Below are 215,036 nucleotides of genomic sequence, written 5' to 3'. Positions count from 1 at the left end.
AGATGTAGGCGCGATCTCATAAATATCGGTTTATCTCTATTCATGTTAAAATCGATGAATAATTATGCAAATAGATGTCATGTTTATTGTTTATTATTAACTGTCTATAATTATTAAATTACATCTAAATAGTTGTACATAACAAATATATGTAGGTATTAATTATGCATCTATTGTTAATGGCTTTCAATAAGACTTGGAACTGTTTGATTTATTTAATTATTATAAAATACTTACCACACCTTGTGTTCTAATATTTTGTATCAGATCTCGTCCTTGTAAATCGGATCAGATGCGTAGGTATAACACTTATGACAAATTTAACATCCAATAATATTTAAAAAAAAAAATTATGGATATAAAAATTGTCTTCTAGACAATCAGCCTAAATTAACAGTATAAATAGGTATTTTGTTTTAACTTAATCTAACTCATCTCATTATGGCTTATCATCATATTACACTGTGGTAGATATTATACGTATATTTTAAGACGGTAGTAATTTAATAATATTATATTTTGGCATCAATATCAATGATGCTTCAAATATGACATACCTATAATATGAGGAGGGTGTTTATTACATTAAGTGCCTCATCTGCTCCTTGTATTATGGATGGGTTATTTAAGATGTGCCTTGACGTTGAGAATTTTTATTTTCTACATACTCTTTGTATGTCCTATATAATACCAATTATTATATTCGTCCATTGAAGGGGAACATGTGAAGTATGTTACTATAAAAATAATAATAATTATTTTTACTTTGATATGTGCGGTTGTACAGCATTAACGAAGCTTGATAAACTTATTTGAAGAGGCTGAACGCTTGGTTCTATTTAATTTTAATTTTTATTATTACAAGCATAACATATACCTTAGACTAAAAAAATATATTTTATTTGGTTTGAATGTATTTTAAAATATATTAATTAACTTAAATGATAAGTGATTAGTATATCTAAGTTATACGAGCAATTATTATAAATAGATTCTATATCCTGACAACTGACTGGGCTTGTTTTATATTTCAGACGGATAAGCCCTCAGGCCTATTCCTTGTTAATAAGTATTAACTAATATTAATAATAATTTAGAGACAAACATGATATTATGTACCTATCATATTAGTTAGAGTGATAAATGTTTGATATTCATAATTTTCAGGCAAATAATATTAACTACAGACTACTGTCCAATCGTATAATTATTTTATTTTAGATTAAAATAATATAAAACAATAATAATAATAAAAAAATGATTCACAAAAAAATTGTATTTAATTATAACTATACTGGTGCAAACATTGTTGTTTTTTTGTTTTTATATATAAAACATGTATGTACTCATTAGTAGGTATACAAGTAAGATACAAAGATGACGAAACTCCTTCTAGTGTATAAATACAATAAATTGAATTCAATAATTATTGTATTTGATGATATTTAAAAATAAAATTGTGAATTGTTCCATTGAATATGTATTTTCCAGGTCTAGGTTAACTCATATCGTATTATTTATTGCATTGAATAAAATCTAAAATTAATGCGAAAAATACATTATAAATAGGCAGTCGTGTGTTATTTTAATTAAATTGAATATAATAGTTGCAATATAATATAGTTAATTAGGTCTTTTAATTAATATACAATTATATTTTGCAATAAAAAGTCTATCGTACTCTATATTATGAATAATGATCTCATAAGCCATCGAATCTCTTAAGCCATCATACAGATCTAAATTATTTAATTGTATTATTCCTTGATAAATAATAATTAACTTTGTGAATGAGATAACACAGGAATAGAATTATTAATATTATAGAGGAGTTTTTCACCTTTTACTCGTGACGTCAAAATATTGTTATACAGCAATTTACGAAAAGCGCATAATTGTTCCACCGTTTAACTTAGTATTCATCCCCATATGAGCATAACCGTGTGCAGAATTTCAAAGTGGAAAATGAGTAACTTAAACATTTTGACCTTTTCAGGTTTTTATTTACTCTTTTAACGAATGGACATTCTAGTTTAAAAAAAAAAAATTAAATTTTTTTACCGAAGAAAATGTTATCCGATTGGATAGTAAAATACTTATTAAAATGAAATTATCTTATTGGACAAAAAGGGGAAAATAAGATGTGCGTAGCTGTGAAATTACATTACGACAGTGTACATCTATAGAAACGAATGCTTTTACGATAACTTGCTTTTTGAAAGTATTTAGTCGGAAGTTCTATGTCACGCAGTTTTGATTATTAACGTAATTACTGTTGACACGCTACCGACGTCAATGAACGATTATACCAGTCTTCTCTGCAACTGAAAATACTGGTATATGGCAACATAAATTCACGTTCAATGTTTTTTGTTATTAAATTTCACTAAGAGTATATTATATACTTGAAGATTTTTTTTCCTTAATTCCTTTATCTTTCGTTACTTACCCATTATTAAGATATATTAAGCGTGGTGTTTATATTCGAAAAGATTTTATTTAAGCCAACGATTAAGGAATAATTAAATTGAATTATTTTCATTAATTGTAAATTAAAATTAAAATCCATAACACAATATTATTATTTGTCAATTATATATTTTTATTATTTATTTTGATTGTTATAAAACATTTATCATTTATGACCGAACAAAATACGTTGAAACTAAAATAACTTAATTGAAAAAAAAACTATTTAGTATTCTACAAAAATAAATTTAGTATAAGTATCTTCACAGTGTGGTTTTGGACTCGTATATTTTGTGTAAATCACTTAGTAGTTAGTATTATATCGAGAGAAGAGTGACAATTAAAAAATATATATATATCAAAGCGAGGTGAAATGTATTAAGATCAATGATTTCTATGCTTTATTACATATGTATTAATTTATTTGAAAATAATTGCGTTTTCGTAGGTATATAATAAGATGTTAAGATCTTATTTAAAATAGTATAATATGTAACTGAATTATAATTTGGAACTCAAACTTGTAATAATGAACTACTGAGTAAGGTTTTTTTTCACTTGTACTTACACAAGTACACGTAGGAAATGGAATATATTTCGATATATTTTTATCTAAAAATGTACTTAAGATAATGCGACTTTTAAAAACATTTTTTTTTTTTCAAACAATGTTTAAATTAATATAATATTTAAAAGTTTATGTTTGATAATACTAAAATACATCAGTGAGCGTTCAAACATTAAATATGGTTTGCAGAAAAATAATATTACTTTGTGATTTTTAATTCAACAATTTCTATTTTATCTATACTCTTATAATAATATTATAATGTCTATGTTTAAAAAAAAACATTTATATAACACAATAACCTGAACAAAAATAAACAAAATATTATTGTGTTATGGAATTATTTAATAGAACTACTGTGATATAGAAATGATCTGCAAAAAACCAATACAACTCGTGGAGCTAATTCAACTTGAAATCATAACCCAAGGTGTAATCGAATAGGTGCACGGGGAGAAGAGATGAAAATATGAACTTTCCAATCAATTTTTTGTATATATGGCGTTAATAATCGAACTTTGCTCACGTATTTCGATTTCGTCTTGTTACGTTTATTATTGAATCAACGCGCAACTATAGGGACAAAAGATTTGGAAGCTATATTACGGTAGAGTAAAGAAATGGGAGGTTGAAAAAATCCGTTATTTGGTTCGTTGTTTTCATTTCCTCTTTATTGGGTCGTAACACCCGATAGCTTTGGCGAAGAGAAAGTAAAACTGCCAAATTATTACGTTTCTATATTGTTCACACCGGGGGATTTTCAATCACAAAAACAACGCCACCTCTCTTCGTTATCCTCTTAAATGGGGTTCACTCCATACATATATATATATATATGTATGTGAGTATGTGTATGTGTGTATACAGCTGTATATAGATATGTCCCACCCTTAAACAATAAAATCGAGCGAGAGGTACATAACATTAATGATACCCATTACGCGGACAAAACAGTCAAAACACCAACAACTCACCGTTATACGCAGTATCTTGTTTATTGCAGTCCATCCAACGTTGACCTTTCAATTGGACACCATTACTAATGTATAGAAAACAAAACTGATAAATTACTACACGACATTTCAGTTAAACGAGACTGTAAGTGTACACATTATTATGATATGACTTACGAATAAATCGCTAACACGTCAGCTACTGGCTTATTGAAGGCAAAGCATCGAACGCTATTACAGTAGCAGCCGCCTTCTGCGTAAAGTTTTAAATTCAAATTTAACCTTAACATTTTTTCATGATATGTTTCGAAGCAGATGGTCTTAATGAAACTATCGTGCGGCGGTAGTTCGTGCAGACCTAACATTTTACTATTAAATTAATATTCGTAGAAATAATATGTTTAATAAGCAGTTTAAAAACAAATTAAAGAAGTAATGAAGGTAAATAGTTTAAATTATAATTATTTAAAATTATAAATAAAGTACACTGACAACTTTATGGTAGGCAGGAACTTGTATAGCTGTATATTACCACCCAATTATAAACTAACTAACTAATACATAAGGCGGCTAGGCGTACAAGGCAAAATACAACAGCATTTAAAACTTTGTTTTAAACTATTTTACATTCTCTGTGTATTACAAAGACTAAACAAAGGATCGCACGAACCCGATATTATTAAATATTGTTCATATATAGACATCATCATCAAATAAATATTTAGATGATTATTTTATAGATAATTTCACCGAACTTATATTCCTATTATTTAGGGATACAAAATATTTAACTTATTTTAAATCCATGATATAGAAAATTACATTGGTACGAAAAATAAACACATAATCAATATTTAGAGTATGATAAATTTACTTAAGTTATTCGGAATGGGTCTATTAAATTGACTTATTTGTGCTATATTATTTACAAAAAAGTTTTTGAAAATGATATTTTTCTATAATATGAAGGTCATATATTATTAATAATTAAATCGACAAAAGTTTTAACTATGTTAAATCCAAAAATACATTTGCAAAGTTATATTTTAAAAAGAAAACAGTTTTAAACATTGCCTGATAAACAACATTTAACCCATATTATTATATCTTGCAATGTAGAAAATACCGATAAAGTGTCAGTAAATATTATTGGCCTTCATAAATATATTCAAAAACTTATAAAAGCTTAGTTACCTAACAAAAGTATACAAAGTATTAGAACCGATGCTGGAGTTTTATAAGTGTCTGATTGCCGACACCATTTTAATAACAATTTAAACCTCCAACTCAGTTGAAAATTTCAAGTTGGTGAAAAGTTTTTCAATAAGACGTGTTTCTTATTCTTCGTATTTTCCATTATCCTCTTTCCAAAGACTAGTCAACATTGCCTCATGTGGTTTGTACGTATAATAAGTTAAAACAAAGCATTATTTTTATTAATTCATCTTCATTTTGTTTTTAAGCTTATTTTAAGCTGTAGTATAAAAATGTATATAAATCACATAATCTATATTATCAAGTATATGATTGCTAATAAGTCAAAAATATTTAAATTCATGAGAAAACTTTCAGTTCTTTATACAATATAAGAATATAAAATATTTATGGATTAAAATAATTGAAATATTTCTATGTTTACTCCGATGTTAGCGTATCTCTGAACTTTGAAATATAAGTACCTACTACTTGTTTTTAATGTTTGATCGAATACACACTTATTTTTCAATACTTTTTTTGTCTTAACAAGTCTTATTACAAAACAATATCAATAATTATGTATCATTGTAAAATTGACAGTTAAGTATGTTGTTATTAAATAATACTTAATGTCTAATTTTCTTTAAGTTACTTGATTTAGAAAAAAAAAACAACGAAATTGCTATTATAAAAATCAGTACCTATTCCAATTCGATACATATTTATTTAAACAGTTACAATATCTTAAAAATACTTGTCATAGTAATTTTTTTTTTAAATTTTTTATAATTTTTTATTCTGAACGAAGTGATAACTGTATTGATTTTACAATGATTTTCAATATTTTTTATTATTCGAAAAGTATCAGTCGTAGATACCAGCAAATTTCACCAGTTATTAAGTTTCACATTTTCTTTACATAATTTAACTGTCAAAATATTTCGCTTACTTTAAGGCTATTTATAGGCATTTAAAATATTCGTTTTTGTTTAGTTTTTTTTTTTATATAAATATCGATAAAATTTTTCGGCTAAGTTAAAATACATGAAAATGTAATACAAAGTTCTTCATAAGATAGTCTTATAGTGATTCAAAATTAGCACAATTATTAAAAATAATTTTTTATTAGAGTTTAAAGTTCGTCAACATCATGAATATTTGTAAATTATTTTTCTAGTTAAAATTTAAAAAAAATTGTATAAGTAGCTAAGAGTTGAAAATGTAATACAACATTTCCATAAGTTTGGCTTACAATAGTTATAAAAGAACTTGAACGTAAACCAATTAAAAAAATATTATCCTTAGTTTAAATTTTTCACGAAATGCAAAATTCACTCATAAAATAACGAATTTACTATCAAATAATTTTAGATTTTTGTTATAGTTAAAAATTACTAGTCGTAGAAACTTGAAACAGACACAAGTTGTTTAAATTGGAATTTTCAGAAAATGATTTAATTTTTGGGTAGGTATTCAGGTCTTTAAAATATAAACTACCTTATTCACTAGGTACCCAATTTAAAATATTTTTTATATATTTCATCTTAGGCTGACAAATCATCTTCGTTCAGGATCGTTTTTTTGTATACAATGATACATATCATTGGATTCAAATTTAACATTCCTATATAGTATAATATAATAGTGATCCACATGGAACCTAATATACAACAGAGCGGTCCCACTTGACCACGCTTTTTTTTTATTGCCAATTCTTCTTCATTCGTCCCTTTTAACTGCTGCTTCTCTTTATGGCATACTTGGTTACATATATTTTTTTATGTCGGTTTTAAAACGGTTTTCCCAGTGTAGTGTCTTCTTAGTTCTTACCAATAGTGTTCTACTGAAATCTACTCGTTAGTTCTAACTACTATAATTATTGAATTAACTTTTACCACCTATTACAAAAAATATTTAAAAAAAAAAATCTCTCCTGTAATATGCGATGTTTGAAAATATTTGAAAGATTTTATAAGTCGTTAATTTTGTAACAATAAAAATCAATCGTTCTATATTTGAAAATACAAATAAAACAACAATAATTATTAAAATATATAATTTTTAAGTTTGCTAGTTTTTGTACAAGAAACAAAATGAAAAAACTAGGTATGTATGAATAATAAAAAAAAACTACCTTTGGAAAAACCGTGTCTTAATGGCTCAAACATTATTATAATTTTGTATAGTTGAAGAACTCGAGGAAATGCTCAAAAAGCGAAAAATTTTGATCAGAGAAAAATGTATGGTTCCAGGCATCAAATAATATTTTTAAACTTTTAAATTTTTATTTTTATTTTTTAGTGTTAATGAAAAGAAAAGGAAAAATGTAAATAATTTGTGCGTACACATTTTGTTTTGATCAAAAAAAAAAAAAAAAAACAGTACAAATGAAAAAATGTATGTAAAGAACAAGAAAAATAGAAAAAATGAAAAAAAAAGGACATCGACAGGACAACATAATAAACTGGGTGAAGAAGGATACGAGATGGCGAATTTATGCAAAATAGCAGCGTGAAAGCTAGTCGTTATAGGTCACTGGTCATCTCTGCAACGTTCTCGCAGCCGGTTCCAAGGGCAGACTTTTGGTTCAGAGCGAAATTCGATGACCCCATAAGACGGTAGACGAGACTTGACAGCTTCTGCTGCCAGAGCGATGCGATTGACGGCGAACGGCACGGACTAAGAAAAAAAATATTATAAAAAAAATCAGGTTAAAGAATAAAGAATTAGACTACTATGCAATGTATTCACTGCAGTGTTCTAAACTTAAATGGTACAATTGGTACTTATACGATTACTTATTTCTTTTATACTTATATTTCCGTTATAAAGATTATTATAACGAAATATTATATTATGAACTTTATAGTATATATAATTAATAACATAATTGTTTTTTGTCTCTTTTGAAAGTAGACAGGGCTTAAACTTCTGCTCAACAAATGTCAGAAAATATATTTTAAAGTTAATTATATTAAAACAAGTGTATGCATACTGTTTTATTTTTACGCAAACTATAATAGCGTATGATATTCATCAAAATAAAATTAAAATGCATATTATACATTATACTTACTTACTATTGAAATTTTTCTTATCCGAGGTAAAAATTAAAAACTAATAATTGAATTCCACGAAACTAAACGATTGGATATATCTACTCCCAGAGTTTGATTGACGTCAAGGATATTAAAATATTTTCTTCCGATTTTTTTATCCATATTATTTATGTTCATTACTCTTACAGATGATTTGCAATTTTATTTATCCGTGTCTTTATTATAGGTGCCTCCTAAATTAATATCTGGTCATCTTTTTTAAAACTTTAAATTTAACAAATTATTTAAGCCTGGTTATATTATTATCAATAAATGAGCATAATAGTATTCTAGATTTGCTTTATTAATTATTATAAAGGTATTACATTAATTTTTAATAATATATAAGTTTTAAGACTTTAAGTTATAACGTGCTGGTAAACTATTAATTATTATAATATGCATTAGCTTTGGGATCCCTTATATATCTATAATATCTAACCTGTCTACTATTATACTGGTCTACAAAATTAAACTTTTTTTAATCATGAGGGTTAAATACACATTTTTCTAAACTAATTTGTAATTAAAACTTACAGAGTTTGCTCGTGTCTAAATGCCACAGCTGTAGCGCGATATGCACCGCGGTCTATTGCTGTTGCACTTCCACTTCCGGCGAGTTCCGGACCAAGGTTCTGGCGGTATCTACAGGTCTTTCGGCACTCGACTCAGAAGCTTTATTTGCAAAAGAAATCGGTTAGAAACGTATTAATCCAGCCCGCTGGGGTTCTCGCGCACCAGAGACTTAAAAGGGTACCCGTGGCTACTTCATCTTGGCCGTAGACTTCACTTCATCGTAATATTTTTTTAGTTCGGACGATCGGAAGCTATACAGGATGGAGAACAAACCAGCAAAAAAATAACAATAAAATAACCTAACCGTATAAAACCGCCGGAACCGAAAAAACGCATAGTGTGATCCGAGATAAGTCTAAAAATATTATCTAGACAATCGCATAGGCATTTATTGATGTTTTAATTTTGAAGTGAAATACAAGCATTTTAAAGTTTAAATATTATTCTTAAACTCATTTAAAAATTAAAATTCAATAAAAGCCTATGCGATGTTCTAGAGTCAGCGGTTCCCAACCTTTTCGAGCACCACCTACACAGTTTGAAATAGGCTATTTGGTTACATGTGGCTTTTTCTTGTGGACATGTGTATGAAGTTGACTTTAAAAAAACTAGTAGTTACTCAATAGAGAGAATAAACTTTGAAATCTGAGCTTACGAAGCAATTAGAGATATATTCCCAGATGCGAAATTGATGGGTTGCAGATTTCATTTAGAGTCTGTTGGCGTTAAGCATATAAAATATAATATTTTTTAAATAAATTATTTTTGAAATTTGACGATAATTTTGATACATAAAATCTGAATATAATAATTAATAAAAAATAATAAATAATTTATTTTAAATATAAGTTATTGAATTTAATTATAAAATTTAATATTTAAATTTTAGATACAATAAGAACAAGTACTAAGAATTGCTTATATGAACGAAAGTGACCAATAATTGATAACTTATTAAATAAACCATAGTATGCATAGGTGATGAATAATTTTAAAGTATTTATGATTTTTACGATTTTTTATCAATATTTGAACTTCAAACGCCAATAAAAAAAAATTACTAAAATCACTAACTCATGGTGAACTTTGTATTAAATTTTTCAGTATTTTGACTCAGCTAAAAAATTTTTATCGATATTTATAAAAAAAAAAAACAAAAACTCCTATAAATAGCCTTTAAATGAGCGAAACATTTTGAAAATCAAATCATGTTAAGAAAATGCCAATCTAAATAATTCGTGAAATTTTCAAGTATCTACGACTTATACTTTTTGAATAATAACAAATACTTAAAATCGTTTGAGAATAAATCGTTATCATTACGTAATTTCTTAGAAATTTAAAACTCAAACGTTCATAACATTTTCCCTATAATGACGATTCAAATTTAGATATTAATATAAAATATTTTATGAATTTTTAACTATAAAATTACTTGTAATTTATCGTGATTTTGACATATTTTATAAAAATTTGAAATTTAAACACTTATAAAAAAAAATTGTGACAAACGATTTTTGATTTTTTTTTTTTGTTTTAACCGCAATAATAACAACTTAAAATAAATCTTGTATTACATTTTCAAATTTTTTTAGTCATTCAATTTTGTACAGGAAATTTCAATTTAAACAATTGGTTTGATTCAAGTTTCTACGACTAGTAATTTTGAAATATAACAAAAATCTAAAATAATTGATAGCAAAAAGATATGTAAAATCACGTTAAATTTTGTAATTTAAAAATATATATGCATTTAAACTTCATATATAGAATAATAGAATTTAACAATATTTAGTCTAAAACTGTATTTAATTTTTTGTTTAAAAAATCAAGCCATTAAGTAGGATATTCTGTGGGTACTACCAATATTAAAAAAAATATGTAACTACACTATATACTACTATATAATTCAATTGCTTCAAAAAATATATAATTCTGATGACATTTGAGATTATGATCGGTTTACTTTATTATACTTTTCATAAAATTATTTCTTTTAAATTATTCATAAAAATATTAATAATACAATACTTTAAAGGGTCATAACACTGGAAAATTGCTTTACTCTCAACCCTCCAATCTTTTTGATTTTTTTTTTTTTTTAACGAATACGCTTATTTATGTATATTTATTTTGTATGGATTTTAAATGCTATAGTTAAACATATAAACATAAATAATATTCTTTAAATGTATTAATTAATTTACACTGTGTAAACCTACCCCTAATGTTGTTTCTAAGTATTATCGGTACTTATTATTAATAACCAAAACAACAAAAAACGATTTTTGTTTCAATATCATCGTCCATGAATTTTTAAATAAGAAAATAAAATTAGATTGTGTCATTGTAATTGTGCTACAAGTTAAGAGATGCAATATACAAAAATGTATTGTTGTTTAAGAGCTGTTGTAGGTCGCACGTCATCCAACAGCGTATATGCGCATTAAACAGATAATCGAATAAAACAGAAGAACGTTTTACGATAATACATTTTTATCGAGTACTTATAATGATGAGATTAAGCAATATATGTTGAGTAGGCAAATTGATATTAATATGCATTGATCAGCATAAAATGATAAAATGAAAGATGTATAATAATTAATTTGGGAAAAATAATAATAATAAACAGTTCATTTTTTAAAATCTACTTCCGCTTTGATAGTATAATAAGTTGTTAAAGAATAATTTTTACATAAATTTCTTTTCTTGTGTATTTTTTATATAATAATACTCATATATAAAGGTAGGTACTTAACTATTTATCTCTACTTATAAGTGTAATATTATACTACCAATAATAATAATAATATTAAAAAACTTAATTTTTCGCAGTCACTTTTTTGAACGCTTCGAAGAGGAAAAAGCTAACATAATATTATTATTTATAACTTTTTACAAGTATAAGCATGGAGTGTAATAAAAAAAAATATAAAATTACGAACCGAATTTAACATAATATCGTTTTTCTGTAATCCTGTAATGACAATGCTAAAACGGAGAGACATAAAGTGATCTGTGTCCTGTTAATTAAAGAAAACTTAAAAATTAACGTCGAGGACGTGTAAGACGGCAATATAAGAACAACCGCAAAGAGGTAAAATAAAAAAAAGTAGGTATTTATTAGGTAAAAATTAGTAGGATATTATATTATGTTATTTTTGTCTTTTGACCGTTGCTGCAATAATATAGAAAATGCTGCATAAGTATTAAGTGTATAATCAGGTAATATCGTTATAGAAAATAGAAATTACCTAAGTTTGAACAATGTTATTTCGTTCAACTTTGTTATTATTATTGTTATAAATTATAATTTTAACAAAACGGTTAATGTTTGGTACCTAAATTTGTTAAATTAAAATAATATTATATTACATTGTATTATATTGTGACATAAACATTGTGATGAAGAAATCACACGTTGGTAATATTTTTAAAATTAACTAAATGAATAGAACAATTATTTTATTTAATTTGTACTTCATAGTAATCGTTTAAATGCATTAATAATTACTTTCGGCTGTTGTTGTCCTATAATTTCTAATAGAATTCGAATCACCTGCCATACTGCCAATACGGCAGTATATTGCATTGTATTGATCCGTTTGTTTGTTTGTATTAATTTTTTTCAAAGAATTTTTTTTTATGATTTAACGGTAATAATTACGAATACCTATTTGAGAACTGCAGCTCTTTCATCTATGGTTTACAATAAATTGTGGGCTACCAATTGATTCAACATATTTATATTTTTCTCTTAACGTTGGGGTTTTTGTCCAAAGTAAAAATAAAGATAGTAATTTTAACGCAGAAACATTAATAATCGCAATGTTGTATTATTTAGAGTGGATGTGGCCATTTATCGTTTTTTTCATACAGTGACGAAGCTATTGTACCGACGTACAGAGCGCGATTTCTGACGATTTTCATCACGTTTTGATTTTTGAGTTGAAACGAACACAAACACACTGCGTGTTTGTTCTTTACACACACTATTGATCTGGAACGGGGCCACATTTTTTAGCAAAGTATAAAAATTCAAGGTGGTCAAAATAGCATAACTATATTTTATATTTTTCGTATCGTGTTCATTTACAATTTAAAATTATTATGGTTTGCGGATCGAGTGCAGTTGGGAGCTGACATCAATGAGACTTTGACGGATGGGAACTATATAGGGACATCTAAAGGTAAAGGTCAAGTGACTATATATTATTCAGTAATATGATACAGGTATGTTTTTTAAATGCCGAAAACATAATGTTATTATTGAGGTTGGGATTTCTATGTCTTAAAAAATTTTAAAAAAAAAATGCCCTTAAAAAAATGCAAAAAAGACTTAAACAATTCATAAAATGCACTTAAATTATATTTATTATAGCTGAAAAATTGGAAAAAAAAATTATTTTAATGTTATTGTTACTACATTATTTGTGTTCTGGATGTACTAATTGGTTACTAATTCAATAATACTTAGCGAGGTTTAGTTATATGATAAAATTATTATCGACGATAACTTGTCGTATTATATGATTTATTTATCGTACCGTCGATAGTTTGTCGAAAGTGTCTTGTTAATCATAACAATTTATTGAAATTTTTTTATGAATTGTGAAAAATGCTCTTCAGACTATGAAAATTTATTAAAATTGTCAAAAAATTCAAAAACAAAAAAAAAATTGCTTTAAAATAATCATTATCACTCAAAACACATTTTTTTCTTACGGGTCAACGTTTTAAATCACCAGAAAAAAGATGCCTTTGCATCAAAATCCTAACTCTAGTTATTATAATAATTTGAATCATTTTATATCACCCAAGTGGGGGCAAAAACCCCCTCTTTTGACGCGCTCCGTTATAATAATATCACTATAATTATTATTACAACTTTTATTTGAACGTTTTCTCGGTATATAAAAACAACGTATTGTTTACTTACACAACACGTGTATGTACTTTGGAGTTAGTTGGTAGCTTTAGCGATAAACCAAACCCTTTTGTTTTATATTCAAGATTTTTTTAATTATTTATTTTAATTGTTATTGCGTTAAGATAAGTAATAATATAATAATAATATATGGCTATCTGGCCATCTGAGCCATTGGCTTATAATTGTTCATTTATATAAAATGATACAATCATTAATACAATCATATTACAATATTAATTATCTATATAATAATTTCATTAATGAGTTTTAATATTCATTTGTCTGCCATCTCGTCTTGTTCTATAGTTCTATCCTGATCAGCGAAGAAGAACTCGGGTATATTGTTTTGATTTCTGACAGTAAGTGGGTTATTCACTGATTTAATCGTATAAACGGTTAATTATTTTATTGAAATTCTAATGGTGCACGTTGGGTTGTGTCTTTTTTTTAATACAGGGTAGCAGTGCACGTATCGGACATACTGAATTTCTAATTCTTAAGACCCCTTAGGTTGACATAATATTATAATTTATTAATAAAAACATTATTTATGAAATTTTCATAAATATAACACAAAATATGACTGTATATTTCAATATCACATTAAAATCAAATTAATATTATTAATTGCTATTTTTAAACATAAATGTATATGTTTATTTCAATACTAATATTGTTAATTCAACTCATTAGTAGTAAAAAATTAATAATCAAAAATGTGTTTAACAAGATATCATAAATATTATGAACGTTAAATTGTTGATGATATATTTTGTATTTGTTACAATATTTTAATTTGGATAAATCAATATTGAAAATACTTAGGTAATAATATAATATATTCGTTGTTTACCTAATATGCATTTGATTTAAGTCCTATTAGATGAAGTGGATTTATAGAATCTATGGATATGTGCAACATTTGAAGGATACGTTTGGGGAAGTGTTGTACTGGCTAATAACCTTAATTTATGATTCTTTGGGTGTTACAATATTTTTGTTGGTTACTTAATGGAACTCTTTGTTTCGAAAATATTATCGTTTTAAAATCTATGTCTATCAAATGAATGTTTACTGTTTCAATTGTTTATAAAATGTCCGATTCTCATATTGTGCATAATTTTATTTATCACTAGAAATAATATTAACTATTATAATTGAATAGTGCATGTTCATTTTACAACATTATTTAGAAATTGAGGTGGACAATCGCAATCATTATGATACTCCTCGTCGTCATCTATGTCTATAGAAGGAATATTCGTCCTTTCTTCTGGAATAGTTGTGAGTGTTGTGACTTCCGTAGGAGTCATCGACGTGGTTGTAGGCACGTTGTGATTGCTTGTTGTAACATTATCATCTAAGACGGAAGGAGTAGTCGTCCTTATCTTTTTGTCTGGAGTAGTTGTGAGTGTTGTGAGTATTGTGACTTCCGTAGGAGTCTTCGACGTGGTTGTAGGCACGTTGTGATTGCTTGTTGTAACATTATCATCTAAGACGGAAGGAGAAGTCGTCCTTATCTTTTTGTCTGGAGTATTTGTGAGTGTTGTGAGTATTGTGACTTCCGTAGGAATTATCGACGTGGTTGTAGGCACGTTGTGATTGCTTGTTGTAACATTATCATCTAAGACGGAAGGAGAAGTCGTCCTTATCTTTTTGTCTGGAGTATTTGTGAGTGTTGTGAGTATTGTGACTTCCGTAGGAATTATCGACGTGGTTGTAGGCACGTTGTGATTGCTTGTTGTAACATTATCATCTAAGACGGAAGGAGTAGTCGTCCTTATCTTTTTGTCTGGAGTAGTTGTGAGTGTTGTGACTTCCGTAGAATTATCGACGTGGTTGTAGGCACGTTGTGATTGCTTGTTGTAACATTATCATCTAAGACGGAAGGAGTAGTCGTCCTTATCTTTTTGTCTGGAGTAGTTGTGAGTGTTGTGAGTATTGTGACTTCCGTAGGAATTATCGACGTGGTTGTAGGCACGTTGTGATTGCTTGTTGTAACATTATCATCTAAGACGGAAGGAGAAGTCGTCCTTATCTTTTTGTCTGGAGTAGTTGTGAGTGTTGTGAGTATTGTGACTTCCGTAGGAATTATCGACGTGGTTGTAGGCACGTTGTGATTGCTTGTTGTAACATTATCATCTAAGACGGAAGGAGTAGTCGTCCTTATCTTTTTGTCTGGAGTAGTTGTGAGTGTTGTGAGTATTGTGACTTCCGTAGGAATTATCGACGTGGTTGTAGGCACGTTGTGATTGCTTGTTGTAACATTATCATCTAAGACGGAAGGAGTAGTCGTCCTTATCTTTTTGTCTGGAGTAGTTGTGAGTGTTGTGAGTATCGTGACTTCCGTAGGAGTCATCGACGTGGTTGTAGGCACGTTGTGATTGCTTGTTGTAACATTATCATCTAAGACGGAAGGAGAAGTCGTCCTTATCTTTTTGTCTGGAGTATTTGTGAGTGTTGTGAGTATTGTGACTTCCGTAGGAATTATCGACGTGGTTGTAGGCACGTTGTGATTGCTTGTTGTAACATTATCATCTAAGACGGAAGGAGTAGTCGTCCTTATCTTTGCGTCTGGAGTAGTTGTGAGTGTTGTGAGTATTGTGACTTCCGTAGGAGTCATCGACGTGGTTGTAGGCACGTTGTGATTGCTTGTTGTAACATTATCATCTAAGACGGAAGGAGTAGTCGTCCTTATCTTTTTGTCTGGAGTAGTTGTGAGTGTTGTGAGTATTGTGACTTCCGTAGGAATTATCGACGTGGTTGTAGGCACGTTGTGATTGCTTGTTGTAACATTATCATCTAAGACGGAAGGAGAAATCGTCCTTATCTTTTTGTCTGGAGTATTTGTGAGTGTTGTGAGTATTGTGACTTCCGTAGGAATTATCGACGTGGTTGTAGGCACGTTGTGATTGCTTGTTGTAACATTATCATCTAAGACGGAAGGAGTAGTCGTCCGTATCGTTGTGTCTAGAGTAGTTGTGAGTGTTGTGAGTATTGACACTTCCGTAGGTGTAATCGACGTGGTTGTTGGTTCATCGTTGCCATTTATAGTACTTCCATCAAGGTCTAATGATTTATCTTCAGGAATATAATCGTTTGTATTATAATCATCATTTTCGAAAGGTAGGATAACGAATCCAGAAATCAGCTCAATGACGGCCAATATAAATGTAAATAAAAGCACAACGTTCATTTCTATTAATGAAAATAATATATATAAATGAAAATATTTTTTTTTTGTTTCAAAAATATAAGAAAATGTGTAGGTATCAATAAATATTAATCTCTATTGTCGTTTGATAAACAATTAGGTACATAATTTTGTAAGTTCCACTTAATATATACGAAATATTGATAAGGTAATACAGAATCAATAAATAAAGTTAATTTACGTAAAAAAATCTTCAAATATGGATCGGCATTAAATATTTAAATGTATAAGGTCCGAATAAAATAAAATACTGATTATAGTTATTATCACGTATGATCCAAGCGATGATTAATATTTATTAACAATCATCACATTTTTTGTACTTACCTACTTTTAAATAAAATTTAAAAATGAAGGTACAATAGCAGTTTCTGTTAGCTTCTTCGGTTAGTTTACAGCCATAAAAAAAAAACTTTACTTTGACCCAGTATTTTTATGCACACTTCTTAAAAAACGTTTAATTTAATTTACCTTATAAAAAGAAAATATTATATTTTATGCAATTTTATACTACTAATTTAAGTTGCCTTAAAAATCAATAAGCCTATGAGTTATAACTAAAATTGTATAGGTTTTAGTTTGTATATTATAAACGTTATAGTGTACCATGAATGTTAAAGCTGTGATTAAACTGAAATAACTCGAAACCCATTTTGTATGTAGGTTTATATATTACAGGTAATACATTATGTCTACCATTAGATTTGTTTTTGTACGAGTAATTTCTTTAACATAATTTTTTATCGACCTTTAAATTTTGTTTCTATTTATTAAACACCAATAAACGTGATATACGATATTAATTATTATGTGTAACATAATCTTATTTTATTTTTACGTAAATACTATAGTATCTTAATAACACTATACTAGTTATAAATAACTTAAATAATGGTGGTTTCAATAAATCCTTGGAAATGCAAAGCTTTCCGATAAAACGTATCATGTACGTATCATGTATCATAATAATAAATTTTTATTAAAGCAATATAATGTTCGTGTATCGTATGCAAATATTTGAATTCACCTATTATTTTATCATCACAGTTAATAATTAATTATGTATTACAAAATGTACCATGTTTTGTAGACTATTATTATATAATATGTATACATTTGTAAGAGTTTAAAGTTAATCGTAAGGTACTATAGTACTATATATAGTTTAATTATGGCTTTGTTTAGACTTAAAATCTGTTTAGAACAATATATTAATCAGATGTCGAAAATAAACAAGGTTATTTTAAAATCTGGAGTTGAACTTAATACAGTCACCTTAATTTGAAATACACTATTATACTCACCTGGTATGATGGCAATTTGTAGTTTTTATAGATATAACACTTTCTAGATTCTCAAGTTCTGAACATAATAGGATAACACGATTATTGACATGAGTTTGAAAAAGTGTTGAGTTTTAAATGCAGCTATTTCCCGAATATCATGGAGCAGTTTCGTTAGTTTATGGTTTTCATATATAGAACTTCCAAAGAAGTATTCTTCATTTTATAATTCATTCTTCAAACAAAACAAGGATCTTTGGTAATGATAAGTAAGCCGGTTGATTAGTATTATTTTTGAAAGCTCAATGTGATCCTGTATGACAATAATATTATGAATTGTCTTTATCTAGCCTTTCTTCTTTAGTGATCTATCACTGATACCAAAGAATATGTAGTTTATTTCATTAATACATTTTCGAATCACTAAGAACAAATGAAAAAAAAGGTTTCCTCGAAAATATTTTGTTTAAATCAATTGTATTTATAAACTTATAAAGATAAACCTTTATATTTTCAATTCAATGAGTGACATTTCACTTACACAATAGTATTTAACATTTTTTATTTTTTATTTATTATTTTTATTTTTTTTTGTAATACACAAATAAATTATTTTTATTACAAGCATAAAAGTGTTTTATTAAATTATATTCTTCAATTATTGTAACGTGTAAATTAAGAAATACAACTTAGCACTTCGTATACAGTGGCAATAACAATAAAATACGTCTAGAGACATTCTATCATATTATATGAATAAGCAACAATACAGAATAACATTTATACAAACCTATTCGACGCCTAAATTTGCATCCCGTGGTAAAAATGTCTTCCTATATTGTAACTAAGGCTTTTATGGATATGTACTAAATAAAAATACAAAATATATAATTAAATAATATAAAATAGAATATATTATCCTAAATTAAATTGTCCTTCTAAATTTCTACCTAGAATTTTAGCGTCATTACTACAGATGGGTTAAAAAATCGTTTTATTTAATTCTTCTTTTAAAATAACCATCATATTTTTTAAAACGTTTGTCATGTTTTCGTCTGATAATTTAATATTAAGGCATATTGTGACATTAGTAAAAAACTTTTTTTATAAATTATAATTTGTTAATTTAAGTTTAATCTAATAATTATACCGTAGTGTTTATAATGAATATTCTTTGTCTATTTTATTAGAGAACTTAAATATTGGACTTTCAATGAAAAGCCTTCCTCCTATTAGTAGTTTTATCAACATGGCAACAATGATAATATTATAAGTATGATAGTCACGTCTTAAAATAAATTGTAAATTTTAATCGGACTGCAACTCGAATACAACCTAAAAACCCAGGCCGCCACTAGGATATGACGTAAAACAACTCAGACGCAATTCAGATTATTTTTTTTTCGTAGTTATGTTTAGAATGAAATAATTGAAATGTAACCGAAAACTAATATTCCTGATATTTTGAACGACATCTTTTTCTTACTCATAGATGCCGGACTGGATAAACAAATTTAGTAATAATTATAATTAACAATACACTCCACTATGTATTTTTCATAAAAATATGTTTAATTCAATAATTAATTAAAAAAATTTGTTTAGTAAAACAAATATATTGATTATTATTTTTGTTCATATTTAACCCAAATTAATACATTTTGTTTAAATAATGATACCACGAATTCACAAATTAATTTAAGTCTATGGTTTTCACTACAAAAAGTAATTTTAATACAAACCACAAGGTTGACAGATTCAATCCGTTTTTTCCTTGAAAAAGTCCAGCACGTGTACATTTTATGTATACGGCGAAAACATTCTGTCAGAAAACTATCTATCGTCTATCAATAAAGAAGACGCTAAAATCCATATATGTTGCAAACGTTTATAAAATTTAAAATATAGCAAATTTTGATTCACCGGAACAAATTTTGTGTTGTTAACTTGGTGAGTTGACCTATTTCCAAACTTAATAATGCAAGAACATTTATTAGGTGTGTTCGTTAGTGTAAAACGGTATTTTAATTTTCAAGTGATTTTCATATTTTAATATTCTACATACTCGTTCTCACAAATCAATAAATCATAAATTTGCTTAAAGATTTAAATATCGTAAAAATATTAACATAGTTACAAATACAAATAATGTCTTTAACTGTATGTTTGTTGATAATGTTTATATCTATTATGATATTAAACTAATAAATTATAATAGCAACAATATAATATTGGTTCTGATAATACGCAAATTATTTATTTTTGTATAACGGACAAAACACGTGCTGGTGTGGTGTCCTCTAAAGTTTTCTATTAATATTTATTCCTCGTATAATTTTACAAAATATCATGTATACGTTTTTTGTAAAGTTTATGGCTTCAGCTCTCGGTTGGTTTAATAATAATTGTTATACGATGGTATTTTAGAAACGTAAGTATTACTAATTTTATTATAAATAACGATTTTTTTCTTACATATTCATATTTTTATGTTTCCAATATCTTTTTTTCAATTGATCTCCGTTCAATTATCTAATAATTTTCAGAATTTTCGTATGATATTTTATGATTATACAAATCTAAAATGTATACTAAAATATTAGTACTCTATGTATCATTATTAATTACCATTCTCATTGATTAATGATTGTGATCCACCTCAAATAAGTAATTGCATGATAACTATGCGTTTCAAATGAAAAAAATATAAACACATACACTTTATGAATAAAAATATGATGTGACTTTCATTTTACTTATTCCAAAAATCCAAAATATCCAAAATTATACGTTCAAATTAATAAAACATCTTTCTTCTTAAACTAAATTAGTTGGGTAATACATAATATAATATAATGGTGTTTGTCACAATTATTTATTATTAATCTGTTATTATTATTTCTCTATTTAGTATTTCAATGTTTAATCATAATAATATTTAAATTATATAAATACGACATGAATAATATTGTTAAAACTAATTACTTATAGAAGTGATCGGAGAAGGATAAAATTGTAGAGGAAGACGAAGAATGGATTACATTCAATAATTAATTACCTAAGTACCAAGGATACTTATTCATAAGTATAAATGAAAAATAAAAAGCAGAATATTAGTGAAAAGTGGAGGATAGTTGGATAGTTGCAAACTAATCTATAAACTGATACTACAGAGAGAAAAAAATTTATGACACATTTATGCCTACATATTTTAATCCATCTGTAATCTATTCTTTCAATATTTGATTCCCTAGAAATACAGTTCTCTGAGTAGAATGCTGAATGTTACAAGTGCATACGTAAGAGAATATTTTATTCCATACACATATTAAACTAAGATTTTAACAACTTTTCCATAAAAAAAAAGGCATAAGGGCCTTGAATAATTATTGATGATAACATAATAAAATATAATTTCTATTTAGATGACCTACAACTAACAATATTCAATTAGGTTACCTACCTAGGTGATTTGGTATAATACCGACTAAGTGTATACCTGCCGAATGAAGTTCACTATTACCAAGGAGCAGAAAGAGTTGGTAATAATAATGAAACAAGAAGATACTACTTGCAGCCTCTATTATTTTTCATTAAATATGATAAACTTTATTACTTTTGATGCTAACAATATTTCAAAGTATTTTATACTACCAATTAAGTTTTTAAAAAGTTATTTTACAGTCGTATTTTAGCGTGTGTATACGCGTGTGAACGTTGGGTGCGTGTTCAAACATATTATAATATAATGTGTAGAATCTGGAAAGTTTGGTATATCGCTAAATTGCATTGCCTATATTTTTTATAGAAAAACAATGACTTGACAGTGTCTTAGTCGATTTGTTCAACTAGTTTCGTTTTAAATTCAGCAAAGTTATTATCAATTATGCTTGTAAAAATTATGTCCAAATTTATAGGGTAAATTGTTAACCGGATTTTCCACACTGTTTTGTAATATCTCATTAGTAATTTATTTTGCACATTATGCAGGATACTTCATTTACTTTAGAGTGGATTCGGAATCTAGTTATCTTTGCAAGAAGTGGGCTTATATAATCAAAAATTATGGCAGCCAGAGTCAAAAAGTATCTTAAGACAATAATCTTTACATATTTTACGCTTACAGAAGGAACGTAAATTGCCAAAGGTAATTAAAGAAAGAAAAAATAATAGCCTTTTTATTCAAAGATATAGTAAAATAGTAATAACTAATAAATAACATTTTAACTTCTTTAAAAACTATTAGAAAACACTATTAGACAAATAATATAAAAAATATTCATTGAAATAATTATAAGATAACTACTTACTTAAATCAATATAATCTTTTATTAAAAATAAATAAGAAGTTATTTAACAGATAGATTTGCTCGAATTAACATTATTTTGTACACCCACATACAAATCGAGTATGACGTTTATTTGAATGTTTTTTAGTGGTGCAAAAACTAAATGTACATACCTATCATATATTATAGGTTGTTTATGCCGTGGTATAGGTAGGTACGTATTTGGTCCATTACTGTAGTCATAAACCGATATTATATAATCCAGTTGATGGTGAAGACTTTATTAAACGTTTCATCAAGCACCTCTGTATACGTAATATATAAACATAATAGTATTATCCCAGTGTTATTAACGTTCTAATAATAATTTGTTTTGTTTGTTTTTTTATGAATATTTTTTTTTAATAAAAACCGTTTCAAAAATAGGTGTATATACATTATACATATTATATAGGTATGTGTATAAATTTAATAACGACCGTTATAGATGTAAAATAAACTGCAGATAGTCTTCTCACTAGACGATAAAAAAAAAATATATATATATTTACAACGCATACATATAATATTATATCGAGCGGGAGAGTGCTTTTATATTCCGGTAAAATAGCTTTTAAACGTGTTTTTTTACATACTCATGACATTATCGCACGCGGAAATCGCGTTACCCCGTCGCCTTTCTACACGCATATCCGTATATCTCTATAATAATAATAATAATACGCATTCGCGTCGACGGAATAAGAAAATTCCTCTTTCGCGAAGCGTCGCACTGTACGATGGCTTAGACGCGCTCTCGAAACCCGAAATGTTTAATAACAACCCATCCCCGGAGAACATTGACAGTCGCGGACGGCGACGTGGCGGAGGGGTTGAGTGTTTGCAGGTGTGTACACAGGAGTGGGCCGCGTTGACGTGGTGACAAAGACAACGTTTGTTGCTGTAACGCGCGCTAATAAGCTGCCTGGGAAATGTTCTCGTGTCGGTGTCTCGGATCGAGTGCATACATCTATATGCGGTGGCTGGTATCACCCGTGAGGGGGGTTTTAAAGGGAGGGGTGGGATTAAGGTCTGGCAGTAGAGAGCGGTCGAGGGAGTTGGGGGGGGGGGGGGGCGAAAGGATATAGGGGCGAGTGTAAAAAGTTTACTCGAAAATGAGTGAGTTTACAAGCGCACGAATACGGCGGCAATAACGGCAAGAACGACGAAGACGACGCGCGGGGACAAGCGTCGTCACCGGTGGGAGAGGTGCAGGAGCGAAGACCAGAGGACCTTAAACAAATCTCTGCGGCATCTTGGTTTACACTGTTTGCATTCCATTAACCTAAACACTGCGTTTTGTTTGTGTACACACGCGGCTAACCTACCGCCACCGCCACCGCCAATTGTGCACGTCGTGACACAGTCTCTTACGCTAGACTTACCTACCAGCCTACCTGAGTCAACATGTTTTAAAATATATACATAAAAAAAAAGAATGATTTTTTTTTTTTTTATTAGGAAGAAAACGATTTTTATTTATAACCCTTACACATCAGACATCATTCCGCACCGTTAATCTTGATTCATTTCTCAGGATATCTTAATTTAATGACGTCCTGAAAACTTCATTTTCAATTTGATGATAGTAGTATACTTTCTTTTAGACTTGAGAATTAAATTAGTTGTAAATGTTAAATGAAATAAAGTCACACAAAAAAATAAAAGTGAAATAAATTGCACGGATACGCGTGTAATTTTAAATTTGATTCTCTTTGATCATCTATTATACCTCCCTGCAGCACTAATAAAAAACCTTAGATCGAAATTCTGTATAATATTTTTTTGAAGATTAATGCTGACTAATTCAAAAATATCTTAATTTGATGATTTTGTTTCATTAAAATTAAACAAACAACGTAAACGGAGAAAAAACGAATCCGTACATGTGTAATAAGACAAAACCGTTTGAATTAATCGAATTATTGACAACGGAATGTAATGTAGAAAAATAGATTATGTTGTTATTAACGGGACCTCTATGGTCATTAAATAACTAAAATAACGCCTCATACATACACACATACACATTCATATATATTTAGTTTAAGTTCAGTTGTATATTATTATGTTGGACTTACTGGTGGTTATTAAAAATAACTGGTACTGCATTACTTCATACTTGCTTAATGAATGAATCTGTCCGAGTTCACGTTCGTTATTTTTTTAATTTGGTCGTTTATTTTAATTTTTATTGTATAAATTATCTTTAAAAAATATTTTTTCTATTTTTGTAATTATTAAATCTTACACCTATAATAATAACATATTACATATATAAAATTATATTATCTATCTGTACAAAAAACAATAAAATAACAAATTATAATAATATATATGACGCAAAACGTATATATATATATATATATATATATATATACATAAACAACTTTATTAATATAAATATATAAATATAAATATAGTAGACTGCTCACCAAGTGAGTTGCCTTACGACACAGTTTACTGTTCAATACAATTGTACATATCTTATATAGAATTTAAAATGTTTATAGTAGAATAAATATGACGATGATATTGAACCATAACAATTAACAATAACTAGATAGCTACTCGTAAATACAACCAGCGATATTAGTATAAATCTAAAACGGACACCAATTAAAATGTAAAAAAATATAATACCGCGTTCTATTATGACGTGGCGTTATAATAATAATAATTAAAGTAAATAATCTAATTGGAGCAAAAAGAACTATGGGATATATTATTGTTTGTGAAGTATCTCGACAAGAAAGGTTAGGAGTGGATTAATTAGTGTAGTAGGTTCTGAAAGGGATTGATTTAGATAAATGGAATTAATTAGTAATATAATTTAATGGTCATATAATATTATTGAAGTCGGCAACGGAGGCGTAAGAAGATTTAGCGAGTGAAAGAGTTATGAAAATATTACGTGTGTGTTTTGTTTTTAGATGTGTGATAGTTTAAATGATTAGTCATACTGAGATTGAGGAGAGATTATACATTAATGAACGTACCATATTATTGGAAATATAATCACTAGGGCAGTGAAGTTATTGTATTAAAAAACATAATAAATTGATTGCATTATTGCATTAAAATATATTGAAAATTGCAGTTATAATTTTTGAAAATTGCATTAAAAAAATCGCGTATAAAATTAAATTAAGAACAAATATACAGTATAATCATTAATCATTATTCATTATGTAGGTATTTAGTATTTAGGTATAATTTAATTAATAAAATAAAATATTACAATACATACAAAAATTAAGAACAAATATTGCTTACATTATTGCATTGCATGACAAAAGATTTTTTCACCGTTGTGCGAACGGTTTTACCCGAAAAACATACCTACACGTAAAAATTTAACGCGCTATAGGTACGTAATTATAAAAAAATGATGAAAAATAGTTAAAATTGCACTTAAAGAAAAATAATGGCCAAAATTGCATTTATTGAAATAAAAATGTTTTTTGTTTAAACTCATAGTTAACTGAAACATATTTTAAGCTCACTTAGCAATAAATATAATCATCTACAAAAAATATGCAAATGCAACAACTTCACTGCCCTAAATAATCACCGAAATACAGTTAGAGTGTAAAATCAAGAGTGTAATAATGAATGATTTCGCGGGAAAAAAGGCTGTACAAATACCTTAGTTTTAAAATATTATAACGCGTTTATAGGCGCTCAAACGTTAATTTTATTTCTACGCAATACCAAATGGTATAAATTATAAAAGCTTTTAATTTCTGTTTTTGTATTTATATTTTTAAAGGTATTTTTTTTTTTATTTAATATATATATATTATTAATAAATAACTTAAAGGCGTTTAAAAAAAAAAAAAATTAAGATTAAAAAACTTATTTTTTGTCTGCGGGAAAAAGCGCGGATTCGTTTCATCTGCTTCAGGGCTTCTAGATCCGAAATCGCCCTAGTGCACTTGCAACAGTTACCTACCACACGTACACGCGCATATTTTTATATTATCGTTATAATTTTTTTTTTTTTTATTTATTTATAAAACACGGACAATAAATAATACTAAAATAGTAGGTAGCAGGTACGTATGATATGCTTTTGAACGTTCCTCGGGGTAATTCAGTAGAAATGTTTGCGTGGTAGTTTCCGGCACGCGTGACACGATTTCCAAACTCGTATAATGTAATATTATGTATCCAACGACGACGAGCTCGCATCACACACGCGTCCGTGAAAGAACTGGCACGTTTGATGATGATGATGATAATAATAATAATAATAATAATACATCCCTTTGAAAATACGCCACAGCCATAATCGACCAGCACGCTATGACTTCGCGTCATGGTCCGCCGAGCGATGCGTTTATTATTAACGGATATAAGCGCGTCCGTGTTGGCGGGCGAAATTGTCGTGTGTCGAAAATGTTTAAATCGTCCTACGCAAAATTGAATAGTGCTAAAACAATACTCGGACAATATTAATATAATTTATCAGATTTTGGATCCGCGGCCACAGCTCGTTCATCCGGTCACGACTCACCACACAACCGCCACAGTGCGACAGTGATAATATTATGCCATCAGTATACGGCGACGGTGACCATACGGAAGATATTTTGCAAAAACGTAACAACGTCAATATCAGTTTTCGATTTGACCACCAACTGACTGATGAGCAAAATATTATAGCCAAAAGATTTAATCGCGAACGTAATCGTGATGGTCTAATAATAATCAGCTGTTTTAGAACGATATACTGCCATGATGCGATGGGTATACTCACGACCGTTTGTATTATAATATAATATTAAAATGTCGTCTCAGCGTTGTTTATTTATTATTATTATTATTATAATTATTAAGTATTCACACATGAGTAATAGCTTAAGTCATAAATTGTAACCTAACTGATAATTTATAAACATGTTTACAAATTATATTATTATGTATGCAAAAGAGCTTGCAAATATTATTATGCTAACTTATTTAGTAGGTCATATTTGAGTAGCTTATTAAAATAATGTTTTGTTAAATTATCCACTACTGACTTAAATAATAATATTGTTTAAAGTATCAATTATAACACTGATATTTAAATTATCCATAATATAAGACCTAGATATTAAGTATTACAATCATAAATTTATAACTGCATTATCTTGTTGAGAGGACGTTCTATCTCTGTCTTACTAACAAGTCATAATGACATAGCAGGTTTTACGATCAAAATAACAGAATAGGATAACATCAAAAAGGGAATTAAGTTAAAATAAGAAATGTAGTGTACCTATATAACAACATTTTAGACGTTATGAAGTTTTCTAATATTAATAATGTATGCTATCCGTCCCTTCCATGTAGAACAATTAGTAAGTGGCAAATTGTCAAAAATTGAGGTTATTCAATGTTCGGTATTGTTAAATAATTTTGTGTTTTTATTCTTAAACACGCCGTAACTTCACTAGAAATATCTTTAAAGTTAAAAATGAATCATAACATTTCGTATCGACCAAAATATCGTCAAATACTAAGGGAAAACACAGTATGTGCATGTGCGAGTAAAGTAGCATAATATAAAGAATAAAGCAGTATGTACAGTGAAAATACTGCTTATTTTAATTTTTAATAGTAAAATGATTTCTTACGCGTCATATATATAAAGTTTTGGTCAAAAACACGGATTGAAATTTATCAGATACCTTATTTGTATTAACTATAAACATATTATACGCTAATTATTCTACTAATATTTTGTACTACCATTAATAATTATGAATATTATATTATGTAACACTATTTATATTCAATCTAATATTATAATAAAAAATATCTTTATGGAGATACTGCATTTTTAATTTTGTAACGTTTTTTTTCATTTAATGCACACAATAATACTAGATAAAAAAAAAAAAAAAACAGTAACTCCTTAAAAATGAAAAAGTAAAACAAAAATAATGAACAAAATACAAAAAAAAACTTTCAACAAATTAAGGATGCCTATTACTAATAATAAATAAAATAAAAAGTGTGTAAAAATAATGATTTCACGGTGAAAAACAAAGAAATAGAAAAACTCATTTTCCCAACAATTCAATTACTGGCAGTACTGCTTGTTCCACTAAGAGAAAAGCATTGTATATTGTACGACGTGTACTATTTATTTAAATCGAGTCGGGTAAATAACTATTTACTATTAGGTACCTAATAATATATAATAATAATAATAATATGACTACAAACAATATTTTTGTTTAAAGTTAAATTTAATATCACACACCAATTAAACTTGAGTAATTTTTTTTTTTTAATTACTTTTAGATAATACGTCATATACAATTAAGATTTTATTCAATTGGTCACTTAATTAATGCACACCGTTGAGTTACAATTATACATTTTACTGAATTATTTAAACAAGAAATAATTATCGATCGATTTTTAATTTGTAATAACTCCACACGAAAAAATGTACACTGGTACGATAAATAATAATACAATTTTTCATTCATTTTTAATTAAAACCACTGTTAGAAAACGATTCTTACCTGTTGTATTACGTTTTTTATTTTTCGAATCGACTGGAAAAATACGAGAGTTATTAATAATTATTATTGCTATTTATGGTCTTTTAAATACAATTATGGTTACGATTTAAAAATCAACAAACAATTTCATGTGACAAACATTCATCTATTATCGAGTAAAAAAAGCTTTGCAATTCCTGCGAAACACATCGTAACATTGCAGTATTGCATGCGAGTGTGTCAATGTGTGTTGTGGCGCGTGAGTACGGTCATAATATTGCAATAAATTATTACCGTTGCATATTATAATATACGGTTTCAAATACGGCTTGTTGTTATTATTACGACGTAAATATAGTTTTCACGAGAAACGTGTTGCGTTTGATATCCCTACTAACAATGTTACGTGTGTATTACGCTCATACATTATTATTATTATTGTGCGAATATTAAAATATATAGTGTTAACACATCGAGTGTTTATTAGTCATTAATTTTATCGATCGCGGCCGTGATACATCCTTTGAAATTTTTACTCTTGTTTTGGTTCTTGAGTATTGTTGACTCAATTTACATTGAAAACTCGTATACTCCGTTTATAAGCTAATAAATAAATAGTATATATATATTTATTATAATATTATGTGATAGTTTAGTAGATAACTAATAATTATTAGATACATAATATACCTACCTATTATAAGTTTTATGCAAGCAACAACATTTTAACAGACGTACGTATATTTTGTCTAAAATTCCTTCAGGTATTCTTGGAGATACAATTCTTCCATCATTATAATATAATGGTAGTATGTAATTTTAGAACATTTCTTTAAAAATACATTTGTAAAATTCTTTAAAATATAAAACAATGTACATAACAATAATAATAATAAGTAATAGAAGATAATAGTATAATATAGAACAAAAACATAATGCAATTCGACAAATTTTGGTGACTTTATAAACAAACATCTCTCAGAGTTAGTTTGATAATTTCTTCTTATTTTTTTTTTTGTCACATATTGTTTTTACATAATATATTATTTACATTTTAATATAAAGCTTTTATAGTCATTTTTATACTACCTAAGTTAGGTTATACAACATTTATTTCGATTTAATTAAAAATTGTATACATCTTTGTTATCAGTTAACCTCAATTAATATTTTCTTTATTATAAAATAAAACTTAAACTAAAACCATTATTATATTATATGACATAACGGATTATTTACTACGACATTGCACTGGAATGGTAGAGGTAGGAAGAAAATCTGGAACAGTATTAAAAACCGTTTCTCTGACATTTCAAAAGGTTTACGAAACGTCTGTGAGGGTGGCGGGAAAAGCTTCTCTGAGAAGACAAATTTGATAAAGTATTATAAAATTATATTAAATAATACGAGAAGATTTCTGCTTATGTCATGTTTTGTACAACGTAAACGCTGTATTTTATATGCATCTCTTTTGTAAATAACACATACCTGGATCAGTAAAGTTTTTATATTTTTCCTGGACCACTTTTTTTTTTTTAATAAAATTTATAGCTTTTTTTATTTTCATCTTTTATGACTATTTGCACATGATAACAACTTAATGAAAAATAAAAGGTCTTTTATCCCATGTCAACATGATATCTCTACCATGTACCTACACGAAAAGTAAAAACTTAATCAATACTAGTTGAATTTCTTGCTTGACAAAACTCATACATTTATCAAATCTAAGTAAACACTGAGTCAAAATACAAAATATTATTTGTAGATATAAAATGTATGTCCGTGAAAAAAAGTTCTGTATATTGTAATACAATTTAATGGCATTGTTATAAAATATTGTTTATGAACATCAATACTACCGAAATAATAATTTTTGTGTAATGTTGAATATTTAATTCGTTTATTTTTTTAATAATCAAATACTAAATAGAGATAAAAAAATAAAATTGAAAACCATTATTATAAATATATATTAGGCTTACAATTGTAATTTACTAATACTGTTTCCAAGTAAAAAGCATTTTGCCCATGTTCACAGTTTGATAAAAAAATGAATTTAATTTTTACATAAAATAAATATCTAAGTAGATTTGAAAAATTCTTTACATTCAACGTATATAATTACGTAAGTTATAAAATATAGCTATATACTTTTATCTATAAATAAAAATCCAATCCAAACATGGTAAATAATAAATGTATTCCGTCATAATTCCGCTATTTTTACTATAAGAAGGTACAATATTTTCCTACAATTATTATCCATGACATGTCAATATTTTAAATAACCTCGTCATAAATGCACATACATACATTGATTTTTTTTTTAGAATTGTATTTGTAGTTTTTAATGTAATATTTTATTGATATCAAATTATTTGAGTTAAATGCGTCTAATATTAACACTAATGTATAAACCTACCTTACTTCTCAGTAGTTATTTTTAAATTCAATGATTTATTATTACATTTGAATTTCATATTACTAATAAGGCACAACATTGGTATTTTTTTTTTTTGAATAATCATTTATTACTACAGTGTACTTTCGATCATCCGTGGGTGGATTATACGATTTGCTGATTATCTGTAGTTTTTCGAGGAATCATCTATACATGTATAGACCACAGATTTCTATATTATAGAACTAGATAAAAAACTCCCGCTATCAGTTGAAGCTTGGTTTTGTGGTTGGTATTATATGGTATTTTTATGGTAAATATTAGAGCCTATTAGTTTTCTAGTAAATATTAGTTATGTTGTATTGTATTTTGTGATGTCTTAACCTGCTGTTTAAAAAAAAAAAATAGAAAATATTTTATATAAACCATTTTCCATTTATTACTATATTTTACCATTAAAAACTATGTTATTCCTAATGCATTTTGTATAGAAAATGTAATGTTTTGCCAACCACCAACATGGCGGAAACTGATACGCGAGCTTTACTGTTAATAATATAAATAATATACGAGTACCTTATCTAGTCAGTATAGATGTCTGTGGTATATACACATTATAAAATTTAAAATATTTTCGTACTATTGTATGAATGTTTAATAAAACATGCCCTAATTAAATTTTTAATAATACATATATGTAATTATAACATTTTCGTTTGAATTTTAATTTTGCGGATTATCCGCGGAATTCGTTTATCTGTGGATGCTAAATCCACCCTATTCCGCGGATAATCAAGAGTTCACTGTATTTATATTGTACGCTGTACAACCATACTAAAATAATAATCATGGAATATGGTATATATCTACCTCTTATTAGCAGAATTTGAGTTGAAGATAGAAAGTAATTATGGTAATTTATTTACATTTTACTAATATAATGTACATATAATATACAATTATAATAGCAAAAACAGAGAGGAAGATGAAAATAAAAGAACAGCATTATGCTTAAAAATGGTTATATAGATACAAATATTTAAGTATATACTTATATTATATTATATAAACTAAAAAAATTTTACAGATAACATTATAATGATTGACTTTTATATCTATTCATATTAATTTAGTATTAGTTGTTAATGTATTTATTTACATTTAAATTTAGATAACTGAATAATTTAGGTCCTAGATATTATATGATTTCTTGCTTATTAAATAGGTACATCGTCTATTGAAGTAATTTTTTTTAATATAAAGAAAATTGTAAATATATATATGTGTCTTTTATAGATCTAGTTTTATTTTTTATGTCAAGGCAGATTCATATATTTTGTTGAATATGAATATATTAAGTATATTAAACCCACATAGGTATTATCAATCATACTGATATATACTGTTAAAGGGCAATATATAATAATATACAATTATTTCTCAAACTATTTTTAAAAATGTTTTTATTCAAATAATATAATTTAAACGTAATTTACCTTAGTCACATTGCAATGTTTTATAGATGTATAATATTCCATCTCATATTATAGTCCAACATAAAACTCAGATATTTTATTAGAAAAAAAATATTTTTTTTATGTTGTATATTTTTTTAAGTATGAACTTTGAACCATTTTTTTTTACTTAATTACCTACTTTGTTTTATGATTAAAATTACTTATAGACTAAGACTTTTAATTGCATTCAACATAATCTCATTAATGATATATTCAATTAAATATCTGTTCCAAATATATTATACTTGTAGTTTAGTTTAATAGTTATTATTTTTATTTATTAAGAATTTTCTAGATTCTAATTGGTATGAATAATAATAATAATAACATCATTGGTTTAATGATGTTTTTTTCTATACATTTTTTTTTATGATTAAAGTTTAATCATTAAACGAATATTCAAAAGCTTAAAAAAACGTAAACAATTTTGGAAATTGAAATTTGAGTGGTAAATTATATTTTTTTAATTGTCTTAGTGATTTCTCTTGGTCGTATTTAAAAACCACTGTTATGTAAAAACTATTGATACATTTTGTAATAAAAATTTCTGTAAGAAGAATTTCAATTTTAATAGTCACTCTAAGATTTAAATTTTAAATTTATTGATTTATTGTTGTATTTAAATGTAATATCACAAACCTCCACAAGACGAATGAATGAAGATTTGTATCCAACATCCATTCCAGATTTTTAAATTAATATCTTACATTAAACATTCCAATAATAAATGTATACATTGTTGTTAAATGTTTTTATGTGATCTAATATTTTGAAACATTGATCAAAACTAAAAAAAAAAAAAATACAGAACTATACAGGTACATAAATCGTGTTATACGTATTATAATAATTAATATCTTCAGAACACTCAATTTCTTTTAAAGCCACCTCATAATTATAATTTAAAATATTCATTATATAGAATAATCATTTTTATTAATTGAAAATTGCAGCATTTAATGAACCTTATATTATTTAATTGTAATTAAATGCATAATAATACAATATACAAATTATTTACTGATCCATAAGCTTACAAGTACGTTTTAAGTTTATTAATATTATTCAATTATTCCATAGTAATTAATGATCTTTACAAAGTATAAAGTAAAAAAAAATAACTTAATATTTAAATATATTTATTTATTTAAAGGTAAATATATATTTATTATTTGTAATTTTGAATTAATTTGTTAAACACTTATTATTCTATATAGGCTTGGTTGTTTATTGAATTAAACATCATATTATTATCGTTTCACATTAAAGTACACTAAAGAAGTTCGTAATTAAAATAATGATACACTTAGGAAGAATTAAGAAACAATAATATTTACGCTTAAATTATTATTTTTTTATTTTGTTATATTATTATGTTTTATATTTAATAAATTTAATAATAATTATTATTTTATTGAAAAATTGATAATTTATTGTAATCAAAACATTAATTAAATTGTTATTATAATGTTATAATATTATTAAAAAAAATTTATAAATCAATGTCGACATTTCTAATGCTTATTTTTAATGAAAAAAAAAAACAAATTGCAAATTTTTTATTGTTCCAATTACGTAGATGAAAAAAGATACAGAACATAAAGTCATTCCGAACCGTTTGACACATCCATTTTGTTCCATTCACCTCATAGTAAATTTTCAGTGTTTATTATTATGTTAAATAGGTACCTACCTAATTTCTGCGATGTAGCGGCTAACGATAAATCATCGTAATTGATGAATGTTGTATCAGCCTTTGGGTTTTTATGTTAATACTACAAAATTAAACTTTCTGTAAAAATACAAATCAGAATAATATAAAAGTTATTTTAAAAATGCAATAAATTTTTTTTATATAAATGAAAATTGTGTTAACGAATCAAAAATAAATAAATAATAGATTGATATTTTAATTATCAATAATTATAAAAAGTTATAATCTGCGTATGTAATAAACAATAATATGGAATTCAATTGAATAATGTCACTCATATGTAATCTACTGCTTTTATTATATATATAGTTTGTTTTTATAAATATACGAGTATATAATAAAATGTGTATCCATTTTTTATTAACTCAAATATAACAAAAATATATATGAAAACCAATGTACTTGTAGGAATTACTCAATAGAACTCTAAAAATAAGTGAAGAAATTGTCTTTTATTTTATTAATAATATTCCCAGATAATACACTGCACACATAATTATTAATTGTGTTTACATAGATGTAATTAATACCCGTTAAATATAATATCATTTCAATATTTCCGATGAAGACATTTATCTTTACATGAAATTTAATGAATAGGATATGGTTTATTTTATATAATCAATAAATACGAAATTTCTAATTCACTTGTACCATTGTAATATTAATAACTAATAAGTGTATAATATATATACACTTTAATTATGCATAATAATAATATGCACTATGAGTAAAATAGTTTTTTTTAATAAAAAAAACTTAATTTTGCGAAAACATACATACACAGCTGACAATTCTGACAATCCCGCGGGTGTCCGCTATTCAGAGGTTTCATTGTATAATATAATTACACGTAACTATTAAAATAAAACGATAAATGAACATTACCCAATACTTTTAGCAATTGTATAAAATCGTAAATATTATTAAAACCATTCATGTTATAATCGTCAGTACAAAAATAAATACAAAGTAGACTTATATATTTATAAAGAATAATAGTATTATAAATATGTAAAGAAATGTACCTTTTGTCAATACAAAACACAGCATATATATTGTAAGCTTAGATGTTTGGCTGGTATTATTATTATTTATCACAGACAAAGGGTAAAATTTTTTTTCAGTGTAATTGAATTTCATCGTCTCACAACAAATAATAATATCGTTTGAAAAACTAAAAACCTATAATGTTCAAAGGCTCAAAGGAATCATCTACATACGTAATTTCAATAAAATATTATTGCAATTTAAATAAAATGTCTGTTATCATGGATATTATAACTGTTATGTATACAAAATAATTATAAACTATATTATTATTGATACTTTTAATTATTTGTTTGTTCATTAAAATTATTTTGTGACTTATAAATGATAATGAGAAAATAATTAGTTAACATATTTATTATTGTTTACTGTACACTTTATTAATTTTGACATCGCCTGTATTATTTATAACAATATATTAATGTTTAATTATTATATTATGTTATTTCATAATGATATAAATGAGTTATATTAAAACAACAAATGTTTTATGTTTTGGAAATATAAATTTTTTATTTTGCTATTTTATTAAAATATTTTGACAAATACTAGTGATGAGTTCGTAAATACTTGTTACAGACAACTCTTTTGTAAAAAAAAACAAGTAATAACATGATCTGAAACTCGAAGAAAATGTTCTTTTCTATAGATTATAAACGTGAATAAAAATACAATAAAGAGTAATAAAAACAAACGAATAATCAAAAAGTATGAACAATATGCGTGTACAGGCGTTCATTGAAATATGTATACGATGTCACGATGATGATGCAATATAAATTATGCTTGTTTGTTTAAAGAGTTTTTCTATTTTCGTGGGCGCATTATTTAAGTATACCTATCACCGATAACTCGAAAACAATATTAATAATACATTAATACATGAAATATTTTATCTGTGCATTAGTTAAGAGTTAGTGTGTGTGGTTGTAAATTCGGGTAATTCGCGAATATTTTAAGCTTTAATTATTTGGAAAAACATTTTTGCACGAGCACGCGCGTATGTTGTACAATCGCCGCGCGCCCTACGCGTACACGGCTGTATAGTTTCCGTCGTTAGCATTGCACGTATTACAGACAAATCAACTTGTTGAACCTCAGATTCGATTTCAAAAGGATCGAAATAACCTTCTCGTACAAATATTATAATATGTACATTATATACAAATATAATATAATATGAAATACAGGATATATATTATATTTTACTTTCATCCCTTAGATGTTTAATATCAGGATAAAAATAAAAACATAATATTCAATATCATAAAATGCATTATAGGTAGCCAACAGACATGCATGTTATTGTGTTTATGTAAGAATATTTTTTGTTTTGAATTAAATCAAAATGAAAAACAAGCGTTTTTCATAAATTAAAATCACTGTTATCTATTACCATTTGCCCCGTAATTTTATTGATAAGTGATAACATTTCGTGATTAAATATTTCCACCCAAAGTGGATTTATCCACAAATGTAAACGCTGCCCAGACAAAATAAATAGTGAAAAAAAACCACCACACATCCTGTCGGAATAAATATAGTAGGTAAGGGATTATTTTTTAATAAGGAAAAACCCGTTTCTCGTTAAATTCATGTTTTTGAAAACAAACAATTTTTTTGTTTCACAATTTTAAGTCATTACAGCACAATATCTTTGATAGAAAATAAATATTTTTTTTTTTAAGTTCTTTTTTATCATAGTATAGTTTTTGTTATTGTTTATTTTACTTTTTAAACTGATAAAATACATTTTTAATCTCATATTCTGTGTTCAGATGAGCGGAGGAGAAGTGCACCAACAATTTTCGGGGTATCATAAGCCTTACTCAGCTTCAATAATATTTAAATTCTTATAACTATAATATTGTTCAATATTAGATTTCTAAAGAAAGGCATATCAGAATTTTCATAAAAATAATATTTTATTCTGTTTTGGCTTATATGAAATAAAAGCCAATATCGTCATAAAAATATTAAATATAGGTACTCATAAAAACAATACGGATATTATTAGAATGTGTTTTTAGAAAGTTGTCCATTATGTTTATATGCATATCTATATAGCTATCTCCTTAAAAGTTAAAATCATATTATGGACATATGGTTATAACTCATAATATAATTATTATTCACGAGTTTATAAATTTGTTTTTTAGTTTACTTTAAACCAATTAAATGTTATGTGACACACAATTACACAATTTAACCTATAACTTATTAAAGAACACGTACTCTATAATATACCATTAGGTATTTTTATCGTGAATTAAATATTTTTCTACATTTAAAACGTCAAAATATAATATTACTTATTTTATATAGACGATTAGCTTATTTTTATCGACCGTTGCATAGATCCCGCTCTTTTGGCCATTTTTTCGCCTATCGGTTTCTCGTAGTCATTACAAAAATTCATGTTTTTCAATAATTTGTTCTGTGTGCGACTTTTAATTTTTCGTATTACCAGTCAAGTCCATCGATAACGATGAATCTAATATACGTCTTTACGAAATAACGCGAAAACATATATACCTAGGTATTTAGGTACGTCGAGGCATCTATATAAACGTCGCGGGTACCTACTACACGATAAACAATAATTCCCCTCGCGCGCATCGCGATTAATGATTATGTCATTCATTCTGTACAGCGTTTGCCCCCCAGATAAATGCGAGCGAAGAATATTATAATAATTTTTTTTTTTCGTTATAACTCGCGGTCTACACGAGAATAGTCAAAAAAAGCCGCATACACCCGCCCCTCGCTCGCACACTGCTCTCGGTCTTCCGCTATCAAAAAAAAAAAAAGCCCGAGCACGACGCCACTGATCTTCGTTGTACGTTGGCGACGTCGACGACGACCCGTCTTCGTTTTATACGCCGGCGGACTACGCGTGGCGGGGCGCGGTAGTGGCGACGGTGGTCGGGGTGGTGGTCGTGGCGGTGGCGTGACTGCGCACAGCATCGCCCGCCGCCGCCGGATAGTCGGACGACATGTGGCGAACGTTCGGCGAGTTGCGCGCAAAGGGACCTTTTTCTCCGGCGGCGGCGGCGGCGACCGTACCGTATCACTCGCGCGGCCCGCCGACGACGTCTCTCCAGTTGGTGCGTGTCGTCCGAACCGGCAAAATGGCCGGGCCACGTATTACGCGGTGCTTCGTTCTGTACTGTGTCGCGTTCGCCGTAGCCGCAACCGCGTCCCGCGCTGACGGCATCGTGTACGAGAAAATACCTCTCGGTGAGTAGCGACGGGCGAAAGCTCTCGGATTTGAAAAAAAAAAAACAATCCCTCCCCTCATTCCACAGCCGACCTCCCCCCCCCCGGAAAGGAGCATTTCCCCGCAAGTCTCCCCGTAATATATTAATTCGTTATCCGACCGCTGCTCTTATCACATAATATACCACTGTCGTGAATACTATATAGGTACCTGCAAACGTGTATTTTTATAAAAAAAAAAAAAATATATATATGATATGATATCAATGTACCTAACGATAGTGATTTGGTCGTCGATTTCGGTTGTCCGCGACCGCCACCGCCGACACTTTCATCATATTATTATTCACTGTTCGATATACGAAGACATCTCCTCGTCTACCTAATCTCTGGCAAACGCGTAATAATAATAATAATTATTATTATTAAGTAACGTATAGTAACGCATAATTGATCGAATCGGGTGCCGACAAAGTAGTATTATAGCATTATGATTTAAGCGCTCCTCGCTTAGGTATAAGTACATTTCGACTGATGCTATTTTGCTATGAGCTTTATACTACTGACATGTTATTTCTATAAAAAAATTAATATATAATTAACTTGTTAACTATATTTTTTTTTTTTAAATCAAATTGCCACTGTATTTTGATCAAAATTTTAACTAACGTTAGAATAGGTTATAGGTGCTTTAAAAGACTTCGCAATTTTAATAGTCAGAATTTTTTTTTTTGTGTATAATAATTATTCTTAACATTTTCATGACCCATATTATTTAATAAATTGTTTAAATAATTGCATAATTTAAAACATGATAATCAGCTACCAAAGGGTTCATTAAAAAAATTGATATAATAAATAATAACTTATTTGGGATCGGATTTCGTCTGTTTTCAGCATCCCTTATTGTTTTTTAATTTATATATGGGCATATTACTGCAGTGATTTAAACGTATACATGCATACAATACAATAAATTACCAGCCGTTAATTTACATAAAATAATAATTATAAAGCAATTGACCTCAATTCTATTTCATTAACTTTTGCATCCCTAATTGTTGTTTAAATTGGACACGAATAACAATGCAATTATGTGTAATAATGAATTAAAAGACAATAATTAAGCTCGATTAATTAGATTCATTTCAAACAAAAAAATATTAATCGAGCAGGAAAATAACATATTTTGTTTGTATTTAAAGTATGATTTATTTGATACTCTTCGTTATGTCCTCTTTATTTAATAGTTGGATATGAGAGTATTGGACATATTCCAGAATAAAAAATAGAATAATAATAAATAAATAAAATGAGTTTGTGTCCAGATATTAGCTACTGTATTGTACGAATTCAATATAGTTAAGTGTAAGTTATCATAATATTGACTATTGAATTAACAATTTTTTATACTTTTATTGATATTTATAATAATAATGATGATAATATATAGTATCCGTGAAATAATAAGTAAATACTAACTACATAATAGAACTGTTGTACTAATTGTTAGATAATATTTGAAATATCGATACTAAATATTTCATTTATGAAAACGTTAATTTGGAGTATATAATATACCTACATATTAAAATTTTATTTTTAAATTAGTGAAAAAAGTATTACAGGAATTATACATCTGTATTTATGAACAAAATTTAAAGAATAAATATTTTTTAAATTAATAATGTTATAATTTATTATAATTTAAATATTATATTTAATAATATTTGTTTTTTATTGTTTTTTCTTAAATACATTTAACTCATCTACTTATAAATAAACTTGTAGATTCTAACGTGGTAAAATTCTATTTCACGGGTATGTTTTCGATACAAATGTGTCAATAATAAAAGTCAAATGAAAAGAAAACAAGATAAACAAAAAAAAAAATAATAATAATAATAATTGTTATACTTTTGTAACTGACGACTCGTTGGAGAGATGAGTGGTTTAATATTGATAGTTGATTTTAGTACTATCGACAACGCAATAGTTTGATCTGTCAATATCATGGTATCATAACGTGGTGTAAATATAATAATCTCATAGTGTATTTAGTATTTATGTGATTATCAAAAAGTCAGAAACATAATGATTAACAATAGCTATTAATAAAATAAAACTATGATATAATTGAGATGTTTCTTTTATATTTTTGTCGAAATATTTTGCATTTATAATTAGAAAAAAATTTGTTTTGCAAATAAAATACAGGCATATAAAAAATATTAACTGGTTTTCAAAGTTTTAGGCGAAGATAATTATAATTTTCATAAAAGATAACACTAAGATATTGTATACGAATAAAAAACAATAATTATTTATGTATTTAATTTAGTTTATTATTGTATTACATTTATGTGCTATACATAATTACTAATATCAATGATACGCATACCCCACGGTACAGATTATAGTTGTGTAGGTAAGTAATAAAATCAAGATGGACTTCTAAATTCCCCTTGAATTAAATATTTCAATATAATTACTATATGTAGGTACGAAACTGTATTTAACTATTATAATTATACTGCATATATTGTACACTATGTGAGGGCTTCTCGCCCGAACCATCTAAATCTCTTCACTCAGTCACATAAGTTTACTATACACACTCTAAAATCTGAATATTATATATTCCGCGTTAACGATGTTAATACAATAACAATTTAACATCAAGTAATACCTATTACATCAGATTTAAATAACCAACTTTTTCACCTCCAACATTACTAACTATCTTCTATCCGTTCTAAAACGGAACAAAGTAATTAATTATTCATTGTAAGTCTATAAAACAATCTGGAATAATGTGTTGATTTTTTTACAGTTTAACATTTATTTAAATATTTCCAGATATAAGTGCATATTAGTTTTAAGTATTATAATATCATAAAGATTATTTATAAAAATTTAAAATCAACGATTAGACAAAAATAAGAAAATACATTTATTTAGTTTAAATAAATTAGAAAATATATAAATATTTTAAATAAATTATATTAGATGAAAATAAATTATTAAAATAATATATCCTAAATACGATAACGGAAAATCAAAAAAAAATTGTTTTAATTTGTATTTATTTTATTAAAACAATCTTATATTTTATGTTTATACTTAATTATCTGTTAAATCATAAGCGATTTTGTTATTTTTGAATGATTAGTTCCTTGTTAAAAATATAATATAAACCAATTACCATCATGTACCTACGGTATAATTTACTTACTTACTTAAACTTTAGTTACTATTGATTTCTTACTTTGTTGCATTAGATTATACTGTGCTTAAAAAAAAAAAATGAATAAAAAAAATGATGCCACCTGTAATATTATTATTATTATTTCTTATTTTTGTTAAACACAAATGAAACAAAGTTAAAGGAAATATTACTATTTTAATACTCTTTAAATTAATAATTATTCTACAAATCAACAAGACATTTTCTAAATATTTATTATTAAACTTAACCGCATAAAAACAAGTTTTAAATTTTATTTGATGATGTTAATTAAAATATAAATAGAGTGATAACATAATATTTCATACATTATTTCCCAAAAAACATTAAAATCAATTTGAAAAATATGTGCAACTTAACAAAAGTTAACTTTCAAGTAGTTGTATTCATATAGTACAATGGTCATTCACTACGATTTACTAGACTATAACTAATTTAATTAAATAATATAAGTGAAAATAATGCACACAATAATTATAGCCTTTCATTAAGGTGTGACCTCTTCTCAGTAAATCCTGATTAAGGTCCATGCATAATTGGGTTTTGTGAATCCTAACTTTCCCTATCCACGTGGTTATATTACATCTACATAATTTGAATTCAGATAAAGACTAACAGCTACACGTACTGGGTTATCCTCAGAGTTCTGTATTTCTTTTACAAACAATAGTTCGTATTTCGTATGCATGGAAAAAACATACGAAGACATTAATCGATCAATTAATCTCAATGTTTAGGTATTACAGTTAAAATATATAATACCATATTATATGTTTTACATTCAACTAAATAGTGTTGAATTTATTCGAATCAACCGTATTTAAAATTTAATCAAATAATGTTGTAAAAAAAATATACAATTTTCTATGTGTAAATAATGAATAGGTACATACAATACATCTTTAAGTAATATCACTGGTAATAAATACAATGCGTTTTTAATAATACTTTGATTGATTGATGAGTAAAGCCGAATATGTCAAAATCGAAATATGCACCTACAATAAAAATCAAACGAAATTCATACATAATTGCAGTAGCTATTGAAATATTGACTAGCGTTCATAATACTCTCTCGGCAAGGGCGTTTTAAATTCGGATTTATCATCAGTAAAACGAAACAAAAACGAAATGAGCCAGCTGCTCGTTATTAGGTGATTTATACTACAAGCAACGGATCGCTACATAAATTCACCAGTCAAGTAATAAAATCAAAAAAATGATACAGCCATTTTGTTACCTATCCCTAACACATTGGGTGTGCTACATTTTTATTGGTCGTCATTATGACACCCGGACACAAAAGCGAAAATAATTAATCCAGAACAGCCGTAGTTGACGATCGAATAAATTTCCCGTTACAAACGGTGCGCAGAGATAAAAAAACAATTGTTAACTCAATACTTTCCATATTTTTGATTGTTAAATTAACGTTTTATGTTGAATTTATGGTACAAAATATTTGAATGAGAAGTATTATTATTAAATTGAAGTACTCGAAATTCCAATTCGTGGAGTAACTACAATGACCAGCGACCACATTTTATGGATTATATGGAAATCATAATTGAATATATTCAATTTAAACTTACAGAATAAAGGTCATGTAAACATTTGATTGTAATAAGCTCTGCAAAAGTTACTCACGCATCCGCCTAAATTTGGCTAGAACCCAAATGGTTTTGTGAATATTTACAAACGAGCGTATCGTTGTTTACAACTGACAATTGCCATGTTCCAGGATTTGTATAATCGTGCATGCTGTCAATTTAACATGAAAATAAAAATGTGTTGTCCTGTGTGAATTATTTACTTACCTACATATTCTCTATTATTATTTTTTCTTTTAAATAAACAACATAACGTGCATAAGGTCTGTCCCAGCTTTTGTTACCGTTCTGCTGGTTGCCACTTTCAATATTGTTTTAATGATAATTTAGACACAAGAGCCGATCGGAATATTCCAAGTATCAACATGCATACCCAATGAAAACATAAATATTAATTATTATTAAATTACCTTGTTAATTAACATAACAAAAATAAATAAAAGCATCTCAACAGCTCATCTAAATACTAGTACCATATTAAATATGATCGGTTGAGAATCATAATAAAAAACGAAATTAATATCTAAAAAATAATAAATCACAAAAACAACGAGATCTACGATAAGAGGCTGTCAAAAATATCTTCTCAATACATTGTTATAAAAGCAACAATGGCCCAACTATTACATGTCATTAAATTCATCTATGGTCAACGGCTGAATAAATAAAAGTTATTTTAGGTAGCCAATGTTAATATCATTTGTAGTAGCATGGACATTTTAAATATAATATTTATTAATGTTTGTGATCTACGTCTGAAGTAACATACGAACGTTACTAATCATACTAACAATAATATTGTTGAATTGAACTCCTGATCAAACATAAAACTTATACAATTATTTCATGTTATTTCCATAATCGTATTTATTTTATAGTAAATACTTAATCGTACAAGTATAGTATATCGCAGATAACGTACAAAATAAAATGTTTACCGTTTTGGTAGGGTACATTTCAAAATAATTTACTAAATTTCACTTACTTCGGTCAGCAGTATAATACTGCACATCATATTTTATTATTTGACTCGTAAAACATAACGTTTAGAATTAAATTATCTTGATAAAATATTAGCACCAGTTAAACACGATTTTTCCGTAGACCTTATATAAATCTTAGTAAAAAAATTGTCAATGGATTTATCATGATACATTTTTAATTTATTTTAATTTAATGGTGCTAGTATAGACCACATGGTTAATATGAAGGCGAAAGCAAATTAAATGATACTTTAAGTCAATTCAAAATTAACAATATTTAAAGCTAGTTAATTATTTTGATTAATAACTATAGATTTATCAACAATTTTAAATTTAAATCTTTTAAACAAATTTTAATAAACTATAATACACAACTTCTAGATTTAACTATAACTCATCACCAGTTATCTTTTACATACTGTTTCTAAACTTCTATAATCATAATAACTAAACTTGTAGTCTGTATATAATATATATCATGCGTTAATTAACCACAGCGTTTTAATTTAAATCAACGAAATTGTAACAAGCTTAGCTTATAAACTGTTAAATATTTACCTAAATTATGTACACCTATACATATGTTGTATTATATTTCTATAAATAGCTTAGTGTTAATAATATCTTATCATAGTATTTAGTTTTATTGATATGGTTTTACATTTACCAATAGCATTGGTTGGTAAAAAAAAAAATAATTTAACATTTATACATTTTTATATAAGAGTAAAAATCCATCATCATATTTTCTTATGTCTATATAGATATAATTCAACTAAATAGTCAATTTCATAATCAACTACGCATAGTTGGTTGAATATAAAAATAAAATTCATTAATAATTCTTTAAGTACCTACCAAATATAAATATTTATTATTTTTTAAAACTAAAATTATAATTGATCTACAATGATTCAAGTGATTTAATTAGATATAATGTTATCGTGTTCTGTCTAATTTTATAATTGTAGTATAATTAAAATATCTCAAGGTGTCTAACTAAGACACGGAAAACGAAAACAACCCTTTGTCCAATATAAATTGTATAATGTATAATATGGTGTGGAGAAGAGAAAAAAAAGTATCCACCCTAATCCTATTTATCACATTGCGGTGGAGGCAGCAATCAGAAATGAGGGTTGAAAAAGCCGAAAGCGTACAAAAGCGCAGTAGGGGTTGACACAGCCCGGGCCGCGCGAAGAATAGCGTTATTTTCTCGTTATTTATCGCGTCAAACTCGACTTTTCCCAGCCCACCTCTCCTAACAGCCATCATCCTTTTCGTTCCCAAACTTCTATACACACAAGGGTCCTGTAGACTTCAAAACAGGATACCCTACATCGATTACGCCACAGACTCGAGCACTACATACACTCACACGCACACGTTTGTATACATATTTCACGGTCTTACTAACTGAAACCAACCACTTATAGTCCCCAAGCGACTGGTACAACGGACCTAAATATAACGTACTTTAGACTTTCATGTCATTCAGAAAAAAATTCCAAAGTATTTCTCCGGAGAATCACTACTTTTTATAATATTATTTGTATTCTCAATTAGATTGGAATTTCGTGGTTGAAATATGATGATCTCCCCTTTAAAAGTTCGTTTTAAGATATTATATAATGCATGATAGTGTTAAAAGGTATCTTAAATAAATATATATATATTATATATATAAAATACACACACCAAATATAATGTAATACCAAACTTAACCAAACAAGTTGTAAACTATTTTAGTTCAATTTTCAATGAACCTTGTCAGACATTATAAAAATTGCAGGAAATGGTATTTATACGATAAAAAGGCTTTTTCAATTAAATAATATGTAAAGTATATATTTAAATTAAAAAAAACACTACAAATAATAGGCTTATCTATCGTAATATACTAATGTACAATTTTAAAATGCATCAACACCATCAAAGACTTTTAATCACTTTATGTTAAAATAATTAATTTTGAAATTCAAAGAACCAGAGACGTCAAAAATAAATGTTTATGAATTAAACTGAAGTGGTTTTAATGAAAAAGTTTGCATTTTAAATGTTTATTTATGATTAAAGAATAAATAAAAAAAAAAACTGTTTAATATTATATGCACTTTTAAATTATCGGTTCAAAATTTTCAATCAAGTATAAATTGTGTTATTGATAATAATGAATGAAAACAAATAATTCTGAATGTTATTATAATTTAATAATTATAATAGCATGTACCGACAATTTTATAAATTTAATTTAATTTATGAGTCAATAACATTTTACTTTTTTCAGAATACATAACATAGAATTTCTACAATTATTTTTTTTTCAAATTTCGATTTCGATTTGGAGTTAGTGGTGTGTTTTAGTATTTTTTTTTTTTTTTTTTTTTTTTTTGACCAAAATAGACTATTAACATGATACTGAAGAACTTTGAATACATTTCTACTAAGCAACAAAAAATAATAATTGCAACATAAACTTAATTAAGAAATCAGCTAAAGTTCAAAAGATAGAAATTCACAAAAGAGAACGGTTTTTTTATTAAAAAAAAAAAAAATTTAATTTAAGCTAATTAGAAAGACTTTGGCTGGATTCATATTCTAGATATATATAATTTAATAATCTTCTGATTGTTTACTTAGTAGATGCGTATTATACAACATCAATATAAATGATATTGACTGAACCTAACATTCATGATATGAACATAATAATATCTAGGTATTCTAATATCTATTGAAAATACAAATTAATCAAGAATATAGCGTATACAAATTAAAACCTACAATATAAGATGCGATAGAAAATTATAAATATGCATGAGATGCATGTGTATAAAATTATAAATATTGACATATTACACGTATGGATTAAATTATAATGATTAAAATGTAGGTTATGTGTGATTGAATTATATTAACTGTCTAAGAAAACATTTGAATCATTGTTTGAAATAAAAATTATTTATCGTAAAAAAAACAATAAATACGAATAACGAATAAAAATATTTTATGTTATTTTATTGTATAAAGTACTAGTATGGTTATGATAAATAGAGGTGTATTACCACTATCGATTTATCAACAATTTTCATTTCGTATTACATACAAGCGAAATACTGGTCGTTGTAATTTGTTTGAAACAACGTTGATGTTTTTTTCAAACATTAATTTATTTATTTTTTTAACAACTATAAAGTTTTCTTTATATAATTTGTATTATTTATTTTTGTATTACTTAAAATCGTAATACGAATTCGTTAACTGTTATACTACTTTCAATGATTAAAATCAAATATACATTTGTCGTTATTTGTATTTGTTTTAAGCATTTCAAGTTCAAACTATCGTATTTATTTTTTTTTAATATTGTTATTTTTAAAACGTGTTTAATATATTATGTTCATTTGAGTATTAAAACTTGACGCTTTAATACAAATTAAATCGAATGTTTTTTATTTATATATTAAATATACACATTTCTCAAATATTTACTTTGATTAATACTAATGATCAATTAAACTCTCTTTTTTTTTTTAAAAAAAAAAAAAAACCTTTCTAATCTGATTTATTTAAATATAATAAACTATACTTAGAGATGTTCTTTAAACGCTATAATTTCTAAAACACGATAAATTGTGTATAGAGGACAGTAAATGAGTTTTAGACACCAAGCTAATTTATCGCCATTTCAAAATTAATTTTAATTATTCTAATCTTAAAACAAAATTAAAATAAACATTTATAATATTAATTTAAATTTAATTAAAATGTAATAAATTACAATAAGAAATATATATTTTTTTATTTTTATAGTAATTTTTAATGTAATTTATTATTTATCAGTGATAAACAGTAAATGTCAATATATTTTGATAATAATGATACATATTATTTTTATACTAAGTATTAGTAATAATATGTTGCAATGAATGTGTAATACCTATATGGTCTTAAAAATACCTACTAAATTTACGTATTTTCCTCCAAAAATCTACACTAAAATTTAAATTAACTAGAAATTGTTTGATCTTAACACTTAGCTGGGCACTTAAACTCGACAACTCTGGTTATTATTTGTTTTTAATTTTATAGCTACAGGTTGAGGATTACAAAAATGTTTTAAAAAAACAAACTCGTTAAATCCATAAAAATTATAATTATATAACAGAAAATTGACTCTTGAATAATGGTTTAAAAAGGGTTGTATCTTATTTTCTTTCAAAAAAACTAATGTATTTCTACGAATGTATAGTGTTACTATTATTAAATAATAATATTTTTAAAAACTGACAGGAAAATAATTAAATTGGTAAACACGCAAAATAAATGGCATGCAATAACATTGGTTAAAATAATTATACAACAGGTAGGTAGTACATGTTTAGGTGGCATCAAATTATTGTTTTAGAAAATTGAGAAGTAGGTATAAAAATAAATACTTACATTTTAAAATTATGCATAATATTAGTATCCCTATACGGCTATATTTTAATATTTCCAAATAATCATAGCATTTACAGACGTTAATGTAGTTAAGTATAAATTTTAAGAGAAGGAATTACGAAAATGAATACTATTAACTATAATATTGTCCTTGAACTTACATGCGGTTCCTAGAAATATAAACCTCAAGCACACTGAGTTCCATATGTGTTAGCTGTGTTTATAAAGATAATATTGTTATTTAGGACAAAAACTTCAAATGTTATAAGCATAACTATCATACCATCAAATAATTTTAGTACTAGCGTTTTTAGCAAGTTAATCTTTTATATAAATTAAAGCAACAAATATTAAGTGATAAAGGTGGTAAAAGTCATCTGAGAATATAGATAATTTAAAAAAATTAAATATATATATATTCAATACTTTACATATAATATGTACCTATCCGTATCAGGCAATAAATGTATCAAGCTGCTGTACTTAATACGCATGCGTGTTTAAATATCCAATTGTTTTGATAATTTATAATTATTTTTATTAAAGAAAACACATTAATTCATTGAATATCACTTTTTTTTCAATTAAATAGTATCTAACTATTCTGAAAAACTTATTAATTCCAGTGTATGAGACAGTTTTATGAGGATAAATTTACCATTATATATATATATATATTTACAAAATAACAGGGAAAAAAGAAAAACCATTATAGTGAAAATGTAAAACATCGCTTTATACAATCTAAATTCCAGGAAATTTTAAAGCAGTTAAATGAACCGAGAACATATCAACCTCTCCCATTATCCCTCTAAAAACAGGAAGTATATTTTTATCTGGCGTGAAATGTATGGATCTAAGGCCGGACGTATACAACTGTACACTAAAAGGATTAGTATGCACACATATAATATATATCAAGTAGTATAATAATTAACAAAGATGTCCGAGATTGAGTAATCACCTTCGATATTTTAACGTATTTAACACATTGTTATTCTTGTATGGTACCTAATGATCTATTTTGAATTATCATCTTACCTCTATAAACAAATGTGTTTTAACAGAAATTTTAATTTTCTATCGATCATCCGTATCCGTTTAGCAGTAATCAGAAATAATTTTGTATTATGTGACATTTATAATATTCCAGCTCAAATGATCAATTTGTAATATATTTATATTCACGTATATATTTGATACAATCAAAATTAGAATATATGAATTTTACGTTATGAGTATATAGAATTCCTCCACTTGTAACCAATGAAGTGTAACTAATATACGCCACCCACGGGTGTTTAATTATGTGAAAAATCATGTAATTTATTAATTTTAATCGCATGTTTTTTTAAGCTGGTGTACATCAAGGTTTATTATGTTATTTTATTATATTTCCATTGTATTTGAAGGTAACTACGCTATAAATTGTTAATTATATAGTTCAATCAGTAGGCTTTATTAAAATTATATCATCATTATTTATTTATTTTTTATTTAGCCATGAAATACTAGTTTAAATTAATTATATTATTTACATAATTTACAATTATATTAAATCAGTTAGTGGAAATAAGTTTAATTTTTACATTTGATATATAATATATACATTGAATATTTTAGTAATAATAAATAGTATATTGAATGTTTTTGTGTGGGTGGGTTTCTTATAAAGTTTCTAAAAGTTTGATGAAAATCTTATAAAAATTAAGAATTATTTTTTATATACATCGATGACACATTTTAAGAAAAAGTAATTAGAGTCAATTAGTTTGAAAATAAATGTGGTACGAATAAATCACAATATATTAAAATATTTGATAATTAAACTAAATACGTTTTAAATAGAGTATAACGTTTAAAATGCTGTTTAGGTGATGGAAATTAAATTATACATAACTATGAAAATTCTAAGAATACACGAATGTTTTTTAAAATGATGAAATCGATTGACATGCAAACACAATTATCTAAAGATTTTTCATTATACGTTTAGGTTTAAGTATGGGTTGTTTTTTTTTCTAATATTTGAACATCATACATAGAGTTAATTTAATAAAAAATGGTCAAGTAGATTATAACTCATGTTTTATATTCTTATAATACACAATATATACAATAAATGTATATTATACATATTTGAAAAAGGGTTATATACTTTTTTTCATATAGAAACTAACCCGTTTTTACAGTTTTAATGTAATAAAAATGAATCCAAGGTGAACGTGTTATGCTATTTTTAGAACAATATTTTGTGAAACGGTAAAACTAATTATTTCAACTTATAAATAAGAGGATGTGCAATAAATCGGTAATTTAAATATTGGGGATAATTTTATGGGTTTGCTTAGGTTTCGTCGCTACATACATTGATCATATAAATTTAGCTTGGGTCAATTGGTTGTAAACAATTTTACCTGTTTTGAGGAAAAGGTGTGATCAACTCATATATTATTATACAATTATACATTCTACGTTTAACAAAAAATGTTTAATTCAAGACCACTTGTGTCAATACGTATTAGGTACTAATTGTATTTACTTACATAAAAAAATAACATTATACGATAAGTTATATATGATAATATCAAGAATTTATTTTGATCAATAAATAAGTTAACTAAGTTAACTAAACTAAAACCTATTTGGATATTAAGTTTAAGTAAAGAAAATTATTGCACAACACTGAAATTACCGTTTATGTGCAGGTAAAAGCTATAATATTAAATAATTTACTTAAATAAGTGTGTTGTATTTTAAATAAAATTTAACTTGTTGAAAAGTAGAAACAATTGAAATTATAGTGTTTGTATGATAATTTAATTATATTTCCTAGTATGAATAATGAATAATATTTGTAAGTAGATACTTCATAGTTCACAGAATTTGCGGTACCTAAAACTACAGTTACCTTGTTTCGAAAATTAAAATACGTACAATTATTTGTAATAATATTAATATTTATGAAACAAAGTATACTTATTGTTTAATCATAATTTCGGTGAAATATTTACAAAATATCCATAACTTTTATTAAGAAATATTATACTATTATAGTAAATAATTTGCTAAAAATTAATAAAATTAAAATAAAAATAAAATAAAATTAATAACAATTAATATAATCTTATGAATTATACGAAAACGATAATAATTTCGTTCTAAATGTAATGATGAAATGAAAAAATTGTTATAACATTGTAAATGCTACAACTCGTGAATACAGATCTACAACTTTTATTTTATTTTGTTTAAGATATTTTGCATAAGCCAATTATTAAAGCTACAGGTTAACCACTATGTGTACTGTTTTTGGTACATAGAGTATATAGTTGATTTGTATTCGAGCTAACACAACAGAATAATTTTTCTCGCTACGAATCTATAACTTGATGAAATATAATAATATTTTTATTTTAATTTAATACTTATGTGGGTGTCAGTTAAAACGATATTATTGATTTCTAATCATGTACAATAAATAATATGGTACACGTAGCCCGTTCTGAATATCGGATTTAAGTATTAAACAATTATTATTCGATATTCTATCATTTATGTATAGCTATAATTGTATTTTTTATCACTCGTCGAGTGCGGCATCACTATTTCTATTAATCTATAATTATTTATTTATAAATTATGGCCGTGGGAAAAAAAATATTTTTAAACACGAAAACAATAAATTAATAGAAATTATGCAGAATATAAGTACATAACATAGGTATAACATATTAAATATTTAATAATTACAATTTAAGAAATAATATATAAATTATAAATTTAACTTAATTTTTAATTATTAGTGCATTACTAAAAAAAAACAATCTAAGGAAAATAATAATTACTCTTTGTAATACGAATCGAGTTTCAAAATATCAAATAGCTGATTGAAAATTTGTTTGAGATACGAAATATTTTCCTGTGTTTAAATCGTATTTAATGTATCCAATCGGAAACACGTGACACTTTTTGCCAAAGACTTCAACATATTAATTATGGTATGCGAAAGCTTATAGGCAAGACTGGAGTGTACCAAAAGTTGTACCCGTAGCTCCCCAGGTAACATATCGAAAAATAACATGACGGTTAACCTGTTAATACTATTACATTATTATGATTATTTATACAAATGTACAAATGTATTCTCATAAAAATTTAAACAAAAGATTGTTCCAAATTTAATTTTTAATAAGTAAAAATTATTGCTAACAAAATGAAAAACATTTTTATTTTGATCACGCTACTATTGGTCGTGTAGTTATTGTGCTGAATGATATTTATTACATAGTAGGTAGGTAAGAAAACAATATCCGATTTATTGTCTTGATACAATATAGATGATATTATAATACTATTGTGAGAATGTATTGAAGTGTATGCTGTTAGCGCCATCATTCGTTTTAAAATTATAATAAAAAAACATAGGAAATCAAAATTATTTTTTTTTATCCATTGCTACGAATATATTATGGTATCGAATAAAAGAATCAAGTATCACAGCATTGAATAGTTGTTGTGATATTGTTAAATGTGTCCATCTGTATAGCGTAATATAATATTATATTGTATAATGTTAACGAGGGGTACTCTATAGATGTGGTATACATAAGATGAAATTAATAATAATAAAAATTGCATAAATACTATTATTTAGATCTGCTTATACAGTAGTGCAGAACAAAAATATTTTTAAATAAATTCCATGACAAAATAAATCATCTTTTTTCATCACATTATTGAAATATTCACCTTGGTAATTTTAGTTTTATACAAAATGTAATTTTTAACATTTCATCTGTTAAGCGATTATTTCATAAAGTGAAACTGTTTATTAGTACTTATGGGTCACATATAAAAATGTCATTCTCACGTTATTGTCAAGTCCACTTATATTACATATAAGTCTTTCATTCTCATAAACAAAACAAGCTTCAGTGAAGTTGTTTTGCGTTTAAACTTTAAATGTATAACAAAATTCGAATGGCGCCTGCCTGTCCATCGAATAGTAGCACACTATTATATATATTATACAAACGTATTAATATATTGTATATATAGTACCTATATAAACACGTAGTGTAAATTATTATTTAAATCAGAAAACTATACTTAAAATTTTTTTTTTTTTTGTAATGAAATATTTTGTATTAACTTTAAATATTCCAGCAATCGTATATATTTTAGTACTTTTAATCAAATTTTATACAATGTACTAACAAGAATTATTTTTTTCTATACTCGAGTTAATATTTTTGTTGAAAATCTGTTAAAAACCTATTTGATAATACTATTCCCACTGAACTTAACTATATTAAAAAAAAATAAGTTAAAACTAAAATGATGTTGTTGTTTTTTTTATTTAACACTATATAGATAACATATATAAATTAAATTAGAATAATTCAAGTGAGCTTGTATAATATATTAAATGCACAGTTAAAATTAACTTTTTTTCAACAATTTAAAGTAAGTTATAATATCATAACTATATTTATATATGTGTTATGTTTGGCCAAACTTTGTGAATTTGTGCCAAACACTGGCGATTTATATATTGTACACGGGACGCTTTTACTTTTTGGCAAAATCCCGAAATAAATGACTAGAATAATTTTAAATTTACCGAGTAGAGTAATTTATAAATTCATATGTATTATAACAGTAAAACTTCATTGCCGAACACATACATCTAAAAACTTACAGAAACACCGTTGTTTTGTGTACGTATCCAAAACAAACACAGGTCTAAATCTAGTTAATCTTATTGTATATAATACTTTTTTATACATGTCACGAAATACTTTAATTATTATATTAACATAATTGCATTATTTTAAATTAGCATTTGTTTTATGTCTGAAAATCGTGTGCTCAAATGCCGTTTATTTGAAATGTCCTGATGTACAAAACAAAAAATATGAGCTATAACTATTTTTACGTTTTATTATAGTTAAATATAAAACACGCTATAATTACAAATTTTTTTATTACTTGCATGATTTTACTAAATATTATACTGAAACTTGTTAAGTATATTCAAATTATAATTTCAAGATACTGAAAACGTATTTTTAATTATTATTAAAATATTTTTAGGCCATACGTATTTCATTCAATATAATAAGAGTATTGAGATTAAAATTATAATGCTGATAATATATTTCCGGATCTTTTAATATTACCTATACAATATATTTTAATTTGATGATTAAGTAATCAAATATATTTAATTATAAACTAAATCATAAAATGTTATGAAACGTTATCGGTGTGTGTAATTAACGTAACATCAGATACGATATTACACAGGTACCTATATTTCCTAATTATAAATGCAAATGAAATATGTACGCATGTGGGTGGTATATTAGTATTATTCGTGTCACATATTTTACAAACACCCCATATATTCATAATAAAGATGTGCGTGTATTTTTTATTATCATTATTCTTGGCGACTATCACGGTTAAACTGTTTAACTCATTGGTGTGTGAAATCAATTTTGGAGGGTAAAGCGTTAAAAGATGGCATCTACGATAATATTATTATGAACGGGAATCATTGATCGGCACGAAGGCGGCGACGGTCATTTCGCCCGGTGGGTGGTTGTATCGGGGGATGAATAGACGCTGAGAGGAAAAGGGGGTCAGAGGCGAGATATCGTTGGAATGTTTATGGTCAGAGCATGTGACTTTTATTGAACTTTGGGCGTATCCGCCGCCAATCTCGTGTGTTTTTGTTTCTTCCGACCGTTGCGTCCGTCGTTTTTGATGTGACCGGACGACCTGTTATGGGAATCGCCGATAGAGACATAAAGGGCATAACGATGATTTTTTTTATTTCGAAAAAATATTGGTCTACGAAAAACTCACTGTATAAATATATCGCGAGTGTGCTAAACCGAACCTGCAACCGAATGCGTTGCTAAACCCGAATAATCTGTGTAGTTATGGAGTGTGCACTGTGCAACATATATAAATATAATATAAACTATAAAGGTATGTATGTATGTATGTATGTATGTATGTATGTATAGGTATACTAACCGACGGTGGGGCCCACCGTGGATGATTATTCGTGCTGACCAAAGGAGTGAGTGGGGATAATAAATTGGCTGGACAGCGATATTTCATGGGCGAAATCTCTGGACTTGAACTCCGACTATTATGACGTTAAAAAAAAATACGGTGGCTGAAGAATTACACTGGTACTGGTAGTCGGAAACGAACGGGGGTAAAAAGTAAAAACAGGGATAACCTAAAAAATAAATAAAAAGAAGAATCATATAACCCTGCAGACCCTTTAAATTCGTTGAACCGTGTGTTCGGATAGGGGTCTTTCTGCTGCTACAGAGATTCTCGTTTTAAACTGTGTTCGACGATGGTAGTAGTCTTATTGTTATTTTTTTTATTGTTTTTTCCGTCCCCTACCCAATATGATGGCCTTAAGCCATACCTATCCTACGAAAAACCCGAAGTTGTATGTTATTGAATTTCGAAATATTTGGCAATTCATATATTATAATAATACGTACTATTATAATGTTATATCCCAACTACAGTACGAGTATAATGAATTGAATATTAATTAATTGAATTTCAACAGTAAACAAAAACTAAATGCCTGGATAAAATAAAGAATTATTGGTTTTGAATTTATTAATTTCTGCATTCAAAAACAGATCATAACATTTTTTTTTTTTTAAACTAAAATTGACTTTTAATGAACAATCTATTGCATACAATAAGTATAAGAAAATCTAAAAAAAAAATGACTAATTAATTGTTTAAAAAAAGGTCAATATTTCGGGTCAGAGAAAGTGAAAAAAAAATGGAAATCATCTACTATACTAATTTCTGTGATTAGTCAGAAAAAATATCTAATCATTTTATGAGTAATTAATATTTTTTTAATAATTACGCATATCATAAAAGACTAATGACCAGACTTTTTTATTTTTTTCCTCACAAATTATGTAAAAACACGAGAATCATTAATTTATAAAAAAAAGTGAATAGATTAAATCGAGACTTGCATGACCCTTAAGGTCTGTATGCCAAAATCAGTCTAATATATTGAAATTAAACCAACTTGAGACTTATACTTTATCATAATACAATAATCAAAATTTATCTCTAGTTTATTCTTATAAAAAAATGTAACACAGAATTGGAGAAGAAAAAAAATGTAATTGTTTTGAATGTAAAACAAAAATTAATCCATATTAAAATCAATATTTTACATTTTAATCTAGTTATAATTTATAATATTATAAGGCAAAATATTACGCATGTGTGTTTTATTATGGCTATTACAATAATTTCGGTTGTTAAACAACAAATGCCTTTTGGTCCCATCCTCGAGTAAATTCAAATACTTAACTGCTGTGTCTATTCAAAGTTAATTAAACAATTATATTTCTTATGTTGTATTAAAATTCATTTCATAGAATAATTATTTTTAACATTTAAGTAAATAATTTTATTTATTGTCGGTTTAAGTGAAGAACGTAAGTTTTAATTTTATAATGATGAATTGTTTTATTATTTTATACAAAAATTATACGTGCCAAATACTGAAAGTCAATAAATCATTATTTAACAACATAAATCGCATAATAATATTATCATACACCTAAATGAAATGTATTGAACATAACTAATTGTTTTATGTTTTTTTTTTTCACAAAAAATAAAGCTTGGTAGGTTGTTGGTACACTAAATATTTTTACTGGAAAATTTTTCTAGTGGAATTCGGCACTATACTTTTTTTTGTAGTTATTACACGCCTTTCCGTTTCGAGATAATTTATTTATTTTCCACGCGCAGCGGTTACTTAACCGTTATCACCCCTGTAGTTATTCTCTTATCTGCGGGTGTTCTAGTAAAAACTTTAGGTACACGCACGTCGTATTATTTACGGGTAGACTGAGGATTTTTTTTTAATGTTTCAACCGTTTCCATAGGTAATCCTTTTTTTCAGATCTCCACATCTGATAAGTGCCCAGTGGCCACATACACGTCTGTGGCTATGTTAATATTCGAGAGATTACGTAGCATTTTTTTTCCTGTAGTTTTAACAAACCCGTGACCGGAACGGTTTGTTCGTTGTGCTGGCACTGGTCTGGACGACCGCTGAGTTAGGGATAAGAGCATTTCCGTTTTCGAAGACCGGTTCAAAGGTCTTGTCCGAAGGTATTGGACACAATCCAAAAACCTTGTTTTCCGGTCATATAATTCGAAATAAAAATCACGAGGGTGCAAAAAAATCATATAAAAAGAGAGTGAAATGGAAAGAGAGAAGAGAAATACACTATACAGCTAAACCTTCTGTAAAGACCGGAAATACTTCCGAGAACGGTAGTAAAACCGTGTTTTTAGTTTCCGACCGATTACAAATCTCCTAACCCTGCAAAATGGACACTTAGATGAATCAGCACGAAATAAATATACCCAGCCAACGTTAATATACTTATATAGAAACAAATTATTGTTTTGAGTGGTTTTTAAAAATTATTTTAGTAGAACTAAATTTATTTATTTATACAGTTTCTCTATATTTATAATTAAAACTTAGTATACAACAATTACGTAAAACTAACAGTTAATTATTAATACATAGTTGATTTTAAAAAATATATATATTTTTGAAATTAAATCCATCAAGTATTAATCAAAAATTCATCAAAAAATTGTGAAAATAAGTAAACACTTAACATAAATATTTTAAGTTTTAAAATATTAAATTATCGATTACTACTAAACTTTTATTTTATATTTTTAAAAGTGATTCTCCTTATAAAACCAACAGCTTTGATTCTGGTATCTTGGTATTAGTTTTTTTTTTTTTTGAAAAAGTTTCTAACACAAAAAATTCCTCTTGAACATTTTGTAGAATTTTAATAACTTGTAAAATACTGTTATTAAAAATGAATACTACACTTTTATAAATACATAGAGAATAATCTTATATTTTATAAACATGAAACAAACACTACTTGTTTTAATATAAGTAATAATTAAAAATGTAATTTTCAAAAGTAAAATATATACATTATTATCAACATAATAGACACACAATCCTCGTAATAATAACATAAAATCAATTAACTAGTAATTTCTAATAAGTATTGTATAAATTAATAATATACAAATATATTTAAAACTTTAATTTTATCAAGATATGTCAATTATTATTTGCCATACTCGTAATATTTTGTGCTTTTATTTATCTTATCTATTTAGGTAGCTAATTTTGATAAAATAACAACGTTATTCAAACTACACCTTAGCATAATGTTTACAAAGTTAACCAGATAATAATAATCATATTAGCAATTAACATAAATCGATTTCATGTACAACACGTTAATTTAATTAGCAATTTTGTGTTTAATTAATATTGTATTATTATTATTATTATTATTATTAGGTATTTATTTGCCTTGCATGACAACAATATTATTATCAAGTCGGCGCCATGTGTATGCAATATCACTACATTTACGTATTGATTTTGGGTATAACTCTCTGTTTTTCAATATTTACAATAGGCGTTATCATTGATTATAGAATAGATATTATATTCTATAAGCAATGATATAATATTATTTTTTTAACGAAATCATAATATATATATATATATATTAAAATTTATGAAGTGTGGTTATAATATGTTGTGGACGATAAAAAAGTCGGTCATTAAGGTAACTAGCGTTTTTCCGGTTAATACTGAAAAACACATTGAATATAAATTCGAAGATAACGTTGATAACAAATATATATTATTTTATTATAAATTTGAAATGTTTTCGTATAATTTAATTTAAACAATAAATGCGCATTATTACATATTTTAATTATTTCATGTATAGTTAGATTTTGTATTTTTGTGTTTAAATAAAGAATATTTAAAAAAAATAATGAATAATGCATAATTATGTACATAATATTAGGAATTTGTTTACTTATTGTTGCCTTAAAATTAATAACAAAAAAAAAAAAAAAACGCTAGACCATAATAGTATTATGTTAACATATTTGCCCTTTGGTTTATCGTTAATACATGATTTTAAACTTTGGAAGGGTTAATCGATTTATTCGTTAAGACCAACGATGCTAACAAGGAAGCCGTATAATTATACATACATGTTTTTCACAATTAAAAAAAAAATATTTTATGAAAGATTATACTAATAGTAATTCTATAATAAACTGTGATAGTATATAATATATTATATGTTTAATGCATTATTTTTTTTTCTAAAACATAATAACGTGTTTTCAAATATTACGTTTGATTATACGACGAATACTTAGGTAAGGATAACCGAAGTTATAGAATATTAGTATAATTAATAAGCATCGAGTATAATACTATATGCATAAAGTTCATCCTAATTTTTAGCATACACATAGGGATTCCAAGCGAGTCCAAAAAAAAAGTTGGAAACATTTGCATCGGGTAGACTGAAAACGTCGCAGTGCATTGTCATAACTACGTTATAAGTTTCGTTTTATTTTCTAACAATGCGTTTGGCTTAACACGAGAAGTATACTTATGTCGCATCAGCTATTATAATATGTATGGGCATAGGAGCCCGATTATTAAATATCACGACGAAGATCCACAGAGAACCACAGAGCAAAACAATGTCCGCGGTTAGCGCACACGGACCTACCACAGTAAAACTAATGGCAAAGATTCGACGGGTTTCCTATACGTGAGTGGTGTGGTTATGGTCGTTACGATATTATTATCGAAGTCGTTACCACACGAACACTGCTAATGGCTAATATTATTATAACGATATATTACTGTTATGATGCCGATCGCAATCACGACCGTTCTACCGTCGTCGAGCAGCACACTGCGGCGGAATAACGTTGTCCGACCGTGTAGCCACCGACGACGACGACGACGACGACGTTCAATCGGTTGGAACAACGACGATAACGTGCGCGTGCGTGTTCGGTACGACTGGCACGTGATTATGACGACACCGGATGCTTGCATGGCCGACCGTCCGACCAGATTTAATTAAAATCCGGCGATTCCCGGCCCTCTCCCCCCCCCATTATCCTTCCATAGAAATTTCAGACCCTAACACACATGTTATACGGTAGTACTACACTACCTCATCATTACGTAAACTCACTAGTGTACAATCACTGTTATTAGTATAATACAAATATAATATATTATAATATATACATATTATATGTTTAATACGTGAAATACACTCGTATATAGGTATGCGTATCGTGCATCTACAGTTTAAGGCTTCTGTGGTGCTATTCCTATAATTGAAAATTCGAAATCCCGATGCATAGTCGTATTCTCGTCATGGATATGCGTCGTATGTCTGACTACTTAAAGTCGTTCTATATACCTATATAAGTTTTTCCGATCCATTATGGTTTACGAAAAAACGTATTTATAATTCGTTTCACTAGATGGTTTATAGAATATTTCGTAACAAAAGCGATGGGCAGTTGTATACATCTGTTACGATCAAATAGTGTTCGAGTGTACAACGCGCTCGCCGAATAGGTACCCATTTTAATTTTATAACAAAAACGCACTGCGAAAACAGAGTGTGGCGATTGACGTAAATCGCCACACAAAACAAACCGACCATTAGTGTACGTACGTGAGATTGACCAAAATGCTAGTGTTTAGTAGTGTGTGGGGGTAAAGGGACATACGTGCTACAAACATTGTCCGCAGAAGTGTCTGACAATTTGACACGACGACAATATTATAATAATAATAATACGGTGCTGAATGCTAACAGTTTATAGTTAGGGTTGGTTCAGATATACGTCATGACTGTGTTTGGCCGGCTGTCTAATAATTAATTTAATTACATCGTACATACTGCACAAACAGAATAACGATTAGGTAGTGACTATTATTGATTGTTGATCGGGTGAGTATAATTTTTAATAAATAATAAAAATAAAGATTTTATTTTTGTAATATCAGAAATCAAAAATTATTTTAACATTTGGAGGGTGCCGCTTCCTCTCGTCCACCACCCACCAAGCTCCAACTGTTATTCAGTTACAGTACATTTTAAGTGCGAGATTTTTTTTCTTCGGTCGTCGACTAAGGGAGAACGACATTGAACGAATTTCCACGACAGTGTCATCATTTATTGTATACAAACAATGTTATTATATCATCAATTATATCTGATTCACTTAACATATTATACAATATTTACACACCCATTTTTACTTTATTAATTCATTATTTTAAATCTTAATTTTTAGAACTTTTAATATACTCAAATACCATACTTTCGAATCCTTTTAGCTACTTAACGAGTATCCTGTGATTATTTAACTTCTGTTTTTCAAATAAGAACTCCGCTTTTTTATTGTAAGTTATTTAGTGGGTATTTATGATTATATAATACATAATTCTAAATGCAAACGAATAAATTTTCAGTTAATAATTAAATAAAATATTTATATCTAGAATAATATTTCTTAAAAAATATATCTAATATAGAATACAGTATTAATTTTTTTATTTGCCAACTTTTACAAATTATTAAAATATCGATAGATTTATATTAGTTACTAAAATGTTTAAATCATCCTAATCCTCATATTATGGTCCTAAAATTACTCAAGGATAAAAAAAACTCAAAAACTAATTGTTCAAATTTTGATTCCGATACGTCAAAATGTTAATTCTTTTTAAAAATTCCAAAAATCAGATTTTGAATAACTTTATTATTAAAGAAAGAATTGAGTGAGCATGCTTAGTATATCATATGAATTACATAAGTTCAAACTTTACAGTATATATATATATATTCGACTATAACAAAAACACTACACTTAAGCTTTTTCAATCGTGTTCTTACAGACTTATGAAACTAGGTACACACACTTTATTTTTTTTCACGGATTCGTGGTTTTGTTTGTCACTCGCTTATTTTTATATTTGTTCTACTACTGCTACTTTATTATTACTAGTCGCTGACAACGCCTTCTATTAAATGGGTAGTGAAAGGATGGACTCGCCCCCAAGCCTTCCTTCAACTATATAGTATGAAAATTTGTGGATTTTACAAAACTATTACGAAACTAACCAACTATTTTGCACCCTCCATTACGAATTTTCAACAGTTGAAAACAACCCTTTGTACTTTCTATATAGCACACTTTACACTAACGAAGCTCGATGACGGAATAAACAGTCAATAATATAATAATATTATAAGTCCGCGAAACTCATCGTCATAGGTATACAGACTGCGATTTTATAATATTTAAACATAGGACGCGGAGCAATGGACGCCACCGCCGACGGAGCGTATTTAATTAACAAGCAAGTCGTAGCGACAATGTTCGTCACCACCCGCCGACGACTGAATTCTTTTGACTGTCATTCAACCTTTCCTCCTCCTAAACTTTAACATTACATGTATACAATAATAATAATAATCACATACGTGAATATCATATATAATGATTTAGGGACAAGATATATGCTTGCATATTATTATATACCTACATAATATAAACTCATAAGTACGTCGAATACCGACTGACTACGGGGTCGCGCCGGGTTGAACACCCGTCACGCCAGCAACTAGACCCAGACACATATTTCTGTTCATCCCCCGGTAGCTTGTCTGATGCGTGTGTGCGTGTTACATTCTACTTTCCCTATTTCTATAGTTTCAATAGGAGTCGACAACAATAGTCTTATCATCATTATTATTATTTTCATTATTGTAATCATTATTATTATTATTATTGTGTATGACGACGACACGGCGCAGTGCATTTCACATTGTAATGGTATACCTACCAGTTGAGATGAATAAATATTATACTTATATTATATACGAGTACATTGCACTGAAATCTCGGCAATAAGGTTCTTGAACAAGCTCTTCACCTAGTCTCGCCCAAGCGTGGATGACAAAAGAGACAAAAAAATAGTTTTGACGATCGGTTCTCTCACCAGCGAAATTATAGATATATCATACATAATATTTTTACACACAACATTTTTACTTACCAGACTACAGTACTAATTTCCCGATGATTCTCTAATTATTATTACAGTAATGAAACTAATGAAATCCAATTCTGTTTTTATATCTTATGTTATACAATATCATAATCATTTTTATATTTATAGTTAAATGTATTAATTAATTTAATTTACGATAAATTATAATCGATATATTACTAAGCTTATATTCTAAGACTATTGATATTATTCTATGGTTATTAACTTATTATGTTGTCGAAACCGATTGGAGCTGTTTAATAAATAAATGAAATTAAACGTATAATACAGCTACGATGATACAATACATGAGCGTACTGTATCCGTACATGCGTATCATACATAAGAAAGTATTGTTGCATGGGGTTTACATCATAGAGATTAAAGAATATTCCGTGAACAAACATAATTTAATTTAATATTACCGTGATTTTAATTGATTTTATTTTTTTCTACTTGAATGTATGAAAAACGAGTAATTTTTACGTTTATTGATTACCTCAATTCTTGATTACCACAATTCGATAAAACGAATTGATAAAACAACATTGATTTTTGATCTATATAATCATGAATGTATATCAGTCCAACAAAATGTATATTAATGCGTATGTAGAGTGTATCTCGTGATAAAACTTAAAATACACAAATATACGCATTATGCTTTGTTATCAAATCGATTGTAAACTTGGGTAAACAGAACAAAATAAATTCTACATTTTCGTGGTATGTCGTGTAAACCCTAATGTCATGTTCCAGACATTTCCATTAATTTATAAAAATGAGCGTGAAGAAACGTTCAATATAATTTACATGAATTCATTATTTTCTGTTATGTTGTTATGTGTTTTATGTGTAAACGAAAATCAATAAAAAAAAATAATATTACTCTTGGATTTTTATAATATAAAGAACTCTGTGCGTTTTACCCCGGGCAAATATTTTATAGATGCCTCGCGGCCACAACCACGATTCTCTTAAAAGTAATCTACAGTTTTAGTGTAGTGTACCTATCTTTCGTAGCTCCCTCCTAAGAACTATGGAAAATCTCTTTAGTAAAAATAGATGTTTCGGTCCTGTGAAGGTTTTCATAATAAGATAAAAATATCGGGGTCACAGCCGTGATCTTTATTTGCCTGATGAATACGATAACAGTAAAATATATAGTACCTAATAATAGCATGAATATTACTATACAGTAATTTTAAACTTCAAGGAACTTATTTTTGTCTCTATTTTGATAAAATAATGCATTAGTTTTCAAGAAATTATTTGATGGTTATAAAAGATGACGCAAACAAAAATGTATTAATATTATGCGATTATTGTACTTGTTATGTGTAATTATTTACTTTTATATTAAATTTTTGTTTATCCATACGCATGAATAATGTTATTTTAAATATGTTTTGATAAATTAAATATTTTTTTATTAACTCAAAAAAAATGGGTTGACCTCAAACCCTTACCTCTTCATCTCTCTAGAATTTGTTTAAATTTTTGTTTGAGGTTTTTTTTGTTTCAGAATTAAAATATTCAAATTGATATAAATCTCCCGAATGTTTATCTAAGCTGAACTATAGTACAACTAATGGAATAGATTAAATTTTAAAACATTTCATTCAAATAGTTATCAAGTTTAAACCGTTTTACGAAAAAAATTAGCTATAATCAATAGTTCCTATTACAATTATATTATATCATAATTAAAAAAAATAAATAAATAAATAAAATAATTGTTTAAAATATTTGTTACATTAAGAAATAGCTACTAGGTATGTTTTGAACTTGAAAAAAAAATGCTAATAATAATCCATCATCGAGGAAGTATAGATGAGGTAGAACACATAATAAAAGTATATACAAAAACGAAGTTAAGTGAAACATCAAAAATAATATTTTTAAAGCCTATTTTCAAGTTTTCAGTTAATAAAAATTAGCTATATATATATTATATTTTTTTTAACTGTTTATATACGTGTACTAAATTTTTTCTAATTATACGCAAATAGGATATAGAATGATTATAGAGTAGTTTGAAATTAAATAAAAATGCATTCTATATAAATATAAATTTTTTTTATAATAATTTAATAAGCACCTACTATACATATTGAATATTTTATAAAAACCTTTCATAAACTAAGTTTCATTAATTTTAATTTGTAACTGATATTATATGCGTATATTATAACGAATAGTTTTCAAAGAAAATGTAGTATTTCATAAATATGCAAAAATAATAATATATGAACCAAATTTGAATTACAATATGAATAAAATATAAATATTTATATTTTTTTTATAAATTTATTTAAAAACTTAAATTGAATAAGTCAGAATATAATTATACCTTCCAAATCCAGAAAAAAAATGTATGGACGATTTAATTCAAACACTGTTTATAGCTAACAAAAAAATATATATATTTATATATATTTTTCAAGTATCGTATACAGTTTTACAGTTTCATATTGGGCATAAAAAATATTTTTTTTTATAATTAGTCAAATAAGAAATACATCTAAAATTGTAATGTTATATAATATTTGAATAAAAGTAATATTTATTATCTAAAATATTTATTTGAATACTTGAAAAATGCTTATTCAACACCAAAATAATTATCTATTAATTTAAATATGAATGGATTATTTTTACTAAAATACTAAATAGTAAACACTCTACAAACATTTCCAATATTTCTCATATTTTATCATACAAAACAATTGTATACTTTACTTTTTAATTGATTATAAAATATTTCATAAATGTTTTAGATTAATTTACTAAAAATATACAGTTTGATTTTTAATTCTAAACTAAAATTGAAAACTATCATTAAATAACAATCAACTGAAATTATATAATAATAATATTTTTACAAAAAAAAAACCATATATAGAATAATATTAATAATCAATTGATCAAAAACAATTTGCTTTATGTTATACCATCATATTTTCAATAAAACAAACAAATAGAATTTCTTTACTTTTGATAGCATAAATATCTACACATATTATAGCTGACATTACATTTGTTCCAATCTTTCACATCTTCCGCACATTCAATTAATTTAATTATTTTTGTTTCTGGTAACTCAACCGAACCCAAATTGAATTTTAATCCACGTGATTTAGTTGTGTATATTATTAAATGTACATGATTGTTGTTCGTCAGTCGACGTATTGGTGGGTGACCCGGCTGATGTACTGAAGCATTTAGTGATAAAAACGAACCGTCAAGTCAATCCGGGCTACTGATGTCAGATAGATGGATAGGTAGATAAAAAGAGAGTGCGGGAGTGGGATCACGGATTGATAAAGAGAAAGACAGACGCACACTTACACACACAAACATGTGATGGTATCAGTAAGGGGTAAGAAAGAAACGAGCTAAAATCCGGGGCAATCAATTTGTTTTACATCAGAAAACCTGGCCGATCGGAAAACAAAAACTCACAGTTGTGAAGAGATGGACGGGGAGGGTTGACCGAGTAAGGGTTAGGATAACACATGATAGTAGGGTGGAAAAAAGAACGCGAGTTTAAGTGAAGCGGGCAATACAAGAGTGGAAGAGAGATATATGGGATAAGTGAGAGCAGAGGGTGAAACACAGACGGTGGGCGTGGTTTGGACGCGTACCAAACACGTTAGATAGATGATAGGGACTCGGAGCTTTTGTGCCGGCAGTTTATATACACTCCTTCGCAATACAGTTTATATAATACTACGTACTGCTATTACTATTACTACTATTATTAGAAATACACAGAAAATAGTGTATATAATGTAGGTATATGTGTGCGAGTCTATATGAGGGTGTGCCATCACTATATACCTACTATATGCGACTCCGTCACTTTCTGCACGTGAACGTTCACCTCTACTTTCCACCCGTTAAATCTGGCCTTTCCGTTAGGCATGAACCCGATCACCGGACACGGTCTTTGGCAACAAATTTAGTACAGCGCTCCTTTTTTCTGACGACGGAAGGCTATACAGAGTTCGATACATACCACCCCACCATCCTCTCAATCTCTCTCCTTCGCTGTATATAAATATATATAAATTACATGTTTCAACCCCTACCCCAATCCATTCCCTCGTCGCCAACCGAAAGCCAATCTCTCGGTGGCGGCCCGACAACAATTTATCAGAGCCTCCTTTTATTTCGTACTGACAAATGCTTTTTTGTTTATCGCCGGAACGGTAACTCGTAATAGTTATTTATATAGATATTATATGTTTTATTTTTTTTCCTGACTGAAAAAAAAAAAGTCTATATAAAGGGTGTATGAGAAGAGGTCGAAACGATAGCAGAGGGAGATGATTTTATCCGGCGCTATTTGTTTTACATAACATAATGATAGATGACCGAACATAATACACATATATCAAAATCCTGTATCTTATATGGCCAGACAATTTGACTTTACACAAACATTGTTCAAAAACAGTATGTCCCACGAGAAAATATGAATCAAACCTTCACGTGTGCATAAAATAATGCGGAAGAAACATAAACGACTTTTAAATAAGATCGCGCAGTCGAGATTCTTTAACTCATTTTTTTTCGCTCTTAATTGGAAATCTGCGCGTTGAAAAAAAATATAAAAAGAACAATGATGTTTATAATTTATAAACATTTAAAATCAACATTAAATATTTGCACAGCCATAATGTTTTGGGCTCTTTAATCTGTACAAACAATTTTATAAGTAGGATCCTCAAAGAATAAATTCATTTCGGAATGTTTTACTAAGAAAAACAGTAATAAGCTGTATATTATGTAATTGTCATAATTTTAATTAAATCATATAATAACAAAGTATTATAAATTATAACATAAACATCTTTAAATATATTATTATTCAGAATAAGATCTCTACTTGCATTGTAGACAAACACTCGACGAATGATCACATTCGAAGAACAAATTGTCGTTGAATTTACCAAGCTTGGCATAATTTTAACTAAGTTTTTATATTTAGTTGGAACAATATAATTTTCAAGATTTTCAACTTTTATAATGCCAATTTATTTTGCTAACATAAGAGACAACCACAAATCGTATTACTTTTAAAAACTCGAGTATCTACCAACCGGCTACTGTGCTTAAATATGATGAAACCGAATTACAAATAATCCTCAAGGATTATTCATTATTTTTGATTATTTTTTACATTAATCATAAACATTGTTATGATGGTATCTACGGATTTTTAAAAGTTAACTATATTATGATTTATACTTATTACATTTATTGTTCATAACTGCTATAGAAAATATGTATAAATATAGTAATTATTTGAGAATTAATCGTGGATTAAAACATTTTAATACTCCAATACGTAAATTCGAGGGACAACAAAAACAGAGTTTAGTATACAAAATAGCGTACACATTTCAAAATATGTTGAGCATTATATTATTAAACAAATAGTTTTTCACTGGATACGTTTTACATAACGTTTAATGCACCGTAAAGATGTTGCTTTTTTATCGTGAGTATTTCGATTTTTCGTACCATACTAAAATCTCCTTTGGAATGTGTGAATATAACTGTTCACGCCATTACGTCAGTTATTTAAAACGTATTTCAAATGCATATCATGTAAGCAAATATGATATAGATTGAAGTTTTTAAACATAATATTCATATAATGTAAATTTTAAAATATATGTAATATGTATGTAGATGACACTTGTGTGTTTCAATTATTACTATACTCAACACCTAGTATATTATTTGCTTTGATAAAATCAAAAAAAAAAAAAAATTATAATATAATGTCATATATAAATGACCATACGATATTATTGTATTTATTTGTTATTTAAATGTATTATTTACATTTATTTATGAACCTTTTTATATTAAAAATGTATGATATTTATGTGTATTACATTTATTTAAAGAACATTACATAAAAAATTAATAGTATTCTTTAATACTTATTAAAATTAATGAATAAGTGATACTCACAAATAATATTAAATAATTTAGACACGATGGTAACAGTTGAAGCTTTTATGACCAGGGAAAAAAATTCTACTCGTTAAAAGTTCATATTTTACATTATTTTAGCTAAAGCATATTATAAGTTATATGTAACTTAAATCAATAAATTTCCAAAATCGTCGGATTATTTACATAAAAAAAAGATAGATTTAAGACTTGGTAAAGTAAATGGTATGGTATTTATTATTAAAAAAATGTTTAATTTAATCATTGGATTGAAATATATATTTTATAATATGTGTATAAATTATAATTATTATTTGAACAGAACTTGTAGAGAAATTTAGTCATAACACATAACAGGTACATCATTTTAAATAACATTCAAAAAATTATTTTTTTTCGGATAATATTATTTATTTTGGGTAAAAACATTTTATAATATCTAAGTGAGTAAAATAAGCTATTTACTTAAATATTTATTCGATGGTGAAATATACTTTAATACATATTATAATTACGTTTTATATAATCTAAACATCATATGACATTTTATAATATTTTGTATAATCCTATATAATAAAATGTCTATAATTATATATTATAGACTAATCGCTCTGTAAGATATAAATAAGTTATTTATATATTGTTCTTAAATATTTTTAATTACGAATACTAAACTTAAGATTCAAAGGGTGATGATCCTTTTGTGCCTGGAAGTCAATGTAGGCCGACAGAAAGTTGTTAAGCGAAACGAGCAGCGATCAGAGCTCCCTAATATATTTTTATAAAATAAAAATAATTCAATATTTATTATACCTCCAAGTAAAATTTTATTTGTATTGTTCTAAAACAAAAACTGACATTGAATTTTAGAGTAAAATTGTATAACCTAACCAGAACAAACTTAGTGAACAAAAGCTGATTTTGAGCACTTAAATTATTATCAGTTTATTATACATATATAAGAATGATCGATAGTTATACGCCAACTTGGATTTAAAGGATAAACGAATAAAACGCTGTATAACAAAATCGGAAAATGTACAAAATTATTAAAGGTGTAGTACAATGTATTTTAATTAGTTGGGCTTCTCTTTCAAATCGAAACAAAGGCGCGCTTTCTATTTAATTAGACACGTAGCAATCGTAATGGATTTGTAAGACGTGTTAATTTGTTTAATAGCAACCATATACATCTATACTTATTGGATTACCTCTTACAATTATTAAATAATTTTAAAATCTTAAAGTATAGATGTATTTACTTTAATTTTTAAATCTAGATTCTACGAGTATAACCGTACCTAATATATGAGCTGTTTTAACTATTTATATTTTGTATGTACTATTTATAGTTTAAAAAAAAAAAGTAAAATTGTTATTTTCGATATAAATCCGAAAATTATAGTTACAAAGAGAAAATATAATCTTAGATATGCATTACCTATTAATTGATATTAATTTGCACAACAATGCCTACACAATAATTGTTACAGTATACATTTATAAATATATATCATAAGGATTTTGATATTGGGTTTTGCGTCTATTTATATTTGTAAAAAACAATGTAAACTTATTTTTTTCCATTGAAATATTTAAAAAATCTTAATGCCTTAAACAAATAATGTACAGAAAAATATACAAACGATAAATCATTCTAACAATATTTTATATTTTATTCTCTTAAAATTTAATAGAGAATTAATACTCTTCACCAAAATTCAATATTATAAGAATAAAAGTACATGGTACATACTGTTTGATAGAATTACCTGTCGCTATTATTTTGTAAATGTAAATTATTTAATTTATTTAGACTGTTCGTTTCCAAATATATATTATAATAATATCATCAAATAAAATAATTATTTATATTTTATTATAGAATTGTAATAATTGTATAATTGAAAATTAAAAAGATTTTCATTGCGTAAAATAATTTGAATTATTGAAATAGAAATATAAGTTATTAGAACGGTTTTATAAAAACACAACAATTTCTTCAATATAATATTATTATCGGATTTAATCTCCTTGAACATTTAAGCCGCTTGGCAACAACGGTCGGTTAAATATGATGATTGGTTTTCGTTCGAGACACAAAAGACTTATCATATTTTTCTGGAGTCTATTTCATAAAACTTAATGATTGGTCAGTATACTACGGTAATATAAATATACAAGAACAGTAACCAATGAAGTGACCTAAACTGAATGGTTCAAATATTTGTCTAGTATACAATACACGAATAACGGGTGGTGGTTGGTGGGTAAAATAAAAACTTACGACCATTCTAATAATACTTTTCTAGACGATTTAATGTGAATCTGTTCTTCGAACGAAGTTCTACGTATAACATGGAAAATAGGAAGGGAAAGGGCCTTAGTGGGATCAGCTGAACAAAATGTGCACTGGACTAAAAGAGAATGGGTTTTTGTATTTGAGAGAAAGAGATAGTTATTTGGAGTGCAAAACTAAGGACAAATTTTCAGTGACCCAAAGGACATACGGAATCGGGTTAGTTGATAAAGGGAGAACTTTTTCCGTACACGGTGAAGTCGTAAATAAATCCTATAGCACGATACGTCTGATAACCATTATAGCGCGTTGCGAATGTATTTTCTTCGGATTAATTAATAAAGAATACAGTGAATACATTATTAATGTTGTAATTATATTTTCCACAGGAGCAATTTTTGAACAAGGATCTGATGAAGTGCAAACTGCATTCAAATTAGCAGTGTTCAAACACAACCAAAATAATACTGAAAGACGATTTGAACTACAAGCTTATGTGGATGTCATTAAAACAGCAGACGCTTTTAAATTATCCAAACTAAGTGAGTCTTTTTTTTTTTTAATCAAATGATAATTTTAATAAATTCACATCGATAAATAATTAGCTTAAACAGATCACTAAAATATTTTGTTTTGAACGAACAATATCATTATATTTATATCGTTGGTATGCACTTTAATATATGCAATTTATAACTGTTTTTATACTAAATATTTCAACCCTATAATTAATTTTTTTTTTTTTGTTATTTCGTATATCTATCACTTTAGTCATTATACTATACTATTATCAAGACTTTTAACTAAAACAATTATTGTCTTTATAATTAAAAAGAATTATAGTAGAGTTGGGTATATTACTAGAATGGTATGCTTATTTATAAAAAAAAAAAAACAATAATAAATAAATTTACAAAATTTATCCATATAATGGATAAATATATTATGGATTAAAACAGAAGTAAAACTTAAAACCTACATTCGCTTACAAAATTTATTTATTGTATATTTGTATTCAAAATTGTTATTAAAATAATGTCATTTCAATTAAATTGTGATTTTCAGATAATAATATATACGCCTTCTAAAACTAATTTACTATTAAAAACAGTTCAAATTTGATAGATATAATACAGAAGTGGCATCATGAAGAAGCAATAGTTTTTGGTCCCGATTATAATAAATTTAAAATCAATGTCGGAAATTCCAAATCCTAATCGGATATTGGCTGTATAATAAGTATTAGAATATATTATCAAAAATCATTTTTCCAAAAATTAATAGACAAATCTAACTTAATATAGAATTCTGTACTTACGGTATTTCCTAATAATTGTTTATTGTTAAATAGTAACTGAATATAAAAATAAAGATATTATTTTGATAAGTATTTTGCCTTTTAATGTGACTTATTCAATATTAATACATATTGGAATTATTGCTATAGTATATATTTACATAGATAATACACTATCCTAGTGTAAATGATTGTTATTGAAATTTGCATTGACAGAAATTAAATTCAAATTAATCTTCAATTGAAGTGAACTATTACTTTGTTTCCACTAAAGCTTGATTGTTAAGTTGACTTCTTTTAATTTATCAATTTTCATATGAAAATATTTTTTTTAAAGAAAAAATTATCAACTTGGACTCGTAACCTGCGTATTACTAACCGTTGCTTATTCATTGCTTAAGGCAAAATAATGTACAGAATCTTTTCCCTACCCTTTGGAATAATAGGTACCAAAAAAAAGTATTATCAATTCTAAAGTTATTGTATTGCATAGTATTCTATTCCAGCTGTACCATTCATATAATTTTAATTTATAAGTATTCTTGTTTATTTCACTATTATATATTTATCAATCAACATTTTTAATTTTGCAAATCAGTAAAAATATATCTTTGTTTTTCATTTTAAAAAATTTCGTTGATTTCATCAATTCATGTTCCAAATTGTTTGATCTAAGAATTTTTATAGCATTACTTATAAATTATACGATTAGTAAAATAAAATTTAAATTTATTATTTTATTTATTTGTTGATATTTATTATTTTATATGCTAATTTGAAATATCTTCCGTTTTTATTAACTAATATTTTGGTGACCTAATAATATTCTTTTATGATATAACCAGATAATGGAAATTTTTTATTCCATAAACATTTTTTTTTTCACGCCAATATTTGTGAGTATACGACATTCTTTTCCATCTAGCACTACATCGCTGCGAAAAACATACAATCTGATCATTGTTTTTTTTTAAATTAGCTATTTAAACTAAACAGTGAATTGATCAACTTATTTAATAGATTATTTTCTAGGTAATAGGCTTGATTGAATTTTGTTTATAAACTATAATAATTGTCGAGTTCTCAGAAAATTATGTTGTGTATAGTTTTCACTCTTTTAACCACATCATTCTAGTGGTGAATTAGTAAATAATCCATACAAAACATAATCTACAGTCACTAAGTCACTAACAAATATTTAGTATTTGATGTACAATATTATCTAGTTTTTAACACTTTATATCGAATTCAATATTTATCTAAAATCATAATTTGGTTTTACTATTATATTACATTTTTACTTGTATTTGTGCAATGAATTAAATTTTGTATTACCTACAACTATCGATTTCTTGTACATACGCTACTCACCCCAACGTTTTACGTTACGTTAGATTAAACAACGTTAAATTGTATTCAATTCGGCAATCCTCTTTAGATTTTCGTTAGAACTGCAGTATTAATGTAATACTATAAGCATGCTAATGGCACGTACCGTTTTGTTTACTCAATTTAAAAACAATGTGTGTTGTAAATATATTTTGAAAGTTTGTCATAAACCAATTGTTTAGTTTGACTATATAGTAAACATTTTATCAAATATTATTGCCTAAAAAGTATTTAATATATTATCACGCGTAATTCTAAAATTATAAAAAATATATCAACTGCATAAACCCATATTCAGTCGTATATCAAATAATAACTAATAAAATCTATGTATAATAGTTAGGTTACAATTTATATGCACGTTATAGAATATAAAATATAAATACAAATATTTATAAATAGGGCTGTGATTTTGATGCAAAAGCATTTTTATTTCTGGTGTTTTGAAATGTTGCTCTGTAAGTATAAAATGTGTTCTAGGTGATATTGATTATTTTAAAGTAATCTTGTTTTTGTAATTTTTTGCGATTTTTGACAAAATTAACCTTAAATGCATTTTAAAGGCTTGTTTGATGATTTTAGTGAATTTTCTTAATTTTTAGAACATTGTTCACAATTTAATTAATAAAATGAACGAAAATTGTTGCGATAAACAAGAGACTTTCTGCAAACTACGGATGGTACGAATAATAAATTATATAACAGTTGTCATCGAACAATTTTATGATAGCTAGTTCTTTACAAGTATTACTGAATTTAGTAACCAATCAGTACATCCAAACCGAACAAGTAACAAATACTATAGTAACAATACTATAAAAATAAAAAATAATATATATTTTTTTTTTCAATTTTTAAACCATAATAAATATAATTTAAATGCATTGTTATAGAGTATTTGAGTATTTTTTGAGTTTTTAAGTCATTTTTGCATTTTTTTAAGGGAATTTTTTAAGATTTTTTATGGCATTAAAATCCCAGCACAAGTTATAAATAATATATTATTATTTAAATATATATTGTGAATAAATACGTTTATATAATAATCTATAATTATTTTATTTATTAAATTAATAAATAATAACAAATGAATAAAACAACGGTTGTGTAGCATTCTCGTAAAATCAATACAAACTGACTGACAAATGATATTATGTACTCGTATATTCTGTTGTCATAATTAACGTTGAATTTATATGAAACAAATAATGTTAAATTTTAACCAATAGTCATTGAAAATAAATTATTAGAATTTTATAAAAATCTCTAACTGTATTCAAATTAAAAAAAAAAAGAAACCTTACATCGAATTATATTTCCGTAGTGACAAAAGAGCGATATTATATGCAAGTCCCTGCTATGCATTTTAAATAAAAAATAATATTATGATGAAATGTCAATTAAAACATGAATATTGTATAATATAAAATATTTAATAATACATTAAAGTGATTAATTATGCGTTTCAATAAGACAAATGAAACGAATACCTGTGCAGTGTGCACTGTATACTGTATAGTGTATGTGCATAATATGAATAGCTTCGTTTGTGTATTTTTTTTTCAAATTGTATTTAATCATAAAAATATTGAACTCCAATGCTAAAATGTAACATTACATAATTTTATTTGCTATCGATTGATCACTGTCAGACACACTGCCAATGACTACTAGTCCTAATAGAATAATAATAATAAAAAAAAAAATGCAGGGTAAAACAAATCCATTAAACATAACTTTATTGTTCTTCTAAACATTAATGTACCTATATTGCCTATTCAATACGCCCTGCTACACATTATATATTATTTTTTAAAAATTGGACAAGGTACAAAAGTGACCAAGTTTTGGCTACTCGTTTCACTTCATTTACTTCAGTACACGAAAGTAGTGTACTACTTCGTATTAAAAGACATTTGAAAGCAATAATAAATCATTGGTTGCATAACAGTAGTGGTTTACCAGTACTTTAATATAGTAGGGCATTTAAAACATTTTTATGTTGCTCGTACAAATAAAATATGATTAGACTTTCAATATTTAACTAATACAGTAACGAATACTAACGATGAAAAACAGTTAGTAGAGACTTTATTGAACGATTGAAATTTTTTTATTCCAATTATGTATGCAAGAAAATGATCGTTTTTACAAAATTATAAATGTATAATATTTAATTATTTGTTAGTTATTCTTAAAGTTTATTTTTTTTCTTCAATTATTAAAAAAAAAACAGATTAAAGTATAGCTATTCAAAAACATTTTTTTTACAGTATCCTCTATATTTATGCACTTTACAATAATACTATATAGTTATCAGGCAGAATAGTATAATTAATCAACACTATATTTCAATAAATGATCTATATAGTACTATGTATAACCCATATAAGTATTGTTAAACTAATAGACATAATTAAAATACACAAAAATACTTAATAGATCTAGAAAATTGTTTTACTTGAAAATTTTAACGGATTTATTTTAAACCAATTATTACAATATATACTTATTGCATAAATATAATAAATCATACATTTTAGTTTGAGGTGTATGAAATAATGGGTATAACTAAAAGAAACCTACTCATAACATAGGTGACTATTGTAAATTTTATCTTTACGGTACATACATCGTATAAATCTCGAAAAACTAGCCGCATAGTTCATCGAACCGGAGCTAATATGAAGACATATTCAAGATTTTTTACAGAAACCTTGCGGTACTGCATAATACTACAATAGTATATAAATTGTATTATTAGATATGTCTATGTAATATAATATGATGGGACATACTATACATTTGAAAACAATGAGTGAAAATATTTTGATTAAAAATTGTTGTAAATCAGACAGTGGCGGGCAGATGCGTTGAAAACAAATGGAAAATATCACAGCTACCCGCTCACCAAGAGCTTACCTTATACAATGAATAATGATATAATGCTTGTCAAAACTTACTATAAGGTTACTGGAGTACAGAAAAACATGAGTTTATACCCTAATATAGAAATAATAGACGGAATTTCAAAGTTGTCAGCGAAATCCGATGAAGTTTCAAACTCGCGCGCTTCATCTGTGATTTACACGACTAATCATATTTATTACAGTATTCAGGATAAAAGGGTAACAACAATTGTTTCAGTCAGCTAAGTTTATAAAAATGCATATAAAATGGTCTAGTGGCGAAATTTGGATCGCACAATGTACTTATATACATATATATATATCTGTTTTTTTTTAAAAAAAAATCCAATAATATGTTAATTTAGCCCACTTTTTAAATTGGTTAGCCTCAAAAATGGATAGATTCCAGACAGGGTTTGTGCGAATTGTGCCTTGCATAAATATATATGTATTAAAAAAAAAACCAAAATGACACCGCTGGTAGAAAGCCAATACGTTAATTTTAGACTATAATGTATCGTTTTAGAATACGATTTTGTATTTTTTTCAGTTCGAAACAATATTAGTTGCAACCTGCACAAACCAATAATCAACGCTTTCAATCACCTATACAACAATACGAATTATAAGCGAATTTATTTTAAACAATAAAAATAAAAACTACCAATTATTAAGAAATATATTTAAAAAATATATCGCCAAAGGAGTTTGAATTTTTACATTGCCTCTATAAACTATACCATTATTATAAAAAGTCACACAGCCTTACAATTATGTCATTTCATTCAAACCATTCAATTAAGCAAGTATTTTTCATCATCATATTTTTACCAAAACTGAGAGTTTGGTTAAAGTTTCAATATTTCAAAGTACGAATTGTTTTAATATATCTTAACAAATCGTAATTAAGATTTAGATTTTTAGATTTTATTGATTTTGTGTATATTATATTTGTTTTCTATTTGATGACACCTTTATAAGAATTAAAAATACTCATATTTTCAATTTTAAGGGTGGTTTCTGGTTGGAAAACAAAACTGATGGGTACAATTTTCAGTATTTTCATATAATCGAAAAATAAAAAAATAAGAATTTTACCTCAAAATATTGAAAATCTAAGTAAAAATAATCGCAAAACTAAGAGGCATAACATTCTGTTGGACGATTTTATGGTAAACAATTTGGAGAGACTTAAATTTATCGCTTCAAGCTTCTACGTTTGTTTTATTTACTACAATACACGGTGAAATTTAAAAAATATTTAGATTAATTTAAGCTATCTATATAAATATTAACATAAATAGTTAAATATTCTTAAAAATAAATAAGATGACAGACCGTTCGAATATAATCAGTTTTTGTATGCAATAAATATTCATCACTGAATTCAAATTTAGTTATACATTAATTACAGAGACTCAGTTAATGACGAGGTACTCCATGCTTAGTTTTGTTTTATTATTTCATTCTGAAGAAAACAATTTTTACCAATGACATTATTACATTTTTGGTATATATTTTTTTTCTAGAACTAAGAGAAAATCAATATGCCTAGAACATTTATTTAACTTGATCTGTCTCTGAACACAAGAATCTGTCGACACAATTTGGTTGGTGTTTAACGAGCAGAGTTATACTAGTATATATATAAATAAATTTCACAAAAGCAGAAATCTACCATACATATTATAAATCAAGCTACGACTATAGGCGTGGTTGACAGTTTCTTCAAGGAGACGTATCATAATATATATATATATGCGTGTTATACTTATATATAAATATCCTAATCACTGCAGGGCTCTATTGAAACTATTTGAAACCAACATAATTCGAATTTGGTCTAGTGTTTTCCAACGTGACGGTCAGTGACGTCTTATAATTGTAGTTATTCTGTTATTATTATCATAATTAATATAGTAACAGTTTTTAGTTTCAAAGTAACAGATTGTGATTACGGAAATAATATTTATAAGTTCTAAGATTTCACCCAAAATATTAGCACGACGTTATATTCATACTTTGATAATAAATAATGAATACATTATTATGCTAATCTCTATATCTACAGTATGAAGTTGATGTCATGATGGTATGATGATATTTTTGTTTTAAAAATATATTATTGCAAATAGTTGAAAATGTACTTACCTAGTATGGATACTTCAAATATATTTATATTTAACTATTTTTATACATATCATTTTAATAAAAAGTACCTATAATTTTATATTTATATAAGTAATCACATATATTATATTTAGGCACAGGTTATTATTTATTATATCAAAGTATCATTTAAAAATAGAATCATTGCAAATGATTGATATTATATGATATTGTTTGAAGTCAAAATAACGATGTATCATATGGAATTCAGTAATGATGAATAAAATATTATATCAGCAATATGATTGACATTTGCGGCTTATTTGATACAACCGCGAGAATAAAATATATTTTATATAACATGATGACCAATATTTATATTTTAAATTTTTTAACACTCCGCCAATAATGGCTGAACTTCTGTAGTAAAAATTCGATAGTTTGATAGAACTTTTTTCGGAGTTGTCAAACATCCGTTACAAAACATGAGCGTTACAGCGGTTCGGATGTTTTGAATTGTTTTAGTCTGGGTTTACCTGTAGGTATATCTTCGCTGCTTAGAACAGAACGTATTAATTCTAGTTAGCATGCGATTCCAGTAACCTTAGTAATGGTATACGCTTACAGTAATGGGCAATTGCATCGTAGCCGATTATCATATCAGGGCATACTATAATAATTGGTCTATTTATAATAGGGTGATTACGTTAATTATTATGAATACATGTAAGTATAGAAAGTTGTATCTAATAGATGTCATCGCCGTGTCAGTCAACGATTAAATAAAACAATTAAATAATTGAAATTGTGATTTAGACTACTTTATTTACAAAACCATCTCATTAATGTAACGCATTATATATTTTTTTTTTATCTTCTGCAGACTTATCCGTGAATAACAAACACTAGAGTAAATACACTTTAAGGAAAAACAAATTCTAGTGTTTCTTTCGTGGTAGTGATACGTATAATATTTTATTCCTATTAAGTATTTATAAATATAATAAATATTTAAACCGACGAGACGGATTACCAATCAACATCCTAACGTTCGTCGACCTTGGATACTCGTTAAGACTGAAAGTGTGCTCAAATTATATAAACGTAATCGCATGATATTTTATGCTACACGCAAGTATAGGCACTCGTCGGACGTACTAAGTAAAAATTAACGTTTTTCATTTCGAAAATTAATAGATCGTTAATATTATTATATCAATTTCATTTCGAGTAAACGAACATTTAAAGTTTACGCTACGTGTGTTTTCGATTAACGGAGTCATTTTAATCGGTTTTAAATTCACTTTGGAGTGTTTAGTGAAGTGCACACTGCACATAATATACTATATTATATTACAAATTAAATATACATACACATTATACGTTTAAGGACCATTACAGCATATTCGATTAATCTACAAACCACGGCGGTTTAAATATCAAGTATTATACAATAATTATGTGCTTTTATAAATTTGGTACAATTTGTTCGTATAAATTACTACGAATTCGTCGTACTAATCCGCCGTCGGCGGTGCTAAAGCATAATAATATTATGTTTTATCATATTTTTTTTTCGTTAAGTAATAAACCAGATACCTAGGTACTATTATAATCAAATGACTATCGTCTTACCTTATCGTTCCCGTTGCATAACCTCGTGGTTCGGCAATATCATAGTTGTTTGCGTATTAATAATTTTTAGACTTTGAAAATAAAATTCATATCGAGACGAATAAGTAAACAAGGCAACTTTGACCGCAGTGGCGCAGTCATCAGGCATGCGTCATATTATTATTGTTATACACCAGACCATGGTTGGGGTTTACGCCGAATAACGCGTAGCGGGTGAGCCAAAGCACGCATAATATTATAAAACGTCCCATCATCCGACTGGCGGTGCCAACTACCAAAATTTAGTGTTATCAACCGCTTTACCCCCTACCCCTCTCGCTGTTGGATCTATCGACATCGTCAGCTGATATTATATTATATAATATTGCATAGTAAATCACTGGTGCCGAGAAATCGTCCACGACTGTTCCCAACGGACATTCACGAATTTCGTGTCATAACCTTCGGGCCCCCTTGTCTTTTAAATAATATATCATATTTTTATTTAACAGACATAATATAATATTTGTATACACTCGTTGCAATAATAAAATATATTACATAGCGGTAGCCGTCATCACAGCTATCCCACGAATACAATATATTATTATATACGCGATTACTTCTGGTAAAACAATATCAATACGTTGGCGCAATTTGAGTGTGGCATGATTATTGTATTATAATAATTCTATAGATCTTATACCAATATTATACTATACGTCATATTACACTTTCCAATAGTTTTGAAAAAATTAGTCTTTTAAAACGAGCTATATAGAATTTTATTCTGCATATTTTTGAATTTCTATGACCCGAAATATGTGTGTATTCAATAATATTTGTTGCATGAAAATCATGGCCCCAATTATTATAATATCATATTAATGTAATACGAAAACGAAGGTGGTGAATACAATTTTAAATCAGAATGGTTTTGATGTATTATTTTATTATTTCTTATTGAAAACATTTCACAGCATAATGAATTTTTCATGTCACCTATTTATAATATTTTATTAAAAATTGTTATTTTGATGAGATAAATGTGGAAATGGGGTCATCGACTTACCACCCTCGTAATGAAAATGCAAATTAAAATTTTTTTCTTCCTCAGTCAAGAAGTGATAATAATAATGAAACAAAAAAAAAATAATAATAAATATGACAATATTATAAAAATTATCATACAGCTTATAACCTAATGGCTTTTATTTTCTTTATATAGTATAAGCGAAACCCATATTTCAGTATATTATTTTATTTTAAATTAGTAATGGCTCAAGACTATATTAAATAAGACAAATCTAATAATTGGTTTAGAACTTGGTTTAACATATAATGTAAGTCTTATTATTTTTGACACATCTCACCTGACTGTTATAAAAACAAATAACTGAACAATTTAAAAAAAAATATGTGGTAAACATAAATAATTTAATTTTAAAAACTATGTACATAATACATATAATATGATAGAAAAATAACAAAATATAACACATACCTAGACATCTTTGTTTTGATTAGTTTGTAAAAAACAAATAATAAATAATATTTTACATATTACAGCGATTTATACAATTATTTAACGTTGTGTTCACAATTTATTATTATTATTATTAAAGAAAAACCATTCATACGTCATATGAGTCTGAGAAATAGTATAGTTTATTTCGAGTCGGTAGCACAACATTCTTAACTTACGACTGCACACAATATGTACGACGCAACCGTCGACCGACGATTTGCTCTTCTTCAAGGGTGTTCGCGGGCCAGCAGCTGTTGACAAGTAATCGAGAGAGATTGTAATCTAAGTAGATTGCCGTTTGTGAATTAAACCGAATTAAGTTTTCCGCGGTTTAAACCACTCACCACTGTACTAAAGTTCTAAGCATAAACAAAATTACGGTTTCGCATCACACGCCGGCGAGCGTTGTTTTTTCAACACTCCAAACCGAGAAACGCTATCGCGGTTTTCAACTTTATTTCCACGCACGGCGTTTCCCTACTGCATTTCGGTTCAAATTAAACAGCTTGGAATTCGTTCACCTAAGTACGTGAATTAACATATATATATATAAATGTCTATTTACCGTCTGGATCGATAATGACACAACGATTGCTACGATCGATGTGTAACTAACATGCGTGTTTGTCGTCATGAATTAACATCGTCATACACTCTTATAAAAATCAGTATTGCCAACACGGATATTTCTAATCCATTGCACGCGTTCGTATATCGGAAAAGTTGTTCACAGGATCATATATTTTATTCTGGAGTTTATGAATTACACTATACTGACCGAACACGTACATTTAATATTAATATAAAAAAAAAAACCCCTTTTCTCGATTCATTCAGAAAAAAACACGGTTACTCAACCACAATTTATTTATTTATTTAAGGGTTATGAATAAAAAGAAAAACGTTTTTGATGGACTCTACCGTATATATTATAACATGAAACAAAGATGATATTATTACGGCACTTATCATTATGGGACTGTACGCGCAAAGGATTTTGTTTCACGATGCTTTTTGAATCGTTTACTGAAACAGTAAACGATTCGAGTGAGTAAAAAGCGAAAAAAAAAAATAAAAACCAAAACTCAAAACTCAAAAGAAAAATGAATCGTAATGACTGCCACCGTCGCTTTATTTTAATTTTAATAAATAGAAGGTGTTTCGCAGCGCATATTAATGATTCATATTTTTGCGACGGACGTTAATGAAGGCCTGAGCTGCTAGAGGCGTTAACGTCCCGTCCCATCATGGCTCGTTAAACGGGTACTTGGTCCAATTAATAATAATAATATATTTGGTTTGGTTAGGTCGGAGAGTGATGTGGAGGGCGGGAGTAGATCGTTATACAAGCGTAAACGAAGAACACGAGACCATTGATATTTTACACGAATACACATGGCCAGCAGGAGGGGGACGATTGAATGACGCTGATCCATTTGGTAACTGGAAACGGTTCTTGTTTGTCCAAAAGACAAGACTAATGCGGTTTCGTTGGCTTTGAAACCGGAGCCCCCGATGGAAATACCCCAAGGGGCCATAGCCTTCACAGTGATAACTTAACTCATCTTATTTTCGTTATTACGAGCCCTGGTCACGACGTCAAAATATTAATTTTATTGGGATTCGTGTGAGATACAATAATAATTGTACGAGCTTTAAAACGAATAAAAAATATGGAACCATAAATTCAAAACAATAATAATATATTCGACATTACAAATAAATATTTACCCATTTTTATGGTAACATTTTTATATCGTATCCTATAATGAAATTATAATGTGTCACTCGATCGGATCGGATGTTGTTTGATAAGATCGTTAAGTTTTTTACACTCTGACTGCCCTTTTCTGAATTTTGAACACACGTGTCATAATATAATATTCATACTGTACCTATACCATATAAATTTACTTTTTATCTCGTGTGTTTAGATATATGTTTTGTTATATTTTGTTTATGTCTACATAAACAAGCCTATGATGAGGCAACCATATTATATGTAATTAAAGGAACATAATTATACGATAAATACGAACCAGCGTTGTTTCACGTACAATGTTTACATAAAACCAAAAATGGTGTAATACATTATAAACTCCGCGATTAAATCCTAGTGTAATATTGCACGTGCCTTATTAACAAATTATATTAATAATAATTAGGTATGCATGCATATACACTACACCACGATTTGTTTTGTTTAAACAGTCGGCGTCCATAGAAATAAAGCCCAATTTATGTGTATTCTATTAATTTTATGTACGCGTTTTTAATTTATTTTTAACAAAAAAAAAATAGTCATTTTATAGTTAATACTACGATTATATGCATACCTACGTGTATTTAGTACCTACTTGAAATGTTTCAAATATTATAAAACGTAAAATAATATTATTGTTTCATATATTATAATCTTAATGAGTTAAAATAAAATTGTAATGTCACACATTATTATTATTTTTTTTTTTTGTATTATATATATATTGTACGATTCTAGTATATTATAAAATTCCTTATGAAACTATATTTCGAAGTAAATTTTAGATTCTGAGCGGAGCGAGGAATGTATTGGTTTTACAATGATGTTTATTTCTTTTTTATTCTGTAAACTCTTTTTCTCCCCCCTAAACTTGCTCAAAAGTACAAGTGTAGCATATTTTCTGAAAGGTCATGTTCTTGAGCTGGTACTTTAAACAGGTCATTTTTCGATTTTCGAAATGATACTCGAAATAAAAGCGGTTAAAGGAGAAAAAATGTACAACTACACGATTATGTAATATAAAATAATTACGGCCATGTTTATCACCATAGAAACGAATAAAATTAAATAAAAAAGATCCTCTCGTCCGCTCTGAATCGTTTTTTATCGAATGCAATCATATTGCATTCAAATCGAATACCTACAGTAAAATTACACTATCCTGTCCTCGGATTGAAGGGACGATGGACAAACATCCACCACCGAAATGCGCTGACCTAATTTTTAACTATGTACCTACCTAGTTTATTGTTAGTTATTTATTGATTGTTCATAAAATGTATTTGTATCTATGATTGTTACTTAAACGCAATATTATCAACACAACAACATCATATAAATATTCAAGGCTTATAGTCATTACATAGGTATTGTTATTTGCATACTAATATCAAGTCCACAGAATGTACACAGGAATGTCGTGGTCGTAACTTACAGTGTTTTGAAGGCCGGATATATTTAAATTCACAAACTCGATGAAAACTTTAGCTGTGAATACGTTTAGTACATTCAACTGACACTCGGCGGAGGTCATCTTTAAGTTGTGTGACTTATGAACTCAAATTTCCACTTTATATAAAACAAAAGTTTTGAATTACACTGGCAACAAAAAATAATACTGAAAACCACGTGGCCGTATAAAAATTAGAATTTCAATGGCTTGAATATAGTGGTGAAAGAAAAAACTTGGTAAAAAATTACAGCAGATTTTTCCACACTACAATTGTTCATCTGAACGTATGGCAGGATGACAAATCCACATACATTCAAACTTTTTCTAGTATATACTATATATAGTTTTTTCGGTACTTTTCACAACCACCTTATAAGAAGAAGCGGAGTAGCGTAATCTCCTGTCGTCTATTTGAGGTCAATCCTCTTTTCTATGGGAGTGTATAAAATACGACACCGTAAAAAAGTCTTTTTCATTTTATATACATAGATATATGCTGTCATAACACAACTTTATTTTATATTCAAACATTGTAATTTGTACATACAATTGACAATTGGTAGGTATTAAATTATTTAGTGTGTATTTTTTTCTTTATTTAAAATAAAAAAGACATAAGTGCAACCGGAATATTTATTTTATTACATAAATTATTATTAACCTTTTATTAAATTTACTTGCATTTTAAAGATTTTAAATTGTTATTAAATAACATAAAAAAGTATCAAATAGATTTTATTAAAGATGTAAGTACTTAGGTTTGGATTATTTTTAAATTCAAAAAAATAATTCGTGATAACAAAAAATTATATTTTAGCATACAGTTATAAAAATAATAGTATTGTGATTTAACAAAATATTTAAAATACAATTTACAATTATAATAAGTTAACGGTAAATTGAGCTATCGTATAATAGATATTGATTTTGAATTACTGCACTATTTAACAATATATTTTATAATATGTTTGTAATATTCTCTTTGATTCAATATGGTATTAAAAAAAATGTTCATCAGTTGATATTTAAATTCAAAATTCACAAGAATCATTGGACCGTAATCTAATTATATTTTAATACTATAATTTCAAATATCTTGACTGACCTTTTTTTCTTTATAAACGCTTAATATTTTATTTTAAACTAATTGGTTTTTTCGACGTTAATATGTTCGGTTTTTTTATACGTTTTATAGTCTTGAAATGCTTGAAATGTTAACGCAATGTTATTTTAGATATTAAATTTATTATTTTTTAATAAATCTTAATCATGTTTTTTTTTACTTTTGACATTCAAATCTTAGGATTTAAGGCTTATAATTTATTTTATGAGTTTTTTTTTAGATTTAAATATACAAATTCTGACGTTGCTTTCAAATTTTAAATATTAAAATATGATTTAATATCATTATAAGATTATCTATAATGTATAAATAGTATCTTAAATATTTTTATTCTATCTATGTAGTGAATATATTTTTAGGTTTTAAGCGGTGACAGAGAACTCTAAAAAGAACTATATTGGTTTTTCAATGATGTGTTTTTTTTTATCGAATAACATTTTTTAGTACATAAAAAGCCTCTAAAAGTTCCATGCAGTGCTTCTATATAGATTGGACATACAGGTGAAGTAGTTAACACAGATTGTAGTTGTAAAGAGGTAGTTGTTCTCGAAAATCTGAGTAGTTTTTGTGGAAACTGGCAAACAAAAGGTGAATAAATGAAAGCAAGCACCCATTTTCAACATAACTTCGAACCGTTTTGGGTAATCAAGCTGGAATCTTTTTTTTAAGTATTTTATTACAAAATAAACATTTCAAAAGTACACTTAAAAAGATTTTATATTTTGTTTTGAAATACATAATATATACAATACGGATCTCTATAACATAATTGTTTTGAGTTTAAATATTTACGAATAAGTTACAAGTTTATGACCTTAATTAAAACGTTGTGTTTATAAAATCTTAAACAGTTATCTATATATTGTAATAAATTAAAATATCTGGCACGTGCATTATAGGTTAATAGTTATTATGAGTTAGATATCGTTTAATTTATGGGATTACAAAAACAAGTGAAGAAAAATAATATGACCATGTTAAAAATGTACAGGGGTTAATAGCGTTGACGTCATTACTTTTATTCAAAAACTGTAAACCTTTTAGAACGAAACTAATGATAGATTATAAAATACATGTTTAATAACTCTTATAATTCCATCCAAGATTTATTCGTTAACTGTTCCGTACAATATCTTGTATTTTATTCGTTTTTTTAATATGTAGAAACTTTAAAATGTTAGATTAATTATAAATGTGTTTGGTGTTATCCAGGATTTTATCTTTAACAAAACTAAAAAACGAATAGTGCCTATAGAGTTTATACGATAGAATATTGAAATTTTCAATTAAAATCAATGTTAAACTACTCATAACACATTCTCATATTTTCTTTGGCAATACATAAAACATAAAAGTTAAATAGATGATAACTTGTTATCGTATAAATTCATGTATTATAATTTATAATATTGTATGATAACGATCAAAATTTAGATTAGTTCATTTTTCATTTTTCGGGAGAATATTTTCGAGCGATTCGATCGAGTTTTATTTTGACCGAATTTCTTTTCAAAAGTGAAACGTGTAGACTGTAGACTGTGTATAGTTGGTATACATATTTTATACCTGCATGTGTCATCGCGGTTGTTTGGCATTCCCAAGACGATAGTGGACAACATAATAATATTGTATAATATTATAGAAACCTCGTGAGGATTTTTGGGGTATCAAATTATTTTTTCATCAACATAACGTACACTATCATCATATCCATGCATACTATTATACAAGGTGATTCACCAAGCATTCTCATTTTCTTTTTTTTCTTAAATAATATGGTTATTCAAAATCTGATTTTTGAATTTTTCGAATATTCTTATTGTCCATATAATATTTTTAAATGTTGAGATTTTTTGCACTGCTTTAGGAGTGTCATGTGAAGATATAAACTTCAGTTATTCAAATAACAACTCCTCCTTTTCTACTATTAATTATTTAAAACACTCATTTTCTTAAAATCTCTTGGTATTAAAATCAAAAATCAAACTAGTAGTTTTCGAGTTGTTTAATTTTTATACAAATGATATCTAATAGACACCTACTTGATAATGAGTTTGAACGGTAAAGAAATTTAAATATTTTAATAATTTATATTAATATAACATTAATATTTTTATTAATCTATCAATATTTATAATTTTTTTAAATAGTCCTAGTATTTTAAATTACCTAATAAATATTAAGTATAAAAATAAATATACTTAGCTCAATATTAAATCCATTTTATGTTTTTGAAACAATAAAAAAAAAATTAAGGTGTGCATCGACCTGTATACTGCAAGTACGTCGAGGGGTAAGTACTGTAAATCGTTGAAGCACTACGCCTCCCCTATCCAAAACAGCTAAGGAAATAATATTTTTTCACGTCCGCGAGCAGACAAAAATATTATACAGTTTAATAGGTACCTACTCTTCAGCAATACGATTTATATACTATAGTATATTATGATGACGGCACCACAGGCTCGGCTGGAACGGAAAACATTGTTGCCCTTCGAGATAAACTGGATTGTTGCAATAATTATAATAATAATATTTTAATCTGTGAGCGGTAGCCGTTAAGTTATTCGCCTTGCCTCCTGGAGCAGGGAACCACGTGTTAAACGTCACCACCACTGCATCTGTGCTCCCCGTAAGTTATAAACATCCCAACAGTGAGATTACAGCACTCGGAACCAACCCTCTCTCGCACCCAGTCAATCCAAACCATTCAAGCCAAGCGTGTACGCCGTTACCGACCTCTACCCATTTTGAGCAACCGTTCATTTTTATTTTTTTTTTTATTATCATCATATTCTGGCATTATATACGCCGGGGGCTGTGTGTGTATAATTAAAAAATGAAAAAATCATCACTATTTATTATGTAGGACGTATCGTCTACCCAGTTGTCCACGATAACATTTTATTATTCTATTGCGTTTTGTTTATTCGACATTCCAATCGATAAGTGCAGACGTTATGGTGTATAATATTATTCCCATACGATTGAATAATAATTGGACATTTTTATTATTTTTTACGTAATAAACTGTCTTAACAACACTCGCACTTCAAGCATTTCCATTATTCGTAGGTTACTCCAAATGCAATTTATTTTTCAACCGGCCGTTTTCGATATTTACTACAGAATTTCAAGTTTGAATAGATCAATATAGTTTAAAATAAATTACGTTATTTATTTGTGTGCTAATGATCACTATTTAGTGTATTTATTGTTAAGAACACAGAATGATAATGTTTCAATGATTATATGTTAAGATGTAAGACCGCACTAGGCGTATGTTGACAAAATGGTCTTAACGCGTTCATACATCGGTGATTATTGACATTTATAATTAGTGTTAATTAGTGTAAATGTTGACCACGCTTAGAGCACGATGTATATTAAAAGGTATTTTCGTATTATTTTGTAGAACTAACACGTTATCGCCTAGTCACAATATGTGCTGGAGACATTTGGACTTTAGTAATTTTATCGCATGACACAATTCGATTGTCAATTACCGTTTGCTAGATAATATAATATACCCTCGTCAGTATCGACGAGTATACTAAACCTAGCCCACAGTATTTTAACTAAAACGTTTAAACATAATATATATATTAATATATATTATATTCGAATATTAAACTTAATAATGGATAAAAATATAAAACATATTTTAAGTTTAGTGCACTTTTATTAAAAAAAAAAAAAAAAAAATGGAAGATATTTTTTTTTTATTCAAGCACTGAAAAATGTAATATCGTAATAAATATAACTTAAAAATATATTATGTACTACCTTAACTATATATTAAAAAATTAATTTGTAAAATTATATTTATTTATGAGTTTATTAGTCAGTTATGTCAACATTCACTAAATTAACTTACGCATGTCAACAAACACTGGTAAATATCTGCATTGTGAGGTATTTAAAAAAATTGATAACATTCATCAAAATAATAGGTAACTATCGACATTCACTGCTATGTGGTCATACGCCTTAACATAAACATTTACATACTGAATATTAAAACCCACGATGCATGGTCATAAGACTGGCTATAAGTTTATATAGTTACAGTTGTCAGTGTAAAAACTTAGAATAATCCTATAAGGTGTTAAATTGGATACATATAGGTCTATATGTGTGTAAGGGTCGAGTAAATCTCAATTTTTTTTTTCGCTACCTGCCGTAAAGCAGGAATTGTCTCTGTAGTTTTTAATGCGTACCATGCGATGATGTATTGTAATAATTAATAGTTATTTATTATACTTACCCACTAGGTTGTTGTTTTCATAATATAAAAGTTGCTGGCAATAAAAAAAACGCATGTCGCATATTTTGTAAAACTATCCTTTCACTTTATGTGCATACATATATTAAAAATACCTGTTATGTCGCTGAAAAAATATGCATTTACAATTTTAAATGATTTAATGTAATTACTAATTATATACATTATACAATCATAGACATGCCCAATTATTTTGTTCGTGCAAAATGAAAATACAATAAAAAGATAAAATAATACATACAATACATTTTGCTACCATAACAAAAGCGTGAAAAAGAATTTATTTTTTAATGATGTCTTTCAAAAGAGCTAATTTTATTTTGTCAATTGGGTATTACGTTTTAAGAAAAATAAATATATATCGGAATATTTTTCAAATAAATCAAATACAAATTAACCGAGAAAAATGGTGCATCATATAATGTTAAATAAAATTTACCACACATGCATGTATGTTTAATACGTTAATAATATATTTACTCGATACAAAACATAATTATGGAAACTTTTTATTGTTTAGACTACAAAATATGATAAATGAGTTTAGTTTCTGGTAAGTAACAATAATGTTATATTGTTTTATAATTGTATAACTTTTTTGGAAATATAATTAATCGTTTAAAAAGTGAATACATATATTATGTATATTATAATTTCTATTGATACATGTATTTTAGTACGTGCAAATCGATGATATAAATCGCTCATTTATAAAAACAAATATCCAAATTCTATCCAAACTCAAAAACATACTATATATTTCTTTGATCATTTTACTCATGGTAAAAATAAAATATTATTATCATTATTTTCATAAATCCAAGTGGCTATAAAATAGGGGCTTAAAACGCGCCTCTTTATTGCGATAGAACAAAAATAATGAGTAGCTAGGTAGTCAGTTTTTATTGTTACGTCTATATTTTCTCTGGAGAGTTTGCAGTAAAATAAATACACGTAATTGACCAGCTAATCCAGTACATTTATAGGTACCAGATATAAACCAGCTGTATTTTATATGTATATCATACAGATTACTACAATTCGAAATAAGAACTTACGTTGTAACAAACGTATATAAGTCACTACTTAAGCTGTTTTTATTTGCATTATATATATTATATATAAGTATCATACACGTATATTAAACAGTAGCAACTGACTAGTCATTAGACGAATGGGTGACGTGGAATATATGAGGGCGAAAGTGGAATTTAATCATACAAAATTACAAAAGTTCAATTTCGTATAAACACGGTTTCTCTTAAGTACAAAATTCAGTATACAAATGCGCCAGTTCCCGTTGAACTCGATTATTGCTTAAATACCTACTTTTGATAAGCGGCTGGAAAAGGCATAGCGGAGGACCTATCATAACCAGATTAATCTGTTCCGACTTTATGTATAATAAATGTATAATATATTTATATATATATATATTTTATATTCACGTATTATATGCGTATAAGATATCTCAGCGATGGTTTTACTTTTCACTGTACATTATAAATATATAAATAATATACCGCGTTGAGCAGCATACGCTACTCCGAAATAATTCCCAACTATTCGTAAGACTATCGCCTTCATACATTTAATACATTACGTTGCACGGATCAGAAAACAAAAATGACTCTCTGGAAAATAATATTTCGTCGTATATATTATAATAATATCATAAAATATATGTACCATGTAAGCTGTAGGGTATGATAATTTCTACGTAACGCTACCTACGTTTAAGACATGTCATCCGATTAAAATACACAATAAGCCCGAAACAGCGATATACATATCATATCCTAACCTATCTATAACCACGGTATAGTTAATATGATAATACCTAATAACGCGAATGAAAAACGAGACATTTATAAAAATAAAATAAATTATATTCTCGATGTGTGTATAATTTATATAAATGTATTACCTATATATATATATATATTATATATATATATTTTATATTCACGTATTATATGCGTATAAGATATCTCAGCGATGGTTTTACTTTTCACTGTACATTATAAATATATAAATAATATACCGCGTTGAGCAGCATACGCTACTCCGAAATAATTCCCAACTATTCGTAAGACTATCGCCTTCATACATTTAATACATTACGTTGCACGGATCAGAAAACAAAAATGACTCTCTGGAAAATAATATTTCGTCGTATATATTATAATAATATCATAAAATATATGTACCATGTAAGCTGTAGGGTATGATAATTTCTACGTAACGCTACCTACGTTTAAGACATGTCATCCGATTAAAATACACAATAAGCCCGAAACAGCGATATACATATCATATCCTAACCTATCTATAACCACGGTATAGTTAATATGATAATACCTAATAACGCGAATGAAAAACGAGACATTTATAAAAATAAAATAAATTATATTCTCGATGTGTGTATAATTTATATAAATGTATTACCTATATATATATATATATATATTATATAATTAATTGAATTTGAAGGAAGAATATTATTGAAAAATATTTTGTTTTATTATTAATTATTTAATTTAATAAATGGAGTTATTAGTTAAATGGAATGGGATAAGTGCGCTTAAAAATTTAGTCTAGCTGCTATATTGCTCCACTCACTTAAACTTTAAATGTTTATAATAATTAAAATATTGTTTTTATTTAACACAATTTAATTTTAAAAAAACTTAAAATTAATCTAAAAAACCATCTCGATTAAAAATGGTAGTAAAATGATGTGGTGTTATAAATAAAGTGCTATATCATTTTTATTGTCAAAATCTCAAAATCTTAATTACAAAATTAGAGTAGCTAGTTAGCTAGTTATTAAATAGATTATCCGTATAAACCTGAAACTTGTGTTGTAATTCAATACAATTAAAAACAATTAGGTTGGCTTATGTTCTAAATAGGTATATTCTTACATGATATGTAACTTCAAACAATATATTACCTGATTTCAGACGTTTATGTTTTTTTTTGTTTTAAAACTTTAGCACAAGTTTTTCCATAAAAAAACTTTTCAGTCTATACACACAAAAAATGTATTTCTGTTCACAAACGTTATATCTTTTTTAAAAATGATTTTATATAGTCTTATTTTGAAAGCATCATATCGAAAAATAAAAGTTCGTGCAGACTAGTATTTCCGAAATATATTACCGTACCAATTATATTATAAAATATCGTATAATGTAGAAGTAATGTATATTTTAAATAAAATATGACAAGAAACATATTTTTTATGCGTTTCTTCAAAGTATAAATAATTTTGAAATTGATATGTTTCAAAATTAAAAGGATACAATTTCAAATAGTCAAAGTTCGTAAAAGTATCCATAATTATTTTTATTTTATTTCACAGATGAGTTATCAGGTAATATTCACTTTTTCATTTTCTGAAAATTCTCATTTCATTCCATAGCTTAGAATAAATGAATAACAATTAATAGATAACTCAAGATAATATACAAATCATAAAAAAAAGTTTTCATAATAAACTCCAAAAAGTTTTTCTATTTACAGCATAAATATCAAATATATTATTAAAAAAAAATAATAATAATAATAAACAAAGCATTAGAACTCTAAAACGATAACTACTTAGATAATATATAGCTAGAGAATTAAAATAAATTTAACACATTTCAATTAAAATTGTCTGCATCATAAAATGTAAATAATATCAATAGATACAAATAATGATATTTTAAATAAAACTAACGGGCTTAACTTATCTGAGATCGACAATATATACGTCATCGGGTAATGGCCAATGGGTACCCCTATCTACGGGATATAAATTGTAATTAAGAAAGGATTTAAATATAAAAACGATTTTGTAAAATAATCGCTATGAACGTGTTCAGAGGGCTAAGAATAATAATTTAATTCTATGCGCATAATTATTTTACAATACAACGTACACTGTACAGGTATATACGTGCATATAGATGTATATCCTATAATCGAATATAACACCTATCGAACGGATTAACAGAATACATAAACGCGCTAAAAGGGATGTACTGTGCGAATACTTCGGTTTCTCCTAATAAACATAACATTTTAGATTTTTATTATCGGCGATTCGTGTTCGTTGTACTATTATTATTATCGACACGTACATTTATCGTTAATTATGATGTGCCGAGTGTTGTGGTCGCTATCGAACCAGCAATAACATATAGTTAATAACTGCACAGTATAGAAATACATTATAGATGCACGCATAATAATGAACCTAGGTTGTAACTCCGAAAACAATTATTACCAGTACCTACAGAATGTTTCCCGATATAAAATATTGTTCGGTGACAAACGAATGAATAATTTATTTTATTGCCGAACATTATTTACCTACAACAGTAGCCATTAATATCGGATTTCGATACTAATTCTCCGACGATATTCTCTGTCGGTAATAGTTATTATAATGTTATATTATTATCGTTAAAATATGCAGCCTGTACTATTATAACACTAAAAGTCGTGCTAAAATGACATCATAATATCGTGTCCGTATAGTTTTATAATATTATCAAAATAAATTATGTATTCATGTCCTTAAACCGTAGTGATACTTAAATTAACAGATCGATTTGGATTTCGAGTAGAATCCTTATACCGCCGTACAAAATATACGCTTTACTCCGATAAAAATAAAAATTTTTAAATCGATTTTTCACTCAAATATAAAAAATATATATATGGCTACAGCGTTTTAACGTCTTGTAAAAAACCTTAAGGATCGAAGCAATATCGACTGATAATTTCAGTATCATATTATTATTATATCCGTCACATACTCGATACTATTCTATTTGAGTATAAACGTCAACATTCTGCGTTGCATTCGGAATCACAAGAGTGTGTCTCCTCCAGTGTAGCTTATAAATTCTATTGGGATGTCTGAAATGCCACACAAGACGAAAATTCTCAGACATTCCATTGCAATATCTATAGCTGAGTTATCAAAAACAAATACGAAATGGAAATAATTCAACGCCAAGACTAAGTTTAATAATAATACTATGTAACTATCTCGTTCGAATAATAAAAGTATTTAAAACTGTTTTGTTGTCTCACTATCGAAACATCTATCATATCCACAAACTAAAAGGATGGTAATTTTTACAAAAATAACGTTTATATAAAATGAAATATTCAATTAAATTTCATCAGGACCACGTAGTGCGACAAACAAAATATTTATCACCTATTATTAATAAAACATGGAATACCTATGGTTTCTCGAATCTGTATAAAAATCTGATTATACATACAGTAGTTATGATAATCAAAACGTCATATGTGTACATGTATTATGCAATTTTATTTTATTTAAATTATTCTGTAAAAACAATATTCATTTATGACGAAACGATTAAACTAATATGAGAAAAAAAATCGAAACCGAAAATTTGACGTTTCAGTGAACGACAATAGTGAGCAGTATTGTCGATATAAAAAAAAAAAAAAAAATTGAAATCACGTTTGCTATAAAATGTTTTTAAAACTAGTCGTTCGGCGGCTTTAGAAACTATATTGAGACACTGAAAAATTACCTTCCTTAAAAAGTACCGTCCAGACTGAATTTCCGATTTTCAACTGTGTATTGTATGAAACTACTCAAGCACACTTTTTCTAGTTTTCACGTAACCAATGTACACGGAAAAATATAATAATAGAAAGAAAAATAAAAAAGCAATATATAACAAAACCTATATGCACTTTCGTCAAGAATAAAAAAAAAAATTCATCATCTAATAATGTTTTTGTCTTTTCCACCAATTATACACCCACTTCGCATTTGAATGCTGTAATAATTAATACAGACTACCGGCTATACCAAAAAGGTCTTTATGCATAATACATACAAGTACATATAAATAAATTAAGAGAACAAAAATGTTCATTTAATTGCGTGTAAAAATCAAATTAATTGGTTTAATTTTTACATAATATTATTCCCGCACTAAACGAAAACATTAGATACATATTTATAATATTATAATACTTTTTTTTACCTACCTATTTTATATAATATGTGTTTTTTTGTGTACATTAATTAATTAACATACGAATGGCATTTTATCTTTTATATTTTTATTGTGTTCATAGAATATATTAAACATATTTTGAAGATTTTTCAAATGAACATTTTATAATAGGTAATGATGATTATATAGACTCTATACTTATATAGGTACTTATATTATAGAGTTCGGAGATTTAGCTCAATTCAAATTTGCAATTAAGTTAAAATCATTAAATCTATTATTTTATAGATGGTTGAAACATGATTTAATCTTTTGAATATAATTGTGACGTATTGTGATATGAATACAACACCTTATACGATCAATAGTATCAATGATACAATTTATACATTTATAATAACTACTTTAACTTTCAAATATTTTGTATGTTATCCGTTGGTATAAAATTTTGCATAATTATTGTTGAGTGTTGTGTCAAAATGTAATCATATATATTATTTGAATAATAAATTACAAACGGCATGTATATAATTTAATCCTACATATATAATATATATATATATAAGTAATAACCATAATAAATTTGAATTATTGCGCTAATAAGTAAATGTACTATGGAAGTTTGTAAAAAAAAAAGAATATAATATACTGTTATATTAGTTATAGTATCTACGGTGGTTTTTCTAAAGAAGTATTATATCTTTAAAGAATTCTAGGACCGTGATATTGATCACTATAAAAAAAAATAATAGATTGTACCTCTATTATTATCTTCTCCGTTAGTCTAGTTTTGAACGTATTGTGAAACCGTTTTTAGATCAGAAATTCTAAAAACTATAAATGCTCGCAAGCCGGCGGATCTCTCGGACAAAGAACGCATTTGGCTGGGATGTCTGACGTTTTAGTGTTGTCACTAGTACGACAATGACGGTTTACCACTGTATTTGACGCGCTACCGAGTTGCATGATAACAATAATAGACCTTTCGCGTTCGTATTACTTCCGACAACTTGAGCATTATGGCAATTTGTATACAACATTGTGCATAGAAGTTCAAAATCATTTATGTATAAAATTCGAAATTTTCAAAATTTTAAAATATCTCAACAATCAAATTAGTATGGTCGTATATTTTAGTATTCTACGGTAAATAACTACATTAAATAAGTAGTTGGCAGAAGTTAAAAATAGTTATCCTTTAAAAATATAATCCTTAGACTTTGAACTACAAACGACTAATCAATATAAATACTTAACAAGGTATTGCTTCCAAAAAATGGTTAAAAACTATATTTATCAGTAAGATTTCTAAAGGTATAAATAAAACGTAAACAATTAATTTTCAGAGATATTAAAATATAATGATCTTATAAATAAAAATGCTATAATTAAAAAATAACGTTTTAAAAAGTACGTATAATTGTCCATGGTAATATAATGTTAAATTGTTCTTGCTTTATAAAATATCGACGTCTAGTGAAAGTAAAGACGGTGTTAAGTGTAAACGCGTATAATTATTTAGAATGTTTCGAAATGTAGTATTTTTATTTTCCATCAATTGATCAAGCACTTAACACGCGAATTTTATATTTGTATGTGATATGATTGTAATTTAAAGAAGGCAGTTTTTGTTTTTAAATTATCAAGCATCGAGTAATTTTTAAAAATAAAATAAAAAACCAGTAGAAATGCTACGACGCCGGAGAAACAAGCCGCCCCAATTTAACGTAATTGCGAGACCGTTTTTCATATACAATGAATACCACAATATTCTTTATAGCTCTAAAATTAAAAACAATACAATACAGTGAGAGGGTCATAATGACAAGATGAACGAAGCGAAACGAGTGGCTACGGATTCTAAACCCGAATCCTGCGTATTATATGATTTTGTTTTGTTTTTTTATTCATTTGAAATTAATAACGAAAATTCGAAATACAAAGCTATTTGAAACCAGACTTCTATGAAATGCCGAAGCAATTATTTTGTATTTTTCCCGATCTTTCTACGATTATGTTTTAAACATATGCAACTGTATTCGTTCGTTTCAATGTTTTTTTCTAACGTAACGCATTTTTTTATGGAACTACAATGGTGGTTAGGAAGAGGGGAATGAGTTAAAAGAAATATAAGTACATGGAAACATTTTCCAAGAAGAAAACTAGATGTTGCAGCTATACGAACAACGAGAAAGCAGATATCGATTTGTTGTTTATGATGAATTACGTGGAAATATGTGAACTATTTTTTTTTTTCATCGGCTGGATTCTATTTAATTTTTTTATATATATTATATACATATATACGATAACAACGTTCTTAATCAAAAATAAAATTATATAAGTGTACAAAAAGTTGGTTATTTAAAATCGCACAATACGATCACGATGTCAACAATACAAATATTGTATTAGAGCAACAAGTCTCGATTACCTAAATACCTAATACAATATAATGTTATTATAATGTTATTGTATTACAAAGTAATTTTAGGCAATAAGGATTTAAAATATAATTGTAGAGTATGATCTGTCAAACAAAATATAGTTTGTATTGTATTTTTACGAATAATTGTTGTATTTGTTATCGTGAAAAAAATTTAAAATTAAATTGATAAATATTAAGTGTAAAATCAAACATATTAACAGGATTTTCATAGCAATGGTGAAATCTGTAATACGTTTATTTATTTTCGTACACCTTTTATAAAATAATAAGTATATACCTACCACCTAGGTACAGAATGAAAATATAATTTAGTTTTTTAACGCTGGCATTTTAATTTTGTTCGATCGTTATGCATTTTTTTTTTTTTTTGTACAAAAATAAAAATCTTTCTTTTATTTACTGAAATAATACAAAACAAACAATACACAGCATATCTTTCCATTCCGGTAGTATTTTTATTATTATTATTATTTTTGAAATCGAATTACATATTATTGTATACGAAAATAATGTGTGCATGTATACAAATTGAACAACCGCAATTTCACAATACAATCGTAAGAATATAGATAAGTAATGTTTTTATTATTGTTTATTAGTATTTAGAAATACAACTTCGAATACATAGATTAGGTATTTTATACATCAAACAACGTTGACATAATATCTAATTTAATAAATGTATATTATGAAGTATCAATCTGAAAACGGTTATAATTTAAAATATATTTTATTTATATTCAAATCCTAGTAACTTCAAATCGTTACCCGAAATTATTGAAAATTATAACATTTTCCAACAGCTTACATTTTCTTCGTACACAATTTTGCTATTTTTAAATAGTTAGAATTTACTTATAATTAATACTAACAAGTGTTATATATGAACGTCCTTGTGTATAATGAAAAAAATGTAATTAATTTCGAAAGTGGCATAACTCATAACTTTACTTGATATAATATATATGTGTATGTGTATGTGTATGTGTGTGTGTGTGTGTGTGTGTGTGTGTGTGTGTGTGTGTGTGTGTGTTGTGTGTGTGTAAAGTAGAAATAGTAACACCGATTTAATTGGTTATAAATAAGTGTTGTAAAAACATATTTTTGAACAAAGATAAATCACAGTATTTGAAAATTACAAAAACCCTCTGGGAATCCTGTGGTGTTGAAACGGGTTTTATCCTTTTGCGGTATTTTAAGAGGCTTAAAGACCTTTCCACAAAACACCGCACTACAACTAGACATTACTAAAAATAAATCTCAAAATTGGTCCGCAGCCATTTTGTAGACAGTCCGTTTTGAAATTTATACCGGTTTAAAAACAAATTAAATTTAGTTTCAAATAAATCGAAACCTTCATTATTATTGTATAGGTAGTATCGTATATTACAGCAGTGTTATGTAATTTACTCGTGTGCGTGCACTTCCCGACTTACAATAATACTATAATATACACGATATATAATATGAATGTTTATTAAAGTAGTTTTATAAATTAATTATCCTTCGGGTGGGCTTACTAATCTCTTTCGACAGAAAAATATTACTAAGATTTTTGACATGTAGATGTCAAAAAAGAAGAAATATATATTGCATAAAAAAATGTCTTTAAAATTGAAAAAACCTTATTCGATATTTTTTTTCAATTTAGGGTAAGAAAAATTTTTTAAATCCATTTTTTATCCATTATACAAAATCAAAGGCCTATCTAATGTTTCTTATAAATACCAACATTTTTTAACCGATTAGCACTAAATATTGTACACTTTTTTGGGGTTCTCGGACGAGTTGTAGACTACTTTTCATCATAAGTGCATACACTTAGATGTAATATCAAACATGATTTTTATTTCGGTTTGCCAAAATTAGATATTGTTTATATACAATTTATATAAGGTTTTAATATTTTCACTGTAATTCATAATGTTACCTAAAAATCAGCAGTTTATTTATGCCAAAAGTAGTGCAACCGAATAAATTATGAAAAAAAAAATAAGGTAAGAGTAATCAAATATCAAATTGCTGGTAGAATACAAGTCTTGAAATATTAAGAAGGTTTAAATTTGGTGAATCTCAAATTCTACCTCGACAAATATCTGCAATTTAACACTAAAACAGCTTCTGATGATTGAAAATTAATTTTTAGTTAAGCTGTTAAAACTTTACAAGTCTATGCGTTCTTTCTTTGGTTTCAATCGTTTATCATTATCATAATTAGCTAGATGATCTGCATCCTATCCACTTCTATCATCGCCTGTATTAACTGATATATATATATATCAATACACAGTTTATCATCTAATCACATACACAGGATAAAATTATTTTTTGCAAAAACAATGATTGGTTTAGTCATTTGTAGGAAACTGAATTTCTATATTACATACGTTTTGATACATCATATTTTTCCGAATCTCTCTCGACAACATAATATAGTGATCATATTGTTATTGAATAGTTTTTTTTCTGTTTTTGTCAAAAACCACCATTGTAGAGATACAATTCTCAGAAAGAAAGAAAAGGGGGTACATCATCAGTGGAGCGAGCATAGCGCACACGTGCGACAACCAAAGTGTATTTAAAGTGTCGCTTCGATACCCTATATAGCTTTTTTTTTTTCGAAAAGTGAAAATAAATCTCTTACTTTTACCCCGAGGGAAGGAATGGCAGTTAACCAGAGCACTGAAAACTGTGTTAAAAAGTTTGCATATAATATAGCCTCACGGTCGCCATAGTGACGACAGTAAGTAAAACACGGCCGGGTATAGCAGGTAGGTACATAAGTTCACGAAAACAATAAAAGGGTCGTCGAATAACATTACGCGAACTTGTACATATATATTGTAGAAATCTAGACTTACTACAACGACATGCACGCACACACTGCATCAACTCAGAGCGGATAAAACGGACTAGCCGATTCGTCGAAATATATATATATAATATACCTAATTACAAATTTGTCTGAGATCGTAAATATTAAGACTCGAACAAAACGGGGAAAGGAAAGAGCAATAAAAGACGCGATTATACCCAAACTATAGCTGCTACGACTGCACACCTTTTGCTAACGGTTTTTACAACTTTCAAATTAAACTTCGCCTCTGCGATTACATTGCATGGTTGGCTTATTTATTAATAAAATAATAAAAAAAAAAAAAATCCCGAAACTTCGCTAAAGAAATACTCTTCCACCTCTGAAAAACCGAACGTAAATTCATGATTTCGAACTCTGTACTCGCCGAAACTGAATAGCCGACTAGCAAAAATGACAGCTACGCTTTCAGCCCAAAACCCAATAATCGAACGGTATAATTCCATTATGAGATGTCAACATCATTCAAACCATTCAATTTTGTAATTGAAGTTTATTTGTAAACATAAACCTATTTTGGCATATTCTCGTGAAATATTATATCTAAGACCATGACATTCAGTTAAAATAAGTATCTAAAGAAAAAATACATCGTCGTAATGCTATAATAATGACGTGTGATATTATTCGTGGAAAATCGAAAATTACCAATATATTATAATGTATGTTATGTGATATATTATATTAGATTTGATGCAATACATAGTCAAACGTACTATATATTAATTATCAAACTGCTTTCATTAAATTAGTAACTATGTATAATATAATATTGTATAACAAACAAAATATGTATATGGGTATATATATATGTATAATTTATTTGCGTTTGTCAATAAGCCATTGATTAATTTTCTTTTGATATAATCATGACATTTTCTTGGTACCTATCTTTGGTAAACAAAATTCAAGTAATATTTCAATGGAACTTATCAACAAATATTATTAACTTTAAAATAAAATATAAAAAGCAAACGAGTTGTTTTAATTAAAATTTTTAAATCTACAATAGTGTAGAATAACATAGATTGGAAATATTTATACATATTATAATATGATATATTATGATTATATTATATTTTATTCTTGTGTAAGATAAATAACAAAAATCTTAGTTAGGTTGTTAATATGATTATGAGTATATTTATAATTAAATAAATTTAATATATTATAATGTTATAATATATTTTTATGCATTTCAGTATTAAAAATTTTATTATTATAACACGGCGATGTGTATAGGCAATGTAACTACCAATATCACGAGTTAATGTTCAGATATTTGAATATTTTGTACCAACATTATATTAGAATTAACATTCGATTAAAATACTTAATTATTTTTGTATTCGCTAAAACAAATTCTTATTTTATTATTATATTGCATCATTTTGAACAAAATATGTGGACCATGCAAAAATTTGAAAATTTTACATTATTAAAAGAAGTATACATTTTTCAATGTATTACTTGCATTATATACAAACAGACTTTTACGTAGGTACAATTTGTAAATATATACAAAACAATTCCCATCCCAGGTAGTAATCTACCTAGTTTTCACTTGGGTGGTTTCATTTGTACTTTCAACAAGAACATAGATAGTTACAGTCATTCGTCGGAAATGAATGTTGTATTTATCCACGGTCGGTGACCATAGGACGAAGAGTGAAATATAATTACTCGCCGCCACGGGCCCTACGACTTTGGACTTTGACCATCATCGTAGAAACTAGAACTCCAACTTTTAAGTATAAACACGCACTATGATTTTCCTCTTGACTCGCAATACAAATCGTTTGACGGACTAATCATCGAGGCACCAGAGTTCAAACGACTATGACAGGTTGGAGTTGTACAATTCACACTACCTACATAAGTCTCCACGCACAGTGTATATCGACAAATCTAAGATGTCAACTACTTCGGAGTGCAACGCGATGTGATATCCCAAGATGTAAGCGGCTACCTCACTACCCAAAAAAAGGTCGGATACTTATTAAGTTTGGTGGAAAGCAATCATTTGGGAATAGTTTTTTTTTTTTTTATTAGCCGTTATATGGTACACCTTGACACCTTGTATTATATTGATAATGAATTTTGACTTCGTCACCTGTGTTTTTACTATAACTGATTTCGTCGATAAAATGTATTTATTTGATTATTAATATTTATGGACGTTATTGTGTTTTTTGTTTTATAATTTATGAGATATCGCGAGTTTATTGAAAAAATATACCTGTATTAAAATCATAAAAAAAACTGTAGGCTGTATGCATATAAAATGCGTAAATCATTATTACCATATTCCGAAATAAAAACGATTTCGAATGCAGAAATGATTAAATCGATAAACATTTTTTACTTAACAATTCAACGAATTTGTTACACGGTTTCAGGCTAAACGTGGTTTTCGCCGGATCTATCGAGTCGAGTTTATAAAATGATGGTGTTTAGTGCAGTATATTATATATAACGTAATTATGTCGGACAAAGGACTGCTGCAGCAGCTGCATATTAGACGTAGAAATATATATATATATATATTAGAACATAATATATATGGGCGATTTTTGGGCGATAAGTTCCCATTAGCGGACACAATGTCACTGTAAATCAATCCGACGACCGTCCGAAATACCCCGTGCGTGTACATATACATGTTCATGTGCGTTACGATATACACGCGGTTTTTACCTCCCTCGGATCGGGATATAGACGCCTAACTAAATTGGTCGTGAAAGCTCGGCCTCCCCCGCAATTATAAGGAGTGCTGGGGGAGAGGAGAGAATCACTTTCTTTCCTATCCTTCGCAGCAATACCTCCCCTTACCTCCCTCTCCCCTTCCCCACATAAGTCCTTCATTCTTTGCCGCTCAGCACAGCAGCAAACCATTTCGGCAGCGAATTAATATAGAGGTACGGACGGACGACTAAAGCCATTCCACCTGTCGTCCGTGTGTCTTTTACCCCCGACTGATTTACACGTATTCAGGGGTGGCGCTCGCTCGTATTGTACGTGTAGTGAAAGTAATGGCGTTTTTCACTCACACAATACCAAAGGGTGGGAAAAACTACCCCCCGCAAAACGTTTGGAGCGTTTTTTGTATGTGTATGTGTGTGTGTGTGTGTGAGTGTGCTATTATAATATTCGGTACGTGAGTATGCCGTGCCTGCAAATGTGTGCGTATATATGTACGTAAAAAAGTCTATTTCGCGCGTATATCGCCGCCACGTTACGCATATGTAGGTAGATATACGAGCTGAATTATACACATACATCATTCCACGGAACTGCCGAGTAAAAAAAAAATTGCAAAATATAAATAAAAAAAAAACGTCGACCGTATCGCGAAATCGATATCGGGAGAATAAAAAACGATAAAACAGACCTCGTTCGTACCCCCCGACGATGGTGTGTATACATAAAGCGGCCGGTGGTAGACACAACACACGTATTATGTAAACAGCACGCTGTTATGCGAAATTATCGCAGGTAGATTATGCGCATAACGTGGCACGCGAACGTGGCAGAAATATAATAATACGACTACGATAGTATTATGATGCACAATATTGGGCGGTGCATCTGCTGCATTGTTGTAAATAAAATATATTATAATATACTGACCAAAAGTAAAACGCGCGCAGCTGAAGAGGAGTGTCTCCACCGTAACTACTTCTATAACGATAATGTGAAAAAAAAATATACCTTACGTTTATCACATAATATTATGTATAATACAACATTCGTTTATAACTGGGCGGGGGTAGTGTGTCTGCAGCGGCAAAAGTCTTTGCATTTTTATCGAATAATTTTCTTCTGCGAAATACCCCCCGTTGTCGCGCCGTCGTGTTTCCAGAGATTATAATAATAATAAATAAAAAAAAAAATCCCCCGCCGCATACCATGGTTCGTTTATCCCCGCGCGTATTAATTTTAACACTTTGAAAGTTTCCGACTAACCGGCGATTAAAACATCACCTCCGCTCGGAGATCGTTAAAACAAAAACCATTAAGTCGCAATACGGACTATAATAATATGTATGTCTATATGTGTGTACATATAATATATATATTAGACAATTTCGTTTATCACGGGTATTATCGTAATGAAACGTGCGCGAGAGGGTGTAAAACATTTTGGTGCCATGAACGCGTTTAAAACTTACCCATTTCCTCCCCCCCAACGTATCCTGCCAACTTAGTAAAAAAAAAAAAAAAATAATAAAAAATAACAATAAATGTTTGTTTATACTATTATTATAAAAACAGTTCCATTATTTACTATTCTCCGAGCACATATTATAATAATTCATAATCCATACTTTTAACAATAATATATTTATAATGGTTTAATCGATTGTATTGTATTTTATTAATATTTGATCGATTTCTCCTTCGAATTCAATTTTATTTTCTTCGAATGGGTTTAGTAGCATTTTTTTTTAAACTTATTTTTGTATTGCTTTCTCGACAATTATTTTGGAACCACCCGGTGAATACCACCGTTTTCCTTCTCGCTCTGGTGCACTTTCAATGGCCTTTATCGTGTAGCTTATTATGATTTGCTTTATTCGACACTCCATTGATACTCTTGATATTCTATATCCTCTATCAAAATCTCATATTTATTTTAATTAACTTCCTTTGTCTCTTGATCTTTCATTGTTGCATTTTTAGTCGTTACTGTTTGATGTTCGTTTCCAATTTGATAATCATCTTATTCTGCATTGAACTATTATCAAATAATGATCGGTATCCGCGTTTGCACATTTATAACTTCTCACATTACTCATGCAACTCACGCCTTCTACTGATCATTACGTGGTCTATATCATTCTTGGTTATTCCATTTAGAAGGATCTAGCTGGATTTGTGTATATCTTTACATGGAAAATATATGTAGGTACTTTTAATCACCAAATCTTTTGATGTTAACATGTTAATTAGTCATGTTCCGTTGTCGTTACTGACTTCACAAAGACTGTTTCCATATATTTTTGGTCTATAGATGTATTATAAAATAATAACATATTTAATATATTATATTTTGTATGTATTATAATATAGGTACCTATTGTATCAAATTATGATAATAACATGACAATATTATGACTTATGAGTTTATAATATATACCGATGTAGTACTATTGGCGTTTCAAACACATAGGTAAATCTTTTGATATTATTCAAGTACCAGGTAACTAGAACTTGTTGCCAAAGAAATATCATGCGTATGAAAAACACTTAGTAAACCAGCATTATGCAACAGTGCTAATTGACTATTCCCGTTCGTATAGCCTACACACTGTATAATTTTACATTTTTTGTTTTATTTGATCATTTTATATTAAATTTATTGAAAATAACATAAAATCTTTGGTTTATATTATATTATGAACGTGTTATTTTTTCTATATGAAATGTATGTTATATAATACTTACAAGGCATATAGCTAGAACCTATTTTATAGTAAATTCAAGTATGAAATCCATAGTAAAGTATAATCTTTGCAAGTTCTCATTTTCAAAATCATAACTCGAGTTTTAATTTTAAACAAGAGCACGTAACATAAAAAGTAAAATAAAATAATAAAAAAGTAGAAAAGTAGATACTGTTCCGTTAATAGTAGGTGTTGAATGGGTCGCTGTATGGATTCATTAATTTTTAATTCGATGAATATATTCAGTGAAACATCTAAATACCAATAAAAAAAAATAAAAATTTTTGAAATTTTACTTTTGACTCCCCCTCCCCCAAATTACCAATAATATTTTATAGCAAATAGAAAATTCTGATTGAAATAAATCAGAAAACTTCCACATTTTTGAAAACCAAAGCATTTTTTTTGGTTTCAAAATATAACAGCAGACAGAAAAAAAAATCATTATAAAGTCAATATATTCATAACTCTTTTTTTTATTTGTAATAATTGATAGCGACGGTTTATTTACTTTTTCTCTTGAGATGTGTCATTGTCTTAACCATTTTAAATTATAAAGCAACTATATCTATTATTAATATATCTTTGTCGAAAAATGTCAGCATTACATCTACCAACTACTAGTATGAATGTATGATTAGTTTGAGTCGATAGACGGAAATCTCAAGGGTTACCTTAAATTTTAGAGTTATTACAACGAATCTTACGAATTTCATACAATATACTTATATAGGTAATACTTACAGTTATAATAATGCTGTTTTTAACAATTTGTTTTTATGATATATTTTTCGCTTAATATGTTAGCTGTAAACATAATATGTATAATATGATATTAAGTATATAAATTTTTCTAGGATCTGATTTTACTCTATCCAAACACCTCTGCCTAGGACTTAATTTAGGCATCTTTCCGTTTATAACATTTGACAATACTTTTTTTTATTACGCCATTGAATCTTCATAAATACCTAGCCTATCGTAAACGTTTAATTCTTATAAATTACTTGGCTATCAGCTAGGCTGCACTGTTATTTCTTATTCTGTATTCCACATTTTCACGATAGTACAATAAAATATATGTCGCAGTATGTTTCCTTCAAATATAATATCAGTAGTTTCTCTCCGTCACCATTGGTAACCGATCACGTATCGCGTGATAGGACTGGCTCAGGTAGCTTGCGAATAAAAGATTGATTTTGATCTAGTAGATAGTAACTTTGATTTGAATAATGTTCACAACACAAATTAATCTTTATTAGCTAATAATAATTTTTAGCATTATTTCATTATGCATGTTGTTTGTATTGTTGATATTGATTACTAAATATTTAGTTAGCGACTTTTTTGAAAAGTATTATTAGCGACTGTAAGTAATTTACGACCCTAGTGTTCTTCTGTCTATGATAATATCCTTGGTTTTATCGTTATTAATCTCTAGTCCCATAGGATTAGCCGCCGCAATAAAGTCTGTAATTTTACTATTTTAGTAATATCTTCTGCACGTGAACTACCAATCAACATGATATATTTTGTATATGTTTTATTCCCAAGTTATTCCATTCATTGACGGACTGGCATACTAATCGTATCATTACATACAAATTTTTGTTGAATAGAATTGGAAATATTGCGTGCTGCATCATCTAAGTTGTGTTCCAACTTTAAAACTTTCTAATATTTTTTTTTCAAAATTTAACTTTGTACCTTTTGTTAGAAGTACATCCTTTTATAAGTTAAATTAATTCAGCTGGTACTTAAAATTCTTAAAGGGTGTCCCATAACTCTTTTCATATAATACTATTATATTCTTGTTTAAAGTTAAACTTTTCCATTGCCTGTGTGTTAGTAGATATGTGGTCTATTGTTGATTTACCAATTCTGAATCTATTCCTATATATATATAATATTATATATATTCGTATCATGAAATTTTTATATTTTATAAGCCTACGAAAGTAAAGCAATTAAAAATTTAAACATTTCAGTGTCAAAATAATTTTTTTTAACAATAAAGTGCTAGCTATTTTGAAAAATGTACAAGTTATAAGCGCAATTCAAATAGGTATTTCATATCATGCTTATTTTTTTCATCCTTATTTAATGCCTATTAGTCAATCCATCTATCAAAAATCTCTTCATTTTAAAATCGTAACCTATAGGTTACTATGTTTTTAATTTTATAGTTTGGAGCAAAATATTTTTCTTATATTATTTGTATGAATATATTATGTCAGTAATATATTTTTATTTTATCAACAAGTATTTGAACTTTGAAGTTTCATTGAGAATAATATACCTTGATAATTTATATCAATGCACTCTTCATAATTTATTCTTTTTTTTTTAATGTAACAAACATTTTGCACTTCCTCGACTTTTATCGAGACACAATATATTAAAATATGGTATACTGTATAAAAACGATGACTGATTTTCATCAAAATTATTCAACAATACTGTCGAACTTACATGTCAATTTCTATGTCACTAACACTATAATAATGCAATTATATATGCACATAAGGAAACATATAAATAAATATATTCAGAATTTCTCATGCATAACTTTCATCCACATCACTGTAAGTGTGTATAATATACAATATTATATATTGACATATTATTTTATATTTAATAAATGCGATTTTAACGATTATTATATTGTCATACCTTTATAAATATAAACTGTAATGTCGATTTTAAACCATTTGTCTGGAATAAAAACTGAACACATTTTAACATCTAGATAGCGATTTTATTTTTATTATTTTACCGATAAATAATTCAAGGGATTTTAATAACAATAAAAAAAAAGGTGTAGTTAGTAGGTACAACATAATAAAATAGCGCCTGGACGGTCGGTCTCGACCTGCTATAATAATCGATGGGCAATTATTTACGTGCACGCGATGAGATTATTTTTAAACACATGGCACGTTTATGTTATATATATATATGTATATATATATATACGTGCGTAATATACGTAAAGCAATCATATAGGATTACGCAAAGTCTAAACTTTACACATTTTTCAAAATATTTATGGTACAGTTTACTTAAAAAATTCAATTTACCGTGAAATTCAGGTCAATCGGTAAAACGATCAAACACACATCCGCACAATATTATACCGCGCGTATGACGTATAGGTGACACTAATGATTGAAGATATAAAAATCAATTCTCAATTAATATTCACAACCAAGGCTAAAACTGAAATAAAGTTCACAGAGGGGAGGGGGATTAAACGTTGTTTTAATATATCAGGTTAAAATGTTCTTGTAGTGATTGATCAATGGTTACATCAATTGTTTGGAGTTGCCTAGTTTTATGCTTTTTTACGTTCCTCGACACCCAACTAGTCCTCTTATACGTCTTTTACACAAACACAGACTAGATTTAGCTAATGATACTCGAATTGATTTATTTACGTAATTTTAATTCTAACGAGTCTTCTTATAATTATTATTATATTATTAGATTTAATTCATAAGTTATTATATTCATTATTAGTTATGTTATTTTGTTCTTCTTTTTCTATTAAATTCACTTTATTACCATCTACACATACTTGAAATTTGTGTTAGGTTTTTGGCTGTTTTAGTCGAAAATAAATAAACAATTAATTAACTGCACGCACATTATTTTTAATCATTACTGCTAGAAAATGTCTACTCAAAAAACAACTGAAAATCTGGACCATCTATATCTCCAAAGTTATAGTCTTGATCACAATATGCACTACCTATGTGTGTAATATACTCGTGTGGTACGCAGATACGTACCGGTGTAACAGAACGCATACAGCACATAATTAGTACAAAATATTATAATACTCAAAATGAACATCACAGTAGTATATTTGCAAGTGAATAGTTTACGGGATGTTAAGAAGAGAATGTCAACTGATTGTCCTGGATAAGCTCTTCGTTCGTTTTTTTTTTTTTTTGTTTTTATGAAACCGAACTAAAGTTACCTACAACAACAAAATTCGACCTCGTGTTCGCAAATGAATTCAAATTTCACCGACCGGAACAAATTAATAAACTTCGTGTTGTTACTTGTTTTACGTATATGATAATATTATGTTAAATATTATATCCACAGAAAGGACATTACTCTGGCACATTTTACGATCCGATTAAACGTCCCATCGTGGTCGTACTGCACTAGCTGACGTCGTATATTATATTACACAAGTTTGTTTGTATGGAAATACGTTTCTATATTATATAAAACATTTATTAGTGCGAATAAATGCACGAAATAAAAATTGTTCGTTCAAAAAAAAATCTAACGTCTTTGAAAGATGATATCATCCGGAGGGTAGTTTTATGATATTATTATTATTATAAAAAGTTAACTCTGTATGAAACGTATATCATATTTGTCGTATAATATTATTTATTTTTTACTGACAAATATTGTATTCGACTTTGTTATTGGCTTAAACGAACGTTTTCTTCTTCTCCATCTTCGTCTTCGTCTTCTTCTTATTTTTTAGAAAATCATTTTATACGCTAAAGGACGTGACACAACAATACAAACGCACTTGCACACACGAACTGATATTAAATTTATGCGGATTTTCTAACAAATGAAAACCACTTACAATATACGAGTATCGTATATTACAGTGACATATCGTGTACCCGTGTGCGTGTGTGTTTAATATTTTATTCCCCATATAAGGCCATATATAGCATAGACATTCAATTGTTGACTGTAGTTGTTATACCATCTGACAGCGAAAGCGGACGGGATGAGGTCTTGCCTTTGAAATGTCATTAAAAACAGATTACAAAAGCTCCGAGTTTTGGAGAACACGAACAGTACCGGACGCATTATTAGAAAGAAAGATGAAGAAAGAGAGAGAGAGAGTTTGGCGGTCTCTCTAGGTCTTATATAGCTCTTATATATATATACTACTGTCCTGTATATTGGGGGATATTATTATTATTATTATTATTATACACCCATGCACTAATAGCGGCGATGATGATAATAATGATAATGATGTTGATGATGATGATACGATAAGGAGACGACAACGAGGGTAAAACTATTGGTCGGTCGGTCGGTCGGTGCGGTGGCAGTGGCGAAGCGAATATAATATATATGTATATATTACGTAAATAATATCTCCCTCTTCTGGTCTTCTACGCGTGTATGTGTGTATATCTATATATATATATATATTATTGATGTCCAAAGTTGGCGTAACGAAATAGTCTCTGGGGAGTGGATGCTCGACGAGAGCAGAGGAAGTACAGAGGTGTCCAAACTTCCACCGGAAACCCGCAGCCTGCAAGGCAGTGTTCATTTATAACGCGGCGAGCGTCTTATATATACATATAAACACAGTAAACGCCACCGACCGTATCACACACACACACACACACATAAATATATATTATATAGCTTAGTGATATCCGTTGTCTGAGCGTGTTATTCGAGAAGGACATTTTAGCTCGGCTGCCTGCAAATAGGATTTTCCATTATATATAATATATATATATATATATATACTCCCGCAATTTATATAATATATAATATGTTCGATCGCTAAAACACACCCTTTCTGTACGGCAGCCGGTGTAACCTAAATACCTATATCTATCGCCGCCTCCGCACCAGTTTGCGTATCCGCGTCGTGGACTCCGATATATAGACGTATTAGGTATAATATATATATACGTGTGTACAAAGTGCACACAGTCGCCGTATTAGGTTATAATTGGTATCGAATGTCAAACGTTCGCCTTGATTTATGGTTTTCTCGGGTTTACCGTGTGATTAATTAATCGATGGTTGTATGTTTGTGTGTACGCGTGCGTGTATATCACCACCGCACTAAACCCTTCCGTGACGGTTCGACTTCGGTTTCTCGCCGTGGCCTATATTTTTTTTGATTTTTCGTATTAAAAACTTTCTCCTCGTAGCGTATATACCGACGCCAATAATAAGAGGGGATGACGAGACGTTGTTTTAATATAAAAAAAAAACTCCCACACGTGGATTTTTTCATACCCGCATCGCGCATAACCTCGTGTTTGAATTTTTTTTAAATTTAAATATTATAATATAGTTATACTCATAATACGCGTACCTATGACATAGTCGAAATATTATTAAATCATAATATAAAATGTATTTAACTAGATCTTAATAGTATTATGTTGCGATGAGACTGCGAGACTGCAGACGATTTCGAATTAAACCGTGTCTTGTGCTTGGACTATTAACCGTGTGATTTGTGCTGTAATGGTGGCTCTTTTCCTACTGGTACTAGAAAATCACGATTTAAAGCAGGTTAATGGTATCTATTTTAAAAGGTTAATATTTTGATAAGGTACAATTACACGATATAATATAAATGTTTAACACTTAAAAACCTAATTTAAAAAATGTTTTTTTGTTCTCTACTTTTTTCTAATGCATACGAGTAATGATATTTTTTTAATAAATTTTTTTTTGTTTTATTCCATCGAAGCTTAAATTACATATATTAGTGTGCATTAAAAAATTTACATAATACATATATTTGACTAACATCTACCAATAATCACGTGTATGTGTATAAACTGCACTCGACAGTTTATTATCTGCAGCCACACCCTATTTAACGTCTGTTCCACCAGTCCTCTCCCCTCATCCTTATTGAATTTTACTATTATATTTTTTTATACATTTTATTGATGACATAAACTAATCACTCTTACTCTTTTTATTATTGAGCTGTAATAATTTATTTTTGAAAGCTAAATAATAATAGATAAAAGTCTAGTAGTGGTTCCACAATAAAATTGGGCATATAAAAAGGTTCATCGGATAAAAAAACTTAAGAAACACGGATCTAGACTAACTATATAGGTAACAGATTTAATAAATAAACGCATCTCACAAAAAACCTCTTAAAGCTTTATTGTAAGAGGAGTATAAGATTTTTATGGATTATACGTAAACATAATTATTAAGAAACATCAAAATCTCAATTTTGAAAAAATAAAATTTTCAGAATATTATTACTCAAAATAAAAAAAAAACGAATTCCCCTACATACTTAACTAATCACAACTTTCATACTGATTTGCATCTAAAAGCTATTCAAAATAGAAACAAAATACTTCTACAAGAGATTCAACGCAGGAATTGGCACTCACACTAATCTCTTAATGCATGTCTTATCAACCAACATAATTCCTGGTAATCCTCAAAGTCGTCGTATGTAAAAATAATGTAAAGATTTTATAAACTAAGAATTAATAATAATAATAAATCAACAAATATAAAGTATCACATTAATTATTAATCGGGTGGTTTTTCATAAAATAATGTTATGCATTTGTGTTGTATTACTTGGTATAGATTAGACATATTTAAAAATATTTGTACAGTTTTATGGTAACGGTTAATAAGTGTACAACATTTTTTGTGATGTGTACAAAAATATACAGAGTATCTTACAAGTTTAATGAGACTAAATAGTTGTATTAACAAAGGATTAAATCAAAATATATCGTGAACCACGATGACCACCTGCAATCACTAATAATTGTTATTCCTAGTGAGATTCCTGTTTTTATCAGTTCCATCCGAAGTATCTATTTGAAAATTGAAATGTTTTAGATTTAAAATTCCGGCTAACTGAAGTCATTGTACGTATCGTTAATTTAATTTAAAAAAAAGTGTATGTTTGACTTGACGGTTTTAATTTCGCTCAAGACGAAAATTTACTTTAATAAAATATCCAAGTATAGCAGATTCTAAAATCGTGCACCCTTTATAAATACCATAATCACAAGTCGCGATTTCAAAAATAAATATCGTATATTTATACATAAAGTACGGTTTTAGAGTATGGTTCAGTAATTCAGAAGTTTAGGAACCACATATTTCAAATGGTTCTATTAAACTTGAAGAGTCCTGCATAAATTCTTTAGGTATGCAAGATTTGTTTTGGACATTTAATGTAACCCTCATGATTACGCGTCAGTCTTAAGGATTCTTGGCCTAGACTCGTTAGCGGACCGTAGATGGATGTTAGGCAAAACATTTCCAAGCGATATCTTATCTAACGCTATATAAACTCTTCTGCTCTCTTATCACATTTTTACTCTCAAATTCCTCAAAGTATTCTACCCGTATATCTACATCTTTTCATAAATCCCAGACTTAAAATTCGTTCGCCAATGGAGACCGCCTATACCTACTTTTTTATTTTACTATTTTTAATTACTCTATCTTTTCGTATTTTGTTCGTCATTTTCATTATTGTTATAACTGTACAGTATATATTGTATTGTTAGTCATATCCTATGCGTGTTATTGTATTCTAAGGGAACCACCCGTTAATTATTGGAAAATAAATAAATAAAGTAGGTATCTAATGTACGATAGTATTATATACCTACTCGTATTTAAATAGATAGTTGACTGTTTTGTTTTGTATCTCGCTATGGGCACTGATATACGTACTAATTGTACATGATTTTCGCAATCAGTTATTAATTCTCTTCGTTTTTGTGTACAATGCAATGTGTGTGTGTGTGTGTGTGTGTGTATGAATGGTGGTGGTCCTTTACCCAGTAGACATGCTGAATTATTTATATACTTGATAAACGCGGAGTTGAGCAAAACGCCGAATAATAATTACAACTTTTAGCGGCGCAAAAAGATAATAATAGTTTTTTGGCTAAAAATAAATAACAACGATTTACATATTAAAAGGATTCACGATGATATGACATTTTCTACTAATGTAGAATAATGAAGTGCACCGCGTAGCGATTGTGTATACAAACTTCTGTATAATATTATATACACGCAAAGCCAGGAACGGACGTATGGATTATTTATATATATATAAATATTTATTTTTTTTTTTTTTTTTTGTGATTGTGTATATAATATAGAGTCGGGAAATTATGATAATTTATACCATTTTTAGTCGGCCGAAATTTTGCGGGTAAAAACTATATGTACAGAGCGGCGTCGCGTCGCGTCGGCGGTGTACGGTTTTTCAGCCGCCATCGCGTATACAGTAATCGTCTCGTCAGAATGGATTGATGAAAAATGTTGATTTCACACAGCGTCGTTTTTCAGAGTCATGCACCGTGTACATGCATAATATATTATAATATATATATAATATATAATATTATTATGCTGCAGGCACGCACTGCTGCTCGTTACTCGATGCGAGGTAATATTTTGTAATAATAATAATATTATACATATATATACATGTCCGTTTACGTATATTGTTATATAAATATACAACGCAGATGACGAGACATTATATAGTAATAATCATAAAAAAAAAAAAAAAAAGCGCGCGTATTATTACAATAAAAATATAACTACCTCGTCGTATGGCGACGACGACGACGACGACGACGACGACGACGACGACGGTGGAAAGGTATATGAAATAATATCGCGGGTGGTGGCAGAGTACATATTATTATATAGACGGCACAGCGAGACGTTATTATTACACCTATATTTATGTAGAAAACGGCACACGCTTTCATGGGTAGTTATTTATTTTCAAAATCGTTCCCCAGTGCGATATTTGCTTATCGTGCGTGCGTGCGTGTGCGTGATATTGTCATTGTAATATTATAATGTTACGCGTATATAATATACCTATTACCGGTTACCACTATTATAGTATCGACCATATCTACGCGTATCGGCCATAGGGAGGGGTTTTTTTTTTAATAACGATTCGTATTAATAAATGGCGGACAGCTTGTACGGAAAATTTGACGAAATCGTGGCACAGAATGAAACCGAGCGGGGCGGGGTTAAGCGACGGTAGGCAATAGCTCTCTAGTATTCATTTATATAATATGTACACCGGAGAGAAAGGGAAAACGTCGAGTAGGTAAGTAACTCCCATATAATGCACTACTAGAGATACACCTCAGGTGACACGCACCCCCTCACCGCCCCGCGCTACCTGATGTCGGTTTTTCCTCGAGCCTCCTCGCGAGTGCTCCAGTCAGCCGCACTGATGACGCGGCACGGTATATGGTACATAATAATAATAATAATAATATAATAATATGATAATATGAACTATAATATCAATTTGGCCCTTATATGGCCGGAATATTACGAGAAAAGCTCTCCGCGCGAGAGGTGATGTGCGTCTCGCGCGCGAACGAATGCGTTGCCGCGGTGGCAGTTGCATTATTATAGGGACGGGACGAGACAGTGCGGGAAAAGAGAGATTTTAAGGGTCGTGATAAAACAAAAATAATTTACTCTCGGTAAAGCACAGCATCGCACCACACCGTAAGTGCTGTACGCACATAGATATACTCGCTCGCCACTCGCAAAGTATTCGTATATGTATGTGTATATCTGTGTGTGTGTGTGTGTGTGTGTGTATGCGTAAATTGGGAACGGTGTGCGTATTATTGTATATAATATATAAACGCGCGCGCGAAATCCCTCCCCGGGACTGCGGCGGCGGCGGTGGCGGCGGCAACCCTCTTCGCGACCCGTTGATTTATAGCATACTTACATTCCTTCTCCGCCACTGCCGGAAACCCGCGTACACCGATGGTTAAAATGTTGTTGATCATTTCCCGGAAACCCGGGCGCAGAAAACGACGTAATTAAATGGGGAACGCGACCCTCCCCTTAACGTCCCCCCGCGGAGCGTCGCGTGTTTTTATATCACCAGCGCTGCAGACGACCGTCGCCGCGGCGTTCTTAAAATAAAACACGTAGCGCGGGCGTATTCTGCGATATACCGATTGCAGGTACATTGTTTTGCCATTAATGATAATATGGAATTCACTATATATTATATATAATATTATCGTAATATAACCGTTGGTTGTTGTATCGTTTATTAAGATTTAGGACCGAAGTCGGAAGCGCAGTTAACGCGTTTAAACATTTTATAACATTGACGTATCACGTCGATTGTGGACAATGTTTGAATTGGATAAAATTATACAATTACTAGACGGAATATTAATACGTTATATTAAAATTAATAAACAATTGTATAAATTATTTTTTAAAAACATGACGATTTAATGTTTGAACCGTTTAAAAGTTATATTAAGGAGCCTACGGTGGAACGACAATATAACAGTGACTGGAAATGATCGATATGTTTGGAAGTACAATATTTTAATATACGTCTATATAATGACAATAATAAGTATACCTACTTTCGATTACCATCAGTAACTTCCTGAAAAGTCGTCTTAAATTTCAACGTCTAAAGTTCGTGATACGGTAGTTATCTGATAATGGAACTGTCCCGCAACGAAATGAACATGATCGACGACGATTTTTAATCGAATTTCGGACTTGGTTTTAAACATTCGTGCAGTTATGCTTTTACCCGCAACATCCCACCTGGAATCCGTGCAGCTACTAACCGGGACATAGCACATCAAACACATTATAATTATGTTTCCGAATAAATACGTTTTGTGAAATATATAAACGTTGCCAGTTAAATTGAGACGATGGCGGCGCTTTTCAATAGGTGCGTATCCCAAACTAGTCGCGATGTGTAAAATCTATGTGTAAATTATAATAATCTATCTATGTACAAAAACAAATATATATATAATATATTAATATATTTTCGGTAGTAACGACTGTACACACTATAAGTATACGCCTTCAGAATTATATAGCGGTCTGATCGGTACGTATATTGGTCAACGCACTGATTGACACGGATTTCCGGGATTAAGAAATCTGCAGCGTCTCCGATAGCAGAACAAAAGCACGACGACGGTAAAACAGACCTCGGCGCTTAGCTAACTTAACCTGCGCAGACTTTTCCGGAATAATAATGTCAATAATAGAGTACGTACTACGTATATATTGTGCAATTGAGACTATATATACAGACACGACCAGTTCACCTATATAATAATACCACTGACGCCACCGTTGTCACGCGGGTCAGTGATTTTAAAACAATGTATATGTATAATATATATATGTTGAATGACGTACTAACTATACGTACAATACACCATTTATACATAGATATATGTATTAAATATAAAAACAAAACCCCTAAGAAACAAACAACGACGATAATCACGATATATATAAAATACCACTATATACTCGTCGAAAACAATATTATACTTTATTATTTACTGAATTCTTTTCCCTCGACTCGTATATAATATGGTATGATAATATACAATAATATTATAATAATATACGACAAATGCGTACCTGTAACACTCGCTTAAAAAGTATATATGGTCGCATCGGTGAAGAGAAAACTCAGCACTCGTAAGTGTACGCGTATACATAAATATATTATAATATGTTGGGCTTGTGTATATATATATATATATACGCACGAATAGCATAAACGTAGGTTTTTGAGTATCTCTCTCTCTCCGCATTATATACGTATTATATGACTCTGCAAAATTCCAAAATGTACAAACAAAAAGCCGATTCGAATATTATAATATATATATTATACAGTGCAAATACATCGTGCCACGATGATGTATATTATGCAAAAAACTCGTAACTGTATTGTTGTTTTTTTTTTTATGTATTATTCGTCGATCGGACACGATTAATGTTTTTTTTTTTTTTATGTTCGGTATACACTATGTATTATAATATATAGAAACATTTTACGGCGGAGGTGCGGTGCCGCGAATTTGTCTTGATTATTAAAACAAATTGTTATGTTTGCGTTGAATAATGTCGGTATTACTAATACCACTTTTCATTTTTCTTCTATAGTATACAACCCTATTTTATTATATTATTTATATATTATTATATAAGGCACGTATAATACTGCTACACGTATACGGCGGTAACACACGCACGGTGTTGCGGCAAAAGCTCTTATTTATATATATATATATTTAAGTATATGACAAACAGTTTCAGTAGATTTAAAATAAATAGTTTCAACAATAATGTCCCTTTTGGTTGACAAATGATTTATTTTATTCCCATCTCGTATACCACGACGACGGTACACTTGCGCGAGCACGATCGGCTAACATGAAAAAAAAAATCGTTTTTCAAATTCTATTTTAAAAAATCTTTGTATACATATTTAATGACATTCGTATTAAAGTAAACCGTTGAAAATGCATTATAAATATTAAGTGGATTTCAGTCAAACTGTGCTGTAGCTGTTTTCTTCGTTGACGTATTAAATAAAATATTTTATCATATAGCTGGTACCGTGTTTTGGGTAGATATGGTGCGGTGTAAAATTATAGAAAATCCTGAAAACCGCTTCACTTGAATCGGCAGTGCGTTGATAAAACACTAGAAAATAATGATATTATAATACAAAAGTAATTATTACAATAATATATATTGTGTACACGTAACTATTATAGTTATACCTACTTACCTACGTCGTGTATATTATTGCATCGTCTGTTCGTTCATACTTGACCACTAACCACTATTTAGAGCTATTGCCTGTTATTCAAAAATATAATAGAACAAAAATATTATATTTACAATCAACCGGACGAACGGATAAAAATAATTCTTTACTTGCTCTTGCTCCATCGAAGATACGCATCTGAAACACTTGAATGAATTTTCACAGTATTGGCCCTAAATCCATATAAATAGGAGAAGAGATTTACATTATAATAATTTATCATGTATTTGCAAAATATGATATCCACGAAAACAAATGTTGGTCTTATAAAATACCCACGTTAAAATATTATGTACTGCAATATTGTACATTAGCACTGTATATTATAGTATACACCGATATAATACGTAAACCAAAGTACACTCGTACCTAATATTATGATTACCGAAACGTTAAACAATTATATGAAAAATAAATAATAATCGTATAGTGCCAGTGGTCATATTATTTAATCGAACAGTCGTCGTGTTACAAAAGAAGCGAGAGATTTTCTAAATGCGAATAACATTTTTTTTTTCAAATTTATTTATTAACATTTATACTGGTTGCAATTTTTATATTTATTATATTTTATATACATTTTATTTTATTACTTGTTTTCGAGCTCTTATAATCAATTATGTGAAATTAGTGTTTGTTGTGTGGGTTATAACTATAACTGAAGCGAACATAATAGTTTTATATTAATATATATATAAGAACAGTTCAACTTTTCAAAGTCATAAAGGCGTTATCAAAGTATTATCGGAGGAAAATCTCTGGATTATTTTGGATATTATAAATCAAAATAACTTTATACTGTTTTAAGAAATGAAAATAAAAGTAAGAATAGAGATTATCTTTTATACTCCAAAGTCTCACTAAAAGTCTTATTTGTGTACTATGTCAACTGTTTGGTGATGCATTAAGTATTTTAAAAATTGGATTTGCTTGTTGAAAAAAGCTGGTGTAAAGCCTATATAACATGAAAATTCAAGTGTTCAACGATTTTACTACTTATAAAATACCAAATTGTTATTATTTTAATTATTTTCTTTTTAAATGGAAGTTTCTTTTTTTGCCCTAACGTACAAAATACCTAAATTTTATCCTGAATAGTACCCAAAAATTGTCTCCAGAAAAAATACATCCTTTGTTAATTTATTAATATTTTTAGAAATAAATAACTGTGATGTCACGTAGCAAAGTTTCAAATGTATTTTATATGACTGATAGAACGCTGCTATATTATTCTTTTAATTCCCTTTTAAAAATGAATGTTTGGTTTTGATTTCATGACTGCATAAATATTCGTTGGTTTAAACTTTAATTTCAGTGTTTAAATGTAAAATATTTTTCAAAGTGATTAACAAAATGATATATCAGCACTGGTGCGCATATTTTTCAGTATGTACATAAAATTATAGACGTGTAATTTTCAAAGCTATAGATTCATAATAGGTAGGTACCTATGTTATTATTATATGAAACTTATTTTGCAAGGTGGAATGACTCACTGTAGTCAGAAGAAGAGAAGAGAAAACCGTATTTTGTATATTATATTATCGAGTAAAACTTTTCGAACCGAAAAAGTAGATCCAACAGAAATAGAAGCGATAACAATCCATCCACCGCTGTTTATAACAATACGCAGTTTGCTTTTTGACCTGAAATCCAGTGGTGGGATGGTGATCGAGAGAATTTCGGACTTGTTCGTATCAATAATTAATGCAATTAATATATATTATGTAATAGTGACGAAGAGGAAACCCATAAAAAGACATAAGGATGTTTAAAATATATATAAACACAATATGAAAACGAAAACACGTACTTATTATTTTGACTAGTATATTTGCGTAAATACGTGCGCAAACATACATAAAGCGAAATTAAGGGGTGTTGTGAGCCTTTGAGGGAGACGAGTGGCCGCGGGGTTGTAAGTGCAGACAACGGAAGATGAGCTATATATATATAATATTATTATGTAGGCGCACATTATTAAATGATAAATCACAAATAAACATATATATTTTACTATTTTAAAGCGGCACTCGCGGGAGAGAGGGTTTTACGTCTTTATTTAACTAGAAACCGCAAATTATTGTTTTATATACATACATGTGTGAGTATTGTTTGCGAAGCGTCTGCAGCGTGCTATAAGGCAAGTCGGTAAAAGCCGCCGACAGTATAATAATATTATAATAATCGCAATAATAAAAGTGCGTTTACAATAACGGCGTGCTCGCAAACGAATATAAACGACGGCGATGGTAACGAGTTACAGACACGCGATCTCCGCGCCGAGCGACGAGAAAGGCGTTAAGGCGGAAGTGATAATAATGATGACATCATAACATAATGATTTCGAGCGTGATACGATACAAACAAAACAACTCGGCGGGGTGATAGACGAGCTGTGGTGATTATTATTATATACGTATATTATAATAACATGTACCTATGTAAACAATCTTCTAGAGTAAAACACGCGTTTTGACTTTATATAGTTTTGCTTTAAACACTGCCCAGAATTTACCACCATTAGAACATTCGCAGATCGTATAAAAAAGTTACGACTATAATTTTATATTATATGTCAACGTTTGTACAACGATTAGTAGTCGTATTGATTGCTGACGGACGTTATTTTCACTTGGACTGTTAATTTAACTTGACAATAAAATAAACCGATAATATTATTTAACATTTTCAAAAATTATCGAGCTCAGAACCGAAATCGAAAAGTGGGTATTTAATATTATGGATAATTTTGTTAGGGATGGAGTATAGAGGAACAACCCGACGTTAAACATCGAGAGCGCTCGGATTTCAGATAACTCACAAACATAAACTTCTAAACTTCCAAATGTTTGATATTATGAAGTTGTACTTTATAATTTATTGATCAAGGCGTATACAAACGGTATCATAGACATGACGTATCTATGTATAGTTATTGCCAAATATATTGGCACGCGTTTTCGTCGATTTCCGTAGTTGTATTACATACCGTCTATAATAATTTATTTATTTGTTTTTAGTATCTAAATCCCATTATAAAATCATTATTTTTATTGTATTTCAATCAAATCATCATGATCGCACGTCACGTAGTAGTTATATGATAACTCACACCAACTGTAATTGTATTCATTTATTTATACGTTTGTATAAAACGGAGTGATTATTTAGTAATGACAAATGCAATGAATATGTGTTTTGTTTTTTTTTTTTTTTGAAATTCATGAATATATTTACAGAATTGTAGATAATATCTATAACCATCATAAAACACAGAGCTTTTCTATCAACACAAACCACGCGGCGTTATGGATATGCAATTACATGTACACTATTTTACACCATTAAAAGGTTAAACGACCTCAACGAACAGCCCGTCGAATAGTGTGAAGAACGAACACATTTATACTTTACAGTTCTCGAGTTGTTTTCATAAAATATTATAAATACGGCGATATGGTCTGCAGTACCTTCGACATAATACGAAGATCATATTTTTATGACGTTAGTTCCGATGTCCTCACTCGACATCCACTTAATCTTACTACTTCACTTGTGTTTTATAATCATACTTGGGTAATGGCCAGTGGGTATGATATTTAAAGCGATTCGTTGAGCTGGCTCATCAGTAATGTTTTATTCTTAAATATTTTTTAAACAAAATAATGCATTTATTCAAATTCTAAATTTTTAAGTATATACTCGAACATAGTATTTCTAATTGCTAAATACTTAGATATTTCATTTGATTTGATAACCTTATCACTCTTGTGGTGATACGTCATATAGTACTTCCCAATAGTGTACACCTCTATTTTTGCTCGTAAATCGTTACAAATGTCAAGTACATTGCACATGATTTTTTTTTTGAAAATGTTGATGAATATCTAAATCGAAATTTAAATGAATAGTTTTTGTTTTTCAATTATTAAAAATTATAACTCATAATATAAATTGTACTTGTATAAGTATGGAAAATATGTAATATTATTTAATCTTGTACTTACTTATTAATTATATAATAATTGGGTATAGGTATATAATCAGTTTTCTAAAATTAATTAATATTTATATTAAAATAATATAAATTGTTTTAATTTAATTTTATCGAATCTTAATCATAATTATTGTCCGGATACTTTTTAAATTTACTATCAATAATACTAATAATCTTAGTTTATACAATTTAATAACTCGTCCAAATTTTGATCTAATCAACTAACATGTTTATTTAAATCATCTATTAACAATTTAAAATGCAAAAGATTTACTGATTTTTTTTCGCACAAAACATTCAGACTTTAAAAATATTTGTCTAAAAATAAACTCGAGAATTAAATAAATAAATGGTAGGTAGGTACCTACATCTTATTGTTTGAGTCGATTTTAATCAATTATTGCTCATTATTAAGGATTCATAAACATATAATATTATACTTTTATTAGTAAGTAGTTAAACTTGCGGCCTATTTTGACCATACCATACTTAAGAAACATGTTGTAACTTTTAAATCTTTTAAAATAACAAACTTACAATATAATCCGTTGAAACGGGTAGTCTTTTATCATACATAAAGACATAAACTTTTATGATTTATTTATTTATTTTTACACTTTAAAATAATAATATTAAGCGTACTACTATTTTTATTTCTCGCGATATCAACGATTATTGAGGTACTCTATTGACTATTAAATATTAATATACACATCACGTTTTGTGTAGAGTGTAAGACCTACATAATTATATTATATTACACGTGGACAACGAAAATGGAATGATTTATGGGGCGAAAGGCCGTGGAAAAAGGAGCCGATAAATCATAATATTATACACCTATATACATGCGCAAAGATAAAGTCCTTAGACAGCAGCGGCGGCGGTGAGGATGTCACAGCAAAGTGTCCGAATGAAAATAAATATTATATGGAGGGAATAGCATTCCCATTTATCTAAATGTGATGGTGAAAAAAGCGTGGAGTGAAGTTGCCGGGCGGACGATAATAATAATTTTCAAGATTCGATCGGTTTCTCGCCGTAGACATATTACGATTATAAATGTCTCCCAAACATGTCGATAATTATATTATATACGGATGATTTACCAATCACCGTGCTCATCTCCATTTCATCGATGGGCCACGGAACTTTAATAACACGACAATACCATTTAAACATATATATCCTTATTATGATTTTCATAAGTAAATTAATATCGAATAGATAGCAATAAATACTTAAAAAGTTACCGAGTCGTGTAATGATAACAAAAGTCCTTTATTCTATTTCTAATAGAGTTGAGGTCAATCGAACGTAGAATTGGTGTAGGGATAGGTTTTCTTAGGTACCTAATACGTACATATCGTTGAAACACTAAAAGCAGATCGTTTCAAACATAAATTGATATGAATTAATTACACAAAGTAATATTACTAGTTGAAACATAGATACCTTCAAAATGAGATTGATCATTCAATTAAATTAGATGTTTCGTCTGCAGTCTGTATCTACAGCAGTTGTGAATTATAATTCTGAAGTAACCTGATTGTATATAATTAACATTAATATCAAACTCGTTACAATTTCCAGAACTATAATGGTTGTTCAGTCGTTCAGTGTTCTTAAAAAACACGTTTACAATTATTTGGAAAATGTTCACATTTATTCGGTCTTTCCTATAATAATACAATACGTTGCGTATTATCAGCTGCAGTCGTTTCAACGATTTATGTCTACGACAATCGGACAATACGATATTAAGTTATTATAGGTTTATTACTGTATCGCGCGTTTTGTGTTACAGCAATTTATTACCTATTTAACTATAATATGTGTATGTTGTCTGTGTGCGCGTGAATATGTATACGATCGCCACCGCCTAAACACGTCAGTTAATTTAACACAAAAACTCTCGAGTTTCGACGGCCGACGCGACCCCCCGAGGGTAATCAAGTATTTTATTGAGTTTAAATGTTTTATGTACTAAACTGTGTGTCGCACTGTGATTGCGTGGCACACGTAAGTACGTAACACAGTCGTTTATCCTCGTGATGGTAGTCTATATTATATTGTAAAACATAATATAATATTAAAGTTACATACTTATAAGTTATATACGTTATTATATTGGTGGGCAAAATAAGATTTTTCGTGATACAATTTGATCAGCAATAATATTCTTGAAAAATTTCTTTTTCTTGGCGGACCCAACCTCTTCGACCTCGTTAATCATTGTCACTTGCTCTACCACGACCGTCTATTAATACTTAGTAGTACAGCAGCAGCCAGTATAGTTATACAACACTAGATTAGATAAATAATATGTGTTACTGGTAATCAAGATAAGTATAATCAGTATAATCATTGTCAATAGGTAATGATTTTATAGATAACAATATATGTCTGTTTAATTTGATTTATACAGGAATTCCTATAATAATCGATGTTATTTCCATATAGCGTCTAATTATTGACAATGAATGAAAAATGGTTAGCATAATTTACCTATGTTAGCATTTACCTTATAATAGTTAACATATTATAATATGTATATTATTAGTACTTACTACTCATATAGTTATATTATAAATTATTGCTTATAATGAACCTCTTAAAAATGTTCCATTTACATTCCACTTAATTTAACATAATACGCTTCAACACATCGCAGACCTATCATCAATATTACATTAGCCATCCAATATCCGTACAATAAAATAAATGATATTCAAACAAATTGTGAAATTCAAAAATATAAATATAAATATGTTTACTTTTTCGAATATAATAATATATACGGTGGCCGGTTTCATATAAGCTGATGATATCTGCAAGCGGTGGTGCGATGTATAATATTCTGTGGAAATGCTTTGAATATTATTTCCCATTTATTATTCTTATAATACATATTTTTTAATACGTATTCAATATTAGTATTATTAACTATTAAGCATCCAGCAATAAAAATAGTTAACACAGTTTAATAAATAGTATTACAATACACATGTATATATTTATATAATATATATATATGTAAATATGTTATGTGTATGTTATTGTTGTATTATAATATAGTGAATGTGAAAAAAATATAGTAAATGAAAACAAATTTTTAAAAAATGCGGTGATTGTCGAAACGCAATATAATAGGGTAGGTTGGAATATAAATTATGATAATATGCACACACCGTTTTCGAGAACGGAACACGCTCCGAAAAATAATAACCAACTACACTACGAATATAAAACACGGGTGCGGCGACAAAGGTAAAAAAGCAAAAACGTAATAAAAAATAAATAAAACGTTAAAGATGACAAGTTTCGAATGTTATCCTAAACATTAAGGCCTGGATTTAAATGTAAAACGCATTATTTTTTTAGAAAGTCCTAGGAAATACTTTTCAAGTACCGTTCTCGGCTTGAATATGGGTCCAAAGTGCCTAGATCTGAGAAGGGATCATTTTTTTAGACGGATTTATATATCGCATAAATATATTACCTGTACACATTTTATTATAACAGTATATTAGTTTATTAGTATTGTATTCATAATATTATCATTAGTTTTTCTTATTTCTATTCTTTTATAGGGTATAAAGACATTGACTAAAAAGTTTTTTTGTAAATTTTAATAAAAAAAAAAACACGAATATCCAATTCAATTATTATATTAGTACCCACACGTTTAGCAACCTAACCCACACGTTGCTACCATAAAATAAAGAAGCATGAAACATTATATTGTGTTTAGAGGCGAGTCTTCAACCACTTCTCCAGTATCCACTTAGGTTGTAATATTTTGTTGCCAAAAATACGATAACGTATACTAAATATTAATATAAATAGAGAAATGAAAAAAAATTAATAATAATAATAAAATGTTTATTATAAGGTAATACTGATATATAATAATATAGAGTTAGATCTATCTGACAGACGAGTAGAGGATGATCGGCTAGGAGGAATTTTGTGTTGTGATAGAAGAAATTATAAATCGACAATATTATTAATAATAATAATTATTATTATTTTGATGTTTAACAGTTTAATATAATTATGATACAATATTGTACCTACATGTATAATATATAGGAATAATTATGACGGCTTGTTGTAACATTTTTGGAATTTCCTTACTGTTTATATAATACACAAGTGGCCCGGATAGTTATTAATAGGTTGTAAAATAATATTATTGTAGGTACCTATTAGCCCTATTATTCCGTAGTCGGTAGACGCGAGACCATCGAGTATATAGAGACGCCCTATCGGCTATCGTAATAATTATTGTGAATGATGTGAAGCAAACCATATAGATTTTGTTTCCAATAACTAACAACGCAACTGATAAATGCCGCTAATTTCCATGTTTTCGTAAATCCCATATAGCTCTATGAGCAATTTAAATATTTAATAAATAATAATACTTTCAACTTTGAAACTATTTTTAGTACAAACCTAAAGAGTTGATGTATTACAATAAATATTGTACTATACTTAACATACAATAAAATATTTTTTTCAGTTTGGCTACAGTTTTGTTTCCATTTGGGCTTCTTATTTGTATTTCAATTAGTGCGCCTCTATATACAACTCTATGCGCGAGACAAATTCGGCAAAAAAAAAGTGGAAAAACAACAATATTTCTAATAATATCTCGTGAGTAACAGCGTAACGTTTACATAATAACGTATAGTATAAAATATCATACTGGTTCGAAACGATTGCGGCGGTCTTTTGCACGAGATTACCAAAGCGCGGCATCTGCCGGATGGATGTTATTTATAATATATCGCGCCGAAAAAAAACCGACGCCGCCGCCGCCGCCGGGAATTACAATGACAGACGACGACGGGGATGATGATGGTGGGCGAGGATAGAAGAAACGGACACAAATGCGTATAATAATATTTTATTATACAAGTCGCGCGAGAGGCAATCGTTTTATTCAAATTCGAAAAACCCTCGCCGCCGACTTAACAGCGATCACGTTTTTAACGCGGCCGCAATAGGTATATAATAATATTATGTATATATATATATATATTATATACACGTATACGATTCTCCGCCGCCGCGGCAAACAAAAGCCATATAAACGGCGAGGCGAATTAACACCGCGAAATTAATATTCATCGAGCGAATATCAGCGGTGACGAACCGGTGAGGAGGACACCGCCGGCATAGCGCAGCTATATAATAATAAATATATATATAAACGTATATGTACATAATAATATTATATATATATATAGGTGTGGGTACGACAATACACGCGACGGTTTTAAACGGTATCCTTCTCCCCTATATACCTTATACACCCGCAATAGCACGCGACACTTCGCGTTTAATACCGCCGAGTCTCGCCCCGGTTCACTCCCCTAACCCGTGCGTCAGCCCAACCCTGCGCCACCTTCTACCCTCGTCGTCGCTAGTGTCGTTGCAACTTTACCGCGTAATAATGACTTTGAGGCTGCTGTGAATCTTTCGTTTTCGAATCCAGCGACGAACCGACCCCGCGAGTCGGCTGCAGGGGGACGGGGCGCAAGCCACCGGGCCCAAACTTAAATGACTCCGGGAATCGAGGTTTGAATTTTAATCCGAATCATTTGCATACATACACGCATTGCGCATCAGCTATATATACGGAGAATTGACTTAACCCAAAAATACACGACGAGAAACTGCACGGTGCACGCGGCGGTCGTTACAATAATAATAATATACGCTCGGAGATTCCACACTCCGGCACAGCCGTCTCCACAGTATTATAATATGCACACAGTAAGTGCGGCGTGACGTGCGTAGGCGCCCTATTTGTTAGGGTATAATATTATTATTGTATATTATTGTACTTGTACTACAATAATAAAAAAATTGATTAAACGTTCGCAAGTGTATGATAAGGTGCACACGCGGGCGAACCATTTCAAAGTTTGCGAAGATTTTTTGTTAATATTCGTTAAAGGAGTAGTATAGTTTATCTTATGTACTCGACGCTCGTATGGATTACAGAAACTTGTATCTATACCATCGCCCACCAGTGTTCTGTTATAATAGTGTATCGCATGTTTTCTATAAACTGAAAATAAACAAACAGGCACATGGTACATGAAAGTTCATATGAATCATATGTAAATATGTAATACCAATACGTAACAGTGTGTGTATAAATGTGGACGTTCATTTTTTTATATGTCTCTATTTAAAGTTTGAACAGCGTCGAAATATCGAATGTCAACTGTCAAGTTCATATTGATTCAACAAATATTGACAGATAAATTAGATACTTATCTAGAATAAAACAAGTTCGATAATATCGTATGAGTAATTTCAGTTTTTATCATTTTATTAAATTTGTATAAAAATGTTTAACTTGATTAAAAATATAAATTTCATACCATTTTTATTTCAAAAACTGTGTCCACGCCAAACATACGTCTGAGAAAAAATTGTTTGTCTAACATTCGTTGAACTTTTTATAAACGTTTATTCTTAATTTATTTATTCGCTGTGTCGTCAAATCAGTTGCGGGTTGCGACTGTCACAGACTTATGCTGTAAGTTACATGCTGTAACATTGTTGGCTGCGCATTGGCGCCGGGCCTGCTGCGCTTGTCACCATGCATATTATATTATATATTTTTTAAAAGTGGTGGGAAAGACAACTTTTTCAACGAAAAAATACTTACAAAGGCAAGATCTTGATTTTCGATTTTTAATTTATTTGATTGGTCCAAGTCTTTAAAGAAAATACAAATGTTCGAATAACTTCTGTGTTAGTGTACTTACATATTTAGTAATAATATTGTAAATTTTATCTGTACTAGTGATTCATACAATTAGTCTTTAATATAATTTTATTCTTTTTTTTTTTTAATTTTATGCATTATTTATTTTTATTAAATTTGCTGACATCTTATAAGTTTTAATTGTTGTAAGGATAATAACAAAAGATAATTGAATAAAATATGTTGTTGTATATGAACTGTAATTAGTTGAATATTGATATTACGTGTAAGTAAAACTTACTATGAGTAATAGCTCACCTTAGTCCATAATTAATTTGCGCCCGTCAATATATTTAATTATAATAATATGGGTAAATACTAATAATAATAAAATATCGTCTATATGTGGATGAAACAAATTACAGTGTTGTTTGACTTTTCAATAATAGTCCACTGTGCCTTTTTATATTAAATACAAAAGTATATATATTCTTATATTTTTATATTTTATTCTTCTATAAAACCACCGTGCATTTAAATAGTTCAATACCACACACACATTAGGTATATTATGCCGTATTAATACTTAATTCATAATTACTATAATTTTAGTTTCTTTCGTCTGAAATAAGTTTTAACGCAGTTTCTATCAAATTTTACACCAACTTCGTGTTGCAGTAATATATACAGAAATACTCAAGTCTCAAATACACACACACACACACCGCAAACAGAATACATAGTAGGTTCAGTAGTGGAGCGAAAAAGGAAAATAATTGCACCCGAAGATTAGTGACGATAACACAGCAGCCGTTGTTTTCGACCTAATCTACATTTATGTGAAGGATTTCCTTTTCTTTTTGATGCGTAATAAAAACTCAACCCGCAGCATCCCCAAGATGGACCGATAACACATATTATGCTATGGATAATGTATATACTTTTTGTATATATACACATACACATAAATACAGCACGTTTAATTAAATACAGATAGTGTGGTGGAACACCAGTAGTTACAGCCAGCGGTGAATTCAATTAACAACGAGATATTAGCCTTTAAATGAGTAGGGTAAATCCTGCTCTATCCACGTGCGCGGATCAGTGGCGTAGCCTGCAACAGAACGAAGGATTAGTAATTTAAATAAAAAACCTTTATGAATAGTATTTTTTTTTTTAATATTCTTTTGCCGTAGCCCCCCTACTCACAAACCGTTCTAGCTAATCATGAAGCTTCGCAACCACACCTACTCAGATTCCCTTGTACAAGCACTTTTCTATGACCTACAGCAGTTACTACTATACACTTATACTTCCCTCTTCATAACAAGTGTCACGTATGACCATTTCTTTAAAGAGTAATCATTTTTCCTAGTTTCCCACTTGGTAAAGGCGATTTTATTTTTTTCTGACTTGATCTTTTGTCGTATAAATGTGATATATACCTACTACGTACACTATATTTTTACAACTGAACACGCAACGCGCATGCGGTATTTTTTCTGCATCCATATAATTTGGTGATACATTTACTCATAATGCGTCATGGAGCAAATATTAGATTGCATTTTTTGTGATTAGGTATATTTTTTTTATTTTCTACGCACAATGAAAATGAAAATTTTAATTATTTAGATGAATTTATTTTATTAACTACATGCTTTTAGACCAGAACCGATATTTATGGAATTCTATTAAACGTTAAAATGTACTTATAAGTTTTAAGTAAAAAGGACTGCAAACAATAGAAATAAACACGTAAAACATAATATGATCTTTGTAGTCAAGAACATATTTCAAAAATTCAGCCACTAATATAAATATATCTTATCACTACATATAGCCATAGGTCATAGATAAACATTTAATTTTCTGCACTCTAAAATTTTGCAATTGAGTAGGTATATACCCACCCACCTAAATGTACCACCGACCAAATTAAGTTAATAACACAAATGTTAGAGGCTTAATATTGATAAAGTATAATAAAAATAAATATAAAGCCAATTATTCTGCATAAATTAGGGTTGTTTAATATTTGTATTCAATTTTACACTTTTTAAAATATTTATATAAAATGAAGAAAACTCTTATATTAACATAAAAAAACTTAAAATCTATGGTGAATTTTTAAATAATATAATATTTATATGACAAATTAATAAATACTTCATTTATGAGTTATGAGTAAGTCTGACTTTTGAATTCCGTAAAAATATTGTTTTAACAGTTGAGCTAAACACTAAAAAAAAAAAAAAAAAAAATTGAATTAATAATTAATGTAAAAATAAATGAAAAAAAATATGAAAACTATATAAAAAAAAAAAAATGATTATGGAACTGTATGGTTAAAGATTATCTGTTTGACTAGTTAATAGTTTTACATTTTAAGTGACAGCTTTTTAATCTATATAACATTAAAAACAATATTTTTGTCATTAAATACTATTTATAATAATAATAATAATAATAATAATAATAATACATATATTAAATTTACCTTTGATATAATTGGGTATTAAAAGATAATCGATTTGCACTTTGATCATTAGCATCAAATATTTCAACTACTTGAATATCATCGCTAGTAGTCGAAATAACGTTTATATCCAAAGATTTATTAGTGAGCATTTCATGCACCGCTTTGGATCGAGATTGATCTACAAGATTCTCAGGTGGAAATAAATGAAAAGACACTTTTAAAGCCTATAAAATCATATTGGTATTTTTCAGGATCATATAACATAAATTTCTTGAATTATAAAATAGACAAATTACCTGAGGACCTATTGCAGACAACAATAAATCAAATGACTTCAAATCAATAAATTTATCTTGATCAATAAATCCATAGTTACCATAATCAATGAAGTATACTTTGAACTACAAACAAAGAGAAATATATAATTGCATACCAAATCACCATGTACAATAATAACTGACTTTTTGATCAGTAAATATAAAATCGTGAACTATTGCTCTGCTCCACAAATTAAGTTCTGGGCATTTAACAAGATATAATTTATGAGGCGAAATACTGTTTTTAGAATACAGAGTGTCAAGAGGCCGAGAAGCTGATATTGAATCCAATATGGATTCCAAAATTGTTAATGTATCATTTGGCGAATGTAAATATAAGTAGCCATCACCAACATAAGCAAGACTAGCTTTTTCACATTTTCCATTAATCTAAAAATTATTTATAAAAAATAAATTAATATTATTTTTATAAATCATTGATTAAAAATATTTTAACTTTATAAAATGTAATAATAATGTAATTCTGTAGAAGAACTTATCATCTCTATCCTATAACAATTATTTTCATTTAATGATTATTATTACCAATTAAATAAGTTAGAAGAGAAATATTTTAAGAAACTGAATATCCTACTTATAAATTATAAAATAAAAATATATTGAATATTTCAATAAATCATCAAAATATACATAATATAAATGAAATTAATACATTTTTAAAAAATAATCCTATACAACATTTATTAATATAAAATATAGTTCAAATTAAATAAAATATAAAATAATAAATGTAATAGTTTTCATAAGAAAAAAAACAAATTGTATAATATTAAAAGCCATAAGTATAATATTAAGTTTTGTATCAAAAATGCAGAATAAAATTTTTTTTTAAATAAAACAGAAATAAATTACATACTTTTTTAAGTCATAATAATAAATTAGTAATACATTTTTCTTCTTTTTTTTTTTTTTGTGATAAATTTAATAGTTAAAATTGTTTGTATTTTGTCGAATAAAGTTATAAAAATGCATTGTTATTGCAGCAATAATAAATTGTAATGTATGTGATACATAACATGACAAATTCCACCAATTATTTTTTTCTATAATATCGTAAAATTAAAATTTAAGTTAAAAAATTCTTATAAATTAGATGTATAGCTATATACTAATGTATACATTTAATTACTTATGATTGAAAAAAATTGCCATATAATTTTCTAATGCCTATTGGTAAAATATTGGAGTTCAAAATTTTTTTTTTCAATTGAAAATATGCCATTTTTTAATTAAATTTTAACATTATGATCCAACATGTTTCTTTTGGTGGTTTACATTTTAGAGGTACTCTTAGTTAGTACATACATTAGTAGTAACTAAACTTTACTACCAATTACTAAAAACTACTTATTTTTTTGATTCTTTGAAATAAATATTAACCAGTTTTTTTTATGTTAAGATATAATATGTTATTTTTAGATCATTTAGTTTATATAAAATATAATAGTAAAATGTTATAATACTTTATTAAAGCTGGTTTTTTCAATAATGGCTTTCCTAATTAGATCATTCATGTTACACTTTCCATCATATAATGTGACCAATGGAACATCACATTCAATATTATCTGGAACTAAAGTAAATTCTTTTCCAAATAATATTTTATGAAACAATTCTTGAGCAACTTGAAAATAAGGTGCGAAAAACAGTGATGTTAAAGCACATTTTATAGCCTGAAAACATATTAATACAATATTAATTTTGAATAATAGGTTACCAACAACATTTTGAGAACTTACTTGTGAAGATACTTTTAGAAACTTAGGAGGCAAAAACATAACATTATTTTTAGCAACACACCACTCCATACCCAAATCAATAAAAATGCCAATAACACTATCATCTTCAATTTTACTGACTTTAAACCTATACCATTCTTCTTGTATTTGAACTGCGTATACATCAGAAACCTCAATGCTAAACATTTTAATAAAATGTTTTGATTCACTTGGCATGTTCATTAATTTAAATAAAGTGTCATATTCGTCCTATAAAAATGATTTATATTATTATAGGTACCTAAATATTATGTTATAAAATAAAATAACTTATAATTACATTAATTCTGTCATGAACAAAAAGAACCCAAAATGTGTAATTACTGTCTACACTAGCCACAGTAACAGTCCTTTCAGTTTTATCAACCAATTTCATAACAAGTAAGTTCTCGGAAGATTCCGTCAAAGAAATATCCAAAAACTCTTTATGTTTTTTTTTATTAGCCTTTAAAAATTCAATAAGTATTGTACAAAATTAAGAATTTTAATGGTAATTTTTATAGTACATACAGGAGAAGCATCGTAGTATAAAATGGATTTATTCTGATTAGGTAAATCTTCAATTATAATATTTGTTGTTAATCGACTAAGTAAATCCAACCAATTTGAAGGTAATTGTTCACTATACACTTCTTTATAAATATTTTCTACTTTATCACAGAAAAGTCCAGCATAATTTTTTTGTAATTCCTGAAAATTATAACAATTAAAACAAATAATTCAATTGCAAATAAAAAAATCAAACCTTTTCCAATCTTTCAGCAACAATAGATATATCTTGAGTGACTGGAATATTGTTATAACTATGAGCTTTCTTCAGTACATATAATGCATTACGTGCAGCTACCTGTTGAGCAACTTCAGGAAGGGAATATTTTTCTGGGAATGAACTAGCAACAGACACATTACCTAGCTAAAATTTAAAAGATTATTACTTTCAAAATAAAATATAAGTAATATTTATTTAAAATACAAATGTATAAAAACGAATTTAAAAAAAAAAAAATCAATAATAAATTTATAATCATTATTATTGTTACCAATATTAATTAATATAAAATGTATTCTAAGTTTAAAATTTTTGTATAAGTATAATGAATAAACATTAAAACCTATAAAAAAAAAAAAAAAATACATATCAAACACTTATAAATTAATTATGGACACTTAATAAATATTTTACAAAATAGGGAACCAAGCTACGGTTCTAGTTTAAAACATAAACAGGTCGGATGAAAAAAAAAAATAGTAATAAGATAAATAAATACATAATCAAATATTTTAAAATGTTTTGAAGCAAATTTAATACAATTTCAATATAATTAAATAGGTTCTATGTTATTATTTTATTTAAGTACTATATTATTTTAATTAAAACATATCAATAATAATTTTAGATCAAGAAAAATATTGACATAGAATATAATACATTATATATTTATTAAACAATTTAATAAATAGATATTAAATACTCAAGGAGAAACAAAATATTTTCACTATAAAAACAAAGCGTTTAAAGTGTATTGTAATACAGTGAAACTTCCAAACAACAAAATCTTCTAATATAATACAATTTTTTTCTCAGGAAGTTTCCTGTATAAATTTATATTTCTACAAAATAAGCATAGTAATAAATAACAACATTAAATTACCTTAATATTGGCATAATGAGCAGGTACATTTGATTTTGATTTACATTTAAAAACAGAAAATTCAACTTTCCCTAAATTCATTTTTTCCAAATAGTCATGTAGAGCTTGTATATGATCAAAACCATTATATTTTTGGATATTCAGATCAATAATATCAGTCTGAAAGTAAAATTAATTTTTTTCTTAAAAATTTTAAGCATTTCATATTGATTCAAATTCTTGTAAATCAAATTATAATTTGAATGATATATTAACTACCAACTTATTATGAAGGTATACGATTATAAATGAAAAATATATCTTTAAATTAGATATTACCTGTACAAATAAAAGTAAAATTAAGTAGGTATAAAAATTCTATTGTATTGAATTCCCATATTGTCATTACTAATAGGTGGTTTAATAATAATATTTTATAACAGGGGTGGCCACAACGAGGCTTGTGAACCAAACTTAGACTAAAATTAAATGTAAATAAATATTCCTTTATTAGATTTAAAATGATGAAAAATGTATCCTTATTTTATCAACATTGTTCTACAATGTCGTTCACCTCGAATCAATTTAATATATTTGCGGCTCCCAAAGTTAGTAGCCACCCCTGATCTATAATAAACAGTAATAAATCATCATGCTATAATATATATTGTGTTATAATTATAATGTATAGTTATGCTTACTATCTGGTAGGTTTATTTTAAATGTATACTAATACATTTTAAGACCAGCAAAATTATAATAGAATTATAATAGATAAACTTATACAATTTTTATTTTATAAGTATATGTATTGTTCATAATATATTTATATATATTTTTAGTTCAACACTTGAGTTTTTACAAATGCTTAAAACGATATAGGTATTCACGTAAAACAAATACTTAATTTTAATTTAAGTTTTGGCATTTAAGAATTTTTTGGTAGTTTTATACTTACAGGATCATCAGAAAAAGTATACTTTGCTCTATGATGACCATGTTTAATGTGTTGTTTGATGTTTATACTGATATTACTATTATCTTTATGGTTGTGTATCCAACTTTCATTCTTATCAAAACTCGACATCTAGAAAAAGAAAACAATTTTAGTATATAGATATTATTTTCAAATTTGTATATATCTATATAAATTATTAGGTATATATTATATAAAACCTATATATGATTCAACAATATTATAATACTATACAAACTATTTGACAATTGGTAATACCAGGTTTAATGACCTAAAATTAGACCTCAAACTTAAAATTCTTATCATGCAAAAACTATAGTATTTTTTTATTTATTAATAATAAATATACAATAAAAGGACCATATTATAGAAAAATTATGACATGAAAATCAAGATAGGGCAAAATATTAATATTATGAGTATTAAATTATAATATTATATACCTAGCTATATTAATAAAATAAAATCAAAAACAAAATTTGCTACAGAAGAAAAAGTTTTTTTTTGTTAATTTCAATTGGTATTGACAAACAACTATTAAGATCTATTTTTTCAGATTTCTTGAATGCTATTATAAATCATTTTTACCTACTGTATATAAATAATAATAATAAAAAAAAAAAAAACATAGATAATATGATGTTTTTAATTGAGTATTAAGAAATGATACTTAATTATTAATTATTAATGTTATTATTATTGTTTCATTACCTACCAATAAAATTAAAAGAATAACTACAAGAAATTTTAAAAGAGAAATCCGAGGATAAATCATAGCATTAAAATAAAATACAGTAACTAACATAAAATCAACAGACTTCATAACAACTCATTTGAAATTAACAAAAGAAAACTTTGTACTAACATGCTTTAGAACTTCATTAACAAGAAAATAACAAATATTTTATTACTTTTAACAAAATTTTCTAAAACAAAAAGAAAAAATCTTTGATATAGGTACCGTACATCAAGGATGATAATATGGATCTCATATTTGGATCCGCTTTTTTCATATTGATTAAAAAGAAGATATCTACTCAAAGTGGCTTATATTTTATTTTAAAAAGTACCTAACAGATTAAAATATTAAATGAATTGAGTGGGCGCTTATCATGTTTGAATCTCTGAACTCTGAAATAAAGCTGAGTAAATAAGTAGGTATTACATAAAAAATAATATATTATTTAATTTATGGGATTATAAGATAATGTTAGAATTTATGTCTATTATAATTTTCTATAGCTTGGATATATTATATTTTATTACATATCCATAACTATACAGGTTATGTGCAAGGTTTTATATTATTTAAGTGCTTTATTTAATTAGGTAATCTTAATAAATGTATTCTAATTTTATTGTCGTGGAGTATTAGTCTCTAACCACCAAAAAAATATTTTACTATTTTCTAATACTGAATCAAAATCTGTTAAACATATAATATTGATTAATCAAACCAATTCAAACATGAAATAAGTACCCACACAAAAAACACTAATAATATATGTACTTTTCAAGTGGGTAGGTAGGCGAGTACTAGTAATTTGAGTGTGAACCTACTATCTAGGTACCAAACAATCTAAAATAGCTTCAAAAATAATACTCTAACTAAAAAACGTTTATATCGGTTCTTTTATCATTTTTTCGTTCTCGATAACTAAAAATCTATGACATAAGATACGACAGCTATTATTATTAGGCACATCATAACAGTGATATAATAAAAACTACAAATTCGTCGAATGAAAATCAAAATAATAATGCCACATTACGTAAAGCATTACGCCCCCTCCCCAAAAGAACAACGGGTCGTATTAAAATTACGTAGTTCGGCATTTCGTATGTTTATTAAGTTGTATTTCCATTTACGCTAAAATAATTACGCAAAACCAAACAATTTAACTTTCGGAAATTCTCGGGCATCGGTACGCGTACTTAGATCACGGATATAATTATGTTATACCTAATTATTAATATGGATGCGCCAATAAAACTATGGTTCACACACGAACACGCGTACAGCCGCCACTTTAACGGTCACTTACTTACCTTGATATTATTGTTATTGAAAACGTGCAACAGTTACAAAACCAGTGAAGACGAACGCTATTGAGCAGAAGAGTTGGACCTCTATTGATGAAAATTTAAAAATGAATTGTTAGGTAAATTTTACTAATCGGTCAGTCGTGATGCCTTTGGACAGTGCCGCAGTAATATTACTCATTGAAACTCGTGCATAGATGGTCAGCGTTCGTTTCAATACAGCAAACTGCAACTTGCGTGTTGCATGGATAATATAATAAAATTAAAATAATTATTATTATATTTATAAGATATAAGCACTGTATATGCAGAACACCGACCAATTTTTGAACAGTGTGACCACTATTCTTTGAAAAGCTTTCATGTTGGATTATGTCACGTGACTCGTTATAAAATATTATTGTTATTGATGTTTGATGCTGGTTTTGGCGCCCGCATCGTAAATATTCAATAATATTAATAATAATACATATTATAATTTACATTTTACACGGTACATTGATGTAATTAGTTATGTTTGATGTGATTACATTTTACTATTTATTTTGATACTTATTTTTATTAAACCAACCGATTTTGTTTTGTGATTTACAATAACTTATTTCATTCTCAATAAACGAATTATTAATAAATTCAACGAATTTGTGAACTATTAAGGCCTAGAGGTAATAGGTAAATAATAATATTATCTAAGATTAGTATTATTCTTTTTTTAAGTTAACATATCAAAAATCCAAGTTGACAAAGTTAATATAACGTAGGCACCTATATACCGATATCGGGCGATATATTACCATAGTCCATAATTATTGAAGATAGAATTGACTTTTCTATGATATTACCTATTGCTTACTTGTTCATTTTGTATAGAAACAAGCAAAATCATTTTTTACGTAATTTTATTCTCTTTTAAACATGTATAGACTATAGTTACAATGTATTGTTCAATATAACATAAGTGATAGTGCCGCTAAAGATAATATAAGTAGATATAGCATAGACTATAGATGATAGTTTGAAATGTTTAAATATACCTACCTAATAATATAGTAGGTATTTTACTCTGTCTCAGACTCTCAGCCAAGAGTAACTCCGTGCATAGCGCGTTAGGCTCTTACGTGCAGGACGGTAGCAGTGTAGCACACATTATACATTTATTATTGCCAGTTTATATTATTGATACCTATCCATACTGTTTTAATTCTTATTATGTAGTAAGGAGTAAGGACTCTATGATATAGGGTACCTGGGTACCTACTACCTACTATAAATGGAGATAAGAAGAAAAAAACCAGTAAACAATGTAATATTTGTAGTTTATGGTAAAATGTATAAAAATATCAATACCTACCTAATACCTATTCAAGTTTAAATTTAAAAAAATATAATACACTATTAGAACTGAGACAAGTGGTAGGTACGTAAAATATTTTAAGATGTGTCAAAAATAGTTTATAATATTGCAGTGGGTGGTCGTAACATTTACTGTGTAGCTATATAAACACATTACGGTATAATGAAAATATTATATTATTATAAAATATTATTATTATTATCATAGTATACCTATATTGAGTGACTTGCCATCGTTATCCTCAACTCTTATGCATACCCAACATCTGTCTACGAGTACCGCCTATATGTATTCATCAAATCGTCTCCTATCAAAACTTTAAACCTTGTTTAACTATTTGAGTGCCTAATGGAAGTTAATATTTCAGCTTTTAAAATATTTGCATAAATTAGCCATCTCAGATTTTAAAGTACTTAATGCAAAAACAAAAATTTAATATTATTATAATAAACAATAAAATATGAGTTTTTAGTATGTAAAAATACAGTAGTAATTTTTAATTGTTGAAGATTATATTTTTCTACACACAATAGTTAATAAAGATGCCTAGATGATAAATAAGATGGTAAGGCTTATTCAGTATTCTATATAAACTAAACTTTAATATAAAACATCGATAAAGTATATTTTAAATTTTAAAAAATTTTTAAGTTTTAATAAACTCATCATAAATAAATCAACTCTTGTTAAAACGAGAAATATTTTCATGTTCATATAAAAAAAAAAAAAAAAAAAAAAAAAAGAAAGAAATAGAAATTTTAATAAATTTAGATATAGGTACCTACCTAGGTGTTGTATTTAGGTAATAAAAAAAAAATTCTTAGATGCGTAGAGCCTGAGTAGGTAGTAGACATAATTAATGCATACAATTTTAATTAATGAAAATATGAAAAATACTAAGTTATAAGGGGTTTAATATAAATGATGGTCAGTCAAGTTAAGCCCAAGATCCAAAAAATATATCAAAATCTAAACTCTGAAAGTATAAATACAAGATTATAACTTCTCGTTGAATATACTATAGAATTCATATTTCTACATTCCTAAATGAAAATACCTAATGATCTATGTTTAATGTTTATGGTATGGACAAAACCCGTAATGTTCTTATTATTTATTTCTATTATAATATTTCTTTATTTCATAAAGGCCTTATATTATACGCCATGGTACAAATAGGTAATATGGTGTTTCCAAATTGCGAGCGAAAATCGTTATCGAAGTCGAATTTGTGTGTGTGCTTTACGTAGGTATGATTGAGCTGAGTTGATTGCATAATTCTTCCACGACAAAGTAATTTCAAGTGCGTGTTTTTTGCGATAGAATTGTATTTGGTACTTGAAATATGAGCAACATATTTAATGTTTAGTAAAAGTAATCAGATTTATAAAAAATTAAAATTAAAGCAATATATTTAAAGAGATTATATACGAATTATAATTGTGTCTTATAAAATAACTAAAATATTACTTATAATACGCTAATATCGGCAACTAAAATTTATCGTTTAGCTACTATTTTATAGTAGTTGATAAATAGAAAATTATATCGATTGTATAGGTAATTGCCAACGTCCTAACAAGATTCATGTAATATGTGTAAGCTTGCTTAAAACGATATATTAAACTTTTTCACTTGTCTTTATCCTTTGAATTGTTGTTTCATTTATTTCTTATTTTGTTGTTTTTTTCAGTTTGTATCCAGTTTTCAAGAGGTGTTTATTCCATGTTGGGAAGTGTCAACCCAGATTCATTTGATACATTACATTCTTATAGCAATACATTCCAGATGCCATTTGTGACGCCATGGTTTCCCGAGCAAGTAAGGAAATAAACCATAAAAGATTCCATTAGTTATTAATTACACAATAGGTGTATCGTCTATATTGTAGTCTTATAGAGTTATAATTATTGTATGTTATATATTTTTATAATTTAAAAACCTTGGTTTAAAAATACACTAAAAATATGATAAATGTTTAACTTGAATATAAATATAGTTTTTTTGTAAAGCTCTGTTATAGAAAAAAAAATATCGATGCTAAAGCCTAAAGTTTCTATAAATTATAATATCAGTGAATGTCTGAAATTTAAAATAAAGTAGAATAAATTTGAAAAATAATTTAAATTTGTGTTTGATTTACCTAAAATTGGTTAAAGATACGTAATTATATAAAGAAATATAAAATATTAATTAAATTTCTTTAACATTATTATGTATTTTTTCACAAATATTCCAATACTTGTAAGTAATTATGTAAAATTTATAGTTATGTATAGCTTAATGACTAATTTATATGTTAAATTTGAACTCAAAAAAAAAAAAATTATTGCATATTATGAAACATGTTTCTAACCAGAGGGCAGAGATTGTGTGCGAGCCTATAGACTATAGAGTATAGTATATTTTCTAATGACCGTAATGTCTAATTATATGAGGATATTTTTGATGGTAGGTTTGCCAAAATCATAGTATATATTTATATAATATTTGATCATCATTATAAAATTAGGTAAATCATATATTATTTTTATTAATTTATGAATAAACTCCATTGTTACAACTTTTATATATACTTTTTTATAATAGTTTAAACTCTAAATAGGTTTATGGTATTAATAGCTCAAAATAAGTCCAAATATTATGAAAAATGTCATTGTGTATAGAAAATATTAATAGGTACGTAATGGCGAAAAATTTAAAGTTCTTAAAAAAATATTTTTTGAATTATAACAAAATCACTTAAATTTTTGAAGAAAAATAATTATTTACTATATTATAGTAAAGCTAAAAATTAATTAGAACAATAATCTTAAGTGATTAATTAGATAAAATAGTGACAGAAAATACAGAATGATGAGGCTTCTCATTGGTGGTACTTCAACATAAATATACATTGAGTTAACCAAGTAAGTCAACGATCGATGTTGACCCCAAGGTATGTGTTTTAGAAATATTACTATTTCGATTTTTTCCTAAAGAATGGCAAGTAGTTTGTTTCTATGGTTTTTAAATTCGTTAGCAAAAGTAGAATGAGGAGGGAGTTAGATGTGTATGAGTTATTTTTAATTTTTTGGATTTTATATATGTTTAGTGATGACGGTTGTCAGAAGGGTGAGTAGAGGGCAGTGGGTTAATTATTGATTAAAATTTATCTACGTAAGTTAGCATGTATGATTCATGTACATTTTACATGTTTGATCACACTTTTATGTTTGTGGCATGTAGTTGTTTGATTGGAATTGGCTGATTGGTGGTTGTATTGGCCATCTTGAGGATGCTGAGGTTATTGATGATGTTATATGTAGATGGGTATTTTTGAAGTTGGCAAGATGTCGATGTTATTGCTGAAGTTCTTTATAGGCAGTGCATCTCCTTTATAACTTGTATAACATTGTATAATGCGCAGATGGTGGAAGACTCGCGTGGTTTAGTACAGGTCGTGGAGAGATAGCTTTTGTCACATTTAACACAGCTAGTAGTATATCTTCAATGCAATGGCTCTTAGTATACCTAACTATAAGATTGACGAAATATTAAGCACTGGAGAATTTACTGTGGTTTGTGCGGTTTTTCAACTTTTATTTTCGTTTAGATTACGGGTGTTTATCAAAAGTATCATAATTATTGTTCTCTTCGATCTAAAGATTTACAAAGTACAAGTGTAGGAGTATTTTGGTTTGATGATGAATAATATTAGTGACTTGTTTGACAAAATAGCCAATTTCTTCTACTGCTGTTGAGATTTCGGAAACAGGATAGAGATTATTTATCTTTACTCGAAATGCTTTGTCAGACTGTAATTGGTGATACTTTGCTTCGCTGTCTTTTAGAAAATGAATTATTTTTCTGTAGTCATCAGGTGTGTCAAGTTGAAGCTTGAAACGCGAAGACGTTGATTTACAGTTAAAACTGTCTGGGTTAGTGATATTAGTAGGTAAATGCTTTGCATAATTCGAAAAACAGTTTTACGCCTTTTATGACTATCGGTGGTAAAATTATTTTTCTTTGGTGTAGTTTAAATTGATTTTGATTACAATTTAAGTTTTTCCATAATTTTATTTTTGTTTTAATGAAAAATTATACTGAAGTAAGAATTTGAACAGCACTGAGAATTTTTAATTGTTACATTTGACCTCTTAAAAGTACCAAATAGATCCAATATTCATCAGAATCTACCTTTAATGGTTTATTACCTTTTTACTTATTACTTTAAAAGTATATGAGATTCTTACTTACTCACATACATAAAAAATAAAATAAAAATATACATCATTGTAATTTGTAGCTATAGGTATCTCACTAGTTATTAATGTTTTTGATAAATATTTTTTTGAGAGTTAACATTTTAAATTTAAACATTAATTGTTGTTTTTTTTTTATTTCCATAAATTGTTCTCATTGTTTTATTTTGTAACAAATTAACTTTTTTTTTTTTTTAATTGTCATCAACAATGAAAAAAACTCTGGCACAGCTAAAATTTTAATATTTTTTTTATTAAATCATTTTAACTCTTTAATTTAATATATGTTTAAATAACTGGTGTAAATTTATCATGTCAGTGCGTTATTGCTTATTGGCATATAGGCCACTGTATTATATTCTTATTTTTACAAAATATTCGAGGGTTGGTACACTTAGAAATTCCTGGGAACAGTTTTCTTAGATATGGAATATTCTTGCGTGTAATTTCTAATGAGTTTTCAATAATTCATCAAAATAAAATGTTCATTTTATAAGTTTTTTTTTCTTATAATGCTTACACAGTAATATGTTAATAGTTATTACTTTTTATGTATTTATCATTTTGGTATTTGGAAACATTTGAGATTACATTCTCTGAAATTGTCAAATCGGAGATGAAGTTTGATGAAAATATTATGTAAAATGTATATAAAAATATATAGCATATATATATTTTAAGTATCGTACATTTTCAATAGATAGAGAACCTACTGTATTTTAATTATTAATATTTTGTTTACTATTACCATTAATTATCGTACACATTTTTGGAATTATAATACTTATACACTCGCACTTTAATGAACAGGTATTTAGAGAGAGGTATAGATAGGGTGTCCCGTGAGGATTTACCGATTGCGATGCCTCCTGAAATAATGGAGGTATCATAACTCTGTTTCTTTTTTTATAAGACTCGCAGATCAAGGACAACAAGTTATTTCATATTTTAATTTAATTCAATGTTTTAGTAAAAAAATTTAAAAATATAGTTTTTTTATTTAATTATTTTCAAAAAAATTTAAGATAGTCATTTTGTAGACTTTATTTTTCTAAAAATGTTGTCGTTTCAAAATTTTATTTTCATTAATTTTATGATTTTTAGTATAATTTTTGAGAAAGTTTGTGAATAGTTTAATACCATTGTGCAAGTAATATGAATATCAAACATATGGACCGTGGGGTCGTATAAGGCCGGCCAATGCTTTTAGTGTACAATAAAAATTTTTAATAATCACGATGTAAATGAAAATAAAACATTGAAAAGTCAAAATTTTTGAAAAAATAAACTCTACAAACTAAACTCTTAAAATCTTAAATTTTTTTGATAATAATTAAATAAAAAATTATTTTTTTAAACTTTTTTACAAAAATATTAAATTAAATTAAAATATGAAATGCTTGTAGTCCTTGACCTGTGAGTCTTATAAAAAAAGAAATAGAGTTAGGATATCTACATTATTTCAGAAGATATTGTTATGGGTAAATTCTCACGGGATATCCTGTATACCTATATCAATCTGCATTATGTTTGTATAGTAATACTTTAAATTCATTGCGACTGATATATATTTAATTTAAATATACAGTGTTAATTATTATTTTAATGATTATTTCAGGTATTGTCACCGTCATCAGGGATGTTGGACTATGCGGTCAGTCTTAGACCGGACTATCATCGCGCCATATTGGATACTGTTCGATATTATGGTTGGACCAATATAATTTATATGTATGACTCACATGATGGTAAGTAAATTTATATTTATATTAACTTCGATATTGAATTTATTTTAAGATTTTTAATTTAACCCAATGCGATGATAATTAATATTTTATTATCACCATAACAGACTGCCCGAAAATAAAAAATAATGCATATTTTTTTAATTACTTTTGAAATATATTATATTTAAACTTTTTATACATCTAATTATATTTTACTTATACTTGCTTATAGTCGGGCTTAAAAATAAAATAATTATTTATTTATATTATATTTTATATTATTTTTGTATGCATCAGAGATAATATGAAATGATCGTATGAATGACAACTCTTCAGTGACTATTGTTAATATATTCGACAGTATAACTCATACAAAAAGACTAAAGAGATTAATAGATTTTTTAGGTAGGTAGGTACCTATTTAATATTACGTATTTATGAAGATTTTACTTCATAGTGTTTCTAAATTAAACTTTAAGATTAAATGTTTGATAAAATCTTTTGTCCTAATAAAGTAGTAGGTATAAAATACGTTTAAGTAACAGTACCAAAATTTAGAGTTTATTTTAAGTCCTTTCATATCCTATTTAATTTAAATATTTCTTTTCTAAAAAAAGTTTATTCATTTTGTCATTTAAATTTCTTTGGATGCATTATTAATACTCTTTGGAATAAAGAGTTTTTGAGGACATTGAAATGGTTAATCAGTTTGAATATAAAAAAAAGTAAGGGTAAAATAATACAATCCTTTAAGATTTGAATCAATAAATGTTTTTATTTTTATTTTCCATTATTATAATATACCGATATTATTATAAAGCATATCAATTAATTACAAAATATTTTGATAGTCATTTTTGATAATAATATATGTATGTATAAACGTAGGTGGTAAAGTATGCAATTTGATCACAGTTTTACACGACATTAAATATTTTAATATTTTTGCTAGATGACCTTTAATAATTTGTTTTAAGTTCTTTCATTGTAAAGAATTTAATTACACTAATTTTATAAAAAAACTCAAACGTATAACCTTTTCCCCTAAAAATTTAAATTATATTACTTGTTTAGAATAACTTTGAATATTTTAATGTATTTTTTTTATCTTAAATAATAAGTGATTCAAATTAAGTTGTAATCATGCAAAATTTTATGAAATATTATGTATAAAAAAAAATATATATATATAAGTATTTTATATTCTGAGTGGAGCTATGCATGATTTATTTTACAGAGATGTGTGTTTTTTGTCTATTATTACCTTTTGGGGCAATAAAAATTCTTCGATTTTCAAATTTGGGAGTGAATACTGATAGAAATTTTAATTTAATTAGTAGTTTGTATTTCATGGGATCAAAATTACAAAATTCCCATTACTTTTCAAAATAACAGGAAAAAATATTAAAAATAAAAAATATATATAAATAAATGATAAGGAAAAATTGGAGTATAACTAAACCAATTATCACCAAAATCGATTAGATTTTTTTGTGTAATTCATTCGGAAAAAATAAATAAACCTTCTGTGATACTAGTAGCAAAATAAATTACTTTATTAAGTAGAATATCATAAAATATTCTTAGTTATGTAGTGTCAATCTAACTGTCTCCACCCAAAATCATTTTTCGTAATCAATTCAAATTGTAGGTCCACATCTATTATATAGTGACTCGATCATTAGCTTAGGTAGGTACACCTACTGTACATCAATCAAGCAAGTCCATATTTTTTTATTAATTTTTTTGATCTTATGGAATAAGATATTATTATTTCTATATTATTTCATAAGATTTGTATTAGCTAATTTGTATGATTTTTAACTTTCTATAATTTAGTCTATTTTCAAGATTAAAAAGGTAGATAAGCGTGTACCGTTCTACTATACGTCTATATATTGTGTGCCGAGTAGGTCACTATAATGAGTATATGTTTGTTTTGAATTTACTGATATATCATTGTTTATGAAAAACGTTTCTTTATGCAATTAAGGTTTTAATTGCATTGTTTTTATGTATTCTATTTCTCAATTCTCACATAATTTGATAAATATATAAAATAATTGAAAAATGAAATTTTAATTTTTTTGTGATACTTAATTTTTTGTATTTATTTATGTTATAACTTTTGTTTTCATATAATTTTCGTAATAATATTTTTTAATTGAGGCTCTTATAGATAAAATTTTTTTACTATACGTTTATAAATATGTTATGTTGTACTTAAATTCACATAAGTGTGGTTACATCGTTTTATTACAATATATAATATAGCAGCTTTGTAATAATACAAAATTATTTTAGGTTGGGAAGTTATCTCAAAGTTAAGACCGCTATTAAATTTATCTATTATAGTTTAAACGTACATAATTGGTTATTTATAAAAATATTAGTTTAAATTATAAGCTTATAGGTATATTTTTATATCTATAGGTATGAGAATACTTCAAGATTTTGTTTTATTTTAAACTTGTATTTTTTTATATAACTTTTCTTGGTAATTTATTTTTGAAATATCATTAAATTCAATATAACTTAAACATTTAAATAATTTCTACTTTTATTTTGATATTAAAATAGAAAATAATTACCTTTTATTAAGATTAATGTTTATAGTATGACACATATTTCAGGCATATTGTATAGTTTTTGGGAAAACATATTTTTATTTTTACAACTTTGATAGTATTTAGTTAGGTATTAAATATATGAGATATGAGAATACAATATAATTTTGTTCGTTGTAAACTCATTTAATATTTTTCATATTATTTAAATTAAGTGTCAATCGTAAAAGTATATATAAAATTGTTAGATATATTGTAAGATATCGTCAATAATATACGAATTCTAAATATGCTATTTTTATATTTTCAATCGTTAAATTTACAAAATATTAGGCCACCCCATCATTTAGTTGAAATAACTCAAATTAAAAATAGATTAAATACTAAAGCATTAAAAGAAAATGACATTAAAATGTGAAGACAAAGGCGAATTTATGCGTAAAAGTCTTCATAGGAAACAAAAGAACTCTTTATATATAAAATAAAAAATAATACTCGCTAATGGAGAGTGTTCTTTTATTTTTAATAACCATTTATTGTGGAATGTACTTGTTAAGAACTAAGTAAAGAAACAATAATAAAGATTCGGCATTGTCCTTTTAAGTAATTTTTTACTAAAAAAAATATAGAAAGGTGTAATTTATTTCGTTTATATTTATGTGAGAATAGTTAACATCAAAAAAGTGATCTGCTGCTGACGCTTATTCTTCATTTTAAATCGAATTTTACAATTCTATATAAGTGAATTTAACTTTTATGAAAATTCTATCAAGATTATATTATTTATTTCAATAAGTAAAGTTTAAAAAAGATTTATTTATTTAATAATTAATATTGATCTATTATATTGTCTTTTATAGACATGTTTTGATTCTATTGGTTTTGATAAAATTCCAAATTTTAAGAAACTGATTAATTTATATTCTTATTATTTCCACGTTAAAATTACATACATATTTTTATCCCCCAAAAATGCAAAACTCCATTGAAAAATATTATACTCCGTGATTTAAGTACTAAATTCTAATATCTTTTATTCTAAAGTATTAGTTAAAATTTATTGTTATGTATTTATGACACAAAAATATTACAATAATATTATGAAATTATGTTTTTCATATTGTTTAGTTTTAATAGCGTTATCAGCTATATATTTTTACATTTAATGTGTATAATGTTTTACTATGTTTTATTTTTTGTTTATATTTGCGATAAGTTACAAATTTATTGAAAATTTTATAAAGTAAAAGTATGTTTCATTGTTTCTCCATAATATAAATAATATTGTCATTATCATGTTTCTATTTTTAAATTTTAAAATTAAAAGTAATTTTATTCTATTTTATTATTTTAGTTATAATTTAATATCATATTCATTGACATTCTAAATGCCATATACTCATATTATATAGGTACTAATTCAGGGATTTTCACCTTTTTATGCAGTGGACCAGGTATTATTCTTCAAAAATCTTGAGGGCCGTATTCGTAGTAAAAACATGTATTTTTTTTACAAAAATTCAGTTTTATTATTACAATTTTTATGATTAAACTTTAAATTACAAATTATTGTTATTATTAATAGTATATTATGCTCGTTCCACAGTTGATTATACGAACTAACAGGCAATAGCCCACATTTATATCTTGGTAGGTAATTTAATTCATCTTATTGCATATTTCCGATAGCGATGGCTTAAACAATTTTATCGAAATAGAAAATATACATGTTAAATTTCAAATGTGATTGCGGGCCGCATATTACGTCAGGGCGGGTTGTGGGTTGAAGACCCTTGTACTAATTGGTTATATATTTATTGATTTTTATTTATTTTACTATCAGATATACCATATACATTAATTTTGTTACATGTATTATTCTACTTTTTTAATTTTTAATTTCGTCATCGTTGTACTTATAAATTTCACTTTATCTAATACTTCTTGATGTCTATTATCAATTATTTGAGTTACACATTTTTACATATAGATTACTTACCTTAAGACATTGGTAAATTTTGAAATATAATAGCATTCGGGGAGTACAACATACTATTCAGTTTGTAATGATTTACAAGATTAATTCTACGAATTGTAGAATTCGAAAATTTAATTTAAATTGATGGAGGAAATTTATAGTTAGGTATCACATAAATGTCTAAGCAGTACATAAAAATGTACGTATTCTATCATTATCGGGGTTTAATTGCCATGATGTTGTTTGTAAAACAGAGTCAACATCAATTGGATTTAAGAATTTAAATTCAAAAAATAATTTTAAAAATATTTTGTTTTCTATATAAAATTTGTGCTTGAGTTTTTCTTCTTATGCTCTATCTTAAGTTAAAATGCCGTTGTTTTCTCATTATAATTAAAAAAACAACTATGAGTGCAGAATGAATAAAGAATTCATAGCAAGTGTAAATTATTTTTAATCGATAAATTTAAGTTCAAGTTGTTCACATTTTATATACAAGTTAAAGCATTTTCAAACATTTATTTTTATTTTTTACTGTAAATATATTGGCGTATAGTTTTGATGTTTATAACTTAGGTGTTAGTACCGTCAATAGGCAAAATTTTGCACTTAAATATTTTAAATTTATTTGTGTTGTAAAAATTAGAATGTATTTTTCATGATCATTAACAAATAACATTTTTTTGTCTCAATTAGTTTTGATTTTCAAACTATCTAAAGTTGTATATTATAAATTAATCATAGTATCTGGTAGTTTGGAATAAATGATTGATTGTGCGTAATGTAATTTCTTTTTTGAAAATGTGTTGTGTCATTTGTTGTCCATGTACTGATAACTCCATATGATAACTTACAATATTTAGCAATTTTCTAGGATTTTCAAAAACATCATCTATAGCTTTACATTTTAAATTATTAAATAGATTTTGTCTTTTTAATTTTTTTGTCGTCTTTGCTTAAGTTGTGATTAGTTCAGGGCAATATAATTTTAAGTACATTATTTGATTTTATGAAAACGTTACATGAACGTTTACGAGCCCATCTTTCAATATTTTTGCATAATAACTTTTGAAAATTAAATTTAAAATCATAAATTACAAATGTTTTTTTTTTTTGTTTCATTAAACGTATTTGCAATTTGTGATTCCTTGATCTCACAAAAATAATATAGTAGACAAGTTATAATTTTAACGCCCCAACCAGTACTAATATTAAAAAACAGAAAATAAATTCGTAGTTGAATTTTTAAAATATTTTCAATTGATCTAAATTATATTATTATTATTATCATTTATGGTCGTATCTAGTGCCACTTTTTATTAATATAATAGTATTTATACATTTGATCTTGAAGCATTAGAGTAAATAATATATAGATATGTGAAACTAGTAACAATACATTAAAATATGTTTGGTTAAAAAGTTTACTTAGATATCAAAACATTTTATTTTTTTTTTCAATTAATGTTGAAAAAATCAAATTGAAAGTTTTAAAAGCTTAAATAAAATGTTTTATACTTATTAATATAATATACAGTATGGTATTCGATTCGTACAGACCCCTCTAAAAGATTTGAATTTTGAAATTTTTTGAGATGAATATTTATTTTTTTGGTAAGCAATTCGGATTTATTGAATGCTAGAACCTTTTAAAAATATTAACTTAATTACATAATTTGATATTTTTCTTTGGAATCTTATGGTTTTTTTTTTTTTTTTTAACATACTTTATTAAATATTTATATCGGCTTTTTTATTTTATTCGTAAGATATAGTTATATATGTAGGTACTTGTTTGTAGGTAGAATCTAAACGTCAAACAAATAGTAAATGTTTGAAGATATTGTGCGCTCAAGGGTGATAAAATTTGTTTGAAATGCAAATATAGATATTAGGTATATATAACAAATGCGTTCGTAGAGTTGTCTTCTCTGTATGTTAAAACCACTGCCCTATTTAGTCATTATTGTAGTTCCTCTCTTTGGGCAATGGCTTCAATCCTTTGTGTTTGTGAAATGTTCGTAACCCCAGGCGAGAAATCTGAAATATATAATTTAAAAAGTGAAACGCCAAGACAACACTAATGAGTTTTTGCATGGTAAGGGAATATGAACGAATAACTATATTTTGCATAATTTTGATCATGTAGCATATTTGTTAGTTTAAACAAACAAAAATATGATAATTTTTTAATTATTATTTTCTAGGACTTTTACGTTTACAGCAGTTGTACGAAGCTCTAGACCTTGGTCCAAACAGTCTTAAAGTGGACATGGTCAAACGTATTCAAAATGTATCAGATGCTTTAAATTTTATTCATCAAGTAGAACGAGTAAACAGGTAAAAACAATTTTTTTTGTATAAATACTGTGATATATATATATATATATATATATATATATATTGTATAAGATTTTTATCATATATAATTACTACTTATATATTTTTTTAATCGGTATCAGTTTTTTTTTATTACATATACTATTTATGTGTACATTATTAACAGAACTGGACCAAGTACACTACCTTTTGGAATATCACAATTTATTTTTCTATAATAACCTACTATCTTGTTATAGTAACTTTCTGATTTTGGTCATTCACGTTTAATAGTATTGATTTTGTTTATTATTTTTTTTTAGAAATAAGATAAATGTTTTTTAAATATTATCTGACTTATAAAAAAATATTGTATGAATAATTTACAGTTTTTTACGATACGTACGTGTTATATTAGTATGATTTTTTACGTTTTATGATAAAATAACTGTGAGAATGAATAAAGGAAATAGAAAATAAATCAAGTTTAATTAAAAATTAATGTTTTAAATATGAATTTATTCTGTCTTATTCCTAGCACACATTTTTTTTTCTGTTGTGTTGAAAATTATCATAATAGGGAGGTACTTTGCTTTTGTGGGTTGTCCGCTTCCCCTATATTTGTCATCACTAATTCGAAATTAAAACATGAAAATAATAAATGTAAATTAATTTATACGTATTCTGAAGCATCTTCTCAGTCACTTGATCTTCGACTCACAATTTTATTTTTCTTAACTATTGGCTGGCTTTGACAGCGTCTCTCTTCTTTTTCCTTGTTACCCAGCACAGTGACTTATTCATTGACATCATTTCCATTTTCTATGACACTACAACATATATCCGACTACCTGTTCCGGCACTAGTTCATCTTCCAACTTTATTTCTAATTTACTTATTTGTCTTCACAATCTATCACATAGGATTAGTAAATTGTTGACATAATCTATTGGAGTGTTATTATCATGACAACTGTGACTTTTTGATCTCTTAGACCTGTAGAGTTAGTCAGAAAACAGCCATATCTGGTTAATATTTTTGTTACCTAGATGTTAGATGAAAGTTAACACGCCCAAACTTTTTTGTTATCTATGGTTTGACATCATTTATAATTATACAGGACCAGAAGGTGTTAGTTCCATTGTTCATTTTTCTTGTCATTTCCTTATCAATTTGTTTCTGGCCTCCTTTCTAATGGATACTATATGTTCCTATCTTCCCTATTGGAGTAATTTGGTCGTGTTCTTATGCCAGCGTATAATTTTTTGGGGCACTAGCGACTATACTAGTATTGTAAATGTAGAAACTGATCTGTAAATATATGCGATTCTAATTTCCATACTTCTTTTCTGCCTTAGCATTAAGTTAGTACTTTGGACTCTATCAGAGCAGCATATAATATTTGCACTACTATCATATCATAAGCAGCTGTCATTTTTTTTGTGTTGGACCTCCTACAATAAATTGATAATAGTCTAAATTTTGGAATCTAGATAGTAATACTATAAAGGCGATTGCTTTGACGGCTGTCGTGGTTAAATGTTTCATAAATTCTAACGCTTTACTCAATGTCATTCCTAAATATTTGATTTCGGTTTTCATTTCAAGCTTTGTACCCTCTAGGTAAAATGTTGGTGTACACTAAGTATATTAATAATAATATTTTATAGCAGGTAAGGTTGCCCGTGTATAATTTAAATTTTGTACCTATATATTATACATATTATATACAAATCTATACAATAATAATATATAAAATATATCTACTTATTTATATGTATATGTTACGCTAAATGATATTAAATGGAAATTAACGTTATTCTTCGGTTATTAACGTTATTGATCAAATACACAGGTAATTATTGTTAAACACCAGGTATGCACGTGAAGCTCAACATTTTATAATTTGAAAAATGATGTATGTATGTAACTTATAAAAATAAATAAATAAATAATGATAATGCATTAGTTTTATTTTTCAAAAACCTACATACATCATTTTTCAAATTATAGAATTTGAGTTTCACGTTCATATCTAATTTTTAACAAATATTACTTATTACCTGTGTATTTGGTCAATAATGTTAATAATAGGTGAATATCGTTATTTTCCGATATGAAATCATGTACCGTAATATATACAAAATTAACTAAAAGTATTTTAATGATATTGTATTATATATTAAACAAGTTAAAATATTAATTATAATCTATATTTTTAACTATGATTTTTTTTTTTTTTTTTTATTAGGAAATTGCGTATCGTAAATTGTAATCAAACATCTTAATATAAACAATTATTGTAACTATAATATTATAGTAGTTATGGACAATAAATAAATATCTATTATAATATGAAAAATCGTAACTAAGTACAGTTGTTTAGAATACTTTATATCCTCTTTGTGTCCGTTCGTTAGTTACCAGTATGTACTGGTTCTAAAATTAAATTCTTAGAAACCTAAAATGTGAGATAGAGTCCATGAATATTAAATATTATTGTTTAAGATAGGTATATTGCTAATAATATAATACAGGGATTTGCTGAGCTCTAATTAACATTTATGGTTTTGCAGGATCATATTATTATATTTTATTTCTATGATTAATGATTTTATCTATTCATAAAATATCTAATATTGTAAATGTATTGTAATACATTTATACAGTATTTCATGAATATATTTAACAAATTATTTTTATGCACAATATAAAAATAGTATGAGTATTTACTTAAATATTTATTAAATTTAAAGTATACTGCAATTAACTTAATATATGAGTTTAGAGTACATTTTTAAAATTAATTGAAACGTTTAAAATTTACATATTTAAATAACTTTTGCATTTATAATTTAGATACAATGTATTGAAATCCTTCACTCTAAAAATAATTAGGCGTTTTATGTTGATATACTGAGTTGTATATTCGCTTTTATTTGAGTATAATTTTAAATGAAAAATGTGTTGTAAAAGAAAGCAAAAAGGAAATAATATTATTTAATTTTGTGTATTTTTATTATATTCTGTTTTCTAAATTAAATCTAAGCAAATTTACAATTCAATACAAAAAATTTGAAGTAAGATTATATTGTAATTAACGTCTAATAGTTACAAAAAATATTTTCAATATTCTGTTGTATTAATTTTTTGTTTGTTTGGATCAAATACGTTTAAAAAATATATATTTATTATAAATAATATGTTTTATTTTTTAAATCATACAAAATAATATTCAAAATATTAAATCTAAATATGTTCTTTTCTTAAATAAATGGTAGATAGTTCTTAGTTTTACTAAGGAATTCAGTTTATTGAGACAAAAAGTGATGTTGTAAAATATACATTTCGAAATAATTTAGTTTATATAATTCTTAGATGAAGCTATAATAACCGTTATATTTAATACACCCTAACGTCTAAATTATCATGAAAATACACAAAATTAAAACATAAATTTGGAATACCTATACTTATCAGAAAACTTAAATTTTTCATGCATGTATTTTGGTCGATTTAACATCACACCGTTGTTGAATTGGTTTCTCAGCAATTTTTTTCATCCCCACTCAGCCCTTTGACCCAATTCATCAGCCAACTGTGTATCGTGCTTCGCATATAAAATATGTTAAGTATATACAGAAATCATCCCTCTTTTTTTTTAATCGATTCGATTCTACAAACCAAACCACTTATGTGTTTTTTTTTTTGTATTAGTAAAAAATATAAAAGAAAACAATATCACAATTTCGAATAATTATAAAATAATAATAAAAATAAATTTTAGTAGTTAAGATTAAATTAATCGTAACATTTTTTTTGCCTTATTTGTTGTGCCAATTTTTAAACTTTTTTTTAAAAAATATTTGCAGATGGGGCAATAAAAGAATTGTGCTTGATTGCCCAACACTCATGGCTAAGCAAATTGTCGTGTCACATGTAAAAGATATTCAATTGGGAAAGAGAACTTATCACTATTTACTCAGTGGATTGGTAAGTATTAATTAAATAATCAATTAAAAACATATAGTTTAATTTAATGGTTAAAAGTATAATGTATTTTTATATAAATTTAAAATTGGTATTTGTATGTATAACATGAATAAATAATTTTTAAATGGTTAATTAAATGTATTTTTTAAAAGTTAAAATTTTTGTTCTATTTATGATGAACATATTTTAGGAATTATGCAACATTTTCATGGAAATAATATAAGTACCTAGTACGCAGTACCACCTAATATTATATAATAGTTTTACTACATCAAAGATATTTAATAGAATTGTTTACTGATTAAAGGATTAGTTTTGAAAATAATACTATTATTGAATATCACTAAATAATGATATCATAGTGGTTTTTAGTGCTTAACTTTTTCCGTTTTTCAGCTGCAGGTTTTTTTCTATTCAAAATGAAGATGTTTATTGATTTATTATATTTTTTGGATAATGGATAACATGTATTTATAATTTTATTATTCTGTCATAAGATTTTTTTTTTTTATTAAGTCATCGTTAACGCAGATGAATCCACTAGCGAATTTTCATCGGATTTCCATTAGTTATTTTTTTTTTTTTTATATATAAGATAATACTTGTATATTATGTTAGAAAAACATGAAAATTTATAGTAAAAAATTCTTTATTTATAAATGAAAAAAAAATACTTAAAAAAACTTAAAGATGATTAAATAGGTACCATATTATATTACATATCTACTTTTTAATTTATTATAGTATAATTTATGCTTTGATATTTGAATGTAATTTAAATTCTAATGTTTCATAGTTTATCACAAAAAAATATCCCTTGATTTATCAAAGTTGAGATTTGAATTCATGTAGATAATAAGTTAAATAGTAATAGCCTACCCTAGGTTTCTGGTATACTATAGTGCAGCAATCAATTCATTACATTCAAGTTTAATTTAATTTTAGAGTTTCCCTAAAATTCCATCGTGTTCTATCACTTGAGTTTATCTTTGTTACGCAGAATCACTACTGATTAATTACAAGGTATCCGTGAAGTTAGTGATTCCATATTAACAAAATAGGTTGGGGGTGTTAAATTAATTAATTACGCGAACGTGTTCTTTAAAGTTTCCATCAAAAGACAAACATTTTCGTTGACAAATTCACGTGTAAAGGAGAAGTTTAAATCCATTTATTAATAATTATTTTCCTTTTCATACTTAAAAAATATATTTTAGTATGAACAAAAATAATTTAGATATCTTTAGGCTTTAATTATAGGATATACTATAAACAATATAAATCGATTATATAATAATATATAAATACAATATTGTACTTAAAACTTGACTTTTTCATTCATTAAACAATTCATACTAATATTAAAATGTACTAAAAATGTTCAGATTTAAAAAAAAATGTATATTGAAAAAAATTACAGTGGTATATATACTCCACGAGATCCGAACTATGTTTCTATATTATAATTCATAGTGTTTATACACTTTATATACACAAAGCAAAGTTTTTTCATTTTTTATATACATGAAGCAAGGTTTTTTCGGTTTTTTGTTTTTAGTTCTAATTGTAGTTCCAGTGTAAATATTTGTATTAAAAGTTTTGGTTCTGGTTCTTGAAAAATCAAAATTAAGGGTTAAGGTTATAGTTTTGAATTTAGAAATACTGGTTTCGGTTTTCAGTTACCAATACTTTTGAATTTCACATCTCGTAACCTAATCCCTAGAACCGGTTATTTTCGATTCTATACAAGTATTAATCTTTTAGTAACCCATTCAAAAATACAAAATAATGATCACTTATTTTATAAATATACATCAAGTCGTAATTTTTTTTTTAATTTATCCAAATTCCTGTATTGCACACAATGCATTTTAAGTAATGTTAACTCAAAAAAAGTCGGGAAGGTAAGATATATAAGGTTATTTAATTTTTATCTGTGGGCAACAGTATATTATTACTAGCAAAAACGATTCTCAGTGAAGCTCAGTGGAGTTTTCTAGTAGAAAACGTCGTCCGTAATTATTTAATATTATAAAATCATGGAATCGTACGTTTTTCTCATTTAACCGTTTTTATTTCGAGTACCATTTCGAAATCGAAAAATAACCTCTCTAAAGTACCAGCTCAAGAACATTACCTTTCAGAACAAATGCTACACTTGATACTTTTGATCAAGTTTAGGAGGAGAAAAAGTGTTTCCAGAATTAAAAAGAAAAAGAAATAAACATCATTGTAAAACCAGTACATTCCTCGCTTCACTTAGAATCTAAAATAAAACTGTTTTATTATTTCAATAAATATATTTTAAATAAAAACAGCTTGATATAATTACAATTATTTAGCATTATTTTAGGTGTACATATTATAAATAATGTATAACTAATTATATAATTAATTTTCTGTAGCACTTATAATTATATAATTTATAATGTATTACAATACTTATAGAGATATTATTTGTAATTAAAGCTAATAATAGTTAATTATCGTTAGATAATGGATGATCATTGGGAGACAGAAGTTATCGAGTATGGTGCTATAAATATAACTGGATTTAGACTGTTGGATATGAACCAATGGTCAGTTAAACATTTTCTATCTGAGTGGAAAAATTTAGATCCTAACACTTCACCTGGAGCAGGAAAGGATACAATTTCGGTAAGAGTTTAATTTTTATCGCATATACAATAAACATAATGTATACTATTATTATGCATAACTCAATATCGTATAACGCACAGTATAATATTATCCAATATACTTCATAATTAATTTATATTTTAAATTTTAAACAAAATACATAGCTCGCTTTTTAAAGTGTATTTAAGTAAAATGTTCAAATATAAATTTTCGTGCAATGGAAATATACCTATATATAATATTACAAAATTAATTCTAATTGTTTTTATCGCAATAAATTTGACTTGAAGTTTACAGTTAGTTCTTTGTAAGTTTCCTCCCGTAATTTAAACAATAGTTATATACTGCTATAGGTCTATACAAAATACTTATAATATATTATAAACATAGGTAGGAAAAATACATCTATTAGAATGTGAACACTGAACAGCTATTATATAATTTTCAAATAAGTTAGAAATATAAATGTCAAAATAATACTAGTATTATTATATCAATAATATAACAAAAATTATAACATAATAATAATTATCGATTGGTGGATTTATTAGGGTATTTTCACCCTGCGTTACTAATTTTGCTTGGAGATTAATATTTTTCCTTGATTTTAATTTTATACAAGTCTGTCATATTTTATTGTGTTTCAATATGGGAAAGCTTCTTTGTAGGAAGCTAAATGAACTTTTTTGAATAGGCATAAATATTTAAAAATTATTTCATTATTAATATTGTAAGTGGTGTAGAATTGGTGCAGTAGTAATTAATGTATATTACTAAGATCATATTCATTTTATTCGGATTTGTGTACCAACTACTTGTGTATGTAATTTATTTGTTTATATTTAATTATTAACACTTGATTTCTTATAAATGTAACTATTTAAAACATTTTGATACAGACATACTCGTTGTGTTGTTTTGAATTTGGTTATTTTATAGACCTTTACATTAAGCATTTATTGTTTATAAGGCATATTATAATACTTTCTGTTATTAATCGATCAAATTATGCAGTCTTACTGCGAAACACTACAATAATTTGTTAAGTGACTTCCAGCTAATATATATATATATATTTTTTTTTTGTCGGTTTTCATTCGTTGACAGGTTAAACCAATTTTTTTTTTCTTCAGACCGACCTTAGTTGATGAATTAGTTCCGAGCATGGGTGTGATTGTGTTTCGTTGCGTTGTGGCTTCTGCATTATTGAACGTAGCTTACCGTACCCTGCAGGACTCCTCGCTTCTCTTCGTTTGTGCGTGCTAGCATTGCCTGTACCACCGTCTCTCTATTCTCCTCAATCGGGCGTCGCACGAAAATGTTCCACTATCAATCATGAGCCAAAGCCCTACTGACAAACATGGCCGCTCAACCGTTTCATCCCCCAACAACAACAACAAATCAATCACACTCAAAAATGTTCACCATATCCCACCCTCCATCTATGGTTGCACCTTGTGAATACTTATATTCATATAAAACTGTATATATACATACACATATATAAATGTATATGTATAATTTTTTTTGTTTATTTTTGTTTGTGACGACCTATAGATGAAAAGGTCTTTCGAGTTAATTTTTTGCCCATTTGTCATGATCCGCACATCGGATTGTCATCGGCTGACGTATTGCTAGCATTTTCCAAATACACACACACACACACACACACACACACACACACACACACACACACACACACACACACACACACACACACACACACACACACACACACACATACACATACATACGAGTACATACATACACCCCCGTGTACAAGCACAAAAGTTTAGAATTTTTTCCTTTTACTTCGATCAGGGATCTCTTCGGACCTCCAAGTTGTTATGTTATATTTAATATTATATTAATGGATCGTATTTTTCCCATATTTAGGCACAAGCTGCATTAATGCATGACGCAGTACTGGTCCTTGTAGAAACCTTCGATAAGCTTTTATGGAAAAAACCAGATATGTTTAAGATGAACGCAAAGAGAACACTTTCAAACGGCAATTCATCTATGTCTGGTATATCGTCCTCTCAAATTCTTGGTCTGGACTGTAACAATGGTCGAACTTCAGGAAATCAATGGGAACATGGTGAAAAAATTTCACGTTTTTTAAGAAAGGTAAAAACACACGACTGTCTACAATTTTATTTTTAACGTAGTAATGTTTTGTATACAGCATTTTTTAATTATTTGATTATAGTAAATTAGTAACAATTAGGTACAACATAGCCAATCTTGTCATATTATATTTTTGGCTATTTAAAATGTAAATCGTCAATTTTATACATCATAATTTATACTAGTGTAAGATGATGATATACGCAGTTTCATTCACACCTTTAATTTACAAATAACATCTGAGGTATACTTTAGGTCTTAAACACTCGATCAATATTATTTATATACTTATTTTATTACTTAAGAAATGAAAAAAACATTGATGGTCCGGCATCTTCAATGCCAAACAAAAACAAGGATGTAATTTCTTATAAATTACTAAATAAATACTAATCGGTGATGTATCAACCTATGGGTTAATTTACAAGAAAGAAATCATCGTATATAAAAAATCATTCTAAACGGAGTTTTGTATTTGTTAACATTTCTTCAAAATATTTTTTAGACTTAATTTATTAACTATAAATATATAGTTAATAATTCTGTTTTAACCACTTATTCTACGTTTATAAATGTCCGTAAAATAAGACAAAAATATTACTAATAATTTAATAAACCAATACTTTTCTCAAAATTTAAAAAAATGTCATTGTTAGTTGTAAAAATAATCATTATTATTTTGTAGGTGATTAATGTCAATTTTTTCATACGTTTAGTATCTATAGGTATCTAATTATTATAAAATAGTACAATAAAAACAATGTGATGACGGAAAATGGTTACATTTTTTTCACAATTGTTACGACGTAGCCTAGAAAAGTACTTGGTGGACCGCAGCAGCAGTGTATACCACCGCTGTACTACGGCAAAACTCAATTACGATTTCGTTCTTTTTCGTTCCTTTCTATTGGCCTCTTTTCATGTATATACTCTACATGTAATACCCAATACGAGTATAGTATAATATGTATATGTATAGTATAATATAGAGTATGTATATGCTACGAAAGGACGGTAAGTGCGTGAAGGGGTGGCAAAAGTAGTGACGGTGGTTGGGGTTATCCAAAGTGGTATAAATGGGCTTGGACGTCCCGTCGCGTTAATAACGTCCGCACGACATAATCCCTCCTTTTCCCTCCCCTCAGCTGTTCCCCCACAGACACTCACCCACCACACCACGATGTCTTTTGCTGTATATAATATATATATTATATATATAAACGTGTTTTATGTACGAGCTCTGAGCACTCGGTGCGGCGAGGGTAGCCGTGAGCACTGCCACCGTCGTCATTCTTTTTCGGTGGCAGAGTTTTTAATTTCACTCGCCTAAGTGAAATTAGTGAGCACCGGCCGTGATTCACCTACCTATATTGTAGGACGATTCGCCCAGGATGCGGCGGCCGCATACGTTCAATCTTCATCTCGACCGCCACGTCCCGTACAGATGACAATGACGGGGAATGAATCGCGAGGACGTTAGTGGGGGCGAGGGAGAGTGGTAGTCACAGTAGTCGAGTCTTACGTCACCACCGCCACCTTGACGCTTGCTGCGTATTCGTCTCTGTCACTTTTTATTATCTCTCCACCCATCTCCGAGCCACGAGTACGGTAAAAAGATTGCACCGAATGCCCCTCTAATAAGAGTAAACGCCATCGTCATGAGTATATACTACCCTGCAATGTGTATAATGTACACACACACAAATACATATATATATATATATATATATATATATATATATATATATACATGGTATTGTGTAGCTTGTTCGTGCCACGGGTAATAAACGACGGTACGATAATATGTCACGTGGACTCACGGTGACGTGTTATGCGGCTCACTATACGTATGTCATATTATAAAATAGCAACTACTGAATTTGTTTTTACACGTCGCTTCCATGTTCCAAAATTATGTAGCTTAGGCGTTTAATATGTGAATTGTATTTATGCCTGAATAAATCGGATGACGTCTTATATATAATATATTTATGAAATTACTACATAACTAAATGGAGGTATCGTCAACACCTATCATAATATGTTGTATATTTATATTACAATGAATTTGCTCAAAACTGTATAACCTTCCTACTTTCCTAGCTTAGTATATATTATACATATTTGCAACCTACGTCATTGTCAATACATTAATAATTCTTTCACACGTATAAAAATAAAATAAACTATAAAGTTCAAACCATTCAAGAAATTTATTTTTAAGTATAAACCAATAACCATATAATAAAACACAGTACATGTATGCATTTTTGGTATGTGCTAAAATAATGAGAAATTCCATGTTGAACCTCTTTAATATAAAAAATGATCAGCCTACCTCAAAGCAAAACTTGGTTATGTCATTTCGTATGACTCATTACGAGTAACACGCACTAAAATCAACACTATTCTACTCTTCAAGTTCATGCCTTATCCAAAAATACATTTAGCTGATTCTGTTAACTATATTGAGGTACGATGTCATACATTTCTTGGTACTATCCTTGTTTCCTTTTAGACCTCAATGACTCAATATCGGTTATATTGACCGTCAGTGTTTTAGAAGCGACTTTATTAAAGATTCAATGTAAAGTATACCTCAGCCTAAATTAGCCCTCAAAGGTTGAACGTAAAACGATTGCAAAGACAAAGTATAACACAGCTGTTATATGGTCAGAAACACATTACATAAAACACTGTTGATGTCTGTGTGGCGTCTGTTCGCCTCTCCACTATGAAACTTACAAAGTTCCTGCTAAACTCAATGACAACAACTGAACTCTCCTTACACTCCCAGCAGTGGTGGTGTTAAATAACATATTTTTATGTTGCTTTAGCATAATTTTTTTCTTGGGCTTTGTTAATAATTAACACGTTAAAAATGTATTATAATACATATATACCTAAATTATAATATTATATAATATTGCATTCCTATGCTACATATCATATTATAATCTTTGTAGTCGTCTTTGGAACACGGTAGCCACTAATATCAGACAATACGAATGCAATGTGTCATCTAAATACTTTATAGTTTTAAAGTTCATACAATTATAATAATACTGAAGTTCTTTTAAGGTAATATTAAAATTTAAAATTGGACAAACATATTTTTATAAAATGAAATGACTATAATAATTTATATTTTTATGTAGGTATTTTAAAATAAATTATAACCTTAGAATATAAATGATTCATTGATCCCGAATACAAATTTCTAATTCCATTTTATATGATAATTGTATAATATGTATTAAAAAAAAATCAAGTAATACATATTGAATTAAAATTTATGAAATCGTCATTAAATAAATTATAACATAAAATATTTATCTAATCAGTCACATTAATCTCATATATTATTGATAAATAAAAACAAATTGCTAAAATCAGAATATTATTATTTGAATTCACATTGTTTATTATTTTTCAGCGTGACTCTAAAAGTTAAAGTTATTAACATTAGTATACCTAAGTACTATGTTGATAATTGATAAAAAAAATTATGTTTTGTATTTTTTTTAAACTTTGACAGTATATTTATTGTGGATATATACTATATATAGGCTTTAACTCCAAAACTAAACAACTCCCTTATATATTTATGTATTAATTCGAACTTATTATTCGCACAGTATACGGATAAATAATAAAAGTATTAATATCAATAAAAATTAAATTAACAACGTTATTATTACGAAAACGCGTATGCGTACTGAGTCCAGATAGCAACGCAAACCACAGATATGCTGAAATCCGTCAAATTATCATCGGTGTAGAAATAGTGCATACATATACTATTATTGTTATCACTAATCACTATTTCATTTTTGATTATTAAATTGTATATTATAAATTGTAAAATTTTTAAAATGTATTTTAATATAGGTATTCAATGAAATTTCAAAAAGATAAATATTGAGTTTATTTTTATTTTATTTAAACCTCGTTTAAGTTTTACAAAATGTAAATCAAATAAAATCAGTAGCTATAATATAGTTTATAAATTAATATAATGTATTAGAATGATTGACTATTTGTTTAAATCAAATATTATAATAGTTTAAACTAAAATTATAATATATTATTGCCTTTGATTTAAATTGGGTAATCGTTTCACGATTAATCTCAAAATAATTGAAATACTAAAACGATCTGTGGATGTATAATGTATGTATCCTGATATCTGTCACAGAATTTACGAACTCTGGAAACTAATTTGTTAAACTGCTTAATGACTCGTTAAACTAATTAAATCTATCAGACAATAAACCCATACGGAGTATCACTGCTAGTTTAGTTAGATTCATTGTCATTCCTCTTGTAAACTCTTACTTTATAAAAAAGGATAGTCGTAAATTAATATTAAAAATATATTATAATACAAAATGGTAAATTTTCGTTATTTTAAAAAATTGATTATCATGTATTTTTATTTTTATTTTTTTAAGTCAATATATGTTGTTTATTCATACTACGCAAATAAAAGTCTAATAAACGGAATACTGTTAATTTCAAAGAATCTCGTGCGTAAAATCGTTAAATAAATCAAACCCTTCCCCAACATTCTCTTCCATGCATTTATTCAGACTATAGGCCGGTCACGTTTATTTCAACACTACAAATTTGTTAAATGAATCGAAAACCTCTTCGTATATTTGTTTTTTTTTTTTTTGTAAACCTATTAATTTAATTCAAAATGAAAACACTCGCGTTTTTTCATTATAGTTCCGATGGATTAAATTAAAATAAAATTTTTCACAAACAATCATTTCTTATTAGTTATTTTTCAAACATGTTACAATACAAATATAAAAGATGTACTAATCAATATAGTATTATACTAGTATTTTTTTTTTAATTTTTAGGTTGTAATGGAAGGACTGACCGGACATATAATGTTTAACGATGATGGAAAACGGTATAATTATACATTACACGTCGTACAGATGACAATTGATAGTACTATAACAAAAGTAAGATTTTTTTTAGATATTTAAAGATTATTTAATATTTAATGTTAGTTGGTCCTTGTTTTAATGACAAAAATCATAGTTGTTATATGATATTATATTTTGATAATTTATTATATCACACTGGTAAATGTATTGGGTTGTACCAATAATACATTTAACATGGCATTATAACGAAATATTTGAATTTGATAAAGGTTAATTAATTGTGTTTATAATATACCATAATAATTTATGTATATAGTATATTTTATATAATTATTAATTTTAGACATTATAGTATTATATAAGTATGACTTATATTTGAATGCATTCTTAATTTAGATCGCAGAATGGTCGGATACAGATGGTTTTAAAACAGTGGTTAGCAAACCAGAAAGAGTTCACACCTCAGGACATTCACACAAAGGTAACTCTACATTGATCGTGGCTACAGTAATGGTAAGTAAACACAAGAAGTATAATTTTTAATATAATGACAATTTTAAGTGGCACATAATAAGCATTACTTATTAGTAAAATTGAAATGTTTAATTTTGCTTTATACCTGATTCCAAAGCTCAAATCTTAAAATTTAAGGCGAACTCGAGAATACAGCCTTGTTTGGGAGAAATCTAAATAAATTTATAAACACTGAAAGTATCCAATGAGAAATAAACTTAAAAAGAATGCTACATTAGTGTTAAAAGTGAAGAAAGAGCATACAGATATTTTAAAAGATAAAATGTCGTAAATCTTTCGAGATAGCGCATTGTTCCGGAGGGTCCCCAAGCTTGGATGAAATACGAGTATCACCGTACTAAAAACTTTGAACATTATCAATTTATGAACATCAAGTGATGAACGAGAATAAAGTATAGAGAGTGTGTGTGTTAGAGATAGACTGATGTTACTAAGCTAGGAGTTGAGACTTAAATTGGTTTTAGACAAACCGCCAGAAGTGGTTGATATATTCTGTACATACGCCACAGTTCCCTTTTTGTGCCGTACCTACCAAAGTACGATTCACCTTATGATTCATATTTATTGTAAAATTTTAAATATTTTGCATACGGTAAACATTTTTAACCTAATTCGTGATATTTTAAATTCTTAATACATTACCAATATTATCAATGATTTTATTTTGGATTTCTTATTATATAATATTATAACAGATATTTTATATTGAAACGATAAAATATTTTTTAATATAAATTTAATATTATGAAATAAAATTTAATTACATTCATAAATAAAGTATTTTAAGATTGTATTTGATAATACATAGAATGTTAAAAACATAATTATTTTTTAAAAGTTACATAATATAACCTATACAAATTTGTTTTATAGATTTAATTAGTTGTTTATTATACATTTTACAGGAAGAACCATTTATCATGTTTAAAAAGCCCAAGTATGGAGAATCCTTAGCAGGAAATGATAGATTCGAAGGATATTGTAAGGATTTAACTACATTATTGGCTGATAAAATTGGAGTAAAATGTAAGTGCTTTTGATAAAAAAAAATATATATTTATTGATAGATTTTGGATTTTTATGATATCTATTTAACTTATTATTAATTATTGTAAGTACCTACATTGAAACGCTATAATTATTTTAGTAAGCAATAATTAAAATGAAACTATAATTATAAATTGTGGAGTAACTGTTTATTAAGTAGGTATTTTTGTATTTTTAAAGCTAAAAAATTATACTAATTTAACAAAACTTCATTTCTGAGGTCCCGCATGTCGTAAAAATATCAAAAATATAACTAGATACATAATAATACCCTTGATTATATCTTTGATTCTAAAGTTCAATTTCTAAACTATTCCCGCATTTAATATTTGACTACGTTCTAGGTTATGCATTTCATTGCATACGTATACATAAGAAAACACATTTACTTTTATGATTAAAGTTAATAACCACACAATTTATTGAATTTATTTAAAATATTAAAATAAAAAAATTGACGTTTTCCATTATTAGGTTATTTCTAAAATTAATAATTGAACTTACAGTTAAATATATCATAAATTACGAACACGTAACATTTTCAAATACTTAATAAATTAACATAATATAATGGAATAAAAATAAACTAATATCCTAATATATTATATTTCATTGTTTATTTTGATTTTAAAAACCTATACTAAAACTATTACCTAATTAAAATTTTTATTTTTACATTATTATTTAATAAATTATAACAAAAAAAAAAAGAAAAAAAATGTTTTAGTTTAAATTTTAATCATATCGGTATTATACTAAATTTAATTACAATATAAACAATTATTTGATCGTATTATATAAATAATTTTAACATGGATACACAATACCTGTTATAGAATTCAAATGGTTAGTGGGTCAGCTTAGTGAGATTCTTTTTTGCTTGTATATTTCTCGAGAAACAGATATACAAACACTAACGAAACTTAACCTAAACCACATGCACTAATGAGATTAAAAACATAACCCGTGGTGGATGTCATATAAATCAATCTGTTTTTATTGCGAAATGTCACGCGTTGAAAACTAAAAACTTCATCGTACGGCGATGTGTAATAAACGTGTAGAAACAACCTTAACAATATGAAAGGAACCATAAAACGAATTTAATTCAAAATCACAAAAATATACTCAGCAATTATACTGACATTAATTAAATAATATAACACACATATTTTTACAATGAATTGGATTTCAAATGTTAGAGTAAATTATATTTTATAGTATATACAATTATTGTTTTATGAAATTTGATCCAAAATGTTATATCTGTATTCATGTATAATATTTTCAAATTTGGCAATACAAATTTAATACTTCACAGATTTTTAACAATAAAATAATTTACTAACACGCTTAGAAAAAATATAGAGACTATGCATCTTTAATATTATTAAATGCTAAAAACTTTTGAGGAATTTGGTATTTGCTTTGTTTTACTTATGAATAATTTAAACTACAGATCCTCACAAAAAATATCGATAGAATCACGCTCAATTTTTTTATTTATTTTTTGTTCTGTAGTACAAATATAGAAAATGATATTATTAAAATTTGGTAAAAATTAGAAATATCTATGATTATCCATTTTTGAGTTATAATAAAAGAACAAAATCGATTTTGTTAAAAACTGGATTTGTGTAAAATTTTACTGTTTTTCTCATTATTTTGAAAAATACTGGAAATTATAAATGTTGATCTCTAAAAATTACTAACTAGATTAAATTTTTTATCAGAAATATTCTTTAAAGTTAATGATCGAAGTATATTTTCTATAAAATAATATGTGTATACACTTTAAAAAAAAAAAACATAAATCAATGGATATAATACATGCATTGTTTTGTTTAGAATTTAAAACATTATAATAGATGCTCTTTAAACAGATTAACTCGTTTTCTTTTATTTATTAGTTTATTACGTTTATTGTTCAATCAATTCTTTATTTTTTTGTTTTGGATAGTTATCTTTACCTACATTTGAATAATTAAATTTGGATCCAGTTAAACTATTGTGACTTAAAAAAGTTAATAAAATAATATAATAAAATAAAATGTATACTGTTATCTGTATACTGTGTGTATTATAAAATGACTTAAATGTATGATACCAATATTTATAATAACTATATTATTAATTTGATACTCTTCACATTTTCATACTATATATTCAATGAAGAATTGAATATTTTTGAAATTTACGACCGATCCAAATGTTTCGAAGTAATTTGTATTAGGTTTAAAAGAGTTACATTACCAGTAAATATATCTTGCAACAATATGGAAAAGTATAAACTTTTCAAAGTTAGAACAAACTTTAACTGACGCAAAATTTGGTAAGTTGGGTGCAGGTGAACATAATCCATTCACAAGAAAAATAATATAAATAACACGACAAAAAATTGAACCATGTTTGTACTGAATTAATATACAAAAGAAAACGTACTTTCTATTTAACTATTTAAATGGCATCTCTCATAATTTCAATTCTAACATTTATTTTTATATTATAACATTTTTTATTGATTGATTTTTGGAAAAAACGAAAGGATCATTAATACATGATTATTTAATTACTATGATAATTTTAATATATTATTACTGTATATATAACAGTATTTCATTTATTTATAATACTATTGTTATTTCATGTATACAAATCCTTTATGTAAATATCTCGTATTTAATAACCTTTCTATTGTATTGTGTTTTTTGATTCGCTACTGATCATATAATTTTAAGATAAAGTTGATAGGCAAACTTTTCATTTTTTTTTATAAGTGAATCGATTATTTTAAGTTAAGTACTTTAGAAATTATTTCTATTTTTAGATTCTGAATGAAATTATAAATGTATTGATTTTACGATGATGTGTGATTTTTTTTGTGTTTGTGTACATAATTACTTGTCGAAATTCCAAATAATGCTTCAATTTAAAACTTCAGGGGTGGTCAAAAGTAAGAAATTTCCAGTAATTTTCAAAAACGTCAGGTATAAACACAAAAAGTGATGAAAAATTGGGAATTTTGATGCCAACCGGTTTTCGAAAAAGAATATTTATTATAAACAGTTATAAATTTAAAACAAATCAGTATAAATAATTAAAATGTTCACCAAATGTTTACATTTTTAGAGTTATTTCTAGACAACTGAAATTTTAAAAATCGCGAAAATTTATAAGTAATTTTGTAATTGAAAATTCATAAAATTTTTGGTACTTATATCTAAGGTTAAAAAACTCAACACAAAACTTTCAATACATTTTCCTTCAAATAACTATAAATAAGACTCGAGCGCCATTATAGGAAAAAATGTTATGAGCGTCTGAATTTTAAATTTTTACGAAATCGCGTAACGATAACGAATCTTTAAACGTTTTCAAACAATTTAAACCGTTGTTTGTTATTATTAAAAAATTAAAATTCTTAGATACTTGAAACTTTTACTAGTTCTCAATAGGTATTTGCATTTTCATTTTACTTATTTTAAGGCTACCTATTTATAATTTTAAAAGCATTTAAAATATTTGTTTTTTTTTTTTTATAAATGCCAATAAATTTTTTTGGGTAAGTCAAAATAGTTGACAATTCAATAAAAAGTTCCTCTTGAATAGGTCTTAAAGTAATTCAAAAATTATAAAAATACATAGGCACGATGTTTTTTTTATTTGTGCTTAAAATTTAAGTATTGACAAAATTAATTAAAATAATCCAAATATATTTTGTAGTTAAAAACATATTAAATATTTTAAGTTAGTAAGAGTAATTATAAGTAATTATAAAACCTTTATATTGAAGTATTTAGAAAATATGTGGAAAATGACTCATTTTGATGTTAATATGTAGTTGTTACACAGGGAATCAATACAGCGTACAACCACATTAATTTAAACAATTACAGTTAATACGATATTGTTTTAAATTTTAAAAACAATAATGAACTTTCAACGTCAACATGCAGAACGTAAACTAAACGCTAGGTATATAATATCATAGATAGAGATAATAAAATATAATAAGTGTATTATCTATCTTAGCTGTGCACAATATTATAATCATGGACTTAGATATATCTTAGTAGGTATATCTAATGGCAACCGCCAACCTGTCCTAATTTAAAAATAATTTTTTTGTATTAAAATAAATATATAATACAATTTATAAAATTTAAAAATTTAAATTTATCGTAAGCTGACAAATAATTTCCGTTCAGAATCGTTGTTCGTATATTGTATACAATGATACATTGATACCTATATTATTGCATTCAAATTTAACTCATCCATTATATAGTGACTTACGACGTCCGAGATCCACTCGATACTGCAGTACAGCAGAACGTTACCCACTTGCTTTTTTTTTTTTTACTGTATTTACTCCAATAATTTTTCTTTTAATTATGATTAAGAAAAGTTTTTAGTGTTTTATGTTTTATTTGTATTAATTTTATCATAGAGCCAGTCATTATTTGACATATAGCTTTTAAAACTTACAGATGTTTTGAAACTATTTGTTGTACAATTTTGTCGTGCTCTCGTAAATTTATATTTTGTGTTATATATTATATTATACAGTCAGTGTCATTTATAACGACAATCGGGGGGCCATGAAAATGCGTCGTTATAATTGAAATTATTTATTTTTATTTTTTACCTACGTATTCTACGATTAGAATGTACTTTAAAACTATCAAAGTTTATTATTATAACTTTAATTTAAACATGTTTTTATAAATATATTAATTGATAACAATATATTTAATAAAACTCAATTATGAATAGGTACATATCTGTTATTTTTTATTATTTTATTTAAATTTGGTACAGTTGCATGTTTGACGGAACTAACACAACTACAACATCAAAACAGATATTTTTGATAATATTTCATAAAATACTATACTTTTATCATGTTGATAGCTTAAATGCTATTTTAAAAACTCATAAAAAAGCCTAAATATTACATTATATAGCATATTATATACTATTGTGTGTCACATCTATGTAGGTAATTAAACCAATAATATGAGATGCATTTATTTGTGATAAAAATAATATCCTATGCCATTATGATTAGATTTGAAGTTATTACAGACAGTACCAGTTATATGTAGTGGCCCAATTTTTAAGTCGTTTTATCTGATACCTATTGTTGTTATAGCCTGTGTCGTTTTAATCAGTTATTTCGTACATAAATAGTATTACCAAATGTTGCCAGTACCTTGAAATTAACGTTTTTATATCCCATGTGTCGTTACGACTGGTGTCATTATAGATGGTAGCGATTGTATTTAAAACGTTATCTTATTGAAAAATATAAAATAACAAAAGTTAAGTAATATTTAAGTTATAATAATGTATATTTTGTATCATAATAAATTAGCTAATTATGAAAAACATTATTTTTCTGTGGTAGGTACTTATTAGTTATTATTATTATAATTTTACAATTTAACTTTTATCAAAAATCATAAATGTAATTATTATTGTTTTTTTTTTATAAGATACATTTTACAATGTTTATAATTGTATGGTTATATGTGATACAAAGTAATGGCTATTGGAATCTACAATATTATAATAAAAATACTAAAATAGGTCATGAATAATTTAGAAAAAAGTAAAGAATTTGGGATGACTAATATAAATATTTAAAAAGAAAAATAATACAGCTGTCATACAACTATCATATTTCACTGAGATTTTTGTATTTAAATATAATATCTTACATATAAATGGAAAAACTTTTAAGAAGCATGTCATACATCCGTGTAAACATAATATTATTATTTGAAGATAATAGAACACATTCCGAGAAAAGTTATTCGTATTGTTAAGTAGATAATGATTTTAAGTTTTGATATGATAAATTTGTCCTTTGGGATATCTCGAATCAGAAAATATTAGTCTGCGAGTTTTTAAAATCAAAAATTGTATGAATTTTGTTTTTGAGACATTTTGTATAATAATCTGTAGGAAAACAAACATTTTAAAATTTAATTTAATTTGTTAGTCTGAATTAAATAGGTATCAAATGGTATCTTAAAATAAATATTGTTTCTATTCATTCATTTATTTTTAAAATAATGTGCTTCATGAAAATGACTTACAATATTTTGAGATTGAAATTTTTCCCAAGTATAGAATGTGATATTCATTAATTATTATACAAGAATATACACATCGATATTATGTAATAAATATTTTATAGTTATTATTAGATAAAAAAGAATATCTACATAATATTATTATCTAAATTTATAGATTCTGTTGGTTCGTTCAATAGGACTTATAATAGTTAAACAGAAAAATTAATTTTTGTTATTGTTCACGTAAAATGTATTTAAAATTAAAAATATCAAGCAATTTTAATTTTTCTACTCAACTGTATTGTGCTGTCTATTATGCAGTATAGTAGTTCAGATACACAATAATTATATTTTACTTATTTAAGTGTATAATTATTTATTTTAGTACTAATGCATATTTTACATTATTAATTTATTTATAAACAGAATTAAATTAAAATGTTACATTACACTTTTATAATTAATTATATTTGTTGCAGTTTTTGGTATGGATATTTATGCAATGTTTATCCATATTTATGGTTAAATTAAACTTTTAGGAGTTAGATTCTTAATATGATAATTAATTGTAATTGCATCTATAGTTAACAATTGAATTTAAAATCACAAATAATTCCAATGACTGAATCGATTGAATCAACCTTAGAAACCCTATTCGTATTTTGTGTCTTCTAATACATTATCTGCAAGTTATTTTAATTAGTTTTTGTATCGTCCCCAATATTTCGTACAAGTATAAGTGGTCAACACAATGTTAGATATGGTTTTCAATGTTTCAATAAATCGAATATCTCAGTGTTTGGTTAAATGTCGAATATCATTAATCACTATTTACAACGTATAGTCCTATGTTTGACTTTCTTTTCAGTCGTATCTAATAATATATTTTTGTTTCAAATTTACGACGAAAATACCAGATAGAGATATCAATACATTTTTTTTTTTTTTGCCAAAAATATAAAACTTCTGTATTAGTGATTCAAAATTGAGTATAATTTATTAATGGGTTCTATTTTTCAGTATGGATAGAAATACAACTTAACAGTACATATACACATTTAACTTGATATCTTTTATATAGTATACAAATGTATCACTTAACTTTTGGTTCAAAGAATTTTTGGCTGATATACTAAACCAATATTCTATGTTTGTTATCCATAAGTATTTTTAAAAAAAAGGTAGGTGACATTGGATTTCAGATCGAAAAGGAAAACGACGTTTTTGCGGAATGCCTACAAGCATCTACTAAAATCCTGCCGAATAGAGATATTTGTTGGGAGGGTTTTATGTACCAATAGATGGACTAAGAAATCCCTAAAGTTTCGGGGTCATCACAGATGATTACCCTTTAGACCATATGACTATAATATAGTACATATTATATACATGATTATATCCGGACCTGAATAAGAGCGTCACTAATGCTATCCATTAACAATAAATGAGAGTTTACTAAAATGGGCATACAGGTCCCTTTTCTTCCTTGTTAGTAAATATGAAGTATGCACTATTCTTGTACAGGAATAAACTATAAAACCCTCATGTCAGCGAAATTTATATTATAAGTGTAAAATAAAGTTTTCATAAATAATACAATAAAACATAGTTATCTCATTCTTTTTAAAGAAAATATTAAAATGTTTAACAGTTGTATGTATATTATTTAGTTTAAATATAAAATAAGACTAAATAAGTTATAAAGTATTAATTTTTACGGTAGTAATAAAATAATCGTATAGATACTATTATTTAATTTTAAGTTTACTTGTAGTTTATTACACAGATAGAGTGAAAAACTGTTTATCTCTTAATAAATTTGTATTTTAAAACCATTATAATAATTCTTATTAATAGTATATTGATATAAATTAAATAGCAAATAAAAATGATTTTACGATTTTCCATATTAACTAAATAATATTAGGTATTAAGTGGGCTACTTAATACATTTCTAATATTTAAAATTAAAAAATAATATTAAGGTCCCCACACACTGCAGCGGTGGCGGTAAAATTCTATTGTCTCGGCGGTGGCGGTAAAATTGTGTCCAGACTCATTTTAACGCTACCGCCACCGCCACCGCCACCGCTACCGCTGCAGTGTGTGGGCACCTTTATACCAACTAAAACCGAAGTGTGTGCAAATTAAACTACTAACTTAATCTGCGTTTATTTTTAAATTATACTTGATCCAAGTAAATATTATACCTATTTACGTAATGTTTTAAATATCAAGTCACTACATTTTCTAGCTGTTCCATTGATGACAAGCATTTTATCAGGGCTTTATTTGATGGGTTACTAAACGTACCCGACATACTTTCAGATATATCCTTCAGAGTACCTTCTTATAATACCCTCAATCAAGGGAAATTCTATATAAATACACACTCTTGACTATATTATATAGCCTTAACAATCCTATTCACCACATGCTCCGATCGCTCTAACAGCTCCAATAGCATTAGTTCACTTTTTATAATAATATCTGTATTTTTATATATTAAATATCTAACTTTTGTTGTTGTTAATCTTCCATTATAATGCATCACGGATTAAATTTTAAAAATAAATAAAGTAAATTACATTTATTCTTAGTTAGATTATGTTTTATTTGATAATACCTATGCAATTAAATAAATTATTAAAATAAAAACTTGTTAAAAATGTATAGTTCATTTACAACTTATACCATATTAAATACCGTATTTAATATGAGCATGTGTTTAACATACTTTTATATAATATGATTAATTATATATAAGTATATGATTAATTGCATATTTAAACATAATTGTATACAAATACAAATAGAAATGAAAGAACTGAGATTAGGTTAAACATTTGATTTAATTTTATTATAAAAAAAAAAAAAAAAAATGCCAATACACATTTAGTTATAAAACTTTATGCTTATCACACATTTTATTAATGCTCATTGGACTTAAAACAAGTCTTTAATCTTATAAATAAATTATTAGAATTTAGTTTTGATAATTTTACAGTAAATTCAAAACACAGAGATTTGGAAAACAAAAAAATGTTAATCTGTTTCGTGATCAGTAAGTATGTACATTGTTGTGGATGGTCGTACACTACACATCATGTCTACTTTAAAGTTTACCACTAAGCCCTAAAATTGGTCCTCGCAATTACTTGCTATAGTTATTATCATTGACGAGAAGTATATTGATATCAAAAACTCTGTTTGAGTTCCAAGTATTTGTATATATCACTATTAATTTAGAAAATAGTTCTCAATGAGTAAATAATAAATCAAACAATGTTGATAAAGTTCTTTGTTCGACTATATTTCAGTTGTCTCAACTATATACGTATTAATTGTTAATTGTTATATTAAATTTAGAATACAGATATAACAACAATTAATATTGCACAATGTTTTAAGTTTGTTATAAATAAATTGTAAATTGTTATAAATATTTCATATTTGTATGTAGCTACTTAATTATAATTAGTGAATAACATAATAATAAATTTAAAAAACATGGTAGCAAATAATTTATGCATTATTATTAAATATATCTTTCAGATGAGTTACGTACTGTCAAAGACCGAAAATATGGAATGGAGAATCATGAAGTTAAAGGTGGTTGGGATGGAATGGTCGGCGAAATAATCAGAAAGGTATGACTATATACTTAATACAACTTCTACTGAATTGTTAATTTTTTAATATTTTATAACTATAATTATTAAAAGTACCTACGACTTAAAAATTTAATTTCTTCCTGTTTCCAAATTTAAAAACTAAAAATAAAAATCATTGTTTATATTTTCAACTAGGCCTGGTGACCTATTTAATTTTTTAAATAAAATTATTATTAATACTATTTTATTTTTTATTTTCCTTATATTTAATAAACTTTATAATACCATAACATAGAACGAAATTGAAGTGTTTATTTTTAAACGAAACCTTATGATATTAAAAATCAATTTTTAAGTAAAACTATTACTCATATAAGCTTATACCAATGTGGATTTTATTCTAACATAAAATTATCATAGATGGTTAATCCATTGAAGTTTTAAAATCAATTTCGGTATTAATAAGTTTTTATTTTTGATAAAAAACTTAGTGTTATCTATAATTTATAATTTATTATTTATAAAAACAGAATTATTTTTTATGTTAAATTCAAAATCATTGTTGCACATTGAAAGTAGAATATTTTGTAGTCTGGATTTTTGTCTTTTTCGTGCTCTGATTGTTATTGTGCTTTGGCCTAATTTTTTAAACCATATCAGTTTTATTTTTTATTTACTATAATTGTTCAATTTACATAAACTGAAAAAAATGTCATTTATAGGTTATGACTTTGTCTTAAAGCCAGAAATTAAGGGTTATTTCACCGTCAATATAATTTTGTAGCTCGGTTTCTTATTTACCTACCATCACAAAATGTTTAAAGTAGGTATTGATTTTAACATGTTTTTATGCACTCAATGAATATTCCACAATTTTATTAAAATAAACAGAATTTTTAATATTTAATTAATAATCCATTTATTATCATGTAACTATATTCAGGGATATTATAGTATCTAAAGAAAGTAATTTTAGTTCGTAAGTTATTTTAATTATAATAATATCATAACTATAATGTTGTGTATACTTTTAACAATAAATTGAATAAGGAATAAATTTGTTGAATAAATATTGCTATCAGTGTTCATATTATTGTTCTTATGACTAAATTTTTTTTGGGTTTCAACCAAAATAAATAATAACATCGTTTTATATTAATAACTACAATAATTATCTATTCATTATAATCCAAATAGTTTTAATAATATTCATATGTTTATACTTTCAATAGATTTTAATTTTTAATAAAACTGTTGGGGACTTAAATTAAGTATTAAAATATTAATCGCACATGCATTATTTTTGAATTTAAATTGGTAAATACTTATTGTATTTGTTTTTAATTTGATTTTAAAATATACATATAATGTATAACCTAACCAAAAACTCGTATGCAATAATTTTTTCTTTTACAATCTAATTATGTTGGCAGTATTTCAATTAAAAAAGGGTGCCTATTTCAAATATCCATAGATAGTTTAATTAATTTGATCTTTTTTCAAAAAGTTAGTAGGTCTTGAAATTTTTTAGGAAAGTTTTTAGGTCTATATAAAATATAAAATATAATTAAGTTAATGGAATATTTGTTTTTTAACAAAATAATTATTGGCTATAATATTATCATTATGTATGTACCTATGGTTTATATTTTGAAAATAATAATCATTTATTATTTATTTTGGAAACTTATTATTGTATAAGAGTATAATGATTATTATTAACTGTTATAATCTGTATACTCGTAAATTGTAGACCAGAATAAAAAAAATGTAAAGTACCTAAAATATTTTTCGTATTTCAAAAAAAATTTTTTTAAATAAATAAAACCAACTCTAAAATGTGATTATTTATTGTATGCGAAACACTCTTCTAAATAATATAAAAGTATCTTAAGAATTCACACCTCATGGAAAAATGATTTTTCCAACTATATATTTTTCTTTAAAACACATGATCAGAACATGTTCACGTTTATATAATAGGATTTAAAATACTAGTTAATGTATATTTTTCAATATGTCATATTAAATAAAAAAAAATTCAAATTTTAAAATGTTTTGTTGAAAAAGAATTTAAATAATTGTTTGACTATTATCGCCAGTTTTTTAATGTTATTTTCATTTAATTCAAAAGTAACAAAATAAATTAACTATATAAGCCTTGTCTTACTGTTAAAGTATTCATTAACCAATAATTTAAATAAATATCTTATCTGGTTGTCAAAAACAAACTCGGAATTATATTAATATTTAATAAGTATATGAATTATATGTAAAGTAATAATCTTTGCCTTGTGCACGGTGATTTGAAATATTAAAATTTAACTATCGTAAATTTGTGTCATTTTGATTTTATTAATTTTTTGCTTATTATTATTATAGGAAGTGGACTTAGCCATTGCACCACTCACTATCACGGCAGAACGGGAAAAAGTAGTTGAGTTTAGTAAGCCGTTTATGTCAACGGCCATTAACATATTGATTAAAAAACCATCCAAACACAAGCCTGGAGCTTTCAGTTTCTTATCGCCATTGTCACGGGAGGTTTGGATCAGCATAGGATTCGCCTATGTAGCTGTCGTGATTGTCATGTACGTTGTATCACGGTTTTCTGCACACGCCTCTGCTGCGGCTCATGTTAGACCAGTGCATAACAGCTACGGCGGTGGTGGAGGTATCGGCATTGGTAGTGGCGGCGGCGGTTTAGGTCATGAACTACAGCAAACTATACCACCGCCCCCAATGTTCGTTCATAATCCTTTTACGTTGGCCAACAGTATGTGGTTTGCAGTGGCGGCCATCACCCAACAGGCCTGTGATATCGCACCGAGGTAACTGTCTTTTTAAAATAATATTATAATATTATTATAAACAATGATTGTCATATTATAATATTACATCCTGAGTATTAAAATATTGTGTATATACATGATATGGTGGTATACATTAGTGGCGTACTTAAGGTATTAACTTTAGATCTAGACACATCTTTCCTGATTTTTTCACGTATGATAATATCAAATTCGTAGTAAACAAATAACAAAAAATATATGAAAAAAAAAATTAAATTATTATAAAGATTTCGTGTAAATAATTACATATCCAATTTTTTTTTATTATTATTAATTATGCGATAAGATAGAAGTTATAAGTATAATGTGGAAGCATTAAATAATAACTATCTATTTTATATATTTTTTTATTATTAATATTATTTATTTAAATTATAATTTATTCATATTTATTTGTAGATACTATATAATATAGGAACATAAACTTTTGTCTATAAAATACCACAATTGTACAACATATTTATTACGAGATTCATTATATTAGTTTCTGTGAGAAGCGATGGAAGTATTGATCTTACAATGATAGCCATGTTATTTTTATTTTTTCTGATATCATCTGTGTATATGGGTTCAAAGTTTAAGTGACCCTTTTAGATTGCAAGTTTTATGTAATTGAAACTTTTGGTAGAAAATTTTTTGTATTCCATTTTTCATTTTTAAACGCATAATAAAACTACAAAAATAAAAAATAAAAATATTTATTATTATAAACTATTAGGCTTTGAATTTAACACTTGATTCTGTTTATTCTGTTCATCTGTTGTAATTAAAAATAAAATAATTATTGAGAGTCAAAATACACATGAACAAACAATGAAAATATTTACCATTAAAGGTGGACAAAATTTAAGGTAATTCTGAGTATTTTGGATTAAATAATATATTTTTAAAATTTAAAGTTAAATATATTTAGTTATTGTTGTATTTATACGAATTTAAAATTAAATACTATTGAAACTATAATAAAATGTAGGTAGTACGTAATTATAAATTTATTATTTCCGAATTTCTGTAGGGGTTATATCTTTCAAAGGGTTATGATCTTGTGTTATGCAGACCTTTTATACATCTGTTCTATATTTATAATATAAGTGTTAATAGTGTTGTAATTATGATATAATAATATGGTTAAAATAATCATAATGATTAAAAAACCTTGATTTCTATACTTTAAATTTGAGTTTTATATAGCTCGTATTTTTACATAATTAATTAATAGCAGATACTTGTATAGTATTATCATTGTTATATAAACAATAAATATTCATAATTTTAAATATCATAAAATTATTAATAGTTGATTCAGATTATTTATTTTGTGTTTTTTATAAATACCTTTCAATTTTATAACTTCTAGCCACAAATAAATTTTAGTATTAAGTATGTTTTTATTAATCGTTGTACCATACAAATATAATAGATTAAACTAGAACGGAAATTCATCAAAGAAATACACAGCTCTTATGGCCGCTCAAAAGAAAAATGGCTGGACGTTGGACCTATTGAAAGAGTTTAAAAATAACTCAAAATACGTTTTGGGAAAAGTAATTTTAAAGGCTGAAAGCGTTAAATCTTTTAGTTTACAAAATAAAACATATTATCATAGACTACGAGTATATTCAGTGATAATAAGCTTTTCAAATTGGTGAACTAAAATTCGGGTGGCTAGAGTTTCCATTCTGTTTAAATCTATGTTATGTTTCATTTTATCAAGAATACAATTTATTTTTATAAATTTAAAATGGAAAATCAACAAAATTTATGAACTTTAATAGGTAGTTATATAATTTATATATGCAATTGGTTTAATCAGAAAGTTATATTAAAAACGATATTTTTCGTTTAAATTTATTTTTGAATTCGGATGAATGTGTTAGTTTTTCATTGATGTATGTTTAATTTAAAACATTTTTTTTTCAAATATAAGTAGTTAGTAAAAAATTTTAAAAATTTAATATTAATTAATATTAATAATATTAAAATATATATAAATATATATTTAATATATTAAAAATATTGATATTTATTAATTTTAATTTAAAATATTTTTTTTCAAATATAAGTAGTTAGTAATTTTTTAACTTCGACGCTTGTTTTCGTTAGAAATCGGACAAAATTTCAGAAAGTTCAGATATATCAAAACTTAATAAAAAAACGCTAATTATTTATTTTAAAAAATAAATTCCATTTTTTGTTTTAATTAAGTTATAAAAAAGGTATAATATATGTATAGATATTTTAAATGTTGTATTATTTATTTGGTTTTCAATACATTTTTTTACATTTATATTTGTTATATTAGTTTTAACTTTGATATTTAAAAAGAGATTCCTTTTAAAATGTACTTTGAGTATTATAAAAATATCAAAAATTCGCTAGAGCTATTTTTTTTTTTTTATGCGTCTGAAGTTCATATTTTAACGAAATTGGTTATTTAAAGTAGAAAAAAGGATTTTTGGATAAAATTAGTTCAACTTACTGTATTATACTTTATTAGTATATTATTATATCAAAATAATTATTAATAAAATGTCCATAAAATATAGGCTCATATACCTGCATGTTGTATCTTCTCAGAATTAATAGCATACCAAGTGTTATGATTTATACAATTTGACACATCCAATATCGTAACATAATCAACGAAAGCTTACACTCAACACATACTATGCAGCATAGTGACTTCCTTTGCTTTTTTTATTAATTAATTTAATATATTATGAAATCATATTGTTTGATATTATTCTTAATAAGTATAGGAAAATAAGAAAACATTGTTCTAAATTTAATTTAAAATGAATTATAATACAAATTTAAAATTTTTTATCAAATATTTGTGATAAAATTGAATAAAAATCAAATGTTATGATAGTTAATAAATAGTATTTTTTGTTATAGCTATAACAATAGTAAATATTTAACTTCTCCAAAAAATATTTAGTAACGTAACAGATAATAATAATTAGAGTAGATAAAAATGGCAATGGTTTAATAATTATGATCATACAATATTTAAGATGTTTAGTGGCTGAATTATATAAGTAAAATTATTATTCCCAGTTGAATAATATGTTAAAATAACTTTTAACCTTTAACAGGTAAAAGTATTATAATCTACGTTTTAAGTGCTCATATCTTTTAAAGTGAATAAAAATATGTTTTCTTTTATAGTTTTAAAGATATTTATTTACAGTTCACTTTAAATCCTTAGATCAATATTTTGTGCATAATTCATTTTTTTCGCTCTATAAAATCAAACTTAAGTATTTATTTCGTACTAAATTATAATCTAATTATAATTTTATTTACTACCTATTACAGTGTTCAGTAAAATGAACAAATTTAAAAAATCCTACTCCACTTTATTGAGTACTATATAAGACAAAAGCATTTTAATTAAACAAAATAATTGATTTTTGATTTAAAATCTATCAAAATCACAAAATCAAAAGTATCTTTTTGCATTAAATAATTAATATATTAATACAGTTTAATTGCTTACAAAATTATTTAATGTTAATCTAGTTGATCGGTTATAGTTTTTTATGTTATTTAAAAGCAAAATAAAATAATGATTAAACTTGTTTTTTATTTGTTTAAATAATATAATATGTCTTCAGAAAAAGTATATTATAAATACTTAAGCTACAACTGAAATTTGGATACTAAAATTATTTTATCTTCGAATATTTTTTATGACCCCTTGTTTAAAACACATGAGTATGAAAAATTCGGAAATTATAGAATTTTAACAATTATTAGTATTTTTTGTATAATTGACTTTCATGTTTTTGGATACAATACTGTAAAATATAACCGTATCTCATATATCTAAGCAATTTTCTGGCCCATTAAAATTATATTACATAAATTGTAATCTTTTTAGTGTAATAAAAATTTTCCCTTCTTCTGTACCTTTCTTTTTGTATTATATGTGGTCACACATGTATAGATATAATATATTATGCCTGATCACTCTGTATGTGTGAGTTGTGTTACTACCCATGTACCTGTTCATTAAAATCACTTGGCTAAAGACAATTTGAAATTCGCATGTGCTAACATAGTTAACATATATATTTATGTTCATGACCATCGTGATCAGAACGAAATGCAAATTTATTACCTGAACGGAAAAGCTATGGTCATTGAAATTTTTGTTTACCGTTGTGACATTAAAATGGTAAAAACAAATGGCTTAATTACTAGTATTTTCGTATTTTAATGCTCCATAATCATAAAATATGACTATATTATATTCGTATATAAGGTTACTTCAATTATACATACACTGGAATAATTTTTTTGGACTTGCCTAAACATTTATTGATTTAAATTAATTTCTTATTAATACAAGATTGGATTTTTCTTAATACGTATTTCTAATGAATAAATATAAATATATATTATCTACTTTCAAAATGGTTATAGATTCATTGTTATTTTATGATTTAATATATCCAGTTTAACTTATTATTAAATTTATTTATTTGATTAAAATAATTGATTGATGCAATTTAAAGTAATCAATAACATTTTAAAAAGTAATAATTACGTCTTAACTTTTAATGTTAGTCCTCATACTTCGTTAAATTTGACTATCTTGAACCTTAAGTTTCTTGAACTTACACTATAATTGAGTATTTTGTGTAATAAGTAATTAAACTAATTGGTTTTATCATTAAGGTTTTACTTAAACAGTTTATTACCTGTAAATAAATAAAACCTACTTGTTGATGACATCATTATTAATGGACTATAGAAGAAATTGGGAAAATATTAAATACCTAATAATGACTAGATACTCGTATATTAGGAAATCAAGAAATGATTTGAATTATTTTCAACTTGTACAATCTTAAAAAAACAATAATGAGTAAATTCCAATTACTATGCAACACAAAAAATAATCTAAATATTTAAATTATTTAATTTATATCATTTATACATATAAAAAATGCAATTTTATCACGAAAAGTAGATAATAAATCAATATTTAATCGTCTTAGGCCCGTTTTTTCAGTCATATTTACCTGATAGTTAGAGACATTTTACTGTCAGTTAAACAGAGAGCTAACTGAAACTTTTCAGTTTATCAGTTAATGGTTAAACATAACTGTAGGATAAAGTGGGTTGAGTTATCTATTACTTAGTAGATTAATATAAGTACTAAAAATACTTTTTTAACCAAACAGTTTTTTATTAACTGATATTTTAAAGTTTACTACATGCGTTAATCACGTGTGATAGCTTTTTTTTTAGATGTAATAATAAAATTATTAAATGATTACAATTATTATTTAATGATTTGATAAGTTTTACAAATGTAGCATGATAAAAACCCACATCATTATCATATTGATGCAATGGGCTATTTTTTTATACATTTAAAGAATATTCAAATTAATTTCATATTCTGCCATTATAGAAGACAGAACTATAATTTTCTCATGTAAATGTTATTTCTAAGTTAATTAAAATATTAATATTCGAAATCTGTAAAATAATATTTATGTAGGTTAGATTTGATTATTTTATCAAATAATATATTTTTATTAAATCACTAATAAAATTAAACTACAATAAACATAAATATATATATTGCTTGAAAATTGTTACACAAAATGACTTATAAAGTATTCTGGGATTTTGAGAAACAAAAAAAAAATGTTTTTTGTTGCTGCTGCAATAGATTCCCTGTTACTAGTTAACTCACACTTACATAAACATTTAATTATTCATCAGCTCATAGCAATATACATTATATAATAATTGTTTGTATATAGAACAATTTTAATATAGGTTTAAAAAAATACTAATATAAGTTAAGGTTAAAATAAACATATTATCAAGCAAGATACAAAAATGCGCAACGTATGTGAAAAAGATACCTACAAGTATAAATGTATTGCTTATTTTTATTTTTATACATCATAATTTACACTAATAATAGGCAGTTAATTAACAAAAACGATTCATTCAAATATTTGCATTGTATTTGTAATGAATATTTAAAATTTTAATAGTTGAAAAGGACAGCTTTTTAACTAAAAAATATAATTTATTAAAAACGGGATATTCATTAATCGTAAAAGTAAAAAGATTACAGTACCTAGGTGGTTACTTCATTACAAACAAAATTAAATGACTATACGTTAATATGCATAACTATTATGGTAACTACACTATACTGTAAGTTATATAAAAGTTTTTGATTTTAAATTTTCAAAATACAATATTATATATTTACTTTTTTAAAGTTACATTGAACATTCCGTACGTATTTTATTAAAACATTTGAAATCTGACACTATATATACATATTACCTTTTCATATATTCCACAACTATTTAATATACCTGATATAATAATTATTTTATTAACATATGTTACTGTCAAGAATTGCATACATTTTTATTACATTTTTATAAACAAAATACAGTATCATTTTGAGTTATGATACAAATTATTCTTGTATAGTTCTTAGTTGAATTTTAGAAGTACTCATGGTTTTTCAGAAATTGTATAGAAATTATTTTTATTTTCTTAATTTAAAATATAATTTCAATTAAATAAAGAGCGTTTGCTATATAACAGGAAGAACTTTCATAACTTGTTGTTTAAAAAATACACCAAATTCATAATATAAAATATACAACAGAAGCTCTTGCAAATTAAAAAAGTTTGTGCTTCTACGCGATTTGATAACTTACATATTTTTAAACGATAATATAAACTTGTTAATTAAAATTTAAATAAAAAATTTAATTTTAATTGTTGATATAATTATGTATATTGAAAAAGTTTTTTTTTTTTTTAAAATGTCGAATGTTATTCTTATAAATACACAACTTCTTTAAAAAAAAAAATTCGTATAATTTCGAACACTTTCAAATCATTTTATAGTAAGAAATCCATGAATATTTTTTTTATACATCGAATGTTTTAAAAATGAATACATTGAATACAATATTCTCCATGATATTTTAACTATATTTAAAAAAAAAATTCGACTGAGAAGTGGAATTAATTTATTATGAAGATTTGAAATTAAGATTTAATTTATGACATTGTATATTTACCCGCATATTAACTATTTTACCTTAAACGATTTTTGATATGTTGTTCTAGTTAAAAAACAAATAGCCGTAAGGCGTAGATACTAAAAATGTTTGTATGATAATTTTCTATACATCATATTATTTACAAAATACTATGAGTTAAATTGTAATATTTTTTAAATTTTAAAATCTTTCATTTTTTTTTTTTTTTTTATTTATAAATGTTGCTATACAATTTTTTGCAGGGTAAATGCTAGAAAATGTAATATAAGATCCCAAAAAAGGGTTTCTTAGAAATATGTAAAAATATTTAAAATACATTGGAATTATTTTTATTATAAGTATCTGAATTCAAATTTTTATAAAGGTTGTCAAATTCACGGCAATATTCAAATTGTTTCATAATAGGTTATACTTAAAAATTAAAATAATAACTTAAATAAAAAATACACAATCTTATTTTTTTTATGGATAATTAAAATATAATATATTCATAATTATTGATATTGCATATATAAATTATAAATAAGTATATTAATTTTTTTGTTATAATTCAAAAGCATTATTTATTGAACATATTAAACTATTACAGTTTTACTTATATTGTTATGTTTTAGACACGTGATGATTTTCCAAATGTAATTTTTTTTATCAAAAATGAATTCAATATTTTATTCAGTGTATTAATAAAAGAAAAATGAATTACTTTTTCTAATATTAATAAAAAAAAAAATATATATATAATTAAACATACTTGATATAGGTTGATAGATTGTCTCTGCTCAGAATCGTTTTTAGTATGCAACAATAAAATACCGTTGAATTTAAATTTAATGCATAGTATATTATAATAACTCATTTAGAACTTGTAATACTTCACAGTGTTACCTAATTGTCCATTCTTTATATATATAATGCAATCGTTGAAAATGTGATTTTTGGAATTTTCAAATATATTTTAAAACTATATTCAAAACATTTATATATATTATATAAGATAATATTATATCCTTTAAGGAGTATCTTATGAGTTTATGACAATACAAATGTCTATTTTTTTAAATGTAATCCATTCTCTTTACTTTAAACTATACAATTCATATATATATATATAAATTGATGTATCTACTCAAATTAAAATTTAAACTAGTACCTTTGGAGTTATTAAACATTATAATATATACTGAGGATAATAAAGTCTATGATACTAGTTCTAGGAGCGGTCGGCTATGATTATACAAACAATTAAAACAGATATGATTTTAATTTTAATTTAGCTATGTTATCATTAGATATATTTAGAAAATTACTACAAAATGTAAAATGTCAATAAAGTAATATCTATATTATATATAATAGTTTATCTACTACATTTTCGAGTCAACTAAAAAGCAAAAAATAAATATTCTTCTTATTAGGTAATCAAATTTCTTATAGAAGTTTATTCAAAATATAAATAAATAATGAGTGAATATTAAATAACAATATTATTTATTACCTGCTATTAAATTATAAGATTATGTCGACATACCATAGAACAGTAGATAACATTATGATATAAATTGTTTAAAATTATTAAAAATATTTTTAACATTTTATTTGTATAATGAACAAATAAAAATTAAATGGCAATGGCAGAAATTTGCTAAAATTATGTTTTGAATTAATACAAAAACTAAATTCGTTATTTTTTGTTTAACTATACGATTTCGTAAACATTTTTACTTAAAATTACTATAAAAATTTGAAATTTGTATTTTTAATTTTAGTTCGCTATAAAAACGAATTTTAAGAAATGTTTTATTAAGTTTTCATGCCTTCTTTTGGTACTTTAAAAAAATAAAAATCTAAAAAACTTAAACTTTAAGATTAATATAAATATTTCTTAGTGTTATTGTATCTATAAAATAATAATTTAAGTATAAGTAATGTTTTAAGCTTTAGTAATTAATATTTGTTGAATAATAAAATCATAAAGTAACAATTCAAAAATTTATTGTTATAGGATAAATTTTGATTAGTTTAACGTTTGTATAATGTACAATGTCATCATAATTTTCAATAGTTAAATCGTTTATAAATGTATTAATTATGCTAATTTTTTTTTAACTATAGTAAGACAATATTTAGTAGGAAACTATGTATTACATGTTTCAACGTTTTGGCTAAGTATGAATATTTTTAACAACAAGAACTAAATAAAGTCGAAAATTGTATTATCTATAAACAGCTAAAAAAAAAAAAAATTCCAAAACATTTTAAGAATTTTATCATGTCAGTAAAATGCTAATAAAAATATTTTATGAGAATTTCAAGTATTTACGTTTATTTATTATTGCATAATATATTATATTATAAAGTAAAATAATAACATGCAATTATTTTGTATATATTTATACTTTTACCGCACTTTTATGTTATTCACAAATATAATGGTATTTTTGGTGATGAATAAGTCATCATTTATTTTGACTCATTTACTAATTGTAGAAATATTACATTAATTCTAATTTTATATTTAAATATAATGTTAAATAAAAAAAAGAAGTAATAATAATGTGAACATAATAATAATATTGTTCATAAATCTATGTGTATAGGACCACTCCGGGACGTATTGTTGGAGCCGTCTGGTGGTTTTTCACCGTGATATTGATATCATCGTACGTATCTAATTTCACCGCGTATTTGATCGTGCAGAAAATGTCTACACCAATCAGTACACCAGAAGATTTAGCTGCACAAACTGAAATTGAATATGGAGTTCTTCGTCATGGGTCTACTTGGGATTTTTTTAAAGTAAGTAGTGCACCTATCTACTGTTTTGAATTCACAATTGTGTTTTTATAAATCAAAATATCTTAGATGCTATAAAACTATATAAATTATAAAAATAATAATTATAATTTGTCTACAAATAAATTGGTAAATTCATACTTTAAACTATAATTTATAATATATTATGTTATTTTCATACATTGATTTGAATTAAACAAATGTAAAAATATCAATGAAATACTGAATGCATATTTTTTTTACATTTATATCATCGTTATTTTTTTTTACCGAATTTTAAAATAATACTGCTTATAATTTTAAAATAACAATTTTTCACTAAAATTTTTTTTACAATTTTAATTATATTTTTATTATATTTGTATACAACCTGGGGCCAACTTGTTTATACGTATTATTTCACCGTTCTGAATATTAAACTATACATTTGTTTCATTATTATTTGTATTATTCTGTAGGAAATAAAAAAAAAAAAAATCATTTTTTATTCAAAAACTTTATGTCTGGTAGTGACTTTGTCATCGTCGAAGTTTGGAATTATTCTCAATACTTGATTGCCCCTTTTAATAAGTTGTTTATCCAACGAAGTCTGCAAACGTCAACACCATTAAATTCAAACCACCAGAACTATGGAGATAAATTATTCACGGAATTCATTTTGTACTTTATTTTTTGAAAATTTAATACTTTTTCTCAATAACCTTCAATACATTTATCGTAGGGTACGTGAAAAACGATAATAGAAATAAAAATAAAATCCATAGATACATACGTAAAAGGTGGTGATTTAATATATAATTTCTCATTACGTGTTCAATTTTTGAATTCTATCGACTGTAAATCTTGGGTCTGGTGTAGCCACTCTTTTTTTCAATGAAAACTTTTCGTTTCGGGTCATTCACCACGGTCGTTTCTTCTGAATGTTTTCGCTTCATGTAAAAAAAACCTACAGAGGAGGATAAAAGAAAAACTGAAAAAAAAACAATCGATTACCGAATCACTTATAATCAATCGTTTTAACTAATATTTTATAAAATGAATACATGAATAGGTATATTAAAATGAGTAGTACATAAGTAGATTTTTTTCAAATAATTTATTTTATAGGTCAAATCACGATTTTATTTTCAAATTTAGTGTTATGTTTAATTTTATATTATTACTCAAAATTATTATTTTATAGATGTCATAAAAAAATAATTTAAAATTATACAATTTATTGAAACACAAATGTAAAATGTACCTAAAGATAACAATTTATAACTAATTTATTTTTAACTTGATAGCAGAAAATAACAACTAAATTGTTCTGCTTTTCATAGTTTTAGTAACTAATTAAAAATAAAAATAAAACTTAAACTATAATAACTATAACTATATAATCGTATTGCTAATATTTGTTTGATTACTATACAGAGATCGCATAGTTCGTTATACAGCAAAATGTGGCAGTTCATGAACTCACGGACACACGTGTTCGTGGATACTTACGATGAAGGAATCCAACGAGTAAGGAACTCAAATGGCAAGTTTGCTTTGCTTATTGAGTCCCCCAAAAATGACTTTGTGAACATGAGGAAACCTTGTGATACAATGAAAGTCGGACGTAACATAGACGTTAAGGGCTACGGTATAGCGATGCCACTTGGGTCTCCGCTAAGGTGAGACTGATCTATTTTCTTTTATATATATATATATATCATATATAATATTGACAAATCTCGTTTGGGGCTTTTGGGAAATAAGATCACCGATGGATGTGAGGCATGGGTAAAGGGACGCAAGTGGGAATATTACGCGCGTCTTTCGGTTGAATGACTCTCTCGGATTACATTCCGCGAAATCACATTTTCCAAGACGAGAGTCTGATATGAAAAAAGAAAAAGAAAACCCAATTTTCTGCGACACATTTTTGATCATAAGAAGAATAAATAAATATATATATATTATACACATGAAATTATATACATATATATATATATATATAGATATAGAGTGAGAGACACTCATATATTATATATGTGTCTATTCAATGAGATTTGTAATAACCATTGGTTAACTGACGCTGATTTCAAAACGTTGGTTTCTTTACCTATATGTCTTTGTAATATTTTTATTAGAATATTCATGATAAAAACTGAATTTTCTCTAATATTTTTCTGATGACAGAAAATGTAAAACATTGTTGAGTTGAATTTAGGATGTCACTGGGTGAAAATTTAAATAACCGGAAAATGTATTTCAATTTTTCAAATATAAAGTTAATATTATTATTATGTTAAATTGTAGATGAGTGTTTATTTGAATTCAATTTTAAACAGTGGGTAGACAAAATTAATTAAAACTCAGGTTTATTATTTTTATAACCTGTTACACGTTATGAACTATTCCACCCCAAATATTGTATGTAGTATAACATATTAATATTTTAATAAAATATCTTTTGCTAACTGGCTATATAAAGTTAATTAAAAATGTTAAATATTTAAAAAAAAAGTTTGTCATTAGCTATTAATGTGTATGCGAAAATGGTACACAACTTCCTATTATAAGGCAATGCTATTAGATACACAGTGGAATTTTATATTATAAGTTAGTATATGCTATTTAAAATTTATAAAGATAAGATTTTAATAGTTTATTTTCATTAAGATAAACATATTCTATAAGTTAAGTGTTTTAGAAAATTGAAAAGCTTATTGGATTCGATTAAAAGCTATTACACATTATATGTATAAAAATATTTTATTGATACTTTGCGTAGTTATTTATCAGATAGCCGCTATTGGACCATTGGTCATTTTCAGTTTTAGAATTAAATAATATATTTTCGTATGATGAGATATATTTAATATTATTTTATAATAATAACACTATTTTATAACACTGTTAAATTAATTGAGGGTTATTTATATTTTGTCAAGCAAGTTGGCGGCCCGTTTGTATTCGCTCGTGGTAGTTTAGTGAATGAGTTCGAGTGGTAGGAAAGTTCCTCAGACAATAAATTGGACAGTTTAAAGTTTTCTCTAATATTAAAGTAATCCATGAATTAATATGTGTGTTAATATCAAGTTACACTATGTATATTATGTATATAAATACCTATAACCTGTATGTTCTTTAGACATAAAATGTGAGAAACTTACATGTAGCCTATGTGAAATTTGGAGATTATTATTACTAGGACATTAGAATATTAGATTAACACATTTTCACATTTTCATATTATCAGTGCTTTTTGTATTCTTTGGTTGTTTATATAGAAATTCCAATGCAACAAATAGGAATATAATCTATGGTTATTAGTACCTAAAATAGATAAATATAAAATTCAGTGGAATAACATAATTATTTCAAAAGTTTATATCATTTATGATAAATAATTTTTATTAAATAGTTGAAAAATTTAAATACTTTTGTTTTAACTTACAAAATAATATAATATTATATTTTTATACACTTTTTTTTGATTATTGTTTATTTATTTATTTTTTAGTAAGTAATAAATCCTTTGTATTTTTGTTTTAATGGTTTTATATATAAACAATATTCTCGTTCAACATTGTTTTACCATCCGATCGAATCCTATAAGCGATTTATAAGGGTATCAAGAGGGTCCCCAAGGGCCATCGAAAAATGCTCTAGAGCCAAAAAATGGGGAACTAGTAGAGAGGAATGGTGGTGCTTTGCAGTTTGATCTATATGATTGTCCTTCCGTTAATTTTATCTCCGCCCAAACGGTATTCTCTTGGGTCTATTCGAATACAACACCTATATTGAACTTATTTCTCTTTTATGTGCTTTGCTCCAATATTTTGGTACATCGAACGGCAATTTATAACTTTGTGAAAATTATTAAACTACACAAATAAATGTATCAGTAGGAGGTCGAGAATTGAATCTGTATAAGTCCTACTAACAGTGGATAAAGCAAATATAGGTATTTAAAATATTATTCAAGGGAATAAGATAATATAATAGTTGAGTGTTATTAAACTAATTTGATATAATATTCATTATTACTACCTACAAACTATACTAGCATTAATGACTTATATTTTATCATATATTACATAGTTAAGTAATGGTATTTTCGTAAAAGTTTTAAAAACTAATTCCATTCAGTTGATATTTTAATATTTTAAATATTTATAATTCATTTTTATTTTTAGACTTAACATACTCGTAGATCATTCGTGCTCTTTCCATAACCTTCATTATTCTCAATCTACTTTTGTGAATAGATATCTATAAATCTATGATGTTTATTTCTAATATATTCATATTTTCTATTCTTCTGTGACTGTTTCCATCTTTGTCTTGGACGATTATCGACCGATAGGTCCTGTTTATAATAACTCATATTGTTTTATATATTTATTGTTTATAAAATATTAATTTTTATACTTCAAATTTATAAAATTAATGTATTTGTTTTTGTTGTTGTTTAGGAATCGAATAAATGCTGCAATTGTACAATTGACTGATAGTGGTGATCTTACAAGGCTAGAAAACAAATGGTGGATTGATGAGTGCGGTTATGAGGCAAAGGTAAGTAAAAAAAAACTAAAATGTCTTATGTTTTTTCTCAATCATACCTACAATGGTAAATTAATTGTTTTAAATTTTTATGATCGATATCAATAAAATTATTTCATGTTGTAATACGACTATTTATAAAATTCATAAATAATAGAATGATTAAAAATGGGACAAAGCAATTTATTAAATGGATTAACGTGGTATTGTCTTAAATGAATCCTTAAATTTATTTTGAATCATTACAATATTACTTTTAATTGTTATTGACGAATATTTACAAAGATATTCACAGTTGTTTAATTGTGTATATATAACTACTTTACCTATAATGTATATTTTCAGTCATTCATTTTTCAATTCTTATTCCTCCTTCTTCTCTTATATTTGTATTTTACGAAAAACTTGAAAAAATATATTGGCTATGAGAAATTACTCAAATTACATAATTCGATATTGACTAAATGCTACCTAAATTCACTTCAGTGACTTAAAAAAATATGGTTTTGTAATAATGAAATGATAGAAATCCCAGTTTGAGAAAAAAAAATAATGTATAAATAAAACAATTCTAAAGTCATTTATTTTTTCCAAAGAAATATACATCGGGACTTGGCCACTTAAAGACCGTTTTGAACAAAAATGGTAGTTGAATTTTTAAAACTTTACTTTCAGTCCATTTGCTTGTTCGCAGTTTTACATTACTAGCAAACCCGCAAACGAAAAAACGAGGGGAAAATAGGTTATAGCAGCAATTTATGTCCTTTTTTATTTTGAACTCGGTGCAGGAGTGCAACAGTAACTTTTTTCGCTTTTCTCTTTCCTTGTTGTGCGTCATAAAACACGAAATATCACTGAATTTTATTAAAAATAAAAAATCTAAAATTGCCAACGTTTTACATACCGCACGTCTTAATTCCCGCAGGAGTCTTTCCGCAATGCCGAGCTGACGTTAAACAACATTGCTGGTATATTTTACATACTAGTACTGGGACTCATCGTAGCCATTGCCGTGGCATTATTCCAGTTTTGCTACCGGACGCATTCAGATCAAGCCAACTCAAAAGTAATACGATTATTATATATTTTGTTATACTTAAATATTATGGTGTTTTATAAATAATGCAATATTATGTGTATGTTGTATGCATAACTTTGCTTTGAGTATCAGCAGCTCAGTGCTCTCAAATTCTAATGGTATTATGACATTATATCTTCAATTGGGTATTTTTTTTCAGTATTTCTGTATTTTTTCTGTATTTTTAGGTACCTATAATATTATGGTTGTTAATGAAAATGTGATTTTTAATGATAGAAAATAATTCTTATGACAGGTGTAGTTATAATAAAATGATTTTAGTTCTAAAAGGTTATTGAATGTAAATACTGACGAGGTTGGAATTAATAAAATACATAATATTATTTAATTTTAATTTCTTTTTAAATATATTTTTAGTTATCAATGCTCTACAACATTGATATTCATAACTAACCATTGAGGCTCGTTACTTGTAGGTTTATCGAAGACTAAATTGTTCTAGAACAACACATCTTTCAAGACTTTTAATTTAAATTATGTTAATTTCTATATTTGATAATCATTAAAAAAAATTATTCGTCTAAAAAATAATATTTTTCAGCTTTAATTTAAAGTGCATTTTTTGATTTTGGGCTTATGAATAGTTAAAATAAAAAATAAATTATTATAGTTGTTTTTATTAACATTATCTAGCATAATCAAATTTGTTTTACCATATTTGTCAAATTCAATGAAATGTCAATGAAGTTGATATGAGTTTGAGATATTAATATTATTATTCTAAAATCCTATATTTAATTTTTAATTTGATATTTTCTCAACACTATTCTATGTGTACGTTAATAATAATTCGGTTAAGTTTATACTGAACACAGAATTCAAGCTATTACAATAATCCTAATGAATAAAACAAATATTATTTATATCTTAAAATATAATGTATTATGTAATATTATATATATATATGTATTATATATATAATATTGCGCTATCATATACTATGAAAACTAAAATTAATCGATTTGTACCTATATGGTGTACTAAAAATATGATAATGAAATTATTCGATATAATTACGATTATATTAATAATTATTTATTAAATTAAATTATTACGCTTTAGTTTTTTACCTTTATTTGTATAAAAACTAAATAATTCTCAATAAACTAATACAAACATGTATTTACATTTTATACATTTTTGAAGTCCATAACTTATCAATTAGTGTTATTATTAACTTTAAAAAAAGTTAAATGTTGTAAGGATTATTATGCAATATATATATATATATATAGATATTTTTCAAATAAATTTTAATGTCTATCGCTTGTTCATTTTGTTATACGATAATACATTTTAACTTGTATGTACTATATAAACTTCAAAAGGATAAAGATAGTTGGTTAGTATTGCCTAGAGCATTTCCCAAAAGTTTACAATGTTTAGTATTATGGTTCTAGGTAAGTCTTTTTAAAGTTTTATAAGATGTTTATAGGAGTTTTAAAAATATCTACAAAGACTATAAAGAGTAAATACACTTAATAATTTAATTATCATTATATTGATTTCGATATTTTAAAACGTATATACAAAATAAGTTTTAAGTTTTTAAATTGGACATAATAAAATAACAGAAAATTAGATTGTCCTTATAAAAATAATGTTTTTGATATCACATATCAACGATTCTTTTTTTTATGTATCACTGTACAAAATATACTCTTTATTAAATATTCAGTAAAAGTATGCAAAAGAAATCATCAATTAGTTTCAAATTGATCTTTGTATAATAAAGTAGAGAAATTAAGAGTATTTTATTATATGAATAGATAATTTTTCAACTTTATAAATAGTTTCTAGAATTATTAAAAAATATACCAAAAACTTGTGAAAAATGTAAAAGAAACTCGTAAAAAATAGTTTTATAACTATTTTTTTTAAGAATTTAACAATGAACAATTCCTTTTAAGTATTTTAAATCAGCTTTTAAAATGTAAAAATGTTAAAGTGAAAAATATTGGTACTATTATTATTTAAAATAAATAGTTTATTGATTGTTTATTACTTAAAAGCATTAAAGTACAAAGAATTTAAGTGATGTCGTTGTGTCCTAATTTAAAATGAAATACTTTTTAATGTTATAATATGTTACAAAGATTAATGAAATATACCATATGTAACGATTAATAATATACTATTAATATAAAAATGATAAAATTCACAAAAAATATTTATCAACCTTTTTTTGTGTTATACACATTTATTCATTTTTAAATTTTTTTTTAATATTATCTCGTTTCTTGGTATTCTAAAAAAAATTAATGTACTTAATGTTTTCAATTATGTATTATCACAATAAAAACCCTTAGTAAACTACGTGTAAAATTGGCAAAGTTAAAAAAAATATTAGATCTTTAAACACAATAAAGATATCATAAATAAATGCTATAAGTATATTGAATCTAAGTAAACTTATTTTGTTTCAAAAATGTATTTACTTGGTGAGAATTATTTAGAATAGTATATAAATATTAATATTAATATTTTTTTAATAATAATAATTTATATTTTAATAGTTCTTCACCATTTAATTATTTTGTTTATCACACTGTTTATTTTAAGAAATAATTCCTCACCAAGTAAATATGTCGAGGAATGTCATATAGGACATTTGAAACAAACTGTTTCCATTACGTTCCTTAATAAATGTCTTACCCTAACTACTTTAAATATATGCAAATTAGATGTTGCACTTACAAACAGAAAACATTGTTGGTTATGCTATTGATATTGTTCATTAGTCATAACTCACTGTAAACTATGTTTCCAATTGAATCAATAAAAATTTAATAAATACAGTCAATTAAATTGTATTCAAATGATCATAATATTTATATATCAATATAATAAATTTTAATAATTGCAGTGATAAACCACTACATTACTTAACATGATGGGTTATTTGTTATCTAAAAATTAAAATTAATTTTTATAAAATGGAACGATAAACGGCAAACATAATTCGTATATACTTATGTATGTTAAGCAGTATTATCATAAACAATTTGTTTATTTCATACTGACCTACTGTAATATAATGTATATTTATTGATTTTCAATATATTTTCGTCTTATATATTCTAATATATTTGTATTTTGAAATTTACCTACTTAATTGAAAAATAAAGTTAAATTTTAATTACTTGAAGGATTAGAAACATACTGATAATTAAAAACTGATCATCACTTTAATATATTTTTTTACAATATTAATTAAAACTTACTGATTAACAAAAATGTAATTATTATTAAAGGGTACCTAAATACATACTATACTCAAATATAGTATTTTTTAATAACTAATACGTAGAAACAACGAAATAATATGTATTGTACATTTTTACAAATGGAAGTTATGTTTACAAACTGTAATTAATTTAAATTCGAATTAATAAAAATTATATTTCCATTGTTATAAATATATGTTTCATTGTTTCAGTATCTAATAACTATCTACCAACTAAATTTTAACAAATTTTCAAAATATCATTGAATTTCACGAAAGTTGCATTAATCATTTTAAGTAGGTATACACTTAATCATTAAATAACTTTCAAGTATTGTTCTATATACTTTGTTTTATGTCAAATTATACGTACTCCAGCTGTTTTTCAAATATAGTTTTCTTGCATAAAATGTAATTAATATAATAAATTGATTCCAATTCCTATTAATATATATTTTTTATATTTACAAACAGCATAATATGAGTAGCGTGGTTCTACTAATTGCATTCATTAGATACAAAATTTAATTTAATGTTATGTATTATAAATAAATAAATAAGTATGAATAAAAATGTATTTATTTGTAATAGTTAAATCATTTCATAGAGATATCACAAATAAATTCATTCCTTTAAGGTCTTAAATATAGGTGTTCTAGTCTTTATAAGTTGTTATGATAAGAAAAAAATTATATAGTGTAATTGCAATCGAAAAGCTATACGATACTTATAGAAAATTCCATTCATTATTATCCCAGCAATAAGTTTTAAGTCTTAAAATATTAAAACATTTTACCCAAACGGGTAAAAAATGTTTTGATTTTTTTTTATATAGTAGAAAAATACAAATTTAAAAAAATGGCATAACGTCACCTTTTAGCAACTATAATCAAACAAAGTGACATAGATAGCAGCAGAAAATTTATTTTATAGTAAAGAATAATATGTTAACGTCACCTGCGGGTTATTGCACTTACTTTAATAGAAAAAAGTTTAAAAGAACAGGCAAATCCACTATGCTGTTTTTTTGCTTTTAATTTTATAATGAGTTCAAATGTTTAATACTGTCATTTTTAATATTATATACTTGTAATTTATTTATATAATTAATAAGAGTTCATTAATTAGTGTCTTTTAAATAATACATTTTCAAAAATATTTTCTTTTTTTATGATCATCATAATGACTTCGAAGTTATTTTAATAATGAGATATACAAATAAAATATAAAAAAAGTAAAATATATCATCCAATTTTTTTTTTTTTTAACAATAATTGATATTTTAAATTAATTGCTAAGACTTTTTTCGGTTATTATTTTGTTTTTTTTGGGGGGGAGGGGGAGAACAAACATAAACATTAAATTTATATTTTTCCATCGTCAGCTACAAGAGCCTTTATATTGATACGAGTATTTTTACATTATCTTATATTATTTATAAATATTATAATAGACATACATTGAAATTATTTTATTATTTTTCAACTCTCACTTTTTTTTAAATATGATATAAATATCTGATAACTATCTGATAACCTAACCTTAAGTATTTATATTAACTGGTAATTATATTGACTTAATTTACAAAATATTGATAATAGTTATATTATTTAAATGTTTAATTGAATTGAGTGCATTTCAAAATGTGCAAACATGAAAAAAACAATCGTGTAATATTTTATTAATTATAATCGAAATACTTTACAGAGTAATAACCAGTTAGTGATCTCGTGTGTTCAATTATTTTTTGTTAACGGAAAAAGTTGTAAAAGTAAGGGAGTCTGAATAAATCCCTTTGGGCTTAGCTATTGCTGCCCGCAAAAAACCCTCCCGCTTCACCGAGACTGTGGCTTATCGGCCATCAATATAAGATCAAAATCCAATTTCGTTGACAAATTTTTTTTCCCGTTGATATATAACTATATTCCATTGAGACCTAAGAAAAAAACTGATATTTCATTACTTAATAAATAAAATATAAACTTTTTTTTACGATAAACTCAACCGTGATCGTTTGGCTGTATTATTATACTCATACTTTGAAGTGCGACTAAGGTTTGATTTGTATAGAAATACATTAGTTTTATTGTAATAAAAAATATTTTTTGAAATTTTTATTAAGATAAAAAAATAGATATTATATGAAACTATTGAATTTATTGTATTACTATATGCAATATGCATTGTTCACTGTATTGTATTCTTATCAATGCTATTTATACTTTTCTTTGGTTTAAGTTAACTATGCTTAAGAATAATATAAAAATCAGAATACTTATCTCGATCATTCATTTTTGTTAAACACTAATATTTATATAATATTTGTATTTCCCTTAGTTTTCGCCGAACCTATAACAGCAAAACGCTGCTATAACGTACAAACAATTTAAATATTATTGAAATACTAAATTGCTCGTATCTAGAATTTTTCTATAGACTTAAAAATAGTAGCAGATCATAAAGAAATGTCTGGTATAAAAAATTATTTAAAGATACGGCTTGTTTATATTATATAATAATATGGTCTTTGTGGATATTTACTAAAATATTTTTTTCTAGCGTTTAACAAGCGGAAAATATATAACGAACACATCGATTTCTGTCCATGGGATGTTGGATGTTCGTTCGTAATATATAGCCTACCACGGAAAACCGTTAATAATAAATATTGTTTTTATGCGCAAATGCCATTGCTGATAAAAAATTAAAAAAATTATCGTTGTTCGCAAGTGGTTAACGATAATGATTTTTTACAGTTGTCTAGTAGTTGTCTGAGACATTGATTTCTACAGTATTTAAAAGTTTACACGAGTTATAAAAATAGTATTGGTAATATAAGAATGCACCAAAGCCGTAGGTTAAATTTTAACTTTAACTAGACAGATATTATTTCCTCTATCAAATTGAAATAGATTTAATTGAGCTAAAGAAAGCCGGTAAAATTAGTTTTTGAGATGTTACGCTTTTGAACTGTCAAATAATAACATTCAGTTAACTTTACAATTTTAAATAGTTTAATCTAGAATTCATCGATTATTTAAAGTAGTTTGGTAACGTTTGAGTACTTTATTATTTCAAATATCATAATATGATATCTCGTTAACATAATATATGTATCATTAAAGGTGTATATTGCTAACAAATAACAATACATTTTTGTATTGTTTTACCACATGATCATCATTTGTATAAGCAGGGTGTGTATTTGCATCACATGGGTGTACTTTACATTTTATAATATATCTGTTGTTAAAATCAATAGATACTTTTTAAACACAAATAATAACATTTGAACAGTTAGGCATTTTTAATAATACAAATGATATATTTTTTAAAAATTTAAATTTAAAGTATTCTTGATTAAGTATTATATAAATACTTACATTCATAATAATAGATATTTTAAATATTATAATTATCTATCTCAAATTATTTTCTGCTATATCACTTTTAATTAAAAAAAAAAAAAAAAAAATGTTAATAATTATATTATTACAATAAGACTTGGTAATCTATTTGCAATCAAACGTGTGGTTTTGGCTATAATTACCTATTGCTAAATTTACATTTCACGAACAATTTCTAGAATTACCATCCCTTCTCGCCGACTGTTTTCAGTGGTGTTTTTTCTTCTAAACGTTTCTCCACTTTTATGATTCAAATTAACCACGGTGGGTGGGTTAGGTTAGGTTAAGCGGCACATCCTTAAACTCAACGCAACCTACTACGGTCACTTTAACGATAACAATGATTATTATTATAATATTGTTCATAATACGTAAATATCGACGAGAACATTACAATGATAATATATCATTATAATATTATTCGATAATAACGACGCAATACGATAATAGTCTGCCTGTCTAATCAACAAACCCTAATAGTAGTAATCGCGTTGTTGTTAGCCCGGGATCCGACGCGTGTAAAACTATTAGCGCTGGACCAATAAAACCACTTAGTAAGTTTTCCAATTAATTCGACGAAGACTGCGTGCCATAGAAATTCTGTGATCGCGCGTATACCTACTACTCCCGCTGTCTTGTTCCCGTGCTCTCCGCGGCTGAGTTTCGATTTCAAACTAAACCTAATACAATTTTTACTGTTTCTAGTTTCAGTTGCCGGACGCCGTGAAAACAGTCGGAAAGTACAAGAACAACAGGCACGACCCCGAGAACGGCGGCAGGGTGAGTGTTGTTCAATCGACGTAGTTCATAAATTATATTATATTACATACGTTATGATTATTGTTTTTGTTATTATTATACGGCACCGATTGTGTTGCAAACAAGTAATTGAGTTTACTTTTAAATTCACGCGTGTTTACACCGGTAAGGCATAAAATACGATGTAATATATACCTAGTGTATGACATAACAGTCGTTATTGAAAAATTAGATTTCCGCGTTCAGAATTATTTGTGTGCGAGGAAAATTCGATTTCGATTTAAACATTTGCACCCATTGCACATTTCGAACGAAACGGCAGTTTACGCGCGTAAAGTAGACGGATTGTCGCATCAGGTATCTCGTTTATCACTATCCGTCGTGAATATAAATTTATTGTAAGGCACGCAATATTATAATATTTACTTACTGGTAGTAGATAATATACTTTATACCATACGAGTTTTATTAGGCGTTAAAACAATCGTTTTTCTCTTAACACTATTTTAAAAACAATAAAAAAGTAATTTAATAAAAAAATACATGTTGTTTTTTTTTTTATCACATTTACTTTTATTGCACCTAATCAATAAAATGTTTTTTTAATTTTATTTTTCTTGTAGGAAACACCAGTGGACATGTGCAGAGTGATCGGCACGTAGGACAAATTATGTCTGTCTGTACTGCTTATTGAAACTCCCTGGAAATAATCTTTGTAAGTGTAAATGTCTTTATTTAATTTATCATAAATACAAGTAAAATTGCATTTGATTATTGATTTGTAAAATGTATAAATGTATACTATTTTATTTGCTTATTTTTACAATAACATCAAAAAACACTTTGATACTTAATTTAAACGAATGATTATAATCAAACTTATTAATCATAAAGCGCAAAAGATATTAAAAAAAAAAAAAACAAAAACAAACTAATTATTATGGGAAATGAATTGCTAGTTTTGTTTTCAAATTTGACATATTGTGTCAATTAACTGAATTATGGTCCTGACAGTTTAAAGTGAAGGATATTATTTTTAGCGTTTGACAAATCGCAATAATCAGTCAATATATTTTTAAGACATTATTTTTCATTTTTTTTTTATTTAAATAACGTTTGTTTCGTTACATATACTCATAATATTACTGCGAGATATTGTGACATTAGTGTCAAATATTTTTCGCTTGGAACTATATATAACCTACCAATTTGCTTAATACCATGCTTGTGACAATGATGTATTTATTTTCTTTAGATGAAAAACAATACGTTCGAGTCCTAAACGAAAAAGCCTTGTACATTCATTATATATACAGAAGCCCATCTCCCAGATGCAGATGAAAAACACTTTCAATTTTTAAACTCTGGAATTTGTTTTCCGATAACTTGAAATTGTTTTTTCTTTCTTGCTCTATATTTCTCTCTCTTTTATCTCACTCTCTCTCTCTATCTCTTTTGCTCTCTCTCTTTCTCTCATCATCTCTCTCGTATATCTATTTATATACCTGCATTTTAAATTGTGAAATATATATATGTATATTTATTATTATTATTTTTTGTATTGTAAACTCATTATTGATGTACATTTGTAAAAGGAAAATATAAAATGAACAAAAATAATTCTCACCTAGTAAATTAAACATAGTTATATTTCCGTGTTATCAAAAATGTCAAAATATCAGTCATTATTTTATCGTTACTATTTGAACACTATTAATTGCATTGTTTTATTTTTTTTATTTATTGTTTGTATGAATACATTTATAGGACGACTGAGATGATTTTGAAACAAGAATGTGTATATAAATATTATTCAATATGTTATACTAACTTTTTCAGTACTTACTTTAAAATATATTGTTTTGTTTTAACGTTGGATTTTTGAGTTGTTTTAAATTAAGTACCTAATGATAATATAAGTTGAAATTTATAATAATATTTAACGTTGATGTTGTTTGTTTTTACACGATTATTTTGTATTTTGTACAAATTAAAAAATAATTTTTTTTTCGAGTAATAACAATTTATGAACCTTATGAACAACTTGTATTACCACTAGAAATTAAGTATGTAAATATAATATTATATGTGCCATAATTGTTTTTTAAAAAGTGTTTATTTATTATCTTATTATGTCCATATAGTGTCAATCCTTGAGAGAATTTTTTTCCACTGAACTCAACTACGAACATAAAACATGATTGTAATCCTATTTCTTGTTTAATACTTTTTTTTAAACAAGTAAGTAAACAATAATATTTCAACTGTTGATAAAAGTAAAGTTTTCATAACAGTCAATGGTCAAATGCTGCGTATAAAACTTAATTAAAACGTTCTTGAAAACGAAAACGAAAGTCATAATTAAAAGAAAAGTACAACTAAAAATTAATTTTTAAAAAATTATATAATTAAATTTTATAAATACTATATAAATGGTATAAAATGTTTTCTTGTTAGACTATATATAGTATGATAAATATGCACAAACAACTTACGCAATCATTTTTGCACGTAAAATGTCATTAAAATGTAATGAAACTTATTTTATTTGCACAAATATTCAAATATTTCAAACGATGTATAATTTAAAACTTGTTGTCTGCTTTTTGTGGTTATTATACAAAGAAAGTACCTAAGTGAAATTATTATTTGTGAATAATTAAATATAATAGAAGTAATTTTATTTTAGTGCGAAAACTAGACGCGTATTACATTATTATTACAATCTATTGGAAATTATGATACACGCCGCATGTAAAATTATCTTATTACTTTTATACTGCACTTTTTTTCTGAAATTAAGTCGAACGGATAAATATTAGGTATTAATATTGATGTTTAAGATAATCGTTTACAATTCGTATTATTGTTCAAAATTCAAATGATGCCAACGATACATACACCTAACTGCGCAGATATACTGCAGAGGTAATATTGAGAGGAGTAATTTGTTAATTAATATTGATGGACTTCAATATATATATTTTTAAATTTATATCATATCACGATAACGAATAACAAACAATCAACATTAAATAGCAATATTGTAATATCTAGAATTTATTTTTTAGTAGTTTTTTTTTTCCTAAATACCTACCAACCTACAATAAAATAATACTATTAATACAGTTAATATTTATGATATTTAATAGTACATAATAAGAATAATAATTATTATTTTGTTTGTCTTTTTCTTTTGATAAATGTATTATGGACGTTTTTGGAAACTGTTACATGTTTAGAATCTTAATATGTTAACGCCAAATATAACAGCTGCTTCTTATATTGCTAAAATGGATTACTTTATAACATTTTTATTCTATTATTAAATTAAATTACATTTTTCACTAAAAAAAAGTCATAATGTGGTAAGCAATCACTCAAATCCCCTTATAAATGATCTCGCTACTCGAAAAAATCAAGTAATTCACCAGCCGCCTAGATTTCTGGAAATGAGCTGGTTGATATTTTAATCTCTCCTTATAGGTCTAAAGGAGTGCCGCTAGTGGGTAACAATCCTTCTCATAATATATTGAATCGCGATTTTACTTATTAAATATTTTATACACACATATACCTATATATTGTAAAATTAATGTTTTTATTGACTATTAATGATAGTAAAAAAAAAAAATTGTATTAGTGTTGTTTATTTTATCAATTAAACCATGATGCTCAGACACAATGATCTCTGGATGTATAGGGGGAATTAGTTCAAAGACGATACATTGTTCAATTAAATTAAGTGGAAAGACATAGATAATACAAGTACGAAAATTGTGAACTACCATTTTGAAACGTTTTTATTATTATTTATTACATATTTTTATAGATTAGACCTTTGTAGTGTGCTTATAAAAATTGCTACCATAAAATATATTGTTAAGGAGAAACATAAATTAAAACCATTAGCTCTTCGATAACACGTATTGTTTATATTCTTATACACTTTATAAATAAGCTTTTTTTTACCTTAATTTAAAAATAGGGAAATAAATAAAACAAAAATAAAATCGGCAAGTATTAATTTAACTGCACAAATGATTAGTCATAATATAAGTACGCTATACGCTAGTACAGATAAAATATTGTCAAATTATATTTTACTCAAAAGGTAAGAAAATTATATTTAATTAAACTAGAATAATTATTTTATTATATTGTGTTTTGTGATATTGTACTGCATGCAAACATAAGAGGTATTTTAAACTTTTCGAATATTTTTATAGCATCGGAATATAATAGTAAGTTAAAACTTAAATAAACATATTTTCGTTTTTAAATAATTATGGAGACATAATTTATATATTCAAAACTTAAAATCGTATTAAATGATAATAAAAAAATAAATAAATAAGTAAATGTATAATATGTAATGTGTAATAGTATTGGAATTCTTGTTGGTTTTTACTTGTTAGCTTTTCACTCATAGATGTATTCAATTATTTAATTTAATACGTTTTTAAATATACTATTTTATTTTCCAGTTATAACTGGTGCATTTTAATTTACACCAGCTTGTTTTCATTAAAATCTGTTATTATATACCTACTCGGCATTTTATGAGTTCTCGAGTTTATCCATATCAATATTATCATGAACGACATGAACATTCAAACTTCGGCGAATTCTCTTTTGCCAGTCAATACATTTGTATGCATATTTTTAATTTATTCGGAATACATTAATGCACATATTTAATCGTTGAAAAATTCTGTACCTACTCATTATAATATTTTTCCATTCAGTTATAATACCATTGATTATTGTATTTTATTGTTTTTATTTTTTGGTATTATAGTTTATGTTTATAATATTGATTGATATAGATATCTAGTAGATAGTTACAAGTTATATTTACTGATAAAGTATTCCCATACAGTTATATGGTTATTTAAATTTTAAATATTAAACCGAATAAAAAAAAAAAACTTATAAAATTCCGCTTGTATTATGCTACCATCACGTTCTGTGTTTTCGAAAATGTAATGGTAGATCATTTTCATTGGACACTAGGTATATGCTAATTAAATAAATATATTAACTTGAAAAATAATAAATTATTTTTTTTAATATTATTGAAAGTAAATCGTTTTTATTCATTAGGCTGTTATTTTGATATAAATTAATCAGTTAGCGGTATATTATAAATATAACGATGATAACAGATTTTTATGATTATTTAATTCATAAATTAGCATATTTTATTATTTACTAATATATAAATATATTTATATTATAATTTTATTTGCTTTTTATATATATATATATATTATTATTATTGCAGTAAATAAATAAACCTAATTTAATAAATTATTTAGTTATTAGCTATACCTACATAATTACAAAACTTACAGTTATTTTTAAATTGTAAAAATCTAGTATTTTTCATTATTTTGAATTATAGTGTATTTCTTAAAAAGTTGTCTGTTGTTATCATTGTACACGTCTGAATCATACTTAACAAAAAAAATATAAAAACTTTAATATATTTTCAATTATTGTTCTTCCCGTAGGTTAGTTATATGTTGTATCAACGTTTTTTAGAAAACGAAATTAATTACGTTTAAATCATATGTTAAAAAAATTGTCACGTCTCAATGTTTATCAGTATCTATTTCAAATCATTTCAATTATTAATTCTTGATTATTATTTTATTTTTTTCATTCACTGTACGAACCACGTATATAATATATATTATGTAACATTCAAATTGCCACTTCAGAGAATTGATTAATTTTATAGAAAAAACGATATTAATATAAATCAAATAAATACATAATTATTATTTACTTATCTTCCTATTCACAGTTGCATATTTAATTTTATGAACTTATTAGAATTATTGTTATTGAGTTAATTCTTTCAGGAGACAAAAAGACCTGACATCGTATAATTTTAATTTAAAAAGAAATATTCAAAAAAAAAAAAAAACAATTCAGTAAATAAAATAGCAAATTCATTTTTAGAATTATTATTCTACAACTTTTTTTTTATAATATAAAGAAAATATTAATTTACATACCCTTTTCCTCTCGACTTTTAAAATACATTTAGATACGTAAACGTGTTATATAAAAGTTTGTATCATGAAATATAATATATTTTAGTACCTTGCAGTATAGTTTTATTTGAAAAAATATAATATAGAACGACCATGATATTCTGGATAAGTCATTACTTTGGATAGAGTTTGACATATTGTTAAATTTAAGGTAGCGATCCAATATGAGAACTACCAAACATTGTTTGGATCAACATGTGAAACGTATTAATACATAATATTTTATAATTATCTACTAATCTTATAAAGTGTACCTTCAAAGCCTGGTCAAAAATTGTATATCGTGTCTATATTAATCAGCATTTAGTTATTTTAAATTGCATGTAAAAAAAAAAAACAATGTTAAATTTACAAAAATCTATTAAATACCAATAATTATTTCTCTAGTCAAAGAACTACCAATTATACAATTATTAACGTACGTAATTAATGAACGTTTAAATATTTAAAATAATTTTTTTTATAGTTTATAATCTTCAATCGTTAAAAAAAAAAATACATAAAAAAAAATTAATAAAAAATATAAAATGTATTTTAATATATTTTTCAAATGACACATTTCGATGTTATATGTTGCTAAAGTACGCTTAAATTAAAATGTTTCTGAAATTTTTTTTCCGTCGGGTGACAGTTGTTGAGAGTCATGACACATGACAAGCTGTGTTTTTCATTGGTTTATGGCACAGGATATTGCGGTGCTCGGTTGTTTTGAACTCCAACACAACAGTGATAACAGATATTGTCTATCAAAAGAACTGTCCTCGGCGACAATTGTCTCACCCCAATACTCAATAGTAGTCTTACTGAAAAAAAAAACACTTACGTGAATTATTGAAAACGGTAGAGAAATTTCAAAGTTTATTAACGGTTTTAATAGGTACCATTTGAGCATACATTTTATTTTCCTGTACACCGGAATGACGGAAAAAATAGAATGATACAAAGAATAAATAAAATATACGATCGGAAAAATATTTTTTTATACGATTTCATCTCGCCCATACTCTTGTCGACAGTATGTAACCGATAACGGGTAACATGCGTCATCGTAGTAACCTATCATATCCATATGTATATTATACGAATATACTTTTAAATCGTTGCTATTACGTAAATATTTAAATTTACCGTCGCAAAAGGTCGTAAAAACTTTTATGTAGACTGCTATAGTTGTACTATGTGTATACGCGTTTAGATATTGTATTCAGCACGGATGACTTTTAAAATTTCATTTAAAAATACGTAACGAAACCATTCTGGCGGTACACTCGAGTTCCGGCGCTGTTTGGGTAACGCATATATGGTAGTCAAAACGAAAATAACACATATAATATTATTCATATATTATATATATATATATATATATATATATCAAAAAAAAAGAAAAAAATGTAGAGACGGATATAGGTTAAATTATTTTTTTTAAACGTTATAAATATCGAACGACACACCTTCGTCGTAAAAAGGTTTTCTCCTGGTACTCCACCGCCATATCAGCGCTGGAAAATGGTTAGCTAGGGGTTAATGTAGGTGGTTAGGTGTCTCATTTTATTATTGTTTTTTTGTTTAAATGTTTAAGCTTACGTTGACTGTAATATTACTCGAGTGGGACTATTATACGGTGACCCCGTACGTATTTTGTGTTTTATGGTTTTCTGTTTTGTCTACCTAAACGATGTGCAGTTCTTTCATGAAATTCCATGATTCCATTTTTAATATTATAACTAGTGTACCCTAATATCAGAAATCGGAATGCATGATAATTAATTTAAATATACCTACGTTCAAAACGCATCACGTATACCAC

General features: G+C 26.6%; 3 protein-coding genes and 1 long non-coding RNA gene across 4 annotated transcripts; 1 reads left to right on the top strand and 3 right to left on the bottom strand.

Moving 5' to 3' along the window:
• Positions 1-7,706: 7,706 nt before the first annotated feature.
• LOC126548911 (uncharacterized) lies at positions 7,707-9,642 on the bottom strand. Its single transcript, XR_007603030.1, has 2 exons — positions 8,823-9,642; positions 7,707-7,866 (listed from the first exon to the last, which is right to left on the bottom strand). It is a non-coding gene; the product is annotated as an uncharacterized LOC126548911 (long non-coding RNA).
• Positions 9,643-14,536: 4,894 nt separating this feature from the next.
• On the bottom strand, positions 14,537-17,441 carry LOC126549444 (mucin-2-like; the record flags this gene model as incomplete). The annotated part of the gene is given in 3 exon segments (XM_050198585.1): positions 14,537-15,621; positions 15,624-16,992; positions 17,336-17,441. Coding segments are annotated over 3 exon segments (2,130 nt in total), but the record flags the coding sequence as incomplete, so codon positions are not given.
• A 21,420-nt stretch (positions 17,442-38,861) lies between these two features.
• On the top strand, positions 38,862-209,261 carry LOC114132267 (glutamate receptor 1-like). The gene is made up of 20 exons (XM_050198138.1): positions 38,862-39,047; positions 73,014-73,166; positions 145,339-145,466; positions 149,508-149,637; positions 156,369-156,501; positions 160,353-160,473; positions 162,967-163,131; positions 165,010-165,243; positions 170,115-170,222; positions 170,544-170,660; positions 171,587-171,707; positions 181,367-181,461; positions 183,808-184,256; positions 193,939-194,137; positions 195,551-195,795; positions 198,586-198,685; positions 199,599-199,739; positions 207,111-207,185; positions 207,788-207,879; positions 208,420-209,261. The coding sequence occupies exons 1-19, from the start codon at positions 38,939-38,941 to the stop codon at positions 207,824-207,826; spliced, it is 2,862 nt and encodes a 953-aa protein (XP_050054095.1). The 5' UTR covers positions 38,862-38,938; the 3' UTR covers positions 207,827-207,879; positions 208,420-209,261.
• LOC114132274 (uncharacterized) lies at positions 135,051-142,531 on the bottom strand. Its single transcript, XM_027997685.2, has 12 exons — positions 142,298-142,531; positions 140,231-140,359; positions 139,294-139,452; positions 138,387-138,554; positions 138,152-138,331; positions 137,922-138,086; positions 137,603-137,851; positions 137,327-137,536; positions 135,987-136,232; positions 135,822-135,926; positions 135,544-135,749; positions 135,051-135,285 (listed from the first exon to the last, which is right to left on the bottom strand). Exons 2-12 carry the CDS (start codon positions 140,357-140,359, stop codon positions 135,279-135,281), a joined length of 1,824 nt encoding a protein of 607 aa, XP_027853486.2. The 5' UTR covers positions 142,298-142,531; the 3' UTR covers positions 135,051-135,278.
• Positions 209,262-215,036: the final 5,775 nt, after the last annotated feature.

The sequence above is a fragment of the Aphis gossypii genome, chromosome 1 (assembly GCF_020184175.1).
Source record: "Aphis gossypii isolate Hap1 chromosome 1, ASM2018417v2, whole genome shotgun sequence".
NCBI lineage: Eukaryota > Metazoa > Arthropoda > Insecta > Hemiptera > Aphididae > Aphis > Aphis gossypii.
The sequence above is the reverse complement of the archived record's forward strand: the minus strand, read 5'-3'. Positions and strand labels throughout refer to the sequence as shown.

What these genes read in the sequence shown, in the direction of transcription:
- LOC114132267 (XM_050198138.1), top strand. Translation starts at nt 38,939, where the DNA reads ATGGCCGGGCCACGTATTACGCGGTGCTTCGTTCTGTACTGTGTCGCG. An exon ending in ACTATTTACTCAGTGGATTG is followed by an intron (nt 160,474 to 162,966) that starts GTAAGTATTAAT and finishes AATTATCGTTAG; the next exon opens with ATAATGGATGATCATTGGGA. An exon ending in ACCCCGAGAACGGCGGCAGG is followed by an intron (nt 207,186 to 207,787) that starts GTGAGTGTTGTT and finishes TTTTTCTTGTAG; the next exon opens with GAAACACCAGTGGACATGTG.
- LOC114132274 (XM_027997685.2), bottom strand. Translation starts at nt 140,359, where the DNA reads ATGTCGAGTTTTGATAAGAATGAAAGTTGGATACACAACCATAAAGAT. An exon ending in ATACTTTTTCTGATGATCCT is followed by an intron (nt 139,453 to 140,230) that starts GTAAGTATAAAA and finishes TTTTACTTTCAG; the next exon opens with ACTGATATTATTGATCTGAA. An exon ending in TTGTTCATGACAGAATTAAT is followed by an intron (nt 137,852 to 137,921) that starts GTAATTATAAGT and finishes TCATTTTTATAG; the next exon opens with GACGAATATGACACTTTATT.